The 205,206-nt window shown below is 38.1% G+C and overlaps 13 protein-coding genes, 1 long non-coding RNA gene and 1 other non-coding gene across 25 annotated transcripts; 5 read left to right on the plus strand and 10 right to left on the minus strand.

The window, feature by feature from the left end:
• Positions 1 to 8,147: 8,147 nt before the first annotated feature.
• On the minus strand, positions 8,148 to 14,121 carry LOC121875750. Its single transcript, XR_006090663.1, has 3 exons — positions 14,013 to 14,121; positions 11,627 to 11,772; positions 8,148 to 10,472 (listed from the first exon to the last, which is right to left on the minus strand). It is a non-coding gene; the product is annotated as an uncharacterized LOC121875750 (long non-coding RNA).
• Positions 14,122 to 21,540: 7,419 nt separating this feature from the next.
• LOC121875716 (E3 ubiquitin-protein ligase Su(dx)-like) lies at positions 21,541 to 51,603 on the minus strand. Of its 6 annotated transcripts, none has more exons than XM_042380364.1 (20): positions 51,458 to 51,597; positions 46,526 to 46,669; positions 45,917 to 45,989; positions 44,863 to 45,007; positions 44,274 to 44,455; positions 43,279 to 43,368; positions 41,597 to 42,205; positions 40,715 to 40,874; positions 39,930 to 40,121; positions 38,473 to 38,593; positions 37,573 to 37,664; positions 36,199 to 36,330; positions 33,598 to 33,687; positions 33,159 to 33,317; positions 32,069 to 32,228; positions 30,303 to 30,452; positions 29,692 to 29,816; positions 29,221 to 29,446; positions 28,483 to 28,579; positions 21,541 to 27,937 (listed from the first exon to the last, which is right to left on the minus strand). In XM_042380364.1, the coding sequence occupies exons 3-20, from the start codon at positions 45,963 to 45,965 to the stop codon at positions 27,765 to 27,767; spliced, it is 2,952 nt and encodes a 983-aa protein (XP_042236298.1). In that variant the 5' UTR covers positions 45,966 to 45,989; positions 46,526 to 46,669; positions 51,458 to 51,597; the 3' UTR covers positions 21,541 to 27,764. The 6 variants fall into 6 exon arrangements, with proteins under 6 accessions (XP_042236298.1, XP_042236299.1, XP_042236302.1 ...); XM_042380365.1 differs by lacking the exon at positions 46,526 to 46,669 and adding an exon at positions 47,520 to 47,631 and having other exon boundaries at positions 51,458 to 51,595; XM_042380368.1 differs by lacking the exon at positions 46,526 to 46,669 and having other exon boundaries at positions 41,597 to 42,202; positions 51,458 to 51,603.
• Positions 51,604 to 54,106: 2,503 nt separating this feature from the next.
• Positions 54,107 to 56,408, minus strand: LOC121875787 (larval cuticle protein 65Ag1-like). Its single transcript, XM_042380490.1, has 3 exons — positions 56,376 to 56,408; positions 55,977 to 56,200; positions 54,107 to 55,871 (listed from the first exon to the last, which is right to left on the minus strand). Exons 1-3 carry the CDS (start codon positions 56,382 to 56,384, stop codon positions 55,667 to 55,669), a joined length of 438 nt encoding a protein of 145 aa, XP_042236424.1. The 5' UTR covers positions 56,385 to 56,408; the 3' UTR covers positions 54,107 to 55,666.
• Positions 56,409 to 69,723: 13,315 nt separating this feature from the next.
• On the plus strand, positions 69,724 to 71,012 carry LOC121875788 (larval cuticle protein 65Ag1-like). The gene is made up of 3 exons (XM_042380492.1): positions 69,724 to 69,815; positions 70,328 to 70,551; positions 70,657 to 71,012. Exons 1-3 carry the CDS (start codon positions 69,807 to 69,809, stop codon positions 70,859 to 70,861), a joined length of 438 nt encoding a protein of 145 aa, XP_042236426.1. The 5' UTR covers positions 69,724 to 69,806; the 3' UTR covers positions 70,862 to 71,012.
• Positions 71,013 to 73,015: 2,003 nt separating this feature from the next.
• LOC121875789 (larval cuticle protein 65Ag1-like) lies at positions 73,016 to 73,836 on the plus strand. The gene is made up of 3 exons (XM_042380493.1): positions 73,016 to 73,044; positions 73,169 to 73,392; positions 73,498 to 73,836. Exons 1-3 carry the CDS (start codon positions 73,036 to 73,038, stop codon positions 73,700 to 73,702), a joined length of 438 nt encoding a protein of 145 aa, XP_042236427.1. The 5' UTR covers positions 73,016 to 73,035; the 3' UTR covers positions 73,703 to 73,836.
• A 3,532-nt stretch (positions 73,837 to 77,368) lies between these two features.
• Positions 77,369 to 96,026, plus strand: LOC121875790. The gene is made up of 16 exons (XM_042380494.1): positions 77,369 to 77,471; positions 79,227 to 79,361; positions 79,698 to 79,878; positions 80,414 to 80,542; positions 81,016 to 81,197; positions 81,833 to 81,961; positions 82,566 to 82,721; positions 83,216 to 83,346; positions 85,148 to 85,253; positions 85,554 to 85,681; positions 89,781 to 89,973; positions 90,299 to 90,469; positions 91,244 to 91,385; positions 91,881 to 92,102; positions 94,324 to 94,457; positions 95,231 to 96,026. The coding sequence occupies exons 2-16, from the start codon at positions 79,227 to 79,229 to the stop codon at positions 95,402 to 95,404; spliced, it is 2,313 nt and encodes a 770-aa protein (XP_042236428.1). The 5' UTR covers positions 77,369 to 77,471; the 3' UTR covers positions 95,405 to 96,026.
• A 1,527-nt stretch (positions 96,027 to 97,553) lies between these two features.
• Positions 97,554 to 101,201, minus strand: LOC121875770. The gene is made up of 4 exons (XM_042380454.1): positions 100,659 to 101,201; positions 100,196 to 100,537; positions 99,556 to 99,676; positions 97,554 to 98,960 (listed from the first exon to the last, which is right to left on the minus strand). The coding sequence occupies exons 2-4, from the start codon at positions 100,408 to 100,410 to the stop codon at positions 98,718 to 98,720; spliced, it is 579 nt and encodes a 192-aa protein (XP_042236388.1). The 5' UTR covers positions 100,411 to 100,537; positions 100,659 to 101,201; the 3' UTR covers positions 97,554 to 98,717.
• A 702-nt stretch (positions 101,202 to 101,903) lies between these two features.
• LOC121875704 (histone deacetylase complex subunit SAP18-like) lies at positions 101,904 to 106,151 on the minus strand. Its single transcript, XM_042380342.1, has 4 exons — positions 106,026 to 106,151; positions 105,163 to 105,269; positions 104,799 to 104,993; positions 101,904 to 102,769 (listed from the first exon to the last, which is right to left on the minus strand). The coding sequence occupies exons 1-4, from the start codon at positions 106,095 to 106,097 to the stop codon at positions 102,688 to 102,690; spliced, it is 456 nt and encodes a 151-aa protein (XP_042236276.1). The 5' UTR covers positions 106,098 to 106,151; the 3' UTR covers positions 101,904 to 102,687.
• On the minus strand, positions 104,204 to 104,334 carry LOC121875796. Its single transcript, XR_006090671.1, has one exon.
• A 1,242-nt stretch (positions 106,152 to 107,393) lies between the features above and the next one.
• On the minus strand, positions 107,394 to 113,468 carry LOC121875615 (V-type proton ATPase 16 kDa proteolipid subunit-like). The gene is made up of 4 exons (XM_042380202.1): positions 113,266 to 113,468; positions 111,258 to 111,450; positions 110,811 to 110,964; positions 107,394 to 109,554 (listed from the first exon to the last, which is right to left on the minus strand). The coding sequence occupies exons 1-4, from the start codon at positions 113,345 to 113,347 to the stop codon at positions 109,495 to 109,497; spliced, it is 489 nt and encodes a 162-aa protein (XP_042236136.1). The 5' UTR covers positions 113,348 to 113,468; the 3' UTR covers positions 107,394 to 109,494.
• A 1,315-nt stretch (positions 113,469 to 114,783) lies between these two features.
• On the plus strand, positions 114,784 to 119,519 carry LOC121875616. The gene is made up of 10 exons (XM_042380203.1): positions 114,784 to 115,063; positions 115,390 to 115,513; positions 115,700 to 115,843; positions 116,029 to 116,152; positions 116,797 to 116,893; positions 117,175 to 117,358; positions 117,539 to 117,719; positions 118,262 to 118,366; positions 118,618 to 118,707; positions 118,988 to 119,519. The coding sequence occupies exons 1-10, from the start codon at positions 115,021 to 115,023 to the stop codon at positions 119,117 to 119,119; spliced, it is 1,224 nt and encodes a 407-aa protein (XP_042236137.1). The 5' UTR covers positions 114,784 to 115,020; the 3' UTR covers positions 119,120 to 119,519.
• Positions 119,520 to 120,629: 1,110 nt separating this feature from the next.
• On the minus strand, positions 120,630 to 129,776 carry LOC121875612. Of its 3 annotated transcripts, none has more exons than XM_042380200.1 (7): positions 129,621 to 129,776; positions 126,809 to 126,950; positions 125,803 to 126,430; positions 125,354 to 125,608; positions 124,746 to 124,824; positions 124,078 to 124,411; positions 120,630 to 123,810 (listed from the first exon to the last, which is right to left on the minus strand). In XM_042380200.1, exons 2-7 carry the CDS (start codon positions 126,932 to 126,934, stop codon positions 123,685 to 123,687), a joined length of 1,548 nt encoding a protein of 515 aa, XP_042236134.1. In that variant the 5' UTR covers positions 126,935 to 126,950; positions 129,621 to 129,776; the 3' UTR covers positions 120,630 to 123,684. The 3 variants fall into 3 exon arrangements, with proteins under 3 accessions (XP_042236134.1, XP_042236132.1, XP_042236133.1); XM_042380198.1 differs by having other exon boundaries at positions 124,746 to 124,866; XM_042380199.1 differs by lacking the exon at positions 129,621 to 129,776 and adding an exon at positions 129,485 to 129,620 and having other exon boundaries at positions 124,746 to 124,866.
• Positions 129,777 to 130,464: 688 nt separating this feature from the next.
• Positions 130,465 to 133,712, minus strand: LOC121875693. 2 transcript variants are annotated; one of them, XM_042380322.1, is made up of 6 exons: positions 132,791 to 133,659; positions 132,373 to 132,542; positions 131,876 to 132,062; positions 131,400 to 131,627; positions 131,178 to 131,312; positions 130,469 to 130,729 (listed from the first exon to the last, which is right to left on the minus strand). In XM_042380322.1, the coding sequence occupies exons 1-6, from the start codon at positions 133,007 to 133,009 to the stop codon at positions 130,661 to 130,663; spliced, it is 1,008 nt and encodes a 335-aa protein (XP_042236256.1). In that variant the 5' UTR covers positions 133,010 to 133,659; the 3' UTR covers positions 130,469 to 130,660. The 2 variants fall into 2 exon arrangements, with proteins under 2 accessions (XP_042236257.1, XP_042236256.1); XM_042380323.1 differs by lacking the exon at positions 131,178 to 131,312 and having other exon boundaries at positions 130,465 to 130,729; positions 132,791 to 133,712.
• Positions 133,713 to 136,713: 3,001 nt separating this feature from the next.
• Positions 136,714 to 178,288, minus strand: LOC121875703 (pyruvate dehydrogenase (acetyl-transferring) kinase, mitochondrial-like). Of its 2 annotated transcripts, XM_042380340.1 has the most exons (8): positions 178,062 to 178,288; positions 155,102 to 155,312; positions 154,631 to 154,815; positions 153,458 to 153,619; positions 148,393 to 148,437; positions 145,014 to 145,186; positions 144,340 to 144,564; positions 136,714 to 143,433 (listed from the first exon to the last, which is right to left on the minus strand). In XM_042380340.1, exons 1-8 carry the CDS (start codon positions 178,174 to 178,176, stop codon positions 143,227 to 143,229), a joined length of 1,323 nt encoding a protein of 440 aa, XP_042236274.1. In that variant the 5' UTR covers positions 178,177 to 178,288; the 3' UTR covers positions 136,714 to 143,226. The 2 variants fall into 2 exon arrangements, with proteins under 2 accessions (XP_042236274.1, XP_042236275.1); XM_042380341.1 differs by lacking the exon at positions 148,393 to 148,437.
• A 4,238-nt stretch (positions 178,289 to 182,526) lies between these two features.
• On the plus strand, positions 182,527 to 203,374 carry LOC121875780 (rap1 GTPase-GDP dissociation stimulator 1-like). Of its 2 annotated transcripts, none has more exons than XM_042380475.1 (13): positions 182,527 to 182,948; positions 184,026 to 184,121; positions 184,559 to 184,686; positions 185,453 to 185,582; positions 186,746 to 186,918; positions 187,950 to 188,067; positions 188,311 to 188,436; positions 189,030 to 189,176; positions 189,794 to 189,925; positions 190,769 to 190,935; positions 191,765 to 191,881; positions 192,207 to 192,582; positions 192,954 to 203,374. In XM_042380475.1, the coding sequence occupies exons 1-13, from the start codon at positions 182,945 to 182,947 to the stop codon at positions 193,067 to 193,069; spliced, it is 1,830 nt and encodes a 609-aa protein (XP_042236409.1). In that variant the 5' UTR covers positions 182,527 to 182,944; the 3' UTR covers positions 193,070 to 203,374. The 2 variants fall into 2 exon arrangements, with proteins under 2 accessions (XP_042236409.1, XP_042236410.1); XM_042380476.1 differs by having other exon boundaries at positions 182,528 to 182,948; positions 186,758 to 186,918.
• Positions 203,375 to 205,206: the final 1,832 nt, after the last annotated feature.

Here is a 205,206-nt window from a genome sequence, read left to right on the forward strand (position 1 = left end):
ATTCTTAGTAAGGATTCTCCCGGCACCTTTACCTGGTGCAAGTTTACTGTAACAAGTTAAGGTGTTGGTTAGATATAATGTTGAGTTATAAGCATAGTTCGGTACTTATACTGTACAGTATATATTTAATATACATGGTATTCTTCCTGGATGGTTACAGCTTTGAACAGCCTTTTGATATTATTTACCAAATAGCTGACTACTTGATTAGTTAATAATTACTGGGTGTTGTGCCGGGTATACTTAAACGCTGCAATAATTTAAAAACGCAGCTGCTCTTTTAATAATGCAGCTTCAAAAATCTTTAAGACTATTACTAAAGTTGATGTATTTGTGGACGGGTTCTCTACCGCCAGAGCAAATTGTTTTATTTAAATACTGTATTTGGCCGATACTTTGTTTATAATCTGGCTTTGGTATAGATTATATAGTGACTTGACTGTTTTACCTGCATGATAAAAATTGACCTAAATTATAGCATTTCTAAATCTGGTGGCAGATTATCGTGAGAGTTTTGAATCTGGTTATTAACTGTGCATCACTAATGGCTGTTCTTCAATTACTGTACTAGATTAAGTGGATTAATGTGGTACTTTCATAGAGGATAAAACCTTCAGTTTAGGGGAATAAAATTATGTTATACAATACTGTATTAGGATAAATTAGTAGTGTGAAAATATTTTACTTGAAACCTTTTTATGGGTAATAACCAGACTTTACTTCCAGTAGGTTCAGGACCTTGTCATGAGAGGTGTGCACTGTGCTGTACTCACACATCTTGCCTCGCTTGTACTGCTGTACCACACATCTTGCCTCACTTGTACTGTTTTGCCACACACCTTGCCTCCAATATCAGGATGGCAAGTGATCCACAACACTACTAAAGGAAGCAGGTGCCAAGATACAGCCTGACCCAGCCTTCCTTCCACCCTCCTCTCTACCTCAGGTAAAGAATACAACAAGTCTAGTTGAAGTAAAATATACAAAAAAAAAATACAGTACATAAAAAATAGCCTCAGAATGTCACACTTACAAGGGAGTAAAGTGTACTTTATCTGCCTGTGTCAAAATGAACTTTCCAACACTTGGATTGAATTTCTCTGCTAGTTTATCCTTAAACCAAAGACAAAACAAATTGTTTGGGATATTCAATGACCATACTAGATTTCTGCAGCTATAAATTTCCAAGACAAAATAGAAAGTAAAGGAGAAATTAATTTAGGGCTGTTGGAGGAATATAAGGATTATGGACCAGAATTGATGTACAGTCATAGTCAAAAGTGTTGAACACTTGACAGTATTTGGCTTAAGTAGTTTAATCTCATTTTGTGGTCTGGTGTAAGTATTATGATTAAAGTATTAGTATATCCTGAATCATATAACTCACAAGTAGATTGCTGAGATATTAAGTGTTCAACACTTTTGACCCCGACTGTACCTATGACCTTTGATTGTACAGTAAGGTTAAGTTGCTGTACAGTTACTGATAATATTCCTCAGACACTTGTTCTCAAGAATCATTTGGTGAAAAATTCAAATTAACAAAAATTTTTAATTTTCTATTATGGAGTATATAAATTTGGTCCTGTCAAGTGTTAAGGAATTTTGTCTAAAACACTACAGTATATTGTCATTACTATATTTAAAACTTTTTTATGGTAAAAAAATTTGAATATTAATCACATTTATTGTACAGAAATGTTCTGAACACTGGTGCCATGCTGCCCAACTGTACTTGCCACCCCACTTGCTACCAGCCCTGGATGGCTGTGCTTGTTGGCCCCTCCCTGCCCTGCCTGGCTGGCTGCTGCATGGCCTCTGCTCTGTGCTTGCTGGCTGCTGCCACTGGACGGCTCTGCTCTGTGCTTGCTGCCCTGGACGGCTCTGCTCTGTGCTTGCTGACCCCCCCCCCTGCTGACCACCCCCCCACTGCTGCCCTGGACGGCTCTGCTCTGGCGTACATGTCCTAGACCCCCCCACACCCGGCTCTGCTCAGTGCATCTCCCTAGACTGCTCTGCTGTGTGCACATAACTCCCTTGGACGGCTCTGCTCTGTGCATGCATCTCCTGGACTGCAAATTTATAGAGCCATTAAATTTCCATTAATAAATGTCTAATTGTCATTACGTCTTTATTAACCTTTTCCAGCATTTACAATATTTTCCTTTTACAGACAATTGATTAAGTTCAGCTTTGAATATTGAAGCAAATAATTTAATAAAACATTTGAAAAAATATCTAATTTATTATATACAATATAATATACAAATGAAAAATATATATAAACTTGAAAATTAAACAAATGTATAAAGTATATAAATATATAAAAAAATATATATATAAATAAATATATAAAAAATAAAAAAATATATAAACAAAATGAATAAATATATAATAAAAACAAATAAATATAAAAATACAAAAAATAACTAAAACCTGAGAAATAGCTGAAAACACAGGAAAATAGCTAAAATGTGAAAAAATAGCATTTTATGAAAAAATGGCTAAAAATAGCAAAATTTGAGCAAAAATGGTCCAAAATTGCCCCCTTTTTACCCTTATTTGGAGTTTGCCATTGCCAGGACTAACGTTGAAAAATTTGGTAAGATACACGGAAGAGTCTCCGGAGATATTCTTCAAATTATCATTCACCAATAATATAAAATGTTGTTAACGGACTGCTTTCCGAAGCGAAAGAGTAACTCAGTAGGCGCCCAGTGAGTTACCTCTCCTGTCCAGGTAGTCCATTATACCTTTAAAATACACAGATGCAGTTAATTTTTAAGAAAAAACATAAATGTTTAAATTTCAAAACCACAAACATTTATTATTAAATCAAAATTTGCCCAGGAATAATTTTGGCCATTTTTGGACTTAGAATATTTTTTAACGATGAATTTTTGGACTTAGAATAATTTTTACTTTAGAATATTTTAAACAGTGAATTTATGGACTTAAAATATTTAAACGATGAATTTTTGGACAGAATATTTCAAACGATGAATTTTTGGACATAGAATATTTTAAACGATGCATTTTTGGACATAGAATATTTTAAACGATGAATTTTTGGACTTAGAATATTTTAAACTGATGAATTTTTGGACATAGAATAATTTTATACGATGAATTTTTGGACTTAAATAATTTTACTTAGAATATTTTAAACGGTGAATTTATGGACTTAAAATGTTTTAAACGATGAATTTTTGGACATAGAATATTTAAACGATGAATTTTTGGACATAAAAATATTTCAAACGATGAATTTTTGGACTTAAAATATTTTTAAACAATGAATTTTTGGACTTAGAATAACTTTCAGATTTAGAATATTTTAAACGATGAATTTTTGACTTAAAAACACTGTTTCTGTTTATCAAATCTTTAATAGATAAAAATAAAATCAGAATCATCAAAATAATTCTGACATTTGTTACATGATACATATACATCTAATGAACACTAAAACCAAGTAAATAGATCGCTATAATTCACCCAGTCTTAAATACGCTTCAAAAAATTAATTAAATGATTTGTGTTTGGAATGCATATAAAATAACTGAGTGGTTCAAAAAGTTGCCTTGGCTGTCATATACAATATTATATTTATAATTATTGTGCAAATATAAATAGTTTTAAAATGTACATTCAATAATAAAGTAAATAATACAGTAATAAATAATGTGAGGTGAGATCGTGGAATATATTACATAAGTGTAATGGCCACACTGGTAAATGAAGTAAAAACCCTCATTGGAGAAATAAAAGATGAAATTTTGGAGCTGGTTTGACTATAGTGCATTTTTTATCAGCTGAGAAGAGATGCCCCACCCCCTCCTCAAGAGTTACAGCTGACTGGCTGTTTCAAATCTGTCGATTTCGTCCTGAAGTAATGATGTATTTCTAAATGAGTTTATTCATAATGACCGTTTCTGACGAGAAAGATATTTAGCTAAATTATATAAAGATACATACATTAATTATTTCAAACTTAAACACATAGAAAGTTTATCAGAAATATTATACAAGAATTAACTGTTAAACTCTGGTGGCAAATTGACGCTTTCGGGGGATGCTTTTAATATATACTTATTTCTACCCACAATAAGACACAAATTACGTATCTCTTCTCAGCTGGGTAAAAACACACTATAGGTCCCTCTTCTTCCAACTAACACAACAAAACTGGGGAGAAACACATAAAACAAAGGAACAGTCTCCTGAGTTAGGTAGGTTGGGGATTAAACTTCTTGATCACAGCAGTGGACCCAAGACCTGATCCTCAATACTATTAGACTTTCTAAATATCATCTACATATTATCAGTTCACCTCACAGTAAGTCTTACATTTATTTATTACTGTATTATTTACTTTATTATTACTGCTTGTACACTTAAAAAATATTTGTTTGTACAGTAATTATATATATAGAGTATTTTATAAGGCAGTCAAGGCTTGGTAACTGAGTATGGTTGTAGGTTGGTATAATGAGGAACAATCTGAACAAATTGAACAGAAAACAAATGAATAATTGAACACAAAATGAGAGTGTCAAATAATGTCAAAATATTCGGAACTCGGTTAGTTTGTATTTTCAGTAGTTCAATGGACCACAAACTAGACTATACCCTCATTCAGTTGACAAAAAGAGACTCTGGGTCACCCGAATTACTAAGAATACAAATTAACCGAGTTCTGAATATTTAATATTTTGACATTATTTGACAATTTCTCAATTTTTTGTGTTCAATTATTCATTTGTTTTCTGTTCAGTTACTATAACAGCACCATTTCTTTACAACCTGTCCTCATGTCATTCATGGCCTGCCTCTAACTCCTGTATCTCTTGACACAGTTAGTTTCCTCCTTTCTCTCCTGAACCATCTCAGTTTAGCTTCCAGGTACTGTACTTCTCTCTGTTGCCAACCATCTTCCACGTCTCACACAATCTTTTTTTCTCTTTTTATCTCTCTCTCCACTTCATCATTCCCGCCATCGACCACACTCAACGGAACATCTTTCATTATGGCCCAGCGTCTTGGTACACTGCCCCTCACTGGCTGTTTCCTAGCCTCTCAACTCACAAGAAAATGATTCCTTTACATTCAGTTCCTTCACAATTCCCACACTCTCCTTCTTGGAACATCCACCTTCTTCCTCTCCCTCCATCTTTAAGTAACACACACACACGCACACACACACACACACACACACACACACACACACACACGTACGTACGCACGCAACCTGTTCTAATTTCCTGACCAAAATGTAGCCAATCTGGGTTTCTGTGCCACCTGCCTTAGGCCTACATGGTCAGCCTACTTGCCCTATTCTTAAACACACGTTACATAACATCCCCAAACACAAGTGTTCTTTCACCTTCAGTATTCCTTATTCAAAAGCCTTTCCCACCATGCACACCCTCCTTACCCAGCGCAACAAATTTGGACAATAAAAATAGTTTGTTTTAACGGAGATCACTACATTATAAACTGTATCTCCTAAAACAACATTAACTGGCATGACTATAACAGAATAATTGACGCTTAAGTCACTCACAGATTTTAAGGCAATATTAAATGACACAGAACTAATTATAGAATTCCTTAATGAACAATAAAATGTATTTACGGTTTAGTTTAACCTAAATGGTAAATATATGTAAAGTACCTGAACGGTTCAACAGTCTCACTAAATCATATTAATTCTAAAGTCCTTAAAAACACAAAAGGATATAATTTTGTTCTTTAATTTCAAATCAAATTGTGATGGCATTCTAAGTCCAGGTAAATTTAAAAGATAAATTTAGCCAAATTATACCTGGATAAACAGTGAGAAATAAAGGTGTTCTGGTTTATAATTAAAATAAGACAAATTGTCAATCTTCCAGAGCCACAGCTAAACACCTCAGTTTAATATTGACCTCCACCTCACACTGGCTCACACTACAACAGAGTAACACCTGTGATGAAACAACATTATCAGGGAAAAGCTCAAAATATTTACATACACTAGACCACTTTAGATAGATAGATATATATTTATTCAGAAACTTATCATATAAGTTTACAATTGGTTCAACCTGCATATAGACAAAGTAGGTATACAGTTCAGCATGTATATAGCCAATATAGGTATACAGTTCACCATGTATATGGACAATATAGGTATACAGTTCAGTATATTGTATTAGCCTCTGTCACATTAATATTATATAAATATGAGCTAAGGACATATATTCATTATATACATTCTGTCATGCAGACTATTGAGCATACAGCTACATAAGGATTTGTTCTGTCACACCTCCTCGGGTGTACAGCCCATAAACATTTGTTCTGTCACACCTCCTGGGGTGTACAGCGCATAATCATTTGTTCTGTCACACCTCCTGGGGTGTACAGCCCATAAACATTTGTTCTGTCACACCTCCTGGGGTGTACAGCCCATAATCATTTGTTCTGTCACACCTCCTGGGGTGTACAGCCCATAAACATTTGTTGTCACACCTCCTGGGGTGTACAGCCCATAATCATTTGTTCTGTCACACCTCCTGGGGTGTACAGCCCATAATCATTTGTTCTGTCACACCTCCTAGGGTGTACAGCCCATAAACATTTGTTCTGTCACACCTCCTAGGATGTACACTGTACAGCCCATAAACATTTGTTATGTCACACCTCCTAGGGTGTACAGCCCATAAAACTACAGACTCAACCCTCAGTGTGTGATAGGCTGTTTAGTTAATGACCTGTTGAAGTGTGGTTACTCTCCAACCACCAGTCACCAGACTCAAGAGAGTTCAGCCCAGTTCACAGCCCAACACGATGCCCTTAAGTCGTGTCGTGACACCAGCTCTACGGGCTGTACCTCTCTCTAAATATATCAGCTTATTACAAGCCAATAGCTAATGCTCATTAATCTGTCAATACTAAATAATTGTACAAACATTACTACCCAATATAACTTAAATCAGCACATGTGTTTACATTAAACCAAGGAACGAGTGAAGAGAACATTACTTGTGTGTCTTGTTTAACTTACAAGCTAAGATAATTACAAGTACAACCCAGGACAGCTGTGACAATTTAAACTATCAACGACTGTATCAAAGGTGACATGACGTGAGATGATCCGATATCTCACTCAGCTGTATCAAAGGTGACATGACGTGAGATGACCCTATATCTCACTCTGCTGTATCAAAGGTATCAGCGACTAACCTACACTCGTTCAGGCAAGTATTAACAAGTGAGATAGTTTGGTATCTTACCACAGCTAAAACAATATAGACAATGCAGGTATAAAGTTCACCATGTACAGTATATAGACAACACAGGTATACAGTTCAGTATATATTGTGGAAAATGTATAATTCCACGTAATAATTGTGAATTGTAAATAAAACCTGGTAACAACTTGCCCCGTGGAGCCTTGAAGCATTATAGAGGAACAGTCCTTAGTGTTCCTGACCTGCATCTGATAATGGCTGAACCACATCATCAAGGTCAAAAGTAAGTATACGTAATAAAAAATGGCTTTGTTATAAACACCAAGTGCTGTTAAGGACGTCTGTGTTGTGACCTTCTGAATACTGCCAGGTTAAACCTTTTAAGGAAGGTCTTCACTCCCTGCAGTAGTTTGTAACAGCTGGGTCAGACCTGCACAGTACAAGACTCACACCACCGACTTAACACCAAAATATTTAACATTTTCACCTCAGAGATCCACTACATCTTCACACAATAATAATTCTTGGCTTTTCCACAATAAAGGCCAGAGGGAAGATGGAGTGGCAAGAGAAGGCCACCTTATAGTTGTGTGTGATCAAGACTCATTCATCAGTAGCATAAATGGGAGGAAACTGTAGTATTGTACCTGGAGAAAACTTGCCATATTTGGTAGTGAGGATAACATCTGTCCCAGGCTGGGGAATGAACCCAGGACACAGTGGTGCATCACTAAAGATATACAACTCCTGAAATATCTGAGAGACAATCACCAGTGTTTTGGTATAAAAACAATAAACAATATTTTCTTGGTTCTAAAGTGGTCTAGTTGCTGAATATATTGGACATTTTCCTGCAAATATTTGTATTCCAGGTATTAATCACATGCATTGTCAACTGTCTATCATGGTTAGTACAGTAGTTCTGTCTACAGTACATTTAAGAGATATACTGTAGACAGATGGACAGAAAGATGTAGAGAGATATACCATATTTCCCACCATATAAGACATATTTTCAACCTAACAAATGTCTCCATAATTCACCCTACATCATATATATGTAACTGTATACATATACACCAGGCCAAGCTGTGTTATTGTTATTTTTCAACTCGTAGTTTTGGGTAGATATATGTAGTTTTATTCACTTTTTTAGCAGTTACATGCACACACAAGCTTTCTTAGACTTAGTCAAAAAATGATTATCAAAAGGTAAAAAAACACACAATAAACTTTTATTACGTCGGCAGGAGTCAGCCCACGAGGGGGGAGCACATGCCTGTCTCCCACATCTTCAGTGAAACAGTTGTCAAATGGCATGCAGTATTTTTTCCTTCCTCTTATTTATTATTATTATTTTTATTCGTTCCTCACATTTACGGAGGAATACATTAGACCGCAAGGGGATAAAGACGCCACACTTCTCCAAATTCAATGCCGTGGATGTGTAAAATGGTTTGTAGAGTAAAAACCACGAATATCCGGAATCCCTGGATGGGAAATCCTCGGTTGGTGAGGGTCAACTGTACTATACAGGTTATGGAACACATTGCAATTTTTGTCATTTAAATATTTGTTCCTTTTATGAAAGTTTAGTTTAGGTGAACTTTCTTGAGACTATAAACCTTTCATGCTATATCTGTGGTTGCCTTTAATATGGTGAGAAATACAGTACAGTAGTATAGATAGATAGATAGATAGATAGATAGATAGATAGCCTGAAAGTTAGACAGAAAGATAGAACAAAATCATCATCACCATCCAAATCATACAGCCATTTTCCAAACCATCTATTGCAGTCTGTCTTGTCAGGTTCTACGATCATTTCTTACAATCTCTCCCCATGTCATTCTTGGCCACGTACCACTGGCTCTCCTCCTCACCACATTTAGAATCATACACCACTTAACCCAGCTGGTCTCATCCATTCTACCCGCACTCCCAATCTCGTTCTACTTATCCGTAAATCTTGGCCGATACTCTCAATAACCAGCCGTCCTCTTAGCTCTGAACGGTGATTCTCATCTTTCAGCGTCACAGTACACATCCACCTCGCCATTCTCATTTCAGCTCACTCAAGACTGCATATGTCATCTTTTTTAACTGCCCATGTTTCACAGATATATAACACCACACTTCTCACACCAGTTGTATACTGAACATTCTTCCTTTCATGTGATGGGAAAGTCCTCGTGCTGACATTAAAGACAAGAGTTCCCTAAACTTCCTCCAGCCATTTATGACTCTTGAAAATGAACAGCACCCTATCCAGCATTGATCATGTCACCCAGGCAGCAGAACTCAACCATGACTCACAACACAGCAGCCTTTAGCACCCTCTCCAGCACTGATCATGTCACTCAAGCAGCAGAACTCACCCATAACTCACAACACAGTAGCCTTCAGCACCCCCTCCAGCACTGATCATGTCACCCAGGCAGCAGAACTCACCCATGACTCACAACACAGCAGCCTTCAGCACCCTTTCCAGTACTGATCATGTCACTCAGGCAGCAGAACTCACCCATGACTCACAACTCAGCAGCCTTCAGCACCCTTTCCAGTACTGATCATGTCACTCAGGCAGCAGAACTCACCCATAACTTACAACACAGTAGCCTTCAGCACCCTTTCCAGTACTGATCATGTCACTCAGGCAGCAGAACTCACCCATGACTCACAACTCAGCAGCCTTCAACACCCCCTCCAGCACTGATCACATCATCCAGGCTGCAGAACTCATCCACACAGTCCAGGGATATTTTTCAGTGTTGAGTTTCTGTTTCTTCAGTCTTGCCGTGGACACAACACTTACAGTCAGCAACATCCTGCATTCTGCCATCCACTCCACTGCACCTCATGTGTACCCACTTTTCACACTCACTGTACCTCTTGTATACCCACCACCCTCATTCACTGTACCTCTTGCGTGCCCACCTTCCTCACTCACTGTACCTCTTGTATACTCACCTTCCACAGATACTTGTATAGATAAAGACAGTCTGACAGATGATACAGATACCAAACAGACAGACTGACTGACATACAGGCATTAAAAGACTGACAGAAAGATATAGATACAGATAAACAAAGATAGACAGTTAGACATACCTGGAAAATTTGAGATATAGAAAGATACTGCATAGAGAAAAACACAGACATAAAGACATACCTGTAACAGCAGTGTCTCCATGCTCCAGTTGTTAATTTCTCAAGGGTTTAGTCATTACTCATCTGTAACAAACAAAGAAAAAACATTTAATATACACAACAGCCCAGCTGCCATAATACATCACCACCTCCCTCCACTTCCGGCAAGATTGAAAGTGGTTTTAGGCTTAAAATTTTTATCTTATAAAATGTCACACACTAAAGTTAGCAGAATATAAATTGAATTGCTGGAATCCTTGCAAGATAAAAAAAAAATTAACTCATAGTTTTTGGGCTATTTAAGGGATTTTTAGGAGTGTTTCTGACTTTATACGATTTTTGGCTTTATGCAAGGTCCCAGGAACGTAACTCCACGTAAGTTTTGAGTCCACTGTAATTAAATTTATCACTATACATTGGAAAATTTTGATAATTTTGGCAGTCGTGATAAATTTGAAATATTACCTGCCCGTTTCCTTCGTGAAATAAAAAAATATCCCGACCCTAATGTACCCCGAAAATTCCGGGGATGTGAGATATTTTTCCTGCTTTGAGAGAGTTGTCTCGTTACCCAGAAATGTCTCATTTCCAGAAGTGCTCTGCACCAATTGTTCCGGCTAACAGATATATCACTGAATACATACAAAGTATAAAGTTAGGATATCCTACAACATAAATTGATACTCAAGGTTTGCTAATGTGGATGGAGGTCAGGAATTAATGGTGGAGCTTAGTTAGTGAGCCCCTCTATGATAGCTGGTTTTTACTGAAGGTTGTGTTTCTCAGGTCAGGATCGTTAAGGAACTGACGATGGCAGGTAATTTGACATTCAACGGTAGCTGGTAGGATGCATGCGCAGATAAAGGCATGTAGACTCTCACAAGACTATTATTTCAGGTAACTATTAAATATTACTTTAACTAAATATAACCTAAATTAAATGTAACATATATAACTCCCTAACTAAATTTCTTACATTATTTCTATCGTTCCAATATTCAACATATTAGATTAACAGTTACGATAATATTGCTCAACTCAAGAGCCATATTGGTTGAAAATGTAAATTTACCAATACTTGTACTGATTGATAGATAAACAGCAGATAAAACAGACTGAGTTAGGTATTGATAGATATACTGAAGCCACATAAAGACAGACAGAGACACAAACAGTTCAGTAGATAGAAAGATATAAACGGAAGACGGACAGACAGACAAATGACTTCTTTAGTTTACCTTGCCATATGTGGTGGTGTTGTGGTGGTGCTGTGGTAGTGGTGGTATAGTGTTCATTGTTCTACAATGGCAGCTCTGTCTCAGTCAGCAGGAATCATTTTCATTTATGATGGCGCTGCTCAATTTCCCAAGGGTCTTTAATTCCTCTGTAACAAAAAACATTTAATATATACAACAGTTTATGATAAAATATGTCCATAAATTAATAGTCATTCAATACAGAAGTTGTTTGTTTTATGCAAGTTTGGTTTATATGAACTTTCTTGGGACTGTAAACCTTGCATGCTTGACAAATTGTCATTTTTGCCTTAATATTCCCAGCTAAATTAGTGGTACATTAATACAGTAGTTTAAACAGATAGACAGGTAGATACAGTATACTGTACAGTAGAATCCCAGTTATCCGGCACCTAAGGGGATTGAGAAGTGCCGGATTAACAGGTTTTCCTGTTACTGTAATTGAAACTAACTCTTGGGATCCCCCAATAAATTCTACAATGCACAGTGCTACATGCTGACCTAGCAAATTCACATCTGAGAAAAACAGACTTTTTCAACTCTTATTCCACTCTATATAAATGATGTGGCTTTTAAATAAAGAAAATATAATATAAAACTACACAAAGGTACTACTTTACATACTGATTAAGGATCTGGGTTCACAGCTTAAAAATTCAAGTAATTGCTGTTAATTAATGACCTTTGAAATAATTTAAGATATTTAGAATACTGCATTTAAAAAGTCAATCACACTGTGCCTGCAAGTTTTAAGTCACCTTTATATACATTCTCTAAATAACAAATAGATACTGACAGATATTGGTAAGCCATATGGATAAACATACAGTACATAGATTGACAGACTGACAAATACAGTACAGTACTTGTATTGACAAATATAAATAAAACTGATTGAGATAAGTACTGATAGATATATACAGGTATTGGTAGATATACTGAAAGGTACAGAAAGACAGACACACTAACATACATAAGCAGTTACATCAGTGGTTCCCAACCTCTTCCGTTCTGTGACCCCCATACAAGATATGATAAAGATATGATAACTTCCATTGCCCCAGTCTAAATCTTTCTTCGATGAAACAAACTAAATGTCACTGGAATGAGCAGTTGGATATGATATTTTATTATTATTAGTGGTATATACTGTACTGGTAGCTACATAAAATAGAACTGTCACACAATAAAAGTTTCCAAGTCATGGATAGTGTATGTGAACAATATAAACCTCTGTTGTGCCTGCAGTAAATGGTGTGTATTATATTCTCACATAAATAAACTCAACTACACAACAACTCGGGTAATCAAAACTATGGACGCCGTGCACGGTCCTCCACTGGCTCAATGGAATCCTACTCCATCACATATCAGCAGAAGACATCAGACACAAGTACCTTCAGCCCCAAGCAAACATGTACAACCAGACCCTTTGTGGAAATTATTTTGAAGCATGACTTTGGTAAGAAAAACACTGGTAGCTAAATCATATTGCTTATATGCTAGATATAAATGATATGCAGTAAACTTTCTTTAGATGTGAATTTGGTATCAATAGTGGCTATTTAACATACAATACTAGATAGCCTCATGGGCAGGAGAAGAGACTCGCCAACTTAATCATTTAAAGTATTTTTTAACTAGCTATACATAATTTTTCTTTAAAATAAAAGTTTTTAGAAATACCTGTACTATGTCATGTAATATGATAGTGAGCCACTGCTGATATATATATATATATATATATATATATATATATATATATATAATATATATATATATATATATATATATATATATATATATATATATATATATATATATATATATATATATATATATATATATATATATATATATATATATTAGGGTGGCCCAAATTATAGGGTTAAAATTTGAACCAAGCGAGTACTGTACATGGTTCCTTCGTTGCACTTCATGTACACTAGAAAACTGGATGATGTTTAGGGGACGATTACAAGGAACTCATTGTCCCGTCATACACCTTCTTGGGGGAAATCCAGAGGGAGGTGTGAAGATGAGGGCACCTGGCGCTTTCCACCAAGCCAGATGGATGGCCAAGGCCATTTATGCTCTTAAGACCTTCAGAGAGCAGTTCACCCTCACTGCTCACAAAATGCGGGCCCCTGAATATTGATATAAGGAACTTAAATTTTGCCTGAAGACATGTTTGGGGTAAAGTTATTAGGGCGACATGTGTCTAAATTAAATTTCCATTTTGGTAAATATGGTAAAAACAAACTGGCTGGAGTCACTGCTTTACCGTGTGACGGGTGTCCTCTAAACCACCACCATGGACCATAACTGTTTAAACTATAAATGTATAAAAAAACGAAGTAATACTTACTCAATGCAACACCTAATTAATCGGAGGTCCTCAGAGGGTACAATAAGGAGTATAACGCCTCAAGTTGTACCACGAACAGAAGCACAGTGACGCCGGCCATAACCATAACACAGGAGTAACAACGAATCTAAATTATATTGTGTTTTAAGTTTCTCTGGTTGCATATCACATATTACCACATCAAATATAATAAATATTAAAATCATATGTTTTATCATATTTATTTTATTATCAAAGTTTGGTAATATCCGATGAATGTGCTTTCTCGTATCCCCTCAGGGTTCTAAAATAATATAATTACTCTATATTATGAATTAGCTTAAATTGTGTGCTGTTTGCCTAGAATGCCTTAATAATTTTATGTAAGGCCTCCCTCAACGCAAGAGATCTTACAATATTCAAATTAACAGAGATAAACAACTTAATTACTTTCCAGCCATTGTTGACGATAATGACATCGATAGTTTTTTTTACCATAGATTTTTTTTTCCTTTGTGTATTACTCAAATCTGACCTAAAATTTTTGGGCAAATGATCGAATTTTGTACCAATTTTTTTTCAGATTTTAATAAAACATCTAAATATATAAAAAAAACTAACCTAACCAACCTGTACGCTATACAGTATTAGCACCCAATGAGGATTTAATTTGGGTCCTCTTTCGAGCCCCTAAGACAAAAGTTCTAACACTTTTTCTTAACAGCTCAATAAATATTTCCATAATGCACAAATTATTTGACATTATGTATATAAAATAAACATTAATGGAAGTAATACAGGTGCTTTTTACAACCCATTTCTTCCAGCTGAGGACTTCTTGTGATTATCTCTTCAGTAAGAAAATTACTGTACGTCACTGAACGCCTTATTTTGTTACAATTGTTCTCTATAATCAAGGTCATGTAGCAATGTTGCCGTCAGCCGAGTGTTTGATGCAGCAACACCATTGAATTTGTTTCAGTTGCTCAAGTTGGGGTTAATGGGGTGATATATTGTGACTACAGTATTCTTGCTTTTATTTTGGCGAGTACCAATATACTGTCTCGACATTTAATTATATAGTTATGCATTTTGTGTTCTCTAGTACTTATTTGTTTCTTAATATTTTTCCAAGTGAGGTCGAAGTTAGTTTGCCTCCAAAATTTGCCATGGGAACAAGTCCTATTTATGTCATATTTCCTAGGAACATCACCGATGTAAATTGGCAACTTACTTAAATTTATTTCCCATACAATTCAAGCAAGGTTAAAAGAGTAGTGGGATTTATCAGTACTTTATTTTCTTTTATTACAATTCCAATAGGGCGCCGCAGCATCATGCAATGTGCCAGGTGTAAGAAAAAATGAGTGATATACTGTATGTAGGATGAAACAATGGTCCTGTGAAGCACTATACCACACATCAACAGGTATACAGACATGCACCACAAATCTGTGGGTGGTGAAATTTTACTCTAAACGCTGGCTACTTCTTTCTTGTGTGATTTATATTATTTTACACTGATTGCAAGTATTTACTGTAATACTGTACCTATCTTTAAAAGTATACATTTTATAATTTTGTTTAAAATCTACTACAGCACTGTACTGAGGATAGATTCACACACATTTCCAAGGCACCAGAGCCAGCCAGCGTACATCGTTTTCAACCTGTTGCCTCCATGGCCAAAAGCAGTGTTGGTTATTTTGATTATTCACCCAATTACCATAGAGTGTAGCTTCAAAGTCATTCTGTATTCTATATTTTTAAAACTCATTTGTATAAGAGGTAAGGGTACAACTAACGTCCAAGGAAGGGATTATACCCTCTGCGTCCACATGTTTTTCCTCAATTTTCTGTTATTGTTACCCAGAAACTATGGATGATTTTCCTCCAAGTTTGACATAAATTTAGAGGAAATATTCCTCATACAATGGTTTTTGGAAAGGACAAATAATGGCCAACTGAAGGATAACAGCCGGGGACAATTGTTTTGTAATAAAATTAATTTTTACTCGGTTTGGAAATTCATTTGAGGAATACGCTTTATTTACAGATCCAGACATTTTATATATACACAGTAATAGTGGTCTGGTATTATGAAAAATAAGAATTGGTACTATTGCAAACCATACTCAACATGTGCAAGATACAATCCAAACTATTAGTATAAAACAACTGCTTGTTGTCTTTTTAATACTTTGCTATAACATTTATAATAACTACCAATTCATATAATACACTAGCTGTTGAAGTATTCACTACATAATTTATACAGTTGCATAAACTGTACAGCCACTTGTAATTGCCTGTGCTGAAGAAGCATTAACTGCAATTAGATGATTTACACAGCACTTGCATCACTATATATACTACATGAACAACTCTTAAAACAACAATTGCAACCAGTACCTCAATTTTTTCTTTCACTTGCATTTGAGGTCAAGTGATCTTCTAATATACTTTTTCAGTCAGTAACTATGTGTGTGCGTGTGGTGGTCACTGATTTAATGTGACATGCCGCCATCAACACTTCCAAGTCTTACAATACTGAAAAAATATCATCAGTTTGGTTATGACATACAAGCCAGTTAAATCACACAACTAACAAAAAGAGAAAGCAACTTAATATGGGCAGTCATCTTCAATTCTTTAATCAACATTACAGGATGAATGAAACAGTTCTTGGCAATGATCTTATAGGCAGGGAATACAGACCTATAATATAATCCCATGCTATCATTAACTGCATGGGTGTGTAATGCATTCACAAACTTATTAGATCTTTTGACAACCTATTTGCATGACTTTTTATCAATGGAGTATTTCACTTTCCTTTTAAACACAACAACTAACTACCATGATCACAATACAAACAGCAGTAAAAACTATAGGCACTAATTATAACACCGATGAAAGGATCATTTAAAGTCTCACACCACCAGATAGATGATGACAATACCGGCAGCGTCCACATAACATACACTTGCTTAACTTACATACAGGACTCGGGCTTTCCACCTCTTTCAGTCTCAATACAACAACTGATATTTGCAAAAAATCAGTATCTTTTATTATCACCTATTTCCAAGTAACTTTTTTTTTAATATTCCACTGGTATTCCATGTTACAAAATAATAATAATAATTTAAAGATCTGCCTCACAGATATAATCACATCATTAAAATGCTTTATCTTCCAGAATACAAAATAACTAGCTAGTATACATTCCAGAGTTCATTATTTCTTTATGGTTGAAGAATTCAACAGCTTCACCTATAACTTATCTAATCTAATTGTATCACAGTATTTACATGAAACCTCACTTGTCAAGGTAAAGAAAAAATCATATAGTTATATTACATTATGTACAGGCAGCATGTAAGTCCTGACTTGTTATTTCCACTTGATGATCCCCACACACTCATTAGTTCCTCTTGTACAAATCCTCTCCATATATATTGGTTTTCTACATATCCAAGAGTAAATTTACAAGGAAATGAGTTCTATGTAACCATAAGGAGAGAGAGAGAGGACTTTTTGTAACTTGTTTACTCACTTATTAGTTCTGTACTGTACTGTACACTGACAATGTATTGAAATATTGTAGAATCTTGGATATTGGAGAAGTACACAAGTCTTCACCAGCAAAATACTAATGCATGGTGCAAAAATTCTCCTTATAACAGAAAGAATGAATTTCTCACAATTTACAGATACTCTGTTAGCTTTGCAACTCTTAAAAACAAACCAGAATTTTGAACTAAATTTTACACACAAAAACAAAAAGTGGGTAGGGGAGGGAGGGGCACTGTCTTTAAAGGTAAAAATCACTTAGTCAATTTGCTGCTTTGAATTCTAATATTATCACAAACAAGACATTGCCACGTACTGTACTTCCTTTCTTAACAACTATATCACTTTTTGGAAGCTTTTCTTTAAGTACATTTAATGACTCCCTTTTCAAAACAAAAAGAAAACAAAAACAAAATTGAGAATATCAGTTACAAATGACAATAAGTATGAATGTCCCTTGCTGAATGACAATAATGTTTGTTTTGAAGTAAGTGTACAAGATTTTCGGTTAACTTTATCTTTGTCATTGACACTATACACATACTATATACTGCACTGCATTCATTAGTTACAATGAAACCTCCATATAATGGACTTCACTCTCCATATAATCCATTAAATGGGAGGTTTCACATTTCATAAGACCCTCAATATAACAGACTTTTATCTGTAGGCATATATAGTTCATTAGATGAAGGTTTCACATCTAACTGACCCTTGATATAATGGACTTTCCTCTCCATAAAGTCCGTTAGGGAAGAATAATCAACAGTAAATTGTAATGGTTTCCATCTCCACCATAGTGTACACACAAGGATACATGTACGAAGAGACTCAACTTAACAGTCCAATCACGACATTGAGTACAGTTACTGATGCATAGTCTTGCTTCTGGTACCACCCAATTTAAATTATATTTAAAAACTCAAAATCTGAACCTAATAAACTCAATAATTTATAAATTTCATACAAAAAAGTGAGCTTAATTCAACATGCTTAAAAAATTCATACAATGGCATTTACCTTGATTTTTCACACAAACAACTGTGAGGTACATGTACTGTACAGTATATAGATGGGGTATAGTCAGCCAAAGACCCAGTGACCCCACCCTTGGTCTCGCACTGGCAATACTTGGTAAAGTAAGGCTGTATATAAAGGTGATTGTGATTGGTGGATCTTTTTGGCTGCATTACTGTCAGGATAAATATTAAACAAACCAAAGGTAGAATGTTTTTAATAATAAACTATTCATTGTTATTTAAGATCACAAGAAGTTTGCAAATGTTCGTGTATTTGCTAAATTAAAAAAAAATTGATCAGAGAATCTTGTGGCAGCCCTCGTTGAAGTCGAGTTGCCAGTTCATTAATATAATTTCTTCATTACTTAAGCAAATATACGAACATTTGCAAACTTCTCGTGATCTTAAATAACAATGAATAGTTTATTATTAAAAACATTATACCTTTGGTTTGTTTAATATTTATCCTGACAGTAATGCAGCCAAAAAGATCCACCAATCACAATCACCTTTATATACAGCCTTACTTTACCAAGTATTGCCAGTGCGAGACCCAGGGTGGGGTCAGTGCATCTTTAACAGACTATACATGTACAGTAAATATTATAGAATTACAACAAACAGTTTTACAAAGAAAAACAACACAGACCAATTCAAGTGGCAAAGAAGGTAATGGTGCACTAATAATATAATAATATATAATGAAGATAATAATCCAAGGTCAACACTACAGACAGACAAAAAATCTTAGCTAAACTCATCACAAAATTATCTTTGGGAAATAATTCTAAAAATTTACATCCACTTTACATATCCAAGTGTCAACAATATGATCCAAAGAATTAATAATACAACATTAATGGAATATACTGTAGGGGTTTAATGTAAACTTGCTGCTGATGCATACAAAAGGTGTGTGTGAAACTTTAAACATATCACTTATCATACACAGAATACATACCCATGCTCTTCATATTTCTTATTTTATATTTATATTTCCTTTATTTCTAAGTCATTTTTCCATCATTTTTAAATTTCCATTACATAGAAACAATGGCAACATGCATTACCATCCCTCACAGGCCACAGCTGACTGGCATGTCAGCCAGCTGACTCTAGGCACATGTCTCAGAAAAATGGACTTCTTTAATAATTATTCTACTCTACAAAAATTATGTGGCTTAGAAATAAAGAAAATATTACATAAAACAAGAAAATGAAGAGCATGAGTGTGTATGTGTGAGATGTGAAAGTGTTTGGAGGCGCTTCTAGCCAAAGCCTTGGCTCTAAACTACGTGGCCAACTCACCAGCCTCGTATATTGTTACTTATAATGAAACTATAAAAGTTGTGAAAAAATCAATACAATTCTCTAAGGTGGCTTAGAAATATAGAGAATATAATATAAAACTATAAAATAAGAAAATAAAAGAGATACATTGGAAGTAAATGTGTTATGGAGATGGAGTGGGGGTTTCTCCGCTTTGGGGCTTTCCGTAGCTTCCCGTGGGTGAACATCGTGGTTTTTGGTCTTCGCAGGGTTTTCATTACCCTAACCCTCGCGTTGTTTAAGGTGATATGTGTACAGTACTTAATTTCTTATTTTACTCTGTCAGGAATTTCTGCTCTTTTCAAAAACAAGATCTAAGACACTTATATTTTGATTTGAAATCAAGAAACATTCCATATTTTACCATAATCAACTTCACTTATTACATACCTGTACCTGTACTTTTCAAAAGGAACTCTTAACTTCTACAAAAAATGTTTGGTAAATGGCTTGGGGTAAGAAGTCTGATGTTACAAACTTGTCAGCAAACACATGTGAACTGTTTACAAGTATCCTTCAAAGATCCCTTTTAAATTAAGTTTACTGTAAGATAAAATTATCTAATTTTAGTAGGAAATTTAAATCTACTTAAAAGTTTCGAATACAATAACTTGTTGCAGTAAGTAAAAATTTCTTCTTTGTTAATTTAAGAAAAGAGAAAAAATTGACTTATAGAACCAGCTGTACTCAAAATAATATAAAGAGAAAATAGTGTTCCTCACAGAGACCCAGAATCTTACATAAAGACAACCTAATGAAAGTTGGACAACCTAAAGTCACCTGAGGCATTAAATACCTTGTCACTGTCCCCACCAAATGTATTCTTTTCTTTGCTCGAGACAAATATAGTAAATTAGACCCAACAAGCAAATAAAGCAAGAACACAGGAAGTAAACACACAATAAATACAAGTTTTTTAAGCTGTCCTAATAAGTTTAACAAAGCATCACACTGCCATGTCTTCAAGAACTCTAGTATTGTAATGTAGGGAATTTTGTCAGATAATACCCAAAGATGTAATTACTGTACTGTACAGTCACTCAAAATACCATCTTTACAAAATTGTGTTAGACAATACGACGCACTGGACTCAGGTTTGTGACGACCCTACCGGGAGAACAGGAGTCATTGTTCACTCTGAAATCATCGCCTCCCCACCCAGAGAAATTATAGTTTTTTGAGTGACTGTTACAATATGTAATAGAAAAATTAAAAACTACAGCAATAGAATTTATAAACACTGCTCACCGAAGATATACTCGGACTGCATTAATGACCATGATTTTGTTAAGTCTTATTTATCTCTACAACAGCACAGGTAAACAATGATAGTGTTGCTAAATTTCTCGATGCAGAGAAGTTTAATGTCAAAGTATTAGGAGTACTGTTTCTTAAAATTTAACGATATATCTTCTCTAAACAGTACAGGATATGTACTCATATTATGGACTCTTAGGTGAAAATGTATGCACAAGGGAATGAGAGTATACACATGCACAATAAATCTTTTTGCTGACAACATAAAACTGACCAGACAAGAAAGAATGCATATAATTAAAGCAGCTCCCTTAAAATTGTTCCTCTTAAGCATATGGAAAAAAAAAAATGGTGCCACTTCTAAATCCTATACTGTACAACCATCACTAAAAAGAATGGTACTGTATACAATACAGTATAATTAAATAATTATTGATATACACCAATGGTCCCTCTAATTGTTAACATCGTAGTGTAGAAAGCAGCGACGTAGAAAGATTTATACGTGCACCAATACCAAGGCAATGTGCTGTTGTGTACTACCAGTAGAAAAAACTATAAACAATATACTTGTATTAAAGTCACCATAGACATGTAGAATATAAAAACAAGGAATAAACAACAAAGTGCTTGGGAATAATCAAGTGTGTGGCCTTGATAGACTGTTGTGTGGACCCATATGTGAGTGCAACCGAGGAAACATAGGCTGTACGCTACATATATAAATAAAATACTGTATAAGGAAAATTATAACACCACAAAAGCTAAAAAAAAAGGTGAGGACAGGAATATAATAATACCATGTACTGTAATAATAATAACGAAGAAAAAAATCATACCAAATCCACAAACTGCATTAACAACCTCCTTTATGAAACCCTAACCTACACTAACTATGTACAGTGCACTTACTGTATGTCACGACTGTCCAGCCCAGAATAGGTGTGTACGCTCTGTGAACTTATTTTTCCTGCCCATTTAAAAGTCACTGAATCTCAAACTACCATATTCAGTTTCCAAATATCACCAGCAGTGACACTTTACCCTCAGTTTAACAATTATAGCTAATCCTCTATTTAGCGGACTAAATGGAGAATAAAGTCCATTATACTGAGGGTCCGTTAGATGTGAAACCCCCACCTAACGAACTATAGCGAGATAAAAGTCCATTATAACGAGGGTCCGTTAGATGTGAAACCTCCATCTAACGAACTATAGCGAGATAAAAGTCCATGACTGTATAACGAGGGTTGGCTAGATGTGAAACCTCCCATCTCATGGATTCTATAGGGAGAGAAGTCCGTTATATGGAGATTTTACTGTAGATAAAGTAACAAATACTCATGACAGTGGCTCAAATTACTGTACTGTGGAGGAAACATAAAGGGACCCTACAACACCCAATGAACCATTTATTATTATTATTATTGTTGTTTTTCTATGTCTTATCTAAGTACTGTATGATTTGGTTCCGATAGGGATGAGTTCACAGCAGCACCATCTAACCTATGAGTGAAATAAGTCCTAAAAGTGATACTTTATATGTGAAAAAATATTAAAATATTATACATTATATATATATTGGGTTTGTTTCAATAATTCAGTGCTCGCAGTCAAGAGGATGGGATTAAGACTGACCACTACTTGCCATCGATTCTAACATGGTCTTTAACCACCTACATGGAGCACCAACAGGTTATCCATCTTCTCCAGTAAATTGGTGGATTGGATAGAAGCCCTTGTCTTCTCTGTGTTCTTGAAAATGATTTAAATGATTGATGTAGCCATACCCAAGATATTGTCTGTGCTACCTCTATCAACCTGCGGGTCACCAGGCTAAGCTAAGGACCCTCCTGGAAATAAGCTTTGTTGGCTATCCTTGGACAAATTGCCTTAACGTTTATTACTGTCATTAATTAACACAGGAAACCATATACCCGGTACTTTACAATACTCCCACGGCCTACGTGCACCATATACCTACTTTGTCTATATTCGTGCTGGACTGTATAACTGCATAGTTTATAAACATGCCTATCTAATTGTAAACCTGTATAACAAACTTGACTGAATAAATATTATCATTATCTTATGAACTCCATTTTTACAACCACGCTGAGGCCATTCACCCAGCAGTATCACATGCAGACTTTTTACCAGAAAAAATGAGTCAGCAATAAATCAAAAAGTTAGGACCAGGGTAGAGTAAACACACATCTAGGAGTTGCTTTCAAAACTGAGGGGCGTGACGTCATGGTTGATTGGCCAAGTAGTAATCAATGTACGCCACTCATTTGTCGAACAACCCAGCTCGGGGAAAGCAGAAGTGTTAGGTGTTGTGTTGTCTCGTGCAGAACGTCCGAGTTCTGTTGTAGACTTGATGCATTTTTGGGGGGGTTTAACGGTAAATATTTCCTCCATATGAAGCAAGTATTATAGCGAAACAGCTTTCTAAGAGGTATGCCCGTAGAAGTAAATCGATTCACGAAGAGAATGAACGACCATATTTGTGGTATAAGGCTAGTTAGAATCTTCAAATAATATGGCTCACAATATGCCTCGGCTCAAACTAATATCTAAGGCCGCTAGAACTGTAACTTTAGAACATAAATTTTTAAGTGTATACCTAAAAAAGCGATGATTATTCTATAAATTAAATAGCTTAAAAAGTACAGTAATTACACTTTAGCTAAATACTGCATAATCAACAGTGATTGATCAAAATTATTATACAAAAATATCATCTCGAGCAAGTTAATGCCAGGAATAAGAATATAAAACTAACATACAACACCTAATGCCAAATATGACCTTAAATAGTGACCTTGACTTTTGTCACAGACTTTGAACTTGGTGCTCAACTCTTCCTCTCGTGATATTTACTGTACAGTCCAGTCACCCCACAAAAGTCCTGTCGTCACTCCTCCCGAACCACCAACCCCCGAGATTCAGACTGGTGAACCCAAAACAGAAGACACTGATACATTGTTCTATCCATAAATGCTTTGGATTCACACGAGTCTGAATCTCGGGGGTTCTTGGTTCCGGAGAGACGACAGTACTTTTGTGGGGTGACTGGACTTCTGTTAATATTTCCTCAAAAGATCAGCACTGGAACAAGATTTTCCTCAATAATACTGTATGTTTCGAAACAAGTTTTACCTTCCAAAAGATCTTACGTACCTTTAAACTACGGTAAATTATAGGGAGTGATCCATACAGTAAACCTTTAATAACTCTGAACTATAATGATCCATACAGTAAAACAACATACAGTATGTACTGTACTACAATAAAACCTCTATTTAACGGACCACAGAGAAGTAGTACCGTTATATCGAAGGTCCAATAGATGTGAAACTCCCAACTAACAAATTATATGGAGAGAGAAGTCCCTTATATAGAGGTTTTACTGTACTGTAGTTTGTTGGGCAAATTGAAACATTGTGAGGTACAGTACAGTACAGTAAAACCTGCATTAAAAACACATCAATCTAACGGGTATAGTCCGTCATATAGGGGTTTGACATCTAATGGACTGCACTCTCCCATATAGTCTATTATACAGAGGTTTCATATCTAATGGACTTCGATATAATGGACTATATAGAGAAGAAAGTTTGTTATATCGAGGGTTTGTTTGATGTGAAAAACCCCATCTAACGTAATATATGAAGAGAGAAGTCTGTTATATCAAAGGTATACTGTATGTGCTAAAGGCTGAAAATGCTATAATATTATGAATCAAAACATTAGTGAACTGTAGTAGTAGACAAAACTGATATGGGGGGAACTAAATACTGCTTGCATGTTCATTCTCTGGACTCACACTGACTGCTAATGATGAAAACATAACAGAAATATAAGGATAATAATTCCAGAAAATAGGTCACATTAATACAATATGGACATCCAAAACTAACATCAAAATTATATACTGTACAGGTATCATTAACATCATCATCATCGTCCCCATTTTAGGACATCTTTCCAAGGGTGTCTTGAGTTATCAGTGATTTCCTGATGGTATGGAAATTTTTACAGCTAGATGTCGTTCCTTTTGGTAATCCCACTTTTACATAGCATTATATATAGTACACTGCCCCCTCACTTAACACGAGTTCACTCTACGTCGCATTTTCTGGCAATGCATCCCCCGTGTTAAGCAAAGGGATGTGCTACTGTATTTCCAAGTGGTCTGAAGAGATAACAAGATTTCTGAAACTAACCTTAACTAGATACTTTCACTTGGCCACTGTTAGGGTAAAAAAAAAAGGGGTTGAGAATCTTTTAAATATATTCTCTTCCAAAGATTTGTCTGCAGTTAAACGAACATACGGTGACAGCTCTATTTAACGGACTATATAGAAAGGATAATCTGTTATATCGAGGATCCTTTATATGTGAAACCTCCATCTAATGAATTATATAGAGATGAAAATCCATTATATTGAGGGCCCATTAGATGTGAAACCCCTATCTAATGGATCATATGGAGATAGAAGGCTGTTACACGGAGGTCTCACTGTAAATGGATTGAATCAATATAGATGAGTGGAGCATGAAGAAGGGATGGTACTGACCAGTAACTAAGCCTACTGGTGCAGAAGATAGTAGTAGTGACAGAGATGAATCAACTGAATGGAAGTAAAATGTTCAAGTAAAGAGTATAAGCCTTGATTTGCTTCATCAATTAATGCAACTGAGGATAAATACTGTGCTGCAGGCTTTATTTTCTTCTTTTCTTATTCTTTATATATACTGTACTATATTTTGGTGAAGTTTAATGCACCTTCTCCACCCCATTTCAATAATTATGAAATACATTTACTGACAGACAGACAAACATGAGATGATAATAAGTAACACTCCATAACTTTACATATAATTAAAACATTAAGCCAAAGTTTAATCCATAGCAGCATTCTGTACCAATAGTAGTCCAAGTATAAATCTTTTATATTAAATATTCAGTCAATGACCTGACTCGGTATATCTTAATTAAACATTTGAAAAACTCACTAAAAGTCCCAAAAATATCATAAATATTCTCAGATCCAGAGTTGATTGCAAATTTCATCAATTTCCATTTTGGCACATTAATAAGCATGATGATTACTAATATGGAACAGAGTGATACAAGAAAATATATTCCTAATATTTTATATGAACATTTATATTATAGACCACTTCCTCCAACTGGTGACAAGGTTTGACTTAACTACTGTAGTTGTGTCTGTTGCTCATTACTCCTACCATTAACTGTGTTTATAGTCTTTTAATATATTTATGGTTATATTTATATACTATATATATTATATTTAGAAATATTTTCTCCTTACATGTATTTATAAATATAAATAACATCATACTGTACTCCCTTCCCCCTTGCATAAACAATGAGGCAAAAGAATCCCGCTCTAGCCAATTTAGTACAATATACTTCAACCAAAGTTCCCAAGATTTCAGTAATATTAAGTTCATATTAGAGATTCCTAAAACAATGAATGACATTAGCGGTGAGGGATGCTGAATACTATTAAGACTGGCATAGTCACTGATATATTGATAGGGGGGAAGGGGTGGAATACTTAGCACAACTGACCAACTGTGATGGACCGGCTAGTTACACATATGATTGGATGCTACAAGGATAATATTTAACCAGGTACTCAATTTCACTGCAACAGATCTGCACATGATGATGATGATGATGATGATGATGATCATGATGATGATGATGATATGACAAAAATAAAAAGCCATCTCCAGTCATTACAAGCAAGTGATCAGAGTTAATCAGGCAATTCATCTATTCATATCTAAAAGCCTTACAGATAATTTGCCTGCCAGAAACAATAATTACTTGTGATATGACAAACCATTGATAAAGAGTAGTACTATAATAAGAGTATACTGTACCAACAAACACTATGACAAGTTAACAAAATAGGTTACCACTTAAAGGCAAGGACAACAAAACTAAGGAAAGCCGAAGGATTAAACACACGCCTCAGGAAAACAGTTCAATAGGTATTTTAATTTGTTATTTTGACATGGAGGGTCTTATCCAAGCAATAATCATCACAATCATCACTGCTGTATGAACTCATGACAGATTTCTATGAACTCGTAACAGATTTCTGCCCCAAATCAAATCTTTCATATTACTGATCCATTACACTTATTAAATTAAAATCAGTTATACCATATAAAAGCATTACAGTAAATGAATCACCACGGCAGGTTAAAGAACTACCAAATGCTACTTGTGACAGCTTAAACATGGGCAGTGAAACACAACCTGGAGGAAAATACTGTTTTTTCCACCATTTCCTGCTATTCAGATAATCAAAACGGACTTGCTTTATTTTTTCAAACAAACAAATAACCGTGTGTGTGTGTATGTGTGTGTATTTGTACTGTGCACTTATATGGGTGTATGTGTGTGTGTGTGATGCATGTCTTGGGTCATGTGCATGTGCAATGTGCAATTTCCTTTTTAAAAGAAAATCCACGTTAGTGCTCATTTTCATATATACTGCACTGCATTTGATAAGAGAAAAAATTAAATATAAAATAATTCATCTTATTCCTGACCAAATCCTTCAGTTTCCTCAATAGCGAAGGTCAGTTTTTCCACTAACTGTTCATAGGACTTGTAGGGAGGTAAGTCGAGACGGTTGAAGCACGTGTGAGACCTCGGCAGCCAAGTCTCCTTCCCTACCTTTTCAATGCAGAATTTTTGTGGTCCGTTACTCCCTGTGAAAATGTAATAATTTGTTTTCTCATTCCTGCCAAACATTCTATCACTACTGTAATTCTGGTACAAAACAAAGAAAGTAAGATGTAACTAATCATCATTATATTGTACACATGCATGGGATAACAGGTTGCGTAAAAACATTATACAATTATGTAGGAGATCTTGGTAAATAATAGCAAGTTATTAAGACTCGGGAACTCAATACCCTATTCACGGAAATTATATTTGATTCACTCATACACAGTCAAAAAATAAGTAGTGCTACACTTTCCCTTACCCCCCCTCCCCCAAGCGTTATGTTTATATATATATATATATATATATATATATATATATATATATATATATATATATATATATATATATATATATATATATATATATATATATATATATATATATATATATATATATATATATATATATATATATATATATATATATATATATATATATATATATATATATATATATATATATATATATATATATATATATATATATATATATATATATATATATATATTCAATGTTTACTTACCCATTAGCTCAGCAAAGCCTCCAACTGGAACTCTACAGGTTCCGGTCACAAACTGGAGCAACCTTGCACGCTTTTCATTATCAATTTCTCTTACAAACTGGAAAATATGTATACAAGAATGTCATTAATTATTCCCCATTTAAATAATCTTCCCAACTCCTTACAGGGAAACATCATAAACTTTCCAAAAATTGAGTAAAAGGTCAAAAACATAAGAATAATATAAATATTTGTGAACCATCTATTGAATATTGATGCTCAAATTTCTAACTATTAGGATATAAATATATATTCAAACTTATATCAAATCAAAGAACAAAACAGGAAACTGGTACACCAGATTGTAAGATTAAAAATTCTAATATAATGGACAACAGGAAATGTAGGATTGATTCTGAAAGGGTTCCCCATTTTTACGGCTGAGGCCTGGGTGTATGTGTGTGTGAATGACTCCAATAACACCAGCAGGTATATCTTTGGGGTTAATTAGCAACTACTTCAGGTACTGTATATCCAGTCGGTGTAACAATTAAATACTGTATATCCAGTCAGTGTAACAATTAAATACTGTATATCCAGTCAGTGTAACAATTTAGTTAAAATCCACTTACAAATGTTATTACACAAATACAGTCAAGAAGTGTTTGAGACAGACAGAAGGACAGAGTGAGTCTTACATCAATCCCCTTTCCTCCCCCTGGTGGTGGTAAGGCAAAATTAGCTCTCTAATTCACTCACCTGCCAAAACCATATAATTTGCTTGGATGACCGGTTGTAGTGCCGGTAAATGGTGTGCTTCTGCCAGTCATTAATGTCGATCTCCTGCATACCACACAACAGCAGTTCCAGTTCCCTCTCGTCGAAATATTTCAACCACTCTAAAGGCACCACTTCTGAGAAACCTTCGAGAAAATATCGAGTTTGAGCCTCCTGCCCGCGCGTCAGTCTCCACTGCATCATCAACCTGAAAATGTCATGTAATTAACAGTTGATTTCACAATAGGTAACATAACTTACACCTAATTAATGCATAATTGTCTGTTGATTTCATAACATAATCTCTTACTAATCAAGGCATAATTGCCCTTGAGGATAAATTTGTAAAGTACAATGACATTTTTTCTAAACCCTTATCAGTATGGATCTAAAAAAAATATAAATAAAATAAAAAAATAAATAAAAAAATAAAAATTCGGGGAATTGACTCACTCAATATATTCCTCTTTGTTCTCCTCCGTAACCTGGATATCTTTGCCGCCAGTTTTCAATTCCACTTCCGAAATTTTGCCGAGCACTTCAAAGTCTGTGCAGAAGGTCATCTCCAGACAGCATTCCTAAAATTGAGAGAGAGAGAGAGAGAGAGAAATTAATCTAGTCAATCTTTTGGATAAACGTGTGGCAGCAACGAAGTCATTTTAGGCCAATCCACGTAGAAGAGAGAAATATACATCTTTTATTATGTGCTATACAAACTTTATATATATATATATATATATATATATATATATATATATATATATATATATATATATATATATATATATATATATATATATATATATATATATATATATATATATATATATATATATGGAGAGGAAAGTATGTTATATTGAGGATTCACTGCATTGTATGTTTCATCAGTGTTTTTCCTCTCTTACCTCTGTTGTCTCTCACCCATTATACTGTATCTTCCTCCTATATTGCTATTTCCTACTTGTACATTATCTCTTACCCAAAATACAATCCTTCTATATATTGATATTTCTATAATCTACTTCTATATCATCTCTATTTCCCACTTGTACATTATCTCTCACCTCAATATTGTTATCTCTAATCCAGCATAAAGAGTTGTAGAATTCTGGATCAATGGACTCGAGATCTTTCATGGTGAGCTTCTTGTTGAGCATACACTTGTAGAAAGGCATAGTGAACCCAGAGTAGATGAACTTGCCGTGGTACAGAGCCTGGGGAGGATGAGGAGAAGTGAGTTTTTTTTTATAATTTTCTTTATACCTGTATTTTTTTTTTTAATGTGAAATGAAGGGTTATGTCACTACCGTACTGTACCGCATTGGTCTATACAGTAGCTGAAAATGTATCTCGTTTTATGGGATGCAGGAAGGAGAAGCAATCAAAGCCAGAAACCTGAAATGAAGGACAAGACAGGTTTTCTTAAGTTTTAGAATGTGAATTGATGGGTTTGTTTACAACTGTTGGCATGTATTGTAGTTGAAAATGTGTCTCAATTTATGGTGTGCAGGAAGGAGAAGCAATCACAGCCAGTGACCTGATCCCAACAGCACAATTCATTTAATACAAAGTGGTTCCTAACACCCTAAGTCCTTGCTGATGATGCATTGTCCATTCATTGAGGCAAGGTTTGGAGACTAAAATCAAATTGTTTAACTTGTTCCCATTCCATCACATTTGTTTTTGAAATTGTGCTGAGAGCTAATCAACCCAACAAACCTTATTATTTCTAATTTTGTTTACAGCTTCCTCAACTGGTTTCCAAACTTGATAGCTTGAGTAATGTATTTCCTTATTGATTCTTACCACCACACCATCGCTATACTGTTTTTGTCTTCTAAATACTCTGTCCTTCTTTCTTTTAATTCTGAAAGGGGATACCAGTACCTTAACACTAATGTACAGTACTTAGGTAAATGAACACCAAATTACTACTGAACGTATATACTGTAGATTTCCAAAGACAAATCCAAAAAGACAAAAAATTAATATTTCCATGAATTCATAAAGGTCATGGTACACATCTAGAAATGTATAGAAATTGACAAGTGTCCATGATGTGGGTCGAGATCCTGGTTGGGGGGAATAACTGTTGCATAGCCACACTATCGAAAACTAATGTTGAATTCCTAATACTGTACAGTGTATTCGGCAAATTGAGCTGAAAAATAGTCGATACACAAAAATTAAAAACAATGACTTTTTATGGAGGACCTATCCTCCATGTACAATAGTGATATCTCCGTTAGCCGGAACAATTGGTGCAGATCACTTCCAGGAATGGGAGATTTCCGGGTAATGAGACGACTCTCTCAAAGACAGAAAAATCCCTCATCCCCAGAATTTTCCAGATAACAAAAAAAATTTCTCGAAGTTCCAGAAATTGCCCATTACATCATCTCTCGAACCCTGAAAAAATATCTCCGTCCCAGGAACTTCCCCGGTACCGGATAATTGTTCTCGGAATTTACGGAAAATGCGCCTGAATTTCATCTATCAAACCCGGAGAGAAACTCCCCCATCCCCGGAATTTTCCAGAAATTTCTGGGTATCGAGAAAAAGTTATCAGAATTTCTGGAAAATGTGCCTCTCGGAATATCGTTCCCAAAGCCGGAATTTTCCGAAAAATTACGGTTCGGGGAAAGATTTTCCGAGAAAATTTCAATTCCGGCTGTTGAAGAATTCAGAGTTTGAGGAATTCCGGCTAACAGAGAGATTACTATACTGGCAAAGACACCCAAAGAACGTTTAGAGAGGAAGACTGTGATGGCCAGCCTTCAGAAATGAGGACAGTTGGTATTCTGACTGATTGACTGTACCGTATACTCACCATTGCAATGAAGCGACCAATGAACTTGAAGTAAGTTAAATGGTCTGGGTTGACTTCTGATGCTGGGTTAATTTGCAGGGAGTAGTTGTTCTTATTGGCATACTCAAACAGGCAGTACATGGGATTGAGAACTTCATGGGACAACTGGAAGAACCATTCTCTGCACAGAGTGAAAATATTTTGATAAACAGAATCATACATAATTCTCCAGTATGTACGTGTGTAAAAACAAGTGCATCAGTGAAACCTCCATATAAAAGACTTCTCTCCCCATATAATATGTTAGATGGAAGTTTAACATCTAACGGACCCTCGATATAACGGAATTTTCTCCCTACATAGTCCGTTAAATAGAGGTTTCACTGTACACCCACCTCAAGCCACCAGAGAACCAAAGTCCTACTGACACTGAGACACATACTACTGATTACCTAAGTCATCACTGAGGATTACTGTATAAATCTCACCAGATAAGTCAAGTTGGGTTGGGTTGGTTATGTTATGTTAGCCTCGGCTATGTCTGTACTTTAATCAGGGTATGATCCACAATATGCACATGACCAATGGATATAACTCCAGTAAATTGGATCATCAAATATGACCAAGTAAACAAGGAATTACTAGACAGGAAACAGGACACATCGTGGATCTATATTCACCCTGTATGAGTGTACTGTATTCTTTCATTTCCTTATTATTTACTGTATTTCTATTTTCCCTACTCCTATTGTATGCTTGATGAGGCAAATCTATCCATGTCTCTCCTTTTAAAAAAGTGTGTCTGGTTGACTTGTGTAATAGCTAAGCCAACATTTAGAATCTTTCAGTAAAATGTACACCCAACCAATGTTCCCTCAGTCCTCTCTCCCGTCCAAGAACCCTGCGAATCCGACACATCATACAGTGCACCATTTACGGGCCCAGCAATGTGTGATGTCTAGGATCCGCAGGTTCATGAGTCTCGGTGTTGACAGGACTTATTTTCGGTGGGTATACGAGTCCATCTATATAATCTTTTCCACGGCGAGATCAAAATGTTTTCGGCAAAACTAAATATACCATCAATGGACTACCCGCTCACTACCCTCACCTTGCTACTCCTCCATAATCCAGTCCATCCTCTCCTCTGAAGATGATAAAAAGCCGTCTCCTCAACTCATAAGCTGGAAGTCGCATCACTTGATGGTATGAATCTTCAAACAGAGTCTGCCGAGTGACGCTGATCTTGATGTGACCTGTGACGGCATTACTGTGGGAGGCATCGGCACGTTGTTGTAAATTCGGTCAAAATTTTTTATGAGTTAGAAGACAAAATATATCTTCTTACAATATAACTATATTGAGATGACTTACTTGCATAAAACCAATAGTCACAACCTCAGTCATTCAGTTAAAAAGTTTTTATCCAAAATACTGTACTTTAATTTATCCTCATTTGGACTTCAATACGTTATAACAACAGGAGTATAGCATAACCTCTTTTGTGCTCCATGCAAGAGCTGAAAAAAAAAGTGTTACTTATTTCTCACCTGTGACATAGGTAGCGGAACTGTCCCAACTTCCACCTAAAGGATCGCTCGTACACCATTGGAATCCCATAATGTCCCCTGTTGGCACTGCTGCAATGGAACAACAACACAACTATATATATCAGCATCTATGTCAACTGTTCCCTGCTTGAGATGCTCAGGTAGAGTCCTCCCTTCACATTGCAACCTAACTGGACTTATGTAATCAACTTACGAGTATGGTACCTGGTGCTTTTACTCACCTACAGTAAGCTTGTCACTAGTACTGTACTGCCTGAAATACAAAATCTTAAGAACCTAGATGTTCTTAAGAAGTAGAGTATCTTTCTATCTATTGGAGAAGGAAATTTTGAATTCCCTGAACATTAATACTTCTGAGATACTTTGTAAATTTATCTATGGAAATTTGGTTGTCATATAGCCATGAATATGATTTTTACCTACAATAACGGCACTAAAACATGTTAAGTGAAGAACACGGTTCCAAAAGAGTGAGTAATCATGATGTGTATTCATCCAAGGAAGAAGAGAAGACACACACTTGAAGGTCTTGCAATAACTTCCTAACCATCAGTGACACTTTTAGCACAACTTGCCAAGCCTAAGCAGGTTGTCAGAGCTCATTAGAAATTCGTATTCAAAATATAAAGTGCTAAATCCTGAGTAACACTAGAGATATGGCTGACTGTTGTTGGAAAATAATCACAATACAGTATATACTGGATGATCTACAAAGTCAATGAGTGAGTGAGGCACAAACATTTGGACATACAAGGTAGGAATCTAGTCCATAATATACAAACACCATTATTTTTTTAATTAATTAAACAATCTGAACCTTTGATGGATGTTCTGTATATCTGTCACAATTTGACCAAATTTACACGTTTCACCCACGAAAAAACAAGCTTTTTTTTATGGGGAATAGCCCACCTGGGCATAGGTCATTGACCCACAATGGGGCCTGGGGGGAGAAAAAATAAGAGTAAAAAGAAATTAAAAATGGAAGAGAAAAACACTATATTAATCTACACCACAAAGATACCGGAAAACCAGCTTTTGGAAGTGAAACAGATTGTAAGATTATGGAAACACGGAAGAAGGCAGAGCATTCCATAGTTTGGCTGTGTGAGGAAAGAAGGAGGTATAGCGGGTTATTCTAGTGTGACCGACATCCACACAGAAACGGTGGGCACTGCGGGCAAGACGAGTGTTACGAGCCCACGGCCCACAGGATGTCAAATCCACTGAACTTTGCCCATTAAAGTACCTGTAAAAGTGAGATAGTGAAGCAACTTTGCAGCGAAGAGAATGGGAAGAAAGATTATCAACTGAAGAAAGAGAGTTAAGAAAATATGCCTCTCCTGAACCACGAACCCCAAGATTCACTTCAGACATGTGAATCCAAAGCATTTATGAAGAAAATAATACATCAATGTCTAATGTTTTGGGCTCATGAGTCAGAATCTCAGGGTTCGTGGTTCAGCACAAGATGCAACAGAACTTTAGTGGGTGAATGGAACAGTACATGAAATTGTATCCAGTTCCATTTTTTTACATGAACAAACTACAATAACTTAAAGAACTCCTGAAGCTGTTATATGGTAAAACTGAATCTACTTACGCAATCACTCGAAAAATTAAATAAATAAATAAATAAAAGACTTAAAACAAGACTCTAACCTAATGTCTAACTTTTGTGTTTTGTATATATCTATCTACTGAAATCTAATACTGTACAGTATACCCATCATTTTAATGCTGTCTATTGAATATTTTACCATTACTTTTAGTGTCCCATTTAACCCTTTGAGTCCTGGAGGGTTAAACCATCATCATCAAAGGGTTAAATCATCATCCTCCTCAAAGGGTTAAACCATCATCATCCTCAAAGGGTTAAACCATCATCATCCTCAAAGGGTTAAACCATCATCAGAGTTAAACTATCAACATCAATGGGTTAAACCATCATCATCCTCACAGGGTTAAACCATCATCAGAGTTAAACTATCAACATCAATGGGTTAAACCATCATCATCCTCAGTGTTAAACCATCATCATCAAAGGGTTAAACCATCATCATCATCAGAGTTAAACTATCAACATCAATGGGTTAAACCATCATCCTCCTCACAGGGTTAAACCATCATCATCAAAGGGTTAAACCATCATCAGAGTTAAACTATCAACATCAATGGGTTAAACCATCATCCTCCTCAAAGTGTTAAACCATCATCATCAAAGGGTTAAACCATCATCAGAGTTAAACTATCAACATCAATGGGTTAAACCATCATCCTCCTCACAGGGTTAAACCATCATCATCAAAGGGTTAAACCATCATCAGAGTTAAACTATCAACATCAATGGGTTAAACCATCATCCTCCTCACAGGGTTAAACCATCATCATCAAAGGGTTAAACCATCATCAGAGTTAAACTATCAACATCAATGGGTTAAACCATCATCCTCCTCACAGGGTTAAACCATCTTCATCCTCAAAGGGTAGAGATAAAAAAGGGTAAGTAGTTTGTTAATTGTAATCTTGACCTCTTTAGTATGATGTGTTGATACAGTAGAGTAATTAAGAAACACGTACATCTGTTTGGCTCCAGGCCGGGGATCTTGGAAGGTTGTCTGCCGGGAGTTGTGATCAACAAAATATTGGCGGCCATCTTCTGTGAGTCGCATTTCCCAACCGGGTGGTAGAGCCTCTTCCTCCAGGACCATGCTGAGGAAACAAAAAACTTTTACAAACACACACACAAAAAAAAAGGGGGGTGAGGGTTACTGGCATTGTGCAACTTCTTGAATAATCAACTACATCAGAGGTATACACTTTGCATCTAACTATTCAAGAGAATTTGTGTACTGTACTGTACTTTACTGTATCAAAGATTCTGCACACATTTTTTAACATCTTTAATGCATATGGAAAATAAGGGGCACAGCTTGTAAAACTACAGTCTCCCTTCAGTAACTTCCACTCATCTGTACAGTGTAACCTCCACATCAAGGATTTTGATGTAAGTCTAACCTCACAAAGAGCTGCTTCTGACAAACTCTTTTTAATACATGTTTCAATCTCCTATTAAAACCTCCTCACTGCCTGTAAAGTTTTTCCCACTTGTCCCGTAAATACATTAATCATCAACGCCCGAGGCACAGCATAGTGCGTTTTTTCCAGCTGAGAAGAGATGCTCCACCCCCCTCCTCCAGAGTTACAGCTGATTCGCTGTTGCAAATCTGTCCGATTTCGTCCTTAAGTAATGATGTATTTCTAAACGAGTTTATTCTTAATCATTGGGATGACCGTTTCTGATAAGAAAGATATTTAGCTAAGTTACATAAAGATACATACATTCATTACTTCAAACATGAGGACGTAGGAAGTTTATCAGAAATTTTATACATGAACTAACTGTTAAACTCTGGTAGCAAATTCACGCTTTTGGAGGATGCATTTAATATATACTTATTTTTACCCACAATAAGGCATACCCGTACTAAGACAAATTACGTATCAGTAATACTACATTTGAAAAGAGCAGAATCACATTGAAAGATTACATGTAATTTGTCATACAGCAAAAACTCTATTTAACGGAGAGCAATCTAATGGGTATACATAGTCCATTATATGAAGGTTTCCCCATGTAACAGACTTCGATATAATAGATTGTACTTTCCTCTATAGTCTGTTATATGGAAGTTCACAACATATAATGAACTTTTCCCCCAATGCCCTCCCCCCGGCCCTGATGTGGGTCATTGACCCATGCCCATGTTGGCGAATCCCCCAAAAAAAAGTCACATATAAAACAAAACTCAATATAATAGACTACGCTCTCCCACCGTCCATTAGAAAGAGGTCTTGCTGTACAAAATTTGGAGGCTTAAACGTGAGTTTTACCAGACTGACTGAATGAGAGAGAGAGAGAAACAGTACAGTATTTTTCTTGTTATAACTTACCCTTGTGTCCGTGGATCATCCCACTGAGTTGTTCTGTTACGGTGATTAACAAAGTAAATTCTACCGTTTGGCTCCTGTCGTTTTTCCCAACCCTGTGGACATAAAAAGAGAAATAATGGTGAATTACATCTCCTTCACCTGCTATGACATATATAATGTAAACCAAACTAAACAACTTTCCTGAGTTAGTTTTTCCATTACTGGCTACTTCACAGTCTTAATAATAATAATAATAATAATAATAATAATAATAAAAACAGGTCTTCACAAAACGTCTAACCTAGATTCTATTTGCTAAACCACACACTGAAGAATTTCCAACAAAATCAAATAGAAAAATATTCAAACAAAAATTTAATAAAGGGGATAAAAACAAAAACTGTGAAATCATTACGTTCAGCAGATGAGAGCCATTCCTTCAGCAGCGTCATGACATCTCCACAAAATTATATTGTTCTGTGCTGGATACTGTACTGTATTATGCTCTTTGAATAATACTGCTAACAAACTTGGTTGGGATGGATGCATGGACAGACAGACCGACAAGTGCAAATTAATTATCATAAAAGTATGCACAGAAATAGCTTATTTTTATTTTTAATAGAAATTTATGAAAAAATATTTTATAATATATATATATATATATATATATATATATATATATATATATATATATATATATATATATATATATATATATATATATATATATATATATATATATATATATATATATATATATATATTGTACACCCTAATTTTTACTCACGAAAGGCCAATAAGATAACAGGTTTTAGAATGGAAAGCGAAGAACTCTACCCAAAATGAAACCAAATTTATTTTAAAGACATTACATTGCAGTACAGGGGAGGGAGAGAGAGATTAATGCCAGCAACTCACAGATGGTAAGGGTCCCAGAGGATCATTAGCGTCTGTTTCTTGGTTTTGGTTGGGATAAAGGAATCGCTGTGAACTTAGTTGGGCGATGTGTTGCCGCTCACCTTGCCACTCTTCAAATTGCCTGTAAAAAACGTAGATTAATATGTACACTATTGCAATAATATAACACATGCACCTTAACACCAGTAGCCTAGTGGTTATAGTGATGAGTCTAACCTGGCTACAATGCTGCCAGCGATGTTAACAGATGCAAAAATGAAAAGAAAGTTACTGTATATGTAAATCTTCATTTGTATCAGGTATTTGTAGATTTAAAAATAAATGTTGCAAATATGGCATTAATAGTTTGTAAGGGCTCAGAAATGGTTACTGCTTAGCTACCTCTGAAGAGTTAGGTTTCTGCCGTACAGACGTTTATCGCCTGAGATTATCCTAACGAGTTCAGTTGTTATAAATCAAGCTTTTATACAGTTCTGTATTTACAATAACTATTTTTTAATTAATTAAAAATGATGATGTGTTTAAGTAAGCAATAACATATTCTTTATTCTGGAGTTGGGTCAGGTAGAATTTAGACTACTGGAGACAGCAACTGGGGGTTTCATTGGCTTACGGGAGACTTTAACTTCGCATACAGGACACAGGTTGATTTTTTAGCCTTTTTTCAGACAAAAAAGTGCATCTTATATGCCATAAAATATGGTAAAGTATCTCAAACTCACTAACACATTATAACGCTTACTCTACGGCCTCACCCGAAATTAACATGGCATATCATGGCATGAAAAATAACCATAAAAAGCCTAGTACTGTACAGTGCCATTGATAACTCCTCCCTAAACATGAAGTAAATGTAGTAATTATATGTCCATCAATTAATCACAGTACTGCACTGACCGTCCTCATACCGGAGAGTTGGCGACCACAGTTCTCCACTCTAAATGTTCATCACTACAGCCCAAATAACACCATTTCATTTTTCTTTCTAAAAAATAGTGCTTCGCCCCTTTCATGTTCAATGTTTCAATAAATTACATCATGCAATTTTTTTCTTTCCTTAATTTGCACTCCCAAGTTTAAACCTGAAATATTCTTAAAAAAATTAATAAAAAAATATATATATATAAAAATTGTAGCCTAACCTGACCAAGTCCTGTATTAGTAACAGCTAAGAATGGATCAAATATAGTGAAATCTATTTGACTTAGCATGTACACAAACACAGATAGTACCATGATGATTTACACAGCCAAAATATAGGAACTGCTTCAATACATTACAATAAGAAATACTGCACAATTGTCCCAGTAAATTTTTTACATAAATCATCTATAATGCTCACTATAAAGTCCCATTAAAATTCAATACAAAAAATTTGTTCCAAATCACCTTAAATACACAATCATTATCGCATCATCACCATGGTATTAATGAGGGAGAGACAGACAGATAGATACCTAATATTTTCTACAGTTGGTCGTTGCCAAGTGGTTGTCCGTGTGTTATGATCAACATAATAGACTCTCCCTCTGGGGTCTCTACGCGCCTCCCAGCCTGCAGGTAGTGGCTTGGGTCTCTCCCACGTGGTGGACCGTGTTGTATGATCTACATAATAACGTCGACCGTACTGATCATATCTCATTTCCCACCTGCAATAATGAGAATGGTTAGGTTAGCTTATGTTATGTTGTTCTGTCATGTTATGTGAAATGTTATGTTATATGTTATGTTAGGTTAATATGACAACAATTTCTTGAGTTTAAATGAAAAAAAAAGTGAAAATGGTTAATAAAACACAAAAGTTTCTGAGTTTTAACTACAAAAATAGTAATTCCATAAAAAAAAGGATTTAAACAGATTTATGTGTTTTTGTAATACATACAGCAGAAGAAATACACCTGTACTAATGTGATATAAAGTAGTGAACTAATGTAGAGCATTTAGAGAGTAAAGAAGAACTTGAGAACAAAGGGAAGTGAGACTTAAGTTTTATTTATTTTTATTTCTTTAGTTATTACTCTCTCTCTATTTTTATTATCTTTATGATCATTATCTCAATACCTTAAAAGATGCAATACAGTACTGTACAGTAGTTTGATAATTCATTCTCACCTTTATTACTGGACTATGGTGATACAGTACTGTATAGCACTTGTCTCCAAATATCAATGTATTTTAACTCTGCCCACTGCTTGGGTGAACTACAGTATTTCAACAATACAGTACAGTACAGTATACTAACCCAGGAGGAAGAGGTTCTTCACCACTTGTTGAATTAGGTTGACTAGTATTGTTACTACTTCCGCTACTTCCTCCGGTGCCACCTCCAGCGCCGTTACTGCTACTTCCTCCGCTGCCACCACCAACACTACCACTGGCCGGAGTTGCACTATTACTACCATCTGTTGATCAATTAATGAAATGTACTGTACACACACACACACAGTGATCCCCCATAATTAATATTAACCAATTCAGTTCCATATTACTCAGAACATTTTGGTGGTTTTAAAATCTTTAATACTGTACCTGTAACTTACAAAGTTTTGAATTTGATGAAAAGCCTCTGGCTAATTATGTTCAATTAATGAAAATTCTGAATGCTAACTGTGCAATTTATCTACAATAGTTATTAGTGTAGTTAGCAAGTGACACAATAACCAACCAACAATACACTTTACTGTCGTGGTATTTTAAATCTGCAACATATTCACAAAGCATTTTCAGTCATATCCCTGTTCGCTGGAACAATTAGTACAGAGCACTTTCGGGGAGAGTTGAAAAACCCATAACACCTCACAGCTTGGTCCAGTAGCCTGGTGGTTACAATGATGAGCTAACCTAGCTACAATGCCATGATTAATCACTGTTAAGCAATATTCTATAAATAAACACTATTAATAACAGTAAATCCAGTGAAATATGGCCGTGAAAATGCTGGTAACTTTAAAACTACTCGCAAACATTCTTGGGTACATCGAAGGTGTCATCCTCGAATAATCGAGGGCCGTGAATTAAAAATCCACAAATTGTAAGGGCATCTGTCCTGGTATTTACACAGAATGGAGAGAGGAGTCTGTTATATGGAGGTTTTCATTGTAGTGTACAATGAAAATGAACAAACCTGAGTTGCGTTTATTTTTATGGGCTCGGTGGTGTCGAGTAGCAGCTCTGGGCGCCACCACAGGGGGAGCAAGTCTGGGTACTGGAGAAGAGGAAGCTGAAGAGACTGCACTTGTAGGAAGCTGTCCGTTGACAGTGCTAGTACTTGTTGCAGATGTTGGGTGTGTCCCTTGGTTACTATTGGCTTGAGATGTAACTGGTGTGGCTGTAGGAGTAGAAGAGGAAGATCTGGGAGTCCCGGTTGGTCCATTTGGGGTACTGGTTGTAGTTCCATTTTGACTCCCGGTGGCTTCAGTGGGACTCTCTCCTCCGAGCACTAATACGGCCGATCCGTTACCGACGCCCTGCCTAAACCGAACACTTGGATGTGCAGTCTGACCATCACTGTTAATCGCTGGGAGTTGTGTCTTTGGAGTTTGCATCCCTGATGTATGGGTGATGGTGGACACTGTGGAGGGCGCACTACCAGCTGACGGTAGTAACGCTTCTGACTGGTTCTGCCTCGGAGGCGGTGGTATAGGTGGGGGAGTTTTGCCTCCTACAAGAAGTGTTACAGTGTTCCCGCCGCTAACACTGCCACCGCTAACATTGCCGCCGCTAACACTTACTACTGGAAAAGATGACATATATTAAACACTATAACAGGCAGTATAAAAAAAATAAAAAAAATAAAACTTTAATGAAATTCAAGTACAGTAATTATATGCACCACCTCTTTCAATAATTACCATCTAAAAAATGTATGCTATGTCACTATCAGCAACATTTTGAGTGTCAAAGACTTTACAGCAGTGCTCATATCATTAGTCAAATTAGTTGCTCCTAAATTGAAACCACCAAATACAATATAAGGAATAAGATCATAAGAGAAAACAAGGCAGTGTTCGACAAGGTCTCAGTTGCCAGCATCCTTATTTGGTGGACATTTATCTGGCAAGATTTTAACTCCACCTCAAAGCAGTAACGCTATAAGCACGAGCTGCTCAAAAAGGTCAACAGACACAGGACTATCTTTGTGATATAAGTGATTTGATCTTAAGGCACACATCTTTATCTGGGAAAAAAATTTGTATCATCCTTTGGTCTAGGTAAAGTATATACTGTACTGTACTATAGTCATATTTGAAAGCCAGACAATTAAACCTTTCAAAATATACCTATAAATTTCCATTTGACATACACCCACCCCAAAAAAGTCGTGCCAGTTCTCTCTCTCCCATCCCTGAACCCTGTGTCTTACGAACCTGTGAATCTGAGACATCACACAGTTCACCATCTATAGACTGCGTGATGTCTCCAATTCATAGGTTCATCAGTCTCAGGGTTCATTGATGGGAGAGAGGACCGACACAGACTTTTTTGGGTGGGTGTACTATATATACTGCACACTGATCTAATATACTGAACTCAACTCCACTACAGGTACAGTACTCTGGACAATGAAAAGTCAAACTTTTACCAAACATACATCATAACATCCATGAAACTAAACGCAAAAGTCATAGATCAAAGAAAAAATTTCGTCTTTTCATCAGTAAGACATAATTATTGATCAACAAAAGAGATGTTTTAACTTGATCTTTGTGAAGTGCAACAATGACGTCTTCAGATTTATAGCCTAAATATGATGGAGTGGGAAGGAGAAGAGTGAACAGTGATGGTAAGATGTACACCAGTGTTTACCTGTGGGATGGGTGACATTAGCTTCCCTCGTTCTGGTCATCAAATTGCGAAGACCGTCAAGTGTGACAGTGATAGTAGGAGTCGGGGAAACTGAAATAAAACACATATTTAGAGTAGGTTTGCATGCAGGAACTCATGAGGATCAAAATAACTTAAGACTTGACATGCATAATATGTCCACCCATTACAGTGGTAAATAGTTGTCAAAATACATACAGTACAGAACATTTGCTGTGTTACTATAGCGTGCGGTCTACAAGATATTAAGGTTAGGTTAGACTAAAGATATCTTTGTAGATCGCATACTATAGCAGCACCAGATTCGCATGAGCGTCCCAGTCTTACAGAAGAACAAATAAATTTTCAAAATCCATATTTGTAGCTATATTTTCTACCGTCTCAACCAACCTTGTGAAATGTTTCTGGTTGCAACATTGTAATCTAGAGCTATAAGGTAAAGAACATGGTAGAACAACTATATTGCCTGTTCTCCTTTACAGTTCATGAACTTCAAAATCTTGAACCTTAAGTATTTTACTGTTACTTCAACATACACAGCACTAATATAGACAATCTTTTTGCTATAACACATTAAATTTAAGTTTCCAGAGAATATAAGGTTAAGAAGTGGATTTTGCTTAACATTTATACAAAGGTACTCTTTTACATGCTGGTTAATGATCTGAGTTCAGAATTTTAAATTTTGTGTAATTAGTGTTAATTAATGAGCTATGAAATAACTTGATACATACATAATATTTAAAATATCAATTATGTTGTGCCCGTAAGTTTTAAATTGCTCTTATATACATTTTCTCTGTATTATAGATAATCTTTACACTTTAAACACGTTTTATTTCAGTTTCCAGAGATAAACATTTTATTGTGAAAATGATGACTAACCTACAACCCATAATTTCGGTACATAAGGTCATAATGTGGTTTTTATTCAAAATTCAAGTAAGGTACAGTACTGTAAGCTCCAATATACTCACCAACTGACGGTGTGTTGCTGTTCGGTGGATTGAGAGACAGTGTGTGACAGGAGGTGGACTTGCCATCATTCCTTGCAACCACATCAGCTAGGTTAAGAGTTGCTTCTCCAATTAGGGAGTCTCGTACCAGTGTGTGGTGATCACTGACCCGAAATACCAGCACGGAGTCTTTGGTTACCAATCTGTAGGGTGCAGTACAGCATTAACTTTTTCATCCACTGTAAAATAGCTAAATGTAAGGACAATACAGGACAGTACAGTCCTGTTGGTGCATCACTTAAAACCATATACTGTACAGTACAGGTATTGTATGTCTAGACTAGTTCTTGTAGTCTTACACAGTGAAACCTTTATTTAATGGACTATATAATAAGGAAAATCCGTTATACTGAGGGCCCATTAGACAAGAAAGCCCCATCTAACAGATTACTGTACGTATATGGAGAAACAAGTCCATTATGTGAAGGTCCCCAGTCTCCTCCTGTAATAACACTGGATAGATCAACTGCCCTAATGGCTAGTATGCTGATAAGTGGCGAAAATTATGAAAAATATAAAAAAATAATCCAAGTGACTCGGCAACACTTACACAGTGAATGTTTCGTGCCACTTAGGATGAGCATTATGTTTAACTTGTTGTGTCTTCTTCTGCTGCACACCATCCACCATCAACTCCACATAGGCTGATGGTTTGTTGAAGAGGCTGCTTATGCCAGATAAATCCCCACTAACAGCTGAAACAAAACAAAACAACATTAATGAACCCCCATTTGATGAGCTAGTTCTCTCTCTCTTTCTTTCTCTGTCTATCTTTCTATCTATTTATCTACCTATCTATCTCTCCACTTCAGGTTATGAAGCTATTATTACTACTACTAGCTAATAATAATAATAATGGTAACATCAACAAATATATTAATACTGTAGCAGCAATAGTAATAATAAAAATAATGATAATAATAATAATACAATAGACCCTTGCCATTCGCAGATTTGCGATTAGCAATTTTGACAATTCACGGTAAGCAGATGGTGGCTAGCTTGCAAGCCTTTTTCTGCAGCACAAGTCACCCCACACAGCATCTCGTGTTGTACTCTCAATACTTTAGTGTTTCTGTGTGAAATGGCCCCTTAAAGACTGCCAGTGTCAGTGCTAGTGGAGTGAAATGTAAAAGGCAGAAGTCAGTGATGACCCCCCGGACAAAGAAAGTTGAATTATTAGACAAGTTAAAAGAGGGATGAGTGCTGCCACGGCTGGTCAGTTGTTTGGTATAGGTATACAGTAGTGCACTAAGGTAGTATAAGTTATTATTTACGGTTTTGCCTATTAACACCATTCCTTGGAACCTAACCCCTGCAAATAACAAGGGTTTACAGTAATACAGTACAGAACTAGTAATAATCATAACAATGATAACAGTATTGACAGTTTCTTGAGCGATTGTACATTAGTTATGGTACCTCCCTTGTGTTTAGTGGGTGTTCCTGTGCATCAATTTGTATAAATTTTTCATTAATGATCTAAAAGTCAAGTTAGGTCAGGTTATGTTAAGTTTGATTAGCTCCTAACCACCCTGGCCCAAACCAAACGTCCTACAAGTACATTCATCTGTAATAGACATACCAACAAGTTCACAACTAACCTGAGATACTCAGCTGGTGTAGGTGGCTGGCATTGGCTGCTTCAGACATTATTTATCAGCCTACCATCATACTCTGTAACAATATGGGGAACATTATTTTACAATGAGACCTCTATTTAATGCATTACATATATGAGAGGTAAGGTCCGTTAGATGTGAAACCTCCATTTAACGAACTATATGGAGACGAAAGTCGGTTATATCGAGAGTCCGTTAGATGTAAGACCCACCTATCTAATGGATTAAATGGAGAGAGAAGTCTGTTATATGGAGGTTTCACTGTCTGCTTATTTTATTTGTTTACTAAATAAACTGAAATTTGAAGATACCTTGTAAATTGATTATCACAGTCAGCCATAATAATAATGCAAATACTGAAGATAAACTGTTCTACCTTATATGATTCCACTGGTGAGGGTGTGGAGTGGAGTTGGAGGTGGGGGAAATTGGGGAAGGTGTGGGGGGGGGGGAGGAGTTGGGGAAGGGAGGTGTGGGAAAGGCAGCTAATTTCAGTGCTACACATTTGATAACTGAGGATGCCCTTGACAAATCCTATACTATCTTTCAGTGAAGGTAGTACTGTACAGCAGCAACATGCATAACTCTCACCAATATGTGATGGGTTCGAGCCTCAACCTGGACACACGTGAGAAGGATGTTATCCAGTGTGATCTGCACTACCAAACATCACAGCTTTCCATTCCCCGGTTTCCTCCTGTACTAACACTGGGTAGTGCCCGAACGGCTAGTAAGCTGATAAATGGCAAAAATAATACAAGTACAGTAAAGTAATGAAAAGCAAGGTTCTACCCTCAATCTATCTTATACCACCTCATTTCCATTCTCCTACACTAGTTAAGCTGTACTGTACAAAATTTGTCAATCACACAATAGCAGAAATAAATCTAAAATATATACAGGTATATCATCTTAACAAAAATAAATTGGTGCCATGCCAAACTAGAATCTTTAAATGTTAAATGATACTGACACTGTACAGTAAAACCTCTACTTAACACACTATATCATAAGGAAAATCCATTACATCGAGGGTCTGGTAGTTGTGAAGCCTCCAACTAACCAACTATAGATATGTAAGTCCATTATATCTAGGATCTGTTAGTTGTGACCCCCCCCCCTATCTAACTGACTTTATATACAGAGAAGTTCATTATATGGAGGTTTCACTGGACAGTATTTTGGGGTTCTCTCACCATGATGGGATAAGGAATGATAGTTAGTACTGTACTGTATTTTAATTGTACACAACAAGTGCTTCTACAACCTTCCCTATTTTATAGGACAAATAGGAGCAAAAAAGAATTAAGCTATTTTGCAAAGTACTGATCACCAAATTAGAATTTCTATTGTTTAATAAGTGTAAGCTCTTCTGAATACAGTACAGTATATCTTTCCTGCCCATTTAATGCACTGAAACAATTTTTTTTTGCAATTTAGAACCGATAAAAAAAAATAATAAACTCAGCAACATGAGAATGCCATTAATTTTGGGCCCTGGTGTATCCATATTAAATGTTGCAGGTAACTGATTTAACTGACTTACATGCACAGTTGGCTCCACTCCTGCATTAACCCCACTTACCGCTGCAAATCCTCTCTATCCGAGGTGTGAACCCTGAACTCTGAGGTATGAATTCGAAGCATTAACTAGTGAATGGGACGAAGAGCAGAGGGATGTGTCAGGGTAGCTGGTACTGGGGGTGAGGAGAGAAAGTGTTTATCAGTTGGGAAGAGATTACAATGCAGGAAAATGCTTTAACAATAGTGACAGAATTTCCCCAGCTGAGTTTCACACACTTCAAGGTTCACACCTTAAGGAGAGTGAGCATTGACAATGCTAAGTGGTACACACAGGAGTGGAGCCAACTGTACAAGGATGAGAGAGAGAGATATGAGCATCCATGACACAGCAATGTTCAGGAATTATTAAAGAACATGGCACTGTGTGATTTATGGGGATAAATACTAGTGAAGAGGAGTTGTGTTTGCTCCTCTCAACTGTATACCCCCCTTTAAAAAAAACAAAAATCCAACAAGTTTGTCCATTAATTTTGCTTTAGAAATCCCGCTTTACACTTTCTTTACGTACCCTCTCATTAGTTGTACTGGTTTCACTCATACCTGTTGCTGTGATCTCTGACCGTCCAAAAAAATGATGCAGGATTACACTCCATGTTACTACAGTACAGTCCTCATAACCTTGCAACTAATTGGCAGGGTCAACCTAGGGGTATTATTAAAGTTTCAGCTACAACTCGGTTAAAGCAATTTTGTGTTTACCATTAGTTATATCTTGTCAATAGGAACAACTTTGTCTAAAACCACTTCTTTCACAAATGGATATTAACAGAGAAAGTAAATTCACTTAAGAAATTAACATAAATTTGCAGTCACTGCATGTCGTCTGTTTGTTACAACCAACCAGATCAGTCTGAGCTTATTCTCACCTCCACAAAAAATGTAAAATTACACCATTACGCTTCTACAAAGTTGCTTTCATTGGTACCAGATATCAAAATAAGTACTTTCTGTTTAATATAGCAGGGACGGCTAGGAAGTTGGGCAAGGTTAAGTAGGTTTCTTTGGTTGGTTAGGTCAGGTTGTATGGTTAAGTCCAAAACAACTCATTTCTGACGGAAATGAAGGTCAAATTCAAATGAAGCACACCAAATACCATGGGAAAAACAAAATTTTTTTGTCAAACAGTAGTTGTGGCTGAAACAGTAAATTCACCACCCTAGGTAGGTAGGTACACTCACTCAAAGATTATTCTGCACCTTTATGGGGTTATACAACATAACACACCAGACCAAGAAAATTGATAACACTCGTCACGGCTTCTGTCACAGTGATCATTGCGGATGATTTCAGAGCCAAGTGGTGCAGAATATTTTTTAGTGATTGTACATGTTACTGTACTATCAACATGCCCTTGAGTATAGAGCACCACCAACCTTTCTCACTGACAATGTGTTAACTCTCCTATCTCCTCTGCTCTTATCAAATTATGGTCTTATCTTCCTTGACCTTATACAGTGCACAAACATGGTCCAGAATATCGACACCATACTGTACTCAAAGTATTAACAACGCTCAGACCTACTAATACATGCACCCCATACTTTTTTTATCTTTCCATAAGTAAGAACTCGTGGTGATACTATAAGATGCAGCCTACAAGATATTTATGCTAGGTTAGACTGAAGCTATCTTTGTAGACTGCAGGCTATAGCAGCACCGAATACTGTACATCTGATGACTCACAATGACTAACAAAGTACAACACTGATTAGATAAAATAAACATAATGCAAGTCAAGTTGAACAATATAATTTAAGTTCTCTAACATCATCTTGTTCTTATTAAAATAGATCAAGAAAGAATCTAGAAACGTGTCTGTTGCTACTGATGCCCTCCCTCCCCACCACCAAACACAACTTGTCAAAAGGGGGCAAACAAAATTGAATTCAAAATCAGGACTGCCTTTAAAGAATTTGGTAAACTTATCGTTTCGGTCATGCACCTATTCGGAAGTAAAGTTAGAATCGTTCCAAGCACATAAAAAAACCATCGGAAAAACATAATTTCAACCTAACCTAAAATTAAAATCCTAAAGTTCACTGCATAACCGAAATGATAATAAAACCAAGAATTTTCTGGAACAACAGTGTACTGTACATAAGCTAGGTAACATAAAAATGGAGGGAAACTGCAGCGGGCCTATTGGCCCATACCGGGCAGTCCCGTTTACACCCGACCCCTATCGCTCATACAGTACTGTATATCCATCCAACCTATGTTTGAAGCTATCCAGCATATTCGAGTTAATGATGATGTTTGGTAACTTGTTCCACTCATCCACTACTCTATTTTCAAACCAATGTTCACCTATCTCATTTTTAAATCTAAATTTGTCTAATTTAAAACCATTGTTACAAGTTTGCTCCTGGTTGGATAGTTTGAGTACCTTTGTTATATCACCTTTGTTTAGCTCTGACTTCCATTAATACACTTCGATCACATCGCCCTTCACTCTTCATCTCTCGAGGGAGTACAAATTAAGATTAGTCTTCCGTCATTCTCCTCTGAATTCTTTCTAGGGATTCTTTATCCATTCTGTAGTACAGTGACCAGAACTGAATTACATAATCCAAGTGAGGTCTCACAAGCGCAAGATATAGTTTTAGGATGACCTTGCTAGTCTTGTAACTAACACTCCTTTATATGAACCCAAATACTTTGTTAACTTTGTTTCGAGCAAATACACATTGTTGACTTGGTTTAAGATTCCTACTTATCATTACTCCCGAATCTTTCTCTCAGTCGGATTTCCCTATAACACATTGTTCATCTGATATCTGGTTTCTGTTTACATCTCCTAGACGAAGTACTTTACATTTGTCAACTAAATTTCATCTGCCATTTTTCAGACCATTCAAAAAGTTGGTTTAGATCTTCCTGTAGTTTTGCAGAGTCCTAGTAAGAATAGGTGAGTAAATCTTTAATGAAATTCATGACATAGTTCAAGCAATAACCCTAGTCAAACAATCTTCCATTTATAAAGTTCCTTAAAACAGTAAAATTATCGTTTCGTTCATCCCTATGTTTTTCTGCCATTTTTTGACGTTCTGAATGATATTGATCTTACCTGAGCTACACTAACCAACCTAACCTAACAAACCTAACCAACAAACCTAACCAACCAACTAAACCTAACCTAGCCACAGAACCCAGGAACTATATCTAACCTAACCTAAATTCCTAGGATTCCCCGGATGACCCGAAACTATAATAATACCCCTTTAGTCATAGATGTGTAGACAGCAAGCTATAGTAGCACCAACACATGAGTAAACTTTCCTCTTGGCATGCACACAGATAGATTAAAATAAACATCTATGATGCAGTATATAACTCCTGTTACAGAGGCATGAAACCACTGTTTGTTTTAACCATTAACCTGATACTTTATAGTTGACAAGACAAGACAATTTCAGAGACAATGAAAATATATTCAGTCACACACACACAAAAACCAGTTCTAGTGAACAGGACATCAATTAAGTTGTAATAGGAAAAATTTCCCAATTCCATACAAAGGATTAACCACATTTCAGCGAGTTTTTGGAACTTGTAACAAGTACAGTACAATTAACAAAGGAATATGCTCATCGTAAGCATCAAGCTGCTCTTTACAAATGTCTAACCCAAGAGAAGAGAATAAATATGTTATTTACGAAGAGAACAGTCAAGATCAAGTGAAAATGACTGAAATCTGGGTCCAGTTCCCACTAGTGACGTACACACCACCACAACTCTCCCAGTGTCTACTACTTAACAACTTACTGCCTTAATTACTATTGATGGCACTCTGCTTGCTTATACTAATACTTGATAGCCCAACAACTCCGCAGATCCGAGTAGCTTAATCCAAGAGATAAGTTATCAGACATGTCATACGGCCACCAATAATGTCATAATATTTACCAATACGGCCATTTAAAAAGAAGGGTCTCTTACCATACTCTTGTACAGTCAATCCATTTCAGCTGGTGATTTCTGCCACACCTTATTAATTACTGAAATAACGAGGAAAACTTCTTTAGAAGAATGACAACAGTGAAGTCACCATCATAAGATCGAAAATACAATAAACACTAAAAGGACGAAGTTGACGAACAAATAAGCATCGTGATATAAAACAAAAAGGATCACAGTAGATGCGTTTCCCTGTATATAGTGTCGGGAATACTTATTGTAGCTAGAACATGGAGTGTAATGGTGTTCATTTCATCTATACTCTTCTACAGACCCCATGAAATTACGTCACGACACATGTTGACCAATCACAGCGTCCCAGTAACAGTGCGCTCCAGTCAAACATTGCACACAGTCACACTCATTATTACTTGTCATATAATTATAAAGTTCCCATATTATATGAACTAATAATACATGATTAAACTCTTCTAGGTATGTCCGCATATAGTTGTGTACAGCACATCGGTGATCAAATCTGAAATTCAGTGGTAAATTATTTTACAATACTTTATTTAAATAGATAAAATAATATATATATATATATATATATATATATATATATATATATATATATATATATATATATATATATATATATATATATATATATGTAAAATGTAGTAGTTGTCCAGTCTAAGTTAGTGTATGAAATGGCTTATACTATGTACTATAGAGTATAGACTATCTGCTGGTCTCTCCAATTACTGTATATACTGTAAAAACAACACACACCAATGCATCCTATAGAATACTATTAATTTTAGAGTGCCAGAGTAACTATAATATATTTACAAAAGGTTGCAAAATCGGATAATATAAGACCCAGATGTTTTATTATTTCATGCAAAGAATTCAAAAAGTTTCCAGCCAACATTAATGGCCAACTGAGAACATGACTGTGATATGTGGGATATGTTAGGTGAAGTGTATAGCTGAGCGGCGAGTGTAACCACGGTTGGTGTTATGTGGTTGCAAAACGTAACCATTGTTTCAAAACTACAGTATTCATAACGCATACCAGTTCAACATTACTAAGGAACATGTATACCTTCCCAACGCAATCGGTTTCTACGATTCGTATTAAATAATAATCTTAAAACAAGGAATCATCCATTATTTTTTGTTTTCCATTTTCAAGAGCCTATATACGGATTTTGTCTTTCCTGTATATCATTGTCAATACACATTCACTGTTTATGTACTGCATATTGCTTGTATACTTGTACAGTATATTGTATACCTGAATTGTCAATATACTCGTATATGCTGAATAACTATAAACTAATTTGACGATTTATTATAGCCTATAGTTATCTAAATCTACAAATGTTTGCGGATGACGCAAAGTTATTTCGGGAAATTAAGAACCAAGCAGGCTGTGAAGAGCTGCAGAAGGATCTCTGTGAGCTTCAAGAATGGTCGAAGAAATGGCTGCTAAGATCAATGTCACGAAGTGTAAGAGGCTGCACTTGGGACGCACCAACAGTAACGAGGCGTATCATATGTTCCAACGGGAAGAAGAAACTGCATTAATTGAGTCAATGTGAAAAGGACCGAGGTGTGTATGTTGACAATGAGCTGAAGTTCTCGGGCCATTGCGAGAAGAAGGTGAATCAGACAACTAAATTATTAGGTCTTATAAGAAGGTCGTTCAGATATCTAGACGGTCTCTCGTAAAGATCTTCAAGAGTGAAGTGCCTCCACATGTCGAGTACTGTCACCCCGTCTGGTCCCGAGATATGCTAGGGACTGTCAGTTGATTGAAATTGTCCAAAGGAGGGCCACCAGACTGGTGCCTGCACTACAGCACCTCAGCTACCCCACTACAGCACCTCAGCTACCTTGAGAGATTAGAGAGCCCGAAATTACTTTACTTATATCCTCTTCACCACTGATCAGCTCTTTAGCCGCTTGGGTGATCGGTCACGTCTCTGATTTCTTTCCCTAGCTTAAACTACAGATGGGCAAGAGGGGACCTAAATGAGGTGTATAAACATCTCAAAGGGCACTACTCAGTCGAGTGTCCTTACCTGGAGCTGGCGGACGCTCGCCCCACAAGGGGTCACAGCTCAAGGTTGAAGAAGCCGCAAGTCCAGAAAACTGTGAGGGGTAACTTTTTCGGAGTGAGGGTTGTGAACACTTGGAACAATCTACCAGAGCGTTGTGACGCCACCGAGTGTGAGCTCTTTCAGGAGAAGACTTGACAAGCACTGGAGCAGGTTCAGATACATTCCGGAGCCAGTGCAAGCCCAGTACTTGCCAACAGTGCGTAACAGAGACGTGACCGATCGCCCGAGCGGCTAACGAGCCGATCGGCGGCCGGTAATAAAGTCACAGGAAAAAAAGTCAGAAAAAAGTCACAATTTTGGCTAGGAAAAAAGTCACAGGAAAAAAAGTCACAATTAATTTATGGTGGCCGGTAATAAAGGCTAGGTTAGGTTAGATTAGGTTGACATATTAACCTTAAAAAATGTGAGAATTCGATAGTTAACTTTTCTTTTTTTCTTGTGACTTTTTTTCCTGTGACTTTTTTTCCCGTGACTTTTTTCTGTGACTTTTTTACCTGTGACTTTTTACCTGGATTCAGCCGATCAGTGGTGAAGAGGATAAAAGTAAGTAAAATAACCATTTGAGCTAAGAGTTCCTTTTATCTATCACGTAACAGTATAGCAAAAAAGAGAAAAGAGAGAAATAGTGTTGAGAAGGTGAAGGAGAAAACATACAAGGCGCCTCTCTGTAATTAATAGAATCGTCTTGCGTTAACCAAATAAAATAATAAAAGTGACATCCTGTAGTGAAGGGGTTAACGTTTCAGTGTGTAATGGTGGCATGTAATGTGTGCTCTTTTGCAATTTTCATTGGTTACGAGATGCACTCCCACAGAGTATAGCCACTGCCTACTGGCTCTTTATTTGTCTTTACAACAGTGAAGCACTTGACTTAACACCTTCAAAACACTAAAAAGTAATATGGGTATTATAATACTGAGGACAGGTGATATAATGTAAAAATCTTGTCAAGTCATAGTTTATCTACCGGTGAAAATTGTGACAGAATTGTTAACATCCTGAACTGTGACGAAGAGGATATTGAAGGATTAAAAAAAAAGTTGAGAATACGGACCCATACATATCCTGTAGGTGGCAACACGTGCTGCCAAGGTCAGGGAGCGCGGAACAAGGACATCCGTTGTCACAGTTATGCTCAGCAATAACACAAGATGAATGAAGTCATGCATACTACGGAAGCCTAGCTGGCGTTTAAAGATTCCGGTGATGTGATATAAAAAATTACAAATGAGGAAAACTATGAATAAACAGATCAATATATATGTTTTTTTTTTACTGTTATCCGTCTGTCTCTTCAAGCTGACCCTTCCGGATACGTGTTTTTTTTTTGGTATCTACATATAGGCCTACTGTACAGTATAGCTTTAACGACACAAATTCAGCAGATCGCACGAGACATTGTGACATGATGGCACTCAACGTAAACCTGTGAAAAATATTTAAAATTCAACGGGTCTTCGTTATCATTCTTTCGTTAATTATTTAAGTAATGGCCAAATTGTGATGGAATTTAAACCCCCATCTAGCGCCTTTCTCATTCTGGAAGCGCTACATAGTACACCATTATTAAAAAATATATACAGTATATTTTGCTACACCTCACAAAAGGAGTTCACGAACTAACCGGATCCTTTCTCATATAAATTATTAGTCCCAGTCCTTATGGCAGTGAAACCCTTCCTTTGTACAGTGTTTTCTCTCAGCATACAAGCTGTAGCTCTTCAAATCTATGGTATAATAAAGGCGCTTTGCAGTATGTAATGACGAGTATTTATTTTTAGCCACCATTCAAGGATGAGTAGAGAGCATTATGCACTTTCCCTATGATAAGCTGTTTGAGCTCATGTGCAGGTATATGGAGTTTGATGAGCGGTGGCTCACGCAGAAAAACTGCAACTTTTATTTCATATGGTGGCGAAAGTATAAGGAGGATGAATGGTTTTTTTTAAGTGGATGAAAAATATATTTGAATACTGTATGCATTACAGGTCGCATTGTGACCTTAATATAACACAAAAAAAAGACGTACAAGGATGACGTCAATCATTATGATCAAGTTCAGGCCGCTGCTGGACAACATGGGGGTGAAGGAGCAAGAAGGAGAGCAGAGTGAGGAGACTTATGGGGCGCCGTATCTGGAGGAGGGACCCTCGCGGGACCCAGCTTCGTCCTCAAGTCGCGCCTTCTCGATCTGGTCGAGCACGAACTGGGGGATCTCGTGAGGGAACTCAGGTGCCACCGGCAGGAAGCTGGACTGGGGCTGGAAGCCGTTCTCGTCAGCCACGAAGGTCATCTCGAACTGCTGTCCGTCGGGGAGGGTGAAGCTGCGAGAGACACGGGTAGTGAGAAGAAGGGCTGGGGCGGTGCCACTTGTTCACACTAATGTGGTTTTGTCGACACAAAGTACACTAACAAACTTCAATACTTACGAGACTGATCCGCTCTGAGCGACAGCGCCTTCAGCAGAGCCTTCCTTGATGGTAGCACCTGACTCCTGGCGAGTGATGCCGTCCTCAGTCTCCACCTGGAAGTTGTAGTAGGAGGCGTCGTCGGCTATGTGGCGTTCGTCAACCAGAATTTTGGGCGTCTCTGCTGAGTGTTGATCATAGACAGGTGAGGCCAGGGCCACAGCGGCCACGCAGGTGAGAACGATCTACCGGAAAATTGAGTGATACATTAAAATATTTCCAAAGTTAAGCATCAACAGTATATTAACATTTACCAAGACAGTTTGTTGTGATGTGTTCACTGTTAGACAATTGTGAAATTCATATCAGGGAAAGACTTTAGTAGAAGAGTACTCTTGTGTGTGAGGTTTGGCTGCTTACCAGCTTCATGGTGTAGGTGTGAGGTGAGTGTGGTGTTGGCTGGAAGGCACCACCATTATATACTAGCAGGTGGCACCTTGACCCTGTCTGCCCACCTATCCACTCACTGCCTCACAAGGTCATAACTGCCACCCCCCCCCCCATCACCCCCCTTTGCAAGCACACATACAACACAGCTGCTCTGTTGTGATATACCAAATATGAATATATAATCTAGAGTTAACAATTTAGTCTGTTCACATAAATATAAACGAATTTGAACTGGTTGTCATGGTCTCAAGGCTAATACGATGAATAGGTATTTTTTCTTTAAATATTCGTCATCGGAAATATACCAAGACAAAATACTTTAAAAAATCACAATTCCTACTATTTAGACCTTTTTTTTAGATTATATTGAATTAGTCTTTTTTAACTTCCGTGAATGGTATCATACGTTAAGTTTTCAAATCCTTTTCCATTAATTTAATCGGAAATATTCGTTATTAGCGCATGAGAGTAAACAGATTCCAGCGCTCGTGACGATTTATGCGTGTCCATTCCAGTAAAGGGAAAAATATTCTAACTACACGATTGAGGTAAAATAAATCAAACTACCCTGTACTTTACTTTGTTATCACTTAAACATATGTAATGATGCTTGTGTCACCCCAACAATTGATTAACACCTACCTGGGCATCCAACTTGTCCCCCTGCGTGAGTACAGAGGCAGGCCCAGGTAATGTCCTTATTAACACAAGTCCTACGGCTACTCTGGCTACTTTATAGTTTTTGCACCTCCAGACTATCACTTGATTTTAGGGAAAAAAAATTAACCTGTTTCACCATCAACTCGTATAGGAATTTGTCTCATGCACGACACATTGTTTCATACTGTACATAACTGCAAACTTCCTCCTCTCTGTCTCTGGTGTATGTGGTCGTGGGGTGATAGTGTAAGGATGATACATACAATACTTATTATAAAACAGTGAAATCTCCATGTAACGGACTTCTCTCTTCCATATAATCCTTTAGAGGAAGGCTTCATCTATAACGGACCCTCGTTATAACGCACTTTCATATCTACTGTATATAGTTCGTCAGGTGGATGTTTTCACATCTAACAGACCCTCGATATACCGGAATTTCCATTTAACATAGTCCGTTAAATAGAGGTTTCACTTATATACAGGAGACTTATATCAAGTTACACGGCTTCCTCTCACTCATATATTTCACAATTGGCGGGAATGTGTGACGTTGGTGCCCTGGTGGGCGGGTCTCTGTCCTCGTGAAGAACAACAATATGTAGACCAATGGTGAAAGTGAATCAGGCAATAAACTTGTCCCGCGATTTCACGATCTTTGGAGTGGAGTTTTAATTTTATACCTAACAGTTTCTTTTGTTGGAAGTGCTACTTCAGGAACCTGGTGCCGCGTCAGTAGCTCTTCGGGTCAACTTGCGATTCAGCTAAGGCGTGACAAGACAACCTTATCACGCATGAGGCCCCTCGACGGAGTTGCAGTGTCTAACTACAGTAACGGCGGGGTGTGGCTTTGATACGCGCTAAATGGGTATTACTTCCATGACACTAAGAAGAAGGTAAAACTCATTACAACGGACGTATAAATTGCTACAAATTAACATAAGTGAACTTCCATATAACGGACTTCTCTCTCCATAGAACCCGTTAAATAGTGGAGGGTTCACATCTGACGGACCCTCGGTGTAATGGGCTTTCATCTCTATGAAGTTTGTTAGATGGAAGTTTCACATCTAATGGACCCTCGATATAATGGCTTTTCTCTCCATATAATCCGTTAAATAGAGGTCCCACTGTATAATTAATAACATCGTTGTACAGAATCCCTGCCAGCCACACTACTATACAACTGATCACGGGTTCGCCACAGTGGCCACCAAGATCCTACTGAGTCCTTGACCTTCACAGGCTACGGGAACCACCAAGCTCCTGCTGGTGACATGAAAGGGTTTCACAAGCTGCAGGGGGCCGGTCTTTAGATGGCCAAGATATACTGTGCTATCACAAGTGGCGGAGTGAGGCAAAGATCACATTACTCGTCTATTCTGCAGGTTTATGACACTCAAGATACCAGTGTGATTTTTTGGTATTTACGTACCTAGCATTCAAAATCATTGGTTACCCTTATCAAATATTGTAGTTTTCTTTCTTCATTTGGAAAGACTTACACACACACACACACACACAATCTACTTACGTTTCCAACTGGGCGTCTGTTTTTCTGCTCACCAACTTATTGTGTCTATTCACCTAAAGTGTTCACTGTTCAGTGTAATTATTGGTTACTTACCATGAGTATGTTGCTGAGATGACGACGAACACGAGGAGGTCGAGGATAGGCTGATGGTAGTGACAGTGAGACGACTTTTTGTAGCTGACGTCAGTGGCTGGTGATGGCAGTGAGACGACCTGCTCCACCTGAGGTCAGTGACAGCCACACACGCCTGGAGGTTGTCCTCGGGTGGATGTGAACCATTTTTACTCGGTAACAAACTCGAGTCAAAAATTATACTCAGCGGATACGAGACTAAAAAAAATGCACGGGTTGTCTGGTGTAGCGGCACGGTGATAGGTTAGGCACTGTACTGCATGGCCTTTACCTTACAACACGTATAGTTTATGGCGAAGGGGTGCGACCGCTCATAAAGTGAATGGGAACCACTTCACTGAGGGTTGACGAGGCTATGAAGGTCGGTCAGTTAGGCTAGAACGGGAGCACCACCACCATCAGGAGGTATCATAAAACGGTGTGTGTACTGTGTATAGCTTTGCCGCCATTGATCCATCCGTCCCAAGTCTCGTATACTAATTTCATATTCTCTCCCTTGTTCCTCTCGTCATTATCATCTCATTGCATTTACATTGGTAAGGATCCATAAACAGATCAAGTATACCCTGTGAGGCGACCTTGGGCAAGACTCCAGTATATACAGTACAGCAAGAAGCACCAACGAAAGTGAGATTGATTACTACGCTATGGCTGGATCGAGTGTCATGTATTGTCCACTAGTTTGTTAAGAGGCGGTGGCTGGGTGTGCGGTGAACTGTGTATCGTCAATTGATTATATTATTAAAAAAGGTTATTTTAAGCTCTCTCTCTACTTCTTTATTTAAATTCTTATATCATCCAGGATAATAAAAACAGGAAATCGTGTTTTTTTACATATATTTTATAAGTATGGTCTACAATAATGTTGAAATTGTACACGTACATAAAACTAATTCAGGCATGAGTTATACTGTATATCATATGTGCTGTCAGTGTATACTGTATTTGAGGCACATAAACACACACACACGAACTGGCTTATTTGAATTCCGTAAAGCTCCGGATATTAATATTTTCCAAGTTGAAGAAATGAGTGTATGGGTGTGATTCGCTAAATAATTACTCTATGAAAATGCCAACCATGGTAGCGCCGAATTTGGCTGCCCTTAACGACATCCTAACTATATGTTTTCCTATACCCAGTTGAGGTGTGACAAAGTGAATCTGAAAACAGTAAAGGATTTGTATTTTCTCTTTGTTTTTATACATTTTCTTGTCCTTTCAAGTTTTATTGGCAATTTGCATTGTTGACAATGCGTATTTCGACTCTTTTAAAAAAATCTCAATTCACATTTTTGGATGCACTAAAATACAATATAATTCATCAGCTGTGTTTACCCTCCATGTCCCTCTTAACACATTTTCCATGCTGAAAATTATCACCGACCGAAAAACAAACTTAAGACCACAGGGAGGACGTCAGCAACAGCGTAAACACTTGAGCAGCCACGAGCCAGAAGCGTGGGTCGGAGAGCTTACTGCTGTTTTCTGCTATCTGTCGTCCTTCTAGGAGTTGTGTCTGATTGTGACTAGGTGCTGAAGGAAGTGCTGCGGAGTTGGTAGCGACCATCTCCGGTGGAGGGGTAGAGAGCGTCGGAGGTGGAGTGTGATGCTCTGACAGGGGCGTGGTGGACCTTACTTGACTGTCATTGTGCTTACACGTAAAGTCCCTCTCACAGATTCCTGACGGTGTTCGGATTTCACATACTCCGGGACAAGATAGTCTGGGTCCCCCAATTATTGTAGTAGGTCTCAGCCAGGTAGGTGTAGTCAATGGCACTTCTATTGTCCGTAATCTCCAACGAATGGCACACTTTTCATTTAGTTCACAATTGCAATCAACTAATCTGTAACATTTCTTTCTGCACGGTAGGCAACTTGCAATTGCTGGGTACCATATTTCTGGCGACACTGGTTGTCTCCAGTCGTAACCGGACACACCAGGAGGGCCGGGCATACCAGGAGGGCCGGGCACACCAGGAGGGCCGGGCATACCAGGAGGGCCGGACACACCAGGAGGGCCGGGCACACCGGGAGGGCCGGGCACACCAGGAGGGCCGGGCACACCAGGAGGGCCGGGCACACCAGGAGGGCCGGGCACACCAGGAGGCTGGGCACACCAGGAGGGCCGGGCACACCACGAGGGCCGGGCACACCGGGAGGGCCGGGCACACCAGGAGGGCCGGGCACACCTGGAGGGCCGGGCACACCAGGAGGGCCGGGCACACCTGGAGGGCCGGGCACACCAGGAGGACCGGGCACACCGGGAGGGCCAAGCACACCAGGAGGGCCGGGCACACCGGGAGGGCCGGGTACACCAGGAGGGCCGGGCACACCAGGAGGGCCGGGTACACCAGGAGGGCCGGGCACACCAGGAGGGCCTCTAGGACCTGGAAATCCTCGTTTAACTCTTGAAGCAGCAGACGCAGACGGCCCAAATCTAGGAGGACCCTTAAGTAACACAGCAGAAGTAAGATCCATGTTGACCGTCAGGAAACACAGGAGGGCGGCCAGGGGCAGTGACCAGTACCTATACATGTTGGTAACTGCAGTGGCGGCTCATGGATTCTCTTAGCTTGTAGTAGTGTTTATGGCGTTGCTGGTGGTGAGGAGTGGCACAGCGTAGCCGAGCCACGGAAATCTGTTGTCATAAATGCAGCACTGTTGAGTAATGCTTCCTCACGTCCGGTGCCGTCCTAGGCTAGCTGCGGCTCCTTAAGATGTTGTAGCCGCTCCTAGGCCTTCCATTGTTGCTATTGTTGTTTCTAGAATAGTAACTGCTCCCTAGCACACTGTTTTCCCCAACGCATCTTTATTTTATTGATAACATTTCTCTGTGCGCGGTAAACTGGAGAAGTGAAGCAAGTAAGTGACTTTGGAGGTCTAGGAATCCCGAGGTGGAGTTGTATTATCAGGAAACGTATGGCGCATCACGTAATTCCCTCTCACGAGTATCCCCTCCCCTGCTACTGTTGCCACTATACGATCACTTCTGGCCTTTTGTTATTTTCCTCTCTGGTAAGTTAAACTCACAAACGATGAAGCTGACATTCAGAAATTAGTATAAAAATCTTACAACACATATTTACTGCCAGTAATGTTCACAAGTCTGTCACTGAACACCACATTACAGTATTTACCTCGCTTGTATAAATTTTGAAATTTATTGATATACAATTATAAAAGTTAATTGTTGGTACAGGATCGCTGTTTTGTAATATCAAGCCGATTAAATAATCGGGAGTCGACGACATAAAAAGAATTCAAAGTTAAAATAACACGTATTTGCTTTAACGTAACTCTTTTTACAAATGTACAATAATGTTGTTATATACGTTCCTGTGGTACTGTACTTCATAGCTTAAAAGAACCTCTAGTTGTAACAAAAGGTATGTAGTTAGTAGGCAGCTATCAAACAGGGAGGTACTACCGCCTAGGAACACATTGGAAGCAAAAATTGTGACCAAGTCCCAGGTTGCTCATCTGACTTTCTGTCTCATTTACACACACTTGCAGGGTTTCAATTGTTTCTCTTACTTTGACAGCACAACATACATTTATAATTTCTCACTATTAATCTATTATTATTATTATTATTATTATTATTATATTATATATTTATTTTTATTTATTTTTTATTAATTTTTATTATTATTATTATTAAAAATATAAGTTCTCCCCCAGGCCTTGATGTGGGTCATTGACCTGTGCCCGGGTAGGCTAATCCCCGTAAAAAAATAAAAATAAATAAATAAGGTAAGGTTAGGTTTGGTCGGTTTGGTTTGAATTGGTTTGCTAATTGGTTAGGTTTGGGTTGGTTTGGTCATCTTTTTTTTCATATTTTTACCCCAGAATTTCTTTCTATTCCACACCCCTGAAGATCAGAATCCATTAAAACACCACAACATTCACTAGAAAAATTTATTCTTGTTATTGCAGCAGTTTCCGTGGTAGACCTTTTCCGAATCTTTTCCATATTCACCTTAGAAGACGATGTATTCCAGTGCATTCTTCGATTCTGATTTTCTTACATAGTATTATTAGACTCCGTTTTCATTATTGATGTATGACTCTGCTAATAAGTTTCTTGTAATAAAACTGTTTTAAACTAAAAACGAAATTAAAACGTAAGACGTGTAATGAAAAAGTCTACTTAAATACCCGGTACAACATGATGGTATGGAAGAAAAAAATATTTTGCACTGAGGGTATATCGCTAGTTTCTCTGTGTACTAGGCTATGACCTGTGTTCCTGAAGGCACAGTAGTCAACATTGGCCTTGGTGCATAGGTTCATGACCTTGGTGCCTAGGTTCATGACCTTGATGCCTAGGCGAATGGTTTTGGTGCCTAAGCTCGTGGTTTTTGTGCCCTACAAAAATAGGATGGCTGCACCTTCAAAGTAAGTATTTCCAGTTGTACAACACATTGTTCGTAAGATATTAATAAAAAAATATTTTCAAGAAATTCAAGAAGGTGCTCTCCCAGAGTACTCGTTAAAAAAGAGAACACGTACACTGTTAACGTCAGAATTTATCGGGAAAAATGGAGCAGTGTTGGTACAGCTGGAGCAAATGATCCCCTGCAGTGAGCGACCCTCGGTCACCTGGCAGCTAGCCGCTACACACGACCTTGTCAAATTATCGATGCTCAATCTGTTGCCAGCAAGAGTCATGTAGTCTTAATATTGTAATGTTAAAATAACTAAGTATTTAAAGCATATGAATATCGAAACAAAATCATATAAACAATATTGAAAGCATAAAAGTGTATAATTATTATGTGGACACATATGGAAGTTGGTGATGGCAGCAGTGCAGCCGCCAACTGGTGCTTGCAGTTAGTCCGTGACCGAGAATCCGAGAAAACTAGTGCATGGGTCCTCCCGTCACCACCAACAGATTTTGCCTGTGGTTAACATATTTTGTATTATCCCCAGACACAAACGACCCCCCCCCAAAAAAAAAAAATAATATATAAATATATATATATATATATATATATATATATATATATATATATATATATATATATATATATATATATATATATATATATCTTGATAAAATCACACGGGAAGATGGAAACAACGGAGTACCTTAGCTTTGAGTGTCAACAAAGATGTATAATGTTAGGGTTCAAGAGCTGATCATGCCGCCAGCAGCTGTAACAGAGCCATGCTTGACCTACACTGTGAGGGAGGCGACATAGTTGTATACGTACTGGTGATGGTCACTTTTTTGCTCCATTTAATAACCTCAGTAAAGTAGACAATATTAACTATATTATCAATTATATTACCTTGTTTATAGAAATCACCTCTTCCCTTATATAACCTCTACTGTTAGGAAATTCCCCCTCAAATTTCGTTATTATTCTACGAAACAGACAGCCCAGTGGCTTATGACGACTGGAGGGAGCGAAGTTGGGGGGAGGTGGGGGTCGCATCGCGAATGTCATGAGGTGGAGTGAGAGCGAAGGTGACGGGTCGAGGCATGAAAACTGGTATTTTGGTGTCCTGCTGCTGACGCAAACCTGGACCTGAATAATCATAAAGAAATGATAATTATATTGAGGTTGATATCAAGAGCAAAAGTTTTAGAGAGACATTATGTCTTTGTCAGGTTAGGTCTCACTTCTCCCAATCTTTCTTTTTCATTGACTGCTGTCACCCCTCAAGTAAGGAATTCGTCATATTGACCTGGTATCCTTAAAATATACAATATATGCTCAAGTATGTCTATGGAGACCTTCTTAGACCTACATCGTGTTAACAATACAGCATTGACCAGCGATCCTTAATGTATCAAGTAATCATCTCTAGAGCGTTAAGGTCATCTACAGGTATGAGAGAAGTGGTCCAAGGTGAATAACGCGCTAACAGGGACTAGAATGACCATCACACACACACACACACAGGCACGTCCAGTAGGATTTCGACACTCAGGCGATAGGATTCAAGCGAGAGGGAGGCCAGGGAGTGGAACCTTTGTGTCCTAAGTATGCAAGACATGTATTACCCTCCACGCAATTGCGAGTTCAAAGTAACGTTAAGAACATAAGAAAATAAGGAGTCTGCAATAGGCCGGTTGGCCTGTGCATGGCAGCTCCTGTCGAGAGTTACTACCACTCTCTATCATCCATGAATCTATCTAGCCTCCTTTTAAAACTTCCCAGCGTTCCAGCACTTACTACAAAGTTGCTAAGCTTGTTCCACTCGTCCATCACCCTATTTGTGAACCAGTTCCTTCCTAGCTCCCTCCTAAACCTAAAATTATCCAACTTATCCAACGTTGCACCTGAACACACCCGTGGAAGATGCTAATAATAATGATAATGATAACAGCTTTCCGAAAGACGAGAATGGGTTCAAGAATTTCAACTATCGATAATAACCTTCTGAAAAAGATGACACTGACGGGTAAGAATTTCTGCTAACGATGACAGCTAGTTTCCGGAAGGTGAAAGTAGCTTGAAGGAATTAACTAACAATGACAGTTATACTTTCCGGAAAGTGGGAGTAATAGCTACGTTCCTGAAGGTGGAAGTGACAGCAAGAACTTCCTGCTAGTGGAGGAGCTGCTACCACCACGAGGCTTGTTACTGTACTCTCTGTATTGGGAAACACCGCGATGTTCCCGTTACGTTCGTTGACTGGCTCATTTCATGCCTAGCTCAATTCGTTGCTTATCTAGATGTATAGCCAAAAACGCTCGTGAGGGATGATTGTGATAAATATAATGGTGTGAGTAATACCATAGTAATTAAAAACAAATTATTATACAGGAATATGAATATTCTTTATGATTTTTATCTATATTTTGTTGTGCAGTATTTGGGGAGTAAGTTGTGGATTGGATTGGCTTATGTTTAATTTAGTATCAGGTTACCCGAGTCTCAGGTCACTTATGTGTGTGTCTGTGTGTGTTACTCATATACGACACATACAGTGAAATCAATTGCATGTTCATCCATCTACAAGGGCTCAATGTGTGTGTGTATGTCTGTGTGTAAGAATGACCGACACAAGTATAGACGCAGTCGTATTCGTGAGCCGTGTTATCTGAAGCAATTCGCTTTATTATACTACTAATAATTTTATAAATACTGTAAAAAGGGAGAGAGTCAGGGAAAAATGTGATAAAAGTCCTAGGAGGTCTTTGGTTCAGGGTGGACGTGGCAGACTCAGCCTCCACTTGTGTACACTTTGATCAGCCTTGTTCTCGGGTATTGACACTGTTGAAGATCGTAAAACAGGCGACGTGGTCAAGGTAACGAACGAATACTTTTACGGTCGGGATTATTATAATACAGGGAGTGAATAAACTCATTTCTTTATCTTGAATAGATCTAAACGAGCATTAATCTCGAAAAGCTGAAGAACAACTTATCTGAAGCAGTAAAGTGGAGCAGGTGGGTTGCTGGTCTAGTTACTGTCTCCCGCAGCAACGAGTTAACCGCTGTTTACATTACTGTTTCTCGCGGCAAGTTTTACTGATCATAATCCAGTTCATGGTCAACCCACCTTCCGTATTATTAGATTGACTGAAAAAGGCTGTTAAATATATCTGGATCTTTGTTTAATAATGTTATGGATGTTTTTATTACAATATTAATGTGCCGTGGTAACTAATGTGTGTGTGTGTGTGTGTGTGTGTGTGTGTGTGTAGATTGGCAACATTGCTGTCCTTGTACACAACCATACGGGCAGCAGTGACAGTAAACTGGCCAGTAAGCGAGGATCTGATATCACTTAACCCCGTATCATAAAAATAACAGGCCTGACCAATCAATACTGCTTGTCCCTCACCTCCATTACGTAATGAGGGGCTTGAGAAACCTCCCATTGTTCACCAGCTTTATGGTATACTTATCCCACTAACTGTACTCACTCATCTTTATTATTAATTTTAATATTTACGCGTGTGTGTGTGTGTGTCTTTATATGTATACGTGTAAACGTTTTGAAAGTGGTCGTGACGCCTAGCAAACCAGACAAAAAATAGCCCCCGATTGAGTGATTTCGATTTGCATATGACCCGAGAGAGAGAGAGAGAGAGAGAGAGAGAGAGAGAGAGAGGACCCGAGAGAGAGAGAGAGGTAAGATGCGATTTTTGAGTGAGTGACGTTCACTGCATGGTACAATATTTACTAGGCTTATTCTCTCATTACTACCTGTAGACACGCCATGCTCTCTCTCTCTCTCTCTCTCTCTCTCTCTCTCTCTCTCTCATTATTTATCGATTTTCTTATCAATTTAGCAGTCATTTTATTTCAGTGTTTTTTCTTCATCCACTGTCTCATTCCTTTTCTGTCATTAAAGACAGAGAAAGAGAGATAAGCAGACTGAGAGGGAGAGAGAAGACAGATAGACAGACAGACAGACAGACAGAAACAGAGAGATAGGGAGAAACATCCAGGCAGACAGAAACAGACAGAGAGATGTCGAAGGTGTGGGTGACAGTCATACATTTAACTGCAAGTGAGTAAAGGTCAAAACACACACACACACACACACACACACACACACACACACACACACGAGGTCACGGAAAGTTTCCAAGTGACCTTCGCAAAGTGACCTTGGTATATGGAAGGTCAGTATTTCAGTCACTATTATTTGGTGCTCCTGACTTGTTGTTTATATAATTGAACTAACATTTTCTATGTATGTATAAAAAAACACTGTATTTTCCTGACTTCTTATTCGTGTGATAACTCAACTAAATAAAATGCTCTCGGAAATTTCGTCACCGGTTCAATATAAACCTAACCTATACTAACCAAGACTTGATCGTCTCCAAAATAATGATATTAGTATCTGAGTTTGATAAATATAACACCGCATTCATTAACATGGTGACGAAATGTTCGCTCACCGTGAATAACAACACATAACCGCACGGCACTGTAATGGCGCAGTTGTCAAGGCCATTAGAGTGCAAGGGAAAAAAACTCGTTGAATGAACACTCCGTCAATTTTCAACTTAGTTAAAGGTGAATCAGTCATTGAACAAGTTCCTCTGACCAGGCCAATGTACCAAAGTGGATTAAGGTTCTGGATTCTGGATTATCGGTGATTCTTACGTCATATTTCCTTACAAGAACGCATTCAATTACATCAGGATCTCGCTTTTACATCGAGCCTGCAGTATATGTTGACATCGGTGAGCGGACGTTTGGGTCACGGTTAGGTTAGATCAGGTCAGGTCAGGTTAGGTTAGATTCGAGCATGTTAAGTTTGGTTAGATTAGCGTTAGGGTGGTTAATCTTAAGGTGAAATAAGTTATGGGCTAATCTTTTGGTGATTTTTAATATCCATAGTTGTTCATAAATCAATCTTGACACGATCACACAACTCAATAACGTTTCGGCCGATTACTTTTACACACACACACATTGACGTGGTGGTGATTTATTTAGTCCAGAGCATATATCTCAATAAATCATTGGCCACTTTACCGCGACCTTTCCCCATCCACTGAGGTGACTGAAGCTGTCATGTCCTCCATCCTATCCATCACATAACCATGACCCTTCAGGCTTTTACGCCCTTAATGCTTGAATCATGAAGGCAAGCATGAACTACGCATGCTTCCCATTTGGGCGCTGGAAACACTTTGGCGCTTCACCTTGTACAGAATGACAAGGGGTGCCCAATAAACTAGCCCCTCGGGGGCATATATAAAATATAAACAAATATTATTAAACACTTGCCTCTTATCCATCACATTATTAAAGACTCATATGATAGTGAACCTAAAATAGTTGCAATGCATTCGCTAAGATCACCCACGTTACTTCGTAAGGCCATGTCACGTTAGCTGGTCAGAGTTGGTGTGATTGTGTGAGGTGGCAGGACAGTCAGTCAGTTTCGGTCTGGTAACTAGCCCCCAAAATAAAAATGAGATGAAATATTTATTAATTATATCGTATAATCATCCCAATGAGGCAAGACCAAGGCCATTGAGTACAGACCCCGTATACCTCATCTAACTTGTGGACTGGAAGAGTGAGAAAATGTAGCGACCATATTATGAACTTGAATAAATAACGCTTGGAAAATCGCACTTAAATTTCTTTTGATAAATGAATTAGATTACTCTTTACTCTCAAGGTGAATTGTTTGTTGCCATCTATATATTATACAGTCCCCCCACCCAAAAAAAAAAAAAAAAAAAAATATATATATATATATATATATATATATATATATATATATATATATATATATATATATATATATATATATATATATATATATATATATATATATATATATATATATATATATATACTTTTTTCCGTCTTCACGAACCTGTCTTCAATCTCGTTCATATTATTTATATTTGGTTGTACTAATAAAATGCCAATCAATATCACTCAAAAGAAAAATCTAGCCAAATCTGGGGCAGGTTACGAAAAATCTAGTTAGGTAATACCAAAGACCATGGTCTTTGGTATTAGTATATTGTATTTGTATTTCCTGACTAGTCGCAGCAAATGAAAGTGTACTAAAAAAACGAAAACAATGAACGCTGGGAAAAAGATGATATGTGAATCATCTCGCGAGGCTCCGATGTAATATAATTATGGAGAATTACAGAAATATAGACAGAAGATTGACACGTTTATCAGAGCGGAAAATTTATACAGTGGTAAAAAATGTAGAAACGCGTGAGTTCCTAAGTAGGGTAGCGCAGTGATAATCCAAATTGTATAACTTTTACAATCTTAGAGATGGTGGAGAGGTCTTAGTAGCCTAGTAATATCATGGCTAAAACTCACAGGCGGTGTTCTATCCCGCAATCCCTCAAGATGCTTGTAGCCGCCAGTTATTCATATTCATATTTTATGTAATAATAACATTTGTGAATACTCTATTGCTTACCATACAGTTCGTGTTTCACTTCAGAAAGTCTATGGAAGACACTGAGACTGTAAAGAATGGGACATGAACCCAATCCAATATGTCGAAGGTTACCGGAGGTGAGCGAGTGAAGGTGCCCAGGGTCATCAAGCAGCCGGGTATATAAACCCACACTGCTGGCTCTAACTTACACTCACATATACAACATGCAGTTTGTAAGTTAAACATTGGCGGGCAGCAATAACGTCCCAGGCATACAATTAATAAATTTTGTCTTAAAGAAAAAATACTGAGTATAATGCATTGATTAGTTTTAGGGGAAATATTCATCTATTGACTGTTCTCAGGGTTTTTTTATAAGAATAGGTTTTTTTTTACGTTTTTCGGTGTGTTTTACTCACATCTGACCTTCATTTCTTGTGCAAATGAGCGTTTTTTTTTTGCAAAAAAAAATCATTTTTAACATAAACATAATTTGTACAAAAATAGATATTTGAGTAAAACACCAAAATACACAAAAGAAAACCTATTCTCACCCCAAAAGAACCAACCTACCTAACCTAACTTAGAAGGAGGAGGAAGAAGTGAAGAGACAACTGACTTTAAGTGAGGAGTATAACCTCAGGTAAACATAGCGGGAACCTGTGGACAGCCAATGGACGAATATTAACCGGTTTTTTTTTCTCAGAATTATTCCTTATCCGAAAAAAAAATTATTTTCCGGTAGATCGTTCTCACCTGCGTGGCCGCTGTGGCCCTGGCCTCACCTGTCTATGATCAACACTCAGCAGAGACGCCCAAAATTCTGGTTGACGAACGCCACATAGCCGACGACGCCTCCTACTACAACTTCCAGGTGGAGACTGAGGACGGCATCACTCGCCAGGAGTCAGGTGCTACCATCAAGGAAGGCTCTGCTGAAGGAGCCGTCGCTCAGAGCGGATCAGTCTCGTAAGTATTGAAGTTTGTTTGTGTATTTTGTTTTGACAAAACCACATTAGTGTGAACACGTGGCACCGCCCCAGCCCTTCTTCTCACTACCCGTGTCTCTCGCAGCTTCACCCTCCCCGACGGACAGCAGTTCGAGATGACCTTCGTGGCTGACGAGAACGGCTTCCAGCCCCAGTCCAGCTTCCTGCCGGTGGCACCTGAGTTCCCTCACGAGATCCCCCAGTTCGTGCTCGACCAGATCGAGAAGGCGCGACTTGAGGACGAAGCTGAGTCCCGCAAGGGTCCCTCCTCCAAATACGGCGCCCCATAAGTCTCCTCACTTTGCTCACCGCCTCTTGTCACCTCAGTCAGTTTAACATCACTGTGGGAGCAGTTGACTCCTGCTCATACTAGTGTCGTCTACCTGGCTGACCATTATGTTCTGTACATATGTATTTATTTAACAATAAAATGCAAATATACTTGAGATTTTCCAACATGCCGTGTACTGTAGTTATACAGAGTTGAAAATATCGGAATATCGGTAACTGGTGTTTAAAAAGGACAAATTACCAACAAATTATATAAAAAAAGGTTCCGGCGGATATTACTGTCCAGGGTTTAGATGTTAACGTCCTCTGGTTCTTTTAAAGATTACTGTCAGGTGGAACACTTTCGCTTTCACCAAGGATATTGAACAAGATACTGTACATTTTTACCCCAATTATGCACTCTTAATTTCATACAACACTCAGTCAATAAACACTCTTGATATAAAATACATGAATATTCTTAAAAAAAAAAGGTTGTTTAGACTGAAAATGCAATTAAACAATGAATTCCAGGAAAAACACAAGTGAAAAACTGTAAGGCTCTATTCACACTTCGGGACGGTCACGGTCGTCACGCTCCATTCACAGTCCAGTCAAATATAATTACGGGCATGTTAATGGGAGCGTCCATACTTGCAGTCGCGGTCAAGACAAAGTCCGCTCACACTCAAGTGACGATCCATAGAAAGATATTTTGACTGGAGCAGGACTGTACGTTAGCGTCCCGGGACCACTTCCCGTGCCAGACCGCCATACGCCAGTGCGGACTGAAACTAAAGGTTGCACAGTTTACGTGACGCCGCCTCCCAGGACAAAATTTTGAGAAGAAAAGTTTCGTAAAATCTAAACATCTCTTCTTCTCATTTTAGTTCACATTTCAACAACTATAAGTATTTAGAGAAAGAATACTTATACCTCGTGCTGGTCGGCTCACTGTTTGGTAGACGCACCATCGTGACAGTACAAACAAGCTATGAATATGATGTCCCATGTAGTATGAGGGCGCGAGTGAATTACTACAATGTTAGATGTAATGGTAGTGTGTTGCTGACTTTACCATGAAGCACCGGGGTCTTACTGATCAACGTATATGAAGCTTGGTTACCTGAATGTGAAGCTTGGTTACCTGTATGTGAAGCTTGGTTACTTGTATATGAAGCTTGGTTACCTGTATATGAAGCTTGGTTACCTGTATATGAAGCTTGGTTACTTGTATATGGATCTTAGCTACCTGTAAATGAAGCTTGGTTACCTGTATATGAAGCTTGGTTACCTGTATGTGAAACTTAACTGCCTGTATATGAAGCTTGGTTACCTGTATATGAAGCTTGGTTACCTGTATGTGAAACTTGGTTACTTGTATATGAGTTTGGTTATCTGTATATGAAGCTTAACTGCCTGTATATGAAGCTTGGTTAGCTGTATAGGAAGCTTAGTTACCTGTATACAGTAGAGTGAACTAACAGTATACAGTATTAAGAAAGGACAGGTTACCATTTTTCTCCTGCTTGGAATTTAGGTAATTTAAGAATATATTTAAATAATTAGAACCAACAGACACCTATAACCATCACACAAAGCCATCCGTGCACATGCGCATAACGTTCTTCATCCCACAGTTGTCATCAGCAGCACCGACGACCCATTAAGTGACCCAACAGAGAACTCTTGATGGAGTCACTGGTGGGCTGTTCGGGAAACACCCATGTCGGTAAGCAACGAAACTTGCTTAAACCTGTTGATGATGGAGTTAGAGTGTGTGTGTGTGTGTGTGTGTGTGTGCGTTAATGAACTCTATCGTGTTGTCACTACAGCTTTTATTCAACTTTCACTGATCCAAATTTCACTCCATCAACTTACAAAGGACCGGCAGCTCACGACCCCTTCACCTTGTTGCATACACACACACACACACACACACACACAGTCTTAATAATACAATGTCAGTAGTTAGGGTAACCTGATTGTCACTATACAGTAGTTACAGACAAAAGCACCAAAATGTTCTATCAGCGGGGAAGGGAAGGAGGGCGGGCGTACCCAAGAAATGACAGCTGTGGTGGTGACCATGACCGTGGGGGCATCACCCATTTTTGTACAATCGCCCTCTCCTGGTGGTATATAACGGCTTTGACGGCTCCTCCTGCACACACACACATACTCACTCACCACCATGAAGCTTGTGAGTTCCTGGCTCTTGTTTCCACTCACAATGATGCCTTGATATTTCTTACATATGGTATATAATATGACCAATAGACTCCTAATACACGTAATTTTATTTAATTCTATTTATTTTCCGGTAGATCGTTCTCACCTGCGTGGCCGCTGTGGCCCTGGCCTCACCTGTCTATGATCAACACTCAGCAGAGACGCCCAAAATTCTGGTTGACGAACGCCACATAGCCGACGACGCCTCCTACTACAACTTCCAGGTGGAGACTGAGGACGGCATCACTCGCCAGGAGTCAGGTGCTACCATCAAGGAAGGCTCTGCTGAAGGCGCCGTCGCTCAGAGCGGATCAGTCTCGTAAGTATTGAAGTTTGTTAGTGTACTTTGTGTCGACAAAACCACATTAGTGTGAACAAGTGGCACCGCCCCAGCCCTTCTTCTCACTACCCGTGTCTCTCGCAGCTTCACCCTCCCCGACGGACAGCAGTTCGAGATGACCTTCGTGGCTGACGAGAACGGCTTCCAGCCCCAGTCCAGCTTCCTGCCGGTGGCACCTGAGTTCCCTCACGAGATCCCCCAGTTCGTGCTCGACCAGATCGAGAAGGCGCGACTTGAGGACGAAGCTGAGTCCCGCAAGGCTCCCTCCTCCAGATACGGCGCCCCATAAATATCAGACGTCTCGATGATGACTCTTACATGGAACTCCTGAGAATATTTCTCTGGTAGTCAATCTCTGGTCACTACAATAATTATTTATAGTATACTGTATAGGTCTAATTAAAATAAAGTTGATAACATGCACTGGGGTTCATAGTCAGTACTCCCAAATTTCACAAGGGGTTTTTTTCGTACTAACTTGGCTACTGTCACCACATTAACGGAACTTATTTAGAGAAAGATAGTGTCACAAAGACCAAATAACTGAATACATTGTGATAGACATAAATTGTCATGTAATAATCTCAAATGTAAAATGACAAGAAAATGCAGCAAGAAAAATATACACTGGGTTTCAAAAGAGGCAAGACTCATTAACAAGGAGAATGAAACTTGCTTAGACCATCTACCTCCAATATACCCCTGTCATGGTCACCTCTAAGTGGACCTGGCGTTAGGCAAATCACAGGCAGTGTATTTTGATTTTAGACCTCATCACTAGCCTCTGACAACCTTCTTTACATTCATAATTTTCACCACTTAGCTCACTAAATATCTATTTGGTTTACTCCCTAACGTTTCACAAACCAACTTCACCCTTCACACATCTTTCCCCACTAACTCTGCTATGCTTATCCACTCATTCACACACGCCTAAACGTTTCACCCAATCCTTTCATCTTCCTGACCATTCTCATTCTCTCCCACTACATTGTTTTTTATCAGATTTTCACTTTTCATGGGAGTAAATTTTTCTCAATGACCCTACTAAACATCTCCGTTTTCCTCCTGTATTAACACTGCACAATATAGTTCACAAGACTACCCGCCAGAACGGCCAGTAAGCTGACGAGTGGTGAATTAATATAGGCCTATTAAATACCACGCAGGCCCGTCCTTTAGGGGGGGGGGGGCGAACAGGGGCGACCGCCCGGGGCCCAGCACTAGACTCAGTGACCTCGGACACATTACCTGTTCACTGGTTAATCGGACCTGACGGCTTACGTCACCATCGTAACCGTGACCTTACCATCCATAGCAACAGTCCCATGGGGGTTGGTGGGGCCCCGCAGTGGCTGAGTTGACCCTCCTAGGGACGGCCCTGACACCACGTATTTCTCGCCTCGCATCCCCTTGACCGTGATAGCATAGATCGGCTTAGTTATGTCCTAACTCAAACTAACCGAAAATATTTGGAGTTTATGCGCCCTTTCTTTTTTTTTCATTTCATCCTTTAGAAAAACTATCGAATGAAATATCCCTTGACTCCCACTAACCATAGAGTGGGAAGTGGGCGTGGCTATAGCCGAAACCGGGCACCTCTCTGACCTTGACTCCTTGAGCTGGGCAAGATAATTCGCCTTCCCACACTACTGCCAGTCAGTTAAGCCTAACACCACCACAAGACGTTACCTCCGCTACCAACTCACCACACATCTCTCACTGAGGCAAGGTAAGCAAATTAAAGACTATATCCTTCGTGATGCATGTAACAATAAGATAAGATGATCCGGTGGTGAGGATACACTGTATGTGTGTTACTAGGCAGCTATCAACTGAAGAGCCCCCATTAGTCCCTGTTCACCTAGCAGTAATGTAGGTACCTGTTGTAAGTCGAAAGTTGCGAATTCGTATTCAGGGAGTTGTTGGAGCTTCCAATAACTTGATGACATAAACCACTGACTCTTCAGGCTTCTACGCCCTTGACTCTTCAGGCTTCTACGCCCTTAACTCATGAGACATAAAGGCAAGCATGAACTTAGCATGCTTCCCTGTTGGGCACTGTAAACGCTTCTGCGCTTCACCTTACACAAGGATATAGGGGAGTGCCCAATAAAAAAAAAGGCTGACACATCTACAGCAGCCAGTTAACCCTCAATGGACTTTGCTACGCCTCAACTTACATTTTAATGACTATTTAAGGGACGATACTGTATTTGCATTATGAAATAGAAGTCTGTCATTATACACCCACTTGTTTTATAGAAAATAACTTCATAATTTTATCCGTTCAAAAATCTTCATAAATTTCCTTTTTGCCATCGTAGAATCATAAGGAGCCGTGAAGTAACTTTTTTGCAACACATTTTCTGCCCCTCAGACAACACCCCCCTCCGTTACTTCAACGGGACAACCACAACTAAAAATCTATTGAACATCCTAGACGCTGACACTTGTGGGCGGGGAACATATCACTAAAGAAATAAAATAAAAACGGAAGGAAATTGAATAAGAATCCTGCCTTTCTGTAATTTAGAAATCTACTTTAATTGTTATGATTATTAGTCTCTGGTTGGCAGTAATGAGTATTGTCGAGGATCGTTTTTCAGACCCTGGCATCTATCTTACCTACCCAGGATACACCCCGCTTCGTCACCGACCCGGTTAGTCACTAAAACCCCATTTCATCACCAATATCAAATCCGTTTCGTCACCACTAACAATTTCTGGTATTAGTGACAAATTGTAAGTTATTATTTTACACAAATAGAAATTACACATGTATACAGACGACGCAAGAAGTATTACTATACATGAATATTAATTGTTTAGCAAAGAAAACGAGTAAAACATTGGTAAATATACAAAATACAGAACAAATGTAGGTGATTTGGCACCAGCGCGTAAACCACCGAGCAGCGAGATGATTGCAGGCGTATTAACAATGTATTTTATATTTTTATTTTCGTCTTTAATAAATTGTCTTATTGTTTTTTCTATCCAAAGCAACAGATATTTTCGTGTATACACTTTTATCCTCTTCACCACTGATCGGCTCGTTAGCCGCTTGGGCGATCAGTCACGTCTCTGTTACGCACTGCTGGCTAGTACTGGGCTAGTACAGGCTCCTGAATGTACCTGAAACTGCTTATGCTTATCCAGTCTGAGCACAAGCTAAAATCGTGCACAAGAAAAGCAAATCATGACAAACAAGTTCATCTCTGGGAGCTGTGGGATGAATATGCTCTTCTAAGTTCTAACTTCCTAAAAAATATTGTCATTGTCTTCTGCCAAGCTTACACGAGTAAATTTTAGTTCACACATTGTTTAAGTTTTATGATTGCAGGCGGCGTATTAACATTTTTTTATTTTTGTTTCGTTTTCGTCTTTAATAAATTGTCTTAGTGAGATATTGCATGATTCAATGTATTGTTATGCCGAGGCATAATTTCGAAATACAATTTTGTAAACAACAAATGAGGAATTATTGTGTTATTACTTTACATGAATATTAATTGTTTAATAAAGTAAAACGATTCACATTGGTAAATAAACAAAATACAGAACATTGAAGGTGATTTGGCACCAGCGCGTAAACCACCGAGCAGCGAGATGATTGCAGGCGTATTACAATGTTTTTATTTTTATTTTTGTCTTTAATAATTTGTCTTAGAGTTTTGATTATTTTCTATCCCAAGCAACAGTTATTTTCGTGTATATATTGGGAATGAACGCGGTGACGAAACGGGTAAAGCAGTGGTTACGAAACGGGTAAAAATAGTGGTAACGAAACGGGTTGATGATATGGGCAGACCCCACCTACACCTTATCAACAACGAAATCATGCCAATATACCACAAATCCCCATACGGGACAAAATATTAATAGAACGACATACGTTTTAAAACAACGTAACCCAGTAGATTGATTTAAAAGGCAATGAATGATCCCAGTACTATGACTTTAAATGGACAAACAACAACACAGAAAAGCTGTTGTGTCGCCTTTGGAACAGCTGGTCCCAGACACTGTTACATGGATCAAGTTACTCACATACCGTAAGATGCTCCTTGTTCTCCCATGTACAGTCAGATGCAGTAATTACTACCACCACTTAGTACCCGGTGGCAGTAGGACTGAGTGGGTAGTACCAAACAGGGAGGTACTACCGCCTGGGAAGATATTGGAAGCATAATGTATTGTCTAATGGTAGACCCTGCTGCCATGTGACCAAGTCCCAGGTTGCTGATCTAACTTTCTGTCTCATTTATACACAATTGCAGGGTTACAATTATTTTTCATACTATTGAAAACACAACATACATGCTGTATATTGTTTCTCACTTTTGATCTTTTTTACATTTTTGTATTTATGGTTCATTATTATTATTATTATTATTATTATTATTATTATTATTATTATTATTATTATTATAATTATTATTATTATTATTATTATTATTATTACAGGTATTATTATCATTATTATTTTATATTAAATTTTTTATTTACTATGAATTATTATTATTTATTATTATTATTATTATTATTATTATTATTATTATTATTATTATTATTATTATTATTATTATTATTATTATTATTATTATTATTATTATTATTATTATTATTATTATTATTATTATTTCATTTCCCCCCCCCAGGCCCCGATGTGGGTCAGTGACCTGTGTCCGGGTGGGCTAATTCCCGTAAAAAAAAAAAAAAGTGAAGGCCTGGCGATTGGACAAACTCTCCTCTCATTCTCTGCATGGCCCAAATTCATGATTCTTTTATGTCTTATGTTTGTATGATTTTGAATTCCTCATAAATGCACTCTATACAACAGCCATCTTAACCGTTACACAAAACAACTACAGTACAGTACTATAATATGTATACAGCACACACTATACATGGTACGATATATCTCACTTATTCTTACACTGATCTTCTCGCCAGCCCAGTGAACAAAGCTTTTACTATACTACACCTCTGTCTTGAGTACAGCGAAATAAACCTAAAGATATGTTATCAAAATACTGTACCTTGGGTATACTTAATCCTATCAACAGCTCCATAGGCTTCTTAATGCCAGAGAAGTCCTAAGATAGTACAAGCCTTATGAACAAGGAATACCTACGATACACCTAATGGTTTGATTTAGCTCTCGTCTAATTTCTCCCCCCCCCCCCCTGGTGGGGCTTTTATCAACATGTGTATCCTGTATTAATACATGGCAGAGAAATCTGGGAGGGGGGAGAGTACAGTTCATAAATACACGTAACAATTATACAGTATAAGTGAAACTCAAGGGCTACCAGTGAGTGAATCACCCTGTTTTATTTATATCGAAGATGAGGTTGATACCAAAAATTTTTTGTAAATACCACCATTGTGACCTGGGTGGGGCATCTGTATCAATGCTAGGGATTCGGTGACCAGTGAATATAATCATATTCCTAAGGGTCACTGTTTCAAGCTCAACCCGAGTACTGTATATGTCTTTACAATTATGGAAGTAAAGATGGTTGGGTGTAGTGCCAGCAATACTGCCTCCTTGTATATTTTCAACTTAGTATACAATGTACTGTATCAGAACTACTCCTAAAGATAAGTTAGGCCTGGGGGTTCCACTTTCATTCTTCACATAGCCTCCTATGATGGTTAATTTTTCATCCAAATGTTTATTGGATTAATATATAGTTCACAATATTTTGTAAGACTATGACTAAAAAGAGAAGCAAAAAGTTGTGGTCAGTTAATACTTTAAAATATATATTTTTTTGTAATTTATGTGGACGTTAATATTACAGATGAAGACATGGGGCAACAAGGAGTTCTGGGGCTTAGGATCTGAGTTTGATCCCGACTGGCTGCTGACAGACCAGCAGAAGCAACTCCGGGCAGACTTGATGGACGTGTGTCGGACAAAGATCCGTCCACATGCAGTAAGCATCTGTTCAATTCTGTTCAGTAGCATTTTAGCCTCGGTCAGCTTAGCTTAATATAAGGTAGATTAGTGCAAGTTGTGGTAGGTTATGGTAAGTCCAGGTAGGTTTGACCCAAGACCAAATCATCCTGCATTCAAGGTTCAGTGGCTTGCAATGGAGAAGTCATAAATGGTTCTGGAATCATTACAATATTAATCAATTCTTTTCACTCATGCCCTCTCTCTGCCTTATGGTACTTCTCATCCTACCATAACCTCTCAATCTATTTTTCTTAATTAAGATTCATTCATTTTTTTTAATCATTTGTTTCTATTTTTTTTTTTTTTATTGTAGATTCAGTGTGATCGCAATTACCAGTTCCCAAGACAGTCCGTAGAAGACCTGGCTGAGCTAGGTTTGATGGGTCTCATCATCCCGAAGGAGTTTGGTGGCCTTGGTGAGAACCATATTTGTGCCGCCATGGTGGTAGAGACTCTTGCTCGCTATGGCTGCCCTTCTACTGCTATGATTTACAGTAAGTGTTGTCAATATTTTTCATCTTTACTTTCCTGTGAACCTAATCTTGCAAGCTAACTAGTGATTTATTTTATAATTTTTTAGATTATTAAGTTAGTTACCTGTACTGTAGTCTCTCTGTTTTGGCCCAGTGAGTGATGAGGAAGAGTTAAAGAGAAAAAATCAACTTTCCTCCCCATTTCTAATAAAACAGTAATCATATTCATGTTTTTATTCCAGTTCTCAGCTATCAAATACATTATAGACCGAGTTCACCTAGTTTCAGTACTGCTTTGTGTAGCCATTAAGTTCACATTTATTTCCTTTCTGGATATTTTCCCAATTCAAAATCAAGAAATAGCTCAAGATTGTATTCTTTTTCTTGTTGGCTTTACAGCCTTTTACCTGACATTCAGCCAGAACTTGACATCAAGTCCACAAAGAGTTATTGTAGACACCATCATCAATTGAAATACGTATAAATGTTTTTGTAAATTTATCTTATATAACTTCTTAAACTGATAAAGTGATAATTCCACCTCTCCCCCTCACAGCTATGCACCTGGCCTCTTGTTCAGTTATACTATTCCGCTACCACAACAACCCACACCTGCAGCAGCTCCTCACCCGTATCACCCAGGAGAAGCTCCTAGGTGCTGTGAGTGCCTCTGATCCGGCCACAGGTGAGTGTCACAACCTACTGCTGATGAACTGCAGACTTTACGTATAAATAATAACAACTGATGTCTTATATGTTGCCAATTTTCTTAAAGTATTCTTGTACTTTATTCAATGAAACTTAGGTAATTTAGTAAACTGTCTTATATGTTGCCAATTTTCATAAAACATTACTGTACTTTATTCTATGAAATTTAGATCTTTTAATGTTTTATAATAATAGAGATTATGCTTAGGTAACTTATTTTTAACATTTAACAAACTACCATGATTCCCACAATTTTGTAAGGTAAAGGACAACCAATCTAAGGCCTTGGTACAATAGAATAACAGGCAGTGCACATTTTAGACAACAATATGTATCAATACTGCCTGATTGTATGATAGAATGCATGTCTCCTGATATGTTGAGTTATCCAGTGAACCAAGTTACTGCTGGCACTTTCTCTTTCCTTACATTGATGACATTATCCCTCAGGTGGACACGATTGGTTCCCGCTGTCCTCAAAGGTAAAATATCTAGATAAACGAACCATACAGATGCTCAAGTTTGGTTCATGGACAACAAGTGCAGGATTTGCTGACTTCTACACCATCATGACTGTCAGTCCAGAGTATAATGGGAATTATTCCAATCTCTCTATGTTTGTTTCTTACCAGGTGAGCCATAATGTATACATTATTAATTTCTGGTACTCAAGACTAACACAATGCCATAGCCTGATCTATCTGCTAACTTGTTGAAGGCATTTTCCTTTCAGTCAAAGTCTTCTTGAACAGATCATACCGGTTGACCCGTCACAGATTAATTACTGTGACATCTTGAATAATACTGATGCTTGATGACTGAAAGGCAGCAAGTGCATGATTGACTTTGGTGAGATGTTTTGTACAATAATTGATCAGTTGATGAATGTAGCCTCCAGCTGCTTGAACCACATGGTAGGTTCTGTTGGCCAGTATGGAGGTGCCCTGTACTGTACTGTAGTTTAACTGGGACTGATGCAGCATTTGCAGAAACATCTTCTCATGTTTGTCTGAGTACTGAAGGCTGTCTGTAGCTCATTCAGTTTTAATTCTTAAAACATGTTCTTTTGAAATCACCACTCAATAGGACGATGTTTTCAGTCTACAGCATTACACAGGGATGGACACACTCACACTACTGTAACTGTAAATACAAATATTTAATAAAAACAATTGTATATGCTACCACTCTTAACCCATGTTGGTCCATGAGTTGCCTGTATGTTTATCTTCCAATTGTTAAACACTTTTAAAATTTCCTTCCGTAGGATGAGATCCGAGCATCGACCGATAACTGGAGCGCTCTTGGGATGCACGGCAATCAATCTGGTCCAATAGTGGTGGAAGGCAAGTTTGACCTTGAGAGGATGATAGGGTCTCCTTATGATGGAAAAAAGGTAAGTGAGATATATTTCATTATTATCTGATGGTGATTCTGATGATGATGGTGGAGGTCACTGTTGAAGGATGAGTAAAGACAGAATATTTTTGAAAAATAAAATTCATTTGTGGAAAATCAAATAATACTGGTTAGGGATTTAAAATTGCCCCGTATACCCTTGATAATTTGACACACTAAAGACTCTGCCTCTGCCAAAATTTCCCCGAATCTCCAAATTTTCACACCAACTTTGACATGGGGCCAGAACTCACCTCAATATACAGTACTGAATTGACAAATATGGAGATAAGAGAAAACATGAGGTTATAACAAAATAATCATTGCTTCTCAAGTGTTTATCAAAGATATCAATAAATCTTTGTACATGAATTTGAAACAATTCACCATCTAAGTTTGTTTTGCTAAACTATTATACTGTATATTGATTATCAGGTAGTTTTGCTTTTCTCAGTTGTAATTGTAATGCGTTTTACTTAACTTTTACTTTTTACTTTTATCCTCTTCACCACTGATTTGCTTGTTAGCCGCTTGGGCGGTTGGCCACGTCTCTGTTACACCTTTATTGTGAAGTTTCATTCACTGACTTTGTCTCTCTACAGATTATGGAGGAATGTATTGACACCTTTTTCCTCCTGCTCACATCCTCCTGCTGGAATGGCATTGCCCTTGGCTGTATAGATCTTGCCAAGAAACATGTTACTCATCAGGCTCATGCTGATGTAGGCATGCGTGTGTGTGACTACCCTTGCATTCAGGTGAGGCAGAGTTATTGCAAGATATTGTTCATTAGTTTAATCTGGTGATGCTTTTCCTAGTGTTATTCCTATGTGTTAAGGTACTTGATGTATCATTTATACAGGACAGGCAGTCCCCGACTTACGACAGGGTTGGGGACCCAAATCCAGGTCGTAAGTCGAAAATGCTTAAATAATACATAGAAAATCTAAAATGGGTGTCTCTTTTTCTTCTCAGCACCACAAAACTCTCACTTTTAAGCTTGCCAGCCATTTTAAAGGGAATTACAAAAGAAAATTTTGTCAGTACACAGTGCAATCACTAACGTCGGGACTCGAAAATACATAATTTGACAAAATTTTGGTACGACTGAGGCGGTCGTATGTCCGGGTGGGTCGTAAGTCGAGGAGTACCTGTACTGTGCTACATACTCTACGGGAGGACTTTCTACCTAAATATTGAGGAAACTTGTGTGGATGAAATTCTTGCACCAGTTGATTTTTTTTCTTTGCAGGACTATATAGGAGAATCAATTATTGAAACCAACAGCTCAAGGTCCATGACATTCCTATTAGCACAGTCACTGGATACAGTCACCAAAAATGGTGACTGGAGTATTCATTCAGATTTTGACCAATTACCAAGGTAGGTGAATGCTGAGTTCTCAATATTTTTCTGCATACTGTTGTACTTTACAGTTGCTGAAAAACCATCTTTGCAAAATAGTTTTCAGAAAATATGATGCAAAGGATGATGGATTTTGACAACCCTACCAAAACAACGGGAGTCACAGTGTTTATTCTTAAATTCACCCCCCCCCACCACAAGTAAAAATAGTTCTTTGGGTGACTATATCTTTTCATAATATTTAAGATATGACCTACTAGAACACACTAAGTCACTATGGCCAGAAGGCTTGGACTGTCTAGCAGGTGGTTGCACTTCTCTACTCTTACTGATCACTGTACCAGTACAATATGATTTCTCCTCCTCCATACAACAAGGGTCTAATCACAGCTCTGAATTCCCAGCCCAGTGTTTCCTTTAAAACCCAGTCAGTGTTTCAGGTTCACAGGATTAACCCAACTGGTTCATTCACTTGCATCATGGAACCCTAAGAAGCTAAAAACATTTTACCTGATGACACCACACCTCTCAGCCAGCTCTCTTCTACAGTTTTAATTATCTTGAGGTGATGAGTGCTGTTTTTACACTTGATTAATTATTTTTGTTATATGCAGTCCTCTTTCATATTATTATATGATCTTAAAGTCCCATTTTTTAGGAAACATTTCTCATTTGTTTTGATCAGGGAGTTTGGTCTTTGACAATTCTGGACTATGTGGCATTGGGTTGCACTGTCCTTTAAAATGTTCGTTTTTGTTTTTCAAGTCTGTACTCTGTAGCTGGAATGATTTTTGGTTGGTTCATAAAACACACAAGCATCTTTATCTTGTTTACTACCTGATTGGAATCTCATAGATGAAGTGACCATTAGGGTAAGGACATGAAGCCTTGCTGGTATTTGAAGAACCATTGAGCGTGGAGTTAAAAGCATTAATTTTACCCTGTTTGATGGGACGGAGAACATTCATACAGTTATCACACTGACTGAACCATTAGAGTAGTGCAGCCTGCCACCTACACAATCAGATATGTCTTAGTTTAACCTGTGAGGTAATGTCTCACTTCTATAGATTTAAATTTACTTCTTCACAATATATTTTTTGTTTTTGATTTGGTACCTTCAAGAAAAATATATAATTCATGTTAAAAAGATGTAAATGACTTCTTGATTATTTCTGTACCTATACTATCCAATGACTTTAATTAATATATTATTTGCTTAAAGCCTTGTTAAAGATATCCCTTAGCATGTACACTTGCACCAAAAAGTATCTTTACAATTTTGTGTGAGACAATATGACACAATGGACGAAGGATTTTGACAACCCTACCGAGACAACAGGAGTCGCGGTGTTCATTTTGAAATTCATCGACCCCTCCATAAAGATACCTTCTGGAGTGAGTGTACCTGCACCTGTATACAGGGGTCCCTGACTTATGAACACCCACCGAAACGAACGAGGTTAAACTTTAAATTTACAGTACAGTATTTTATTTACCTGATAATTTATTTTTTACTTTCATTTACTGTATTTTGCCATTCTATTTCTTCTTTTCTCATGAATAAGTAATTTTGGATGTAAATAAGGATTTAAGCTATGATATACTGCAGTGGAATTTCAAACATTGTTCTGTAAGTACGGTATGCACATAGCATGTGTTCCGACTTATAGTACTGTACGTACATTTTTTACTTAAGAATGTCCTCATGAACGGAACACGTTCGTAACCCAGGGACCCCCTGCATATAGATTGACAGTGTAACGTCAGAAATTAGCATCATTCTAATAGTATAAATATTCCATTTTGATGCACACAGGACTGGTTGTATTCACTGGTTATGGCAACTCAAATTTGTTGCAGCAAAGAATGTTGGTGCAGTAACTGAGAAGATGCTATATGCCTGCGGCGGTTCTGGCTATAAGGTACAGTAATTGATAAATATTTTGGCACTGTGTAAGTAACAGTAGGTGTGTAGGTAGCAGTGGGAGTGTAGGTAGCTAACATGCAAACACCATACATGTTGTGGGATCAGGTGCATGCCAATTTGAGACCCAGAGCAGATAATAAATTCCATATTTTAGAGGTACCCATGTTGGACAGGGTTTTACTGTACTGTACTGTATACCAGCCCCATATAATTTTCAGCTAAGTACTTGTATATTAGTACAATAGAACTTCTAAACCCAGTATTTCTCCTCCCTTTAACTTAAGTCACTCAACAGACTAATCTTGGATTGGAACGTCTCTTTCGGGATGGAAAAGCTGGATGCATTATGGCCCCATCAAATGAAGTTCTTCGGAACCTGGTAGGGGTCGCTGCCCTCACTGGTTTTACGTCTATAGATTTATGGTAAGTCAGCTTTACATTCTACAACCATATACAGTATTTGTTTTGTAGACAGTAAGTTTCCAGGCCCAGTTGAGAAATCTACAGTATAAAGTTTTTAAGATATACTGTACAGTGAACCCTCGCTTTACGCGGTCAATTGAACCCACGGCGGCCCGCGTAAAGCGAGAAACGCGTAAAGTGAACAACATAACATATGGGATTAATTGAAATAGAGACCGGGCCGACCATCAAACTCCACTTTTTCAGACACAATACCTACGTTGTAGTAAAAATAACTTCTTAATTTTATGATGGTATGCACACACAATTAATAATTAAGAGAAATATCAATAATATTAGGTTTTTTAACACTTACATCAGTAGAAAAGATGGCTGGACACACGGGGATGGGGGGTTGGTTCCGAGGCAGAGGGCGGATTATTGGCCCTCACCTGTATCACTTGTATCAATTGTATCACTATCCACCACAGAGGCTTGCAGGGCCTCTTTGTCAAACCCCTCAAATTCCATATAAGTCCATATCCTCACTATCACTGACTTGGGCCGGCTGTGGTGGGTGGCGGGTGAAGAACTCAGTAATGTTTTGATGACTGGGCGACCTTGTGCGCACCCTGCCCGCGCCGCTCTCCGCGTAAAAGAGTACATGCACCGCGTAAAGTGAGCATTCCGGGTCTGGCAGGGTACCGCGTAAACGTGGAAACGCGTAAAAAAAAAATGCGTAAAGCGGGGTAATACTGTACTGTATATTGAATTCCCAGTGATGTGGATAAGTTAAGTACCTGCTGTATCACCTACAGTACATCTCTAATTTGTAACCTTTTATATTAGTGTCGTTAGTTTACCCATAATCAAATACTGTACCCACTACTTGCCCTGGCTATTGCTAAAGCATGTCATGGTTGAGAAAAGGGAATACTATATAGTACAGTACTAGTTTTTAACCGATGCTAGTGGTAGAGCAATAGTGTGCTGGCATCTTACCAATGTGACCCAGGTTCAATCCTAGGGCACATGAGGAAGGTGTTGTCCAGATTAACTATACCAATCGTTGCAAGCTTTCTCAATGTAAATCAATTTCTTCTGGCACTAACACTGTACAGTACCTGTGTAGGACAAGCGTATCAAGAATGAGGGGGACATTAAATGGCTATCAATTTGTCATCCTCTTCATATTTTTTCTTTGCCATTTTAGAATGTGACAAGACACTAAGATATTTGACTGGTACAGTATCTTTGTTTGTATGCATTTAGATGTAGTGCCAAAGTAAACCATCTACGTATAGTACATTTGTGGAGATAAAAGTGTCAACAGATATGCTGTACTTTTATTGTTTAGAGTTTGTTTTGAAGTTTGTAAACTATATGTAACATGCAAGAGTTAGTACATTAAATACAATACTGTACAGTGAACCCTCACTTTACGCGGTTAATTGAACCCACGGCGGCCCTCGTAAAGTGAGAAACGAGTAAAGTGAACAACATAACATATGGGATTAATTGAAATAGAGACTGGGCCGACCCCCAAACTCCACTTTTTCCCCGACACAATACGTACGTTTTACTAAAAATAACATCTTAACTTTATGATGGTATTCACACACACATAATATAGAAGGGAACAATCAATAAGAGAATAATAAACTGAAGGTTAGGTTAGAAAAAAACAAGGTTGGGGTTAACACTTACGTTAGTAGAAGAGATGGGTCGGCGTAGGGGAATGGAGGCTGGTTCCGAGGCAGAGGGCAGGCTACTGGCCCTCAGGTGAGTCTTCTTCGGTGACATCCTCACTTACTTGTGCCTCCCTGACAAATCCCTCAAAGTCATCATCACTGTCTCTGCCTCTGTCACTATCACTGGCTTGGGCTGGCTGTGGTGGGTTGCGGGCGAAGAACTCTGTTATGCTTTGCTGAAGGCTGGTGTTTATGTTGTCGTGATAAACCTTGATGTAGGGCTCCATAGTCTGCAACAGCTGGGTAGTGAAGATTTCATACCTGTTAGCGTCAGGGTCGTCGGAAAGGAGGAGCTTGACATTCTCAATACACTCGATGGCACCCCTTACATTACTATGGGATAAGCAGCGTTCTTCTTGGGATGACGCACCACCTGCCTCTTCACTGACGTCATCATCATCTACCATCTCGTCGGTAGTCACATCAGGATCCCTCATCACCTCCAGGATGTCGTCGTTGGTGGTCTCGGAGAAGCCTGCAGCTGTAACACTCTGCGCAGCTTCTCTGGCAAGGTCCACTGATACTGCAACAGTCTGAACCTCACCAGTCACAGATTTACTCTGCCTAACACCCGGAATGCCTTACAACACATGTCTCCACGCGTGACGAACAGATGCTACAGACAGCTGATCCCATGCCTCCACCAAGAAGTCCACAGCTTTCTTGACGTTGAATGTTCTCCAGAATTGTTTCAAAAGTACTTCTTGCTCTGCCAACTGTTGATCCTCGTCGTCTTCGCTCTTGCTATCGGTGTTGGTGTCACTCAGGTTACGCAACTCTTCCTTGGTGTTGGTGTAGTCGTTCAGGAGGTTGAATTTTTTAGCAGAGAATGCAGCTTTTACATTACAGATCAATTCTTGGTCCATGGGCTGTATTATAGACGTAGTGTTGGGATGAAGGAAGACCACTTTTACATTGGGGTGACGATCTAACAGTAGGGGCGAGTGTCCTGGTGCGTTGTCAAGCAGCAACAAAATCTTGAATGGCACATTCTGTTGCTCAAAGAATTTCTTCACATCGGGAACGAAACAGTCATCAAACCAGGAGAGTGGACATTTAGCTTGGTCATGTCCATGCTCTTGTAGGCGTGCGGCTTGCGTGCTGTGTGGATCACCGATAACTTGAGCTTACAGGTACCGGAGGCATTGGTGGTAAACAGGACGGTGATGCGCTCCTTCTGCAACTTCCGGCCCCGACACTTGCTGGCATTCTTCACAACGAAGGTCTTGGAAGGTAGCTTTTTCCAAAAAAGACCAGATTCGTCCATGTTAAACACCTGGTCGTCGGTGTACTGTCCTTCCTCCATAATCTCACGTAAAAACGGAGGAAATTCCCTAGCCGCAACACGGTCAGCACTAGATTCTTCACCACCAATATTGATATTGGTGATCTTGTTCCTCTTCTTAAAACTCTGTAACCACCCAGAGGAAGCATTAAAGGGTTTGGGCTCTGTAATTCCCATCTTTCGTGACACTGCAGCATACAGTTCACGTGTGTACTCCTCAACTGAGCGCGTGTCCACCGCCATGTTCCGTCGCGCCTGACGCACCAAGTCGCTCACAAGTAATGTTTCCGTCTTGAGAAGCACCTGGCTGTGGAAATACTTGATCATAGAAGCACCTGTAGACTTTGTGATGTTCATGTGCTCCTTTATCTTGGCTGCATCCTTCTTAATTGTCCTGATAGTTGATTCGTTAACACCATGCTGGCGCGCGAGATCAACCTGTCTTGTTCCTTTCTCCAACTCTTGTATGATCTTATATTTTATTTCGTAGCTAAAGGAACGTCGTGTCTTCTTTGGCTTAGGGCGGCTGGGTCCAGGTAATGCAAGGTTTCTTTGTGGTGGTGGTGGTCCGGTGGAAGCCATTCTTATGGAACAATGGATACCGATATACAAGGTGTAGCCGGGAAGGGTGTAACTGACGCGGTGGGTCAAGGGGCTTGAACGCTCCCGTGGCGGGGCACGTCATAGTACTACATTAAAGCAATCACAGCTAGCAGGGAGGGAGGTAAGGATGCTTTGCCCACTCACAGTCTGCTACGTCATATGACGGACCGATAACGCAACAAAGACATACACTGCGCAACCTACTCGCGCCACTTACACAACATGGCGGATGGCGGGAGAGGGCGGGAGAGATGGATCCAAAAATGGCGCGGCGCGAGAGGACGCCAGCCGCTCTCCGCGTAAAGGGGTACACACACCGCGGAAAGTGAGCATTCCGTGTTCAGCAGGGTACCGCGTAAACGTGGAAACGCGAAAAGTGGAACTGCGTAAAGCGAGGGTTCACTGTATATACAACTGAAAACCATTAACCTTTGTACAGTTCACCAGTAGTAAAAATATAGTATTTTATTTTACTCTTTAGGGAGGAATCGACCAATGAGCGTATAATAAACCGAGAAGTGAGGAAAATGACGGCAGAAGAGAAGGTAGCGATGGGTCAACGGTTGCTTGATGAAGCTGCCCAAGAACAAGAAGGCAATATTGCCAAACATCCTTACCAAGAGAGTGACTTTGATAACCCCTTTAATACGGCTCCTCCTGCTGTTGTCCGTGAGGTTTGTTAAGGATATGATTTTTTTTTTATTCTTCTTTCTCTATCTCTGAATATAGTTTGGACATTTGTAAGGTGTTTTACATTCACATATATACACACACATATACAAACATTTTATTAGTCATAGACACTGGTATAAAACACACAGAATTTCCATACACAAGCAAATGTACTTAGATATATGTGTGTGCTTCAGTATTTGTATGTGAATGTGGGAGGAAAAATAAAATGTTTGAAGGCTGGATGGATGGTGCAGTGATTAGTACATCATTATAAGTAAGCAAAGGTTTTGTTCGTAATCTATGACAGAATTCTCAATACCACAGGAAGTAAAGACATCAGATGGTATACTGCACAAACCAGCGCTCAACCCAGACTCATGGACAGAACTTGCCCTCTCGACACGTGAAGACATCAGCGATAAGACGACTTCCTTTGTATTCTCTTTGCCCAATACTACAGACCACACTGGTTGTCTCCCTGGGCAGTATGTTACAGTAAGTATTGCTTTATCAGTGGCAAAAAGATATCAACCCTAGTAGAGCAGGAAAAAGCAAGGAGGTACAAGTAAGGATGCATTACTTGTGAAGGATTACCACAGAGAAGCAGTGTGTGAAATCAAAGAGCATGGTAGTGTATGATTTTGGGGGTAGAGTACTGTGCTGGGAGATGCTTGTATGTGTGAGTTGATGGGTTAACCAAATGGATATTTAGGGGGAGTAACTCAGCAGAACGTATCAATTGCAGTGAAGATAATTGAATGATACCAAATAAATTAATGATAGGAGCTTATTTGTGTACTGTTTTTAATCTTGATTCCAATCCTTCTGCATCACAGCAAGAAAAAAATAGTTTTAAAAGAGTTATAAATTGTAAACTTCATTTTTGTTAATACACTGTAATCAGAATTTGGGTATTTCTTTTTTAATAAACAATTTAAAATAAAGGTGCTGTGTTGAAGCTATGTACAGGTATATTACACACTTATGCATCCTTAAATTTAAGTATTTATACAAGTTCATACAGTAATATGACCTACCTGAAGTTTATATGACCATAATACCAATCATGTGATTTGTAGAGTCAAGGTCAAAAGTTCATTCCCCCCCCAAACTGAAGCAGTATATATCAACCCCAAATGAGATGAAACAGCACACACCATCACCAGATGACAGTCAGGGTAAGTCAGTTCGGAGACTCATTCCCGTGAGTCAATTTCAGCATGGGGTGCCAACTTTTGTCCGCTACTGCACAAACATTTGTTCCTACAGGTACGGATAACTAACAAAGGGAAACAGCACCTTCGATATTTTTCACCTGTGTCCCGTCCAAATGACTATGGTCGTATCGAGTTGGTGCTGAGGTACGAGACACAAGGCATCATCTCCAATCATTTCAAGGCTCTCCAACCTGGTGAGAATGAGGGGAAGTGATGAAATTATATCTCTCTCTCTCTCTCTATCTTGATGAAAACCTTTTACCGGTAATAATGTCGCATATGATAACGACCCCCAAATTTCCCCAGTACGAAGATAAATCTGTTTTTTAGGCTATTTTTCAAAATATATTCCACACGTACATAACATTTTTCATATACAGGTTGTCTTTGTTTATGTTCCCTACTTACCACATCAACTATTGAAACGTCTATTTAATGGACTATAAGGAGAGGAAAGTAAGTTATATCGAGTCTATTAGATGTGAAACCTTCATATGACGAACTACTGTATATAGATAAAAAACGTCATTATATAGAGGGTCCATTATATGTTAAACCCCATCTAATGAATTATATGGAGATAGAAGTCCATTATATGGAGGTTTCAGTCTGTATTTAAGGTATCTCAAGAAGCTATTCCTCTCACTGACGATCTAAGGAACTCACTCAATTTTCACTTTATTTTCTAGGAGATAAGGTGGAATTCCAAGGACCCTGTGGAGGTTTCGAGTATGTGGCCAGCCAGTTAGATGAATTAATACTCCTTGCTTCTGGAGGAGGAGTCACCCCGGCCCTCCAGTTAATTCGTAGTCTAGTCAACAGTCCTGCAGACCCCACACGCTTCACCCTCCTCTACTTCTCAGACACCTATGAAGATATCCTCTACCGCTCCGAGCTGGATGGATATGCCAGTTAGTTATTTGTTTTATTGTAATGTCGATATTTAAGTTAACTACCGGTATTTGTTTTGACTGTTCATAGTTATGTTTCTCCACCCGTCACTATACAATACCATGGGTAATAGTGGAAATCATGGCCAAAACTCATAAAAACAAACTGTAATTTAATTTCTGTGGTAAACTTTTCTCTACCATGAAGGATATTGTGGAAAATAAGATTTATAGGTGTACAACTTCTACTGCACTTGAATGTACAGAAAGTAAATATGAATATGAAAATTATCATTATACACATACTGTACAACCAAAGTGTAGTGACAATAGCCCTTGGCTGTCTTCAGGAAAAAGAGGGCAGTTTCCAGATGCCATGACCATTATTGACCTCATTACACTACCATACCCTTCTCCCCTTAATTTTGTAATTGAACCACACGACAGGTACAGTACAGTATATCATATCAGACAAAAAGGTCAATTTATAGTAGTGAACCGTTCTTTCTTTGGGTATTAGAAATATGTTTTTCCTGTGGTTTTTGATGAGTTTTGAATGAATTTGACATCAGAAATCACTCGTTTTTTTAAATACGCCCCCCCCCCCCCTCCCTCCCCCAACAATCTTAGGTTAGTTGTTGGGAAGTGGGAGTTTTTGGGTGGGGGAAAATCACAGAAACAGGTGATTTCCAATGGAGAACAAGGCCAAAATCTTTAAAAAAAAATCAACAAAAACCACAGGAAAAAACATTTCAAATACTGAAAGAAATATAACCTAACTTAACCTACTCCTTTTTCCGTGTAAAAAAATAACATAGAAACTCACCAAAAACCAACCTAATCAGACGTTAAGTACACTGATTTTTACAGTCCGGACAACTCACTGTGTTTTCTAAAAAATGCAATGGCCGCCGTATTTTTCTGATGGAACTCGGCAATAGACGTAAAATAATTGCGTTGACAATGTCCGCACAGCTCTTCCACCTGTTCAGCCATATCTGGTACTGAAATTCAAAATTTCCCTCCCGACACACCCAAGCACTGCTCATTGGCTAAAACAAAGAGCTCTTACCCAATAATAAGTCTCCTCTCACCCTGCTCTACCCAATAATAACGTTACCTTCACCCTCTACTTCCACTAGCCAATAATAACTCCCATACCACCCCCGCACATGCGCTGTAGACGAAGAAGAAGAGAACATACGAACACACGGGAGCAGAAACTGAGGGGGGAAAGAGCTTCTTCGGCCGATGTAAACAAGGACTGGGGCGACTTGTGACATACAAAAGATAATAATATTGGGAAAATAACATCTCGGTTATCCTTAATTTCTGACGAAAATATAATAGAAGAAAAATGCCGTAGAATTGTCTAAACATTCGGAAAAGCATATTTCTAACACCGAGAGATAGGACCATGCACTAATATAAAAAGACCTTTTTTTTTTTTTGCTTGGCTTAGAACATTTTTAAACACTTCACAGAATATCTTGCAATAGATTAATAGAAAATTCACTCCCTGTTTCTCATTTTGGAAATGAATAGGTTCAGACAAAACAGAAACACCAACCAAGGTTCGACACATTTTTAAATGATGGTTGTCAGGGAGGAGTCTAGTGATTTGTGAATTACTTTCAGTTTCATAATGCTTAAGTATTTACTGGGAAAATCCTGTAAGCTTTAGGATACTTATTCATGGATCACTTCATATAGATGCCCAAAGAAGGTTCTATAGCAAAAAGTAAATTAAAGATTAATTTAAGACATCATTTGGCAGAATAACAAATGGCTGTGATGCAGAGGTTTGTTAAGATGATTATTCTTACATAAAATGGCAACTACAGTGATATCTCAATTAGCCGGAACAATTGGTGCAGAGCACTTCTGGGAATGAAGAGATTTCCGGGTTACGAGACGACTCTCTCAAAGCCGGAAAAAATCCCTCATTCCTGGAATTTTCTGGGTAACGGAATTTTCTTTTCATAGGTTCCAGAAATTGCCCATTGCATCATCTCTCAAACCCGAAAAAAAACTCCCTCATTGCCATAATTTTCCGAGAAAATTTCAATTCCGGCTATCGGAGAGTTCCGGGTTTGAGGGATTCCGGCTAACGGAGATATTACTGTATACCCAGGCTGAAAGAATTAATATAATATTGATTCTTCCCAACCAGTGTATTCATTGTTTCCATTAATGAATATTGCTCTAACACCACGCCTTGACTTAGTGAGATATCTCACAGGTAAAGATGAAAGGCTGCAGGTGGTGTACACCCTTGGGGAAGTGCCTGAAGGCTGGGAAGGAGAAGAAGGCTTCATAGATACCCAGATGCTTAACAAGTATATAAGCAAACCTGACAATAGCTTGAAACGCAAGGTAAGAAAAAAATAACTACGATGATGATGAGAGAAAATATATACAGTAGAGGCAGTCCCTGTGTTACAAACAGGTTATGTTACTGGACCCTGTTTGTTAGTCGGAGCAGTGTTAATTCCATAGATTAGGTTAGGTTGAACCACAACCCTGCCCATACAAAATAACAATAATATCCCATACATTACAAATATTGTAAATACTGTAAAGAATGTGATAAACAAAATAAAGTATTGAATAGTAAAAAAAAATGGGATTTTAGTTACAGATTTTTTCGAGGAATATATTGAGATTCCCTTTGTAAGTCTGGTGTTCATATATATATACTGATATAATCACACGGGAAAAGGGAAACAACGGAGCACCTTAGCTTTCCTCTTTATTCAAGACATCTTCAGAGGCAACTGTGGATCTACTGTACATGATATATATATATATATATATATATATATATATATATATATATATATATATATATATATATATATATATATATATATATATATATATATATATATATATATATATATATATATATATAACTACCATATTTTATCAATTTCTTATGGGGAAAATTGATCCGGTTAATGTTGTTTCGTGCAACATCGCATTTTCAGGAACTTAACCTTGATATTAAGCGCAGACTTACTGTATAACCTTAGTGAAGGAAGTTCTCTTAAATAACTATTTCATTTGTGTAACTTTCCCTCTGAAACAATAGGACATTTACTTTCCTTTGTCAACAAACAACATTAAGCTTTTATATTTTTTTCCAGATTGTAGTTTGTGGTGGACCATCAATGAGTATTTCTTGCATCTACTCCCTGCAGACTCTTGGCTTTCCTCCACAAAATACTTTCGTGTATGGCCAGTTTGGTGCGGAACAGATCAAAGCTGTTTATGGGAGACATGTTTCTCTGTCAGGGCACAGGTGTAATGGCAATCTCTGAGTTGATATTGCACATCACTTATAATATCAAGGATCATTTACTGTATTTTCAGAATTTTTAATATCATGCAAAATGTACCTAGGAATCCAATTTTGCTTGAATGTGGCTCCAACCAGTACAGTATTTTATATTGCCCTGCCCGGTCTTCTCATTGAATAATCTGCGTATTGTACTGTAACAGTAAATCAAATATGGATCACAGGTTTTTATATGAATGCAGAAATATCATTGGGGCTATGATAGCACATCTATAGTACTGTATGTATATACAGCATATCAGATTAGGCTTTGTTAGTCTAGCACCTTATTTTAAGTTACACAGCATTACAATGATGCCTCCATACAACAGATTATCCTCTCTCATATTATGTACTGTAATCCATTAATTGGAGGTCTCATATATTACAGACTATCCTTTGTCATACAGTCTGTTACATGGACTGCTCTATCCAACACACGAGTAGTCTGTTAGCGGTAGGTTTCACTGTATTTAACTATTCTGTAATTACAGTGATATCTCCGTTAGCCGAAACAATTGGTGCAGAGCACTTCCGGGAATGAGAGATTTCCAGGTAACGAGACGACTCTCAAAGCTGGAAAAAATCCCTCATCCCCAGAATTTTCCAGGTAATGGAAAAATTTTCTCGGAAGTTCCAGAAATTGCCCATTACATCATATCTCGAACATGGAAAAAATCCCCCATCCCCGTAATTTTCCGGGTGCCGGGAAAATTTTCTTGGAATTTCTCCGGAAAATGTGCCCCTCGGAAAATCATTCCCAGAAAATTCTGGCTCTGGGTAATGATTAATAAAAGCACGGGGTAGACTTGAGAGTAGACTCAATATTTTTAATATACATTTGTTTCTGATTATTTGTGAGAGAATTTTCCCATTATTGTTTATTTGCATGTGTTTTGTGTGTGTGTGTCTACACACACACACACAATACAGGTAAAAGAGATAATTGTCCCTAGGGCAAACACATAAAGGGAATATACATTTCTTTGTACACAAGTAAAAATGTACCCGGCCCCCTTGGTCAGCAAAGTTATTCGCGGATTTGGCGACTCACGTCCATTTTGAGAACCTAACCCCCACAAAGTTGAAGGGCCTACTGTAATACCATTAATAATTATACTCTACAGTTGATTAAAAAACTATCTGCACTGTGTGTGTGTGTGTGTGTGTGTGTGTCAAATATAAAGTATTAAGAGTTAGCACCGTAAGAGTAAACACACGTGGGCAAAAGTGAGTGCCCATTAGCCAAGCAGTACTGTATTGTAACAAGTGAAGACTCACTCAATCTTCGAGTATACATTACTGCTCTGAGGAAAGACAACTTGGAATTTTTTAACTATTAATAATTTTGATATACAGTATTTTATTTAGTAAAAGTTTCTTCCTGGAAGGTGTGCCTTTACTCAGTGTAACAATGCCATGAGTTTCCTGACACTTGAGAGATCCCACCAACTTTAAGCCAATAGTATGAAGGCCTTAGGTCTGTCTGCGACCAATGAGAAAGCCTATGAGGGGTGACGTCATGAAAGTTGTGGCGTCCTTTGTAGGCTGACGCAGTTTGGTTAGCAGAGTCCGTGTTGGAATTTTGTATACGGAGGTGTGGGATGTCTGTGGTGGCGATATGGCAGGTATTTGGGTGTATTCTATTTGGTAAATCCTTAAGTTCCCATTTGTTGTGAGATACGTGGTCCCCATTTAACTAGCTAGGAATATAGGTTTATTATTTTGAAGTGTAGCTGTTAAACCCAAATTCAATAAATACAGTAACTGTTATTAAGAGTCCTAATTCATCCCTCCGTTATTAAGAAAGAGTGATGTGTTATAAATGTCTTGGTATTATGCAGTAATACGGTGAGTTCTATATATATAATAACTATCCTATATTTCTCCTCTGTGAAGTATTGATATCTTAGTCCCCCTAACCAGCTTCCCTGAGTCTCCCCTTGGTGTAGGCCTTTCTAGCCTAACCACAAACTGTTAGTCCTGTACCCCCCTCCCCTCACACCCTCTCCTCCAACGTAAACAATTACCTCCCTCACTCCCTCCACCTCTCACGAGTATAATGAGAAAGAATAACAAACAAGTAAAAGAAAGAGTAAGAGAAAGAAGAATAAGTATATAAATAAATAAGTAAATAAACATAAAGAATTAAAAAGACAATAAAAGAGTAATTTGTTACATAAAATATGTTACATTCAATATAGGGACAAATAATCATTTGTTACATCAGTAACCCAGATGCTTACCTCAGTGGTAGAGATAAGATGGGGAGTTGAGATACTGCAAGTGTACTAAACAGGGTGACTTATTTATGAAGACTACTAAATAAATTAATAAAATAAAAAACCACCAAATGTAAATCCCCTTAAAACAACTTGAGGAGAACAGAACCCAAGTAGGACAAGCGCTGGTATGCCACAAAACAATGCTACAATCGGCCACTTGAATCACTTCAATATCTTCACTGGTTCCAAAGTTATGGTAATTTGAAGGTTTGCTACAACTTTAACTGCATTTTCTCTGTTTCTCACTTACAGCTCTTGTCTTACTTCAGTTCTGTGCACCTCATACATTTCCCAATATTCTTAGCTGAAAAACAATTATCTGTAGTCATATCAACTTTCCTTTACATGAAAATTAGTGCAATACCACAACTCTTCCTTTCAGTAAACTAACAAATTATTCACAAGTTTGGTGATACTGTACACTGGAATATTTAAGTGAATAGACTATACAGTATACACATTTTGGGACTCGGGGATTAATGTAAAGTAAAATTATAAAGTTTATGGCATTTCTTACTCTTGATCCTCTTTGTCTCGCAAGATATACAGTACAGAACAGGACTTTTTTTAATACATACATACACAGTATTTAAAGGTTTAGTAAATAGTCAGAAATAATGAGAATCAAAATTACCCAGTTCAGTACATGATATTAATGTACACTATAGTCGTTTATTTTTTTTTTTACTAAGATAAGAAGCCCCTCTCCAAAAGCATGACTTTGTTTGTTATTTTGACAGTAAATATTCTTTATTTCAAACTTTTTTATCCACTCACATCTTGAAAGTTAATGTTTTCAAGCAGTTATAGCTTTACATACGTTAAATTCAGCATTAAAATGAACCAACACTGGATATCAATTACAATTATATGTGAATTTATTTGCAATACTGTATATCAATATTATGCAAACATTATGTATAAGCCAATGAGCTGCAAAGGGGGGAGGTGGGGACTTATACAGTACCATCAACTGGAAAAAAACAAAAACGACTATAGTCAAAATAAAAATTAAAGTTCATTCCTTTGTAGAAAATTCCTATTATGATCACCATACACTCTCTCATCACCCGCCATATACTTGCTATCTCCAGTGTTTCTTCCCTCAATGTATTTTGGGGAAAATATTCTAAAAAAGTCTTGCTTAACAGCACTAAAACGTCTTAGAACTTCAGCAAGATCAGTCTCCAAGTTGTTGTTCAAGGCATCATTCAAGTCACGAGCTTTTATCATCAGAGGATCTAAGAGAGAGAGCTGTGAGGAGAGAAAGAAAAATGTTGGACTACTATACAAGGTAGTCATTTTTTAGCTGACGGTACTAGGCTAAGAAGCTCATCGGTTCAGACATAATGTTCGATTAATATTGATATACCGCGAAAAACATCCATATACAATACAGTATAACTTAGGGATATCCAGTACTGGCTCATTTTAATGCTGAATTTAATGAATGTAGAAATATAACTGCTTGAAAACATTAACACCCAAGATATGAATGGATAAAAAAGTTTGAAATAAAGAATATTTACTCTCAAAGTAACAAATAAATTCATGCTTTCGGAGAAGGGGGCTTAGCATAGTACTGTCTCAGCATAAAACACAAACATAAAATACTATACTGTAGTAGATGGGCATTGTATTATATTATTATTTGTTTTTGTAGCAAACAGAAACAGAATTCTAAGCCCCAAATAAAACCTGAAGTACTAAATTGTATCAAATACTGTATTATATTAAGACTGTAAATTACTTCTGCCGTAACATAAAAACAACTATCAATCATAACAGAATCACAAGGCATTAACCACCTTTCTATCCAAGATTGACTAAAGAACCAGCTGACTGTTACCTTTTCGCTGACAAAATCAAAATATTTCTCCAGCTTCTTGTCAGTCACCTGTTCAAGATCTATCTCACCAACAAGGTCTTCAAGGAGTGTAACCAACTTCTTGAGATTGTTCGACATTAACCTGAAATAATGATTGTCGGTTAGCTAATGTCATGTCTATTGAGAGCCAAAAATACATATATACCTGTATTGTTCTTTCACACATAAACTTTACAGTCAAGTATTGAAATCCATTCGCCTCTTCCCCCGAACCACAAACCACAAAATTCACACTCAATATAACCCCGACTTCCATATCTATATACAACTGTAGTCCATTAAATCAGAGGCATAAGCATGTGATGTACTATAAATCATAACTTGTTGCTGTTTCTATGCACACCAACAGTAGATTTTTTAATTAATTGCAATGTAATAGTATTAAACATATTGTATATTTACTTGTAGATCAGTTTACAATTACATTACTGAGATTATTATTTGATTATATTAGATACACACTCCAGTACAGTCAAATACTAAAGTCCGCTCGCCACTCCCTCTGAAACACGAACCCTGAGATTGGGATTCAAGAGTCTGATTCTCGGGGTTCGTGGTTCAGGGGGAGAGGCAGCTGTACAGTAAGTAGTCAGTAACTTACCTGCGTTCATTTGCCAAGCTTGATTCTATTTCACCAATTTGTGACGTAGCTTCTTGAAGCAAATGTACATGATGAGCCAAGTTTGTATTAGGAAACATGTCCCAATGTGATAGAAGGACAGAGATGATCCACCTGCAACTAAGGTGAAGAATTCCACTCCAAAAGAACACTAGCACCACAGTTCCTGTCACTACTGTTTCCTTTGTACCAATCATCACCTCCACAATAATTGTCCTCTGATCCTGAGAAACACCTTCCTCAGTATGTCTTGACCTTCAATGGACTATTAATACTGTACTAGCACAGAAACTGTTTTTATGCTTATAATCAATGACAGGCAAACTGAAAATAAAATAAAATAAAACATATATACTGTATATATATATATTCACTCCAAGTTACCTCATATTCACAAATATTTTTAAATTATACCCCTTTACTTGTTATACTACATAATACTCACACAACTCAAAGAGCGTATATACAAACTAAGTAGCTCTGTGAGTGTGTGTGTACAGGTGTGTCTGTGAGTGTATACAGGTGTGTGTGTGTGTAACAGGTGTGAGTAGATTCAGAACACCTGTTATCTCTTCACCTGTTACATACAACTCCACCTGTAGGTTGCCCTGGATGTACTAGACACCTCATTCACCTAATATGGTACAAATCTGATGTAGAATCTTGACTAACGTAAAGGTCTGCATTTTTTTTGAAGACGAAGCAATTAGTTGACATGTTTTTAATTAAGACGTTATCAATCTCCAGGAACAGCCCCCAGTATTGACAGAGGTGTTTACTTCTCTATCTAGACTGAAGAAGTTACTGGTTGATAGCATTGGCCATTGTTAAATTCACACATTACTGGTTGATTGACTGATTGTGGTACAGTAAAACCTCTTTGGTCGGTTAATAATACATAGTCTACGGAAATAAAACATACATTTTCAAAATACCTTTCCCTAACCTACCTCATCTAAGTCCCTCTATTCATTTTTGTTCATTTGCCATTCATATTTCAATAGAATTTGCTTTAAAACATTAACCACTTTAGTAAATAAATATGAACCAGCACAGAAACCGTGAATAAAAAATGGAAAAGTCAAAGAACATGTCATCACAAAAATTGTGACCAAGTCCCAGGTTGCTCATCTGACTTTCTGCCTCATTTACACACAATTGCAGGGTCTCAATTGTTTCTCTTACCATTGACAACACAACATACATACAGGTACATTGTTTCTCACTCTTGATTTTTTTTTCATTTTTGTATTTCTTTATGGTTCTTTAATACTATTATTATTATAAGCATTATCATTATTAAAATTATTACATTATCGCCCCCCAGGTCTCGATGTGGGTCAGTGACCTGTGCCCAGGTGGGCTAATCCCTGTAAAAAAAAAAAAAATTTAGGGGGTTCGGGATTGACGGTTAATCCAAAAGTCGGTTAATCGGGGTTTTACTGTAATTACATCCTTGGCAACGAAACAGCTTAGGTCATATGCCACAGAATTAAACTAAATGCTTAGAAGGCTAAAAACAAATACTGTAATACACGGTATAAAACATAAATAATAAATAGCAAAGAATTTTCATAAAACCATTAAAAAAGTATTATTGGTTATATCACTGACGACTTCCTTGGCAATACTGCATGAACAATATAATATATGTTCCTAAAAGGATAACTAATACAAAAAAAATATGGAAAAGTGTGTCACATTTTATTTAAAAATGTTAAACAGATGGATACTGAAAAGAAAGAAATAATAATAACATTTTCAGTAAAATCTCCCGCCATAAGAATACCGGGTATAAACCAGTATGAAAAGGTTGTACAGTACTGGATATGAAAAGGTGCAGAAAAAATAATGATCACGTAAATCTTTTAAAAGTAGGTACAGTACAATACATTACATGTATTCCATATTTGAGAAGCACACAACTGAAGTAGGACAAACTCTGATATGTCCAAAAACAACACCTATGATGCCTTTCACCAATATCAATTAAATCTGCACTAATAATGCTACAATCTGTCACTTGAATCACTTCAATATCTTTACTGGTTCCAAAGTTAAGGTAATTTGAAAGTTTGCAAACTTTAACTGCATTTCACTGTACAGTACAATACCTGCTTTTATCTTTAAAAAAAGTCAAGTAAACAGAGTACAGTAACTCTATTCTTCAATTATAAAATCGTCCTTTTAGTTGCATCGGATCTAAAATAACTATAATAATGCTCAGTCATAAGATAAGACCTCTGAACGTTAACAAGAATTTAATATTTTTCCCAAGAAACAAATATATTACAATGCAACTTCCACACATATTATGAGGCCAATCTTACTTCTGACAGCCTGAGGTCTTATCTTACATTCTACAGTAGTACGCATCTAATATTTCAAAGTACATTTTCCATACTTCAAATATAAGTACAGTATTGTTGTACAGTACTGTACTTCCTGGCCTCAACTGTTTCTCCAGCAGGTCACTAATAAGGACGCATACGTCGCTGAGGAATCCCCCGACCAGGGTTGCTAATGGCAATATCCAGGAAGTCTCCAATTACAAATCTGAAGGAGAAAGAAAAAATATATCCTGATATCACAAACTTCCAAGATAAAACAAAGTCAGAGATTAAATTTAAATCATAAACACAAGAGTGATCACGATATCCCGACTTATAAGTACAGTAAACCTGGATAAAACAGTTCAAGAATATGTCCACCATACAGTTGGGATTTTAGGGACTCAGCAACATCTTAGCCTACCCTGAGTGGTTCTATAATAATAAAAAAAATAACCTTCTCATCCACATACAACTATAAATCTAGGACAGAAACTACAGGTTTGGCAACCTATGAGTCAAATGTCACACAGAACATGAGTAACCCATTTAATTCAGGGTCAATCACAATCCCATCTTGTTTAACATCTAATAAGGTAAGACAGGAACCAAGTTGTTCTATCCAAGCACAGTTATAAAACAGGATTTTAGGATAAATTTTCACATTTATAACCTGAGCCCATCTAAAACCCATATGAATTTCTATGATAAAAAGGAGGTGGTACAGATTGCTCCATCTACCGCATAGGTAAGTAGGTCCCAAGGGAGAACACACCATGATACCCTGGCTTATATGGACATATCTCCCCTAATACTGTATAGCTTTAAGATCCCACTGCCTCAAGAACATGGGTCTACCTGGCCCTTCCAGCAAAGCCCATAAATAGTCAAACAGTTGCCAGTTCGTAAAATAATACCAAACCCATAAACCAGATAAATTCAACACCTTAAACATAAGCCAAACCATATTTTTACCAAAGGACGACAACAGAAACACATTCGCTTATATCCACAACTTACAACTGCCGTTTTTAAAGGGATATTTAATTTTTTTTTATCAATTCATTGTGCATATTAAGCAGCAGCATCAAGCCGGTTCATGTTTTAACGACCGTATAGTGTAACAAATAACTCCACAGCACAAAATCCATAATTATTCTTCCAGGTTTTAACAAACATGACAGAAATTCAACACCCTTTTTAAATTTGCTGTTACATATAAGTCATTACTGCTTTCCTGTCATCTTGGTCTTGAACAATACTACTGTACTGTACTCTAATGAATCTAATTTCCAGTCCCTGATTATTTCTAGCATTAAGAATCTTGGTTGCTACCACAGTGTGTGTGTGTGTGGTCTACAAGATATTTAGGTAAGGTAAGGGAAAGTTAGGTTGGGTTATACTAAAGATATCTTTGTAGACCACACGTTAAAGTAGCACCAAATCTTGCTTCCAGTTTTTCTCAAAACTCATCCCACTTACACTCTACACAACACAGTCCAGTATTATATCATAGAGGAGTGTGGTTAACTCCTTGTGTATGGGATCCCCCCTAAGCTAAATAAAATAGTCTGGCAATACAGTACCTAACTAAAATATTTTAAAGTGACATCCCCGTAGTGAAGGGATTAAGGTACATACAGTATACGTAAGAAAATAATTTTGTCTGCCTCGTATCTGTCCATGCTGAGGGTCTTTAAACAGCATAGTCATCAGAAAGCACATTTTACTCTTTGGGCATTTTATGACAGTTTTGACAAGCTGTGGTCATAACTGTGTATCAAAGCCCAGTAATATTCATAAATATGTACTTCATAAACATAAATGTCTGCCATATTTATAGTGTTACACTATTGTACATATTATGAAATGCAAAACTATGTCTATCGTTATGCCAGACTTACACTGCCTCCCTCCTTTTAAAATCATCCTAACTCATCGAGTACAGTAGTTAAACACGAGTTATATTTATTTCTGAGAAGATTTATTTCAACTGTGACAAGCCTTAATCATACTAATAGTGACAGAACACAGTAGCAGATGACGTACACCATGCATATAGCCGCACCAATGTGATTCACAGTACCCAGGAATTTCTTGCGTTACAAATTGAATAATTCACCAATGAATTCATAGGTCAGCATTTGTGAGGCAAGAAAAAGTCAGTTTATTGAAATTCCTATTCAAAATACTGTATACCTTTGTATTGTACACATCTATGACAAAACTACTGTTAAATAAAAATAAAAACTCACCCCAATTGAGCAAGAGTTTTGTTGTCATCAAAACCCTTTTGTCCAATAATTATTGAACCCAGTTCTTTCATGCGAGGAATGGGTTTAGTCAGTTCAGGATAAACCAGCCGGAACTCAAACACTGTCCCGCGTCTTCGTGTGTCAGGGTTTACTTCCAGAATTAAACCACCAATCTCCTTCAAGGTAGCATCCATCCTGACAAAACAAGAAAAGTAAATGACGCAACAATTAATATCCTGAAGAGTTACGTTCCATAAGTTTTTCTCAGACCAATAAGACTAAACTTTCACACATACACTATAAGGTATTATCTCTAACTTCGACCCCCACCCCCCCACGAGCAACCATTAGCTTCACAACTCACCAAGTATATATTTGTAGCTCATTTGGGGGAGTGTTGCCTCGTCTGTACTCAGCTAAATTGTTGTGTCGTCCATTTGAACAAAATACTCGCAGCAACAGAGGGCAGGTCTGGAAATATTAAATGATTAACACAAACTGAATTTAGAATAGTTAAGAAGATTTCTATACCGTACTGTATTTATCCGAGTGTTGTCAGTGTAGAGTGCAAGAACTTGAAAATAAACTACTGTATATATTGTGAAACCTCGATATAACTGTAATAAAAACATAAGAGCATAAGAAAATACGGAGTCTGCAATAGGCCGGTTGGCACTAACTACAAAGTTGCTAAGCTTGTTCCTTCCTATCTCCCTCCTAAACCTAAACTTATCCAACTTAAATCCGTTGCTCCGAGTCCTATCCTGCTCGGATATTATAAGAACTTTATCTATATCCCCTTTATTGATTCCTTTCACCCACTTAAATACTTCTATCATATCTCCCCGCACTCTTCGTCTTTCTAGGGAATGCAAATTTAGTTTCTTTAACCTATTCTGATATGGAAGGTTTTAAATCCCGGAATCATTTTCGTTATTCTTCGCTGCACCGACTCTAGTGAATTGATATCCACTCTATAATAAGGGCACCAGAACAGCAGTTAACATGACCATAGATAACCCAAACAATATTGTTTTAAAACCATCTATAATAAACACAGTCACGAGCCAACCAAACAAATTGAGGAGAAACTTGTAGCATTTAGCAAGTATTTTCCTCACAACACATGGAAGAGTCAATGTAGACCTTATCACCTGGATTTTTGTTATAAACTTCAATGATATAAGACTTAACAAATTATAAAAACATAGTTATAATAGACTTAACCTTCTCTCTATCGACAGTCTTCTCATTAGTGTCCTTCCGCTCCTCCACTTTGCTCTCGATCGTCGACGCCATATTTGTTTATGGTCAATGTCGGAGAAGATACACGACCGTCATCATTAGTCTTTATTTTATTTTTTCTTGTGTCTTTATGTTTATTACGAATTATTTTTAATTTTAAATTCAAGACAAATTAAAAAATATATCTACCGTAATCAAAACGACAGTACTTTAGGTGTTATACTCGGTAAATATATATTCTGTATTCACGACACTACCGCGAACATTAAAATTATGAACCTAAATTAAAATGGATTATCGGGGAGGAATTCTGCCATGTCTCGGTATAATGAACAAATACCGAAAATGTCTTTGCATTAGTACAAGTGACTTGATTTAAAACAAGGAATATGTAGAGAGAAACTAGTTGTATGGACTCCCAATTGATCCCTAGTAGTGAACAAACGTGACGGGCTCTGGTGATTGGCGGGCTGACGGCGGGAGAGACAACCTCGGCTCCCAGAAAAACATCAATTACGAGCGAGTGGAGTATGGAAAACGCAAGAGGAATAACAGAAACCTGACATTTCATTTCTTCCTTAAAGATAGACAAAGGTTAGGCGGTGCACGAATGAATACATGAAAATAGGAGTTACTTCTACGTTTATCCTCTTCGCCATGATCGGATCGTACTTTTTTCTTACGTCGCCAGCCGCTTCCAGGTGTATAAAAAAATTTTTTATGATTTTTTGGGCTAACAATGCAAATAACAAAGCGAGACTAAAATGAAGAATTACTCATATTAGTTAGAGACGTAACAGAGTCTTGACCGATCACACCCTAACATCTTGAACTCTGGTGTTTTCGGGCTATAGGGTATACTGTATGTGGTAGCTGCATATAGTGTGTGTATGTATTAATCTATGGTGCAGGGGGAAGTTTTTGGCAATACCAGTTTACTAGTTGGTATATAGTATTTTTTTGGGTGAATTTCTTACAAGTTTTCCCTTGTCTTTTCTCCAGCATTTATGAGCATTCTAATTTTTATCTTATTTAATTGAATTCCTTCCCACATATGGAGGATTTCTCTTTATATATATATATATATATATATATATATATATATATATATATATATATATTTATATATACTTTCATTTTTAGTCCATATAACACACGGACTTTGAACATATAATCAACGACCTCACCAGCCAGGAATTGATGAACAGGCTTTGTGTGAAATATAACAGAGTCTAGGACTGCTTTTAGTGTCCTTGTGGGTTGGTCATTTTCCGATTTTCTCACTTCCTTTGTTCTTAACTTTTGTACTGTATACTTAGCGGGTGGTTTCAATGTGAAGAAAAGGGATTATTGGACATATATTTTAATGGAACAACTTTTACACCAATCTCTACCTAGGTTACTGTACATACACACATACCACCTCAATACTGACTGACTTCTGCACTGATAATACACTCAAAAGACAAAAATTGATCGGCAGGGAGTGACTAACCCGAACAACATCCTATTGCAACACATCTATTTCCGTCATATTAACATTCAGACACAGATTGAGTATTGGCTATACAGGGTCACAAACATCCATTTGGAACAGTTACATAAATGGTGTTGTTTGTTTGACTATTACCGAGAAACAGTGCAGTGAAATTAAGCCATTTAAAATCTTATGTAGATATGGATTATTCATTTGATTCTAAAAGTTCTACAGATATCTTGAGAATCTGAGAAATGCTCACATTTTCACATACAGTATGTAAGGAAGTGAAATTGAAACCCAAGTATTTTATCCATTACAACACAATGGAGTCCAAGTAATACACTTCGATAAGTACAACACTTTTTTTTTTTTAATAATGCATGAAACACATTACACATCTATTTAAAGAGAGTTGTGTCATCACTGTGGGTATTATAACTATACTTAGCAATGCTGTACAGTATTATAGGTGTTTTCTTAATATTTGTATCAGTGCATTCATGAACTTCCAACGTGTTCAACTTTGACTAAAATCCTAGTAATCCGTCAACAAAATTATATTATATATTTATGATAGTACATGACAGGAATGTAACTATATGAAGGCCTTTGCTTCATGACTATTCTCTTTTTACTAAATACTGAAATTGTGCTTTCATAAAAAAATATCTACACCCAACAGAGCGAGCATTAGGATCACCATAATGAAAATCAGAATGTCACACAAAGCAAAAATACCAATCGAACCAAGTTTAAATTTTCATGTTGGCATTAAATAGCTATATGAACCTTTAACAGAGAGAACAATTTAATAAGAGCCAGTCCACACATTTAAGCTGCTGGAAACAAATGGTTTAAAAAAAACGTAGATACAATGCACGTTTTATATTATAATGCAGATTTTTTTTCCCAATATTCAAATGTATTCACAAAAACCCAATTATCTAAAAATACACTACTAAATGTCTTTATTATAAATATTATACATATTAACAACCTTGTAGTACAAAGTAAAAAATAAGTCAAATAATTTTCAAAGTAAAACTCTTTTAAAGATGGTAATCAGAAAATACTGTACTGAAACATTTACTATGCTAGAGTTATAAATATTCAAACCTAATTAAGTAATACAGGTCTTCTGCACAATGCCTCATATGACCCAACATCTTGGTTTACACTGCCAATAGTAATGATCTTCACAAACAGTTGACATATAGAACATATATGTATGTATATATGCATATATCTTTTATTAACAACCATGACAACAAACCATAACATTTCCATTTCAAAAGTGATTACAGTATAGTACAGTCTAGTCCTGTACTGTACTTACAAGTCTAAAATTTACTCTTTTCAACTAAATTATAATGGAATGCTATTAGGCTGTACTGTACCTAAGTATCCACACTATAAATGATACTCTATGTTTCAGTAAATTATCAGAGAAATACTACAGCATTCAGATATTTTAATCTGAAGATATTTGACTCTTTTTCAAAACACATTTCATCATTATAGGAGGTAAATTGTAATATTATGTTTGAAGATGAGCTCCCGAGTCATTAACAATGCAGTTCTGCCTCGGTCGTGTTTCTCGTAGATGGTGCTAGCTACGTCGTGACATTCTTTATTTTAAAAGACCCTTTAGATATATTTTGATTGGAAACTATCCATTACACATCAAGGTTACATAAATGAAAACTCAATACTTCCCTATTTGCCACTGTGTTCAGTGTAATCTGGATTTATTTTAGTCATATGTGGATGAAAAGTTAGTTAATTAGTTAGTTACTGTACAGATATCGTAGGCATCGACAGACTAGCACCACCTGACCACAACCCCAATGGTTCAACTGCAACGGAGCATTCCCTCAAAATTTGCCTTGGTAGTAATCCAGTGTTTAGGCAGGGATATATAAGTGGTGCAGGCCAGGATGATGACACTGCTTTTGTATACTTGTGTTGTATTTATGATGAAGTCTTGGTATACAAGAAGATAGCTACGATCAGACCATAGAGACCCAGTACCTGCAGGGGGATAAGAGGGATATTGAGTTCATTATTAACTATAATTAAAAAACACAGATAAAAATGTTGTTAGGATCATCAATATTTACTCTTATTAAATGGAGGTGCTGGAGTTAGGGGGATGGATCAGATTCCTTAGGTATAATCCCCCATATGAAGGGGTTTTATACAGTACTCTACTTTGTCATCATTCCACCACCATGTTAATTTGGTCCAGCATCCTGTTACAGTAGCTACCCCTCACACTGCCACTGACTGTTTGCATCCATAGAGTTTCCTGGCACCTGATTTCCTGACAAGTACAGCAAGTAGTCAGTATGTTTTTGTGTGCGAAACCTGACTCGTATTTGCTCAGCAGACTTGCACCTCTTTAACAGCCTATTGCATCCCAAAACTCATATTTCTTATTTCAAAGCCTTTTCCACCCTGTACATGCAACTCATCCCAAAACTTGTCCTACAGAAACAACAGTTACCGTACCACCAGATTCTTGCCTACCAATAGCAGCAGAATTCTTTCAATTACTATCTCACCTAAAGTACTTTCTACACCCACTTTTCAGCCATCAACACCCCAGCACCACCTACCCTTCCGGAAGATTTTGCACTTGTCGATCCTCCACTCCAACTTTTTTTTTTGTACACAACAGCCATTGACCTTTCTGCATCTCGAGTGTCCCAACAACCTCATCTGGTCTCCCTCCCCATAATACAGTACTTTAACATACTAACATTCATATTTCCAACACTGAACCCAACTACAGTACAGTACAGCTCTGTTCTTGAGGACTTTCAGCTTGCAATTGAATTTCGAAATGGCAGATTAATAAACAAAAATCTTTCGGGAATGACATAAGCCTCAGCGTAACAAGTGTTGTATGAACATGGTCTGATCTAATTAATATATTTGCCAAATTTAATATAACTATTTACAAACAGAATTAAAGGACAGCACAGTGAAACCTCTATTTACTGGACTATATGGAGGGGTAATTCCGCTATATCGAGGGTCCGTTAGATGTGAAACCTCCATCTAGAAAACTATATAGAGATAAAACTCTGTTATATTGAGGGTCCACTAAATGAAAACCTCGATCTAATGAACTACTGTATATAGAGATGAAAGTCCGTTACATCGAAGGTTCATTAGATGTGAATCCTTCCATCTAACGGATTATAATCAGAGAGAAGTCTCTTATATGTTGGTTTTTGCAGTAATGACACAAACTCAAACAGGAGTAATTGTTGTCTACTCACCTCAGCAAAGATGAGGATGAGGATCATACCCACAAACAGTCGTGGTTGTTGGGCAGTTCCCCTCACACCAGCGTCGCCTACGATTCCAATAGCAAATCCAGCGGCCAGACCAGACAGTCCAACACTGAGCCCGGCGCCAAGGTGGACAAATCCCCTGTGAATTAAAAAGTATCTTTAATACGTATCCACTATCACTTACAGTACTCTAAATGGTGAAATGAAAAAAAAAGCCAATCATTCAGTCATTAACATCAAGAAATTTTATGTGGCGGGCAGGCAACTGAACAAGCTTAGGAATAAATGTATTAATATATTTAAACGTCAGGAGTAATGTAATCACTTAGTCAACTGTGCTTCAGGAAAAACAACTTTGAAAGATAACCAAAAATCTCTTAAAATTGTGGCCACATTTAGTATATTGTAACTATTATGTAAAAATTTCCTTACATATATAAGGTGTATCCTCCCATAGCCGAGTCAAGCTTGCCTGCGATGAGGACGGCGACGACCAGGCCATAAATAGCAATGATACCAGCCATAACCACAGGAATGATACATTTCATTATAAGTTCAGGCCGCATCACTGACATGGCGGCGATACCCACGCCAGATTTTGCCGTGCCATATGCTGCTCCCAGGGCTAAATTTAAATAAAAAAATAATAAAATTTAATGTTACTCTCAAATAATTTCATGTATTTCTTGCAGCCATACCTCCCAAAAGAACATATAAAATACCATACAATATAAAACACAATTGAAAAGCATGTGAATAATCACCCTCTCCCTAACCTAACTTAACCCACCCTCTCCCTGACCACTCACCACCATGGGCCCCTTCAACCAGCTAGCCATCACCTCCATCTAGAGCCATTTTCACTATCTAAATAAAACAAAACAATAAGCATGATAATATCTTTAAGAATACTACATGAACAGTAAGTTATGGTAACAGTATCTTTTGTTCAATATCGATTTGTTTATTTTTTCTTTATTACAGTACGCATTTAGTCAAGTGATGTTAAGGTTATCTGAAACTTTAGCCAATCATAAAACTTTGAAGTCTATGGAGAAAATATATCTTATTTGCTTTATGTGCACTAAGAATATATCCTAGAAGTAAGTAAATATCTGAGGTGCACTTGATACTTATACTGTGTCCCAGATAATTAGACCATCTCCAAATCCCACTGGTCGTGGTTAGGTTAGTAAGGGAAAGGAAGGAATGTCGGTTATCATGCGATGGTTGGCTGGGGGGTGTTTAAGGCTGTGAAGAGGGTGGGTGCCTGCAGCATCCTTAATGGAAAAAACTAAGGACAAATCCTGAATATGAAAAGTGTTATTCCTCCGCCCTATTTGCTTTAGTGTTGAGGAAATAAATGAGTTATTTATACAAGAGATTTTTCGTGTGGTGGCTGGATAACCTAAACCCTTGTCCTTAAATTTTACACCCGGGTTATTTGCCCAGACACGGACCTTTAGCTACCTGTCCGGTGTTCATTCTTATTGGTCAAGGTTTATGACCTGGATTACTAAATTCAGTTATTTGCAATTATTATTGGGTTAGGTTAGGTTAAGGTAGGTTTGTAATGACTGAATTCAATAATCAAGAATCAGCATCATCTACCTCAACCAATCAGGACGAATGGCCGGACAAAATGACGGAAGGAAGTAAAAGTCCGTGACCAGTTAAATAACCACTGCCTAATTATTATCAACTAACTTAATGACCTAAAACCATACTTTTATGCTAGTAAATATTTCCCAGCACAAATATAACAGAAAAAACAAAATGTATAGCTTATACTGTAATGCCCTGTGGTGTACACAGGATATTCTTATAGTATTGGTCTTCCAGCGAATTTTAGGATTTTAAGTTACTACCGTCCGAGAGGTTGAAATTATGTATTTTCCAGTGATTTTTGGTGTGTTTTGAACGATTCTTACTTTTCATCTATAAAAACCTCCTAAGGTGTGCAAAAATAATGAAGTATTACAAGAAATGGTAACTAATTACCATGAAATATTTTTGTTATCGTGAATTTGGTCTTTTGTTATTGTCTATTTGGTCAACTTGAAGTGAGTATTGACCAGACTTGAGACTATAACTTTTCCCCCAACCATCAATGGGTGGAGTCGGGGAAATATAATGTACTTTAAAATATTATTGGAAGGTATTTTTATATCCAGATTTTGTATACGGTATTAACATGGTGGAAGTTTAGTGCATCATAACATAAATTCATAATATCTTCCCCGTCTGTGAGAGGAGCCAACACCTACCAGATACATTGTACTTTTATTAAATATTATTGGAAGGCATTTTTATATCCATATTTTATATACAGTATTAACATAGTGGTCGTTTAATGCATCATAACATCAATTAAATCATTATACCTCTCTGGTCTGTGTGTGAAAGAGGAGCCAACACCTTCTTATTTCGTGTTACTCACCGCTAAATATCATGGCTGCTGAGGCTCCCATAGCTCCAAAGAAGGGAGAATAGACTGGTTCTGCGTCGCTCGGTACTGGCATCTTGATATCTGTTCTTGTACCTCACAGAAAACAGTTAATTCTTGGCCACAAGTGACAAGACTGGGAGAGTAAATATGGCACTCTGAGGTTGACGTTCAGACAAGTAGCAACGCGCCTTGTACGCTGGCTCCTGATTGGTCCTTGCCTCTTTCATTGGCTGGTACTGACCAATGAGCGTCCGTGTTGTGCGGCTATCGACGCCCCTTGTGATCAATACAGAAGCTCATAGACTAGCTGCTGTGTCTACCTGTCTGGAGCCCATTGTTGAGCAGAACATTTAAAACGAGTTTAAAAGTTCTGGCAGACTACTCACGGGATAAATGTCACTCACTTCATTTTTTTGGGGAAAGTGAATCACGTGTTTTGTAACGTAACTTAGAAATACAGAATAACTTACACATGCCCATACTATGTGTAAAAAATATATATTATGAACCACATCATAAGTCAGACGTTTATGTAGATGCATTTTCATGGTTATGTTGGATAAGGTTACGCACACTCACGTGGGTTTGTCATCTGTAAAAAAATGGTTGTAAAATACTATGCATACGTAGTAATTCCTAATCTTTGAGAAACAAGTTATGAAACCACGTTTTTCGTCTTTAATTTACAATTCTACAGTATACGGACGAAGACATTGGTTTTTTTTTCTATTCCCACACATTTTTGTTACAAACATCGTAGTTTCTCACGATATCAATTTATCCAGATATCGTGTACTTACTTACACACGAGAGTATAAGTATACATTAAAGTGTAAGGAGTAGATGGTTGGAATTTTATGACACATGTGTTTTTTTTAACTCTTGTTTCACAAAAGCGATAAATGGAAAAGTTTTGAGGAAAGTATTAGTGACGCAGCATATTCAATCACCTAACTAACCTATTACCTATAACTACCATAATATCCTCCCGGCTCTTTCACCTCCACAAACACTTCAGGCAAGTCTGTTTACATTATTGAGTTAATTTTTAATTTACCTAAAGCAGACCTGCACTACTTTTACTTACCACAACCTTTCTAAGATACATTGTGTGTTTGTCATGATGGGGAACTAATTATCTGGCGGAGTCATAAAAAACCTGCGGTTAGATAGTGTCAATATTTACCAACCACTCTTATGAGTCTACCTAAGTAGCTCATTTATTTTTATTTATTATTTCCATTATTCCTCTTACGTTTGAGCGGTTGGAGTCTTGTGTTCGTCACTTGTTGGTCTATTTACCATTTCACAACTAAACCATTTCCCGCCATAAAACAACCATCATTTCCCCTCCCCCATTTTTTTAATCCTCATTGATATTTACATTCGCTAAAACAATGGTTACTGTTTTCCCACACGCCTGTGATCCATGGCGTCCCCGTTGTCATAGAAACAACGTCAACAGTTCAACACCACTCTCACTTTAGTTAGTTCATGGATGCCGTGGGGTAATGTTGTTAGGGAGAACTAGGGTCTGGGGTATATGAATTAGAGTTGTATGGTTAATATGCGAATAATTTTGATTAGTGTTGAAATGTGTACCAGCTGACAGTTTTAGTGGTCAAGACGGGTTGGGACCAGAACAAACAGTGGTCAAAGAAGATTGTGGTTAGTGTGGTAGTGATTACAGTGAACAGTAGCCTGGTCGAATCGTATCAGAAAGGAGTGTTCTTAGTTACCTACAGTATGTCATCAGGTCATCTCAACATGTCACAGCGGCCAAGTTCAGGTAATTTCTGGATCCACACCTACGGATTCAGTGAGTTAATGTGGACTCATCATAACAGGTGTTAGGTGAAATTAACTGATTAAAGGTGAAATCTCATTGTACTCTCAAAACCAGAGTAATAATTCATTATACTGAGAGCCTCGAGTACAGTTTTTGGTGGTACTGTAGCGTGCGGTCGACAAGGATATCTTCACTCTAACCCAACCTAACGTAACGTAACCTTACCTTACCTAATCTAAATACCGTGTAGAACGCACACTATAGTGACACCATTTGGTCATTGTGTACTGAGATGAGAGCTGTACAGTACGTGTCTCCCCCATCAGGAGTATCGGAGGTGGGTAGTGGTAGAGGGTCGTCTCCTCCAAACTTAGTGCTGCCCCAGCTGCCCTCCCAGGCCTGTTCCTCATCCTCCACCAGGACTTCACCCTCTAGGACATCTGTACACGGGTAAATAGTAAAAATACTTGAACTTCTAATATTGAAATTCATAAATGATCTCTCTCTCTCTCTCTCTCTCTCTCTCTCTCTCTCTCTCTCTCTCTCATGCTGGGGTTTATATTTACCTCTTATCATTAATCCACAACACCACCCAAGTTAGGTTTAACGAGCATCCTCTCCTTTCCCCCACAACAGCACGTCTCCCCACGGCAAGAGGAGGATCTCCACCTCGTCCTCCGTGGCCTCCGGTACCTCCTTGGCCTCCCTCCTGGTTAAGCTCCACCAACCTGCATCATCCAGCCTCTCCTTGGAGGGTAAACTCAAGATAAGGACTACCATGTGAGTGGGTGTTTGATGGGGAGTGAGAAGGGGTGTTAATGGGGGTGTTTATGGGACTATTGGGGTGTAAGTAAGGTGGGGTGAAAAGGAAGGGACGAGGATGGATGTTAACAGAACCCATTTTACCTTTCTGTCTGTCCATGTTGTCTTTTCACCCCGGCGAACCTCTCTCTCTCCTCCTCCAGAGATTGTGGCAGTGACGTTCTCTTCTGTAAGTTCTCGCCAGATGGCTCCATGGTGGGTGTCGCTCTCAGGTCAGGTCAGGTCAAGTTCTTCACTCTGGCGGGGGCACTATCCTACACGCTACAGGTAAGTTTGCTTAAGATCTGATGGGGGATTGTCAGGGGATGGGGTGGGGAGGCGGTGAGTGGATGGGGTTTTGGGGGCTGTGGGTGGATGGGGTGTGGGGGGCTGTGGGTGGATGGGGTGGGGGCTGTGGGTGGATGGGGTGTGTGAGGGTGACCTGGTGAATGGGGGTGAGTGTGTGAGGAACCTGGTAATGAGGGTGAATGTGTTGGGGTGGCAGCATCACCCCCGGGCAAGGACAGAAGACATCACGAGACTCACCGAGCCTTACGTTAGTCGGGAAGGTGGACCAGGCGGGTATATCTCGTGTGTCTTTCCTCTTGAGTCACCCATCATACCATATGCTGGGTCTTGGTGACTATTACTGTACTGTATAATATGTTTGTTTGTTTTTCTAAGATGTGTTCTAACCTAACCTAATCTAACGACCCAAACTAATCTAACAACACAATCTAATCCAACAAACCAACCAAACCAAACCTAACCTAACAACCCAACCTAACTTAACCAAACCAAACCCAACCTAACCTAACAGCCCAACCTAAGCTAACAACCCAACCTAACCTAAGCCTATGCTGTTTACTTAAAGCTTTACTTGTTACGTCTATGAGGTTTTTATTTTTATTTTATCTCGATGTCGTTAACAGTTACCGGGTGAGCTGGTCAAGACGACCCGGGTGACGGCCCCAGCTACCTCCCTCCTCTGGCTGCCTGGGGACCAGTCCGAAGCTCTCCTCACCACCTGTTAGTACCTGTGTGTGTGTATGTATGTATAAGAACAACATAAGAACGTAAGAAATTAAGGAGTCTGCAATAGGCCGGTTGGCCTGTGCATGGCAGCTCCTCGTTACACGAGGGGCAACCATTTTTATGTATGTATGTGTGTGTGTGTGTGTTTGTGTGTGTAAGTTTTTAATAATATCAACAATTTAATCTTTGGTGTTTCAAAATAAGTTAATATCCATGTTAAACACATTTATACCCGGAAATATAAATGCTCTTCACTTTGTAATTCTTTACCCCAGATTCTGACGGACGTTTGGTGACGTGGCGTGGGCGTAGCGTGGGTGTGGTGCAGGCTGAAGGTGGTGTAGACGTGCGGGCGGCGGTGGTAGGGGGCCTAGACAATCAGGTAGTGACATTTACTAGGGGTCAGGTCACAGTAAGAGACGCCAATACCCTGGGCCCCGTTGCTACTATGGACCAAGGGTTAATATCTCAATCATAACAGTACAGTACTACACCACAACACTTCATGGTGCTACAATTCATTAAAATATAAGACAATACAACACTGTAAATTACGATACAACAAAACGCTGCTTAATGTAAAATACTATTATGTTTATTAGTAGAATGAGGTATAATTAACGTCCGCTTACATTACAGCGTGGGTGGTCATCTATTATCCCGTGGGTCGCTGTGGGCGGTGAGTGGACGTGGGCGTGAACTAGTTGGCGGGGGAGGCGGCTTGACGTGGTGGGACGCCCGCACTGGTAGCGTCACCCGTAGTATAAGTGGTGTTCCGGTGCGCGGGCCAGCCTTAGCTTGGCACCCACATTCAAACAGGGTGAGAGAGAGAAAAATTTAATGTATATCGATAAATATGTAGGTAAATTGATAGCAAGAAAAGAAAATACAGATTATAAATAGATGAATAGAAAAGCAAAAAGATGGAGTTATTCTGTATGGACAGTCATCGATGAGTGAGTGTGTGTATGAGAGAGATGACGGGTTCCTACATGTTCAAAGCATTACTATTTTAATCTCTTATCACCGAAAAAATGTACATTTCTCAATTAATGAATATATAGACATATTATTAAATACTGGGGTGTTTTTTTATTCAATATATGTCCATCCCATTATTGTATATTCATTTTTCCTTCATGACGTTTACGTATTTCTATTTTATATAAGTGTCCCATTCATTAGCAAAATATTTTCTCTTCAATATGTGTTCCTTTTCTGGTCGTTTATGCTTTTAACTCAAATATGTGTACAAAATATACATACGCTTTTTCTGCAATTATCTTAGGCATTATTAGTATTATATTTGCCATTTATTGTCGACTTGTCTATTACTTAGTAGTGAAGAGAGTGTGTTGACAGGTGGTGTCGGGCAGCTGGGGAGGTGGAGCTGACAGTGTCAAGGTGTGGGAGGCGTCAACGGGCAGACTCACTCATCTCCTCCACTCGGACGCTGTGAACACTTCCGTGAGTGTATATACCTTGACGTGTGTGTACCCCCATCAAAATATAGCTGTAGCTAACTAGTATTTGCTTCTCTAAAATACAAATATGTGGAGGTGTAGTATATGCATTTCACCAGCGGTTATTCGATATAATTTATACATTAAATTAACTGAAAATCATAATATCATAACATTATGGAGTCAGAGTAAATAAGAATATAAACAATGGGAAAAGAGAGAAGGAGCTTGGATGACATGTACGGGTGTCCACAGGTGTACAGCACAGTGTGGGCGGGGAAGGAGGTGGTGGCGGTGGGTGGCGCCGACCCCAACCTACTCCGACTCACTACCTTGGATAATACGGTAAGAGAGAGGAGGGAGGGGAGTACTTTATCTTATTTAATCATTACTATCACCTAGCCTCCACTTATGTCTTGCAGTATTCAATATTTATACTTTTTTCACTGCTGGTACTTTCCTCATGCAGTCGTTCAGTATAGTATTTTTATTCACTGATGGTACTTTCCATGATAGCTTAGTAATTTCTTGTAAATACTTTCCTTGAACTCCCAGTAATTCTATTTTAGGCAACGATACTTTCCCTTGACATACGTAATCCCCCTGATGGTGAACTAATTCTCAGACGGTGGGCGTACTGCGTGGGGTCCGCAACACAGTCTGGGCTCTGGATGCTTTACTGGGTCGGGGACATCAAGGAACACGCCTGGCTCTGGCCTCTGCATCAACGCTCTACATTCTGGACGTTTTAAAATGAAGGTTTAAGCCTTACCGTCAAGGTTTCGGATCCATGAAAAAGCTCAGGCAGGTCCCTAACACTTCAAGACCTCGAACCCAGAACCTCCTCGTATGGCCATTGCAGTAAAGATCGAAATTACATTGTAGAGTTCGAACCTACAATAAACCAACAGAACTTAGCGATGGAGGATTTTGCTAAAGAATCCATCTGACTGACCCTGGTTTCCATTATGAAAAGAATTAAACTCATGGCTTCGTCTGACCTCTGTTTACATACATCATGGAACAACTATTAGGAAGGTTAGGTCTACCAATGTACCGCATACGTCAAGATATGTTTATCCTCTTAAGTCGAGATGGTGTTGGGGAAAATGTGTAATGATATCTCCTGGATGGAAATAAATAAATAACATGTTTAATATTTAATATATTTATCATTTTTGTTTAATATTATCTAGTTTAATAATCACGTTCACTAGTTTATGAAACGTTTTAACTTAGATCTTAAGAAGGTATTACAACGGACCTACTATACGGCCCATTAACTATATATTTGTGCCGGCAATCTCTGGAATATATATTAATCTATTATCATAACCTCTCTCATATATTTATACGGAGTAGATCAGTAGCACAGAAACTCGGAGGAGAGATTGGGGAACAGGTTGTTTGTTTGCACTCAGGATGGGATGGAGAAAGGAAACTCACAATGTGCTCTCTGTATACATGTTGTATTGGATGTACAATGCAGCTTGGTGCTGGGAAGGCAGCATGATTACAAGCGTGATGTAGAGAGAGCTGGTTGGTGAGGGTGCTCAGAGGAGGACAGCTTGTGGGTCTCCATGCTCGCCGGCGGGAGCGAGGACCGCCAGGCAGGCGGAGGAGGTGGAGGTGTTGCTGGCTGGTTGGTGTAGGTAGAAAGAGAGATCATCACGAGGTCAGGTCTTAAATAGCGGGGGGTAGGCTTAGTAGTTGACCCCCGCTCCGTGGGCGGCGCTGGTTGATCCAGACCACGAGGCATACACTGGGGAATTCGTGGGGTTGGCTACGCAGCGACAAGCAGCGTTTGTAGGGGAGAAATCCACTACAAGATAATGCATCGTCTGGTAGCCTACAGTGCTTCTTAAACTTTATTAATACCATTCACCCTTAGGTCAGTATAACAAAATTTCATTCACCCCCGACTTATCTTCCGTAACTGTACATTTCCCCAAATTTTAACTATTACCACTTTTACTTTTTTACTTCAGTATAAAGCAAGCCCATTTTCTGTCATAATATAAGCATAAACTTTCTTATTTATAATTTTGTGACATTGGCTGGCACTTAATTGGAAGCCCTTTAATCATACAAATCTTGATCATTCAATCAAGATTAATTCATTCACCCTTACTATTTCATTCACCCCTCTGGTTTCATTCACCCAAGGGGGAACAATTCACCAGTGTAAGAAGCACTGGCCTAGTATGATAAATGCTATGACGACAATGACAATGTTGTTAAGGATAGTCATAGTGAAACGCACAGGCTTTAATATTTGTGTTTATTCAACCAAACATATATATAAGCTACCGTATGCATGACTGTTTCACATAGTTAAATCTATTTTTTAAGGAGTAGCCTGTATAGCGATTAACTCTAGACAACAGAACACCCATTGTGCAATCAGATTAAGGCAGCTGAACTCTTTTATCATAAAACTTTTCACCACGTCAGTCAGTCCCTACCCTCTCTACTGTATACATGACTATAAGTGTTGAACATGCTCATTAATAAGTCTATAATTATCTGATATAAGAAACAAATTAACTGGTTAATGCTGGGATAATTCTATATAATGACCTTTCTCACCAGATATAGATAATGCACATCAGACGGGGACCCACACACCGATAATGTAGACACTGGCTTCGTAGTTATTAAAGCCATTATCTGAGACAGGAAAAATTTAACTTGACTCGCTTGGCTAATGTTTATAGTAGTATTGTGCGTTGTCTTTCGATACATTACAAAATTTGTCCGGCAACAGAGTCGTGGAGAACAGTGTGACATTAAATATTCATTAACAAACGTCATCATATTTCTTTAATAGACTTTGTTTTCTCCATCGTGGTATAAAATTTTTGATGTGGTCGATTGGCCTCCAAGACTCCGCGCCGGGAAGACGTTATGCGCTTTGTAAATTTTTCTCGTCTCCAAATGTATTAACACACGCAAAAAAAGTCCCGTTCAGCTGCCCGCGGGGAGGTGCAAAAACATTCAGAATATCCTAAGTTTATAGTTGGTAACTTTGAAAGTTATGGAAACGATCAGTTACACTTATTACTCAACGTTACAAGACTTTATACTCAAATCATAATTTTATCACATTAATCGGAAGTCAAGAAATGGTTCTTAGTAAGCTGGACAGCTAAACTTGATCTAATGTAAATTTTCTGGAAATCATAATAAATTAGTGATAACCTGGAAGATTAGTCTTATAATTATAACACGGTATAAATCAGTACAGCTTTATCTACAGTCTACAGACAGACTGGAAAGCAGGGGACTTTTGTACGGGGATGCCAACGAGTAAAATACCAGCATTATTACTTGACTAAGAATCCTGCGACAATTTGCCACAAGAGGCAACTTTGCGTCGGAACATCCATATTCCCAGTTTTACAATATATATTGCCCTGTGAAGTGAAAGAATGGGGGAATTGTACATTGATTTCTTACGCTGCCAAAAGAATGTGTGACCGTCGCTCACTGAGTTTGGTAACAGCACCACCACCATGATCACTATTGATCTCCCTGTGTTGTGGTGGGGAGTGACTGAATCATCTCCCAACCACTTGTCTGAGTGATGGCCCACAAGGATTATTCTTCTTTTACTGGCTCAGCTTATGTTGATGGCTAGCTGGGTGGGGGACATTGAGTAAGCCGGCGATGAGGCGATGCAGGATCGGCAAGTTGTCCCTCACCACCACCACCATTCCTACCACTTACCCCCAGCAATTGTAGACATATTAATGTATTATTTATCATAAGAACACACACACACACACACACTGTACATTTAAAACCCTGCCTCGAAATGTTACGTACGTATAACATGAAAATATATATAAAAGAGTAGAACAAGTATTGGCTCATCAACAAAAATGAAACAACACATTAATGGAATGACGCTATAAGCTGTTGGCGCGGCACAAGGGAGTGACAGACAAAAGTTAGGTTAAGTCTTCCACATGCCATTGGAGGTCAGCGAATTCCAGAACAATCCCGGACACTCACGCCTGTAAACAAAAACTAACATTCATAAACACGAGTCGAAAACATTTCATGCATAATTAGGAATAAGTAACGGACTTTTTTCCAGTATTTTCAAGTTAATAAACAACCAACATTATGCTGCCATGAAAATCTAAAGTGAGCAAATTTGCACAGTAAATATTAGAGCTATACACAGAGCCTGGTTGACACACCCTTGTCTTGTGGTCGTGGTTCCCTTCTTACCTCGCCTGTGTTCACCTGGCCATGTTACCACAGTGTTCACCTGGCCATGTTACCACAGTGTTCACCTGACCATGTTACCACAGTGTTCACCTGGCCATGTTACCACAGTGTTCACCTGGCCATGTTACCACAGTGTTCACCTGGCCATGTTACCACAGTGTTCTCCTGGCCACGTTTCCACAGTGTTCACCTGGCCACGTTTCCACAGTGTGCATCTGGACATGTTACCACAGTGTCCAGTTAGCCATGTCACCACACCACAAGGACAATGATCAACCACGCCACATACAGGATGGAATCGCATAACATATGACTAATAAACCCACAAACCTTCTTTAAGTCGAGTTGATTCTCTTGGGCGACACACACACACACACACACACACACACACACACACACACACACACAGCTGGTGCAGGATGGTAAACCAAACCAAACATAGACTGTCTCTCGTCACCCCTGTGTATAATAATAATAATTAACAACAGTCTTCCACAAATAAGTAATACCATGGAATACTTTATGTATGTCATGATGACTTATTCCTTCGTAATTAAGTTCACTGTAATGGCTCTATGACTCACAATAATTGATTAAAAATGGTGTTTTCTCCGGGTTGAGTTGAATGCTGGTAACTTTATATAAATCTCATTTCTCATGTTTAATAATCAAAGCAATATTTTCCTTTTGAATGATACATCTAGTATTAATATGAGGCGTGTTGACTTGAAGAGCCAGAAATACATGAGCCATCGAGTGGCTCTTAAAGAAAGTGTTTATGAATGCTCTCTATTGTAACTATGGCTAGAAAGATTCCATCATAATTTTTTTTTACGAAAGTTTTCTAAAATTTTATCCCATTTTCATCACCAAAGTATACACGGCCATTTTTAATTTCCGGGTATAATTATTTTTGTCGGTCTGTCTGTCTGTCCTCAAAAACATACATTGTTATATTAGCTCATGACAGCACACACTCGCGCACTAAATTACAGTATGTAGATTTAGTACTGCCTGTAGGTTCCTTCTGCACCTGGAGGAGATGGTGAAGGACGCAGGATGAGCATCTTGGGTAGAAAACTCCTACACGTTCTCAATCCTGATCTTGATAACGTCATCGGCCTGAGCCAGGAGCTTCTTCTTCTCTGAACACGGGAGGTCATCGTCATCATAGTCCTCCTCGTCCTCCTCCATCTCTAGCTCTGGAGGCTGAGGATTACCACAACTCTATTACTCCAACACTCATCACCAGCAGGTTAGGTTAGGTTAGGTCGAGGAAACACTGTGTTGCATGGAAACCTGACGTATATAGCTACGATGAATACCATTTAATATATCCACTCAAATTACACATTAAAGTCAGGAATAATTGCAATATATCGAACATACACACACACACGCACACACACACACACAAACACACACACACACACACACACACACACACACACACGCACACACACACACGTAACTCACCTTAGTCTTGACGACCTTGATGTCATCTGGTGGGGCTGTGAGGGTGAAACACAACCACAGGATCACCAACGCTGAGGTGAAGATGGTGACAGCAATGAACCACCTTGGCAGACCAGATTTCCGTGAGATACATTCTAGTAGATCAAGTTGCTGCTGCTGCTGCTGTTGTTGTTGTTGTTGTTGTTGTTGGTTCTGGTTCTGTTGTTGTTGTTGTTGTTGTTGGTTGTGCTGAGGATGCTGTTGTTGGGTTTGCTGTGGTTGCTGTGCGTGGCGGTGGCGACATTCGTGGTCGTGGTGATGGACGATGTTAGGATCAGGTAGTGGGACGTCATCGCTGGTAAAACATATACACATGAAAAGTTTTTATCCTGTGATCCTGTCAATTGTTCTCTCTCTCTCTCTCTCTCTCTCTCTCTCTCTCTCTCTCTCTCAGGCTTTTCACAGAGTATAATTTACCCTCTCGACTAAACCTCGCCCACTTTGGTTTCCATACCAACTATTACAAATCCTAGGTGATTTACTGGTGGTTTAAAGTGCCTCCGAACGCCCTATTGACAATTTAAATACCAGTGACTTTTTGTATTTATTGTTTGATGCAACAGAAAATCATTATTTTTTTCTTCACCTGTCAATAATAATTTTCTTGTTAAATTAGTTATGGAACTTACTTGTTGCCGATGGTGTAGTGTCCCAGGAGTTCGGAATAATACACGCGTCCACCCCGGAACTTGTGCTCGCTGCTGTGTACTGATGAGACGCCATTTGGCAACGTTATATGAGGGGCAGCTTCTATCAACCACACGGATATGATACAGTGTTACATAAGACAACACCAAGGTCAGTCACAGAGGCGTACTTGGTATATATATATATCATCTAAAGAAATATATATATATATATATATATATATATATATATATATATATATATATATATATATATATATATATATATATATATATATATATATATATAGTAACAATGATACAACAATAACACACACAGCAATAACATTATTCAGTATCAACATCTACGTCAAACAAATATAATATTCATATACATACAGTATATTCATTAATGGGCAACGTTATATTAGCACAGTATGTATGTCAAACACTGGCATAGAAATATACCATTGTACTTTATATAATGGAGACAGTAGGGATAACGTTTCACTGTGTTATAAGAGATAAGACAAATGGGAATTATGTTGAATAAACTTTGGTCAGCGTCTGGCCTGAATAATTGCTACATTTATGAAGGCCAAGACACCCACCTTGTATCTTCTCGTGCCTCTCCTGTTGGGGGGCGTCTCCTTGGCCACCGGTGGTCCATGCCCAAGTGACTCGAACCAACCGGCCCATGTGGCCCGCTAAACTAAACATGACGTGTTGGAACATGGCCAATGGGTTCCTGCCAGCGTCTGGCATCCTGACCCGTGATGGCAGGGTGGCAGTGGTGATGGCCTGGTAGTGGCAACCCACCACACAGGCCTTCTGCTCCTCCGTCAGGTGGTAAGCCGTCACGCAGGCTGTAACACAACAAAGTTAGGCCGCCGCCTCAACTACTCACCTTACCTTACACATTGAGCCGAGACTCGACAATGTCCTGCCGGTCTCTGTTGCTCTTTATTTCCGTTAGTGATTATTACTTATTATAACATGACTATTATTCAACTAAAAACAGTACAACATTATCTGTACCTCCAGACCCTGAGTGACTCACCATGCCTGCAGGAGTCCTTGGCCTGCTGCATGCGCTCTGTGTCCTCCCTGACCCTCGCGTCCTGGAACTCCCCAGGACTCAACTGTTTGTGTCCCTCGGCATGGTTAGTATTCTGGTGCAGGTTGTCCTTCCCCATGATGATGATGGCGTTGGTTTCATGGCTCTCTAGTTTACCTGCGGAGGCCGCCTGGGCTGTAGAGGTGGTAGTGGGTGGGCGGGCATTAGGTGTATGAGTGGTGGTGGCCTGGTGGGCAGCTTGGGTGGCCTGACCCTGGCCTGGATGGGTGGTGGTGGCTTGATGGTCTGCCTGGGCCGGGTGGTCCTGGACTGGATGGTCTGCGGGCTGAGTGGTAGTCTGGCGGGTCTTGTGATGAGGAGACCTTGTCTGAGCAAGTGGCAGCACCCGTGGAGTGTGATGATGGTGATGCTTCCCCACCTGCTGCTGCTCTGCCGGGTTCTTTTTCTCAACCCTCACCACTAGGTCATGGGGCGGGGTGCGGGGTGGTTGTGGGTTCTTAGCGGGCAGGATGACGGGACCCAGATGTAGTACCCGGGTTCTCTGGGGCGTAGAGATGAGTGCCACGGTATACAGGTCACACCCGCGTTCACACATCCGGGATAACGCGGACTGTAAAACAACATGAATCTTATTCCTCCACCAAACCTCATCTGTTGGATTATGTAAACACTCTTAATGTACTGCTCTGTGTTATGGTAAATAAATGAGTAAGTGTGAGTGGTTTAGTTACAAGTGTATGCTGTTTCAGTTACAGTATGAGTTAAGTGCGTGAGTGTGTGAGTGAGTGAGTGAGTGCATGGAGGTATAAAGGGATACCTCCATGGGTGAGTGAGTGAGTGTGTGTGTGGGTGTGTGAGTGAGTGAGTGAGTGTGTGTGTGTGGATGTGTGAGTGAGATAGTGTGTGGGTGAGTGAGTGAGTGTGTGAGTGGGACCCAAACAAAGCGTCCAACACCGTCGAGGAACTGCTGCTGGGGAGGATCACCCACCTGCAGGAGGTCGTTCTTGGTGAAATGGTTGTCACACTCAGCCTTACACGACTGCCAGGTAGGCGTGGCGGCGGCCCACGTCACCACGCCCGCCACGCACCACGCCCACACACACCACGCCCACATCCTCCAACCGCAGCTCCTGTAACAGAACATTGACTGTTTATCCTCTTACAAATACACACGCACACAATAAACAAGTCTTTACTCACACACACACACACGCGCGTATTTACACATGAAAACACGTGCGTAGGTTCAGTATACACACATACATACAATAACGTATAAATGCACAAATACAATCATAAATCATACTGGGACGCGATTCTACGACACCACACACACACACACACACACACAAAACGTTTCCACATTTGAATTACATCATAAAACCAACATCAGTTACTTGGGCTTTTATAAGTACAGTCAGAAAGATGTAAAATAACCTCCCTAACGTTAAGCCACTTTCAGTAATTATAAAAAAAACCGACATATACAACAAGACTGTGAATTACGCACTTGTCTATCTTGATCTGACTGAAAGTGTTTAACCTAGGCGAGGGAGTATTGTTTTTAGGTGTTTGTATGTATGTATGCGTGGGTTAGTCTTACTCGAAAACGGAAAAAATTTGAGGTCGAGGTAACGAAGGTGAATGTGTTGTGTCTGCAAATTTTCTCATACCTCGCTTATGACGGTTGATTCTTACCGCCGGAATTGGTTAATCAATCATACATTAACACGCAAGAACGCACATATACACACACATACACTCACTCGTTTTGTTAGGGTTAAACAACTTGTATACCGTGGTAATAGAGTATAGTACTTTGTTTTGACAGTAGAAACAATTACTTCGTGTTGCATCAAATTGGTTGATAATGTATTTGATTTTTTTAAAGTTTGCTTGATTTGCCAACAATAATTAATAAGATAACGTAAACTGTAAACACTTTTACTTAAAAAAATGCATCCACGATGGAAACGCAAGAATTATAAACATGAGAATTAAACCCTTTGTCCACTCTGGAAATTCCATCATGTTCTTGAGCGTATTTTTATTTGTTGATGTCTGGTATATATATATAAAAGAGAAATGCTACATTGTAAAATATTAATAAATGCAAAATCCATACAGCCCCCTGAAACAATAAATTCCACATACTTGTAGTGCCGCCGCCCCCCGACCTAATCAATAATTTTGTGGTAGTAAACACATCAACTCATCATATCATGACCTAGTTTGGCTGTACACACGGGGCGGGGGGGTGAAGTACAGCATCAAACACCAGTTGATCTGACCAGGCTTGTTTCATCATCTTTGTCTAAAAATCTTACGCGATGCTGATGAATTATGTAACATCACACACACACACACTAAAAGTTTCTCCTTGTCGGAAATACTGTAGCTTCGAATGAATTCTGAATTGGATGTTTATATTTCATTAATGTCATATTTACTCAGACTAACTCCTATTCAAGAAAAGTTATACGTATATTTTGTATTAACACCATGTACGAAATTGTATCATTCAAAAACTTGTTGAACTTCCTCTAAGTACCTACTTGCCTCCCACTCAGGTGCAATTCCCGATTAAAATGGGATGTCACTTATGCTCCAAGTTTCATATAATGGAAAAATAACAAAATAAGGACAATATAAAGACTTAAATGACCATTTAACTTCTAGTGAATGGCACAAAGTGAATCAGAATACCTAACATTTCTCGTTCGTCATTATTGATTCATCTGAATGACTTCAGCTCTCTTTCATTTCGTCAACTTTTGTGCACAGTTCTTTTGATAACCCCTAAAGTCTTTTCACTGTCCTTTTATTCCTAGATTAATACATTTTGTTGACTCGAATCCTATTGTTATGTTGTGTGGTCCATCTACCCCCCCCCCCCTCCTTGCAATGTAATAACGTCAATATTTTTACACATACAGGACAGCACATTATCCCCCAGACGTCCAATACCAGACAAGTGCATCTTTCTCGGGAATTAATTATCCATATTTTTAATAATTTATTTTCTCTCAAGCATCCAGAGGCAAACTTGTCACTGTTCATGAGGAGCATATTAATTAATTTCTTAATCGATAGACAGTATCAGTAGGGGTGATTTCTGTTCATGGGAAGACGCACTCAATGTCTCTCCAGATCTCATTACACTATTGATAAATCCCATGGGTGGCCACCACCAGCCTCGACACCTCCAAGATGACAGAAATTGTTCACGCTGATATCCACAAACCAATGAAAATTTTTGTCATACATGTCTAGTCTTCTCGATATCGCAATTACGATTATTATTTTTTGTATCAACGGCGTTAAGCTTATTCCAGGACAGTAAACGCCCCACAGCATTCTAGATATGTCACTGTCTTTGCATGCGTGAGGGGGTAGTCCACGAAGAGAAACATTTGTATGTAAATTGAATCTAAATTATTTATATACTCAGATGCTGCAAGTTAACTCACAGGTTTATATCCTTGATAAAATATTCTCGTACTGATATACTCCAGAACGGTGTACAAAATACCTTGTTACTCGTAATAACCCTTTTACATTGTCTGGTTTTTCGTCCTTTGAAAATATTACTAATCTTGGTAGTATTACATGTCAAGAAAAAACAGGTAACCTTTTGTAAGTAGCAGCATTTCATTTAACTTACCTCAAGGTCTCCAGTGCACGGTGGTTGTAGTACTACACATCAAAATTGCTGGACAAATATTTTCCAAAAATTCTGACATCACAAATCCAGACGATCAAAGTGGCACCTTTTATCTCACTAACGTATGGATACTTACCTTAGTATTTTCCTTAAAAATGGGTAGATCCTAAGGAATTAACAATATCGACATAAAACACCGTTCCAAATCCACAAAATACTGGAAATATCGCTCTATCGGTGTTCTCCTTCCCAACCTTGTCTAGTAAGCTATTGATCTGCGCAACCTGACCGCCCCTACGCGGCCGACACCACAACTACTTCTGGCGCGCCTCTTTCTAACTGTTCATTTAAAATGACCAAAAGACCGCTGATAAAGCCATGAGACATCAGAGGTTCCAGTAGAGTCCTTATGCCAGCAGCATCTGCTGTTCTTTGTGCCAGGCGGTCACTCATCCAAGTACTAACCAGACCCAATGTTGCTTAACTTGGCTGAGCGTACAAGAAGTTTAGCGTTATTCCAAGGATCTTATCTGATTCATCCCTCCTTCCGTACTCTTATTTCTTTCTATCCATTGCATTATTTCACTCCCTTAATAATTATAAACTAATATATGCATCACAACCTTACAAACGCCCATTAATGAAGCTCTGACGTAATTTAAATCGCCATCTGTCTAAGATGATGACACAAGTTTTCAGACTCGTATCATGATATAAGAAATAATAAAGACTTTTGGGTGCAATAGATACCTGTATTATGATCAGTGTATAGAAGGTATGATACCAACAATAAGAGTAAATAGAGGAGTGATGTATAAAACTGGACAGGCGTAAAATCAGAGTACTGTACTACCTTAAGCTCTCCTTTCTCTCATTACTTCCCTCTATATGTCTTTTCTGTCCTTAAATATAATAAGTGATATGACATTGAATTTTCCCTTTCGAGATGTTATGCTTAACTCGACAATTATAGGAAAAAAAAAATCCCAATTCACATTCATTCCTTGTTCACCCAACTTATATTATAGCATTTTATTGATAAAGAAACAAAATTCACTTTTTGTAAAATGCATTATCAGTTATGTACACGGTAGAGGCGGGAGGCGGTGAGCGGTATTGGTAGTAGTTACAGTCGACAAGGAGACGGGCACAGCAGCAGGAGTATTTGCTAGGGAGTCATGGTCGACGAATGAAGAGGGACTCCCGGTAAAGCGGCAACACTTGTCCTCGCACCTCTGCGTACACCTGCAGGGTCAAAACACTTGTCTTTTACACTTCATAAGTTTTTCAGTAAAGGTATCCACAAATTATTCACAAATACTGGTAGTTTAGTTTATATTACTGTATGGTGTGTTGGTACAGTGTCTCTTGTGTTGATAATTATAGTCTATGGTGTGTTGATACAGTCGATAGTGTGTTGGAACAGTCTTTTTTTTCTTTTGTCCTCTTCACCACTGATCGGCTCGTTAGCCGCTTGGGCGTTGATACAGTCCATAGTGTGTTGATACAGTCCATAGTGTGTTGATACAGTCTATGGTGTGTTGATACAGTCTATGGTGTGTTGATACAGTCTGTAGTGCGTTGATACAGTCAATAGTGTGTTGATACAGTCTATGGTGTGTTGACACAGTCCATAGTGTGTTGATACAGTCCATAGTGTGTTGATACAGTCTATGATGTGTTAAAACAGTACCTGATGGGCAGTATTAAGCTCTGTGTGAACCAGATGGAAGCCGTGTGAGTGAAGGCGCTCCAGAACATCCTCCATCTCCCTGGCAGCCACCACACGTTCCCACGCTGTTGAGTTCCTTAACCCGTCTAGGTGGATCTGATCAGGGAATCATATATTGTATGTGAGGATCCATTACCCCTCAAGCATCGAAGAAGACCTAACCTAACCTAATCTAATACTCACCTCGAGGGCAATTTGTCTCACGTCCTGTATGACCCGTGACTTCTCTGGGGTACTGAGTATGTCCCCCAACACCTTCCACTCCATATTCTCGATGTCTAGCTTCAGGATGTCTATGGGTCGGTTTTTGTGGCCCAGAATGTCCCTGATGACCTCCAGCGTCCTGAAGTGAGCGTTTCTTGATTCCCACTGTGTTTTATCGCCGCCTGCTGCAGTCATGTTCACGGTGTCCTGTTATGCCAAGGAGTCATTAATAATAATAATAAGAAGAATAAGGATATCTATTCAGTAAAGTTGTTATACGGGTTTACAATTGGATAAGCATGTCTATAAACTATGCAGTTACAAAGTCCAGCATGTATATAGACGAGAATGAAGGTTTCCTGTGTGCCGAGACAGTGCAAGATAATTCACTACAGGTGAATTAATATATACATAGTAGAATGAGATATTTAATATAAATTTGATGAATTACTAACGTCAGAGTTAATGCTGGCGATACCGAGATCAAGGAAATGAAGGCCTTCGGCAATCATTGAGTTGCTGGAGTTCATGAGAGTCATGTCGAAGGCGAAGATGGAGCAGTTGAGGTGGAGCATGGCTGAGTCAAATGACATCTCATTCCCTACGCCGAAGGAGTACACCAAACAGTTCCCTGGCACTGGTCTGGAGAAACTCGGGAATGTCAAAGGTGATTGTGAGAGGCTAAGGAGTGTCATTATTTATATGCACTGAACTTAACCTAACTAAACTGTAAGCTAGGATACGCCGTTGTTTACTCAAATGTTTAGGGTAAAAATAAATTTTCCATATTCTTGGCCTAGGGTAATAAATGCTTCTTTACGTCGCTTATTTTTATGACACGATACGTCTGAACCGCACAGGGCCTTGGTAAACAAAACAAAATGTACTTCACTAGTGGCCATTGCTCAGCTGCAGCACGAGGGCATCGCGTAGTCCCCTGGTCACTCCTCACCTCACGTCAGGGTCGAAGCAGATGTACTTGTTGCCGTCGATGACACAGGTGTGGCAGTCTTTACACCGGATTTTTCCCCCAAGATTGGTTAACCGTCTGCAGAAGGTGGTGGGCGACTCCAGCAGCTGCTGGAGTCGCCTGGGACTCCATTCCGGATACTCCGTGTCGTCCTGTAACATGAGAAGTGTTGGGAGACAGAGACACAGAGGGGGAAACAACAAGAAAAAACACATGAGGGAAGAGTGCTGTAGAAATGTTACTGTTAAGAACTGAGAAGTTGAGGAGTTGCAACTAGGTTATTTTGCTTCAAATTTTAATTTTTCAGTGTGATGTATTTAGGTCATTTCCAGCCACAAAACTGAGGTGTTGTCATCGTCATGGTGTTTTATAACAGCAAAACAGCCGGTGGTGATCTTACCTGTATGTCAGGGTGGATGACCTCGGGATTAGTCTCCGGGAGGGGGAGCTTAGTGTCCATAGAGTTATGCCACGCAACTTGCAGGTAACTTTCCTGTGACATCACCGCCTTCTGCTGCTCCTGTACCAGCCCCAGTACCGCCCACATCACTAAACACATCACCACACTTATGGTCGAGGTCCTGGGCCGGTGGCGTACCCGACAGTGTATCATTTTCATGATAATGCAATGTCACTCTAGAACTGTAGTGTATCAGCTGATCGTGTTGATATTTTAAACTTTATATTTTGAATGAAGGCAGTCTTCTTTCATACTCTTATCATAAAGTAATAATGGAAGGCCATCGTTTTAATTAATATTTAAGAACCTGTAGCTTGTGACGACAATACAAGTCTAGGCATCACCTATCCAGACCCATAATGAAGGGACACGTCCCTTTAATTAACGTATCGAGCGATTTACATTTGTTGATATACCTGTGAAAATAAACCGTCTGGGGACTAGTTATTGAAAAAAATAACGTCTTGAACATACGATAAAATAATATACTAAAGACGTTTAAGTGAATTCACATAGCATCCTTTTTACTTTTTATCCTCTTCGCCACTGATCGACTCGTTAGCTGTTTCTATCGTCAAAGGGCACTACTGTAAACGTGATTAACACCACAGACACAATTTACCACTATATAAATATAGTATCCACAATACAGTTTTTTGCCCTCACAATAAACACATTTCTCAATTAAGACTAAAATGTGATGGTTGGATCACTAGCACCACACCAAGAGGGCCTCTCCACACACCACGACACGGGTATAGCTCTGCATCTGCTCGTCTACCCAACGTGTCCATCACCAGCCTCCAGCGGTCTTGAGATTTGTTCATGGTTTTCCTGGACGGGTGATACCTTCTCGCACTGACGGTTCCTTGTCAAACTTTTTCTACTGTAGGAACCTAATCTTAAAACCTAGTCGTATATTTCCAGCAATACATTGGTAGGTGTGTAGTTTTGAAACTGTGGTGTACTGTATTTTTTTTTACGTTGGTCATCAATAAACTAGTGAGCACAATATAAGATGCGAAAAAGTGGTGTTAGTGCCAACTCTGTCATCACTTTGTAAATACCGTGACGTTGTTTATATCACTATTAAAATAGTAGCCTGTCAAAGGCAACTACAATATAGGTCATTAGTTAACTGGCAGTTAGAAACATACAAAGAAGGAAACACTGCAGACGATACACCTACGTCACATTGGCGACAGTGACGCCATTTCGTCATTGAGGAGACCAACTAATATACTGTAGATACCAAAGGCGTTTATTGTAAGGCGTTTTAAGATGAACGGAATAGCTAACGCGTTAGCTTTTCCGGACTATTATTAAAAAATACGACATTGTACCACGTCTTGGGAATAACTGCTGTACAACACAGTCTTCAGAAAACAATAAAATTAGGAGAACTGTTATTTGGACACAATACGGAAAGAAATAGTGAAGAATGTATATAGAAAATTATGGAAAGACAAAAAAGGAAAAAAAAATCAATTAGTCAACAATAAATAAGAATAACGCAAAAAGCCGCTAGGTGTTTGCATATTTTGACATGAAATACGACGAATTTCAAGCTCGTTTATGTCTTAATTTTTGTACTTACAGAACTGTAATCAACTTGTTCACCCTTATTTAAAGTATTTTATGAGTAATGATATTAAAGTTGTAATCATATTTGAGTAATGGACGAGTTGACGGTTCTGGGCAAACACAAGAAATACACTCTGCCACGTTCGTAGAGTGATACAGTACATATAATTTGTAATAAAAGTTTAAAGTCCTGCTATAATAGTCGAGATAACAGGACCGCCATATTCAATGACGTCACTAGTTCAAACTCATCGCTGCAGTCGGAGGTAGTAAAAAGGATGGCCTCTTCAGACCCCAAATGCCACGTTCAGGTAAGTTTCAAGTTTTTTTTTTCAGTGCATTTACTGAGTATATCCGTAGTAGATGGAGATACGAGTAAATTTAGAAGTGAAGTCATTGTCTGGATTTTGTTGTGATAATGCCTGATGCTAGGTAAACACGCCAACATAGTGCTGTTATTGTTTTGATGATTCACTGGGATATATTATCATTTATATTAATTAATGGGTAAAATTTTACTATAACTACCATAAGTGTTTTGATGTTTAGATTCGAGATAGGGTATATTGGGTAAATTTTAAGATTTGGTCATCCCTGTACTTAGACATGCAGACTATGTTTTTTCTGATGGTTTGTGATGTGTTATGAATGAATTTGACCTTCATTACTATCAGAAATCACTAGTTTTGAGTTATTACCCCCCAATTACCGATGTATGTTAAGCTAACCTAACCTAACCTATGATCTGTATTTTCTTGTGCGATCGAAAAAAATTTTGCGACAGAAATCCTGTAGAGGTAATGTGTCTTATTGTTTAGAGTACTTAATCCCATAGTTAGAATCTTAAGGTTCCCCAGATGACCAAAACCAAAATAATATAAATACACCTTTTCACATATCCGTTGAGACATTGTTACATAACTATTTGACAAATTTCATAACTGAATGACAGAACACATATCGAATGGCAATCTAAAATAACTGTTGGTGGTATGTCCTCCAATTGTTACATTCTCAAACTATATGTAGACTGTCGGTTTATTGTTCACGTCTGTCAACTTCATAACTTATGTCAATCACTTCCGTTAGCATGAACCAACAGTTAGTTTAGATTGTCATTCGATATGTGTTCTGTCATTCGGTTATGAAATTTGTCAAATAGTTATGTAACAATGTCTCAACGGATATGTGAAAAGGTGTATTGTTTGGAATGTTTATACTATGAAATTTGTTGTATGGGCAGCTAATATCCATTGAATTAGTTAATGTGCTTAGTAATATTTATACCTGTATATTAAAAAAAGTATTACTGTGTTGCACAATAAAGCACAATTAATTATCTAATAATATTTATTTACCGAGCCGATCAGCCGAGAAGGTTGCACAACTACAGCTGGCTGCCTCCCGCTGGGAAGTTCGCCCCAACGAGTGACATCACAACCAATCACAGAGCTGTTCGCCGGAATTTTCCGGCTTTGGGAAGGATTTTCCGAGGGACACATTTTCAGAGAAAATTTTACCGGTACCGTTAAATTCTGGGGATGGGGGGAGTTTTCTCAGGGTTTGAGATGAAAATCAGGCACATAATCTGTAAATTCCAAGAAAAATTTTCCATTACCCGGAAAAATCCGGGGATGAGGGATATTTTCTGGGCTCAAGAGATGAAGTACTGGGTAATTGGCAATTTCTAGAACTTCCGAGAAAATTTTTCTGTTACCCGGAAAATTCCAGGGATGGGGGATTTTTTCCAGCTTTGAAAGAGTCGTCTCGTTACCCAGAAATCTCTCATTCCGGGAGTGCTCTGCACCGATTGTTACGGCTAACGGAGATATCACTACTACAGCAATGTTTCTGGGAAGAGAAAATTTGTCCCCATACCCAGAAATCTCTTATTCCTGGAACAGCCCTTCACCAATTATTCCAGGTAATGGGGATATCACTACTGTCCATAAAAGTTTAATATGATTTCTTGTGTTAAAAGCCCTTATCCAGCTGTTTCCTTGCTTTAAGTAAGCTATTCTTTTGATAGTTCCTCTTTGTGAGAGCTGAATTGTGTTTACAATCTGTATTTAGCATTAGTTTTATTGGAGTTATCTTGACCTGCACCTTGTAGAATTGACAGGTACGTAAATACATGTCTCCTTAGATTGGTGGCAGGCTTTAACTGTCTCTACAATTCCAAAATTTACCTTTCAGTCTCATCAGCTGTTAAGAAAGTGAACTTTATTCCACATACAGTAGTTTGATTTAAAAAAAAAAGGTAGAATATAAACAACTTGTGGATCATAAGAGTATGTATTTGCAACAGCAATTTCAATTATGGTGCGAAACATTTCGCATTTAGATGCATAATTATTGCAAGAGTAACATGTCTCTCTCTGCCAGATATATTAGCATGGTGAAGCAGATTTGACTTCCTGTCTTACAATACAAAATTACAAAAAAATAATCTCTTTAAGACAATATTATCACTGAAGCTCCGAAAGGTAGGATACATGAACTGTATATTTTTCTTTTGGATACACTCAATTTTTAATGTCCAGGGTTCCAGTACATACATTTCCAATACATTTTTTATTTAAGTGTGACATTCAGTCTTGACACACATCTTTTTGTATGTATATAAGTAATGCATGATTAAAAACACTGTGTACCTTTCAGAAATGGCCCCATGAGTATACAGTGGGTGAATATATGCAGTGATTCATAAAGATGAAATGGTGTGATAACGGGAAGTGCCAAGATGATGTAAATGTCTGCTGTACTTCTACCACTGTGTAGGTTTTATGCTGCTCAACAGCTTATCAGAAATACCCATTCGTCATACTGCTTCATGCACATCCACAAATTATTTGTTGTAAAAGTTGGGCATAAATTCTGGGTACCCTCTCAAAGATTTTTGTTGCATAATGAAATTTAAATACTGTACTATACAGTATTGACAAAGACTAACAAAATGTTTGATTAATGTAATCCAATATATTTGTCTCTTGTTCAAAGAAATGTAACATTCCTGTCATAAAAATGATGGCCAACAAAGACATTTTGGATAATTATTTGAATTTTTTTTTAGTATGTGCCAATATAATTACATATCAATATGTTATAAAACATTAAATAAAATCTCTCATGTACACAATCATTGAGGGGGCACCCTGATTTTCTGCCCAACTTGTACTTAAATGACTCTTCTCACCAAGTAAATCAGTTTTGGTTAGTAAAGTATCAGGTTATCCGACTCATAACCCTGAAAACTTCACCTTTCACGTGGAGAAAACTTGGACCAGGCACCTTTTTGAGGAGTCTATTCCTAGGACCATCTGATGAAGATATATCCACTTTTTAGCAAAATAAAGGAAAACTGTATTACAATATTATTTTTATTAATGTCATTTGAAATAAAAAAAAACTTCAGGTTAAGAGTTTGTTTGTAAGCAGAGCCATAGGCAGGAAGTGCTGAGGCCCCTCATATGTAGAGTTTACACGAAGGAAATATATTATTGTATACTGACTAACATATTTTGATACTAACAAGAGGTTTGATTAATAATTTAAATTGTCCATCTGTCATCGATATTGACATATTATCAATGATATAAAAAAAATGGCAAACTAGCGACATATTTTAATTATAAATTCAACCTTTTGTTAGTCGAAGTCAACATATGTTAATACAAAATATCTTTTTCCTGTAAACAATCTACATATGAGGGGTCTGTACACTTCCTGCCTGTCAGGTAAAGTATGTGCTATATACCAATCTGATATTGCTGTAAACATCCATATCTGTGGTTCTACACCATTGTACATTACTCACTTTTACACAATTCACGCCTATGGCTCCACTTACCTACATAAACTCTAAACTGCCATCACAAGTATGTTCATACATGTAATAATACTGTATGCATGTGCCTACACAGTAATACATCATTAAATTTTTCACTATTAGTCCACATGATAGTAATCCCCCCATACTTATAGTTGAACACTGATATACAGGTGACTTGTACACAAATCAACACTGATGGGTGCACACAAAACACATATCGTACTCCCTACACTAAATGGGTTACACTTATGTACCTATATAGTAACTGTACTAAACTTGTCAAATCTAGTTTAACCAACACTAAAAATGACTGTCATATTACAATTTAACAACAGTACTACTTCAAACAGGTTATACAGTTTCATGAAAAGCTAAAAGACAAAAAATTTATTCAAGATGTTAAAAACAAACTACAGTATAATGGTGCTCTTATGACCAATGAAGCAAAAGTTATAACTGGATATCAATGTAGTGGTGTTTTACATTGCTCGGTACTCATTATTATTTACAGGCTACCTACAACTAACAGTTCATCTGCTTTCAAGTTGGCAGACAGTTGATCCCTTTAAGAAGGGCAGCACACATACCCAGTGCATTGCAAGTAACACAGGAATCAGTTGCACCCCTATTTACCCTAACAATGCTACTAGTGATAACTATACAGTATACACAACAGTATATGTTTCACTGGTATCTTGAACTGTACTCCACATTTGAACCATGCTAGATATGTAAGAATCCACTACCCCCCTCCATTTCCTAGTAAAACTGATGCCTTTCTTATTAATCGCCCCTTGCTTTCACTAACATGCAATGAAAGTCAAGTACAAAAAAAAATTGGGTTTAAATTTAGAGGACCTACAAACTAATCAAATTAGTCTCAATTGTTATCTTAGAATCAGTTCCCAGGCTACATTTTCTTGTTCTAGTTATAACACCTAAGAAACTCTAGTTGTAGTGCTAATCAACATCACTTCATTGCTAGATACTGTACTTGGAACATTTATATAAAGGAATAAACAACTAATGGGATTATGCAATACAAAGCAAAAACTCACATGTATTATTAGCTATCATTAATTAAGCTGAAACTGAAATAGAATACTGTATATTGAACTGTTAACAACTCAAAGATTCATCAAATTAATGTATTGTATAGCCTTATTTTGAAGATATGAAGACCTCGAGTGTGTTTGGGCAATTGTCACGGACAAGGTCTCAAATGTCTTCTGGTATCTATCTTAGGAGTGCAGCCTGAGAAACAGTGTCAGTCATATGTTACACAATGCTAGGACTTTCTTATCACATAGTGTGCTTCTACCTTCTGTATAACAGTTCTATGCTATTTGCAATGTTTGGTAATGATGCAGTTCACAAGATTTCAACACAAAAGTTGATCTAAAAAAAGTACAGTATACAATTCGCCCATCAACCATGAGCCATCATGCCTACAGGACCCACTTATTTTTCATTTACATAATAACCTACCTTTAAGAATATATAAATGTTTCATTGTTTTAAAACCATGGGTGGAATCATACAGTACATATTTTCAAGGTACGTATAGTATTACAGGCACTCAGTGCACTTGACACCCTGCCATTGGAAATACTAACTTTGAGTACAGTATTCAAGAGCAAAATTTACTTGTTTGTGATGTAAACCTTATAATGTTATATTGAATGACTGTTTATCCACCTTTAAAAACATATATTGTTCCTTAAAAGTAATTTTTGAGTGGGTTTCCTTATCTTTTCAAGGTACTCAATCCTATTTATCATAAAGTTAACTTCAACAATGTACAGTTTTGTCATTTTACAACCTTCTTGATATGATATCATTTGCAAGGGAACACCAAACAAGTTATTTCAGCATAATTTTACAGAACATTGCTATACTGTACAATACTATTTCTCTGAAGAAATAAAAGTTCGTCACTCTTAAATTCCCAAAGTGGTCATGATGTTTCATTATCAATCGTGTATCGTAGCTACTAAACTATTCATTTCATTGAGTAGCCCATACAAAAATAGTAATCTTAAATGTCATTGTGCATTGAGGTACATAAAGTACAAGTGGAAGATACTATTTGGCTTCGTCAAGTAGTCCCATCAACAGAGACAAGTGATGAGATATGAAATGGTAAACACACACACACACACACTCTACTGTACAAGTGTCACAGCACCAAAGCATTTAAAACTAACTCACTCCTTATATATTTTACCCCCATACAAAGATGCACCAAGAAGTGATTAAAACCACAGGAGTGTTGCAGCACCCGACAGTTCAATGTGCACTCTCTAAATTTATCCTCTGCAAAGCTGCTTTACTAGAGACTAATGGTTTGGGTGAGGGAACAAGTTGGCTACAAGCACATTTGATATTTTGAAATATTAAAGATGCCCTATTCATTGTCTTTAAAGTAATTCAAAGTACAAAGACTGATATATTATGACCTATTATGCATCACTGTTAAGCTTAAGATGAAAACCAAAAGGCAGATAGAATATTCAGTAAGAAAAACTGACTCAAAGATTACGGTATTTCCTCAAGAGGCATCATTTGTCAATAGTATATTTTAGTTACTAATCAATCAGCCAATGCACGATTCCCCTGAAAACAGTTAACACTTCTGATATAAACTAGAAAGCACTGATATTTGACACTTACAGTATATTATCATTTAGTTTGAAATGTTTCATCATAAAAATTTCCAGCATCGTCTAAACCTTGTTCATATCTCATCACAAACTCAGTAACTGAGGTTTCTTATTAATAATACTGTCTCTTCATATTTGTCAAATTCAATCACTTTCAGTTTAACACAAGCATGTAATTATAAATATTTCAGAGGTAGAATATTTTGTCATATTTCATTAAAAAAAATCCACAAAACTTATTCACTTAATATTCCAATAAAATGTTAATATGCGTGCGGTTTACTCCGTGAAATGTTACAGAAATTCCCAACAGATGGGTCCCAAGTCATAAAATATACACAGACCTTTAAGAAATAAAATACTTGTGTAACCTACTGCAGTCGTATCTTATTACAGAGTCCGACACGAGATAAAAACCCAATCAAAGTTTACAATCTCAAGGAAAGAGAACAATTAACATACCATATACTTTGGGTCATTGTATTTTGTAAACCTATACTTTAAATAAAATTATACTGTACTTAAATAATTGTTATTACCAAGAGTGTAGTAGTGTGGGGTACAGTACAAGTATAACATAGGTCACAATTTACATACATAACCCAACTGATCCAACCTAAAGATTTACTAAAAAATATAATGGTTTCTCTATATACAAAGGTTATCTTGAGGAACATTCACAATTCATAAACAGGTTAAAAATACACCTGCTTCATATAATTAAATTAAAATGTAATCATCACATTATACAGTACACATATATTAAAATACTCAAATAATTTACTTTTTGCATTGTTTGGTTACACTGAGATGAGATATATAAAAGAAAATTATATTTCATTTTCTGCTTTTTTTTATTCTTTTCTAAGATTTATTTTCTTTAAATTAAAATGTAATCATAATTAAGTTCAAACAGCTTATAATCTCATGAACAGGACTGGTTCTCAATACAGTATTACAAATAATGAAGTACCTGTATAGCAAACATTTTAAAGAAAATTGTACTGTACTAAAATTTGGTTAGGCTGAGCAATATTGTCCACCTCCAAATTCATCCCCAGAAATTATCTTCATTTACTTTTAAATTTTCAACCTTATACAATACTGTACAGTAATTGCATTGTCAACAAGGAACACACACTAAACCATAACTAACATGTGAAACTAATTTATATTAAATGATAATCAAATCAGTGGAAAGCAGTGTCAAAACAACACAATAAAAACAACTTCTAGTCTGAAAGTAAAATAAGTTTCATACATCAAAAGTGACCTTGTTTATGATCATTCATCAATAATGCATTTTTACTACTTTCAATATTCACCATTAAACACAATGAAATTAAAATAAAAAGCTTAATTGTATGACTGTCCACAGCATTGACAGACGGCATAGTGTTCACTATCACTGGCAGTCCACTCACTGACCCACTACAAAATGCAAAACCAAACAACTGAAATCAATCAAAATCTACATTTAAATGCCTGAAATTTATGTAAAACACTCTCTCAGTTATTTTACATACAGTACTATGTGAAATTGTTACACTGTGTAATCTCAAAAACAAAACTATTCCATACAAGGAACAGATTTTCTTTGTGGACTCCGTACTGTTCAGAGGTACCACACAGCACCAAGAGGATGACGTCATTCTCATAAATTATCAATGTGCCTTTACTGATAGTACAATACATTACAGGGAAGATTAATTTCTTCTTAACTCTGAATAATTAATAAATATAAACTTATGCCACACAACAGTTCTCATATTCAGCATTTTATAAGATTCCTCCTGATATACTGCACTGCAAGCTTTATAATAATTATTTTATTTATATAAATGCTTTTGTCTTTTAAAAATGCATTGAAAATGAAACCTCAATTTCTACACTGGATTTCCTTTGCTCCTCAAAGTACCTGTATCTGGAAACTTTATGCAACAATTCCATAGATCTAGGTGGAACTTAACAATGACAATATTGAGTACCAATCTAGTTGAAGCAAGCCTTGAAATACTTCTACAGGAACAGTTCCAAATGAATAGTACTGTACATCTGTACGGTACGTAAAACAAAACTATACTGCAACGTCCAGGAACAGGCAATAAAAGAAAAACACATTAACCTTCCAATTGACTTGTCAATGTCAAGTGTATTATTACAATGCTGGGTCAAATTCCCAAGAGTTCTCCATTATCAAGTTAACTCGGAGAAGCGAGACCTTTTACATATTTGAACTTAGAAGTAATTCATAAAACTTATACCCTCGCCCTGCCCCTTTGATATGAGGAATATTTCTACTGTGTGACAGTACAATCCCTATTTAAAATGGTATTGCTGCCTACCTGTTGAGCCTTAGGTTTGGAGTTAGTAGAAAATGGTCGTATAAACATGGCCGAGTGCATCTGTGAGGACCAATCATGTGTCTGGACGGGAGTTGAGTATTGTCTCTGACAAGTCTTGTTGTACACTGGCAGCAATTCATTGGCTTCACTTGAAAGTGCCTATAAGGAGGAACAATGTATATGAAAATATCTCCTGTACAGTACTACCAAAACTCTGTAAAGTACAGTAACTACAACAGTAAACTATTAGCAAAGTTACCAAAATATCTTTGTAACAAAAGCAAAATTTAAATTACCAAGAGCTCTCCAAACAAATTCAAATACAGTATCATCCTGAGAGTAAGTTTAAAGGCAGCATGTACAGTATTTAACTCTTGAAACATTTCCACCACAAAACTTAAGAATATTCAGTAAAACTCAAAACAAAATTTCAGGTGGAGCTTTGACTCTCACATTCCTTCAATCATGCATAATTTTTCACTCCATAAGTATTCTTAGTTCATTCATTTACAATTTCCTGAGATACCTATAAAATTTCTGTAGTTTCCAGTAAGTTTTGAACATTGATAATGGATGCATGTTCCACTATTTCAAATGGTGATAGAAGAAGATTAGTTGGCCTGCTTTGGCCTCAATACAAGCTTTAACTTTTTGATAGATTCTAATGTGATATGAGAAGCTGAAAAGAACTTACTCAAAAATATCGACTTCATGAGTATACTCTGTCATTACGTAAAGAGTGAACTAAGTTTGAATGAAGATCCAATGGTATATGTGCATGCTTTTGTGATTAATGTTTTCAGAATGGGAGTTGCACTATGAATTAACACAGCTAAACTAAGGAATAGAACTGATAATTAGTATTCAAATTGAAATTGCATCTTGAATTAAATATTTCTAAACAAATAAGTGCACTTAATATGATGATTCAGTTGTAATACTAAAAAATCAGCAAAACTTTATTCAATTCGTCATTCTTCTTACTTGAAACTTCAGTTTGGTCTTCCAATTAATAACATATGCAGTACAGTATACTGTACAACATCTACATAAATATTTATTTACCTTTAAGAAGATTATGGCGTCCGTCCCATAACCTTCACAAGACGTTAACATCAGGTCTCCGTGGAAGTAGCGAGCGTACAATCTGGAGAGTGGGAGACCATATCCGTAACCAGCTAAAGGAGGTGTATCCAGCCCTGACACAGCTGGTTGTGGAGCCGTTGAATACATGTAGTTGAAAGGTAGGTCCATTTGGCTACGGGGGATGCCACCACCTTGGTCACACAACTGAAAAATAAAGTCCCAGTGATGAAGTTGTTGACCATTATTAACATTGATCCATTTTGCACAGTTCATCTATTAGTACATCATTCAGCCATACCCTGGCCATTTCTATGTAAGTGAAGTGTTTGTGTTCATACAGGAAAATAAGAATGAAGAACAAGAGGAATGATGCTTTTTAGAAATTCAAAGGGGGTGCCACAGCTATACTGACATCCTAAATGAATACTGTATTTTAACACACTTTACACATGGCCAAGATCAGTATTTTGACACAAACCCGAAGCAGCATACAAATACATTAGTCTGTCCATAAATACTTCGGGTTCACGAGTTTGAATCTAAAGGTTCGTGGTTCAGAGGGAGATGCTAACAAAGGACTTTAATAATTGACTGTACCTGAGCTGTTATCCTGCATAATAAAATACAAGTCAACAATGCATATAAATACATACTTTTATTGTAAGATCCTCTTGACCCATGACTAGAAGCACCTCTACAGGGGGGAACACATCTGCACCAGGGCTGTGGTACTCCACCACAGCGCGCATGGCATTCTTGAAGAGCTCAAACAGCATGTGGTAAAGGTGAGATGGAACATACACAACAGATACGGGAGTCTTGTCCACTGCAACGAAGGGGAAATTTCTCTTAATATTTTTTTCTAAAATGTGAGTTATAACCAATTCTTTCTCTACACACACACACACAATACCACCTTTCCTTTTTCATAATGTATTAATCTAAGACTCAATAATTCTTCTATCTTTTGAATTATCCATAAAACTTATGACATTAAATCATTAATATCACTCCTCTGTAAATTCTAAATTCTTCCATCAATGGTAAAGAATATTTGTAACTTCCACTAACTGTAGAACATTATCTTCTTGCTAAGCTCAGTATAAAACTTGAATAACCAGATTACAATACAGTACAGTACTGATAATTCATCCCTTTTCTCTATATTGTACTGCATAACCATATACAGTAGTTTGAAGAGAATACGGCATTATATAGTGACCCAAACAATGATAGCAAAAACTTACACATGTGCAGCACAATGCGGGCATCTGCTTTAGCATATGAAGTAAACCCTTACAGTACAAGTGATTTAACTCTTTGAGGATGATAGTTTAATTCTTTTAGGGTATTAAATTAACCCTTTTAGGATGATGGTTTAACTTAGGATATTAGTTTAACCCTTTTAGGATAATGGTTTAACCTTTTTACGATGATGGTTTAAAGCTTTGAGGATAATGGTTTAAACATCTGATGATGACATTTCAACCCTTTTAGGGTGATGATTAAGCCCTCCAGGACTCAAAGGGTTAAAGCAACAATTGATAATCACACTGCAATGTTTATTGCACATATCAATATGAACAGACTAGACAATGCACAAATAAATATATACAGATATTAAAAAAATCCAGTAGCATTATCAGTCTTGGTTTCCATTACACATAGACTTTTAGAATTACATTAGAGAGATTAGCATGCATGGGCCAACAACACTTAATAAATAACAATGGGAGCAGATAAATTGACCTTTAAACACTAAGGGTTGCACCACCCTGAAAAGAAGGAAAGGTTTTGTCTATCGTGGATATTTTCTTTCTTAAATTGAGCCAAACTTAAATTGGTGTCTATTTCGTTGTCTAACACATATATACTGTACTGTACAGTCAACTAAAGGCACTAAAGTCCGTTTACCTTCAGTAGAGATTTCACCGTATCAACAAGCATTGCAACGGTCAGAAGAAACATCTTTAACATTGCTCTAGGACCTAAAGCTAACTTCTTCCACTGATGATAGCCACCATCCCTCCAGCTAACATCCACTAATGAAAGCTGCTGTTTAAGAGTTAATGACTTTTGAATATATTACAATAAAATTTACTCCAAGCATGCAAAGACTGTATAATACATCTCAGAAACAAGATAAAATGCCAAGAGAACTAGCCAAGTATGTACCTTTGTATGTACCTTTGTTACTACAATGCTTTGAGAGGCGGAAAAAGCTGCTATTGTATTGTTACTCGTCACTAACATGTTTCTACAGTGGTAAAGTAATCTACACAGAATTAAAAAAGAGAAGTGAAATTTTCAACCTTTTGTCTCTCTACTGAGGTAGAATGACTAACTGTTTAACTCGCTTGCTTTCTTCCACACACACACACACACACCTTCTAACTCTCAGTGGTGCGTGCAAATACTTCTAATTAGAAACATGTTATAAAAAAGGGAGAGGGTTAGCCAGATGTACATTCATTATTTATTTTTCAAAATACAGAACAGGTTACAAATAAGGACGGATTCTGAAATTCCATTTAATAACCAAGTATGGGTCAGATGATTTATGTACTGTATAACCCAACCAAGTACAAGGGTTAAAATACTAGGCTACAACTTGTGATATATTGATTATTGTGTTTTGGAAGAGGCTTCAGCAACTAAGGCTATGTCACCCACTCAGCCAACCAAATTTAATCCAAAATTAGGAGTCAACACACAAACCCCTTGACATAGATGGCTGGAGCTAATTCATTCATTAGTTCATATTTTTTGTCATACCCAAAAATAAAAAAGATGCAGTTGGATACATTAACCATTTTCAGCCAAAGACTATGATTTCAACACCATATCAGTGTGTGCACTTACAAGTCCAGCCTTGGTTCCAGGCACCTGTTAGTAAGAGTAACCTGATCCAGCCTTGGTGATAAAATAACATTTCACAATAAATCCCTATTTAAACTCAAACCCTGACAGAAAATTTATGTACAGAAACATGAACCTGAACAAGCACGCAAAAAGTGGAGCATAATTAAAGCTTTAATTCCCAGTGTCATGCAGTGTGAAAGCATAAGGTAGCTCCCCGTGCAAACTAAAATAGGTCCTAGCCCATGTCCAGGCCCCTCAGTAAAGGTCTGACTGTATGGATTCCTCAAGGTCAACAAGAAACAATACCCCCTAAGAGGAAATGGTTCAATAACCTGATTACTCCCTCAGATCAACCCAATCCAGTATTAATTGACAGTCAGACCTAGGGTTCCTCTAAATCCTAATGCAGAATATTATAGAGCACAGTACACCAAATTCTGTAAAGGAATAACATGTAGAGGTGTGATTAACCTTGTCTGTCAGACCCGGTGTACCTTCTCATCCAACACCATAAAAAAAATGACCAGAAACCGCAATTCAAACCATACCAGGTTATCACCTTATGAACTGTAGGTCAGACACCCACACATGAAGTACTGTGCATGGTCTACTGCACAACAGACTGAACTGTAAAATCAGTTTCATCCTTGAGTGTTGCATCATGTGGTACCATACACCTACATAGCAGCTGGACTCATTATGAGTTGTTATGCAGAATACTAATGCAATATTGAAATCATAAAAGCAACACTTTTCATTCAAACTAAAGCTCTTAAGGACTGCATGACAACAGCTGAATCCTGTAAAACTACAAAATGAGGAAGGGTTGCACTACCTCTTGAAATATATATAATATACACACGCAGAAGAGTATGTGTGGTCAGAATAAGAGGCTGGAACAGACTAAATCTATAAAATGAATGAATGTACTAATGACTAGTCTAAATCAAAGCTACATGATGGTTGTGGAGAGCACATGCTAATGGAACGGTAAAACTCATTGCCAAGAGCATCTTCTTTGGGTCAGGTAACCGAGTGAATTAGTTCCACCCACGACTTCGATTTTCAACCTGTATACAATATTTAGTTGTGTTAGTACACCATACAGAAGTCACCTCGAACCAAAACATTAGATTATAAAATACACAAAGCAAAAAAGAAGTACAGTACCTGGTTCTCCAGCTTCTTTAATGGTTTTTGTCGCCCTGTCCTTTTCTGTGGGTGCAAGTGAGCAAAGCATTCTACCATTAGTGTTGCTAAAGACCACACACAAGTGATTCGACCAGAGACAGACGGCCGTATTCTTATTGTATGTAATGGGGAGGATTACCTCTGTATCTTCAAGGATTAAGTACACCTAATGGGTCTAACATCCCTTGCTGCACCTTAGTGTATGGTCAGTTATAATACCCTGCCACTGTCCCCTTCATGGCTCTCTTTATTAATATGTATCAGGAACCAGAAACAATTTCTTTATACTGGATTGTTGATATGAATAAATCTGGCGATTACTTTAGCAACAATATACAGGGGTACCCCGACTTACGAAGGTCCGACTTATGAACGTCCGCCGATACGAACAGGGTTAAACGTGAAATTTACAATAATTTATTTACCTAATGACTCATTTTTTACTTTCATTTACTGTATTTTGTCATTCTATTTCTTTTTTTGTCTTAAATTAAGTGATTTTAGATGTATATAAGGACTTCGGCTATGATATAGTGGGATTTTAAACATGGTTCTGTAAGTACTGTATACACATAGCATGTGTTCCGACTTACGTACACATCCGACTTAAGAATGTCCACAGGAACGGAACCCGTTCATAACCCGGGGACCCCCTGTAATACAAATAAAAATCATAATTTCTGAAGATGAGGAAATATAGCCTGGATTAGTCCATAGTAGATTTCCAGTACAGTTTCATATATGGTTTACCTGTTAACATAAAATAAATCCACTTACAAGTTTTTAAAGGTCAAACAAGTGCTATAACTAATACTGAAAGGTAGTAGGCAGATTCCAAACAGGGAGGTTCTACTGCCTGGGAAGATATTGGGAGCATAATGTACTATTGTCTAATGGTAAACCCTGCTGCCATGTCATCAAAAAAATTGTGACCAAGTCCCAGGTTGCTAATCTGACTTTCTGCTTCATTTACACACAATTGCAGGGTCTCAATTGTTTCTCTTACTATTGACAACACAACATATATATAAATTGTTTCTCACTTTTGATCTTTTTTTTATTTTTTTATTTCTTTATGGTTCTTTATTATTATTACAGTATTATTATTGTTACAGTGTTGTTGTTGTTGTTATTATTATTATTACAGTGTTATTATGATTATTTTATCACTTTATTTTCAATTTTTTCATCAGTGAGTTGTGATACGGTAATAATTTTTTGTGCAAATGTTTCGTTTTGTAAATAATTAGGCGACTAGGCACGCAGTAATTTGTCTTCCCGGCGGTAATGAGGACGCGCTCTGCTGCTGTGCTATTCCCCGGGCTCGTGGCAGTTTCATTTTCAGCATGACGTTCAAAGGTTGTCGCCAGTCTTATATGGACGTAATTTGCGAATTTAGGGATAAAGACAATGAGACCCTTCAATTGTTTGAAGACCATGGCATTGTTCCTTTAAATAGAGACTGTCCACACTTCGGGAATTCCTGTCTTTCAGACCGGAAACAAATTTGTTCATCACTTCCTCATTGCCGTGGCTCGAAATTTCCCGCCATCACATAAAATCACTCCACCGCCCGTGCTGCATAAGCACTGATGCGGCAGTATCATCTCACATCCAGAAAATGCCTCAAATTTCACCACATCCTAGTAAGTTCTTTCTGTTTAATATACCAGGGGGGTCCAAGTAAGGTAGGTTTGTTTTTCATGCCCACAAATGTTAAGTTAAATTTATTTTTAAAATATCCATTTTTTTAACACATCTGCACAAACTACAACAGTGTCCACTATAAAAAAGGTGAAAACCTGGCAGGTTTTTTATTAGTTTTCAATCAATTTCGGCCGCAGGTTAGTCGTGAATAATTACCATCTATTTAAAACCAATTTACGAGTCCTGATACCAGTATGTATTGTACAGTATATGTAATAATATATTAAATATTTATGGCTATGTAAACCACTACACAGTATTTGTTTTTGTTTTCTATTTATAATTGTTATTGATGGTGTTAATATTTCAAATTTCTCAAATTTTAATAACTTCCTGTTAACCTAAAGGCACCTCACAAACATGAGTAGGAACAGAACTTTAACAAGTACAAAACCAGCCTGCTGCTGCCCACAGTACTGTAAACAACATCCACACCAAAGCCCCACTGCACATCCCTCAACACACTCAGGATATAGTAGAGACTATTTCTTCCTTTGTCAAATACAACCTTCACTAAAGGCATTGGATGAATGAACAGATGTACATACAATTCATATGCATGGACGACAAATACAGTACTGTACAGTAGTACAGTATAACGAGAATTTTACCTCGGTTCAGCTACTGTGACCATATGCCTAAATATATTTCAAACGGAGCTTCTGCTCAAGCAGGAATTCATATCCAAGAAAAATGGAAAGCCCTTGAAGGAATAAGCTTCCCTTGAGCTTTAAAACTGCCAAATTTTTCCAAAACTATGGAAAAGTTTGAGTTATCCATCTTGGAGGGGGTAAAGGGGTGATTAAACCATCTTCATAAGAATACAGCCGTCAGCCTTAGATGAAATAAGACTTCTTAAAGGCAAAAATTTAATAACATTTCTGGGATCATTATTAGTAAATAGGTCCTAACTACAGTAATCAATTTCTCCCAATCAACTGGTCATCACAGTGGGACAAAGAATCAACTAATATGACACAAAATATCTATTCACTACCCATTATTACTCTGCACATGTATGGTCACTAAACAGTAATTATATCTGTGAAGAGCACAAACCTGCATTCAGGAGACAGTACAGTACAGGGTATAGTCAAATTTCCCTACAACCACTAATACACATCTAGAAGAAACCCAGCCTGTCTGTCAGCTGCCGGACCTTGGACACTATGCCATCCTTCCCACTTCCGTTTATTATCCGCTTACCTCCGTCTCCCCTAACTAACTCTGTTTCTTTCTGCTCCCTTCGTTCACCTATAACAAGCACTCAATCACCTATAACAAGCACTCACACACACTTTATATGTTCCTAATCAATTTCACCCCTCTCATAATGCCCTTGTTTCTAAGTCCCAGCACATGATAACTACTTTAGTTCAATAAGATAACCAAAACACATAGAACCTTGCAACAATATATCTCAATGTTACATCACAGTCCTGATAAATCATATGCCTGTAAAATGAAGCGAGTGAATATATGAGTAGTAAAAATGCATTCATTTATTTAGAAATAACTACAGCATATATATATATATATATATATATATATATATATATATATATATATATATATATATATATATATATATATATATATATATATATATATATATATATATATATATATATATATATATATATCTCTGAAGCCATGGCACTGTGACCAGTATCAAGAGTAACACAAATATTCCTTTACCGAGCATTGCCTTCTGTCATTCATTCCCCTGACATAGACGACTGACCACTACCTCTCACTAATATTTTTCAAAACCATCAAAAATCCTTATTGACGTATCTTTAATAATTTACTAAGTGTACAAAGGCAAGTGTGTGATGGAATTTTATCTTAGACATAATAAGAAAAAGTGAACAACCCCTTAAATCTGACTTGTTTTTATAAATCTAAATGTAATCTGATTTTTCCCACATTTCAGTCACTCTGGAAAGGTCATACAAGATCAGTGTTGTGCATACAATCAATCCCATCCAAGCTTTTACGGAGAAACGTTCCTACTAAACTTCATCAAAATTAAATTTAAAACATTCTTCTGTTATAATTACTACAGTGAAACCTCTATGTAATGCAATATGGAGAAGAAAGTTCGTTATATCGAGGGTCCGTTAGATGTGAAATACCCATCTAAATGATTATATGGAGAGAGAGAATTTTGTTATATAGAAGTCTTGCTGTAATCTCTACACACACTCCCACAAACATACATCATTAAAATACTGTACTGTAGTAATATCAATCTCATCACACGACCATCTCATCTGGGAAAGGCCATAACAGTACTGACAAGGAACAATAAAATTTATTCAAGAGGTCATGGCAGATACTAAAGGTCAGGGGATGATGTAAAACTAAATGTGTAAAAATTAAAGTTTTGAATACATTTGATTATTGGGGATAAACCTATACAGTAATCTCTGGCCAATCACAGGTTTTATAACTGTGGTTTTTAGTACTATACTGTACATCTAATATTTTGTACACTGTTTTACCAACCAATGCATCCAGTTTTAATTATTCACAGGTTTTTATGGCTACTGCAGATTTCTAGCCGAGCTCAGTGAGAGTACAGTACAGTATTTGCATTACAAGGGGTAGCAGCATTGTTAGGGAGAGCAGTGAAGTCAGGTGTGCAGTGTACAGTACTGTTCAGCATTACATACAGTATAATAAATAAAAAAATTTCAGTATAACACACCCTGTACTGTATTTCTAACATTCAGCAGTAAATCATAGAACTTCAGGTACAGCATGTCTACCAGAGGTCACTTCCTCTACCCCATATTTCCCATTAGACTCAGCCAGACCTTGATAGCTACAGTTCCATCAAACACAGTAGAGTTCTAAATGTAAACCCCACAGTTGGCAAGGGATTACTGTACAGTGTTATAGAATGCAAATATATACAGGATCAAGTGCTGTATAGTACAGGTTAACAATTCTGTTTAAGATATACCAGGTAGGTTAAAAACTGAACAGTAGCAAGCAGGGTAGTTATATGAAAAGGTACAGTAATGTTATATGGTAATGTTATATGGTAAGGAGCTGGAGGGTCTAAAATGGGCAGAGGATGAAAAGGTTATTACAAAGAGGAAGAATTTTTACCCCCATCTCGTTATCATCAAATTAATGATGAAAAAATAAAAGATAGTCCCATAAACCAGTAATATATGAAAGGATGAAGGATGAAAAACTAATAAAACCCAAAAACTAAAGGCGAAAAAGGTAAGGGAACCTTATACACAAACTCAAATTAAGCAAAGGCAATAATAGTCACATCTTGTAGTCATCCCTCAGAGCCCTGTGAGATACTAACACTTACCATTATGATACTTGAGGACAAGTTCTGGAGAGGCAAGGTAATACTGGTCACAGAGAAAGCGGGCGTTAGAGTACGCATCTTCTATTACACGAACAACATCACAATGGGGGTCGATACATCCTATATGGTTCTGTGTGTTGACGCCTTCACCAAAGAGAATTGCTGAAACATGGAAGAGATTAGTACAGTACTGTAATACTATATTTATCAAAGGATAAGATATTACCTACTCTTCTTCTATCCCCCACAGCTACTGAAGAGAAATATATTGAAGTACAGTCTCTCCTCAACTTACGACGCGGTTCCGTTCCGATGACCAGGTTGTAAGTCGAAAAGGCGAAAATAATATATAGAAATTCTTAAATGGGTGTCTCTTTTTCTTCTCAGCACCACAAAAACTCTAACTTTTATGCTTGCCAGTCATTTTAAAGGGAATTACAAACAAACATTTTGTCAATACACAGCGCAATCACTAACATCGTTACTATAAAATAAGTAATTTTGAAAAATATTTTATACGACCACAGCGGTCGTATGTCCAGGTTGTCGTAAGTCGAGGAGTACCTGTACTGTTTAAATAATTTGGGGGACTCGACAGTTCATGAGGACCTGACAATTATCCGGTTGGAATGTTTTTTTTTTTTTTTTTTTACTTGGAGTCTACACAGGAGCACCCAGTACCTACATTACACCTTATAGATGAGGACAATAAAACTGTAATTGCAGGTATCCCTTGTTAACTGAATGTTCGGTATCCCAAAATTGTATTATTAAACCTCTTCTTCGCTATCCGAAAGCAATTCTCGCTTATCCGAAAGATGGTCAGATAAAACATTTTAAGAAATTCAAATTGGCCCACTCCTCCTTACTCCCGGAGATGAGCCCTGACAGCCCTCCAATAAGGTAAAGTAATGTAACAACTATGCAGTATATCTTATTTAGTTTAGCAATTACCATACAGAAATTAGGTATGTCCCAAATTCCAGTAATTAGGTAGTTTTTGTTGTTGTTTGTGAACCAATTCCCCCCCCCCCCAATTTTTTTTTACTTTACTTTAACTTTTAGCCATATGGTCTTCAAGGAACCTAACCCATCTGGATAGTGAGGGATACCTGTACGTACAGTACTGTTAATATTATCAATGTGCCTGGGTAACAGTGCACAGGGACTCACTGTGTTGGTTGATGAGCATCCTGATGGAGATGCGGTTCATATAAAACCTGTCGAGGAAGTACTGGATGTTGGCTTCAGTGTTGGCATTAATAGAATGAGCTTCCTTCAACTCCATCACTCCCTGGGCCATCGTCATCACTACGTCCTTGTGTCGATTCCGGATTTTTATGAGAGCATCTGTGAATCTGTGGAAAAAATGTTGTACAGTATATACATAATGTTACCCGACGAATTTTTTTTTCAGCTATTAAAATTAAGCATCCTAATATGTACTATTTAAGTGGATGAAGTCAAATTAGGTTGTTTAATCAACAGGTGAAATAAAAGGGGAAGAGAATGTTCAGGTGATCCGTATATACTGTACTAATATTAAATATTCACGTGAGATAAGGAAATACCGGGTACTTGTACTGTATATAAAAAAAAGCATCAATAAGAGGTCATTTTGCAACACTAAAACACACTGCTTACTTGTCAAGGCTTGTAGTTTTGGAGCCAGTGCCATTTTCAAACTCAAGAAGATCCTTAAAACTCATGCGGTAGAGGTCCCTCACTGCACACATAGACGGCATGTGCAGGAGTTTCTCTGGCAAAAGATGGAATTCTTTCATGATGTTTGCAAGTCGTACTGGCAGTTCCTTACGCAGGAACAAAAACGAATCGGTGTTGGTGGCATTCACACCTGTGGAAAGAAGGGAAAACCAGGCGAGTTAAAAGAAATCCATGAAAAACAAGAACTACAGTTTGAAGAAATAAAGACTAAATATTCCCAATACTGTACAGTAAAGTACAAATTACAAGGAAAAACCAGGCAAGTCTTCTGAACTTTTGTGTTATCCTCAGAGTTCTACTAATAAGTATTACCCAACATGTAATTGTTTCACAGATGCTATACAATCCAGTACAGGTTATGTATCTATATCAGCCGGGAAAAAACTGTAACCTAGACTAAATTCTTGACCAGTTTCTTGCAAAAAAATAATAATAAACATAACCCACAAACCATCACAAAGCAATGAGTTGAGTAGCATGGAGTGGTGGTACACAATAGCTAACGGAACACTTGCATCATCTAACACCTGTGTAGCTTATTATTAGGGGATCAGCTCAGCTCAACACAATATAGGTGCTGCCAACATGTTCTCACAGCTACAGGAAGTAGTATTGAAGTATCTAAGGAAGAATTTCAACAATGTCACTGTGACTTGGAGGATGACGTGTAGAGGATAGGAAGGAATTCAACTCACTGGGGCGGATCCAGGAATATTGAATGGGGGTGGTCCAAGAAGTTGTGGGTGGGGGAGCACGGCAAGCGCAGTAAGCCCACCCAGCTGTTTTTTTTTGGGGGCAAGGGAAATTCGTCGTTTTTTTAATCTGACCAATATGGACATTGAGGTCATGTGCACATGATATTAGAATATATTCTGAAGTCAATAGTAAATACTTTTTACTATACAAAAACGCCTGAGTACAATACTGTATTACAGAAAGTCTTGGAATTTTCTGAAGAAAAGGGGGGTCCAGACCCCCCCCCCCCCTTGGATTTTCCATTGAGTTACTCTTGTTAGGAAAACCAATTCCAATATTCTATACAAAGAAAAATACTGTTGTTGAAATAAAATCGTTGCGACTAAATAAAATAGATTAAAATAAGATATAATAAATTGAATGCGAGTCGAAGTCATGTGCCGAGGCCTGTTGCGACATATTTCGTCACCACCTTTGTCCACTATTTGTAGCAAAGACCAGCCATCCCTCCCCCTACTTTCTCCATCTATTCATTTCAGCATGACTTTCAGGAAGGCTAAATGAGAGAGACAGACAGACAGACAGACAGACAGACAGACAGACAGACAGACAGACACACACACACACCTACCGGACTTCCAAATTCAACACTTAAGAGGAAAACCACTTAAGACGGAGTACCATTATGTTTAAACCCATAATGGCAATTTATTTTCAGCTCCAATATATTTCCGATTCTTACATTTTTATCCTACTACCCTGACTGCCGAATGTTTATTTTTTTCTTCAGGTTTCGTGAAGGATTTCATAATTCTTGTACATTGATGAACTGTCTATCCACCTCACAGCAGGTCAGCTCTCCCTAAGTATATATTTTGTAAACAACGTCAATGGTTGGCTATTTTTGCAAGCCAGAGTTACAGGTAGATTGGCCAGGGCGGTCGCAGCTCACTTCCACCTCCTACAGTATATACAAGTATTGTACCTAAAATAGAACCAACTCCCCAGATGCTCACGGTCACGTCTGTAAAAATTGGGATGTTTATACAATCTAAAAGTTCCCAGGATATATACAAGAGTACTTATTTATTTTTAATTATTTGGTTTAAAATTTATTGCAAGGGATGAAAAGTCAGACCTTGAAGAATCAAATGAAAAATAAACACGAAAAAAATGTATTATCACTCTGAGCACTTTATACAGGAGCACAAAGCCAACAGTGTGAATAGAGATAAATAATGAACTATGAACGTTGAATAGACACATCCCCTGCACCCCGGCCTCACTCAGCCTCCCTCATCCAACAAGATAAACAATGTGCTAAGTCACCATTATGGTCCCAGCACTGACTTGCATCACACTCCTCTCGTCTCCACATATAATGTAAATGCACAGTGCGACATTCACCACCAAGTGAACTCTGGTCATTATCGTCTACAATACAGTAAACATCAAAATAAAATATATTTACAAGCTTCTTATAATAATTTCAATACACATTAGTTGACCCACAAATTAGCGATTTAGCCCCTCTCTGAACTGTAATGAACAACCCATAACATTAAACATGACCTGATATGACCTAACCTAATCTAAATTACAATTAATATCCCATCAACTGACAATGTTGTGCCATAAACTGAAGTCACCAGAACAGATGACAGTTGAAGCCACACACTTATGATCGTTACAACTCTTCTAACGTACTTGGCTTCCCAATTGACCTTCAGACATGATCAATAAACCATTTTACATTAATAACCTTCCATCCATTTATTACATTATCACCAAGACAGCGAGATAATGAAGAAACAACACTTTTGTTTTCCTTTATAAATCACTTCCACAATTCATATTTAGTAATGGATCACCTAAAGCATATACACCCCATATTAATTCACCTGAAGATTAACCAACCTAACACTATTTAAGACGATGAGGTTAAGTTGATCTTGGGATAGTTAATCTTTAGGTGAAATAAGCTGGGGAGGGGTGAGGTTAGGTTAGTGCACATTCTTCAGGTAAGCCTTAATAATCTTACTCACTGAACATTTTAATCTTAATTACCCTTAATCTATCCACGTCATCTCCCTACTCATGTCAGTTCCTAACATCTCTCCTACCCCTCCCCCCCCTCCCCCACACACGTTGGTATAAATCAATAATGACGTCAGACACGAGTTCCTTCAGTGAGGCACGTATATAATGCTGCGCTCTGTTACATCTATATATCTAAAAGTGTCAACAAAATTCATACGTTATGGTTTTACATTTTCAAAACACTCAGCAGCTGTGAGGTTAACTTATTTACCTGACTGTAAATATCCGCCCTTAATGATTTAAAAAAAATACATTCGGGATACTGATTTTTACGTAGCTCAAGGCAGTGGTATTCTTTCGTCTTTATCACGTCACCCTCCATCCACTGGTTACGACATATCCTGAGTGGCATCAAGAGGACGGACAATGACACACGCATCTGCCGCCTCACAATCCAAGGTGACCCCAGAGTCCCAACAACAGCAATACATTTCCACACTATGTCAAGTTTCCTAATAGGTTTGCACGACTAATATTTCCTGGTAAATGATCATGCACTCAGACTCATCGATTACAAGAAAACAAACAGCTGACGACAGATGTAAATATTGCACAAATTCGGGCTTACTTTAGCTCAAATTAAAAAAAATCAATATTTCACTTGAACACTATAACACCAATTACGTTCACTAAGTAAACACACAAATTTTTTTATCTTATTAGTGCCAATCCAGTGCAATATTATATATATTTAACCCAAACGATAACACCCACATGACGAGGAAAGGGGAAAGTGTTTGTGATTAATCTTACACGTGTGTGTGTGTGTGTGTGTGTGTGCTAGTTTGACAAGTTCTCCGCTGTTGTGGAGGCGATAACAACTGTGTACGCTACACCGACCAGGACGAAGTACAAAACCTCATTGTAATTTTATCTTCGTCACATCCTTTGTGATGTGACCCTATCAGTTTATCTTTCCTGTACAGTATTATTTTTTTCTTTCTTATGAGTAGTGGGTTATTTTCCTGTTGATAACAGTTACAACTATCCCTTTATTTTAAATTTCTGACACACACCAGTTAATTGACCACAACAATACAAAATAATACGTTACAGAATTCCATTCCATAAACGTTCCCACAGGTGTACCGCTCCTCCCGCTAGTCCCCCGTACCCTAACACACCTCCCACTCGTCTTCCCGTACCCTAACACACCTCCCACACCTGTCTTCCCGCACTAACACACACACCTCCCGCTGTCTTCCTGCACCCTAACACACCTCCTCGTCTTCCCGTACCCTAACACACCTCCCACTCACCGTCTTCCCGTACCCTAACACACCTCCCACTTGTCTTCCCGTACCCTAACACACCTCCCACTTGTCTTCCCGTACCCTAACACACCTCCCACACCCGTCTTCCCGTACCCTAACACACCCGTCTTCCCGTACCCTAACACACCTGTCACCTCACTTGCTACACCTGTCGCCTCACACGAGGACCTCTTCACCTGTGTCTGCCCCCCCCCCCTTCCCCCAGCAGGTGAGTGAGTGGGTCGTTTACGCTTCGGTTTATCTTGTGTTTACCTGTGGATCACTATGATAACTGTACTTTCTGATACTGTACACCTCCCAGTCATGTACAGTACTGTATACTATATAGGGAAACGTTTAAGCATACAGGAATATTTACAAACGTTCACATGTGTGTATGTGTGAAAACTACAAATGTATGCATGTGTAAATGGGCATAACTGGGGTATTACGGTAGACTGGGTTGGGTTGGGTTGGGTTGGGTTGGGTTGTTTGAAAGCAAGAAATGTAAATTTGTAAGGCCAAATGCCCACAAAACAAGGCTATCAGCAGAGTGTGGTTCGTTTTAGCTTGAACCAACCTCCCTCCCGGCACCCAAACGTTTGCTGACCCTCACTATACTCAAATATATCCGCTATCGTCTCCAACTTCACGTCTGACCTTAAACACTTATCTAACTTATCATTGACAATGATTTTAGGTTACACTGTACAGTGTACAGCTAACGTGGGAGGAAGGGGATGGACCTTATTGATAACAACCATGAATTGTAAATGTAGGACGTTTGGTTTGGGCCAGTGGCTAGGACCTAACCTAACCTAACCTAACCTAACCTAACCTATTCACCACAATAGCAGCTGTATGTGTGGAATGGGTCTGGGCACGTACAGCAAACACCAGAGAAAGAAAAACACTGGTTGAGTTACCCCTACCACCACAGGTGTATGGTTAAAGGAGACGCGCACGAACAGAGAGAGAGAGAGAGAGAGAGAGAGAGAGAGAGAGAGAGAGAGAGATACCTGCCACACAGTAAACAAACAACCCGGAACATAGCAGACAGTCGACAATGGGGAGGATCTAATTATTAACAATAATAAACAAACAAGTAAACAATAAACAAATACGACTCACTACTACTACTGCTACCGGCGGTGTTAAGTGTCCTCCCCCATGACCGAAAATGGCTGCACCTATATTCATTCTCCCAATCAACAACAATGAGACCCAGCAACAACGGGTCCTCTCTCTCTCTCTCTCTCTCCTATATATATATATATATATATATATATATATATATATATATATATATATATATATATATATATATATACCTGAACTCATTAACCTGAGAGGGGGATTATAGACGCCCCGAGTACATAGTATAATCTCTAAGGACAGGTTGATCTATAATTCGTAAATATAATCCTAGGGAATCCTTTATAACAGGAGATAATAAGGGAAAGACATAGCAAAATACCAGAGGAGGAGGAGGAAGGGTAGATAAGTGGTTAACAGGAAGGCGGGGAGGGAAAGAGGGGTGAAAGATGGAGAGGGAGGGAGGGAGGGAGGGAGGGAGGGAGGGAGGAGGAGGGAGGGAGGGAGGGAGGGAGGGAGGAAGGGTGGATAGGGAGGAAGGGAGGGAGGGAGGGTAGGGAGGAAGTAAGGAGGTGATGGAAGGCAGGGATGGAAGGAAGGAGGAGGTGGGGGCAGGAAGCACTGAGATGAAGCTTTGAAGGGAGGGAGGGAGGAGAGGAGGGTTGGAAGGGGGGCTGGAGGAGAGGGAGGGAGAGAAGCCAGGCGGAGGGAGGCAATCGATGACTGCTCAAAGGAGGAGGCCATGACCTCCAACGTGAGACAAGCATACACCTACCACAACACCACACCAACACCACACCATACCAACACCACACCATACCATACCAACACCACACCATACCAACGCCACACCATACCAACATCACACCATACCAACATCACACCATACCACCACCACACCATAACACCATACAAACACCACACCAGCACCACACCAACACCACACCAACACCACACCACCACTTACCACACACCCTCTTTCAAGCTCATGTGTGTATGTAGAGAGACGTTACACCTGGCCAATATCAGAACAGGTGTGTGTAGCTAATAAGGAGAGGAGTGAGTTAAGATCAAGGCAAGTCAGGTAAGAGTTATGTTACATCACGTCAGACTCATAGAGTGTGTGTGTGTGTGGGGGGTGGGGGGTGGGGGGTCCTTGTACTAGTTAAGTAACACTGGAGGAGTGAAACAAAAATACACTACTGTACACAAGAATCCCCACGTTATACAAGACCTCCTCCTCACCTCCCTTCCCTCACTAGGCCCCTGATCACCGTGGAGGGGGTTGGGGAAGGAGAAAGAAGGGAGGGGGAGGGAGTGGGCTGGAGAGGGAAGGAGAGGAGGGGAGGACTCATTTCTATCCTTCATTCTCTTCCTCCATCCCTCCTTCCTAAACCTACACATCCTTCCTCCTTCCCCCAACACGGATCAAAAGGTCAGCTGAACTGCCCGGGCGTATAGGTGGAAGTGGGTTGGCTATCAAGGCGACATTATGTAACAGACAGACACACTTTCCCGCTACTACCCCCCTCACTCCCCTTCACTACCACCCCCATACCTCACCCCTAATACACACTAACATTCCTCAGCCTCAAACAAACATACTACTGTACCTGACATACTGTATCTCACACACCCAAGCCAATAGTATCCAAACACCTCCTGGTCTCAGCACATTACATAAGAGGGAGGGAGGGAGGGAGGATGGATGGATATATAAATAACACGAGAGAACATTACATAATCACCAGTAGGGTAGGATCTAGGTTATGTCCTGACCTCCCTGACCTCAACCAAACGTACACAACACACTGAAGACTAGCCTATCGACCTTCTTTACGTCACCAAATGTTGAGTCATGCACCCATTCACAGCTGAGCGGGCGAGGGTCCACAGGCGGGAATCACAACATGCATGCTGTAATCATCCTATTCATGGCTTACTAATTCAAGAATATACGATTGCCTAGCCTAGCCTAACCTAACCTAACCAAACGTCCACTCACCCCACACCGCAGACCCTGCTGCTTACATTACCCTGGACAGAAACTGAATCTCTACCTGACAGATCACGTTCTTCTCTTGTTTGGGTCAGCGTAACGGGAAACTAAGATGAAGAAGACCTTTAGTATTTCAACAATGGTGTCAACTTGTAAACATTATAAATAACATCAAAATAAACACACTACTCTATGACTAATTTAACTTATGAACAATATCAACATCATTGAATCCATTTTATTTCAATTATCTACAATTAAATTCCTTAGGTCAATCATTAACCTCAAAAAGTAAAGCACAGGAAATGGTTAAGTATTGATTTGGGGGATCAATCAATCAATTAATCACATAATATCTTATAATATTTCCTTTTGCGCGCGTCACAAATATTAGTCACCCTCACAAGTCCTGAACCACGAACCCCGAGACAGCACACGTGAATCCGAAGCATTTATGAATAGAATAAATATATCAATCTATTGCTTCGTGTTCACGAATCTGAATCTTTGGAGGTTCGTGGTTCAGGAAGAGAGACGCAAGGAGTTTTATGCGCGTTAGAAATATACTGTATACGCACCTAACTTAACATCCCGAAGCCTTAGGCTGTAATTATTGTGATATGAATGAGGAGGTTTTAGTCTGGAGTAAGCAGCTTTGACGGGCGTGCGCGCTAACAACACCTTATTTCACAACACCTTATTTCACAACACACACAAACGCTTCAATATTAATTTAATAATTTCACCATTTATCACCTTAGTATATATAGTCAATTGAGGTTGTTATTCTGTTCGCGCTTGTGTTAATCTTGTGGGTTTTTTTTTCAATATACGAGTACTATACTGTATACAATGACTGGTGTGTTAAGAGTGGGATATTGTACAGGGCATCCAAGCAGGCAAAACCTCTCTCTCTCTCACAAGATGCCTCTGAGGGAACGTGTTTAAATTTACTCAACAGAGGAGAAGCCAAGGTGAGAAACTGTACCCTAGGTTATCCTGGTAGAGACTTGCCAATGAGGGGGAGGAGGGGTGACGTGAGTGGCCTTTAAAAGCATTTAGGACGTGGACAGCAAGTACAATACAGTATATATTATAAATAACAAAATGTTTCTGTTTATCAATAACGTGTATTCATAATAACAAACTAACTTAGCCTTCCCACGTCACCAAACAAAAACAAAATAGCAAACTGTTTACAAAAACAATCATGGAAGTGTGTTGGTTAGGTTTGTTTGTTTGTTTGGAGAGAGAGGATGGGGAGAAGGGGAGAAGGAGAATAGGTGACTGTGTGTAGGCTTCGTCAGGAGGGGTATAGCATACGAGGGTCGCGTGGTGAGGACTCGATCTTGTCCTCGCCTTACGTAACCCCCTCTTGGTTCATTCTGGTGCCCACGCGTGTTAAGAGGGTATTATTTAGTGAGCGCGGGTTTATAGTGAGTGAGCATGGGTTTGTGAAGAGTCAGGATGAGTTTCTAGTGAGTGTGGGTTTATAATGAGCATGGGTTTATATTCAGTTAAAATATTTCACTTTGGCTTACGGATTTGATGCGAGTTGAAAGACTGATCTTGTCATTGTTGATCAGAGAACTATTGACGTCAGTGAACGATTATGTAATAGTACCTAGCTGCCAGACGTACACACACACACTTGTTGTTAGGAAGCCATTTCATACATTTACAAAACTTTTTTTATATATAATTCTCAGTAATGTAATTTAACGATTCAAACTACGCATTTAACTGTAATTAGTGTTGTCGATGATACAGTGAATAATACAGTTGAGGTTACACTTGCAGCTCAAGGCTGGGGCCACGGACTGGTATATCCATTCACCTCTTTCAACAGTCATGGGCGTTGCTTTGGTTTACGGGCCCTTGATGCTGATGTTGGGTAAGGCTCGTCTCCTCGTGTCTTACATCCTTGTGTGTGTGTGTGTATCAAAACAAAAGTGACAGACGTACATAAAATGACTTTCCACAGCAATAAGATGCAAGGGGGTGGGTTGGGTGAGTGATGGTGGGGTGGAGTGGGTGGGGTAGATTTGTGGGTTAGGGGTGGGTTGGTGGGCGCAATACTAGAGTTTCCGTGTAGGCTTCTGAAGATCAAGGCAGCAGCGTCCATTTTTTGTTCTTGTTCCTTCTACCTAACGTTCACACATTACTTGGGCTTCACTATATCCCCTACAGTATAGGCTTCACACATCCCCCATGGCTTCACACATCCCCCATGGCTTCACATATCCCCTAAGGCTTCACAAATCCCACATGGCTCCACTCATCCTCTCGACTCTAGATATACAACACCCAGGCTTCAAAACCAAGACCTCTGGTGTCAAGGTGAAATCCCTAAGAACGATGCGAATGTTAAAACAGTCTTGACCTTGAATTACAGGAGATATAAATACGTCTGAGGCAACAATGTGTGTGTGTGTGTGTGTGTGTATGTGTGTGTGTGTGTGTGTGTTAGGTGAAGTGCACATGACAACTCCGTCGCTCGCCTCGCCGACTCACACATAATATCTTGCACCACTTATACTTTTACACGTATCCGTCTCTGCCGACACCGGGTACGTCATCTTCTTTCCCACTCCTCCCCTCCCGGTCTTTAGCGACATCCCGTCCATTTACCGTCCCGTGTTCTTGTCTCCCGTTTATTTTTCTCTCCCCCCCCTCAAAACCCGTTCCCGTTACACAAACGCCGCCCCGTATACCATTGTGTCCCTCTCCCCAACCCCTCTCATATTCCTCTCCTCACACCAACAGCTCCTCAAATTCTATCCCTCCCTCTCCCTCCGCAACCCGCCTCGCATCCACCCCCCTGAGAGAGAGAGAGAGAGAGAGAGAGAGAGAGAGAGAGAGAGAGAGAGTGTATGCATGTGTGCCTGTATGTATGTGTGACTGTGTGTGTGTCTGCATGTACTGTATGTGTGTGACTGTGTGTGTCTGTCTGTATGTATGTACAGTATGCGTGTGACAGTGTGTATCTGAACTTTGAAGGAGGCGGAGGAGGCGCTGGTATGGTAGGAAGTGATAACAGGCTCCAACAAGCAGGGGCGTGGCGAAGCAAGTAAAATGAAAGGATGAGAACGAACCATGTACCCCCCCCCCTCCATCTGCACCTTCTGCAGGACACCGTCAGGCGGGTCTTGAAACGCTGCTGCTAGTAAATGATAACGAACTCACTTCCATCACGACAAACACACAAGCATAGGAAACACAGAGAGGAAAGTGTTATGCTAGGTCAGGTCACGTTAGGTTAAATGAATGAAAGGATAGTTATATAATTAACCTGCAGGTGAAATAAACTAGAATGGAGATTATCCAGGTGAGCCAATACTACCAACCGCTTAAGCTTTAAATAAACAGCAAACCTTTATTATTCCTTAAGACACAATAACAAATGACAAAAATCAACAGTGCCGCTAAAAATCCTCGCATGTGGGTTAATCTATACCTGAGGGGACACACACACACACACACACACACACACACACACACACACACACACCGCCATTCACGGAGTTCTATTATATGTGGGTCATGTTATGGTTCAGTGCAAGAGTCTAGACCTGATGGGGAAGGGGTGAGGGAGGGGGTAGGAGAGGTAGGAGGTGAGGATAGGGTGGGGATAGGAGGGTGAGGGTGGGGATAGGGAGGAGGGAGAGGGTGGGGGTTGAAGGTGGGGGCAGGAGGGTGGGGGAAGAGATGGAGTACATTCCAAGCCTTCACCTCTCATTGTATTGTTAACCGAAATAGAACTCTGTGTGTGTGTGTGTGTGTGTGTGTTTATAGCTCATATCCTTTCTCTTATAATCTCAAATACATCCGTCCATCAGTTAGCCAAAGTGTTGTCGATACACACACACACACGAGAATCACCTAGTATATTTCAGAGTTAAAACATACATACATACATATATACTAGATACATACATCCATCTTCAAGCCTTAACACAGAATTGAGACGATCCAGTATCCAGAGAGGAGGAATATTATGAAGACCATTAATAACAAAGGTGAACACTGACACAAGCTCGACAAAAAAGTGTACCCCCACACCCACCCCTCCCCACCTGCCATCATCTGCCTTAAGGACCGCCATCTATTCTTAACCAAGCAATGTTAAGCAAGAATTTATCCCCGCAACACACCCCACCTGACCACGGGGATGTGTGTGTGTTAAATAGAGGTTAGGTTAATCCAGGTCAGATCATTTATGACTGTACAGGTGTGAGGGATATTAATTAACACCTGTCTCACACAGCTGTATTAGTTGTCACATACTCGTAGACAGCCAAGCTAAACAAGTGTTGGCTGGCTCCCCTCCCATCACCCTCACACACACTATCCCTCGTTATATCAACAATAAGGAACATCTGCTGTGTAACTCTTAGTAGTATTGTTATCGTCCAATCCGTTTGTTTATTTCTGGTTAAATAAACTGTTACAATACGTCACTAATGGACATCGATACCAGTTTATATTTATTGGTTATGTGTGTTACCTGAATATTCCCCCGTCTACAGTTTAATTCACCTGTCCTATGCCAATGTTCAACACAACATACAGTACATACTCGTATATTGTTTCTCACTATTTATTTTATTTTATATTTTTTATGGTTCATTATTATTATTATTATTATTATTATTATTATTATTATTATTATTACTATTATTATTATTATTATTATTATTATCATTATTATATTTTCACTCCCAGGCCCTGATGTGGGTCATTGACCTGTGCCCTGGTGGGCTAATCCCGTAAAAAATTAACTACCCCAATGCCATGCTAATCTAACCCAAACCTAATTCACCAGGTTAGGTTAGCGTTAAGTGTAGTTACTCTAAAGGTGAAATTAGCTTGGTGATGAACCTTCAAGGGTGATTTTAACATAACCTCCCCCTTATTGATATATACATCATTAGCCCAATAAAGCACGAGGACTTCTACATATAATCAACACCTCACCCCGCCAGGATTCGAACCCACGATCTTATAATTGTGACCGGGGAACCCTACATCTGGGCCAACAGGACACAACCAGCTGCCGCCTGATAGATTCCAGTCATATCTAGTTCATGTTGGCGGTGGGCGGGCGGGAGTAAAGTCCGTAGCTGCTCTCCACGTGCCTGTTGGGGCAGACGCGCGCGCACGCGCACACACACACACAGCCGCGCGCACACACTCTCGCTTATACATACATACATACACGTTCACCAGTCAGGCAGGAAGGCAGGCAGGCGCGCGCGCGCACACACACACACACACACACACACACACACACACCAATTCTCCTCTCTATGACGCAATCTAGACTCGTTCTCAGTACAGTTAGATTTTTCTATTCAGCACAACGACGAGATGTTATGGTGGTGTGTAATAATTTGTACCTTAATAGTGGTTAGGTTAATGTTAGGTTAGGTCACGTCAGGTGATTTAATTAATTAAATTCCCTGTAGTCTTATACTATGGTGGGGGTGCCAAGGGGTGGGTTATGGTGGGTGGGTTATTATGGTGGGTTGGGGTGGGTAAGTTACGGTGGGGTGCCAAGGGGTGGGTTATGGTGGGTGGGTAGGTTACGGTGGGATGCCAATGGGTGGGTTATGGTGGGTGGGTTATTATGGTGGGTTGGGGTGGGTAAGGATTACGGTGGGGTGCCAAGGGGTGGAGTTATGGTGGGTGGGTAGGTTACGGTGGGATGCCAATGGGTGGGTTATGGTGGGGTGGGTAAGTTACGGTGGGGTGGGTAGGTTATGGTGGGGTGCCAAGGGGTGGGGTGGGTAGGTTATGGTGGGGTGCCAAGGGGTGGGTTATGGTGGGGTGGGTAGGTTGTGTGGGGTGGGTAGGTTATGGTGGGGTGGGTAAGTGCCAAGGGGTGGGTTATGGTGGGTAGGTAGGTTACGGTGGGTGTTTATCGTCCCATGAGACTCAGTATTATAGTTTCAGATAAGTAAACATTACAGTTACCTATAAGGAATCATCTCGCTTAACCTTAATGTTTACCATACTCACTTAACTATCTATGTCGCCAAACTATCTACCTATCCACCTATACCTACCTATCCAGCTATACCTACCTATCTATACCTACCTATCCAGCTATACCTACCTATCTATACCTACCTATCCAGCTATACCTACCTATCTATACCTACCTACCTATCCAGCTATACCTACCTATCCAGCTATACCTACCTATCTATACCTACCTACCTATCCAGCTACACCTACCTATCCAGCTATACCTACCTATCTATACCTACCTATCATCCATTTCTATTCTCTACCAATCTGGTTACAGCTGTCTCACCTCCCTCACCCCCCCCCCGGCCGTCTCATCAGTTTATCTCACGTAAACACTTCAGTACCGAGTCAAGTCAAGTTGGTTAGGTAAAGAGAGAAAGAAAGAGAGAGATGACAGTCCCGACCATAACAGAGATACAACCGTCCTCCATTGACCTCAGCTGTCAGGGCACGTCACACACCCACCTCGTCCTGAGCTCTCATCACAACTGCATCAGACCACAAAGACGCGAGCTCTAGAGGTGACCACACACACACACGCGCACACACGCACGCACGCACGCGCACGCACGCACGCACGCACGCACGCACACACTTAACGTGACCAATAAGTTAACAAAAGAACCAAAAACAAACTAATATATTAAATAAAGATAACATGAACTAATACTGACTTCCCAGTGTGTGTGTGTGTGTGTGTGTGTGTGTGGGTGTGTGCTGACGTCACTGCTGCAGCTGCTCGCCGGATGAATCATTAAAATTTCCACCAAAGGAGGAAAAATTCTTCTCTCCCTCTTCCCCTCCGTTGCATTAGAGTAAAGCTTCAGGAATTTTTTTAGGTTTGGTTAAGTTAGGCCTAGCCTGTATCTCACAGTACCATCCTCCCTGTTAAAGACGCAACCATCCTCCCAGTTAAAGACGCAACCATCCTCCCTGTTAAAGACGCAACCATCCTCCCAGTTAAAGACGCAACCATCCTTCCAGTTAATGACGCAACCATCCTTCCAGTTAATGACGCAACCATCCTTCCAGTTAATGACGCAACCATCCTCCCTGTTAAAGACGCAACCATCCTCCCTGTTAAAGACGCAACCATCCTCCCTGTTAAAGACGCAACCATCCTTCCAGTTAGTGACGCAACCATCCTCCCTGTTAAAGACGCAACCATCCTTCCAGTTAATGACGCAACCATCCTCCCTGTTAAAGACGCAACCTGTACCCATCACCTCCACTAATAATGATTTATCAATGTTATATCTAATCAATGACGACTCATATATACCCTCTCGTGTCTCCATTAAGCAATACACCAACTCTCTTAATATGTATGTATGTATGTGTATGTGTGTGTGTGTGTGTGTGTGTGTGTGATCCCCACCAGGCCTATATTGTCACCAGTCTGTCCATTTTAAGGTAATATACAGGTTCTTCCGTGAGGTGTCTGCCCCCCTGCCAAAAGCAATCCCACACTGCGACTAGACCCAGCCCCACCCGTCAAAATACACCATCAAGTGACCTATCACATACTGTACGTCCTCCACATCAGCTGACACACACACACATTCCAACCTCGAACACGCGGCGGTAAGGTAGCTCGCCACGTCCAGCTCAAAAATAGCTTAGAGACCACCTGACCCCCCTCTTTCTCAAGCCAACCTGAACTGATATTTTTTTTAGATTGCCCCCGAGGGGGCTAGTTTATTGGGCACCCCCTTACATCCTGTGCAAGGTGGAGCGCAGAAGCGTTTACAGCGACCATCTGGGAAGCATGCGTAGTTCATGCTTGCCTTTATGACTCAAGCATTAAGGGCGTAAAGGCCTGAAGGGTCAAGGGTTTTGTCAGCACGTTACATAAGTGACAGAATGATGAGTGTGTGGGGAAAAATTCCCGGTACAATTTATCTGTTTATGGCAAAGTGTGGCAGGTCCCTAACAATTTCAAGTGCCAGGCCTGTCACTAGGAGGAGGGATATCTGGACATCCTCAAGGGTAGGGATATCTGGACATCCTCAAGGGGAGAGATCTACGTCACCACACGGGTCAAGGTCTTCATGTCTATACACTCTTGAGCCCAATTTTGTAAACATATTAAACCAGATTATGTAACATATTCAAACGCCAACATATTTGTGTGTGTATGTTTGTGACCTTAAGGAATATATCCCATGACGTCAGAAGCGTGTTAAATGACCACAATCCATTCGTAAAGACTAAAATCCCGTAATTACATAATATCCCTTCTTCCTCACACGACCCCGGCTGCCATCACTGCTCTTACACGACCACGGCTGCCATCACTGCCCTCACACGACCACGGCTGCCATCACTGCCCTCACACGACCACGGGTGCCATCACTGCTCTCACACGACCACGGCTGCCATCACTGCCCCCACACGACCCCCACTGCCCTCACTCGACCCTGACTGCCCTCACTACCCTCACTCGACCCCTACTGCCATCACTACCCTCACACGACCCCGACTGCCATCACTACCCTCACACGACCCCTGACCCCGCCATGACCCTACTGCCATCACCCCTCACACGACCCCGGCTGCCACTCCCTCACACGACCATCACTACCCTCACACGACCCCGGCTGCCATCACTACCCTCACACGACCCCGGCTGCCATCACTGCTCTCACACGTCCCTAACTAATCACTACGACCCCCTAATTAACCACTATGTCCAATTATCACACAAAAACGAGTTCCTCGTCAAAATAAAAACACAAACTACTGATAAAAATTAATACAAAGAAAACCTTAAGTGAATGCATTGAACTTTTTTCATTCTTCATTCACTTATAAACCTTAAGTGAATGCATTGAACTTTTTTCATTCACTTATAAACCTTAAGTGAATGCATTGAACTTTTTCATTCTTCATTCACTTATAAAAATTATCGCGACAAAGATTAAAATTTGAGAGAGTTTTGGGTGAATTTGCGGTGTGTATGTCACGTACTCGTACTATATCTAGCCTCTTGTTGCTACATTCAAGATACAATGAACGATTCACACCATCCAGTAACTGCCTGAAGGTGATGCCACTTGAACAGCAAACCACAAGACCTCACAAAAACACTGCCAGAATGCGTTGGAGCAGATCCACCTTGGCATAGTTATGTACACTACTCACCCATATATACGGGAGAGAGAGAGAGAGAGAGAGAGAGAGAGAGAGAGAGAGATACTCTACCCACCTAATTTTATATTCACAAACCTTATCTAAACTCCACTCCACAAAAGGTACTGATAGACAAAAATCAATATTTTATCAACTTTTGTGTGTGATAATAAGCAGCTGGGATGTGGTAAACAGAACTGCGATGGTGCTAATCGCTTTTGTTTAAACAGTCTTGACTTTGACACACACACAATGACCTAATTCATCTGTGCTGGTGACCTACTTCTCAACACACCTGCCACTTCTCATGTTTACTACACGTCAAATCATTAAATTTTGTTTCTTAAGGACCGTCACCACCTCCCCCCCCCCCTTAATATCGGAATAACTGATCTATTAATCGCTAAAAACCACTTGTTAAAAAAATCGTGTTTACATGTGACGTTTGAGTGAATCGTCAGTCATGTGTTGAGGAGACGTGACCCAGGCGAGGCCAGCGGTACCGACTGCTGGCAACCTTCCCATCTTATCTCATCCATCCCACCCATTCCTTCCTTGGTTCCCCGGTCAGGACGTCCAACCCCCTACGACTGATCCCCCCTCCACAATACCTCACGTAGACAACAGGTCATAGTTCACAGGAAGGAGAGGGTTAATGCCCCCCCCCCCTCACACATTCCTCACGTAGACAGCAAGAAGAAAGGGGTTGGGTTAACGTTAGGATGTCTAATCATCAGATCCTCTGTGTCCACCCCATGGCCTACCCAAAATATAAGACGTTTGGTTATGGGCCAAGATGGTTACGACCTATTCTAACCGTGGCTCCAAACGTCCACACATCCACCACAGGCCACGTGAGACAACACCACCACCACCTTGGGCTCCACACACATGAGACGCATTGTGACCTGCTAAGAATTCGTACCAAAAGGGCTTGTACAGTATGTCTAACACTAAAATACTTCTAATAGGAAAAATTCTCATAAAATACTACAAATTATAATCTTCTTGAATTGAGTGACGCAATATATTAGAGATGGGTTCATTTAACTGGGACACTTGTGACATTGCCTTGGCTACGTACCGACTTAGTTATAAAACCACTTACTCACAAGTGCGTCGGTTATAAAAGAGAAAAATATACTCAACCATTCTTACTTTTTGATTCATTTGTCTCAAGTACATAAACAAACAACACGTACATACATATATGCATACACAGTCTCACACACACACATTACAACTCTGTAAATACGCTTAACCCTAACAGCTCAGGTAAGCACTTCCACAATAAAAATAAATCCATTATTCACATCCAAACACGGTCAGTAGGTTTAATGGTGATCATAAACATCTATTTCCTCTTTTACTTCATGACTCAAGCATAGATAATACTGTGATCCACGTCTGTACTGTCCTGTCACGCCGACGCGTCATCAGAGCACTGCGTGTGGGTCAACAGTCACGGGTGACTTCATTGAATGTATACCAGTAGTTGAAAATGAAAGTGTGAATGAATGAATGAATGTGTGTGTGTAGGGATCGAAAAGGTTGACGTCAGCCATATGGAAATCGGTGATTTAATTCGGAAAGTTTTTTTAGCGCCATCTACGCATGACGGATTCGGTTCGCTGTGACGTCACCGTATCTCTCCGTCCAAACATTTATTTCCACATCAAGGTGACCTAAGCTAAACCCAACCTAGTAATGAACACGTCTACGGTGTATAAGGTAGCATAAGTTAGCATCGCAAGACGTTATATAAATGAGTAAACTAATTGGAGAACTACTTTCTTCCTGGTTGGCGGCCACCGAACACTGAGCTCAAGTGACCCTGGACATACTAACCCACCCACCACTCTCTCACCTCCAAACACTCAATCCACACATTTCTCTTCACTGTCTCACCTGGACCCAAGATAATGTCATCATTCTGTTTGCAAATAACAAATTACTCTCGTTTGTGAAGTGAAATTTAACAGGTGAGGCAAATTACGACGATGAGTACAGTCAGCTGCCACTCTTCCGGGTATATATACCCTAAATTGCTATCGTTGTGTACCCTAATGTTATTGGTATCCTTCATCCTTCAGTGTGTGTGTGACTCGGGTTACCAACAGGCGTTAATGGACACATATATACAGTATATAACATCGGGAACATGACCACAATGACCGCGCGCCTACCAGGTATATGTCAACGAGAGGAACCGCACGTACACCAACCAGCCACCCACACGTACAATCACAATTATGTTGGGCGCTTTACATCCACGAATCAACAAGTACATTCCCCGAACACACTACTGTACTATTAAGATCTCCAACACACACACACATACTGTAGTAACCACACACACGGCACCGATATAAAAAAAAACCACTAAAATGCGACAAATAAGATGACGTGGTTGAGGGGCGGGTTAGCAAGACTGGTGATGGAAAAATCACATATGCCAAGCAGCAAGATTTATTACAATGTGTGTGCCCATTAACACCAAGTACTTATTTCATTAGAGAGAGAGAGAGAGAGAGGGTGTGTGTGTGTGTGTGTGTACCCGGAGTCACAGAGTACAGCAATACATTTCTAACTGCCAAAACAAACCTGGCCAGACGATAAGAACATGGTGCTAGGCCACGTATCCTCCCTCCCTCCCTCCCTCCTGGGTTCAGTTGCCCGCCCGACTGCCTTCCCCGCCTCCCACCAACATTTACTTCCCCTTTACAAGATAACCGACTTGATCTACCTAAACTTAGTAATAATGTCAAACAAAAACATCAACTGGCAATATGATAATGCAATGAAGAAGACTTATATTAGTAAACATGCACTCTCTCCACAGCCAGAGATCGCCCAACCAATCACACTGAAGCGAGCCAAACCCAGCCCTCACCACAGCCAATCACAAGCCTAATCCAACTACACCAAGGCCAGCTGAAGCCAGGACACGCTCTTGGGGTACCGTTATTACTACAGGGTATAGTTCTCTATACACCAAAATTCGTGGCTCTAGTGATGTAAATTATCACGTTAAATGTTCACAACATGGGGACACGGAATAGCGCTACCCGCCATACTGTTAACTATGGAAAGTGAAGTCATTGAAGTCATATGACCATGGTATTATATATATATATATATATATATATATATATATATATATATATATATATATATATATATATATATATATACAGCAGGGCATCATTGGGAGCACAACAATGACATCATATATTATAACTTAAGACGGATAAATCACCCGATGCGTAAAGTAACCATACGAAGGCGAGGCAGATATAAACATAATATTACATTTTATTCAGGTACAACAAAAATGGCAAGTGGCACCGAACACGTCACGAGCTTGGCAAAAGAATCACGGCACATTGCCAGGCTACAAGCCTCCTTTAATACCAATACCACCTCTGGCGTGCCAAGATCACTGTGTCCTAACTGGCAGGCAGCTGTACCCGCCAAGACATTCTTCACCAGCCACCGCCCACCCTATCTATATGCAACGTGTCCAGCATCTCACACCCAAAACCTATAAATCATAACCTATTAAACCTAGACACAGTACATCTAGAAAACTACACAATGTCAAGTTGATACGGAAAGAATATAGTAGAACCCACATGAATTTCACCAACTGCACAGCAAACTAAATATTAAGTATGGGAGCGAGAAAAATATGAGGGCATGAAAACTTTTAATTAGAATATCCAGTTACGCTTGTACATACGTCCCATGGGTTTTCTCAGATGTGACACAACACACGGGGACTACCGCCACCAGGTACTGTACAATGAGCACCAGCAGAGAGAACACTTCAGTGCGACCTTGTTCCCAACATATCCACCCAAACAGCTATCGTTATTGAATCCTTATACTGTATTACACTTCCCTGGTCTTCAAACAACCACTGATATCACTAAAGTACATCCACAATACTTCATTATCCCATCATCCATGAAATTGTAAACCCATGTTCAAGCACCCTGTTGTCCCACCACCACGTGTGTACACCTAACCACTTTCTGTTTTCCCCACTATCCACAGATACCATCCCTCAATACCTACCTAGTGGAGTTCCCCAAGGCTCAGTACTTGGACCATTATTATTTATTATATACATAAACGACATTGATATCGGCATAGACAGCAACATAAGTAAATTTGCTGATGACACTAAAATAGGACGTGTAATTAAATCTGACGAGGACTCCGCAAAACTACAGAAAGATCTAAAAAAAAATTCGAATGGTCTGAAAATTGGCAGATGAAAGTCAATGTGAACAAATGTAAAGTACTTAGTACAGATGTAAACAGGGAAACCAGTTAACAGATGAACAACGATGCCATTGTGAAATCCGACTGTGAGAGATTTGGGAGTAATGATAAGTAAGAATCTTAAGCCAAGTAAACAATGTGTTTTTGCTCGTAACAAGGCTAATAAAGTACTTGGGTTCATAGAAAGGAGTGTTAGTTACAAGACTAGCGAGGTCATCTTAAGACCTCACCTGGATTATGCAGTTCAGTTCCGGTCACCGTATTACAGAATGGATATAGAATCCTTGGAAAGAATTCAGAGGAGAACGACAAGACTAATCCCGGGCATTGGGAACCTTGAGTACAGAGACAGGTTAAAGCATCAATTTCAATTGTTTATTCCTTGATTGAGGAAGCGGGATCCTAGTGCTGTCACTAGGTACCCCAGTTAATTAAAGCATCTTAATTTGCACTACCTCGAGAGACGTAGAGCGAGGGGCGACATGATAGAGGTGTACAAATGGAAGTCAGGGCTAAACAAAGGGGACATTACAAAGGTACTCAAACTATCCAACCAAGAGCAAACTCGTAACAATGGTTTTAAATTAGACAAATTTAGATTTAGGCGAGAAATAGGTAAACACTGGTTTGGAAACAGTAGTGGATGAATGGAACTAGTTACCAAATATCATCATTAACTCGAATTCGCTGGATAGCTTCAAACATAGGTTGGATGCTTATATGAGCAATAGGGGTTGGGTGTAAATGGGACTGCCCAGTATGGGCCAATAGGCATGCTGCAGTTTCCTCCATTCTTACGTACACCGCTTCCTTGATTGATATCGGTCGTATACACATACACAAGAACAAGCAAAACTCGTTTCTCGTACAGTCTTCATTAACGGCTTACCTAAAAAGGTACTTCAATGTATACTGTTAAGACTGGTGAATCTGCCAGTCACTTTCAACAATACAAGTTCAAATTGACCAACTTCCTTTCATAACTTTTCTAAACCATGGGATGACCTGGAGGGAAGGACTCTTATCATTACACCAACATCAGCTACATAATTATGATCTAAAGTGTTGCGTCGCCAGGGATGTATATAATTACCACACACACACACCATTCCACCAGCACCTCCCATGAACTAGTAAAACGAGACAAATAACTCGTTACAAACATCATTGTCAAATCAATATATAATTTATTTCTAAATATACCTCTAGATTAACCAACCTAGCAGTAACTTAAGTGATTGGTCAATTTTATTGGGAAGTCATCACATGTACAGTAAATAAAAAATAACAATATGATGGTAGTTTTGGGTATTGGGTACGAACAAAACTCTTAAGTTAACACCATGTGTTAACAAAAAACCATTGTTCCAATTGTGGTTCTAATGTGTATTGTCATATGCCACACTGCGACTTGAATTAGTTGACTATGATATAATAAATAACTACAATCAAATATTTAGAAATAATAAAAATACTATTGACAATGTACACAACTACCAAGTAGGAACATTACATAATTATACAAACCTACCAAGCGCTACAGTTGTTAATCTGAGTGAAATACACTGCTGTCTAATCTTACCTTACTGGCTTACTCTAACTTTCCCATAATAAATATCAGTATAGGAGTAATTTTTTAACAGAAAGACTAGTCACAGATGAACAAGGAAGTAACCAGTCAGTGCTCACCTTGATAATTAGGACAAAGGGCTGATGTTTACCATTAACTTTGGTAAACTACCTAATGACCCGTCAACAATTACGTATCACAGGTCATCTCGTTTGATGAAATCACCAGCCACATATATAATTAAAATGATCCTGTTCTTCAGGATCTTATAAAGTATTACATAAGGACAACTTTTCGGTGACCAAGTGTGTAGACGAATGTTCTTGTACAAATAGCAACGACTGTGCAACCCCGTTTTTATGAACACCTTCAGGGTCACTGTCTCCCCAAAAATATAAAAACAACAACTGAGACCAGGAAGCCTTCACTACTATCAGTACCAAGGATATAATGTAATGAAACAATTATTGTAAGGTGCAAGAATAAAAATAGTACAATGCATCATGAATTCATTCCTTGAAAATTTTGAGTACGTGAGAAATCCAGCAACATAAAGCAGGGAGCGGGTGGCGGCGGTACCAGGGGCAAATGAACCTTCAGTGACAATATATGAACTACTTGCTCACACACAGTTTCACTACTTAGTAACAAATAAAATTTCGGTGATTTTAAATAAAAACAAAAAACAAACGTACAGTATGTCTCACTCACCAAAATCCGTGAATTGTTGCATGGACAACGGTGAAGGGTTAAATTGAGAGTAATAATCGAGTCTCTCTTCCATGAGAACTCGAGCTTGACGACATAGTAACCTATAGATTCTCATGGTGGATACACGGAGCTGTGATGCTTGCGATGCTTGTACGAGAAGAGAACTAAGTTGCAACGCCGACGACACATCCGATCACTCTCTGATGCTACGGATGTCTGAGCTCAAATGTCATCACTGCGCATGGTATCTGCGCATCGACCCCTCCATTCCAATAATGCTGGACTCGCGCTTCTCCCGCACTTTAGCGAAATGAATATACTGTAATATAATCGGTTATAGAATAATCAATGTATTATAATATCACTCTAATGTTAATCACAAGATTGGTCAGAATATATATACATAAATTGTCGCGGACACCAATCGGTCATTTGCTAATAAACATAATTTCATCATTATCCGGATAAATGTATGCAAGATAATATTGATAATATCGATACTAACATCTGAATATTAATTTTACTACAAACATATTGGAGTAGATGTTCAGTAACTGCATGAATCCGTTTCTAGAACCACCTGTTGTTGTGGTAGTTTTAGAAGACTTTAGCAACAAACCCGGCTGAGGAGTGGAAAATCCCCGCCAAATCGGGCTCGATTCCTCGCCCTTAGAATTGTCGATCTAACCATAAAGCCTCTCACTACGGGAGCAACGCGAAATGACCATCGATATCTTCTATTTACGGAACGCTCCACACTATACTTAGGCCGAAATAGCCTAAAGGCGAAGTGGCCAGTAATCCCCAAACAAGTCTATACTTCCTTTACTCCATGTGTTCCAGCCTGTGCAGAGGTTCCATAAAATGAAGCCAATGAACTTTTTTACTTTTACTGGCACAACGGATCGATTATGAATTACACACCAAAGACATCCTGGGAGCGAACTGAAAATGTTGAAGGAGGCAAAGCAGCACAGAGAATGAGTTTTAAGGTTAACTGGATTGATTAAGGGAAGAGTGTATGTCTAGGTATCTTTCACATCGATTGTTTTTATTTCTGCGAGAGTTTTTAATGATAGTGATACCGTGTGTAATTCTCTGAGTAATAATAACATAACAGAGGCTTACTAATTCATTGTTTCAGTGATTAATTTCCATTTATTTACTTTAGTATAAATTGCATTTTAGTATTTCCTATTAGTTTTTATTTATCCATTTATTTTACTTCTCTAAATGACTGTTTATCAACTAAAACTAAGTTAGTTTAGGGTATTTAATCATGTGGAAAAAGCTGGGGTGCCTACTCTTCAGGTGGGAAAACATTGGAGAGTAATCTTCAGGTGATATAAAATGGTGTGCTAATCTTCAGGTGAAATATAAGCTGGGGTGCCTAATATTCAAGGGAAAAAGTTAGGGTGCCTTAATCTTCATGCGAAATAAACTGGGGGTGCATAATCTTCAGGGGGGAAATGTTGGGGTGCCTAATCTTCAGGTGAAATAAGCTGGGGTGCCTAATCATCAGGTAAAATAAGCTTGGGTGTCTAATGTTCAGGTGATCCGTTTAATATTATCCCAGGCCTTGGCCATAATATTTAACCATGAAGTAACCGTATAATTGGTTAGGTTAGGTGAAGGACATGTCAGGTAAAGTTAGGTTAAGTTTAATTCTGGTTAAGGATGAGTTAGATTAATATCATTTCAGGTTAAGGTTAAGTTAAGGTTATTAGCTCAAGTCACCAAAATATTTCCCTAACCGACCCAACACAAACTTCCATTCACACGTCCCTCACAACTACTCTGGTTCCCGTTGTTATCATTTACTGAGACAACAGGTACGCATCACTCAACTACACTTTCCATAAGTAACCCAACAAATTAAATCCTGTAATATAAACGATAACGATTTATTAGCAATAAATATAAAAAGATTCTTATTAATAGAAATAATCAGATAGTATTACTATTACACTTAATACAAAGACAATGTAATTTACTTTAATAGTTCGGTCAAATTTATTGTAGAGCACATACAGTACTTCGATATTTAGTTGTTGTCATTTTGTTGCTGCTACTAATGATAAGTTCAGACAAAAACAAGACGATTTTCCTGTATGACATTTTTGGCGCATTTTACTCCAAATCGAAATATCGCTTATTCTAACCAACAGGTAGTAGGTGGTAGGCAGCTATCAAACAGGGAGGTACTACCGCCTGGGAAGATATTGGAAGCATAATGTATTGTCTAATGGTAGACCCTGCTGCCATATGTGACCAAGTCCCAGGTTCTTGATCTGACTTTCTGCCTCATTTACACACAATTGCAGGGTTACAATTATTGTTTCTCTTACTATTGACAACACAACATAGATAATGTATATCGTTTATCAGTATTTATTGATTTTTTAAATATTATTATTATTTTTATTATTATTATTATTATTATTATTGTTATTATTATTATTATTATTATTATTATTATCATTATTATTTATTATTATTATTATTATTATTATTATTATTATTATTATTATTGTTGTTATTGTTATTGTTATTGTTATTATTGTTATTGTTATTGTTGTTATTATTGTTATTATTGTTATTATTGTTATTATTATTATTATCATTATCATTATTATTATCATTATTATTATTATTATTATTATTATTATTATTATTATTATTATTATATTTTCGTCCCCAGGCCCTGATGTGGGTCAGTGACCGATGCCCGGGTGAGCTAATCCCGTTAAAGATACCTCAACAAACAAAGCTACAGTACATAACCTACACCAAAGACTATGCCTGTATTGCACCTCACTCCCAAACAGGGGTGTGGATCCAAGGCATATTAAATATCTCAGTTCTGGGCCATTTGAGAGGAATACGCCACAGAAGAAAATTGTCTTAAAATTGTGTCTGAAATTATCAATAGAAACCAAAAAACAATATCGAATTGTCCTGTACCATATATATTGACCACTTTTGCCGATAACTCCATCAATGAGAGGCCGTTTAGTCGGTCCATACCTGTTGTCCACGAATATTAACAGCAGGGAACCAGTCTACTACAGCCGGACCCTTGGATATTTGTTATATCGCTGTTAGTGTAACAGTGTTATATACAGTCCTGCTTCGTTTTATCTTATGCAAAAATATAGGCTGGAATATCTGTCTAAACATACATTGAAGTAAATATTAGTTAATTACAGATTAAAAATACAGCGTTGTGGAACGAGGCGCAAAATGTTAATAGACTTTTAGGGGAAAAGTCTATGGACATTTTACGTCTCGTTCCGAAATTCCTTATGTCTGTTCAGCTGCTTCAGAGTGTCACTACTGTGTCTCATCTAGCTATCAGGTGTAGACTGTGTGTCTCTGGCCCACAGGTTTGACGCCTCCCCACCGGTCATAGGAAGGGGGGGGGGGGCTATTCATCTGTACTGAGGAGTAAAACGGAACTTATGTATTAAAAAAAAATTTCGTAGGTGCCAAGCGTCACAGAAGTAAAAAGTAAGGTAACGCCGTTCCCCGTGTTCCACCTCCACTACTGTTTAATGGTCACAAAGAAAAATGTTGACAAGAGAGTGTAGCCATTAGGGATGTGGCTAATAAGAGAGTTCAACTAAAAACGTAAAGGGTGCGGCTAAAAAGACAGCATAGCCAACAACATAAAGGGTACGACAAAAAAACAACACATAGGCGTGATTTTACAAGAAATAAACCAACCAGAGCTTGAAGAGTGTGACCATCAATATGCAGGATGTGGTTAACAAGGGATATGGTGTGACTATATAAAATGAAAGGTGTAGGACTTTGGGTAGTTGGGTACCACCATACATGGAGGGTGTGGCCAACAAGACACAGTGTTGCCAACATGGGAGCGGCCGCCGGGTGTTGACATTAGTGGTGAGGGATCACTAGTGTACAGAATGACTCATATGCAGAATGCACGTGTGTTGCAGCGTCTGCCTCGTGGCTATTATTATATCCACATTAATTAATAATTATCTTAGTGGATTTGTTGTAATAGCATGACATATGTGCATGTAAGTGTATAATATTAACTTAATATGGACACATTTTTACAAGGAAAGACGCCTCGCATAGAAATAAAGTAAATCATATTTTATCGATGGTTAAGTACAGTCTATATCCGTGACTTGCAAATGTAGTGTATAATAAAAATATAGAGTTTATTTTAAGTCTCTATAATGTCTTTACGAATGGCAGAATTAAGTGAATGCTAATCTGTCTTGCCTGTGCTTTGACGTAATTACACGCTCCTACAGGAATTAAGAATACGTTTTTGTCTTCTTTAAATATCTGTATGCTCGCATATTAGTGCTTTCATTTATTAATCGTTAATATAGTTTGAAATTAATTTTATACACAAGTTCATGTTAGGCTCACCTGTTCCCCGAGTACAAGCATTCGAGACTCCTATCGTCTCATTGCCATTGCAAGCTATGAAGATGCTGCCTTGAGTCTCGGATGACTCATCGTGTAAACAATCATTGACAAATCGTCAAACCGGTCTGAAAATCTGGTCATATGGCTTGTCTTGAGTCACCAAATGCGCTAGTTTAGTTTTGGCACTACGGCAGCGCACACCTAAGAGATAGAGTGCTTAGACGTGGAAGGTGAGGTAGACATCGTGACGTGAGGGGAGTGTCTGGGCGACAGAGGCGTGTCCTGCCACGGACAGATCAAGCTGACGGTTGCCTGCCCTTAGGGACAAAGAAATCCGCCTCGTCATTAGTGTTCCATGGTGATTGTCAGCGAGCTGTGAGGACAGGAAGGAGTAGGACGCAGGACGTGGCAGTGGCGAGAGTAAATCTTAGAGTGATCAAGTAGTGGTACTGGACGAGAGAAGATACATCATCATGGGTGAGCAGGAGTGGTCATACATGTTGGGGTGTAATGGTTCACTGTAATGCCTTAACGTCTTCTTCATCAATATTATGTTGAAAAAAAAAGTTACCAGTTAAGCAAGTAAAAGTAAAAGTTGACAGCCAAGATTTGTGTTTTTTTTTTTTAAGAAAGTATTAAAAAATGTGTTTCTTAAAGTTGGGACTAAAAAAAGTATTACAGTGTAAAGTTAATAACAATAATTCCCACAAATGTTATGGAAATTTATAAACTCTGGGTCACATTCCTTCTCTTTTTATAAATTGTTTTCATGAATTTATTATTATAAGAATTGAAAACAAGATATTTATTTTTCCTATTAATACCACTCCCCAAAATCTTTCATTGTTTAAATTATAATATCGGTCATCCCTTTATTGAGATATCCAAACTAACCTAACCAACCTAACTTAACCTAACCAAATGTAATCTAACCAATTCCCCAGGTGACCAAAACTAATACCAAAAAAAGTTGTAAATACTAATTAATAGTTCAGTAAGATAAAGTCATCCAGATAAGAAAAGTTAAAGAGGTATTAAGGACAATTGGCCAGAGGAAAAAGTTTTGAGTAATATTTAAGGACAGTCACTCATATTACCCAGTCACCTGTGAGAAATTACCTGTTGAAGAAAACTCATTTATTACCTCAAGAATAAACCATATGGGGTGGAGGAATATTATATTTCTTATTCTGGGTGTTAATTTTACTTAAGTTTTATCCTCTTCGCCACTGATCGGCTCGTTTGCTGCTTGGGCGGTCGGTCACTTCTCTGTTACACACTGTTGGCAAGTATTGGGCATGCACTGGCTTTTGAATGTATCCCTGACTTTCTTTTTGTTAAGAAATATGCGGCCGATCAGTGACAAAGAGGATAAAGTGAACTAAAGATGCTGGTGTGTGTGTGTGTGTGTCATTGAAATCATCATCCAAAATTTTCATAGATTTTTATTATGTTTGTAAGATGCTAAACGAGATAACCTGATTGATCTTTGATTTTGTGGAAGTACCCTGTACATAATGAACTTTTATTGATTCTAACAACATATTACATCAGAGGACCTGACTGCAAGCCTTGAGAAGTTGCGGGTGAACACGGGTGAACCAACGCCCGGACCCTTTGAAGATTTGATCAACCAGCTCCATGAACTGGGTGAGTAACTGCAGATAAAGAGTTCATTACTGTTTTGAGCTCTTGAATCTGGATGAATCTTTATAAGTAAAATTGATTAATTGTCTCGGTGAGCTTTGTGAAAGTAAAGGTTCCTGGAATGCAAACATCTCCCTTAGTATATTATATATCAGTCATCAGTTTTCAATATTAGTTTTAGCAAGTGGAGAGGCGGCAAGGACAATTGCACATACAGTCGTGGCTCCCCATAGTGAAAGTGATTGGTGGGAATGAGTCTCTGAACTGACTTACCTTGACTGTTATCTGGTAACAATGTGAGCTGTTTTATCTCATTTGGGGTTGATGCTGCTTCAGTTTGGGAAGAAGTGAACTTTTGGCCTCTGACTATACAGTGGTTATTATAAATAATGACATTTCCTATTGTAATTTTAATTCTATTTACCTTCACTTGTTCTCAGAGGACAGCACAACAGTCTGTGAAGAGTTGGTTAAAGGAGGAGTTTTGCTACTCACTGTTAAGGCCATCCAAAGTTCTTCACCAGAAGCACAGGCCAAGGGAGCAGAACTAGTGGCTGAATTGGCCAAGGTACTGTACTGAATAGTGTAGCTAATTTGGTGATGTTGGTTACTGTATCTGGGTTAGAAATCTGCTTTCAATACTGTAGCTTACAGAAATTTGGTCCAGATTTTATTAATTATTTAAATTTAAATAACAAATTCTATGAACTTGTTGCATTCACTATCTACAACTGTGATTTGAAAGATAAGTTTTACATCCTGAAGCAGTTTAAGTACAAAAAAAATGGGAAAAAAATCCTCTACCTACCTTTATTTTGCCATTGTGGTGTTTTAGTGAGGGTGTGTGGACCAAATGACGACGAACATGTGTCTTCCATGATGACTGAAAGATAACTGAGGGCCGGGTGAAGTGTGGGATGTGTTTTGAGATGTGTAATGCCCTGATTGAGTGCAAATCTTGGCATGTACTGTACTGTAATTTCAAAATGGTGGCATGAAACTATTATGATATGATGCAAGTTGCTGTCTGATGCACAATATACATATTACAGTTTAAGGTTTAAGTACTTTTTAAACAATATTAATGTTAAATAATAGTCTTCAGCAGATTTTTATGACATTAAAGTTATTGAGAGGTAGGTGATAGATTATTGTAACAGTTACACACACAACCAAATAACTTATACATATGCTGAATAACCTAACCTCACCAAATTACTTACACATATGTTGAGTCTCCTAACCTAACCAAATAACTTACACATATGCTGAAACTCCTAACCTAACCTAACCATGCCAAAATAGCTAACAAATATGCTGGTTCTCCTCCTCAGGTTGAAAATTGTCGTTTAGGATGTGTGACCAATGGTTTGGTGCCGATCTTGGTTGAGAAAATGTCAAGCAGCAACACCAAGGTGGCTCTGCAGGCCTGTCGAGCACTGGGGAATATTTGCTATGAACATGGTGGGTGGGTTTTTGTGTTTGAGCTCTATGTCTCAGTGTGTGCGAAGCTTGGTGCATGCATGACCTGACTCCTGAGTGTCCCCCCTTCTACTACAGTACTTAGATGGTTGGACAATTAACCTCACTGAAGACTCGCGCATATATAATGTACACATTTAGTATGGTTTTTGTCTTATTTTGTTATATTATGAAATTACCTGACTACCACAATTTATCCTGTGTTTCAAAATTAATATAAAGCAGATGCAACAGTGACAGTACAGTTTCATTGTTATATTTCTGAGGGCTCTTTATTTTTAATTTTTTAATACTGCAACACCGTATTCTCATTGTCTGCTTTTATTGTTTCTCTGTAAAAGAAAAACTAACACGCATGATCAGGCCTTCAGTTAGTGTTCTCACGTGAAGACATAACCCAGTGCTTGAATGAGGAACATAAGATATAGTTATAACAGTGTCAGAGAAGACCTTACTTTACCTTGTGGTATACTGTACTGTACGTCTTTAATGCTTATATTTAAGATGGACTACTGGGCTCATCCTGGAAGGTTAATCATGATACCCATAGATTTTTTCCTCCTTGTTAGCTAGAGCAGGCCTCTTAGTGAACTAGGAGAAGCTATTGATTCTTTAAGTTACCTAGTCAGAATTTTTCAGTGCTTAGCTCTCAGTTTTCACTCTAGAAATGGATAGGTTGGTCTTGAACTTGAGAGAACTCACTCAGTTCATAAAAAACTATTGTATGTGTTCTCTTTTCCCAGAAAAGTGCTACATAGACAGTGTGAGTACAGTACTGGTATTGAATTAAGCGAAGATTTACCAACAGTTTGTGCCTCTGAGGATGAACTAGTCTTTGGTGTAAGGTTCAGGGACATAGTACAGTATGGTACAGTACTGGAGTGGTATTTATTTACCATAATTATCAGAGTTATACCACTCAGGAATGGTTATTTGGTACTTAATAGCCTCGTTTCCACACACAAATATTTAGTTTACGTTAGAAGTTGTCAGGATAAAATGCCAATAAAAAAATACATCCATGGTAGTGTGTTTGTATATACTATACACTATGTTCTTTATTTATTTTATTAAGTGTATCAGAGGTGCCGAGTGATCTATGCGGATTTGATCGATAGATTTATAAAATATTTCCTTGACTGCAGTGTTCCTTCCAGATGGTGGCCGTGTGAGTGTTATGGAGTCTGGGGGAGCAAGTCAACTCCTAAGTCTCCTTCAACGTGCAGCCGGGTTACCCAACACTCCCGACGATCACCAGCTCCGCCTAGTAGCCACGGGCTTCCTCCTCAACCTTCTCAACTCTTACGATACAGTCCAGGTCAGTTGGGTTTCTCGGTTACAAGATTTGACGTTTTATTGTTAAAATGGCATTAAACATAAGGTTGTGTTTGCCTCTTTCCTCAGCTGTGAGGTCAACTGTGAGGAATTAGACATCTTCAATGTCTCCCAAAATTACCTTGTGTCTCATCAGATTCATGGGAATTTATCTGTGCTCAGAATCATGAGTCGGAAACCAAGTCTTTGGGTTCCTAAATACCTGGGAGTTGGGACTTAAAAGAAAATAAATAAATCAGAGACAGTTCATTGTTAAAGATGAGGTACATGTTGTATTTGAATATAAACCTAATTACATGGAGAACATCACAACGGAGACACTGTCCACAGCACCATTTGACTAGGGAGTTGTCCTGGTGAACTAGAAGCCTTTCTGGCACTTAAAATAACCACGGGACTAGGAGTTAAAAGCATTAATTACAACATGGTTCAACAGGTAAGAAGTTGGTTGGTCTATACTGATCCATAATTCAATGTAACATGGTTAGACAAAGCAGATTCTGCCGAGGGGTTGTTCCAAGCAGCAGATTATAACAGGTTACTTGTCTGACTCAAACCTTGGCTATAAAATGGGACTAATGTACAGCCTCGTTCAAGATTTTTCGAACACTGCTGGAGACAGCTGGCAACTCAAGGCCGTTTGTTTACTATAGTACGTAGTAAAAATTATAAATGAATGTAAAAGGTTATCGGTGATTGGCTACTTAGTTCCCTGTTGCTTAACTAATGGTTGAGCTTCGTTGTTTCGTATTATATTATACTACGTACTATAGTAAACAAACGGCCTTGAGTTGCCAGCTCTCTCCAGCAGTGTTCGAAGAATCTTGAATGAGACTGTACATGCTTAACTCTTCCATTTTGAGGATCATTATCTTGCATTTCATTGAATATATCTTAAGTTTATGAATTATCTTTTACAATAATTATTTTGAATATTTTATTAGAGTTTAGTGGTCTAATGGGTGATATCCTGTGTACTTTTAATTTACAATTAATTTTGTCTGGTCTTGACAGGATCAGTCTATGGAAGCTGAACTGGTAGACGTCTTGTGTCAATATCTCGACAAATTTGCTGAAGATGAAGACATACCCACTCACGTTCTTCTCTCACTGACTTGCATGGCAGACACAGGTACAGTAATTAAACAACAAGTGTCTCATATTTTGCCCTTCATGTGCTCATCAATCTTTATATTACAGTATAATTCTTGTTCAGCCACCTTGCATTACCATAGCAGGAAGAGACATATAAATGCATTAAAAGCAACACCATCTTTATTATAAGTTTTTGAGGTAATGTACTGTACGTAGGACAACAGGAAAGACTTCACAAGTTATCAAGTGTTTTTCTAACTTACATTTTATTGTCTTGCAGAGGTGGGACGAGGGTTGGTAGTATCACGGGACATTACACCACATCTGGTGCGCGTCCTGAGAATAAATGAATCACCTGAAGTTACTGAAACATGCCTTGAACTTGTGACAAACCTCGCTGAAACAGGTAGCGTGTAAATTACAGTTTTTGTCCTTAACTTTAAGAGGAAATGGAATATCAGTATAATTTGGTTTGATTTTTATATGATGTAGGGATAGTAATCTTTTTCTTGTCATTACGGTAACGTGTTTTCACTCAACTTACCAGGTATTTGTTAAAAATTTTACAACCTAATTTTTATGAGAGAAATATTACAGTATATCCTTTATTTATTTTGCTCATATTAGGGAACATATTTTCATTTAAAATACCCAGTATTACATTATTTGAATAGAAAACAGCTTTAATAATGACACACAACACCTCTCTCTTCTCACTCCACCACCTACTCCAGCATCAGTGTTAACATCAACATTATATTGGTCAGAACTCAGTTGTCTCTTGCACATGTAAATTGTGAGTTTTCATTTGTTGAACCTTAGTAAAAACCGTGAAAATACTAGTGCAAAAATTACCAAAAAAGTGATCTTGTTCCTTTTACATTGAAGAAGGGTTGGAAAGTCTTTATATAGTTGCTTCCTGTAGTAATGTAATAAAGAGATTACCGGTAGGTATATAAGTACAGTATTTACTTTACTGATGACTTTATATGTCCTCAGAATGTGTCAAGACTCAAGTAGCTGAAGGTGGAGTGTGTGAGGCAGTGGTGGAAGTAGTGAGGCGCCACCGTAACAACCCGAGCTCCGATCTCTCCCCGCCCATAATCAAGACCGCTACTGATCTTATTGTTCTCATACTAGTGGGAGGTATGTTGTAGGGTTGAGGGCAGAGAGATTATCACACTTGTTTGATTGATTGTTGTAATTACTTCCTTGGCGACACAACAGCTTAGGTCATATGTCGCCGAATTAAAGGCTTAAAGACTAACAGCTTGAATGTTTATGATTAAAGTTGGGATGAGATACTGTACAGTCATCTATGTACTAAAGTCCAATCACCTCTTCCCCTGAACCCATGGACCTCTCCTGAGATTCAGATTCAGATTCATGAATCTGAAACATTTATGGACGGAATAATGTATCATCGGTCTACTGCTTCGGGTTTACGAATCTGAATCTCCGGGGGAGGGGGGGGTGAATGGAGTTCATAGTTGACTAAAGGACAGAGATGAAGATGATAAAAGACAGAGATAAGGATCATGGTGGTTAGTGAGGTATATATGTACAGTAGTTTAAGGTGATATAACTGGTGTGTGTGGATTTGATCTTCATTATTATAGTTCTGTCTTTATTTTTATGTGTTTAAAATATTTATTAATTAAGTTCTGTAGTAACATATCTGAATTGATGCCAAGCTTCTAACTATTAAATACGTTTCTTAAGAGCACTCGTTGAATGGGCTTCAATTTTTTATATTCCCGCAGATGAAAGTATGGGAATTGTGTATGGCAATGGTTCAGGCTGTGTGTACCAGGAGTTGGTGGATTGGCTCACGTCGGACCTCGAGGATCTACAGATTGCCGGAGCTCTGGCTATGGGGAACTTTGCTCGAAGTGGTGAGATATTGGCTGGTGTTTACGTCTCGCTTGTAATTCGTTTATTTTGTAATTTTAATTTGTTTTTATTTATTTATTTATTTATTTTTATAGATTGAGTAGCTAATTTTGTTTTTGTTTTTTCTTTCAATCATTTATTCTGCTGTGTTTATGTCTCTCCTAATCGTTTTTTATTTTTATTTTTTTGTGGATGATATATTGAGTGGCTAATCATTTGTTCTCAGATGACTCAGTAATCATTGTTGTTTTATAGTATTTCAGCTTAAATCTTTCTTATCTAAAAATTATTCTGTAGTTCTCAAATTTAATTGTGGTTGCTCTCATTTGGTTTGCCTTACATGGCACTTTCAATAACAACCTGTCTTTTTTTTTTTCTTGATCTTGTAAGCCTCTTTCTTACTATTGTACAACTTGGAGTAAATAGAATGAAAAGGCACACACTATTTCTATTCATGAACTGTCATGTGTTCCCTCTGAGCTGTAAAGAGTAATATGCTCTGTTGTCGTGTTCCTCTCATACACCACGTCATATTCATCTGGTTTAGTCGAGTATTTCTTACTCACTATATAATGATTATGGAATTTTCTTTTACAGTGAGACCACCATTTAGATGTGGGGGGTTCACATCTAATGGACCCTCAATATAACGGTCCTTCATCTCTATATAGTTTGTTAGGTGGAGGGTTCACGTCTAGTGGACCCTCGATATAGTGGTCCTTCCTCTCCATATATATATAGTCCGTTAAATAGAGCTTTCCCTGTATAATTCACTAAGATGTATTGCAGGAAATTATAGAATGAAAATGTTAGGTAAAATTATATATGTTTTGTACCCCACACAGATGCCCATTGTATTCAAATGGTGGAAAGCGGAATAGCGGAGAAGTTACTGAAGGTCCTCTCAAGCCACAACTCGGGAGAGGGAGACATCCGCCTGCAACATGCTCTCCTCTCAGCTCTTCGCAATCTGAGTATTGCCAAGGAGAATAAACCAGTCTTGGTAACTCAAGTATGTAGCTCTCTGAATTATTTTATTACATATATATTGTATGTTTGTAAGATTATTTGTGGTATTCAGAATTATCACCTTCCCTCGCCACCGGCCAATATGGTGGACGGCAGTTTATGACTCTGAATGCCCATTTTGTATTTGTTCATTTGTATATATGAGGTCACTACAGTAGTAAAGGTGCAAGTGACATCTTTTTGAATATCGCTTGTGCCCTTACTATTGCAGTGACCTAATATATGTCTGTACTGTAGCTACTGTACACATTTTCAGTCTCGTGACATGTAGTGGTCGAGTTTGTTGGTTTGTAATGTACACAGTTATAAAGTATGTACATAGCTTACAAGATTGCACATTATACTGTTTATTATACTGTATAATTAGAAACTGGAAATTATTGTGTCAGAAAAATACAAAGGAAAATAACTACAAATATAAGGTAAAAACTAGGGAGAATAACTATAAATATAAAGGTAAAAAATAAGAGAGAGTAACTGTACAAATACAAGGTAAAAAAATAAGCAAGGAAAGTACTGCTGCTTATTTTCACTTTGTACATTACAGTATTTTGAAAAGGTAAATTGATGTTTCTAATTATAGTAAGATATTTTTTTTCTTTTTTCTTTTTTAGAAATTCTTTTTAACAGTTGAGCACTGCTAATGTTAACCTTATAATGAAATCTCCAACTAATGAACTTTATGGGAGCAAATTATCTGTTATGTGGAGGCTACAGTGTGTACTAAGTTTAATTGGTAGATACAGTACTGGAGTTATATTTATTGCTGTATATTATAAAGGTACTGAGTTATTTCATCTGTATATTTTCAGAGTGCTCTTGAAGTTCTCCTTCCCATGGCAACTGCAATCGAGACTTTCCCGGTCGTGTTCAAACTTTTAGCAACTCTTCGTATGATCATTGATGGACAGACTGATGCTGCTGTTAAGGTAAGAATTTAGCAATATTGTCTCCTAAAAAGTTTGGTCGATGAAGATTATATTTTGGGAAAAGTGAAGACAGACTGACATGGCATAGGATGATGGAGAAAACTACAGGTATTGTATAAGCTGATCTATTTAGTAAGAAATAGAAGGTATTGAAAAGGAGAGGATATAAATGAAAAGGGAAAATTTTTGTTAATTAAAGGAAATAAGGTGATGATGATAGTGTTAATGAAGTAAAAAGTTAAATAGAGGGATGGAAGAATAAGAGTTATTATTGTGTTTGCATTTCAGTTTCAAAATTATAAAGCTTATGGTGTTTTTTTTACAGGTGGGTAGCGACAGTGATGTGGTAAGCCGGTTAGTGGGTTGGTGCAGCACCACAGATCACCCCGGCGTGCAGGGAGAATCAAGTCGTCTCCTGGCGTGGATCATCAAGAACTGTGGCGGGGACACCTCGATCATCAAGTCACTTGTGTCTGCTGGTTGTGTCGCTCCACTGGTCCTCATGCTGGGGTCAGAACATGCTGTAATGGTGAATGAAGCAGCACTGGCTCTCGTGCTGGTCTTTGGAACGGCAGTCACTGACAGTGTGGTGGAGAAGACCAAGTTAGCAGAGGTGGTGACTTTTGTTGTAAAGAATCCCTACCTGCCGCCTGAGATCCTAGCCAACGTGTTGTCGATGATGACGGCATTGTCGGCTAATGGTGAGTTTTGTCTCATTTTTGCTTCAACAGATTGTGGAAATCTCTGGAATAATTTTTTATTACATAATAATAAAATATTGTTAATGAAGAAAATTAATAGATAACTACCATTTTAAAACTAGTTCTCAGAGCACACCTAATGCAGCACAGGAACTTAATATACTGCAGGAGTCTTTAATGCTGGAGATGTTGTCTCAAGAGGAATATAGGGATCAGTATTTATAGTCCATTAAATGCTCAATAATCCAAACACTTTAGGGCCCAGCAGTGTGTGTGTATGGTTATCTAAACTTTACAAATATACTGTATTAAACTTTTAACTAATTATTGAAACTCAGTTTAGACTTGACAGTGTTTTTACATATTTTCAGCAACTGCCTTGGAGTCCATCAAAACTGATGATCTGCGGACAGCTGTCAAGGAACTTTCAAGTCACGCCAACGAGCAGGTTAAGAATCTAGCCGTGGCACTCACAGAAAAGCTGTAATCCAAGGAACGTATCACTACACTTTTCTATAGCTCTTGGTGTATCATTCTCATCCTGAGGAGCAAAAATATGTTGCGAAACAGAAGGGACTTTGTCATTAATGTAGAGATTCGTTCTGCCTGCCTTATATTGATACAGGTATAGATGCTGCTGGTATGAACCACACAGAGTTGTTTATAAAGTTATCCAGGAGCTGGTTTAGTAGAATCTTAATTATCTTAGATTGTTGAACTGTTGGATGTTCTGTGTAGTTTATTTGTAAGTCAATTATGAAGTTTTTTGAATGTAAACACAAACACACAGTTTCATGTTGATGATAATGAAATTTATGGTAAACAATATCCTTTGTAATTAAGGATCTTGATCACAGGGTTAAAAGATAATCAAGATTTATATGTACCTTTGCACTGGTAGCTGCAGTTTTTAGGGTTAGGCAGTAACAGAGACAGAATGAATGCTTAATTAATCATGGAAATTACTGCAGATTACTGGAATTCAATTTTAAATCAGGATAGTCAGTGATTGTGAGGATAATTTCATGATCTTGAATGTGATATATTTTATAATGCAGCTTGTTACTTACAATTTTTATTGCCTTGTTTTTGGACACAACTTCAAGTAATCAAAATACTCACATTACATTTTTGTATTGTAATAATATTTGGATTTTGCCATTATTAGCTGATGCAAAATACATTATATATGCAAAATAAGTTGTATTTGCCAGGTTGTCATGTGGACGTTCATGTTTTGGATTTTTTTTAATGAATTACGTAAAATTGTATTGTAATGGACAATTGCAGTTGTGATATCTTAGCTTTATGATACGGAATGTAAAATAAGCTTTAAAATTATAGAGATAAAGCTTAGAGCACCAAGCAGTTGAATTCAAAATGTTTTCCTGGTGAATCCTGGGGTCAGTTTATGTTGATTAAGTTACCGTAGAGGTGCAAAAGCTGATTGAAAAGCCGAGTTTCATATAAGGATCACATTGGGATTGGAGTATACGCTATGTGACTATGGCTCTAAATCTTCTATGTAGATTTATGTTCTAAGGAAAGAAAAGGATTATGAAAAAGTAAAATACAGTGTGTTCGTCGTTGGTGGAATACGTATACTGTATAACTTCATTCATGTGTATCGTTTATATGGGCTGGGCTCTTTACATTGCAATTCCCATTTGAGATCAGTCATAATATTTTCTAACTAAACAGTATTTTGGGGAAAATAATTCACCAGCGATAAAAAAATTTCTTGAATCTTTGGTATAATTGTGATAAGACGTGAATTTTTTTTCTAATGAGTCTCATTTAATCTAGTGTGTCATCCATTGGGGCATAAGTGTCAATAATCCATACTGGGTCAGTAAGACATATTCCTTATTTGAATAATTATAACATGTTGTTACTGTAAGGAGAATCAGTGATGATGGTGAGATGAAGCCAGCATAATATAATTGCAGAATATCGAGTACTACGGACCAACGTTTACAGACCTCGTGTCTGTATTAATAACCTAAACCTTAAAAGCTGAATGGATGGACCTTATAATTGTTGTGAAGTACAGTAAGTAGTTCAGGAATTAAATGTGTTCGGTTACAGTTAAACAAATGTAGATATTACTCAGTGTCTTTGACTATTACACGTGAGTTGCAGTGATATTTAGACACCCCAAGATATGAATTAATACAATGCGTCACTGAGTATCATCTAGGAGCAACATATTACATACAGTACTTTAGTGAAATAAAGGATCATTTATGGTGAATCAGAGAGGGATCTTTACTCTTTTTACTCGAACCAAATCACATTCACCATAAAGGATTCTTAAACCTCAAGTTATTCAGGATGTATCAATTGATTATTATTATTATTACAAACAAGTGCTTCTCCCCATGTAAGTCATCAAGGTCACGGTCGTGGGAGTCTTTGTAGATGGTGGACATGCGTAACTTAGACCTATGATATTATGCATTCATTATTGTTTTTCCTGGGTAAAGAAATAAATCTGTTTTATATTACATTTATAGAATTTAGCTGAAAGCAAAATTTTTGAGAGCGTCTTTGTAGGTTGGTGTCCGGGATTGCTCCTCTGTCTCTGTAGGTATTGTATTAAATTTTGTTCTGTAAGCTTCGTGAAATTGAGACTAATTTACATACAGTATGTGTAATAACTTGTTACCTTGATGAGTTCAGTGATGTGGTGACTATTTTAAGAAAGGTGGATAGGAAGTTAGTGTGGTGAGTCAAGTTTATCTGGATCTGTTACAGTAGTAGAAGTGAAAATTGCAAACCCTTAGTCCAGGTGTAGGAAAATGTATGTCTTGTGTATCTTTTTTATTTTTATTTTTTTTTATATGGAAAGCTCATACGTAAAGTACATGTAGTAGTTATGAGGATTGAACGGAGCAAATGTTGTAAGCCAAGCCATTATTATAGCTTGAAAACTAGGAAGATTGTATGTCTAAACTTTTATTTTGTAAAGATATCCCAAGATGATTTACTGTGCTGTCTTCCTTATTCACCAAGTAACCGTACATCAGGGCTGTATTGATATTACAGTACTTTTAGATATTTCTTGTGACAGCCTGAGATAAGGACCATTTTTTTACTTCAATCATTCTTAAAGATATGATTATGAATTGTGGATATATAAAAGTTTTTTATATGGGCATTAAAATGTTTTGTTTCTTATTATGGGGATCTAGTCAAGAATCAAATGTTTTTATATTACTTAGAAACACAATTGATTAAGGTTGATGTTCTGAATTATAACATAGGCCAGTGGGTTTCATCAATTGTATGTTATAGTCATCTTGGGTGTATGATTATAATGAAAATTTAGGGAAAGAATCTTTTAAAAAAAATCTGTCATTACGAGAGTGTTATCCGCAACGGTCGTGTGTACTTGGTGAGGTCGTGTCTAAAGAAGGTTGCCTTGATCAGTCAGTTCAAAAGACATGTACACTCACCTGACATAAACGTAACTATACTTTATGAACTGAATGGAATTGGTACCAGTAATAGAACACTTTCTATCACTGCCGAGTTTAAAGACCGCTTCTCTGATACAATAGTGATGTTTGCATTTGTTTAACCGTGAAGTAAGTTTGTTTTCTATGTCTCATCTATTGTAACTTTCAACAGTAGCCATATGTTTTAAAGCCATATGAAAGAGGAATGTTTTGACCACTCCTTCAGCCCCAGTAGGTTCCAAGTTTAATGTAGCTTTAGGCTGCAAATTCTGAAATCTGATACAGAATACAGTACTGTATATTCAACTATTAAAGGAAATTCATTTTTCCTTTACATTTCAGAGTTTCATGTCAGTTATTAAAACAGGGTTCATTTAATTAAGGAGCTACAGTAATGAATATAAATAGTACAGCATAGGCAATATACAATGATTTTCATACTGTTCAGGTAATTCAGTAATTTTAATACATGTAACTGAGTGGGACCAATGTTGAAAAAAAAAAAATCACTTCTAGAATTGCTTCACATGCAGCAGACCCCACCAGACAATACAGTACAGTATAGCCTCCTAGTGCATGACACACAGTTTATAATGCCTTCAAGTGACTTAGTTTAACAGTTCAATAGCATATATATGTGTGTGTCTGCTACTGTATTCAGATTTGTATGTTATTTTGTCAAAGGAATAGAAAATCAAAATTTTGCTTGTGTTGTGACTGTCACCATTTAGTTATGAGGGTTTCATATAAATTTGATTTATGTCTTTACATCCACAAAATCCAAAAGACGACAGACATTTTGTGTTCCAGACCTCGTCCTTGGCTCCAGGTGGACTTGTTCCTAATATGGATGACCCAACATATTTAGTTGAAATGTAGAGTAAAGAAAAATACTTATATATATAGAGTAGATGTAGTGGGCGTTTCTCTTCTGTTCTTTTGGGTATACAGTTTAAAACATTGCAATACTGTATATGCTTTTCAAAGTGCAATTAATCAAACATGTACTTTTGATTTATATATCAAATGCACATAAATATACATTTACACAAAGGCTTTTCCACACAAACATTGGCACATATGTAGTCATAAACATCCATAAATCTATACCAAACATGTATATGTATGTGCACATGCATATATCATGTGATTATGCATACTCAATCACAGAAAGACATTCATGGGTTCAGGGTAATTTTATGGGTTTCTGAGGGATAGTTTTATGATTACATGGCGTCTCATTTTCACTTATCCGATCAACATCTTCATTTTATAAGAGTTTTAACATTGCAAGACTGGCTTGTAACTATGGAGCTATGAGTCTCATGCGCTAAATACATAAATCTAAAATTTTCCATAAAAATGTTGAGCATGAAGTGATAATTACTAACAGGTTAATGCTTTAACATTTCAGACAGTGCTATTCTAGTGAAGAAGATGAATTGTAGCATAGATTAACAGATTATATGAGCATTGCTTTTGCATTTCATATGCTTTGGTATGTGGACACACACATTGACTATATTTTTAGGAAATATTTTGCATGTGCATCTTCAGCTTTTAAGTTAAGAGAACTCACATACTGTAATTATTTGCCTACTTGAGGGAGATCAGACTGAATTATGACTACTGTACTCCCAGAACAAGTGTGTCTTGTGTCAAAGAATAACAATGATGGATTATAATAAGGATCATGTAACAAACCAAATATTTTTTAATTGATTTCGAGATTTCCCCTTAATACACATCTGTATGCCCCGTTTTCATGTTTTAGAAGTCTATACATAATTTAATCTGGTAGTTGTCACAATTAGTTTCACTTTTATGTTTATATTCTTTTCTTACAATTGCTCAATATTTGATGAAATATATATAGTAGTGTATTATGTTTTAAAGTTTCTGAAAATAACGAAATTCCCTTTAAATTATTAGATTGGTGTGGCCTCTCCTGGGGTGTACAGTATTGTCTTAGTAATGAATCATATGTTTAAGAAACTTATAAAGTACTGTATGTGTGGGATTATTCCAGAGTAAATTATCTTAAATCTTTTATTATAATTTTTTATATCTACTGTGCAGGAAGATCATCTTTGGTAAGAAGAATTTGGTCAGATGCTATAACCAAAGTCTTCATGTTTGTGATATTTACGTGACCAAGATGTTTGTGATCAAACTTAGAAGTCATCTAATAAGCAGATTACATGCAATTTATATATAGTCTTAATTAAGATGTATGATCATTATGAGGTAGGTGGTGTTGCTAACATGACAGTTTGGGCATGTACCGTAAAGGTAATTGATTTAAATTACTTTTAAATTACTTCTCGCTCTCTTATGGTAACCTGTTGATGATTAAAGAATTTGTTATTTATGTCATGAAGACAACTGGAGTAACGGCACATTTCAGTTATTTTGGGTTGTAAAACTTATTTTAAGCCAACTCCTTAGAATCTCTCAAAGACGAGGAATGTCATTTTGTAACTTGGTTCTTGCCAACTTTCGTATTCTTTATTTTATAGCGTCATAATCCTGTAACTTAATGAAATTATACTTAAAATCATAATTGTATTGATGCCCTATTATTCATATGGAAGCTATTTAAATTACTGGACTGTACTTGATTTAGCTTAGGACTGGATGATAAAAGGTGAAGGAGCTTTAACTGTTTACAAACAAGATGGGTTATCAGGAAGTGTGTTTAATTTTTTTTGTCTTGGGACCAAGATAAATTTACGGATGGCTCAGCTATTACTGAGGTTATGTATGGCTTTAGTGTAATTCCCTTGTACTTTTGATATTGACTAATTTGGTTTTATTCAGCAGCTACTAGGCTCTTGAGTGCCACATGATAAAGGAATTGTTGATATATGCTTACAGTTGTATTTTCTGTTGGTAAATTTAATTGCAAATTTTTTTCTTTTTTTTTTTAGGGTAGTTTTTATTTCTGTAAACTGTTCATTGAGCATCATAAATATTCTATTATATGTTAACTATCTGTAGCAACTAATTTTTAAACAGTACAAAAACTGTGTTCTGAAGCAATGAATTTAAGAATTATGTTGTGACTGTCAGTGGTTTGTGTTGATGTAATTTTGTCTAGGGTTAGTGAAGTGACTGCAGTAATTAGTACAGTATAATTAGGGTGCAGCCACACTGGTATACATTTCGTCGCCAACATGTGGACGACAAGACGAAATTGGCCACAAGGTTCCGACTGGTAGGGTGCCGCTGCATGCACTTACAGGCGTTCTTCTCGTTGGAGACAGATTATGGTGTTCATAATACACAGCACTTTTTACATAATTCATGCATTATATACTTTCTACTATGTACTTACGTAACCTGTTCTTTGATATAACTTCTGCCTATTGTGACAGATTATATTGTGTTTTTTTTTTACAATCAAAATAATTGCAGGAATAAACCAAAGCTCCCAATCAGCTCTACTAAAGTACATTCGTCTCTTTCCATGAACCATGAACCCCCGAGATTCAGATTCATGAATCCTAAGCATTTACGGACTGAATAATGTATCGGTCTATTGCTTTGGGTTCACAAATCTGAATCTTGGGGGGTTCGTGGTTCAGGGGGAGAGGTGAACGGACTCTAGTAATTGACTGTATCTGCTTAACACTGAATGATTTGTTGGAGTTCTATACTTGTCAATTTTAATACACTTACCGACCAAACTCCAACAGATGCACCAAACCTTATGGAGAAAGTATAGGAGAAATAAAGTTTTTATGAATTCAGTACTGTACATAATATACAGTGAATCCTCCATGTAATGGACTTATCTCTCCATATAATCTATTTGACAGGGGTTCCACATTTAAAGGACCCTTGTTATAACAGACTTTCATAGATGTACAGCTACTGGTAGTTCGTTTCATATCTAACGGACCCTCGATATAATGGATTTTCATCTCCATATACTGTACTGTAGTCTGTCAAGTAGAGGTTTCTCTGTATATATGATGGATTAAGCAGCAGAATACCTGGAGCTGTACATAATTTAGCCCTAGATATTGTTGTAAAATTTTCAGTGGGGCCGTCGTACCGAGAATTAATTTTTAGCTCGTCCAGTTTCTAGGTTGGTAGTGTCACCATTCTGGCATTGTTGTTGTTGTTGTCATGTATGTTTTTGCATTTAGCTCAGTAGCCTTACACACAAGCAAGCACATGCATCTGTCAGCAGTGCTTGTTAAACTATACTGTATAATAATAATAATAATGGCCTGGGTTCTTATGAGTATACCTGAGGAGATATACTTAATGATTGAGTTTATTGTCAACCTTCTGGATGCTGTTAGTTCCATTTGGGTGTTGGGATGAATGACATTATGAGATATGATTAGTTTGTTTTAGTTTTCTGATTAACATCTTCAGTAATTAATTATATATTTTATTGTATAATGTAGGTTTTGATTTAATTACAGAGGATGAAAAATTTACCTCATCTCATCAGCGTGTCATGTGTTAGGATGAAAAAACTAATGATCTCTGGCACATTTAAAACACTTGTGACCTAAAACAATCTTCTCCTTATTGCTTAGGAAAAGGGAAAACAAAATATTAAGGGTTAAAAATAATTTCAAGTTGCAAGAAAATATACAGTATAGTTCTACCTCTTCATTATTCTAAGCTGAAAGAAAAAGCAGATCGTTCTCTTAGTGCATTTATACATATTGAATTTGACCAAGATGAAGCACAATGATTTTCATTTCCATTTCTGCTCTTTCCATGATATTAATCTCTAGTTTGTCAAATTGACATTCCTTGTCCTGTATCTAGCTTCAGGTATATATTTTGAATTATCTTTGTGAGTCAGTGCTTCATTCGATGATTTTTGCCTGATTAGGGTTCAGTTTTAGGGCGGGGTGATGAGGCGACTATTTTTTAAGTGGTACAGTATACTTTACGAAGATGTAAGTTGATGGGAGCCATTTTCTCCTCATAATATTCCTAGTTATGTTGTAATTTGGTGTTCAGAATAAGTTTTAGAAAGAGGTTTAAGTTTTTGGTGGTTCAGTTCTGCCATGACATCACCAAAAAGGTTTGTTTTAGAATTATGAAAAAAAATATACATATCCATAAAGATTAAAATAGTTGAGAAAGTCTATATATACAGTACTGTACAGTATATTATATATGAAGAGTCTGTGATGATGGAATTAATTAATATATACAGTAGCAGCATTAATGTTGATGTGACACTGTTCATTGGCAATACTGTGATAGATCTCCCCAGTTAACTTACAAACTTTGCAACCTTCTGTATCTCTGCAGTTACAAATTTTTGTCACCTTATTGAGAAGTTCATGTCTTATGGTATTTACTACAGTACTACAATATAATACTGTACAAAACTGTGATTTGACATTGAAGATTAGGTAACCCAGCTTATTGCTTCTGAATATTAAGCAACATAACACTAACTTAACCTATGCCCTCCTCCCCCCCTTCAGTAGCTTCAGGGTGCTTAATCTGTAAGTGATCAATATTTTGTTTAAATGATACTTTGAAAAGATTTCAGGTGATGCTAAGAACAGTATTCCCATAGCACCATTTTCTTTATTATATTAACCTATTAAATTACACTGCTGTACTGTACATTACTTCTACTAAGGAACTTTTAAGCTGAAGACAACATATATTAGGATACAATACTTATTCCATAATCTGAACTCAAAAAGGGTTTTGCTTGGGTGTTAAATGATTCGAGTTAATTAATCATTGGTTATCTACTTTTTTTAATAATTGTAATAAATACAAATATTTGTAGAATACAGATTGACCTCACTCATAGTGATCCAAAGGCATTTCTAGTAAAGATTTCCCATGAGGAAGGTTCCGCTTAATGACCAATGGGACCCATTTTCTCATAGGTTCACATGTTAAAAGCTGTGTTACAGCCTGAAAATTTTCAACCCAAAATCCCCATGTTATAAAGTTAGATATGCTCCAGCCTAAAGAATTTTTACCTTAAAACGTAATCAAACAAGATAAAACATTATTTTACTACAGTATTTCACTTACTGTACTGAAGATGGATGTTGCTTGTGTTGGCCGAGCATTGTTGGATGAAGGTGTAGATGGTTAGTGGATGGAGGAACAGAGGCATCTTCCTAAACAATGCTGCACCTAAGTGTGCTAGTACTGTCATAGGTGGGTAATGATTTTTAAATTACAAATTTTAATTTGTCATGGTTACGTACTTTAGTGTGCTTTTTTTCAATAGATAACACAGATGGTCAAGGGTTGGGTGTAAATGGGACTGCCCAGTAGACCCACTGCAGTTTCCTCCATTCTTATGTTCTTATGTAAATATAAAACGAAATACTGTGCAGTACAGTACAGTACAGTATAAGAATTCTGTGAAGTTAATAAACATCAATTTCCATTTTGTACAGGAGTTTAGTTCGCTCACACTTGTAACAGTACAGTAGTGTGAAAGGTTATTCTGTAGGAAAGGACAAAATTGCCTTTGTGAAATCCAATGGTTAATGAATAATGGGTCTTCAGACTTCTTTCTTCTTGTAATGTATAGTACAGTACAGTATACCCTAAATTATGAGTGTCAAATTAACAAGTTACACAGAATGATAGGTGTTTGTGTAGTGACTGCATTATGAAATATGCCGTGTTTGGTACTGATCAAGGATCTATTTCAGGTTATTATCATTGACTGGGTTACTTAACAGTTTTTGTGTCATGTAACAGGTTGTCCTATAATTCATTTTTACTCATGAAATATTTAATGCTTCTGCTGTAAATCATATGTACAGTACGGTACTTAATTTTATATATAAAAAAGAAATTGTAGAATGCTGAATTCCTGTGCACTTGTTTATTTTCAGTGCAAAATACTATAGATTCCTGCCTTTGCTCTGCTTGCTTTTGGTACTCTTATTATATTCTTGTGCTTGAACATTTTAAGACAATGGTTGCAACAAAATTCATATGTTGCAATACATTGATTAGTAGATTCATAATGGTGCAATGTTACCCAAGTTGAGTTTGTGACCCAGATCAAAATTTACCCCAGTGTTATGTTGTGAAATTGTGAATTGCATTTGCATCATTGGCCAGTGTCTTGTCCCAAAAGTGAGTTAAGTTTGTTGCTTCATCATGATTTACATGTGAGTAAAATCAAGTGAGGAGCTCAAGTGGTGTTGCAGTAATTGACTGGATATGTTGGGTCATGTCTGTTGTTAAATTTATATTCTACTTGAGAGTATTATTGAAGTTTTCACTGCAATTAAAAAAGTTGATGGAACATATTCCATTTATAGAATATCTGACAAATAAATTGATTTTGAAATTTTAAAGATTTTTCTACAACCTTGTCATAAACTGTTGTGTACTGTATATGAGCATCATTGATAATAAGGGATTTATATGATTATGTTCAGCGATAAATCTTAACTCAAACCTGGTATTTTTTTTTTACAAGTAGACAACCAACAAACCTAACACAGTAGGTTAGGTTACATTAAGTTACGTTGTTAGGGTAAGTTAGTTTTGGTGCTTTTTGGTAATTGAGCAATGTGTTGCTTAACAAAAAATCCATGGTTGTTCACTTGTAAAAATTTACCTCATAACTTACCAAGTACAGTAATCTTTCAACTATAAAATGATTAACATTTAATTGAGTTGGCATTAGTACTTAAAGAAACAAGAAATGTCAACTAAAGATAAGACTGGACATAAAAGTTGTAATTTTCAGTGGGATAGAAAAAATATTACAAAGAGAAGTTACAAGTCTACTTTAACAATGAGAAGTTGCAAGGGTTACATAACTACTGTATGTAATTGGAGAGGTCCAACAATGATAGGGTAAAAGATTGTCATTGTTTATACCCCTTTAAAATATTTTATCATCCTTTGTCTCAGATCTAACCTAGGAGAAGTAATAAGTATTCTATGTTACTGGGAGTTATGTGGGAAAAGATCATAGGCAATAGCTCTAGAAAGGGTTGAAATTTTATGGGAAAATTCACCGACTAAACATATTAGATACTTGGCAACTCAAAGCCATTAAGTGCATTCATATATAATAACATCAGATCTAATATACGAAAAATCATTCAGTTGAGATTGTTTTATTTTCTGGAATTCTTTATTTATATATTTAAAGAGTTTTTTTTGGTAGAGGATTTTTCTCTTGTAATTTTTTTTTTTTATAAATTTTCGAACTCGGAGCCTTAGGCGGGGACTACTGTGGGGACGCGGTCAAGTGAGGCTTTCTGTACAATTGTGCTTCGACTTTATTACTATCCTTTGCATTCTTTATCCTCTTCGCCACTTGTCAAGCATCGTGGATGTATTCCTGCTGGTGCTGACCTGTAAGGACCTATAAATAGTGAGTAATAACAGCATCCTTACCCACTGTAGTTCCTTGTTGTTTTCTGCTAGCATAGACTATGACTGCAAGTAATACATTCCATCCTTCACATCATGTAAGGAATTAATTTGCTCTCATCTGTGTGAAGTAATTACCATTTTTTGTACAAGGAAAGAAGATTGTTTGAAAATCAATCAAGTAAAGGAGACTCGCAAAGGTACGGATATGGTGAAATTAGTTAAATGTGTCAGTGCCTCGTTCCATTAATGCAATCATTTATTCAGTGTCGCGTCGGTGAAACACAACGGTACATTTTCTGATGACGCCTGGGTTTGAATGCTTCGATTTTGTAATAATGTTTAAGGATGTAACCCGTGTCTTTGGTATATTAACTGCCTTCATCACGTCCTGCTGCTGACCTAAACGATCATGACAGTTATAATGAAGGTTAGTAGTGGTAATTATGCCTCATTGGGCCGTTTTCTTAGCCGGTCACTCGTATCGTTCGCGAACACACCAGCCTGGGAAATGTTTGTCTGCCCATATAGTCATAGACAGTTATAGGGGCACTGGCGCCCATCAGCCTCTGTGTTGATTAAATTGTCATTTATCGTCTGGTCTGTTATTAGTCTATGTATTTTTCTCACCATCACCCCACTCACTTTGTACCCCTTTCTTCCCACGCATACCAACTAACAAAGCAGCACCATCCACCTCCCATACTGCTGACAATGTTGTGAGTGTGTAATCAACACAGAGGCTGATGGGCGCCAGTGCCCCTGTAGCTGTTGGGTGTGTAAATAAATTGCCCGAGTT

This window comes from Homarus americanus, unplaced genomic scaffold, assembly GCF_018991925.1.
Source record: "Homarus americanus isolate GMGI-L3 unplaced genomic scaffold, GMGI_Hamer_2.0 scaffold22250, whole genome shotgun sequence".
Lineage (NCBI taxonomy): Eukaryota > Metazoa > Arthropoda > Malacostraca > Decapoda > Nephropidae > Homarus > Homarus americanus.

Bases quoted from the DNA above. Each gene is read 5' to 3' on its own strand.
- LOC121875716 (XM_042380363.1), bottom strand. From the start codon at position 45,965: ATGTCTGAAGCAGCCAATGCCAGCCACCTACACCAGCTGAGTATCTCA. The intron at 37,665-38,472 runs GTGAGTTGCTGG...TTATGTCCACAG, and splicing joins CTCTGGGACCCTTACCATCT to GGTTGGGAAAAACGACAGGA. The intron at 27,938-28,482 runs GTAAGTAAACAT...ACATTTTCACAG, and splicing joins AGGCTTTGCTGAGCTAATGG to GGAGTAACGGACCACAAAAA.
- LOC121875787 (XM_042380490.1), bottom strand. The intron at 55,872-55,976 runs GTAAGTATTGAA...TGTCTCTCGCAG, and splicing joins GCTCAGAGCGGATCAGTCTC to CTTCACCCTCCCCGACGGAC.
- LOC121875788 (XM_042380492.1), top strand. The intron at 70,552-70,656 runs GTAAGTATTGAA...TGTCTCTCGCAG, and splicing joins GCTCAGAGCGGATCAGTCTC to CTTCACCCTCCCCGACGGAC.
- LOC121875789 (XM_042380493.1), top strand. The intron at 73,393-73,497 runs GTAAGTATTGAA...TGTCTCTCGCAG, and splicing joins GCTCAGAGCGGATCAGTCTC to CTTCACCCTCCCCGACGGAC.
- LOC121875790 (XM_042380494.1), top strand. From the start codon at position 79,227: ATGAAGACATGGGGCAACAAGGAGTTCTGGGGCTTAGGATCTGAGTTT. The intron at 81,962-82,565 runs GTAAGTGAGATA...GTCTCTCTACAG, and splicing joins CTCCTTATGATGGAAAAAAG to ATTATGGAGGAATGTATTGA. The intron at 85,254-85,553 runs GTACAGTAATTG...GTCACTCAACAG, and splicing joins GCGGCGGTTCTGGCTATAAG to ACTAATCTTGGATTGGAACG.
- LOC121875770 (XM_042380454.1), bottom strand. From the start codon at position 100,410: ATGATTGGTACAAAGGAAACAGTAGTGACAGGAACTGTGGTGCTAGTG. The intron at 99,677-100,195 runs GTAAGTTACTGA...TCATTATTTCAG, and splicing joins AGCTTGGCAAATGAACGCAG to GTTAATGTCGAACAATCTCA. The intron at 98,961-99,555 runs GTAACAGTCAGC...CTCTCCTCACAG, and splicing joins TTGATTTTGTCAGCGAAAAG to CTCTCTCTCTTAGATCCTCT.
- LOC121875704 (XM_042380342.1), bottom strand. From the start codon at position 106,097: ATGGCGTCGACGATCGAGAGCAAAGTGGAGGAGCGGAAGGACACTAAT. The intron at 104,994-105,162 runs GTGAGTTGTGAA...TTGTTTTGTCAG, and splicing joins GAGCTACAAATATATACTTG to GATGGATGCTACCTTGAAGG. The intron at 102,770-104,798 runs GTGAGTTTTTAT...TTTCTCCTTCAG, and splicing joins AAAACTCTTGCTCAATTGGG to ATTTGTAATTGGAGACTTCC.
- LOC121875615 (XM_042380202.1), bottom strand. From the start codon at position 113,347: ATGCCAGTACCGAGCGACGCAGAACCAGTCTATTCTCCCTTCTTTGGA. The intron at 111,451-113,265 runs GTGAGTAACACG...ATTTAAATTTAG, and splicing joins AGCAGCCATGATATTTAGCG to CCCTGGGAGCAGCATATGGC. The intron at 109,555-110,810 runs GTGAGTAGACAA...ATCCCCCTGCAG, and splicing joins TCATCCTCATCTTTGCTGAG to GTACTGGGTCTCTATGGTCT.
- LOC121875616 (XM_042380203.1), top strand. From the start codon at position 115,021: ATGTCATCAGGTCATCTCAACATGTCACAGCGGCCAAGTTCAG. The intron at 115,514-115,699 runs GTAAATAGTAAA...CCCCCACAACAG, and splicing joins TCTAGGACATCTGTACACGG to CACGTCTCCCCACGGCAAGA. The intron at 117,720-118,261 runs GTGAGAGAGAGA...GTGTGTTGACAG, and splicing joins GGCACCCACATTCAAACAGG to GTGGTGTCGGGCAGCTGGGG.
- LOC121875612 (XM_042380198.1), bottom strand. From the start codon at position 126,934: ATGTGGGCGTGGTGTGTGTGGGCGTGGTGCGTGGCGGGCGTGGTGACG. The intron at 124,867-125,353 runs GTGGGTGTCTTG...TGTGGTTGATAG, and splicing joins GAGGCACGAGAAGATACAAG to AAGCTGCCCCTCATATAACG. The intron at 123,811-124,077 runs GTGAGTTACGTG...GGTAATCCTCAG, and splicing joins TCAAGGTCGTCAAGACTAAG to CCTCCAGAGCTAGAGATGGA.
- LOC121875693 (XM_042380322.1), bottom strand. From the start codon at position 133,009: ATGAAAATGATACACTGTCGGGTACGCCACCGGCCCAGGACCTCGACC. The intron at 132,543-132,790 runs GTAAGATCACCA...CTCATGTTACAG, and splicing joins TCATCCACCCTGACATACAG to GACGACACGGAGTATCCGGA. The intron at 131,628-131,875 runs GTTAGTAATTCA...TTGGCATAACAG, and splicing joins TCGCCAGCATTAACTCTGAC to GACACCGTGAACATGACTGC.
- LOC121875703 (XM_042380340.1), bottom strand. From the start codon at position 178,176: ATGAGAATCTATAGGTTACTATGTCGTCAAGCTCGAGTTCTCATGGAA. The intron at 153,620-154,630 runs GTGAGTCCCTGT...TCCATGTTTCAG, and splicing joins GATGCTCATCAACCAACACA to CAATTCTCTTTGGTGAAGGC. The intron at 144,565-145,013 runs GTATGTATTTAT...TTTATTTTTCAG, and splicing joins AAGAGGATCTTACAATAAAA to TTGTGTGACCAAGGTGGTGG.
- LOC121875780 (XM_042380475.1), top strand. The intron at 188,068-188,310 runs GTACAGTAATTA...ATTGTCTTGCAG, and splicing joins GACTTGCATGGCAGACACAG to AGGTGGGACGAGGGTTGGTA. The intron at 189,926-190,768 runs GTGAGATATTGG...TACCCCACACAG, and splicing joins GGGGAACTTTGCTCGAAGTG to ATGCCCATTGTATTCAAATG.